The sequence below is a fragment of the Mytilus edulis genome, chromosome 1, assembly GCF_963676685.1.
Source record: "Mytilus edulis chromosome 1, xbMytEdul2.2, whole genome shotgun sequence".
Taxonomy (NCBI): domain Eukaryota; kingdom Metazoa; phylum Mollusca; class Bivalvia; order Mytilida; family Mytilidae; genus Mytilus; species Mytilus edulis.
Window position 1 is genome coordinate 11,777,788 of NC_092344.1, and position 288,358 is coordinate 12,066,145.

At 31.5% G+C, this 288,358-nt stretch overlaps 12 protein-coding genes and 1 long non-coding RNA gene across 24 annotated transcripts; 5 read left to right on the forward strand and 8 right to left on the reverse strand.

Annotated features, from left to right (window-relative positions):
* Positions 1–201: 201 nt before the first annotated feature.
* LOC139524074 (POC1 centriolar protein homolog A-like) lies at positions 202–21,154 on the reverse strand. Of its 2 annotated transcripts, XM_071318637.1 has the most exons (15): positions 21,015–21,154; positions 16,874–16,958; positions 16,247–16,326; positions 14,531–14,622; positions 13,992–14,100; positions 13,421–13,491; positions 11,801–11,908; positions 10,924–11,039; positions 9,986–10,119; positions 8,519–8,587; positions 7,076–7,219; positions 5,972–6,058; positions 2,861–3,067; positions 644–1,951; positions 202–604 (listed from the first exon to the last, which is right to left on the reverse strand). In XM_071318637.1, exons 1-14 carry the CDS (start codon positions 21,027–21,029, stop codon positions 1,847–1,849), a joined length of 1,422 nt encoding a protein of 473 aa, XP_071174738.1. In that variant the 5' UTR covers positions 21,030–21,154; the 3' UTR covers positions 202–604; positions 644–1,846. The 2 variants fall into 2 exon arrangements, with proteins under 2 accessions (XP_071174738.1, XP_071174746.1); XM_071318645.1 differs by lacking the exon at positions 5,972–6,058.
* Positions 21,155–21,348: 194 nt separating this feature from the next.
* Positions 21,349–28,681, forward strand: LOC139524091 (cyclin-Q-like). The gene is made up of 5 exons (XM_071318653.1): positions 21,349–21,492; positions 25,635–25,732; positions 26,226–26,311; positions 27,289–27,421; positions 28,347–28,681. Exons 1-5 carry the CDS (start codon positions 21,435–21,437, stop codon positions 28,662–28,664), a joined length of 693 nt encoding a protein of 230 aa, XP_071174754.1. The 5' UTR covers positions 21,349–21,434; the 3' UTR covers positions 28,665–28,681.
* Positions 28,682–35,808: 7,127 nt separating this feature from the next.
* LOC139524095 (heme-binding protein 2-like) lies at positions 35,809–41,263 on the reverse strand. The gene is made up of 4 exons (XM_071318667.1): positions 41,064–41,263; positions 38,587–38,694; positions 37,987–38,116; positions 35,809–36,381 (listed from the first exon to the last, which is right to left on the reverse strand). Exons 1-4 carry the CDS (start codon positions 41,151–41,153, stop codon positions 36,017–36,019), a joined length of 693 nt encoding a protein of 230 aa, XP_071174768.1. The 5' UTR covers positions 41,154–41,263; the 3' UTR covers positions 35,809–36,016.
* Positions 41,264–41,317: 54 nt separating this feature from the next.
* LOC139524106 (heme-binding protein 2-like) lies at positions 41,318–49,871 on the forward strand. Its single transcript, XM_071318679.1, has 5 exons — positions 41,318–41,638; positions 45,576–45,753; positions 46,555–46,684; positions 47,204–47,381; positions 47,758–49,871. Exons 2-5 carry the CDS (start codon positions 45,577–45,579, stop codon positions 47,930–47,932), a joined length of 660 nt encoding a protein of 219 aa, XP_071174780.1. The 5' UTR covers positions 41,318–41,638; position 45,576; the 3' UTR covers positions 47,933–49,871.
* A 16,856-nt stretch (positions 49,872–66,727) lies between these two features.
* LOC139524118 (uncharacterized) lies at positions 66,728–71,140 on the forward strand. The gene is made up of 5 exons (XM_071318698.1): positions 66,728–66,841; positions 67,997–68,132; positions 68,824–68,950; positions 70,234–70,399; positions 70,864–71,140. Exons 2-5 carry the CDS (start codon positions 68,013–68,015, stop codon positions 71,039–71,041), a joined length of 591 nt encoding a protein of 196 aa, XP_071174799.1. The 5' UTR covers positions 66,728–66,841; positions 67,997–68,012; the 3' UTR covers positions 71,042–71,140.
* A 5,765-nt stretch (positions 71,141–76,905) lies between these two features.
* Positions 76,906–122,496, reverse strand: LOC139524144 (ficolin-1-like). 3 transcript variants are annotated; one of them, XM_071318759.1, is made up of 5 exons: positions 122,379–122,495; positions 82,062–82,189; positions 81,442–81,538; positions 78,035–78,199; positions 76,906–77,218 (listed from the first exon to the last, which is right to left on the reverse strand). In XM_071318759.1, the coding sequence occupies exons 1-5, from the start codon at positions 122,434–122,436 to the stop codon at positions 76,974–76,976; spliced, it is 693 nt and encodes a 230-aa protein (XP_071174860.1). In that variant the 5' UTR covers positions 122,437–122,495; the 3' UTR covers positions 76,906–76,973. The 3 variants fall into 3 exon arrangements, with proteins under 3 accessions (XP_071174860.1, XP_071174868.1, XP_071174852.1); XM_071318767.1 differs by lacking the exon at positions 122,379–122,495 and adding an exon at positions 85,187–85,319; XM_071318751.1 differs by lacking the exons at positions 76,906–77,218; positions 78,035–78,199; positions 81,442–81,538; positions 82,062–82,189 and adding exons at positions 114,190–114,470; positions 116,590–116,754; positions 118,140–118,236; positions 119,097–119,230 and having other exon boundaries at positions 122,379–122,496.
* On the reverse strand, positions 86,869–98,693 carry LOC139524113 (uncharacterized). Its single transcript, XR_011664738.1, has 3 exons — positions 98,604–98,693; positions 97,222–97,268; positions 86,869–87,136 (listed from the first exon to the last, which is right to left on the reverse strand). It is a non-coding gene; the product is annotated as an uncharacterized lncRNA (long non-coding RNA).
* A 2,158-nt stretch (positions 122,497–124,654) lies between the features above and the next one.
* Positions 124,655–204,461, reverse strand: LOC139524126 (microfibril-associated glycoprotein 4-like). Of its 3 annotated transcripts, none has more exons than XM_071318724.1 (9): positions 204,420–204,461; positions 200,773–200,811; positions 200,385–200,479; positions 199,335–199,406; positions 198,764–198,890; positions 197,056–197,189; positions 196,254–196,350; positions 194,960–195,124; positions 124,655–125,197 (listed from the first exon to the last, which is right to left on the reverse strand). In XM_071318724.1, exons 1-9 carry the CDS (start codon positions 204,421–204,423, stop codon positions 125,067–125,069), a joined length of 864 nt encoding a protein of 287 aa, XP_071174825.1. In that variant the 5' UTR covers positions 204,424–204,461; the 3' UTR covers positions 124,655–125,066. The 3 variants fall into 3 exon arrangements, with proteins under 3 accessions (XP_071174825.1, XP_071174818.1, XP_071174811.1); XM_071318717.1 differs by lacking the exon at positions 124,655–125,197 and adding an exon at positions 191,342–191,539 and having other exon boundaries at positions 194,958–195,124; XM_071318710.1 differs by lacking the exon at positions 124,655–125,197 and adding an exon at positions 193,727–194,015.
* LOC139524139 (microfibril-associated glycoprotein 4-like) lies at positions 170,560–186,729 on the reverse strand. Its single transcript, XM_071318738.1, has 9 exons — positions 186,668–186,729; positions 185,546–185,584; positions 179,400–179,482; positions 177,305–177,376; positions 176,770–176,896; positions 174,161–174,294; positions 173,209–173,305; positions 171,759–171,923; positions 170,560–170,845 (listed from the first exon to the last, which is right to left on the reverse strand). The coding sequence occupies exons 1-9, from the start codon at positions 186,669–186,671 to the stop codon at positions 170,598–170,600; spliced, it is 969 nt and encodes a 322-aa protein (XP_071174839.1). The 5' UTR covers positions 186,672–186,729; the 3' UTR covers positions 170,560–170,597.
* Positions 204,462–212,100: 7,639 nt separating the features above from the next.
* Positions 212,101–227,744, reverse strand: LOC139524163 (microfibril-associated glycoprotein 4-like). Its single transcript, XM_071318778.1, has 9 exons — positions 227,728–227,744; positions 226,037–226,075; positions 225,533–225,615; positions 217,125–217,196; positions 215,752–215,878; positions 215,079–215,212; positions 214,371–214,467; positions 212,987–213,151; positions 212,101–212,381 (listed from the first exon to the last, which is right to left on the reverse strand). Exons 1-9 carry the CDS (start codon positions 227,729–227,731, stop codon positions 212,134–212,136), a joined length of 969 nt encoding a protein of 322 aa, XP_071174879.1. The 5' UTR covers positions 227,732–227,744; the 3' UTR covers positions 212,101–212,133.
* A 1,614-nt stretch (positions 227,745–229,358) lies between these two features.
* Positions 229,359–234,761, forward strand: LOC139524169 (uncharacterized). Its single transcript, XM_071318792.1, has 3 exons — positions 229,359–229,493; positions 231,603–234,374; positions 234,658–234,761. Exon 2 carries the CDS (start codon positions 231,651–231,653, stop codon positions 234,294–234,296), a length of 2,646 nt encoding a protein of 881 aa, XP_071174893.1. The 5' UTR covers positions 229,359–229,493; positions 231,603–231,650; the 3' UTR covers positions 234,297–234,374; positions 234,658–234,761.
* Positions 234,762–237,338: 2,577 nt separating this feature from the next.
* Positions 237,339–247,373, forward strand: LOC139524177 (methylglutaconyl-CoA hydratase, mitochondrial-like). Its single transcript, XM_071318805.1, has 9 exons — positions 237,339–237,516; positions 239,047–239,114; positions 239,797–239,884; positions 241,533–241,712; positions 242,436–242,492; positions 243,353–243,540; positions 244,113–244,163; positions 245,215–245,262; positions 246,893–247,373. The coding sequence occupies exons 1-9, from the start codon at positions 237,363–237,365 to the stop codon at positions 246,968–246,970; spliced, it is 912 nt and encodes a 303-aa protein (XP_071174906.1). The 5' UTR covers positions 237,339–237,362; the 3' UTR covers positions 246,971–247,373.
* A 6,598-nt stretch (positions 247,374–253,971) lies between these two features.
* LOC139524185 (tyrosine-protein phosphatase non-receptor type 13-like) lies at positions 253,972–287,049 on the reverse strand. 7 transcript variants are annotated; one of them, XM_071318824.1, is made up of 8 exons: positions 286,917–287,049; positions 285,003–285,099; positions 267,865–268,671; positions 267,038–267,261; positions 265,238–265,331; positions 262,093–262,195; positions 256,132–256,177; positions 253,972–255,484 (listed from the first exon to the last, which is right to left on the reverse strand). In XM_071318824.1, the coding sequence occupies exons 3-8, from the start codon at positions 268,594–268,596 to the stop codon at positions 254,980–254,982; spliced, it is 1,704 nt and encodes a 567-aa protein (XP_071174925.1). In that variant the 5' UTR covers positions 268,597–268,671; positions 285,003–285,099; positions 286,917–287,049; the 3' UTR covers positions 253,972–254,979. The 7 variants fall into 7 exon arrangements, with proteins under 7 accessions (XP_071174925.1, XP_071174944.1, XP_071174971.1 ...); XM_071318843.1 differs by having other exon boundaries at positions 286,908–287,010; XM_071318870.1 differs by lacking the exons at positions 285,003–285,099; positions 286,917–287,049 and adding an exon at positions 283,900–283,924.
* Positions 287,050–288,358: the final 1,309 nt, after the last annotated feature.

A 288,358-nucleotide genomic window follows, 5' to 3' on the forward strand; every position in this document is an offset into this window, starting at 1 on the left:
AAGAAATGTTCTAAAGTGTAGAAAAATTTAGAAAACAACTTTTCTAAAGTCTAGCAGTCATTATACCAAGTTGCATATGACTGATTTATGAAGATTTTTGCACAATGACATCCAACATGGCAACAAAAGGGAATTAACTGCAGCCCAAATTGCATCAATCAAAAACTACCTAATGAAATAAAACAAATAACTAATACAAGATTGTTTCAATGTTTACTGATATAATATGTACAATAAAATGTATTAGTTTCAATTTACAAATAAAATTAATGATTATATACATCTTCTTATAAGATATCTACAGAGCTGTACAAACAAACAATAATATAATATCTTCACAAATCTAATTAAACAATCTTTTCAAGACGTATCAATTTTAGTAACAAGAATGGTACTATGAAGGATACTGGGATACCGATTTTCTTGTTTTCGTGGGTGTAGGTTTACCACAATTTTGATATTCAATCAGTAATACTTCTAAGTAGACCTATGCAAATCTTTCAAATCAAATATCCAGGAATCTCAATCCACAAAAATTAGTATCCATGAAAATAACAGAATCCACAGTACCTAAGGTTATACCCTTTATAGAAAATAGAACAACCTATTAAGTATATATACCCTTTATAGAAAATAGAACAACCTATTACATTTTATTTGGAATGATATATGTTGAATTGTCTTAGTACTTTTCTTATAGGACTTGTAACTAGAACTTCCAACAAAATCGTTTAAAAGATCACAAATTCAAACACCAGTTTCAATTGACATGGCAAAATGTATCATTTGCCCCATGAACTCTAAGAAACATTATAATTTAACAAATATAATTGGAAGTACACAATACACTCAGAGAGTGAAGATTTATTGAAATTGGATCAATGATTGAGTAAGAGCGTGGATGGTTTTATAAACAAACCAAGTAACAAACAAAATAATGTTATGCCTCACTTCACCAAAAGGGGTATAAAGAAATAGTATTCTTTCAAAACAGAATCTAATTTTAGTAACAGGAGATTCTGGTCAAGTATAAGATACAAATGTGGAGAGGTATAAATTCAAAGTAAATTATATTCATAAACATATAAAGAGACAGAGACAGAAGCAATCATCTTGATTCATAATAAAAACAGAATATGAACTGTATAATCCAGACATAACCTGAACAGTACCATGACTTAAACTTGTATTCAAAAGATACAAATTACTTTTTTTATTGGTTGAAGGGAAACATTATGCAATTTTTATATCAAAATAAAAATCATTAAAAATTTAAAGATATGATTTGAAAATACACTACAAGATATCTTGTTTTTTTCCCTGTTTTATATATTTTCATGTCTGTTAAACATAAAAAGTATATAAAATTTACATTTCTGACATAATAAAGAGAAAATGTTTCTACCTGAGCAAAATGGGAATAATCACAGATATCAAACAGTTTTACACCAAATTTTGGAGATTTTTTTTTAACTCAGACACTTACTATTCCCACTGAGGCTACAAAAAATTGATACATAAAAATATAACTACTCAATCTTAGACAATAAATTACTTGATAGTAAATTCTGTTTTGTTTTGCAATATACATTTAACAAAAGATCCAACTTAATTTTTTTTAACATAAAATGCATTCACAATTTAATTCAAACTGCATTGTTTTTCAGATCACCTTTTTATTTGAGATTACAAAAAACCTACAAACTTCAAAATAAAATCTTGTTACATGTGAAGTTGGTACATATCTATTTGACATTATACTATCAAATCTGTAGGTCCATTAGTCAAGTCATTGTTATCTGGCATAAATCTTGTTACGGGTGACAGTAGCACATATCATGGCGAACTAATCTGTGGGACGAATCTGTAGTGTAATTTTCTGCTGATTGTCCAAGCATTCACGTAATTTGTTTTCTGTCATTGTCAATCTTTGTTCTAATAGCGAAACTGTCTGCAAACAAATTAAACTTTGTTATTAGAAATCTACATGTACAGATCAATACACAATCTTAGGTTACTAACAGATCTATTTCAAGTTATTTAATTATATATTGATATAATAATAAATCAATTTGTAATTGTATTTTACAACATTTAAACTTATATTCATGTGATTTAGTGTGTGCAATATTATCATGTGGGCTGCAGTGTATTGTTGAAAACGGGTGTCAGACTCGTAAAAGCCTATAATATCTAACCTGATATATTGGAAACTGAGTGCAAATTAAAATTAATTTATTTAACTTCCAGGGATATAACTATAAATATTCAGAGGAGGAGCATGTATGATAAGAGCCATTACTGGGTCCATTTATTGCAAAAATAATGAAATTATTCAACCCCTCAAAATGATGTTATTATTTTAATAAATGAGGAGAATGGTCTAAGCTGTTCAATTTAGTATAATATACACAGATGTCTTTATACATGTTATAAATGATATCGCAATGAAGTGATATATGTTAAAATGGACATATTTCGACATAAAACTCCATTTATTTTCATGGGTACTCATTTTCTTGGATAGTTGAAAAATTGCAGTATGTATTCATGAATGCTGTGTTTCATTGTTTAGATGAATTATGTAAAACAGGCCTATAGGAAATTTTAAACCTTGTTGAACACAATTAAATAAATGTTTCACCTTTACCCAATAATAATGAAAATTAGTCTCAAACCAATAATGAGATGAACTGTGATCTATTTCTCACTAATGGTATTCCAGCCTTAAGTATGTAATGTTAACAGGAAGGGGATGATTGATGGAGGCAAAAATAAATTACACAGGGTAAAACAATAGTTGCAGGTCACAAAATTGAAAGACAGTTCTAGACAAATTTACTTAATTATCAAAACAAACCTGTGTTAAAACATCTAGCTGACCAACAATTTGTTCTAATGTATTGGATAACTGTGGAGGGATAGATTTAGCTTCTAGCTGTTGAGTAGTGGACCGTGAAGATTGATTCTGTGAAGACCTGGATCTCGAGGCTGATTCAAATCCTACACACTGGTCTGACGTTGTTATATCATATTCTTGTGTAAGTCCATTCACTGCTGAGGATGACTACAATTTATATAAAACAGAAATATCATTATTAATGATGTAACACTTACATCAAATTACATACAATCCACTAAAATTTTAAGATATCATTTCTGTTTTAATAAAGGAACAGAGTTCCAATCCCCAACTCCTTGCACATACTTTATCTATCCTAACTACAAGAGGGCACTAACTAAAAATACAACCCATTTTTATTAATGATAAATATTTTAGGGAAATGGACTTCAGAACAATGCAATGTGATTTCCTTTATAACTAATATATCCAAGGGACATAACTCATTAAAATTATTTGATAAATAGTTGCTTTTTGACGAAACAAAACCCCTATAAAATGGAAGTATTCAACAAATAAAATACATAGATTGAGCAAAAATTAAAGCTTATTTCAATTTTATTTGGTTTAGGTAAGGTTAATATGCCCATATGATATCCTTAATGAATAAAGTCTCTGTGACCAAGGGAAACCCAAATTCAATTGCATCCAAATAAAATAAATGGTATAGTTCTACAAACAATGTAAAGATGCTGTTTACCTTATGTGGTAGATCAAAAATGACACACAATTTGTTTACATCACATTACCATGTAACAGTTGAAGTATAGGACATTGTAACTCCAGGTTGTTTTTCTATATTTTTATATTGCATTTTGAATTGCTTCAACTTAAAATGCATTGTTGGTATATGAGATGTAAATAATGAAATTGTATGCTTTAAAACCAATTCACTTGTTTCTAATAATAATCAATATTTCTAATAAAAGATTATCTGAATCAAACAAATTTGATATTTTCATTAGCTAAATTCCCCCGAGAGACTAGTAACATTTTATGTCCCAATAAATGAAGAGCAGGTTGCATGAAATAATTGTCCCATTCAATTCAAATGTTTTTATTGTTATATGGAATTATTTATAATCATTTATTTATGATATGATTCTGTTTGAAGGAGAGAATCAAGCCTATTCACGGTATTAAGTGTGTAGAATTTCATCATGTTGCATATCTGACTCTCAGCATTTTCTAATTAAAATAAAAATCTATTGTGCCATAATAATGAAGTAAAATAATAATAAGCATGCCGTATTTGAAATTTGCTAGCAACATACTTTATATAAGTCAGTGGTGCTTTTAAAGTTTGTCAAAGAGACTGACTGAAAGAAACCACACTGAGGAAATATGGTAAATAGATTATAAACATTTCAGTTTGAATAAGAAATTTAGATAGCCATTCAATAAATAATTTGTTGCTTTCTTCCTTAAAAAAGAATCCCAAATTTTAAAAAAAGAAAAGGTTTGCATCCTGATTATATATTTTAATCCTTTAACTGAACAACTAATGTACTTGGTTATAATCTTTTTTGTTCGCATAATCAGTTAAACACATAATCCATGTTTAAATAGATATAAACAAAAGCATTTACATAAAGCAAGAGAAGTAATAAATATTAATTATGTGCTATGTTACAAAGATGGTATTAACAACAAACTTTTCACTTTGAGTGTATCTTTGAAAAAGGAGTAGGTCCGGTAAGGGTCGATTTTAGCCTCAAATTTCAAGTTCATTTGCTGAAAAATTTTGGACACTTTTTATACACTTAAATGTCTATTTAAGTTGATATAATTAATTTATGTGAAGGATTTTAACTGATTCAGTCATTTAAAACGCACCAATGCAAGCTTAAATATGAAAAATCTATCAAATATGCCAAAAAATGTAACTTTTCAGATGGTTATTGTCAAAAATGAAAGTGGTCGCTCGCATCTGTGTTCATCCTCAACCTTTTTACTTTCCAATAAATAACTAAAAGTTTACATTTCAACAATTTTGTAAAACTACTATATTTTGGGGCCAAGAAGGGGTCTTACTGGATCTACTCCTTTGTAGTGTAGTTTAAGTGCCAATCTTTGTAAGAATCAGGCAATTAAGAAACATTTCAAAAACATGGCTGAAAAAAAAACCATCCAACCTAACCATCCTATTTTGAAGTTTCCGGCATCCAGAGTTAAAACGGTCGTTTTGTTTTTGTCAACTTGTCTGGTAATTCTAGAAATCTCTAGATAACTTTTGGTTGGAATGATAGCAAACTACGGAGTTAGCTCCCCTTAATTGTTTTTTTTTTAAAGTGTTTCAACCAAATTATATCTTAAATAACAAGTACTGGAAAAATAAATAAATCTCATTATACTGCACCATTATACAATTTGAACATAAATCAATGTGAACTTGAGTGGGTTTTTGTTTGCCATGTTTTCACCACTGTCTGATTCTCTTAAGCACTATAACACTTTATTTTATCAAATAAATATGTTAAAAAATAAACATGCACAGAAATAATTAACTAAGGCATTGCTGTAGAAAATTCACTAGCTTTCATCTGAGAAAGAGTCTACCGGTAACAATGGTGACACATTATTCAACAACATTTCAGGAAAGACAACTCCAATTCAAATAAAGTGTGTTATATTTGATAAAATAAATATTATTTGACATGTCTATGCTGCAAAAGAGTTTTTTGAATTCTAAGATTGAACAGCCTTCCTATGAAATCATTTTACACAACAATGTTCCAGAATGTAAATAAATAGAACTTGTCTTTCTTAGTTGCCCAATAAACTACAAGTTTTATTATCCCAAATTTTAAATATATCCAGCATCTTTCACCTTGGTTTTTATAGTGGATTCAGTTATGATTCTTAACCCTTAATACTACATAATTGAGTTTCAAAACTATCCAAAACTTCTAGTTCTAAGTTGAGCTGAAAATACCAGTTGAAATTGTATATTTGGTGCAGCTAGTTTTCTACTGTTCTACTAAAATAGGCAAATAAAGAAACTATTTTAGAAACTTCTAAAGCTAAAAAGTCTTCTAAAGAAAAGATCACACATGTCACACACACTACCTGTCCAGTAGAAAACAATGCAGGTCCCACTTCAGTAACTAAGGGTTGCTCATCTTCCATATTTTTAAGTTCTGCTCTACAATCCAACTGTCAAATATGACAAATAGTATAAATACTTGACAAAAGCTCAGTTGGAACAAATTTAATTCTGATATGTTAGTTTTCATCCTTTCTTGATTTATTTGAATACTTTTGCTACCCTAGCCTGCAATTCATACTATTTATAATTTATCATTTATAAGTTACTCAAACTTCAAAGCCATCTACAACATTTCATTCTCAGTAAATTAAGGGATAATATTTTCTAACTAGTAGAGTACACAAATTTACAAAAAAGTAGGTATGTTGTATGCACAGTCTTTAAATTACCTCTATGTGATCCCGAAATACCCTTTTTGGTCTTTGGTAGCTTGACCATCTTCCTATTCCATGTTTTTTATGAAAGTTATTTCTGCTAGTTTTATGTTACACAATGGGTATCCGGGTCAAATCCTGAGGAGCAATTAATAAAAAGATTGTAATTGTGGGCAGGTAAAATCTGAATCAAATTCCAACGGAACATAGTTCCTGCATGGGAATCAGATCAAGACTTTACTTACCCAGTTTTACAAACTTTTCACTACTTTCCTCACAGAATTTAGAACCCTCCACAGTTTTCAATCGGTACGCATAGTGAGTGTAAGAAAGTTGTGTATGCATTTAAAGGCATCATATCTACGTATTTGTCACAATATGCTTACTCAATATAAAATCAGTCATTACAAATACAGTTACAAAACCAAATTTCATATAAAATTAATATATTTCTTTGACAGTTGACATGCAGAAGTAGCATGCTGTCATATCCAACAAAAAACAATACATGCATTAAACACAATCAAAGCAATTTTCAATTCAATACATTTGTATATAAAATAGTATGCCTTAAAGAAATAATAAATGTTGTGCTTCACAGAAATGGTTTTGAAGATTTATATTGATCTGAGTTCTTAAATCAAATGGTCTAATAAGACTCAGAGACATAATACTTATAAATTTAAGTGTAATAAAATATAAAGTAAAACTGTGAAACACAACAAACTATTTCATTAATCAAACACTTACTCTGGTAGGTGTTCCAGATCTCTTTTGTGTTCTTGGAGGAATGTCACTGACTTTCGGAGGATCTTTTGATTTTGCCCTCTCTTTATGTGATTGTAAGACATCATCAAAATCTAGCTGATCAAAATTAGTCTTCCACACTAAGACCTGCAATAAGATTTATACATACAGGAGATGCATCATTTAAATTATCAGATTTGGGTCCTTTAAGGGCAGCTTATATCATAAATGCATCTATCTCCATGGATATTAAAGACACAATTTAAGATTCCATCTGCTTGACACCATTTAAATAATAAAAAAAGATATTCCAAAATATAATATTTTTCTAGTTTATGCATTTGAATAAGAAAGAAGATGTTGTATGCAACAATTACCAGCACTGGCATCAATCCATGATTTGATGCTGGAAAATAACATACACTATTTGTTCATGCTGCAAGTTAACCAAACTTAAAACAATAAAATCTAGAACCAGTGTTGGCAAGTATATAAATGAAAATACAATAAAATCAGAGTGTGAGAGATATGCAATTGCCAAGCAGTCAATACTTTTGTGACTTCTTATTTTCATCCTTATGTAAAAGATTTACACCTGACAGGAGCCAATATTGATATAATTCAGAAAAAAGACTAATGACAATGTGTTTTAAAAATTAAAACTGAGATATGAATTAGTGCAAGCAATGATAAGATTTCATTTTTGAAGAAGTACAAAATTTAATCCTTAATCACAAGTCATGTACTGAATACAAGATAACTCTGTTTTTATCAAAGTTACATATTAATTTTGCCATATGATAAGGGACTTTCCAATTTGAACTTTCTTTGGAGTTTAGTATTTTTCTTACTTTACTTTTTACATGCTTGTACTGTTTTATTGTTTATCTGTGATTTTTTTAAATAACAATTTATTGCTTGGATTTTTAACTAACAAAATTATCTTTGAAGGTTTTTCAAAATCTGAAAAAAACCCAGAGAATCACAAAAGGTCTTTTGAACGGAAAATAGAATGGAACATTTCAAGATCCTTGTAAGCAAAACTTGGACAAGGAATCTGTATTTAAGGGGGCTCACGGGTATAAATCATTTTTGTTTTAAATATAAAATTTCTCTATTTTTTCTATAAATAAACTTTATCCCATACTTAATCGAAAAAAAAAAAAAAAATATAGGGTCACCTTTTGTTAAGGTATTTTTTCACCAAAGGGAGATAATTTGGAGCTTTTTCAATGATATAAACATTTTATAAGTCATTTTGGGCCATAAACAATTGATGTTTTTAGTTAACTTTTGTACCATAGCATACAGTAACAACTAATACTGTAATAAATAAAATTTGTCATGAAAAAAAAATGTTTCAATTTTTGCTGATTTTTTTTGCACCCTCGAGCCTCCTAAAATCAGATTGTATAAAATCAAACATGTCATAAACTGAAGTCTCACCTGTTCATCAGAACCACCAGAAGCAAAGTAAGCACCATCTCTTGCAAAAGTCACGGCTGTGGTAGGACCCTAGAAATATACAATTAATCTATTCAAATATAACATATTCAAAATATAGGCACATATTACTTAAAAGTAGAACATATATAAACCAGGTGCTCCGCAGGGCGCAGCTCTATATGACCGCAGAGGTTGAACCCTGGACAGTTGGGGTAAGTATGGACACAACATTCAGGCTTGATACAGCTCTGAATTTGGATTCTGATCAAATTTTTACATGATATGGATTTCTGACACAAAACAAAGGCCAAGATCTAACAAATCTATTGCGCAATGTTGTTCAATTAAAGTTTTCTTCTTCAAACTTTTAAAAAATTTGGAATTTGAGAAATTTAAAAAAAGACAGAAGTGAAAACTACTACCACCCTCCCCTTTTTTTGAATAAGTCCAAAACCTGATATTTCTTTATACATAATTTACAAGCAGTGTAAGGGAGGTAAATCCAATCATACCCAACATTGTATGTTAAATGTTTTTGAGTAACCTCACTTTCACTGCTTTTAAATTGTCTTAAATGTCCATTTACCAGAACCTAGTTTTTCCCCCTTTTTTTGTCCCCAATTCCAAAACATTTTGAGCCATAACCCCCAAAAGTCATTACTAACCATCCCTTCATGGTATGGAAACTTGTATAATTTCAGAGAGATTAAACATAAGTTATTGTTTGAAAACTACAAAAATGCTTATTTTGGGCCCCCTTTTTGGCCCCTAATTCCTAAATTATTGGGACCATAAACCCCAAAATCAATCCCAACCTTACTTTAGTGGTATGCAACTTTCTTGTAAAAATTTATAGAGATCAATTCACTAAAACTAAAGTTATTGTCTGGACACTAAATGTGTCTTCGGACAACGATGACGCAGACGACATGACAGCATTATATGACGCAAAAAAAATTTGGCAGTTGTATAAAAAGCAAAAGGAATCATTTGTCAGATTATTTTGCATGTTTAGAAATGCCTCTTTAACAAATCATAAGAGGAATATACATTATTTTTATTTCAATTCAATTTACTCACTTAAAAGGTGCCTTTTTTTTGAATGGCACACTGCTCTTTTCAGATACTTGCTGGAACAGTGTAAATGTACATATGTATATATGAGCAGAATTGAGAATAAATGCATACAATTTCCTATTAATAGACTAGTTTTTTTCTGAATCAGCAAGAAATATATGTCATTGGACAAAATGAACCAGTAATCAATCAATGCATGCCTTTTCAAACCATAACATTTTAACCTCGTTAAAAAACATTACAATAAACTCATTGAGGATTTTGATTCAGTTAAACACATGTTTTTGTTTAAACTCCCATACACACTTTATACAAGCAAAAACACATTTCTGTTGCAATGACATTTATTCCACATCTCCTTTTATTCAATTTATCTTAACAATATCATACCTGATGACCATGTAACGTGTAAAACAATCTTCCCTCTAATAAGTCATAAATCTTTAGTGTAGCATCATCAGATCCTGATAATAAATAATTCCCACTTGCATGGAAAGCTAAACTGTTCACTGCTGCTGAATGGGCTGAAAATAAATACATTTAATTTAAGACTAAGTATTTAAAGTATACTTTCAATAAAGTACAATACATAACATATATCAAACTTGAAGTATGTCATTGTTTAACCTCTGATTTGTATATGTGAAGTTTAAACTTGGTTTCAATCAAACCATTATGTTTTGGTTCTTGAGAAAATCTCTACATGCATGCATTATTTAATGAAAAAAAGTTTACAATGCTACAAATTGAGTTTGCTAAATATACCATTTAATTGTTGTACTATGACCATAGAGGTTAATTAGACAAAATGCCTCACAAGTTCATTCACATGGCTACTGGCTAGTGTGGTGCACAGTATTTATTCTGTTATGCTACTTTAGTTAATCATTTTTCATGTGTTTACTGTATAATTACAATGGTTTATAATATTATTATTGTGTATATTCTAACTTATTTGATTTGTTTAGAAAGAGTCGTATGGTCAGCTATATTTTCAAAGATAGACTGAAAGCGGTAGATAGAATAGAAATATTACACAGTTAGAATACCTGAAACAATCAAAACAACCAATCACATGAATTGGTGCTCTACTTCTGGCTTATTGACAAGAATAATATAACAATTGCAGCTTTAATTTTGTACAAGGATATATCAACTTAAAAAGATATATTAACCTCTTACTTCGTCCCCTCAGTCAATATCCTTTTTTCAGTTCCTTATAACTTATATCCTTGAATCAACCTCATACCAAGGCCATTATAATCAACCTCATACAAAGGCCATTATATAACCTGTTTAATGTTGGAGTAGTTTATTAGTTTAATTACCTGTGTAATGTTGAAGTAGTTTATTAGTTCTGATATCCCAGACTTTAACAGTACTGTCTGTACCAGCTGATGCTATACATGTACCACTGGGATGGAATTCAACATGATTTACAAAACTGAAAATAATCAAAATGCATTTGAATGTAATTCAATTGAATATATAAATGAACAAAATATGCAGCAAACCAGGTATGCTATATTTTGAAGATGTTTTCAGGCTTTTTTGATCTGTTATTCTCTGTGCCTATTTTCCATTCTACATGTTCTATCAAGGACAATAACTCCTGAATGGTAAAAGTGAAAATCACCAATAAGGAACTTGACTTCCATTTTATTATTACATGTAGTAACAACATATTTGATTTTGAAAAGTATTAATTTAATGATTATTAAGTTATAATTAATTGCACAGAACCTGTTGACAGCTGCAAATCCTGCACAGTACTACACCATTCAAATAAATGGATTATTCCTTCAGAAAATCCAATTAAAAATATAACATATATTCATGATTCTTGAGGTTTAGTGTAAAATAAAATCCTGTTTTAATCAAAAGATTTTTGTTCAGCTGAAAGTGCTCTTTTCTGACAGAATGTTTTGACTACAGAGAGTCAGAAAGTCCAACAAAAACTACAAAAACCTGTTCACTAGGTTTACTGTTTACTTTTCAAATTTTTTTTATGTATCTTATATGTTGATCTTGGTCAGAAAAATATTGTAAAACCAATCAATTGACGTCACATGGCATTTTCTTATTGTAGTTTATTAAGTTAAGCATTTCTCAACATACAAAAACTCATCCCTTGTTTAGTTTTGGGTTATCTAAATTCTGATTGTTCTAGATCTGTGTTCAATTAAGTAATAACATTATACTTACCCTCCATGTTCATAAAACGTATGGATGCATTCTTTACTATTCTTGTCCCATAACTTGACAGTTTTGTCGTCACTTCCTGATACTATTAATCTTCCATCTGGTGAAAATCTGAAATCAATAAATTAAAACAAATAATTTCTTATTCAAATATCTTTTTTTCAAGAAGAATACAAATTTAACTATATAGTTGCGACATTAAATTGATGATATACATTGGTTTGTGGTCAATAATGGATTCATATGGAAGAAGGATTTAGGAAACAAATAAATATTTGGCTAAGACATCACAATAAAATAATGATGCCAATAAAAACCACTTATTAAGTTTTCTGTGAAACTCTTTCGGTTAATTTCCAAATATTTAGAAGTTTGTGTCAATAAGAAGAACAATCATAAAATTTTATGTTTTGATGTGTGGACACTGGTGTAAGATAAATTTTTCCAGTTAAAAAAATAAATGTAAATACTAAGAAGTTTTGGAAATTCTTATATCAAAAGGTTTGTAAAGGGTTCAGATAATCCAAGTGTCTCTCACCTACTTTATAAATCTAATAAATGTTTTAAGATTTTTAACTGCAGACGTTATGTAATGTTAACTGGAAGAAAAACTAAGTCCATATATAGGTAACATACGAAAAAACTGGAAATATATTTTTACAAAATTTCATTCTTGAAACTAGATTTTGATTATAAACAAGCTTCTGTACAAGTTTAAGAGAAATCCAGGATAGTTTATGAAGTTATTAAACTTTCAAAAACTTTAACCACAGAGTGAATGTAATGTTAACCCTTTCACCGATTGCTGCCCAAACAGAAGCTACTCTGAGACGATGGCTTCCCTGGCTTCTTTTACTCAAGTGGGAGACCTTCATAATAAATGTCAATAAAAACTTGTTTATAGTTATTTGTGTATTTATTTCATTCACTTACACCATGTTCACAGTTTTGTTCATGTTTTGATAATTTTTTCTTCATAAAAAATTCAAATTTTCAAATTTTCGGCATTATCTAGGTGAAATTCTCAAAATTCTGCTCTAAGACCCCAAATTGTAATTTTTTAACCCAAAACTTCAAAATTTTGAAAATTTTTATGAGGCTGTACAAATTCCTCACACTGAACGATGTCCATTCCAAGTGTTTTGTATATAAAAACGACATTTTATGTCAAAAAAGTATACTAGTTTGGCTTCAATTCTTCCATATTCTTTCAAAAAAAATGTTCCCTCATTTCAAATTCTCGTAAATTCCGTAAATTTCGTCTGATTTTGACACGGTTTTCAACAAACGGAAGCGCCATGTTTACACTTTCATCCGGGTATTCATCAAAGAAAGATAACTCATGTTTGCACTGTTTTGAGCGGGAAATATAAAAGAGGTATTCCGATCCCGGTAAAACGGGACTCATCGTCAGCTGTCTGAAGCGGGAATCCCGGTAAACCGGGACTCATCGGCGAAAGGGTTAACTGGCAGCAAAACCCAAGTCCATTTATAAGTAAATTATGAAAAAAATGGAATTTTTTTTTACAAAATTTACTTCTGGAAAATGTCTTCTGATCATAAACAAGCTTGTTCCCACGTTTTCAATCAGTGTATCATAACAAAACACAAATTTTAACTTACTTAGCACATCTGACCCAGTTAATGTGTTGATTTAAAGAAAACAGGAATTTCTGCCTATGACATGTCCATAACTGAAAAATAAATCACATATTTTTACTACATTACAAATGGAGTGCAGCATGTTTTTGCATAAAAGTAGTAGATAAACTTATCAGAGATACTATTGTTCTACTTTTGAACGCCAAATGTGTGTTTCGTCTACAAAATATTGTATGATTAACAATCTCCTTCTGGTAACAACCATTTTTTTTTTAAACATTTCTATATCTGTTTTCACCTGGAAATACACATATCTTCACTTGCTTTTTACTACATTTTATTGTAAAATACTTGTATTTCATTTTTTTAATCTAGGTTTTGCAATTTAAGTCTCACTTTGAGTTTTTGTTATATGTTGACAAACTCACAGTCTTATAACCTAACAAATATATATACGCATATTGATAGAGATTTGTTTCATTGGATATCATACCTCATCTTCTAATTCTATATAATAATGATAAACAAAGTAAAATAATAAACAACTACTTCCTTTTAAACACCAAGATTCACTTTGTGTATTGTACTATACCTTTATAGTTTTGTCATCTGATGCAGTCAGCAATGTTTGGCCATCACTAGAGAAATCTATACTTCTGACTGTGGCAGTGTGAGCTTTAAATACTGTTGATTCCCCTTTCCTGTAATTGAACAAACAAAAAAATAATCTATGCCAAAACTTCAATGTTTTTGTTTAGTTAATAGTTAATCTAGTACATTTATATCATATCGCTATTTAATCTTTTATCAATTTTTTTCTTTGTTTCTTTAAAAGTGCTCAGACAATACACATTTATTCGTGATTTTTTAACTTACCCTCACACAATTTTTAGACAGCGTAGATCAAGCCCTGATTTAGTCCTAAATATTGCCCTATATAGTATATGTGTAATATTTCAACAACTTCCCCATTTTTTTGTCAGGAGACATGAAACAAGTATATTTGCTTTGGCTTAGGAGTCTTTAAATTTAATATTGAATAGAAAAACCTGAAGTCTTAATGTCATATAATTATTTGTTTTTGTCTGAAATGTAAACATTTGTTACAAATCAATTGGGAATTTATCTTACACAGTAGGTATCCACAATCTGCAAGTTTTGTCTCTTGAGGCTGAAGCAACAAGATGTCCTGACGGTGAAAACTTTACATCCATAACAGCATCCTGAAAGAATAAATAAGTATGAAGATGTTAGCATTGAATACAATTGAGAATGGAACATGTGGAAATGGGGAATGTGTCAAAGAGACAACAACCCGACCAAAAAGCAGATAACAGCCAAAGGCCACCAAACATATTAGAATTATCTACTGGTATCAAAAATATTTGTTCTGATCAATATCTTATTTAACTGGATATTGTAGTTATAAATGTGCTCATGAAATGCAAAAAAACCCAGAAATTTCACCAGTAAATTCCACAATTCATTTGTATTTAATAATGTTGTCAACGGTTAACCGATTAACTGGAACCGATTAACCAGTTAATCGGTCGAACGACCGAATACCAAAAAAGTTAAGCAGTTAACCGATTATTTTTCAATTTTGATAGATTTGATTTAAATTTGTATTGCCATCAATAAATAGTTATGATTTGTTTAAAAATTGTTGTCGTGGTAATTAATTTAACAGATCAATTGTCCAATATATTGATTGCTATTGTTAATCCTAAAAACATAAAACTAATTAGAGCTCGGGGCAGGATCTTAAAGAAACATAATAAGTATACATGGTTTTTTAACAGTAACTTAAATCAGTAATGCGATTACATTTTACTAATAACTTCATTATTTTGTTTTTGATCTAATATTATGTAAACCTACATTTAAACGTGCAACGTCCGTCGTGCAAGGCTAAGTCTTACTTTAAACAAATGCTAACTCAAAAATTGTGAAATGCAAACCATTGTTAATGTACTCAATGTATACGTGATAATATGAGTAACATGCTTAAAGAAGCAAGCAAACAAAGTAAGGAAACATGTTGTACGATGACCTATAGTTGTTCATTTCTGTGTCATTTTGGCCTCTTGTGGAGAATTGTCTCATTGGCAATCATACCCCATCTTCTTTTTAATAATTAATCATTTCAAATTGAAACACTCCATATTATTTTTGGAGACAACAAGAGCAAAGGAAAGAATAATCCGTTTCGTATTCAATTCTACGAGATCAAGAAGTTGTTAATCTGAAGTTGTTACAAACGCTATAGTTGATACGGTGTATTTGATTATTAAAAGTAAAACTTCGCCAGGAATCCTCACAGACAACCCTTATAATGCCAAAGGATAAACTTAAATTCCATAAGCGTAAATTTATGACTTGAATGAAAGGTTGTCAAATTGACACTCATACCACATCTTATCTATGTCATAATATGTGTAGGGTACTATTGATAAGGCTTTCAAACACCAACTCAAACTATCGTTTAACCGGTTAATCGGTCGAACAATTATCCGAGTAACCGGTTAGGAAAAATTGTACGATTTGACAACACTAGTAGTTAAAACAAAAAGATCAAATCATAGAACAGTTTGATTGAGTTTAAAAAACTTTGTACAGCCATTAAAGTAATTTTATTAATATATGTAACCATGATTCTACCACCAGTGTCACAGCTACTATTTTTTGGTCTCAAAAAAGAGAAACTAACAAAATGTATCAACTCATTTTTATTACTCAAATACTAGGAAATATGTGTGAATAGTTTTGTCATTGTTATTTAAATCATTAACTCATTTTACTTCCTCAGTCATTCCAAATAACTTGTACTCATCATAGAAAACTTACTTTGTGACCAACAAATCTGTAAGCTCTCATTTGTGGTTTGAAATTCCATACCATCAGACATGAATCCATAGAACCAGATGCTGAAAAATACAGATTTCATCAAAAATAGTTCCTCAAATTGGGAGTTACTTTAATACTATGCACAGGTAGGTGGTTAATATAATACAAACAACATATGGTTATTATTGTATCAGGCAATGAACAGATGTAGTTGGTTGATCATGAGGCAAACAAACTAAGGATACTTAAAAATTTCCTGTCTATTTGGTTGTAGATGAACTTATAAAGAAAGGTCTTATATCATGTATTCAATCGTTTGTTTATACATGTATGTATGTGGTTCATAATATAAGTGTTTTTCATTTTAAAGATAGATTAGACTGTTGGTTTACCTGCTTGAATTGTTTTACATACATGTATATTAATAGTCATTTTGGGGACCTTAATAGCTTGAGGTTTGGTGTGAGCCAAGGATCTGTGTTTAAAAAGGCTGTATTTTGTCAAAAAATTGTTTACATTTTACACATTGAGACTTGGATAGAGAGTTGTCTCATTCACACTCATACCACCATGACCACATCTTCCTATTTATATACTATATATATGCTGATATAAACATGTACTTACCTAACTGTTTCATACTAGGATTGAAGTCAACACTTGTAATTGTATCCCTGTGTCCCTTGAAGTGCCTCTCAAGAGAGGGATCCTCCTGAAAAATATCACAACATGGTAATCAGCTGCAAACCTGATTGTCATAATAATATTAATATCTAATATAAAGAAGATTTTAAACCAAAAAATGACAAACAGTACATTATAACTTTGAAAGCAGTATTCCGACAAAAAACATAAAGATAAAGGTTCATACAAAGTGATAATGACATGTATGATGTCTTGCAAGGCTATTTAAATTTTTTTCTGTGACGCCCTATAGCTAGTCCAAATGATTATGATGTCTTGCAAGGCTATTTTATTTTTTTTTCTGATATGCCTTAGTTCAAATATTAAAAAATCTTGCAAGGCTATTTTTTTTTCTTTCTGTGACACCTTAGTCCAAATAATTATGATGTCTTGCAAGGCTGTTTTTAAGTTTTTCTATGACGCCTTCTGACGACAGAAAAGAAGTTTAAAATTGAAAAATTCAACAATTTCAAAACAAGTGTTCCAGCTAGGATTTCAAAAGGGCAGGGTGCCAATCCTGAAAAAGGGCATTTAATGCGTGATATGATATTATGAAAAGGGCATGTTTTAATAAAGATATTAATCAAACATTGTGTTTATCATGTTTATTCGTTGAAATCACTGGTTATACAAGAACTACATCATTAGCCCATATATAACTCTATCTTTCTACTTTTTAGGCTGAAAAACTTGTCAAGCAGCTTGTCACACAAGTTTTTAAATCATGGCTTGGCACAGTTAAGCTTTATATGCAGCATGTTTTGAAAGGTGTCCTGCTTCATTCTGTTTCTATGGTCTGACACACTTTACCAGTTTCACCTTTCTACCTCTGCTGTGCTTAATGGCAATACAGCACAAAACAGCTGTGCTCAGTAAATGCACAATGTTAGGATATAGCAACAGTAAAAATTTGTATTGAAAATAAAGAAAACGGAAAAGATGACCAAGGCACACTACCAACACTGCTACTAAGTCCATCTTTAACTCAAAATACCTAAACATATATATTCTTAAGCAAGAAGTATGTACACATATTTTAGAATGTTAAGTGGGTTACTCAATGCTAGGAAAAAAAATCAGATTGAGTTATCTTTCTTTATTCCCGTGTGCTCCTTCTTTGGAGGATTATAAGCAGTACGTAGAAGATATGTAAATATGATCAACAATATGGCGGCCGATTTTGTTATTTTCGTATCAAAAATAAGGGCAGTCAATGACAAATACGTCTGAATTTGCTATTTATTTCACGAGAACAAGTAAAACGATGTCTTCCACGAGTTGTTTGTGGTTTTCAACTTTCTGGCATTACGTTTTCTCCATGAAAATACGGTAAACATTGCAAATTGTGCCAGGGTTGGCAAAGTATTACCCACCCGGGAATTCCCGGGTTTTCCCGGGCTAGGCATGCGCAATACTCCTAGAAATGGGTAATAGTGGGCATTACTGGGCAATATGATTTTTTAAGCTTATTTTAACACAAAATAGTAAAGACTTGTTATAGTTTCATAGTATAACAGCTAAATATATACTTTTTATACAGATAACCATTGACAGTCATTTCTAGAAAATTCAATTTTTATTCTTTTCTCTATTAATTTTATATGTAGACAGAATACAAGATTTGCACATTTAAAGATACCTTTTAATTACCAAATATGGTTTCAATAATCCAAACTCTGAAAAATGCATGTTATTGCAGTGTTTAAGTGAATTGTTAATTTTAATTGTTATACATTCATATTGCTAAATAAACACCCTACAGGGTCATGCCATTAACACTTATAAAATTGAAAGGACTGATTATTGTTACATAAACAAATCTGTGTTCTAATCTGAATTATTACTTATTAATTAGTGACAGTACATATACATTATTTAAATGTCGGCAATGGACATTTGAGCGCATTGACAGGACATTTGAGCGAAAAAAAAAGGACGTTTGAGCGCCAAAGTATAGGACATTTGAGCGCCTAAATTTTAGGACATTTGAGCGAAAATAAGAATAAGCGTAGGACATTTGAGCGAAAACAAGTCTTGGATAGAGAATTGTCTTATTGGCAATCATACCACATTTTCTTACGAATATAGTTCATTAAATGAGGAGTTTACCAACAAAAAGATTAAAACATCTTTTAATTGTAAACAAAGCACTAAAAACAAAGCACTGTCATAAAACATAAAACTCGGCAACGGCATTATTTACAAGTCTGTTCGGGCTTGGAACTTATATCCCAGGCTTCTGACATAAAAATCCCTCGTAATTTCCTGCTGGCAGTATTTCGAATGCAAATCCCGGAGATTCTGTTCCTTCTCCTTTTCTGTTCGGCTCTGCGGTGCATCAATGTTCAAACTCCGAATTTTTATGTAAGTCACAGATTGCAATTTGATAATAGTGTCAAGGAAAATATAAATTGATGGATGACTGTGATAGAACTGCTCGTTATAATGGGCATGAAATGATTCGGGCCCATTGTTAGTACGTTTTAACGAGGATGGAACTTCGGCCCAGAGATGAGGGGGAAATAACGATTCATCTGTTATATAAGTATCAGTCAGGTAATCTGCAAATTCTATACAAGGCTTGTCGTTAGGTACAACGGCCATAAAATCTTCTACGAAACAGTCGGCTACTTCGTCTGGAGCTAAAAAGGCTATCCCAAAAATCCCTTTAAGCCATTTACTAATGTCTGAATCAAGCTCTTTGTATTGTTGACTAAGTCCAACTTTCTGGATTTTTCGCCACCAGGCTTGGCCTAAGTGAAACCTAAATAGAGATCAACTTAGGATTTCACTTACATAAACCAGCCAGAACCGGTCGAATTACTCGGGTGTGAAATAAAATAAAAAATATTTATAACTAAATCTTACTTTTTTTTCTTACTTTTAAAAAAAAATCTTAATTCGTGTAAAATTATCAGGGAAAATTTCGCTCAAATGTCCTGTCTGAAAACTCAGGTAAGGTTAATATCCCGGCGCTCAAATGTCCTATGAAGTCGGCGCTCAAATGACCCTATGTGCTTTTTTCTTTTTCGCTCAAATGTCCTATGCCCTTAAATGTGATGTTTCTTTAATACATGTAATTCTTAATTCTTAATAGGAGCTATATTCATTTGAAAAAAAATGATTTATTTGCTTTCTATTTACAGTTTGCCAATTGCAATCTAGACAAATGCTAAACAAACAAAATAGGGTATAAATATCTTAATAAATGTATTACATTTGTGTTTATCACTGAATCCTCTTAAAAATTCAGACAAATAATTTATATTACCCAGTATTGCCCAGTATAATACCCACTAAAACCCAGTAAAACCCGGGTTTTCCCAGTATTTCCCACTGGGCTGGGCAGACTCATAAAACACGGGTTTTTGCCAACCCTGAATTGTGCCCAAGTTGTGGTATGCACCTTTCTTCAAAGATTAGTGCCGACTGACTGATTCTGTTTGAATGAATTAATGTTGATGATCATTAATGACCCAACCGATAAATGGATTACCTATAACAACAGATTATGACTCCAGTTGTAACAGAAGATTAGCTTGGGATCGTAAACAAAGTCATAAACTTTTCGCCAGGTAAAATTTAGTAATTAGCGGATCATATCAATTCGAACAAAATAATATACAATCGATCTTCAAAAAAGGCAGAGCGCCATAGAAACTGTAAAAAGGGCACAGGGCGGCACTTGGGAAAGGGCGAGCGCCGCACCCTCTGAAAACAGCCTAGCTGGAACACTGCAAAAGAATGTACAGTAATGCAAGCAGACAATTATTAACTATTCACAAAGGATGACGTCACAGAAAAAAAAAATATCCTTGCAAGACAACATAATTATTTAGACTAATAAAGTGATGGAGGCAAGAAAATTTTCTTGTTTGATATTTTATACCTTCTAAGTTCTCGGAAATATGAGGAGAGGAACAGCATATTTAAACTTCAAACATCTGATATTGAATAGATCAGAGCAGGAACCCATGAATTAGAATAGAAAAGAAGTTTAAAAATTGAAAATTTATATTCAACATTTTCAAAAGAATGCGGTAATGTCAGCAAGGATAATTAGCGATTATAATTAGAAACAAACCAAAACATTTGTCATTTTGTTCTTAGGTTGTCCAAGTTTGTTTTGATCGGTTGTAAGAAACTGTCAGGAATCAGGTCCAGTCTTGCTCTAATCTTCAAACACTGGCGGTTGTTTACAAAAGGGAAACAACTGCACTTCCGGTTGTGTTATTAGAATAGTAAAGTGATCATTCAACTTAAAAATTCTACTCGATACATATTTATCTCAATCAGTTTCAATGAATGTTAATTTATTTCAAAATTAAAAAAATAGATTTTAATTTTTGATCAAGTACAAACAAAATATTTGATCATAAATATAGAAATTGGGAGTAAACACCGGTAATCTACACTTTACTAAACTATTATGGAAAAAAAATTCATTGTTTGATTAACAAGATTCGTGGTCTTTGGTTTGAAGCAAGAATTTTAAAATCTGAAAATGACAGATAACACAGCAAAAGTCCATTTCAGAGTGATTAGATTCATTCATGAAGCAGGTACAAAAAATTGTTTACAAGCGTTCGAGACGTTTCGTCCACACTACCAGTTTGGCACAGTCGATTCGGCACAACTTTTTCATATACACTTTACTGTATACGTATTTGTCCGCCATAACTGCACATCATACTGATACAGGTCCTCGTAAAATTTAGATGTCATAATGCAAAATATCTGACGCCAGTATGGTCAAAGGTATCAGGTTCGTTCGCGCCCAATACAAGTTCGCACCCTACACGTTTGCACCTCGCACGTTCGCACCCAAGGTCCGTTCGCTTTCTACACGTTCGCGCCCAAATTCCAGTTGAATAATTGGAAAATCATGATTGTTGTTATAAATTGCTTTGGTTTAAGTAAAACATTCAAGATTTTAAATGAAAAACACAAAAGATTATTGTTTTTAACAGCTTGGTCCCTTTATCTGAAACAATAAAATATTGCAATACACTATTATAACCAAAACATTATAAAATTTATTCAAAACACAAAAAACTAGAGGCTCTAAAGAGCCTGTGTTGCTCACCTTGGTTTTTGTGAATATTAAACAAAGGACGTAGATGGATTCATGACAAAATTGTGTTTTGGTGATGGTGATGTGTTTGTTCATCTTACTTTACTGAACATTCTAGCTGCTTACAATTATCTCTATCTATAATTAACTTGGCCCAGTAGTTTCAGAGAAGATTTTTGTAAAAGATTACTAAGATTTACGAAAAAATGGTTAAAACTTGACTATAAAGGGCAATAACTCTTAAAGGGGTCAACTGACAATTTCGGTCATGTTGACTTATTTATAGATCTTACTTTGCCAACATTTATTGTATTTTAAAGTTTATCTCTATCTATAATAATATTCAAGATAATAACCAAAAACAGCAAAATTTCCTTAAAATTACCAATTCAGGGGCAGCAAGCCAACAACGGGTTGTTCGATTCATCTGAAAATTTCAGAGCAGATATATTTTGACCTGATGAACAATTTTATTCATGTCAGATTTGCTCTAAATGCTTTGGTTTTTGAGTTATAAGCCAAAAACTGCATTTTACCCCCATGTTCTATTTTTAGCCAAGGTGGCCATCTTGGTTGGTTGACCGGGTCACCGGACACATTTTGAAAACAAGATACCCCAATGATGATTGTTGCCAAGTCTGGATTAATTTGCCCCAGTAGTTTCAGAGGAGAAGATGACTAAGATTTACGAAAACTGGTTAAAAATTGACTATAAAGAGCAATAACTCCTAAAGGGGACAATTGACCATTTCGGTCATGTTCACTTATTTGTAAATCTTACTTTGCTGAACATTATTGCTGTTTACAGTTTATCTCTATCTATAATAATATTCAAGATAATAACCAAAAACAGTAAAATTTCCTTAAAATTACCAGTTCAGGTGCAGCAACCCAACAACGGGTTGTCCGATTTATCTGCAAATTTCATGTCAGATAGATCTTGACCTGATGAACAATTTACCCCATGTCAGATTTGCTCGAAATCCTTTGGTTTTTGAGTTATAAGCCAAAAACTGAATTTTACCCCTATGTTCTATTTTTAACCGTGGCGGCCATCATGGTTAGTTGACCGGGTCACGCCACACATTTTTAAAACTAGATACCCAAATGATGATTGTGGCCAAGTTTGGTTTAATTTGGCCACGTAGTATCAGAGGAGAAGATTTTTGTAAAAGATAACTAAGATTTACAAAAAATTGTTAAAAATTGACTATAAAGGGCAATTACTCCTAAATGGGTCAACTGACCATTTTGGTCATGTTGACTTATTTGTAGATCTTACTTTGCTGAACATTATTGCTGTTTACAGTTTATCTCTATCTATAATAATATTCAAGATAATAACCAAAAACAGCAAAATTTCCTCAAAATTACCAATTCAGGGGCAGCAACCCAACAACCGATTGACCAATTCATCTGAAAATTTCAGGGCAGATAGATCTTGACCTGATAAACATTTTTATCTTGTCAGATTTCCTCAAAATGCTTTGGTTTTTGAGTTATAAGCCAAAAACTGCATTTTACCCCTATGTTCTATTTTTAGCCGTGGCGGCCATCTTGGTTGGTTGACCAGGTCACGCCACACATTTTTTAATCTAGATACCCCAAAGATGATTGTGGCCAAGTTTGGATTAATTTGGCCCAGTAGTTTCAGAGGAGAAGATTTTTGTAAAAGATTACTTTAATTTACGAAAAATGGTTAAAATTGACTATAAAGGGCAATAACTCCTAAACGGGTCAACTGACCATTTTGGTCATGTTGACTTATTTGTAGATCTTACTTTGCTGAACATTATTGCTGTTTACAGTTTATCTCTATCTATAATAATATTCAAGATAATAACCAAAAACAGCAAAATTTCCTCAAAATTACCAATTCAAGGGCAGCAACCCAACAAACGATTGACCGATTCATCTGAAAATGTCAGGGCAGATAGATCTTGACCTGATAAACATTTTTACCCCATGTCAGATTTGCTCTAAATGCTTTGGTTTTTGAGTTATAAGCCAAAAACTGCATTTTACCCCTATGTTCTATTTTTAGCCGTGGTGGCCATCTTGGTTGGTTGACCGGGTCACGCCACACATTTTTAAACTAGATACCCCAATGATGATTGTGGCCAAGTTTGGTTTGATTTGGCCCAGTAGTTTCAGAGGAGAAGATTTTTGTAAAAGCTAACGCCAGACGACGCCGGACGCCGGACGCCGGACGCAAAGTGATGAGAAAAGCTCACTTGGCCCTTTGGGCCAGGTGAGCTAAAAACGTTGTCAGAATCTCACTTTATTTTTAAACAAGTCAATGAAATAAAGTTATAGCAATACACTAACCTAAACATGATTAAGAGTTATTCAACAAAAAATAAAATTGGGCGCGAACATGTAGGGTGCGAACGGACTTTGGGTGCGAACATGTTGGGTGCGAAAGCGAAAGGGGGCGAACATGAGTGGGTGCGAACGTGAATGGGCGCGAATGGACCCGGATTCATGGGCAAATGATGGAAAAGTGATTGTTGTATGAAGTCAATAGTTCATCAAGCTGGGGTCAGCCCTGATTTAGTGATGAGGTGTATTAATCTTGTGAATTATTTTTTTTATCTGGAATTATTACTAAATATATTATGGTCGAGGTTTTACAAGTTGGTTTTGAAAAAATGATTTTCTTCTGTGCCATGTCCGGTGATTTCGCGCATGCCTTCCAAAAATAGAGCTTATTTTGAATAAGGAAAGATTTTATACTACGAAATATAGCTGAATTTGAACCAAAAACACTGCCAAGCAAAAAAAATTTCAATATGATACAAATTTGACTTAAGCAATGTCAAATAAAACAAATTTTATCTGATGATGTAATTTTCTAATGGAAATTGGCCAAATATGGTAAATCAGGGGATAGCAGTTATTTATCAAATCTTTAACTTATTAATTTTATTCTTTTTTTTATCCCTTTGGAAGGCTAAAACATGAACGATTTTACTTTTGTTACTATGTTGATATGAAGAAATCACTTATGCATGTTATTACCATGATCACCGGACGCGTGGACACTGGGCACTCCACTGTACAATCAAGCACTTTTCAGTTTGGGAACCTGTTAGTATCCCTTAAATGAGGAACTGTTGTCCCTCATACAAAGAGGTCTATTTGCTGTTAAAGAAAGAAAAAAAGATAAATTTAGCTTTTCCAACTTAAAAGGGGAAAAAAAATCATTGTATTTCATTGTATTTCAAACAACTTTTCTAAAAGAGGGGTCCACTTATTTTTTATAATATTGAAATGAACAAAATTGTGGGAAAAATTTCTGATTTCTTCAGCTTAAATAAGACATTCATTTATAACTTAAAATTATCTAAAACTTGCTGCTGTTCACAATGATAAGCAGTTAAGCTTTTTTAATCTTTCCTGCCAAGTTCAACCATGCCAATACCTGTAAAACTAAAAGGACAGGTATAATCTAATAGAGGTAATTTGCACAAACTCAAAAACTTTATGCTTTTAGATCAAATTAAATTTAAACAATTATTAAGAGGAGACGAAAGTTTTGATAATCTTCAAAGACACTTAGCTTTTAAATGCTGAAAAAAACCCAGAGAACTGAAACATTCACTTTAATCATGTATTTCTTTTTTGCAGGTTTAAGACTACGTTTAAAGTCAGTGCCACTTGCCACAGCTTGTATTGTTTATCACAGATTTTTCAAAGAATATACTTTACAACAATATGATCCTTATGTAAGTATCATCATAGATAGTATCAAAATGTTTTGTTGAATACACAAATAGTTGGCAAGTAATCATGACAATGATGACAGGATACATTTGTACGTTTTGAGATAAATGTGTTGTATTTTTCTTACTGATTAAGTTTTGCATTTTGCTATCATAAGATGAAGTTTTGATCCATTAATCATGTAAATGTAATATGTGGAATGCTTGCTAATGATACAACACTCCAACAGAGACCAAATGACAAGAAAGTTACAACTATAGGTCATCATACTGCCTTTAACAATGAGCAAAACCCATACTGCATAGACGGCTATAAAAAGCCCCAATATAATATACATATACAGAATGTGGTGGGGTTAAACTAGTTTTTGGCAGAAAACCCTCACCCTAACCTGGGACAACATAAGAACAAACTATAAAAATCGGTTTAGAGACGGTTTAATTACATAATCAACATTTACAAGTAGTATTTAATTTAATTTGCTTTGTTTTATAGTTGATAGCCTCTACAACATTATACATAGCAGGAAAAGTAGAGGAGAATCAAGTCACTCTTAGAGATGTAGTCAATGTTTGTTATAGGTAAGGCCATTAAAATGTCACACAAAGAAAATATCATATGTTTCTCTCAATATTAAGGGGGCTTAAGGATATAAATCCATTGGTTTTTTTTTTTTATATTTTTGCTTTTTTTTTTCTATAAATCAAATGAACTTTCTTATATACTTAATAGAAAAATGAAATTAAAAACTTGGGTAACTGTTCATTTAACATGTTTAAGCTTACAATCTGCCTTTTAAAGCAGCATGCATTTTTGTTTAAGGTACCTTTTTTCTGTTTAACTAATAGGAGAAATAGAGGTAATATCGAAATAAAAAAATGAACTTAATTACAGTTATCGCTTAAATTAAACAATTGTTTAGTTTGAGTTCAATTTTGTCTTTGGTGGATCGTTGTTAAAAAAATACTAAAAAATATAGGTCACCGATGAGTTAAAAAAGATATTTCAACTTTAATGCAAAAAAATGGCATTTTTGCACCAGAGGGAGATAATTTGGAGCTATTTCAATAATATAAACATTTTAAAAGTCATCTGGGGCCAAAACGATTAGATTTTTTTGGTTGATTTTTGTACCATATCATAAAGTAACAACTAATAGTGTAATAAATAAAATTTGTAATAAAAAAAAAATGTTTTAAATTTTGCTGAAATTTTTGTACCCTCAAGACTCTTTAAATGAACATGATAAACTTTGCAATCTTTTGTTTGACATTTCTGATGAATTTTAAAATTAAAAAAAAATCCTAGAATAAGAAATCAGACAACATCATAAGCAAAGCATCAATTGAATTTATAAATTAATATATCTTATTGCAGAAAATTGCATTTTTAATCCACACTAGACATGCTAGAGGGCATGCATTGTCTGATTTTTGACTCCACCATTGTACTAACCTTATAACTTATAAGTATGTTACAAGTTATTTACATTGACTAATGTCAATCTCATTGGTAAGCATACCACTTCTCCTTATTTTATATTAATATGTTTTTTTAGAACTTTACACAGAAGCAAGCCTCCATTAGAAATGGGGGACATGTTCTTTGCATTAAAAGAAACTATTGCCAAGTGTGAACTATTTGTACTGAGAGCCTTACAGTTTAGAGTTGTATATAACCATCCACATAGGGTAAGTTATATGTATTTTATGCCCCATTTATGGGCATTATGTTTCTGGTCTGTGCGTCCGTCTGTTCATCCGTCTGTTCTGCTTCAGGTTAAAGTTTTTGGTCAAGGTAGTTTTTGATGAAGTTGAAGTCCAATCAACTTGAAACTTAGTACACATGTTCCCTATGATATGATCTTTCTAATTTTAATGCCAAAGTAGAGATTTTCTCCCATTTTCACTGTCCACTGAACATAGAAAATGATAGTGTGGATGGGGCATTCGTGTACTGGGGACACATTCTTGTTTTCTTCAAAATTGCACATCATCACAACAGACTAACTTAAAATCCAGTACCAGCTGTTTGAGCAAATTTTAATCTTATTTTTCTATGGCCTCATATATTAATATTTTGGTGAATATACATCAATTCAGAAAAATACAAGAGAAATATTCCAAATGAAGGATATCATGTTGGATTGAATAAAGATGAGCAATAGAAAATAATTCTCTATTCATGAAAATTAATGTAGCTTTAAAATAAAGGAATTTTGTCACAATTAAATAATGGCATTTTAATAAAAAGAAGCTGCATTACATACACACAACATGCACAATGTAGTAGAATAAAATCTAGTCTCACTGATTACACACACAATAAAGTTGGATACAATCCAGTTTTACATGTGCACAAACTTGGACATTCCTAAGATTTTGTTAGTTGAAAACTGGGGTTAGTCAGTTGTTAAGCGTAAGTACATTTGTTTGTTTTTTAAGATGATGAACATTTCATAAAAGTATAACACATATTGTTGAAGAAGTTTCTATTGTTTTGTACATGTACTAATCATAATTAGCAGTAATCACTTTTCAGTAGTAAGATCCCAATTGTCTATATAGTTTACCTGTATACTTGCATTGTAAAATTGTTTTTTGTTTGTTTTTTTAGTATCTTCTTCACTATCTGACATTTATAAAAGAATGGATGGAACCCTACAAGTGGGATGAACTACCACTAGCAAGAACTTCATGGGCGTTGCTTAGAGACAGTTACCATAGTACCCTGTGTTTACAATACAAACCACAACATATTGCAGTAGCCATTTTATATATGACATTAGAAAGTCATGGTGCAGACATTCCTTTTGAGGATACAGCTGTTACACCATGGTGGAAAGTTTTTGCTGAAGACATTACATTAGACATAATCAAACAAATTGTGGGAGAATTGATCAATACATATGACCTAGAAATGATATCTAGCTAATAAATTATCATCACTCATATTTTATATTTTTGTGCCCTCATTCTAAGTAACAAGTTCTTAATCTTACATTGTCCTGCACTCTCTTTATTAGTCTAGATCTACAGAAGAAGTTGAACAGGACTTTAGGTTTGCACTCGGTTCATCTGTCTGTCCATCCATCAGTTCAATAAATCAGCCTTTTTATACGACCGCAAAAATTTTTTGATCGTAAATTGTTATCACGTTGGCGTTGTCATCTGCGCCGTCATCGATGTTGGCGGCGTCCGAATACTTTTGGTTTTCGCACTGTAACTTAAGTATAAGTCAATAGAAATCTATGAAATTTAAACACAAGGTTTATGACCACAAAAGGAAGGTTGGGATTGATTTTGGGAGTTTTGGTCCCAACAGTTTAGGAATTGGGGGCGAAAAAGGGCCCAAATAAGCATTTTCTTGGTTTTCGCACTATAACTTTAGTTTAAGTAAATAGAAATCTATGAAATTTTGACACAAGTTTTATTGCCACAAAAGAAAGGTTGGGATTGATTTTGGGAGTTTTGGTCCAAACGGTTTAGTAATTAGGGGCCAAAAAGGGCCCAAATAAGCATTATTCTTGGTTTTCGCACAAGAACTTTAGAAAAGTAAATAGAAATCAATGAAATTTTAACATAAGGTCTATGACCACAAAAGGAAGGTTGGGATTGATTTTGGGAGTTGAGGTCCCAATAGTTTAGGAATTAGGGGCCAAAAAGGGTCCAAATAAGCATTTTTCTTGGTTTTTGCACCATAACATTAGTGTAAGTAAATAGAAATCTATGAAATTTAAACACAAGGTTTATGACCATAAAAGGAAGGTTGGGATTGATTTCGGGAGTTTTGGTCCCAACGAATTAGGGGCAAAAAGGGGCCAAAATTAAACTTTGTTTGATTTCATCAAAAATTGAATAATTGGGGTTCTTTGATATGCCGAATCTAACCGTGTATTTAGATTCTTAATTTTTGGTCCCGTTTTCAAATTGGTCTACATTAAGGTCCAAAGGGTCCAAAATAAAACTTAGTTTGATTTTAACAAAAATTAAATTCTTGGGAGTTCTTTGATATGCTGAATCTAAACATGTACTTAGTTTTTTGATTATGGGCCCAGTTTTCAAGTTGGTCCAAATCGGGGTCCAATATTAAACTTTGTTTGATTTCAACAAAAATTCAATATATGGGGTTCTTCAATATGCTGAATCCAACCATGCATTTAGATTTTTAATATTTAGGACCGGTTATCAAATTGGTTCACATTGAGGTCTAAAGGGTCCACAATTGAACTTTATTTGATTTCATCAAAAATTGAATTCTTGGGGTTCTTTGATATGATGAATTTAACCATGTATTTAGATTTTGGATATTGGAATACCACAAAGGGATGGTAAGAATTGTCTTTGGGAGTTAGGGCTCAAACTGTTAAGGAATAAGGTGCAAAAAAGGGGGGAAAAGGGTTTCCAGGTTAATGGACAATTACTTAAGTACAAAACATAATTTAAAAGCAGTGTGTAAGGTTGGTTAATGAAACTCATTTTAATATCTCACCTAAACTGCTCTTAAATTATGTATATTGGAAATTTGCCAAAAACTTTATTATTAATAAATTCCATTGGAACTTTAGGTTAATGAACTTCATCAGAAATTTGCCAATATAAAATGTTGCATTGGAGTTATCTTTCTTTGTCCAGAATAGTAGTTAAATTAATTTAAATCATGATTGTATGACATTTTATATTTTATGATGTATTTAAATGAGTAGTTATTGTTGAAAACTCCATAAGAAATTTGAATTGAGATCATTTTTGGAATAAGGGAAAGGGGGAGGTGAAAAAAATTGGTGGGGTTCAATTTTTCTTATTTCAGATTTCAGAAATGAAAAAGAAAATTTCTTCAAATATCAAAGGATTAATATTCAACAGCATACTGAATTGCTCAAAAGCAAAATAAAAACATTTTTAGTTCATTAGACCACATTCATTCTGTGTCAGAAACCTATGCTGTGTCAATTATTTAATCACAATCCAAATTCAGAGCTGTATCCAGTTTGAATGTTGTGTCCATACTAGCCCCAACCGTTCAGGGTTTCGACCTCTGCGGTCGTATAAAGCTGCACCCTGCGGAGCGTCTGGTTCTATTTGTTTTTTAGTTTTATTATGACAACTTACAGATCAAGTTCAAATTTTGTTCTGGTCTGATGATTGTGTTAATAGTCCTTGGACTTAAAAAGTTCACTCAAATAATAAAATTTCTTCATTGTTTTCCGTCTTTTTTGAAGATATTGACTTGATTTACACAAGAAAAGTTATAGATGAAGTTAGCATTTTGTTCCAGTACTATGAATCTTCACCTGGTCGACTATATATTGCCAGGTGTGAACATGGCCTGCTACAGGTTTAGATAATATTTCTCCTAGATTCTGCTGACAATGGGATTATGCTCAAATATTGGGTTCTGTACAGCTCTGTCAATTAAGAATACAATCATGGCTAGAAGTACTGTTTGTAAAGGAAATAAGAATATAGCTTTTTCTACTCTCTAAGATTCAAACCACTTTAAAATCTTAGCATGATAATTAGATGCTACTAGGAAATTGGCAGGCACAAGAAAAAAACTAGTCAAAATTATGGTGAAAAACTTAATTTAACTAAGAAATCTATGGTCGTATGTACAAAAATCTTTTCAGCTCTCAAACTGTCATATTCTTGATGTTGTTTTATTAAACTTGGATGCTTACTCTACATCAGAACCAGAAGGTGTGTCCCATACAAAATTGGACTGTAAAAGGCATGATAAAATCATTGTTTATCTTAGTGTATATATGAGCAAATGTAATTGTCAAGCCTCTCAGAGTACTAAGAGTATTGAAACTTTGCATGATAATTCATCACTAATAAAGGTCACTCTTGTACAAGGAAGATGTTGTTCATTAAAAGTCACCGTAAAAAAAAAAGTTCAACTTAACCATCCATGTGCATTTGTACAAAAATTGTTTCATCTCTTTAAAAATCCCTTGTGGTTTGGATATGAATAAGTGGCACTTTTTTCTGAGGGTATGATAAAATTGAGAATGGAAATGGTGAATGTGTCAAAACACACGCCTTGACCAAAGAGTAAAAACAACAGAAGGCCACCAATGGGTCTTCAACAAAGTGAGAAAAAAATCCAGCACCTGAAGGCGTGTTTCAGCTGGCCCCTTAACAAAAATGTGTATTAGTTTAGTGATAATTGAGGTCATACTATTAGTTACATAGTTTGCTAGTGACCTAATACGGTATATATGGGGTCAGTAAATTCCATATGGGGTGAGAGCGAATTTATCTTACCGACTTTCTTAACGTGTGAAATTTAGACTAGTGACCTATCAAAATGAGCAATTCTTCAATACTGTTAGCATTAGAAACAACTTCCATTGATCCTACAAAAACAGATACCAACAATAACAACTTGTTAGGTTTAAATGTGTTTTATGAATTTATTTCCATCTTAATCATCAATTTCTTCGTCTGTTGAAACCTTTGCGATTTTTTCTCAGTACTGTTTTGTTTTTATAAAGGAACGTAACACCACTTCTAACCGTGTATGAAATAAGCCCCGCCTCCCTACTACCTTATATGGTAAATAAAGGGACGTAACACCACTACTAACCGTGTATGAGATAAGCCCCGCCTCCCTACTAACCTAATATCAAATATACACGGTCTCCACGAGGGCGCTTTTAACCAATCACATTCCTAGAAATGTATAGGAGGTAAGATAATAAACATATACATGAACTTAAATTAAAAATCATACAAGACTAACAAAGGCCACAGGCTTCCGACTTGGAACAGGTGTAAAAAAATTACGGATTAACCCTGTTTTGTGAGATATCAATCCTCTCCCTAAACCTCTAGCCAATGTTGAAACAATTCAAACACACAGTAAAACGTACAGTTAAACTCAGCTTAAAAGAAGTCAGAGTCCAATGATAGAATAGATAACAGACATTGATTGGCAAAATCATGAAATGACATACACCAAGTGATTGCAATAAATCATACTGGACATTTTTCAGAAACCAGTATATATATGTAAAACTAATTCTACCATCCCTATTGTGCAAAGTTGTGTTTCATTTCATATTGTACTGTTGGCATGGACAAAAATATTGAGAAACAAACATACCAATTCCATATAAGGACTGAAATGAGTGTTTGTATGAAAAGTACAACTAATAATACTATTCTATTTCTTTATTGATTGTGTAAGTGAATAGAAAACATAAAAAATAAAAGACCCCATATAATCATTCACTAATGCTCCCCAAAAAAGTGACTACAAATATGTATAAAAATGCATATGGTTCTCTCTCAGATATCTAAATAGTTTATACCTATATGTCTAAAAAAAATAACAAAAAGCAAATATCCATTAGTTTTTGCCAGATCTAGGGCTCTGAGAAGATAATTATTCTATCATGATCACAATCAGTTATTTTCAAAAAATTATGATTATCTCCCTTGTTATTTTGTTTGTAATCTTTCTTTGAAATTTGGTCTGAAAGACCAGACTTTTTGGACTTAAAATATTTAAGCCATCTGAATACAATGTTCTTAAATAAAAAGATCAAGTATTTTTTTCTTCAATTTTATAACAATAATAAATAAAACCTTGCATTGAACATTCAATTTATAATGTTTCAACACAAAAATGTGCTTTGAGATCTCCCACAATCTACTATAATTCAGAGTTTATACTCAAGACAAGGGGATCAATAATAAAAAAGCATAAGGTGATTTTGCAGCCCCTTATACCATATTGAATATGCATGTCAAAATAGAATTGTCATGTAAAGAAAACTATGCATTGAAGACCTATTGGTGACCTTCTGCTGTTGTCTGTTCTATGGTTGGTCGGGTTGATGTCTCTTTGACACATTCCCCATTTCCATTCTCAATTTTATTGAGATGATATTTAAAAAAAAAATACTTATATCTTTTTTTTTTTATCTCTATCAACAAGGTGCATACATTGTACATTATTTTATAGTTATAAAGCAATAGTAAACTATTTCATCAATCTTTGATCTATAACAACAACTGCTTAACAACTGCAGACTTTTTATAATAAGAATACAGTTTATATGATTGCCTACTTCCATTTTTAAAAATAATTAATATTTGTAATACTTCTTCTTTTCTACCCGTCATGCCCGTATATATATTGACTTCTAAACAAATTTAAACAAGTTATAAATACACTAGCTATATCAAGTTCTAAATAAATGGTCATAAATTGCTAATAGTGAACCCTGCTTTTCAAGTGCACATGTTGAATTTACAAGCAGGAATGATTTTATTATCATAGGAAATCAGAATAAAGTGTTTGCAAGAATTAATAAATACATACTAGTTGTAATTTAACAGTTTTGTTAATTTAATGGAGTTTGATATGGCTTTTGTGAATCAATATTGATAATCTACCTTTCAATGTTTTTTTATACGACCGCAAATTTTGAAAAAATTTTCGTCGTATATTGCTATCACGTTGGCGTCGTCGTCGTCGTCGTCCGGCGTCCGAATACTTTTAGTTTTCGCACTCTAACTTTAGTAAAAGTGAATGGAAATCTATGAAATTTTAACACAAGGTTTATGACCACAAAAGGAAGGTTGGTATTGATTTTAGGAGTTTTGGTCCCAACATTTTAGGAATTAGGGGCCAAAAAGGGCCCAAATAAGCATTTTCTTGGTTTTCGCACTATAACTTTAGTTTAAGTTAATAGAAATCTATGAAATTTTGACACAAGGTTTATGACCATAAAAGAAAGGTTGGGTTTGATTTTGGGAGTTTTGGTCCCAACATAATAAGGGGCCCAAAGGGTCCAAAATTAAACTTTTGTTTGATTTCATCAAAATTGAATAATTGGGGTTCTTTGATATGCTGAATCTAACTGTCATGACTGTGTATGTAGATTCTTAACTTTTGGTCCCGTTTTCAAATTGGTCTACATTAAGGTCCAAAGGGTCCAAAATTAAACTTAGTTTGATTTTGACAAAAAATGAATCAGTTAGGTTCTTTGATATGCTGAATCTAAAAATGTACTTAGATTCTTGATTATTGGCCCAGTTTTCAAGTTGGTCCAAATCGGGGTCCAAAATTAAACTTTGTTTGATTTCATCAAAAATTGAATAAATGGGGTTCTTTGATATACCAAATCTAACTGTGTATGTAGATTCTTCATTTTTGGTCCTGTTTTCAAATTGGTCTACACTAAAGTCCAAAGGGTCCAAAATTAAACTTAGTCTGATTTTAACAAAAATTGAAATCTTGAAGTTCTTTGATATGCTGAATCCAAAAATGTACTTAGATTTTTTATTATGGGCCCAGTTTTCAAGTTGGTCCAAATCAGGATCTAAAATTATTATATTAAGTATTGTGCAATAGCAAGTCTTTTCAATTGCACAGTATTGCGCAATGGCAAGAAATATCTAATTGCACAATATTGTGAAATATCAAAAAAGTTTTTAATTAGAGTTATCTTTCTTTGTCCAGAATAGTAAGCAAGAAATATCTAATTGCAAAATATTGTGCAATAGAAAGATTTTTTTTTAATTGGAGTTATCTTTCTTTGTCCAGAATCAACTTAAATCTTTGTTATATACAATATACAATGTATATTCACTTTTTACTACCAACTTATAAATTAAAATAATCTTTACCATTCAGTGATAACAAGCAGTTTTTTTACATCTTAATATTTTATGATGTATTTAAATGAGTAGTTATTGTTGCAAACTCCATTAGAAATTTTAATTGAGATTAGTTTTGGAATAAGGGAAAGGGGGATGTGATTAAAAAAATTGGGTTCAATTTTTCTCATTTGAAATTTCATAAATAAAAAAGAAAATTTCTTCAAACATTTTTTTGAGAGGATTAATATTCAACAGCATAGTGAATTGCTCTAAGAGAAACACAAATTTTAAGTTCATTAGAACACATTCATTCTGTGTCAGAAACCTATGCTGTGTCAATTATTTAATCACAATCCAAATTTAGAGCTGAATCCAGCTTGAATGTTGTGTCCATACTTGCCCTAACCGTTCAGGGTTCAACCTCTGGGGTCGTATAAAGCTACGCCCTGCGGAGCATCTGGTTATGTGATAAAATGATTTGAAGGCTGAGTACTTACAAAGGTATGAGACTTGAGTTAGATGCAGCAATATGATTCTGATTTTTTAAACAAATGATTTGTTAATCTACATACATGTATTTACATTTTTTTGCAGATAGTTTATTCTAAATAAATTAAACAGCACCTTAAAAAAAAGTCTTAAATTCATGATATATTGTATTCAATAATTTCATTCCTTATCCTTATTTTTGATTAACCAGACTTCATTAGTCCTTGCAAACAATTGAAATGGACTATTATACCCAGCTGTGAACCAATAGTCTTGATTTATTGTAGTTTTATCTTTAATTTGTTCAGTCATTTTTTGTGCTTCAGACAGCCAGTCCTGTTCTTTTGCAAAACCTCCAAAAGATTTGACATATACGTCCATTGCTGGTCTATCTTCTATGAAAACATCAGGGTTTGTTGGTTTTGGTGGATTGTCTTGGTGTTCAGGTGGAATATAGAATGATGTGGTAAATGTATTTTCACAGTTTGGACCAGCTCCAGGAAGAATCTTTGTTGCTACAGGTGCTGTCATATCTATCTTCTGATCTACAAAAAAACACCAAAAATAACACTCAAAGAATCTTGCATTCTTTTCCACATATTTTATAAATTCAAGGACATTTAGTGATTATAAAATTTGGATACATATAACAATAACATTTGGTAAACCTTTATAATTAAAACAATTTGAAAATATCTTATCTTTTAGTACTACAGCACTATAGGTCACTGTACGCCCTTCAACAATGAGCAAAGCTCTTACCGCATAATCAGCTATAAAAGGCCCCTAAGCACATTAGGCTCTAGATGCAAATAACTTTAGAGACACCTTTTAAGTGGTTAAATTTAAGTAAAGAATCATGAATCTGGCACAAAGACCATGACAGTTACTTGACTACAGGTTCCTGAATTGAAGCAATTTTTTAACAAGAATGTGTCCATAGTACACGGAAGCCCCACTCGCACTATCATTTTCTATGTTCAGTGACCCCTGAAATTGGGGTCAAAAGTCTAATTTGGCATTAAAATTAGAAAGATCATATCATAGGGGACTTCAACTTCATTAAAAACTACCTTGACTAAAAATTTTCACCTGAAGTGGGACAGAAAAACGAACTTAGGAAGAAAGGGATGAACAAACCAACAGACCAGAAAACATAATGCCCTTCTACTATCATAGGTGGGGCATAAAAGTATTAATCAGACATATGAGAGTTATCAAGTATTGACCATGCCAGTGGTAGATACCGGTAAATCCTGGTAAATACTGGTAAATACTGGTGAATTGAAATTTGGAGTGGTCGTTACTGTTAAAACACTCTATATCTGGTCAATTACTATTAATAATGCAATATAGAAAGTGTTAAAATAATTTTTAATGCTTTCATTCTATTTCTTTTTTTTAAATTCTTTTAAATAAATAGTGATCTAAGTAACCTTGATTGATGAAAACACAATATTATAGTAAAAGATAATAACAGTTTTGTCCCTGCTTCAAACTTTCCATTTCCTGCATGTAGAAGGTTTTTGTCTCACAGTTAAATAGACAGAAATACTTTATTGTCTAAGGGAGTCTTCAAATATCAATTTTATTACTTTCAGTCCATGTTTTTGTCAACATTTTTTGGGGGCTGTTGTTTTAGTAATTAAATTTTCACACCTAGCAATGCCAGGTGATAGGTAAAAAGACACATGTAACTTCATTTACCTGTAGTTTTATTTACCTTTAATTTTAGTTACCTGTAAAAATTATACATTTTGAATAAAACATATTTATTAATGTTGAAATAATATTTAGAATATTATATATATGTAAAGTATGCAATATCATTATCCATAATGACTTAATCAGTAGGAATAAGTGTTATAAATGAATAAAACGTATCAAATTCATTAATTTATATAAGCTGACACATGCAAAAAGATTAAAGTTTAAAAAAATTTGCCTTTTAACAAGTTTTTTCTTCAATAAATAGTTAAAATAACCATGAAAATTTCAATTGATCAGTATTTGCCAGTATTGACCACTTGAGGAGTATTGTCCGGGGTGGTAAATACCACTGATAAATACCGGGGGCGGTATTTACCTCCCAACCTTGAGATTTATATATGCTCAATTAACATCCTTCATAATCTTGTAGCCTGACTTACTGTTTTCATTAGTTCCTGTGATGTATTTAAACAGTCTTTGAAATCCAGCGCTCACTGCTTCTTCACGGTTCATGCCCATTGTTTTGGTACTAACCCACTTTGCTGCTTCGTAATGTCTTTCCTCTACATCCTATAAAATTAGAAACTAAATTACAATATATTGTTTGAGTATTTAATAAAGATCAATGTCAGAATTATGAAAACCAGGCTACTGGTATATAATTATGTTAGTCGATCATTTAGTAACTGCTGGTAGTCCTTTGTTAATTTTTTTGTATCATTGTCATTTTATTTAGTTTATTTTCTTACCTATTTTGCAATCAGACTCCGACTTCCTTTAAACTTTTACTGTGCGTATTGATGTATGTTTGTTTTTTCTACATTGGCTAGAGGTATAGGGGGAGAGTTGAGATCTCACAAAACATGTTTAATCACTCCGCTGTTTTATACCAGTTCATTTTTGTTGTCTTCAAACTTACATGCAAGTCACTATGTTAAAATATATATATCAATTTCAATTTATTTAAACAGTGTACAGTGAATACCCCAGAGATCATGGTGATACACATTTAATTATAAACATTTGACCGCCATACTTACATCATCAGAACTACTGGTAGATGTTTTCTCATACTTGGGTTTCTCTAGAAATTTACCAGTCACAGCAGATCCCACTGTTTTCAATATACTGGTCATCTTGTTGTTTATCTAAAAAGATAATGATCGAAACATGACCTGTACAGCACAATGAAGCATTAGAAGATAAAGTTGCCTCTATTTGCCTCATGCAAGATCTTCTGATTTATATATATCTAGAATTTTTCAGTCAGAATTTCTGCTATCATGGCTATAGCCTATACTATAAGCCTGATGTTTTTGGTTTCTTGACAAATTGACCTGTACTTATGTGCAATCGATGATATTTTATGTGCAGTCATTTCAGAGGCAGAGGTGGGGAGGGGCAGGATGTCTGGGCCCAAGTCATAGAATTGTATATGTATATGGTTAATGTATAGGCTTTCACATGTCTTATTTTAAATGTTGCCTCTTTGGTTACAGTTTAAAATGATTTAAGACATGAATATGGTTAATGCATAGGCTTTCACATGTCTCATTTCAAATGTTGCCTCTTTGGTTACAGTTTAAAATGATTTAATGGAAGAACTCTTGGGTTAATTGGGGATTATTTTTATTACATGTACTTTTCACTTTAGTCATATACATAATGAACCAGGATTACAAGGGAGTTAATATAATTCCGGAATTATCCCAATATGAAATATGTTAGAATGTCAAATTAAAACTTAATTAGAGTTGAGGGGCATTTTAAGACCACTTTTGGACAAACTAATCTACTTCAACATCTTAAGAATTCTACAACTTGAATTTCATATAAGTCAATAATAATACAAATGTATGAACAAAAGGTAAAATCTCCATAATTAACTTAAACAATTAACACAGGCCAGATCCAGCCATTTTCAATGGCAGGGTTTTCCCAACCCAAGATAAGAAGGGGGGTCATAACATATGTCTCCATTCAAATGCATTGACAGTCCCAAAAAAGGGGGTGTTCCAACCCCCAACCCCCTATTAATATACTGATATTTCGAAAATGATGGTATTTTAACCCTTGTCTATAGCTAAGAATTTGTAGATTCAGATCCTTTAAATTTTTTTATTAAGATAACTTATTAACATATTAGTCATTCATGTCATTAATTGTTAGTTGAACGTGTTGTACTAGCTTAATTAATGTTAATGATATAATTATTATTATCATTATGCATATTATGTACAAAGGATTAAAACAAAAGTTAAATTAGCCAGACAGGATCCTCACAATGTTAAGGTTTAGATACTACCTTTGAAATGAAGCATTCTATGGAGGGGTGTTGCATGCAAATTGCCTTTCGGAAGACAAAATTTATGAACCTATTCATCAACCTTTTTTTTTTGCAATAATATACCATCAATTATCTCATTATTAATTTAGAGGGCTTTCAGTTCATCATGTTCATATACATTAGTTTCAGTGTTATCTATACTTAATGAGATCTGTTTCTTTGAAATATATTTGTTTTCATGTTGGCATCTGATGTTCCACTTTGTTTTGTCTTTATACATGCAAGTAAAGGATGCAGTGTGTTAAGGTTCATGTGGACCCTATGGCTAAAATGGCCGTATTTTCACCTCAAAATTTTCTCTGAATACAGGCAAACCTGTGCATCTGGAAAAGTTTTAAGGCATAGCATGCCCTAGATAAATAGAATTCAAATGCATTGTATGATTTAGAAAATTCATAACTTAACTGGATTTTGCCGTACACTTTTTTTCGTCTCTGCAGAAGATGATAAAATTAACAATCAGTTGAGTTTAATTTGATATGGTCCACTCAGGTACACAGTTTAAATAACCAATTATTGTCAGGTATCTATTGTCCATCTAATGTCCATGTCAATTAAAAATGCTCACTTTAATTTTTACCTGTGGGGAAGTTCTCAAACCTGTTTCCCAACTTAGTTTATTTTGGCACCTTCTGGAGGAATGAAAAAAAGTGCACAGCAAAATCCTGGTAAGTTTTTATTTCTCTAAAACATAAAACATACTTAAAACTCATTTATCTAGGGCATGCTATGCCTGAATTTTTTTACAGATGCGCAGGTTTGTCTGTACTCAGAGTAAATTTTGAGGTGAAAATACGGCCATTTTAGCCATAGGGTCCACATGAACCTTAAACAGATTTTATTTCTGTAATTACCATCTGTAATTGGTTTCATCTAATCACGATATATATACATATGAATTATGTTTTATGATTTGAAAGTGACTTATAGACCCAATGGGTCGGGTGTATTTTATTGTGTATGTAATATAATATTTGTACTTAACTGAGTGTCACTATAATAAAAATTTACTTACTTAAATTAATTACTACATATGAGGCATTTCAATTTTTCTATTGGAAAAATAAGGTTAAATTTACAATCATTACTTTGATGTAAATGCAGAGCTAAAATATTATGTGTTGGTATATCATGTATATATATATATATGTACTATAACAAAATAGTTACCTGTAAATACTTCTCAGATGCTTGCAAATGGTTAATTGTTTCAAATTTAAATAAAACGGATGATTTTATACTCTTGTTTAAAATATTCATCAAAAGTTATATAAAATTGAAGTTTCTGGATTAAATCATGCAAGAAATCTGATGTCTTGTGACACACCAATTACCACTTTAGTTATGTAAGCCGCTTGTTTACATTCACCACGTGAAGAAACACGTGGGGTAATGCTTCCGGGTTGATCTAAAGTTAACTTGGCCTATACCAAATGTTGAAGGTAAGGAAGAGAAGACAAAGCCCAAAGCAAAGGTAATATTCGTTAACTTTTATCTTGATTAAGTATAGATTTTTGATAAAAGATACTTAAAACAAATGTTGTATTTCACATTGATAAATAAAACCTAAACGAACGACAGTCTCTACTGTTGTGATAGGATTTTACCCTTTAAAATTATATTGGACTCTTCTTTTACCACAGGTGCATGTGAACCTCTTTGGTTATATAACTTCACGTTCCAGTTATTCAAATGATACACAGTCTCAGACACTAGTTGAACAGACATAGAGATATATATTGCAGGTAAATTTTATCTTAATCTCTGATAAAGAAATAAAAGCGTTTGAATAACTACCAGATTTGTTTCAGTATATCAGGTAAAATGTTTATTATCTGTTTATTATCTGATTATTATCTGATTATTCCAGGTGTCTGAGGTGAATTATTTAAAATCATTGAACACTGTTTACAAAATGGTTCAATTGCAAAGTCATGTATAATATCTTAAAAACTGTAAACTTCTCTTGTATAAAGTCTTAAAAGACTTTTCTAATGAAAAAGTTGGTGTATGTAATGTTGTGTTATGATTGTTAACGAATTTTCATTATTTTTGTTTATTTTTTGGGGGGTGGACCGTGGTGGAACTGTTAGACACAAAAAAAGTATGGTTACCATCAAGGAATTGTATATTTAAAAGGAATGGAAACGCGGCCGACTTCAAAGAAAATATTATGATGCATCTCTTGCTTTGACCGGGTGTTAATTACACCCCATCGCTCTAACTGGCTCATTACTTATCGGGTAGAAGTTATCGAACGTGGTCATTTAATCTGACACTAGTTATCTAACTTGACAATGATATTTTTTTCTTCTTAGGCATGTTTCTGTAATAAAAAATAATGACTAAAACATCATTCTAAGGGGCATTCTGTTTCAATTTGCTTGGCGTAAAATAAATCATATTATTGTTATTTTTGAAGATAATTCGAAATACACATTCTATTGTAGAGTAACGGTACTTACATTGTGTAGTACGAACGTGGTAAAGTAGCTAAGTGATCAAATCATGAAACGAAAAAAATAAATTAATCCAAGAAAAAAAATATAACAATACAACCACATGCAAAGTTAGTAATAAAAAACTTATTATTCAATTTTTTTTTATCGTATTATTTCATGAAGGTATGTCATAATCAGATGATATCGGACATTTTACGAGTGTTAAAAAGTGTTCATGCAAAATAAAGAACATTTTAAAAATGTAACTAAATGACTGTTAAAGAAAGAAGTTAATAAATTATTATGAAGGAAGGAAAATTTTAACAACTGCAGTATATTATCTAGATAAAAGAACTCAGATTACAGGTGTTATAATAAACAACGGCATGCAGGATGTTCCAATTTGCAGGTATAATATATCATGTATCAATGATAAGCTAATTTGTCTCTGGTCTTACATACTTTTAAGATGTTAAAAATTAATAATGTCGAGCTCACCTGTTAATTAATGCTAAATTATGCAGAGATGCAATAAATTTTCTAATTAGAAACAGTTCAAACTTTCCCACATTCGCATTTTATTTATTTTAACACCAAAGGAATACTTTTGCAGCCTATATACTACTGCTCTGGGAGAAAAAGGAAGGAACAGTTTTGCTGTTTCGTATGGTAATTTGCGGCAACGCTTTATAATGGCAAACTGCATTCTAAACAACGATTTAGTATCTAAAGCAGCATTTGACAAAAAAACTTGAAATGCATAACATCGTACATGGTATATTAAGGCACAATAAATCCCAATCGTGTGTCTTTTATATATATCTTGTCTGTTATTTCAAACAAAATGGCGTCAATGTGAAATATAAACATGGGATTTTGAAAAATCATAGCTAATTCGTTTTTATCACCATTTTCATAAAACCAACACTATGCGATAGAAAAAAGACTAAGCTTTTAAATTATATGTCAATGTCACATCTATTTCAAGTAGTTATTTAACTTATACCAAAATACAAAGTGTCGATGTATTTGTTGACGCACAACTTCAAATTTTCAACATGTTTCGAAATAAAATCATATATATTGTACCAATTACATTTAGCATTCGTAATTTAGATCAAACTGTAGAAAAATATTCCTTCTTTAAAATGATATCTCATTTTCTCACTTTTTTCTTTCTACTTTCCAATATAATAAAGAAATCGTAGTGCACTCCCAGATTGATAGACATATTTTGACAGAATATTGAAACTCAAAACTGAAATTTCGAAAAATCGTAGAAAATTCTTAAAAGTTACAAGAAACTTCAAAAAGAGCCTAAGCGATAGAATAAGGTTTCAGCTTCATAATGATATCAACTGTTTTGTTTTGCACTTCGCAGTTTTCAAGTTTTTAGAAAAAAATCAAAACACAGTATTTTTTGTTTAGTAATCCGGATGAAACTCCCTCAATTTTCAAGACCGAGGTCTATTCTAATGAGAATTTACTCAATACAATATTACAAACGTATGTTTGATGAGGCATTAAAATGATACCTAAGGCCTTACTTTTTGCTAGGAATAAAAGTTTATTCTTGATTTCGGGTTTCTCTCTCATTTATATCGTCTCAAGCAAGATGACCCCGTGAATTAAAAGACCGATTTATATGACAGGAAATGGAACTCCGTCATGATTTTTTATATTATTCATCATACTTCCGCCTGAGCCAGACATGGTTTATAACTCTGCGGGTGCGCTGTTGGTATCCCGATTGATCTCGAGCCGCGTTTCCATTCCTTTTAAATATACAATTCCTTGTTACCATATAAAGGATGTAAAGATCCAGAGTAGAAGTACTTATTATCAGATTGGGGACCACCTGCAAAATGAGTAACCCTAATTTGAGTAAACATTTGTTAACAATGGTTAATGAGTCTTTTTTCTTAAAAATATTCATGAAAAAATGCAGCATCATGCTCATTAGAGGACTAGAGATGTTCTAAGCTTATAAAAACTTCGGGGAAAAAAATGATAAATTTCAAGGCCTCTAACTTTTAAAAGCCCATAATTTAAATATATTGTTCTTTCGAACATTGTAGAAGAAGATGTTCCATTTTCAATGAATTTGTGCTATGTTAAGAAATAAGACCCATTTTAAGAAAAAAATTATTTTAGCTTTATCAAATGATTATTCAAATGAGTTATTGTCATAAATCAGATTGTAAAGTTCTCTTTTGGGGAATAGTTCCCCATTTGGTGGGTTGTCTGCAACCTTTTTGAAGTTTCTGAAGTTTTTTCTGATTTTGCCACCCCTTTCCCCTGCAAATCACTTTGCTTAATTTGTGTCAGACCATTTAGATAGGTCAAACAGAATAGCGACCTGATTACTATCATTATTTGCAAATCACATGGCATTTTATTTGAAAAAGCAATGAAAAGTTTTCAAAGATGATACCTGTAAATAATATTTGAGTAAGTAAAAATGTAGTAGTCTGTCATGACTGTCATTGACTGTGATCAGGATTCTGTAGTCTATAAGTTATAGAGCCTTCAGAATTTAACAAAATATGTGGTAAACATGCAGCAGCATATATCAAGTATATATACCACAAAAAAAGAGCGAAAAATATGATTCAAATTTAAAGATTATGATTTCCTACAAACTGACATTGCAAAATATTTTATTCAGTTACAATGTACACATTATCATGATGATGTATGTCTTAACTTGGAATATTTTTAAAACCTGTAAAACTAAAAGATATTCAAAATTGATTTTTTTAGACAAATATATTGAACAGAGTGATGACATGTGTCACATGACTGTCATAATAATGTTGTTCTTACTTCCCTTACACCGGTACCATGTACACAACATAGTCTACAAAACTTACTAAGCCATTTATTCAGGGTTGCCATTTCTATAAGTACCACTTTATTATTATTTTCAAATGTTCAAACATTGAGAAAATCGAACAAACAGTTCATCATGTTCATGAATAATATTTGGACAAACAAACAACTGAAATCATTTATGTTATTTTGATAGATCTACTGTACATGTATATATAATATAATAAGTCTTCTTCTCAGGTTTCTGAATAATAATGTTAGAGCTTTTAAAATAAAATTAAAGTACGGTAAGTTTAATTTGGGATTCTCCAATCATTGTTAGGCAAAGGTTTTTATAAGGACTAGGCTTATTGGGTATACTGTATATTTTTTTGAAAGACATTAATGTGATAATTTTTCTTTTTTGCAGCATGTTGATAAAACTAGCAGTTGTGCTTCTGATGGCAGTTATTTGCCAAGGAGAGAAACTGTTCTACAAGCCCAGGATGATAAAAGTTCTCCCAAGCAATGAGATTGAACCTCAAAAGAAACCAGATTTTTGCAACAAACTTGACTGCCCTGAATACAAAGTCATAGAATCTAGTTCGGTATGATCTGTTATACATGAGATATAAAAGTTTTATTTGATTCAGAAGATCTTTTAAATTATGTAACATTTTAAAAGTGTTAAAACGCTGATCCTTCCTATTTGAAGAATTATAATGACAATAACTGCAACTTTGGACTTATGGATACCCCAAGTTCCTTGATTTTGTATTATGATTTTTATAATAGCAAAACAATGGATTAAACAAGGGATTTGGAGTATTTATTTGTAACACAAAATCAGTTCAAGCACAGCAAAAACACACCAAAAGCAAAGGAACAGCGCTTTTATTGCTGTTCTTCATCTCAAAGTCACAGTGAGGTATTCAACACTGATATACATATATATATATTTTATCTGTTATACATGTTGCTGTTTGCATAGAACATTTTAAACTTAAACTTAATTCATGTAAGACTTGACATGCTTGAGCTGACTATTTCTTATACTGTGATAATAGTTTTCATGGTAACTTGATGATAGTTTTAATTCATTATAATTAACATGTAAAATTTACACTTCAGTAAACTTCTTCAAAGTAAGCTTAATTACTATTATTACACTTGATCAATGCTCTCAGAAAGATGTGGTCAGTTCATAACTTCAGGCAAAAGTTAAGGCAACATGATGCTATCTGTAATTTAAAGCATAATCATGATAATACATACAAAAGAACATTATCTCAGTGTCTATAATCATGATAATTCATGATAGTAGATATCATGATTAGTAAGATATTCAAACAATTCTTTTTCCTCATCTTATATGATTTTTGTCAACTAAAATAATTCAACAATTTCAGGGCTATGAGTTGAGAGAATATACAGCCACACACTGGGTGTCCACTGCCCTAGCTGGTATAGACTACAGCAAAGCAAGCAGCGAGATGTTTATGAAATTATTTGCATATATACAGGGCAAAAATGCTAAAAGTAAGGCAATGTATACAAATGATCCAAAATTGTTGAATTTTCACTAACAGTACACACATGGATTTAGAATTTTCAACTATATAATGTAAATTATGTCAATTTATTATCTATCACTATTTGTTCATGTTGTCAGGGTGACAGGTCTTGGTAATTTGTAAATAGCAGCCACAGTTTCAACTTTGTAACCAGATGGAATAAACATGAAGTTTCAATGAATGAATTGTAAATTCCCATAATACAGTAAATATTTTGATTAACTAGAATTCTTGATCTTCAATGTGTCCAGATATTGTTTATTTTCAGAATGTTTTGATTTCTTGATATTAAAGTTCATTAGAATTTTATTCTATATAAAATGGTACTAATCATTGGTTATGCTGGTCACACATTTAAGTATGACTCAAAATTTCAATGCAGCATGTTTCAAAAAAGGCTACAGTGCCTGACAACATTACCATGAATCAGTAAATTGATTTACCTTAAACTGCATAAAGATTTAACAAGTATAATTTCTTATAGAGGAAAAAATTGCCATGACAGCTCCAGTTTTGATTCGACTTATCCCAGGTCAAGGACCAGCATGTGAGAGCAACTTTACAATGTCCTTCTTCATGTCTAACAAAGTTGCAGACCCACCAGCACCAACAGACTCTACAGTGACATTAAAGAGTGCTCCAACATTTAGGGCATATGTTAGGTAAGTAACAGGACTTCCAGTGGTATCAATCAATGCTGAAATAAGTGCATATGTAAGTCAGGGGTACTACTTGTACAAGTAATCTTTATTTAGTTGAAGAAATAAATAATATAAACTTATATAAGTTAATTAAAATTTTGGAATAATCTCCCCTTCATTTTCTTTTAAAATGTACTTGTATAAGTAAATTTTGTTTACAATACCACAAAAATTCTCAAGTTTTGAGATGTAAAATCATGCCTTTAACAAATTTTCAGGTTAGCTCATAATTTTTGATAAGAGTTCAATGTTTCTTCGCATTAATTCAACACAAAAACTGATTCCGCAAAGATGATTTTGCTCAAGGCCTTCAAAAATGATTGTATTTTAATTGTAGACAATTTGGAGGGTATTATAGGAAGATTGAAGATTGGATCAAAGAAGCCCAGGAACTGATCAAGTCTATAAATGATCCCAGCAAGTACCATACTGAGTTTTACTTCACAGCAGGCTATGATAGTCCATTCAGGATCTTCAACAGACATAATGAAATATGGTTCATCTCCAAATAAGAACATACCACTAACCAATAGCCCCCATCATTACAACAAAACATACTTATCTCTATGTTAACTACTCTAGATTTCAAGACAAAATATTCGTAAAAGATTAGGTGTTTGATTGAACTCATACAATTTATGGATTGCAAATTGTAACGTAACAAATACTACTTTGTCAAATATACAATTTAATAACAGATATAAATGAATTACTCCATTACATGAATTACAAATTGACTTGACTCTTAGTTTATTTATTTTTGGATGTTAACAAAAAAAAAAAAAGAAGTGAATTAGTCCAAATGGAATTAGACTGATATAACTGAATTAATACTTTACAAAGTTTAGGGACTTTCCGTTTCGAATTTTTCTCAGAGTTCAGTATTTTTGTTATTTTTCTTTTTGCGCATATTCATGAGGATCTTGCTTTACAGCAACCATTTTTTCACGAGTTGTATCTGAAACTAGTTGACTCTTGTTGACATTAACATGTTGTTACCTCGCTACCATAGCTATATTTTTATTGCACAGTATTTAAATCTCGAAATCCATTTAAATGCAATTTTTGCAAATATTTATTCAAGTTTATTCTTAAAGCTAATTTCAAAAGTTTAGTTTTATACATATAAAGTAAGTTCTTAGTAATTTAGAGGTATATAATGTATAGTCAGTTCTAAATACTCAGAATTACTATGTTGAAGTTTTGGTAAAGGACTAATTTATCTAATTGATTCTCATCCTTATAATACTCTTTTTTTTTTTTTTCCAAAATTATTTCTAAATATATTAAAGAAATATTTTATAACATCCACGTTGGAAAATAAAAATAAATACTACAAAGAGTAGCTTTACAGAGCAGAAATATATAATCTTAGGAACAAACCTTAACTATTTCAGTGAATCTCTTGTTTTCTTTAAGTCCATCATTTTGGCATAGTTTATCAGTCCAGCATATGGTGTGATGTGATTGTATAACAAACCATTACTGTGATACTTTAAATATTTTGTTGCTAGGCATGTACACTTGCTGTGAATAAATTTTTGAAATACATAAAAACTAATCAATTATGTTATTTTTCATAACATCACAAAATCTCATTTTTACTTTTATATTGAGAATCTCATCTTTTTGTACTAGTAGCTCAAATTTACTTCTATTTACAAATGTACTTGATTATTACATTAATTTACCCCATGTTAGGCCTTATAGTTCTCAAGAATTTCTATCAATTGGTGGTCTCTCTGTCCTCACAATGTACTGTAAAACAGCTTATTTTTTGCAGATACCTAATTTCTCATTTATATCTTCCAGTCCAATTCGTGGTGATTTATTTGCACAATTTTTTAATTTACTTGATGTACTTGATAAGGACAGATCCAAGATATACATATTTTGCAAAGATTTAAATTGGCGTTATCCTTCTCACAAAAGTCGCAAAAATAAATTGCTGGCGAAAATTAGTTGGTTAACAGTATATTGTTGTTGTCAAAGAATGGATAGACTTTTTGTACTGTGAATTTGAATGTGTATTGTAATATTTTATTATAAAATTTGTTAATGATGTACTTAAACATTCATGTTTGATATGAAAGCGATTTTCTACACATAATCCATGCGCAACTTAATATTCTATGGAGTATGCATTTAATTATTTGTTAATTGATTATTGTGTGATGTTTCATATTTTGTATTTTATTGTACAAAGTGCACAATTACATGCATTTGAATTTGAAATGTAAAATGATTACTAATAGTATTTGAAGGCCTATTTCCTAAATCTAAACCTTAGTCCTAATTCTAACAACCTTAAGCCTTACAGAAAATGTTAACCGCAATGTCTCCTACCTTTATTGAAGCAGGACTATTTGTCATGTGTCTATTTATCTTTATGTTTTCATAAAAACATTGATGTATATGTTTGCACTTTTAAAATAAAAACATAAAACATTATATTTGTTTACATTTGTATTGTTGAATTTTTTTCATATATGTAAAATACAAACATGTGGTTTTCTTTTAAGAATACAAACATGTGGTTGTCTTTTTTAAGAATACAAACATGAGGTTATAAACATGAGGTAGTCCTTTAAAAATACAAACATGTGATTGTCTTACAGTTGGTGCCGTATATCATATTTATACCCCCGCTTTAAAAAAGGGGGGGTATACTGTTTTACCTCTGTCCGTCCGTCAGTCCGTCCGTCGTACCGTTCGTCCGTCCGTCCGTCAGTCAGTCCGTCCCATGAAACTTTCGTCACATTATTCTCAGGAACTACACATCCACCCTTTCTGTAATTTGGTATCAACATTTATATATGTCAGCCATACCGTGTGATGCGTTTTCAGATTCATCACTTGACAACTTCCTGTTTTCAGATTGATCACTTGACAACTTCCTGTTTACCGAACACTTGTATGATTTTACACATGATAGCCAAGTTGAAAATTTTCGTCACATTTTTCTCAGGAACTACACATCCACCCTTTCTGTAATTTGGTATCAACATTTATATATGTCAGCCATACCGTGTGATGCGTTTTCAGATTCATCACTAGACAACTTCCTGTTTACCGAACACTTTTATCATTTTACACATGACAGCCAAGTTGAAAATTTTCGTCACATTTTTCTCAGGAACTACAATACAAGGATTTCTGAAATTTGGTTTCAGGATTTATATAAGTCAGCTATACCATGTGATGCGTTTTCAGATTCATCACTCGACAACTTCCTGTTTACCGAACACTTGCATATTTTTACACTATTAATATTATCCACTTGCGGCGGGGGTATCATCAGTGAGCAGTAGCTCGCAGTTTCACTTGTTGCTTTTCATTCATTGTTTTGTATCTTAATCAGTGCATTACTTTTCTTGGTTGAATTGCTTTTTTTTAGTTGTAAACTTCTACTTCAATTGGTCTGATGGAGAGTTGTTTTCATTAGCAATCACACCACATCTTATTTTTATATGTTTATAGCAAATAAAACAAATGTTGTGAACATAATACAATCATTTAGCAAAAGTCAAAGGTGCAACCACAAAACGAAAAAACATAGGAAAAGTTATAAAAAAAATAAAAACACAGACAATGGCAGTCTAACAAGTTGACATAGAAGGTCTTTGTCAAGGATTGTTAAGCACTTATTATCCAATTTCATATAAACTTTTTACATAATGAAAGTCATTTTTACTATTACTTAACATTTATCATTGATTATTGTGAGACCACCATGAACAATTGTGTACTAAAGGATATACCTATTTACTTGTAACAGTTAAAGTTTGTGATGAGGTTCGTTCAAGAGGAAACTTCAATATTAAGTCAATGATATTTGCAGAAGAATTCACATTTGCCATCTCATTCCAATGGAAATTATATGACCCTGTCCCCTCATTGACTGAAACTTTTGAAGGCAAAATAAATAAGTAAATATTGCATTGCTCGTTTTCAGACAATTGTTATTTCCAAACATCAGGTATTCTCATGTCTAAACTTTTTGAACTTAAATTTATGTAATGAAAGTTAGAATTTGAATTGACCTTGCAGCATGTAGCAGAACAAAAGAGGGACGAAAAATACCAAAGGGACAGTCAAAGAGTTGCATCACACAGTGACATCCTACTTATATAAATTTTTCATATAATTATACCCCTGCTTTAAAAAAGGTGGATGTACTGTCCATCCATCCGTCTGTCCAATAAATAATTTTCGTTGCATCTTTCTCAGGAATTGCATTGCAAGGATTTCTGAAATTTGATTTCAGGGTTTATATTAATCAGCTATACCATGTGATGCGTTTTCAGATTTATCACTCAACAACTTCCTGTTTACCAAACGCTTACATCATTTTGCACATGAACCAAGTTGACTATTTTCGTCAAAGTTTTCTCAGGAACTACATTACAAGGATTTCTGAAATTTTGGTTCAGGGTTTATATGAGTCAGCTATGAGTCTGTGTAATGGGTTTTCAAATTCATCACTCAACAACTTACTATTTACTGAAATGTTTGGGTGGGGATATCATCACTGAGCAGCAGGTAGCCTGCAGTTACACTTGACACAGAATTCTGTATTTAACAGAATTATTGCAAACCCTATTATACCTTTCCATAGATTCACCTGATAGTTACCTGTCCATTTAAACTTTTGGCAGTTCAGTTGTCCGATTGAACAAATACAACAGGTATTGTTCTCTGTGTAGTTTATTCACTCAGACCTTGTTTTTTAACATTAATAAACATGTTATTTCTATCAATTTAGCGCATAATTTTTTTACTCGGGTAGATTAATCAATGAGTGATAGATTTCTCCTAGAAGAAATTTAAAGGTTCCAGTGGATAAACTAACAATTCCAGTTGTATATGTTAGATGGGACAATAGAACTGCCAAAAGTTTAAATGGACAGGTAACTATCAGGTGAATCTATGGAAAGGTATAATTGGGTTCACAATAACAATCTGCATATGTAGTACATTTTGACCCCGCTGTATAATATAAAGGGTCTCGTATTGTCACAGAATGCAAAACACAAGCAATTTATGATGCTTATCATTTTGGCATACGTTATTTGTATTTGAGAGCTTTATAAATAAAGGCAACAGTAGTATACCGCTGTTCAAACTCATAAATCCATTGACAATAAACAAAATCGGGGTAACAAACTAAAACTGAGGGAAACGCATTAAATATAAGAGGAGAACAACGACACAACACTACAATGTAACACACACAGAAACAGATAACTCAGAAAGAAGTTAGTACATTAGGACACATAATAACTTGCACACATACATCTCATGTTCTATAGTTTTTGTATCCCCACAAGGTTCAACAACACAATTTTAGGGAAGATTGAGGTTGATTTTCAGGGCTATTGAGATAACTGTTTAAAAATAAGTGGTCAAAACAAGCATTTTTCTTGATTCAGGACAATAACTGGTGTATTAGTGTATGGATATCTGTGCAATGGTTCCATACCAAAAAAAAAAAGGAAGATGGGGATTGTGAAAATAACGGTTGAAGAAAAGGGACTAAAAACAACACTTCTATAATAATTTTTTAATTTTCATTAATTTAACTGGGTTAAATTTAAATTCTTGAATTCTTGGGGTTCTTCAATATGCTGAATCTAACCATGAATTTTTAAGATTTTGGATTTTCGGCCCCATTGGTCACCATTGAAGTCCAAAGAGTTCACAATTAAATTTCGTTTGCTTTTATCAACAATTGAATTATTAGGGTTCTTCAATATGCGTGATCTTACCATGTATTTAAAATTTAGGACAGTTTTCTTTGACATGCCAGTTTTCAAATTGTTGCATATTAAGGTCCAAAGGATTCAAAATTAAACTGAGTTTAACAGAAATTGAAATAGTTTTTTTAATTCGATGAATCTAAAAATTGTTTTATTTTTTATTTTTGGACCCAGTTTTCAAGTTGTTCCAAAATCTAATTGAGTTTGATTCCAGCAAAAGTTGAATGTTTTTCATATGCTAAAAATATTTTTTTTTTGTATATGCTAAAAATAATTGGTATTTTGTGTCTTGTTATCAAACTGATCAATATTGAGGTTCGAATAGTTCATAATTAAGTTTCATTTGATTTTAATTATTATAAATTGAATGTTTGTGGTTCTTTTATTCGCTCAATCTAATCATGTCATTAGATTTTGGATATTAAACCATAATAGGGAAATGATTCAATTTCTATTTACCGTGTCATTAACCCATGCTCTCAAATATGTAGTCACAATCCAAATTCAGATCTGTATTAAGCTTGAATGGTGTGTCTATACTTGTCCAAACTTTTAGGTGTTCGGCGTCTGCGGTCGTATCAAGCTGAGCATTACTTATGTTGAGTGATAGGATAACTATATTTTGTTATGCAGAATCATTGCAAGGTCCATTTTAAGGGCATACGATACAGTTTTGATCCTGTATTTACAGTTTGATGAAAATTTCCATATAGGCTAGTTTTTGCCTGCTTAAATCAAATATGTAATAAAAAATATACCTTTATGTGCTACTTTTTGAGTTAAATGAGGTCGAAATTTTGTATATTTGCTCAAAATTCGGATTTGTGGCCGTATTTTCCCTTTAGAAAGAAAGCCATAACTTTTTTGTTTTAAAAGATAAACACAATTTTTTTTTGTTAGATAATTTGTAATTTTTGTATTTTATAAGTATACCAAAAAATTATGCATTTTTTATTCAGAAATAACTCATATTTATCAAATAATCATGAATTAAGAAAAAATCGTATTTTTTTGCTGTATATTTATCAAAATTAAAAAAATTCCTCTATTTACAGTTTTATAAAATTTGGTCCACATGATCTCACTGCAAAATGAAACAAAATGTCGTTTTAAAAAATAGGGGTCCATGCACTCGTTTTCAAATTAAAACAGTTTGAATGATAAAAAATAGTCGAAAAATGCATCTTTTCCCGATATGTCATAGTTTGACGTCGCGAAAATAACATTTTACGTTAGCAACGTCATTACCTCCCCTGTAACTGTATCGTATGCCCTTAAAGGTTCGCCTGACCCGGCTCTTATTCCATGGTTACGTATTCGTGACCAACTATGTTTCCCAGATGCTATGCTATAAGCAGTTGTTCAACTATTATAGGTGTATGGAATTATTTAATGTAGGAATTATAACTCGAGGAAGAATTGCTAATCGAGTACTCGTTTGTTTTTATCGATCGATAAACGAGTGCTTAAAAATATCTACAAAATAGAAACACAATATTAATACGCATTTTACTCTTTGATCTCTGCTCTTTGATGGTCGTTGCCTAATTGACACAAACCTGCCTTCATCGTTATCTTGATCTTGATAATTATAGTCCCTTCAGTGATCTTTCATAATTAATTGCTCAGTCACTTCCTATTTAGTAAACAATAATATAATTAAACAAATGATAAAACACCTGTTGTAAATGAATGATTACAAAGTCAAACCATATCCAACAACAATTAAATTTATAATCGAAAAGAAAACTCATTTACAACGGTATTATGTAATACGAAGTCACGAATGAGATGCATAATTGTCCGTTTTAACGGTTATTTGTTATTCTGAACGACGATTTCCTCTTATATGGTGCTACATGCTTGTTGTTCCTGTCCTAAGATACTTCTGTTCAGCGTCACAAAGTATTACAAAACATTTTCAACTAAGTTGTTTAGCGATTTGTTTATGAAATCTTCGATGAGGTAATATTAAAAGAAATATTTATTTTGTAATTCTTCATGGAAAAAAGGACAATGTCCTAAAAGGAAACCGATGAATCGTGTATACGATAGTCGGTACTACCGAGCGATACTCGAGTACGCGTTGAAATTCAGCTTTAACCGCCTGGAAGAAATAATCTGAAAGTACATTATTAGTTTGAGCCACAAGGTCATATACTTATATACATATATTGTCATATACACAATGATATTCTCATCTCACTTTCCATTTTATTAGTTTCTCTGCTTCTTTTTGTCTCTCATTTTTCATCTTTCCAGTCTATCTAAGTGACACTTTTATGAATGTATGCATTTTCTTCCATAAAGAAGTGACCAATCCATCTCTATCAAATGTTTGTGCCTTCTAATATCTTTGTTTGTTGTCAGTCTGTATAATTCCTGGTTAGTTATTGTGTTTTGTCAACATAATTTATTGATTCTTCATAAACAGGTATTTTTGAAAGCAGCAATTTGTTTAAGTGAAGTTTATCTTTATCCGTAAAGTAGTACGGATTTTATGTAGCCGTAGTAATAATTTGATGTTTGGTGATTCTCGCAAGATATAACGATCTCCAAATTTGTCTGACTTGATAGAAGAATTATTTTGCTTTGCTTCCATCAGTGTTGCTGTGATGTCTTTGTTGTTACTTTTATCACTCATCATAATACTGGGTTAGTATTGGAAGCTTTCTATCTCTTTGATATTATAGTTTTCAAACTAGTGCTTTGTTGGTTCTCTCATTGATTGGTATAATTTGTTTTCTGAATGTTCATTTTTAGTCCAATATAAAGCTAATGAGATGTGGTATGACTGCAAATGAGTTCGCATGACGTAAATGTAAAAAGATATAGATCACTAAATGACCTTTAAAAATGAGAAAACAATACCATATAAATAAACTCATCATAGATACCAGGACTAAATTTAATATATACGCCAGACGCGCGTTACGTCTACGCAAGTGTATTTGACACGTTTTTTTATTCAATCTTGTTGTTTTCTTTTGTTTTTGTAATAATATGCATACTACTTAATTATAAGCTATTGTCATCTTCAATTTCAAAGTCTTCCATAAAGGAGTCAGGTGTCAATCTAGTTCAGTGTTTCCATTTCCCAGTGTTGATCTGATAAACCGATCGACGGCTATCAGCAGAGAAAGATGCTCAAACGTCCATGTCTGAAGCCTTTTCCACTGAGATTCAACTAGAAAGATGACCATTGTGTAACATACTGCATTCATACCTACCGTAAAATATCTATATCAGCTATATGATTGTTGATGGAGTTCCTGATGCTCTAAGATTTCCCATCTTATTGTTTTAAACTTTCAAATGCTGTTTGGAGGTCAAGACAGTATAGTACCAATTTGTTCTACCAGTGTTATGGAGAGTAAAAAGATGACCTATATAGCATATTTTATTATAAAAACCTGCTTGTTCTTCACAAAGCTTAATCCTGATGACTCTGATGAATACTAGGCTAGCAATGGCGAGTCAAGATATTCTGCGCCAGTAGTTACTGAGTTTCATATCTTCCTTCTTTTTTGTTTCTCTATTATGACCTTCCATTCTTTGGTTATATCTTCTTTTATCTTCACGTTGGAAACAAGGTAATGTAGTATCTCACTTGATGACCCGAAGTTTGCCTAAATGTCTAACTTTTCTTTGCTGGCAGCTTCCCCTTTTGGATAGTATTGGTGCATCGTAGTTGCTTGGCAGCTGCCGCAATATTTTATACTCGTAAGTGAGCTTCCAGGCGGATATGCCTCCTCTGCAACTTTTGAAAACTTGACATGAATAGTTTCCTAAATAAAACATCATACCACCAACTACATAATATCAGATACAGAATAGACAATAGCATGGACACAAAGTGTAAAACCTAACCATATTATTTAATAGATTGTATGTGACAGAGTTTGCGAAAATGTGTAACCTAAATGTTAGATAAAAAAAATTGAAAACAACACGTTTAATAATTTCTTGCGTCCGAAGCGCTTTTCTGGATTTACCTTCATCAGGAAAGCTCAAAGCCAAACATTTGAAATCCGAAGATAGATAATAACCAAAAATCGATGCAGAGCTATATGTCATAAATACATAAAATAAATAGCCAAATTCATATAAAGCCAACTTGTCACTATGCACTAATATGGTCTTTGGTTTAAGAACTATATTTCCTCTTTAACTTTGAATGAAAGTTTATCAAGTAAAACAGATTAATAATTAGCTTTGTGAATGAATTTTAAACAAACCACAATATAAAAAAACCCAGTAAATTTGAAACAAACTAATTAATAAAACGTATCTTAGTGAAAAACATATATATGTAATCGTTCTAGTGTTGTTGTTCCCTTGTACTTCGTATCGGTCGCGAGTCGATAAATATAATCAAATTATTATTTTTCATGTAGTTAAAGGCGAAGCAGTAGTATCTAGATGTTATCTTTTTGATATAGCCAGTGGTTTTGAATTGGGCGGATATATATATATATATATATTTCGAGAGGCTTACGATCTGTTATCAACGAGTATACGATACAATATCAAATACCGATATTGATTGTGGATAGCGATGTAATCCGTTTTGAGTAAAACAAGTAGTAATTATGTTTCGAGATTCGTTGTCCAACTCGATCTGATGCTAGCCCGAAACAAACAAAAATAGATGTTGTACGATTGCCAATGAGACAACTCTCAAAAAGTGACCTAATGTCACAGAAATTAACAGCTATAGGTCACCGTAATACCTTCAACAATGAACAAAGCGCATACCGCATATTTAGCTAGAAAAAGCCCACGAAATCACAATTGTAAAACAATTAAAACAGGAAAACTAACGGCGTAATTAATGTATAAAAAAATCCAGTTTTGAATACAATGCGTGGACTTTCATATCTTAATTGTAATGCCTACATCGTTGTATACCGGATGTTTGCGTGGCCTATAATAATACATAGTCTGAACGACTATGTACTGATATGCACAACGTAACACTTGTACAGTATCGTGTACTTTTAATTTCTCAATTAATATTGGAACAATTCGCTAGGGGGTCTCCTGTTGAAAACTATGTACACTTCATCAGAATTAAAATACCCTCACACACCAGAAGGCAATGCTATTAAAACGTTTATAAAAAGTATTCGTATTTGAAAGTTGAAACTGCAATATGCTACACACTTGAAAAGTGCATTATTTAAAGTTGATACACTATTCTTCGCAAAAATGAACTGGAAATACAGTTTCTAGTGGAAACAACGGTTTTGGATTTCGGTATGGAATGGGTATAAAACATAATAACAAAACATGCCATCCTTCTCTGTGATTTCAAAACGGGTATTCTCTAAACAAATGTCAAAATCAAATGCTCAATCACATCAAACGAATTGATAATAACTGTATGAAATAATGTCTTGTGGTAGGCAGACAACGTTTGTTTTATACATAAAATAATTAATCATCTCCACACAAAAAAAAAAAAACGAAACAAAAAAGAGGATTTTCAATTAACACAGAACATAACTGGGAGTTTACTAATTTTCTTACTGTAATTGCATTATTATTCCAAAACTGTACTTATTCTCGTAATTTATATACAAAAAGCGTTATTTATACTTAAGTTAGAATTTATTACAACCTTACGTGCATGCTTTGTGTATATATAGACGAAAATTTCATAATTTTGTAAAACGTGTGTCTGGGCTTATTTTTATCATAGATCTAATAGAATATTTAAACTACATTATGACCAATCTTACGTTTTGTGGGTGCAGAGAGACTAAATTATCATTAAAAGAAATTGCAATATGTATAACACTTTTAATATTTCAAAAGAAATTACTACTTTATACATGTAAAAAGTAAAATGACACAATTACCGAACTCTAATGTAAATTTAAATCGAAAAGTCGTTTTACCAATGTCAAAAAGAAAGACTCAAACTCATCAAACGAATGGAAAACAACTGTCATATTCATGTTCCTAACTTTGTACACGCATTTCCTAATGTCGATAATGCTAGATTTAACATTTTTTGAGTTATGTGATCAAAGTTTTATACTCCTTTAATCAAGACTACACAAATCGTTTGAAAACCAGACTTTTACATGTGTTTTGCATTTACCACAACTCTTTAACAGAATCAACAATAAAAAAGTAACTTAAAACATAAAAGACATTTATTTACTTAATTGTCAATAAAGAAGACGGTTTGTATCAATCGTATTCAAGTTACCGTTTGTAGATGATTCGTATCTTTGTTAATGTTATTACATAATAAATTTCATTCGGAGGGTCACATTCGATGAAAAAAGGACGGGATTGTGGTGATGACAATTTAAACATATCTGTCGTCATCTGTAAGGCAGATATTGCAAAAAGGCCAACAAGCTCACGATGACGCCCGTGACATTTTCGAAAGAATGGTGTCAACTTCTTGTTTAAAAGCTTATACTTGCGAGCAGCAGCACTCTTTCAATGAAATTGCGATGTGAAATGCAGGCTCTGGAATTCCGCATAAAGCTTTTCGCACTTGTTTCTGTTATACTTGATTCAATACGATCCTACACTAATGTATATATTCATTTGGTAGGAAGTTACATATCAAATTTAAGTTTAGTTCCCATTTAACGTTTTGTGTGGTAGTTGTAACCCTAGGACGTGAAAACTGATTGAAAACGCCAGTTATGTTATAGATAATGCATATTTTAAGGTTTTTCTTGTCGTAGAACACACCGAGGGGTGTCAGGATTGATCAAATGAAAGACCGACCGGAGGGAGGTCTTTCTTTAAACAATCCTGACACGGCCGAGGTGTGTTCTACGACAAGAAAAACCTTAAAATATGCATTATCTGACTTATATACCGTCAAAAAATATTAATTGTATAAAGTTTTGTAAAATTTAGTATCCTATTTTACCGACAACACTAAAGTGGGATATTCCTTTCTAATGCGTTCAGGTTTTAAATACGCCCTGCGGCTCATTTAGAATGTGAAATAAAACTCACTAAATAATTTAGATATAAACCTTTTAAAAATTATTATCCATACACAATAAAACTATTACTGTAACTGCATGAAGTAAGACACAAATGTATTGTTACCATCCGATAACGGTGTATGACAAATACAACACACATTGTAAGTAATTCATTGTACCACATAGCTTATGGAAAAGGGGGAGGGGTATGTGTTTTTCCTATTTGTTATGTTATTTCTATCGCGGAAAAGTGGTTATTTTTTTTAACAATTTTATTTGAATCGAATGAAAAATTCAGAAAAATTCAGAAAGATTGTCTTTTGAATAGCAATACATTTTATTAAAAGATAATCTGGATATAATTATATACCCTCCGCACCTGACCCTTTCGTGAGTTACGTTAATGTTATTCAATAGAATATAAGATTATCTTATTAGTTGATCATTTGATAGAGTAAAAGGTATACGTAAATTTAAAAAAGTTAAGAACTGACACGAAGACGAATATAAATACATGTAGGTCACAGTATGATTTCCTTTTCAGTGTGTATCGTTCTGAACATGCATGAAATATTTGCCACTGGACGTTAAGCAAGCAACCAAAAATCAATCAACCTTTTCAGTTTGACTCGATAAGATTTTCAAAATCTTACACACGAATATGTTAAATCTGGATTTATTTTATGAAAGTCTAATAAATTTCCAAATCGGCAACAAAAAACTATTAGACGAATAAAGTTTTGAAGTAAATCATAGATTGCATGTTTATCAAGGAAAATAATGACCTTGGAGCATATATCATTGAAACATGGTATCGTCCGGGTTGATTCTGAAAAAGAATGACCTGTCGTTCTGAAAGAAAATAACTCCATATAGGTATATAAACTCAAATAAACTAAACGAGTTAATTAGATTATATAGTCATTTTAAAAGAAGTTACCGACCATATGTCAGAATCGCTCTTGCGCAGCGATTTAAGAGGAAGTTTTAGTCCTAGGGCATAGAAATTGCTCGAAAACATCAACTTTAAAAGATGAAAACAATCTGTGAGATTTTTCAAAGTATCTATTTTATACAAAACACCCTCTCACATTTGTAAGTACACATTGTTAACCGATAAATGAAAATATGGAAATCCCGAACTATAAATGTGCAGTATTATATAAAAAGTAACAAGTTTTTGGTGAGAATATTTGTCTCATATAGTTGTTAAATGATCAACTGTTCTTGTCGGAAAGGAACATTGCATTGTGTATCATAAAACGTCTTGTTATTTCCAAGTGTAACTTAAATGGGATGTTACAGTATTATCGGCGTTCCTTTACTTTGAATATCTTGTGAAATGTTTGACTTTTAGAATAAATAACAGTTAAAGTTTGATTAAAATTAGAATGTCTTCGAAAAAATGTGGTCATATAGAATAAACAACAATAATACAAATTTCAAACAACAAAGTGTTAACCAAAATCTAGCATTCCCTTGATTTTACCACTTTTTGCACGCTTTTTTGTAATCACTGTTGTACATGGAACCAATTGCGATGCATTTGTCATAAAAATCATATTCTAAGATATTCCTGTTGAAATAATGCATTTTGAGTATTTTTATTGTTATACGTCATGAGTACATCTAAAAAAGTGACTAGAAAAAAGACAAAGCCTATGTTTAGCCTTCCCAGTAATATTGATTGGATAGTCTTATACTTTTCAAAACATGTCTGATTCATAGACTTTTGATAATTGTGTAGAAGTGAGTTTGATGAAACTCCTTCCTTTAATAGCATGGAATTATAATTGGGGGCTCGGTGGTTTAATGCTCTCAATAAATGATTCAACACAAACTCCTAATCGTTTCAATAATCAAAGACAAAGAGTTAAACTAGTTAAGTTATATTTACAAAAATTTGCAAATCGCTGCGATCTATCTATTAATAACACAAGCACTGCGTGTTTGTTAAATTTAAGACGGAAAAATGTCGGGTAGTTGACTAATATACTCCTTGCTTTCAAAGTTGTAAATATAAAGTATACAGGCAAGCAAAGCACAATGTTATAAAAATACAAAGAAATGTATCAAAGTAACCCTTTTTACATGTCATTTGTCCGAAGTGCTTTTCTTTTTTTTCTGTCACCATGAACGTTCAAAACCAAACGTTTGAAACCCAGTGACGTAAAAATCACATGCTTATGAAAGAATAATAATGTGGTAAAAATGAGTTATTAAATTCATGTTGTTCCTTTTGATGTCTTATGATAAACAGATTATACTATTCCTTTTCGACACTGAACCAGTTTATTAGTACTGTAATGATTCATTAAACAAGATGTATCTTTTAATTTTAAATGATAAGTTGTGATTCACATGATGATGATTTTTTATTTGTGATAACGAGGGATATTACATGGACCTTACGTAATTTAGACATATTAATAACAGGATCAGCCTCGGGCTTCAAAGAATCTATAACATGTGTGGCGAGGGGTAACTCACAGGGTTTATAAACATATGTATTTTGAGTCCTCAACGAAATCAACATCGCACTTTATTTTGCTTTGGAACTGTTTTATTCTAGCATCGGAAATCTTTAGTTGACGACACATCTCGTCTGGCGTACAAAGTATACGCTTGGTATATTTGTTTTTAGACATTCATAATACCGGGCTGCAATTCAATTTGTGGATTGCTATTACACCTACACTATCAAATTTGATATTACTTATTTGTTCAGTCATTCATGCTTCGGTCATTTCAGTTATTGTCAGTGCTAAATTATAACAATAAAAGATTCACTTGAAAACATGCCTATTTGACACAACTCACTGAACTTGATCTCATTTTTATTCCTGAACGAATCCCATCGTACATCACTAATCAGGTCAGAGAATATTTTAACTCTATGTCGTCCATATCAACTCATATAGCATCGTGATGTTTACAAATATTCATCAGTGACGATCGAATAGCAAAAAACTAACAAGCCATAAGAAAGTACGAATTTTAAGGAAATTAAGGACCCAAATTTCCGAAAGGTTTTGAAAATGCAGTTCATTTAACCTATTCATTGGGTAGAGAAGCCTTAGAACAAAATGTATTTAAAAAAATGGAATTTTTTTCTAAGTGCAAAATATTTAAAATTTCAATAAAATCGTTAAATGTGTGTATTTTCCGAGGTGATGTTTTTTTTTGGTCTAAAACTAATTACATGATTTGGAGTTTATTCTAAATAAAGGCAACAGTAGTATACCGCTGTTTCGAAATTTATAAATCGATTGAGAAAAAACAATTCTGGGTTACAAACTAAAACTGAGGGATACACACACAGAAAAGAACTATAAGATATCAACTGCCATTGTCCTGAATTGGTACAGAACATTTTAAGAAAAAATGGTGGGTTGAACCTGGTTTTGCTGCCAGCCAAAGCTCGCACTTTAATGGCAATATTAAATATAACACTAAAATAACAACATTACATGAAAGGACTATAGTACAAATAAATGCAAGAAAATTCAGGACAGAGAAATACACAAATAAACATTACAAAAAGACATTTCGACATGCTAAAACTTATATATTTTCAACTTTCGACAGACACACTATAAAATATCAAAAAAGGATAGATGGAGAAACTACCGGCTGGTAGTAAAAACAAACAAGACAATCCCAAGCATCCTTTAAAGACCAGCCATACACACAAACAACATGATTTGGACCTTTTACCTTTGGAGATTTCTTTAGTTTCTCCATCTATCCTTATTTGATTTTTATAGTGTGTCTGTCGAAAGTTGAAAATATGAAAGTGTCTTTTCATGTTGTAATGTTATCTTACTTTTTTAGGTTAGGACAAAGATTGATGCCTGTATAAACGTTTAACCCGCTTCATTTGTTTGTAACTGTCTTAAGTTAGAAACATGTTGTTCAGTGGTTGTTTTTTGTTTGAATTGTTTCATAAGTTTTTCTCGTTTCTTATATAGATAGACCGTTGGTATTCCTGTTTGTAATGTTTTGCTCAAGTCATTTTAGGGGCTCTCTAAAGCTTGCTGTTCGGTGTGAGCCAAGGATTCGTGTTGAAGACCGTACTTTGACCTATAATGGTTTAATTTATACAAATTGTGACTTGGATGAAGAGTGGTCTCATGGGCACTCATAACACATCTTCTTATATCTATTTGAACTCTGCGAATTACTCACTTGTAAATAGTTTATTAACATGCTCTCATGTGACTAATCAAAGAACATTGTGTACAGCATTTTACTCCTCCAGACCTTGATTTACAAACTTTATTTGTAAAAAGAATCATCAGTACTGTTGATTCGTTTTAGTCAGGAAAATGGCGACATTTCTGTTTTACATAGAACATTAGTTTTATTCTAATAAGATTCAGAAATAGCGACCTGTCATTTTTTTTAAGTGGGATGCTAATTTCATCTAATTTTAAACTGAACAGTCGTGCATTAGTTAAACCCCATTGCGAGTTGTCCTATCCTTGTCTAAATCGAATTAAACAATACTGTTTTATAGTGATTTAAATGCCGTATTTATAAAATCAGTCCGTTAATGTTAAATGACGTCTGTAAATAAAAGCAAAAGTAGATTATTGCTGTTTAAAAGTCATTAATTGATTAAGAGAAAATAAATCCGGTTTACAAACTTAAACCGAGGGAAACACATCAACTATTAGAGGAAAACAAAGGAACAACAAAAACAGTACAACAAAAACAAATGCCTACATAGTACATATAAACGAACTATTTGGAAACAACTGCCATACCCCGGACTTGCCACAGGACATATAAAGAATGGCTTGCTAGCTCAGAACAACAATGAACATCTTCTATGAACGATAGACAGCACAGAGCGTCACAAACAGTGACGCACTTATGTAATGAATATGTAGTCTTGATCTTCATAATTAATTCTTGACACGTATATTTTAGTGGCTGATTTCTAGCATTTTTATTGATATGTATTTTGTAATTTGGCAAATGTATTATTAAAGTTTTAATTAAAAAATCATTGAGATGATATAGCAGTTTGTGATATTAATTGATTGTGGTACTCGATATATATAAAACCAAAAAAAAAAAAAAAATCCAGCACACGCATGACCGTCTTTTCAATGGTTGACCGACTTTAGAATTCCCTAGCTATGCTGGAAATATGACTTTTATTATTCCTATACGCATTTGAATAATAGTTGAAAGAAACTTTTCTGTTAAGGACTATTAAAAATAGCTTATTTTAAGATAAAGTTGTCTATTCTGTCACAATACTGTTGATGCTACGTATAATACGGAATAGCGCTTTAAATATCAACTAAAGTAATAAAACATCGGTGATGACAAAACTTATACTGATGTCATTGGATAATTTTCTTTTGATTTATGGACTAATTTAGCCTTAAATTACACCTTCTCCTTTACATTCATTTGTAAAGATTACCTTACCTGTATTTGGCAAAACCTTTCAGCAGTAAGGGTTTCAATGCTCTTCAACTTCGAACTTAATTTGACCTTTGTACTGTTTTTGATTCAAACGTAAATAAAAGGTATTTTTATTGACAAAACGCGCATCGGACAATCCACATACAGAATGTTACAGCTGGTATCTATAATGAGGTAATTGTTCAAAGATCAATTTTCATTAATTTGGCTGTTTTTGCTGAGAAACGAAATGTTTCAGAACGAAAGATTCTAGTTGGAAACTTTAATTTCATGTAATAAACACAATACATTCAAGAGAGAAGTTAAACTAGCTATAAAACGTGGTTCAATCCACCATTTTGTATATATGGAAATGCCTGTACTAAATTAGGAATGTTACAGTTGTTATTCATTCGTTTGATGTGTTTTAGCCTTTCATTTTGCCATTTGCTTAGGGACTTTCCTCGAAGTTCAGTATTTTTGTTTATTTTTACTTTCTTCTTGTGTTGGAATACATATGTCAAAATAATCACCAGAGTAGGCAGAAGTTAACAGAGGATACACATTTCAATAAATATTCTACAACTGGGGTTTGAAATTTGAAAATTCATCAAATCGTCTTGCGTCTTTAAAGTGTGTCTGAAATAATCACATCCCTATCTTTTGCTTCAGGTATTTCTTCAAAAACGAGTTTATCTACGGCATCACAAATAAAAACATACGAAAAAAATGTCAATAACCTTTGAATCCATTTATTAATTCATCTACGTGACTTCGTATCATTGATAAATGCTATGTAATTTTCATAATTCTTAGCTTTAGTAAGAACTTATGTACTGACAACTACGCACTTTTCAATGATTTATTAATGTCATTGATTTGGTGATTGCGTGAGAACAGGACTTGAGACGAACCTGCTGTCTCAATTTTTTTTCTAATTTTTTTTTATAGTAGAAACCAAAAATTTAACACTTTTTTCTTTATGTGAATGACTTAAAGGAGCCCTTCAAAGTTCCCCGCAAGGCATGTTAAAATAATGCATGTATCATCGTTAATAAGATGTGTATTTTGATGTTTGTTGTAATTATGACGATAACCTTGTACATTTTATGATATTATTTATTCTTTTCCATTTGTAAATGTCTAGTTTGCCATTTGAGGGAGTCAAAAATATCATAATTATAATGTTTTCACCTGTCATGTCTGACTAATAATGTGGTCTTAACTTCTTTATTCAGTCGAATTGTTCCTCACTTGTTAATTGGAGACGGGAGAGGTAATAAGCTTTTATATTTATATTTTCTTACATATTGTTAATATATTATAATTATTTCGATTTTATTTTTATTTTTTTTCGAATGAAAAGCAATCAAAACATTAGTGCTAATTATTAGAATCTTAAATACATTTTACATTAATTACTTTTACAAAGAATAAGAAATAAAACAAAAACGTAGTTTGGTTTGTTATGATTACTTGTATCACTAAAATCAAAATGAAACAAACTTATCAAGGACGTCAGGCTTATGATTTACTTCAAAAGACGTGCGTTTCATTTATACAACACATACTTGTCTGTATCAAAACAGTTGGAAAGATCAGTAAATAAAGAGGCTGAAGAGCAATGACAACCAACAATTTAAAATCATTCTATGCATGGAGTTGGACGAACTTTATCATTTCGAATAAATTTAAAGTGTCAAGCACGGCAAATTTACAATGACCTTATATTAATGATAGTTCATAGAAGTGCTGATTACTTTGATGGTGATGTTCTCGTGTACGAAACACCCAGAAGCAAGGACAGATATTCAGTGGTTGTACAAATTATCAAATATACCAAACATGATATTAAGTACGCCGAACGAGCGTTTATCCGAATGAATACGCAAACAAATAAAAAGAATAAAAATTGTAGAACTTAATTAGAAATAAACAAATTAATCTTCACAATTACGAAAACCTGAAAGATCAAAGCCAAATTTTTTACAAATAAGCCAAGAACCGAAAGAGATCAAGAGCTATATGACCAAAAAGGACATCAAAGCAGTTACAAATCCATCTAAAGTTCTCTTTTCGTGATTTAGTTTAAACCTTAGTTTCTTGATAATTGATATGTTTATAAACGGACAATTTTGATATAATTGGTTCAGTTATTTATTACATGAGATCGTTACAAACATATAATAAGAATAATCTGAAAGTATTTGTTATTTGATTTTGATAAATGTCAGTGTAAAATTTACTTGAAGTAAAAATGTGTCAACGATCAACTTTGGCAGCACTAAATTAAGATATGTAACAATAAAAACGTTGCAAAATGTACTTAAAACCTGCTGTTCTAGGTATATTATGTCATAGCTATTTTAATATCAATCAATAGAAAACCAAAGAAAATAACATTAAATTTGTTGTTTGTTTTATCACACAGGTTAAAATTTGAAGTCATGAAGACTTTTGTAGTTTTTCTGTTTTCGATACTGATTGTTGTGGAGTCTGTGTGGCACAATCCTGGATTCTGTGGAACATATGACTGCCCTGAGTATACTCTAGACGAACAAGGAAAGGTAGGTTTCTGTTTGAATGTACTAGTGATGCAAACAAAAATAATGTCTAAAAGTTACGATGATTTGTTTATGATACAAAAAGATACTTCTAGTAATTAAGGTGACACAGACAAATGCAGAAAATAGTATGAACTCTTAAACATGTTAAAATATCGAGATCGGTCGGGTTGACAGGTTATGCCAAAGTATTTAGTATGATATATATGTAAACGGGACAAATATGTTGCTGCAGAAAAACGGGAAGTGGAAAATGGGAAATTTACAATAATCAAGTATCTCTGTAATAGATAATGGTTTGAGTTCTTCCATCTGTGGCAATATCGAGGTAAATTTCAAGATTAAAACAGACGTTGTATTTTATGTAGTATCGTGAAGCTCAAATTGACTGGCTATATAAAATGAACTCACTGAAAAATGGGACTTAAAGTGAGAGACATTCGCAATATAACAGAGTGAAACAATAGAAACTTATATTTTTTTCTTTTTAAATCCATAGTTCCCTGAGTCACATCTGTATTAGTTGTTGATCTAATCGTTTAGTTGCTACTTCCCTATTTAAGGTAAATGGTAACGAAACGGTTTATTCTTAAAGTATTAAAATCATTGATGAGGCAATATTGAAACTTCATTCAGAAAAACATATAACATCTACTCTTTTCATTTTTTTAACATCTTTACTATTATATTCCAGGGATACGAGAAACGGTTTTATGCCACTGCAACATGGGTTTCAACGTCTGCGGCTGGGAGTTACAAAAATGCCACCACGACGACATTTTCTAAACTGCAAAGTTATTTAAAACAGTTAAATGCAGAAGGTATTTAAAAACAATTTTTGTATAACTACGTTAAGATATTTTCGAAGATCAACTCCCTCTACAGGAAAGTACTTATATAAGATATTAAAAAAGTTGCACAAACTTTAAAATAGCCATGGTTATAGTAAATTTCTTCCTATTGAAAAACATATTTTTCAAACTCTTTGAATGGAAATTCTGACAATGCAACACTGGTGCTTCACCACTGACATGTTCATTAGCAGCTGTATTTAACAAGACGGAAACAACACATTTTGTTGCCCATTTGTGTGTTAGAATTTCGAGAGTTCAAAATGCAAAAAAAAAACATAAGCAAAATAAACATAAGAAATGTTAGAAAGTTGAACATGCTCTCAATCAATTAATATTTCATAATTGTCTCAACACTTTATCGAATAGTGTTAACCAATATCCTGATAGCGCTTTCTCTGTTTCTCAAAGCACACATTCTCGTACTCTTATTCCATATAAAGGAATATGTTTGAAATATTAAATACAATTTGTGTTGTTTAATACGATGTGATTCAGGGCAGACTGTAAATTTGAAACCATTTGTTAAGTAGTTTCTTTCAAAGCAGTGACCCTATATTGAGGAGACTATGACAAAACTCTCAGGTGATATAGAAAAGAAGTTGTGGTATGAGTGCCAATGAGACAACTCTTTGCGAGAGACCAATGACACCGAAATTAAGACTTTTGTATCTGATTTTTATAGTTTGTTCTTGTGTTTTACTGTTATACTACTGTCTTAGTTGCGCGATCATAAAAATATTAAACCCCGCCACATTATCTATATGCCTGTCCAAAGTCAGAAGCTTGTTATTCCTGGTTTTAGTAGTTGTCGTTGGTTCATTTCTGTCATATTTCTGTCAAATTGTCTAGTTATAAAAAAGAGGCGAACGATACAAGACGGACATTCAAACTCATAAGTCGACAACGCCATTGTTAAAAAAGGAAAAAAAAAAACCCAAGCAGAGTAACAACATAACACAAAACACGACGGAAAAAAAGACTGAGCAACGAGAACCCCACCAAGAACTAAAAAATATCTCAGATGCTCCGAAGGAATTAGGCCGTTAGTTTTCTCAGTTGAACTGTTTCATATATTTATGTCAGGACTTTTTATAGCCGACTTATATGGTATGTTTTTTTTTCTCTGTTGAAGTCCGTACGGTTGTCTTATTGTTTAAATCCACTTCAATTAAACTTTGGTGGATAATTGTCTCATTGGCAATCATACCAAATTTCCTTAATTATTTTGAAAATAATTGTGTTATTTACAGCGATGGCAGTACCATACGTGACAATGATGTTCCCAACAGTTGGACTGAATGTAGTACAGAATTTCACTCAGTTTTTCTTTATAAAACCATCTCTAAGACCAGCTCCAGAACCAATCGACACCAGTATACAGTTAAAAGTAGTTCCACCGAAGCATTTATACATTCGGTAAGATATATGATAACCTTCTAAATTGACGTTTGAAGTAGGATGATAAAATAACTTAAAAGGGTAACTCATAAGGAAGGACTTAAATACTAGTTAAAATAATTGAGTATAAGAGCTTATGTACGGAAAAATATTGTGTGCAGAAATGATAAAAAATAAGGTAAACAGCTCACGTGCGCCAAAAAGTAATAGTTTTTTTGAAATGCCTGAGAAATTTCAGTGCATAAATAGGACAGTTAAAGAAGACATAATCACTAAGAAAAAGATTGCAATATTCAGAAACTTATATAGCAATGACAGAAGTATAAATTGTTTAAGCAATAAAACAAAGGACGGTCTAAACATTGGCGAAAAGGTCTACACCCTACTCCAACTCCAACTGTAATCTACAATATAATGGAAAATATGTTTGGAAGAAATGCCTCATCATTTATGCATATTTTATTGTTTTATTTTATCTTCAGGACTGTTCCGGGACAGGTAACTTCAACCGCAGATTGGGTCAAACAGGCGAACCTATTGGCAAGTGCAATTAACGACACTTCCAAATACTACGGTACATTTTTCTTTACCGCAGAATACAATCTTCCTTCAGAAAGTGGCAAGCGGTACAGTGAAGTGTGGTTCTATGCAATGAATTAATTGTTACAACGTTTGTTTTAATACATATGACGCTTCTTATAGTACGTGAAAAAGATATTGATCTCAGCCTGTGTGGAAAATTAAATGTGATAAACTAAATTTGTGTATTATTTGTTCGAAGTTTATATAATTCATCACTCTTTACCTCCTGGTCGTTGCTTATGTGTTTCTGTGCTGTTATAGATGAAAGGAAAACATACTTTACACCACTAAACACATTTTAGTGAGAAGTTGGAAAAAAGTAAATTAACAAAAGTACCGAGGAAAAATCAAAACGGAAAATCCGTTATCAAATGGCAAAATCAATAGCCCAAACCAATCAAACGAATGGAAACATATGCGTTTTGTAATTTAAAAAAAAAATGTCTGTTACTGCTACCTAAACCATTCTACGATTTTTAACCATGTATCCCTATTTATGATACATTAATTCAAACCAAATGGTTAGTACGTTTGTTTTTAAGTAAAAGTGTTTTGTATTCAATAATGATAACCATATTAGTTATGAATAGAAATAACTGATAACTGTTATTTACTTTATTGAACTCGTCCTATGAGGTTGTTCTACGGTTTACATGTTGTAATGTACCATTTTATTATTGATTTATGCAGTTCTCTATGCTGAGTAATTTTTTTGTGTGCTTGTACTGTATTCCTGTTTCCGTTGTTTTCCGCTTATAGCTATTGTGTTTCCCTCGGTTTTAGTTTGTAACCCGGATTCGTTTTCTCTTAATCGATTTGTGACTTTTGAACAGCGATATACCAACGTTGCCCTAATATTTAATGACACGATTGTCATCCAAATGGACAAAGCCTGTATAACACTGATAGTGGAGTGTTACCGACTATCAGATTATCTTCAAATTTATATTTAAGAAAATAATTATGAAAAAAATCAGAAAATTGATTTATCGGATTGTATTTGTGTATTGTACATGATAGAAAAAACTGTTTCTGTGTTTCACCAGCAAAGATATACTATTTAGTTTGGGTCAAACGTTTCAACGACGGTTTTATCATTTTGAAGTCCGTGATATGTGCGGACAAAGTAATTTGGCGGATTGACGTATTTGACGTCACAAAGCCGTGTTATGCAATTTTGTGGAGATTTGAGAAGAGTGAAACAGAAAGTGAGGACACTGATAAATTCCATTATTCATATGTCATAAATGGCAAATAATTGTAATTTCAGTTAACGTCAACCACTTTGAAGATGAATCTTTAATTAATCCACTAAGCTCAATCAAATAAAACACTACATAGCGAACATTGCATGACTACAAACATTATATTATCTTAGCTTACCTTTGGTTCTCAAATTCGTGCGTATTTGTTTTTTTCAACATTTGTTTTGTTCAAGTCTCTTTTAGACGAAACGTGCACCTGTCGTACAAAATATCAATCCTGGTATCTATGATGAGTTTACTTATATTTGTTTTATAAGAAAATCAATGATAAGTCCTTTGTAGATGAAACGCGATATTTTTTTTCGGAAATTCAATCTCCGTGCTTAAGGTTTATACTGTGAAATCATTAAAATATCCATGTTAAGAGCGTTTAATATCAAATCCTTTTTACTCCAGTTCAAAGGACCCGACATATCAAATTTTAAATAATCCAAACAAGAAACCCAAAAGCCTGATAAATGATAAAATACATACACGAATAATACATACACCAACCAAATAAATGAAAACACAGGTATTCACATACAAAAACATATCATTTGGCAAGGATGAGATTTTGGCATTTATAAATCCTTCATGTCTTCAATGAACATTACATTGCACAACAAATCGGAGACTTACCTTGTTTGTAAGCTTCACAAAATTCTGTACAAAGAACGGTACATTGCCGGCTCATCTACATGCTTGACTAAAGAATTGTCCATAAGATTTACAAAAATTCTGTTCACAGTGAAAGAAGGTCTTCAGAAATACTGTGAAACTGTTTACTCGCATAGTGGTATTAATCAATGGTGGATTATAAAAACTCTAAAGAACTTCTGGATTATTTTTAATCTCAATCTTTTTCTGAAATTAGTTCTATCAAAACATTTGATTTTTCAACCCTGTGTACTACCATTTCCTATGTGAAATTGAAAAATCGTCTAAAAGAAATAATCAACAATGCCTTTCAACATAAAAATGGAAGCATACGCTATCAATTTATTACTTTGGGATACCATACGGCATATTTTGTAATTAGTGAACAAAAAGGTTAAACATGCTACACAGAGGAACAAGTGATCAGTATGCTGGAGTTTCTTATTGACAACATATTTGTTGAATTTGGAGGTAGACTTTTTCAACAAATTGTCGGCATTCCTCTGGGAACGAACTGTGTGCGTCTCATTGCCAATCTCTTCTTTTTTTTTTTATAGGAATCGGCGTTCCTTAACATCCTTTAACTCTACTTTCAGCTATATAGATGATGTTCTTTCACTAAATAATTCAAAATTTGGTGACTATGTCGAACGCATCTATCCCATTGAACTAGAGATGAAGGATACAACAGATACAAGTAAGTCGGCCTCATATCTTGACTTACATCTAGAAATGGACAATGAGGGTCGATTGAAAACAAAACTTTACGACAAAAGAGATGATTTCAGTTTTCTAATTGTGAACTTTACATTTGTAAGTAGCAACATTCCAGCAGAACCTGCATACGGTGTATATATCTCACAATTGATACGATATTCCCGTGCTTGCATTTCCTATCATAATTTTCTTGATAGAGGGTTGTTGCTCACAAGGAAGCTATTAAATCAAGAGTTCCAAATGGTGAAGTTGAAATCATCTCTTCGTAAATTTTATGGACGCCATCACGAGTTGGTTGACCGTTATGGAATAACCGTTTCAGAAAATGATATCAGATATGTTCCTTACGTCGTAACTACAATCATATTCCCTTTCATAAATGTGACCTACCGAATTAGACTATTTACCGGATTTGTTATCACATAAGCAACACGACGGGTGCCAAATGTGGAGCAGGATCTGCTTACCCTTCTGGAGCACCTGAGATCACCCCTATTTTTTGGTGGGGTTCGTGTTGTTTATTCTTTAGTTGTCTATGTTGTGTCGTGTGTACTATTGTTTGTCTGTTTGTCGTTTTCATTTTTAGCCATGGCGTTGTCAGTTTATTTTCGATTTATGAGTTTGACTGTCCCTCTGGTATCTTTCGTCATTCTTTTAAGACACTTGTCAAAAAGAAGAAGATCAAAGCAGTCAGGTTATTTAATTTCACATTCAGATATATTGATGGTATTCTTTCCATTAACAATCCGAACTTTTCTGATTGGGTTCCATTTCCCTTAAAATATCACACAGAACTAGAAATTGAAAAAACAACAGACACGGCTTCCGCCACCTCATTTTTAGACTTATACCTCGAATTTGACATACAGAGTAATCTCAGTACCAGAATCTATAACAAACGAGACGATTTTAATTTTGAAATTAGCAATTTCCTCCGCCTAAGTAGCAATATACCAACTTCACCTGCATATGGGATATATATTTCCCAACCTATTCGGTATTCAAAAGCTTGCAGCTCCTATTCAGACTTTGTAAAACGTTACCAGTGTCTAAGCAGAAAGTTGATAAACCAGTGTTATTTCTAATAACGTCTCGTCCATTTTCTACAAATAAAAATTATCGGAAAGTACCAAGATCTTGTTGATGAATATTCTGTACCAACTTCACAAGTAATACACGATGGTCTTAAAGTATAGATTCTGTGTACTGCTAATGTGCTTTGTCTATATGCCTTTTTGAGCTTCTTTGTTATATCTTTGTTTGTTTTTATAGTGAGTAGGATAACAACACAATGTTGACTGCTGTACCCCTATTTTTGACATTTTTACATATAATGACTGTTTGTTTTATTCACACATTGTTGTCAATAAAATGGAATTTGATGCGACTTTCATTCAAGTGAACGGATTAGCTTAATCCACCATTTTCTACATAAGAAAATGCCTGTACCAAGTCAGGAATATGACAGTTGTTATCCATTCGTTTGATGTGTTTGGGCTTTTTATTTTGCCATTTGATAAGGGAATTTCCGGTTAAAATTTTTCCCAGGAGTTCAGTATTTTGGGGATTTTACTTTATACGACCACTACAGTACAGGTAAACATAGAATCTAGAGTTGAACTGAGACAGTTGTGTTACAGTACAAGAACAAACTGAAAAAAAAACAGCTGGAAAGATCCGACAGATCAAATTAGCACGAAAAATTTCAAAAGGCAAGTACTCAAAGTACCTATCTAGTAGAATCCACAACCAACGATGGTCAGCCTAAATTCAATCACAATATCATTGACGATACCTTTTTTCGGCATCAGATGGACATTTTGACAATAAATGTCTCGTCAATGATATATAATGCCAAAATATTTGAGAATCAAGAACTTATTAAAAAAACAAGTTAATAAAATCATGTCGTTCAAGACTAAAACATCAATCAGCTTATTATATGGCATGGATAATTGTCTATGATAATTAAAAGCCGTATGTTGACCTTGAAATGCCTTTTTTGTTAGTTTCTCAATATGTTGTTGTTGCTTTTTCATATATTAATGTATACCACACAACCCGTTTCTCAAAAACCACAACCGCATAAATTAAAGACACTTGTCTTTTATCTTTTTCTAGCGATGTACTTGAAATTACGTAGGGACCTCAGTGGCCGTCCGAAGTTATTATACTTTGTCACTAAAATGTCAATACTTAGAGTGTGAGAGTTCGAACTCTGGACGTGACAGATGATTTCGACTCCAAACTTCCTTGATTAGAATTGCCTGTTTAGAAATTATTAAAAAACACTCACTTTATTCTTGTTATCTGTGTTTTGTAATAACCAAAATAGAACAGATAATAATACAGATCTGCTTATCCTTCCGGAGCAGCTGATATTATCCCCACTTTTTGGTGAGGCTCGTGTGGCTCAGTCGTGCTGTGCTTTGTATACTATTGTTTGTCTGGTGTTTTGTTTAGCCATGGCGTTGTCAGTTTATTTTCAAATTAATTTTCTTTCAATGAAATACAATTGTTTAATTTTGCTTACCTTTGTCTTTTCAAAGGGACACACAGAGATGGTAAAATTATGATTTAAACTAGAATAAGGTCTCATTGTGATAAGATATACCCTTATTGACAGAAAAATTTTCAACAGTGATCGAATACCAAAAACACCGATGTTCAAAAGGAATAAGACCTGTTTATATTGTACATGACATGTTGTTAAAATCTAAAACGATTTTGTCATGTGTTACTGTTATATTTATCCGAATACTAAATAAGAATAAGTAAAATACTGTTCTTGACTTTGGGTGTTCAAATGTTATAAGAGTTAGTCAAACTAGACTTTAGCTTTCTCACGCGTTTGTTATTTTTTCTTTCCCTTATGCCGCTGTGCTGTTTACCCCGTTTACATAAATCATATGTATAAAACAAGAATGTGTCCCAAGTACACAGATGCCCCACTCGCAGTATCATTTTCTATATTCAGTGGATCGTGAAATTGGGGTATAAACTCGAATTTGGCAATCAAATTAGAAAGATCATCTCATAAGAACATGTGTACCGGTACTAAGTTTCAAGTTGATTGGACTTCAACTTCATCAAAATCTACCTTGAACAAAAAGCCGGACAGACGGACAAACGGACGGACGGACGGACGAACGAGCGGACAGACAGACCAGGAAACGTTATGCCCCTCTATTATTGTAGGTGGAGCATAACAACACTATTTCCATGATATAACATATATGGTGTGTGATAGGGGAAACATTATGGTAGATTCAAAGGTTAAAACAACATTCTAATTTGTTTTTGGAATTAACAGAAGAAAGATTCGTCTTCAAACCTTTATTACATACTGATACAGGCGTGTATTTTATAAATAACATATGAGCTCAAGTTCATGTCGCACGAATCATTATCGTTGTAGCTTGAAGCGAATAATGGTAGCCATAGGATCCCCAATTGATACCAGATGCATACTCTGTATGAGCTCCTCCCCAGTATAGTCCATTCAAGTTAGAAGAATGACATTTACTGTACCACCAAGCACCTTTAAATGTCTCAGCACAATTGCTGGGCCAGATATCATTGTCCTGGTCATAAGTTGAGAAACTTTGTCCATTTAGTCCGCTGAATGCATCACCTGAAATTATAGTGTTGCGTTTTCAGATTTGACTCCTCGTAGTCTGAAACATGTAATGGAATTCAAATATCTTAATTGTGTTTTGAAATGGGTAGTAAATGTTTTTAAAGATTCATTTGTGTAACTAATTCAGTCAAATGTAATTGTTGAACGATACTGCATAACTAATGGGGTTTTAAATCTCCAAGTACATATGTATGTTGGGTTCAAACTTATTTTTAAATTATTATAGAAGTTTAAATTGTATTCTATGAATAGAGAATAAATATTTGTGGTATTTAGTAGAATCAGAGCCTCATTTTGGTCTTTTCGGAATACAGTGGCTAGTGAAGATGGGAAGACAAACATGCTTGACAGAGAGGTTAATCATTGAATTTAAAAATCCTCACCGTCATGTATAAATAATACACTTTTATAGCCACCGTCACTTTTATAAGCAGTTATTTATATTTGACAATTGTTTTGATCTTGTTTAGTTATTGCCTCCCCTATGAGGTTCTAGTGGAAGCGAAAGTAAGACAAGACGTGCTGCTTCCTTTGTCAACAATTGTTAAGATTGCTATTTGTTTAAAGAGACGAGGTGATCAATATTACATACGTACAAAATGTTTTTTTCATTTTTACATGTAAACGCGATTTTAATATTTTTAAAAGTGCTAATTTTAACAAACCACCATGGTAGATTTTTTGGCGCGGGATTTGACATTTACATTTTCAGAGAACAGTCTCTGCTTATCAGAGCTTATCAGTTAGCCTTGTGTTATCAGCATATATTTTATCGGTGCCTCGAAGATAACGTAAATAATTTCAAATTACCTGCATTTCCGGAATATCCGTTGACAAGAAGACGATACTTGTTTGGTTCACTGGACACACTGAAGTTCTCATATTCAGCATATTTTGACGTACCATTAAAATCTTCTATTTCTATCCGTAGGGCATGATTGGCACCAGTTGTTAGTTCGTGTATTACGTCATTGCCTAGCACATAAAAGAGGAGGATAATACAATCAAGTTCACTTTATTTTCTTTGTCGTTTAATATACAAATCCTCGCAAAAGTTGGATCCAAAAAGGTACTAATTTTACAGAAAAAAAACAAACTTTTGAATTCCCAAATTAAAAAAATGTCCTGGTTCACAAACAAGAAGATGTCGATGGGATTTAAAAACAAAAAAGTCAAAGAAAACCCTACATCCATGGAAAAGGGTTAGAGTTAAGCTTCAGCATGGCAATAAAAATCAAACAAACTACATTTACTTGTAACAAACACTTCACAGAAAAATAAAGATATAGTTGTACAAATTGTATTAAATAAAGGCAACAGTAGTATACCGCTGTTCGAAATTCATAAATCGATAGAGAAAAAACAAATCCGGGTTACAAACTAAAACTGAGGGAAACGTATCAAATATAAGAGAACTACGATACAACAGAAACACAACATTAAAATGTAACACACACATAAACGAACTATAATATAACAATAGCCATTTTCCTGACTTGGTACAGGGCATTTTAAGAAAAAAATGGTGTGTTGAACCTTGTTTTTTTGGCATACCAAACCTCCATCTTTAATGGCAATGTTAATTATAACATTAAAATGACAACATTACATGACAGGACTACAATAAAAATAAATGATAGAAAATATAGGACAGAGAAACAAACGAATAATAGCCAACAAAAGGTACCAGGTTAAAAATTTAATACGTCAAACGCGCTCTACCTCCACACGAGACTTACCAGCGACGCTAAGATGAAAAAAGTTTGAAAGCTAAAACAAGTACAAAGTTGAAGATTACCGAGGACCAAAAGTTCCATAAAAGTTGTGACCAATACGGCAAGGGTAATCCGCCTTGGACAAGAATATCCTTATTATTTAGAATAATTCACACGTTTGCAAACAGTAAATTTTATAAAATGACTATATAATAGATATCCATGATTATAGTGAAGTGCTGACTAGCTACAAAATAAAAACGGATACATTAAGAAATAATTTGGATGAAATTCAATATTAGATTTGTATGACTTATCTAACATTTATTAATAACCGTGAAAATAACAATACTTATTAATATCAAATTGTAGTAGTAATTAAATAATTGTATAATATAGGTATGTCGGTGTTTCTTCTTAATCAAACTGTAAACCAAATATATCGCGTAAATTTTTTTGATTTAAACTAAAAAATCCCCATGTTTCTCAAATATATATATATGTTACAGTAAATAGGTGAAATTAGGAATTACACGTAATTACTAAACATTTCAGTAAATACCTGTAATTACTAGCCAATTTAGTAATTACATGTATTTACTAGTTGTTTCAGGGATTACTGGTAATTACTGATATTTTTTGTCATTTTTACAGCTATTTACTAACTTGATGTTTTTGTTTTGAAATTAAAAACATAATTCAAGATACCAAATAAGAAAGTAAAGGGGTAGGGATTTTAAGGGAGCTTACTTAATGATGTAGGAATATAAGGCACATGAAAAATGCATACTCTTCAGTGTTTGTGAATTGAAACTGGAAAATTGTTGTTTTATAGGTCTTGAAACTCTGTATATGCATGTAAGACAATGATATCAATCCAAAATTGATTTTCATAATTTTGTTAAACTTAAATCTCAATCATTGACTGTGGTTTAAAACTTTAAAATAACTTTAGCCAAATATCCTGGATTTCTACCAAACTTGGACAGAAGCTAAATGTTTATGATCATAAGATAATATCCAAAAGTAAATTTATTAAAAAAAATCCTTTTTTCTCTCCCCTATATCACTTATAAACATGATAAATGGACTAGTTGTTTTCCCAGTTAACATTACATACACTCTGCAGTTAAAGTTTTTAAAACATTAGATTTTATAAACCATCCTGGATTTTTTACCCAATTTTGACAGAAGCTTCTCATAGTTCTAGTCAAAAGATAGTATCTAGAGGAAAAATTTAATATTTTTTCCTCATTTTTGTTGAGCCTGCGAATATCAGCAAAAGTAGACGAGACTATTTGTTCTGCAAAACCCTTACAATTTCAATAGCCTAATACATCGATAACCCATCTCCAGCTAGGGGTCCATATATTCACTCGCAAGTGCACACTTTCACAACATTTTATGCAACTTTGATAAATTGTTTATATCTATTGACCTAATATATATAATAGTGCCAATTTTTTTGTGCATTTTTATTTATTGTTTGGGGGAGGGGGGCTATTTGACAGGGCTCACACTATTTCTAGTTGATCATATAAATTCATTTAAAGCATAAAAGACAAGTTAAAAGAGCAACGGGCGTATCATGCGCTAAAGCGCAGCCCTTTATTATTAATGATTAAACAAAATTTTTTTTTTTAAATTTTATATGTCAAAGCTAATCCACATAACAGTTCATTCCAGTTCTTAACCTACTTAACGTTACCTTATCTTTATAAGGTAATAAGTCTAATTATTCTTTAAACTCAAAGTTTGTTTTAAAAAGTACATAATGCTTTAGTAGAATTTTCCATTTCTGATTTCCATGTCTGCTGAAATAGGTCAAAAAGTGAATCTGATTTAACCAAATATTTGAAAGTCCATATTTATTTAAGATATTTTTAATACAAATCAACCATTCAATATTTTAAGAGTACTAACTGATCTCTAGTTAGTATTACCATAACTTTTGATCATCTGACCATAGTACAACATTGTTATAGCAGTCAGTAAATAGATGTAAAAATACATTTTAAAATTAGTAATTACTGGTAATAACTGGGCCGTTTCAGGAATTACGTGTATTTACTAAGTGCATTGGGGATTACCTGTAATTCCTAAATTTTAGTAATTACATGTAATTCCTAATTTCACCTATTTACTGTAACATATATATAAGTAAGTAAATATCCGATGACGAGTTCCATTCTGTAATGTCACACAAACCAGGAAAAGCGGAAGAGATTGTAGATATTATCAACGTTCATCGATGACACGGATATTCCCTACATATCGATCTAATCAAGCTGGCTTTAGAACATTTTTCAAAGAAATGACTTTACCTTGGAATAAATTGTCATCAGACTTAATAGTTTTCATAAAATCTAGAATATTTTTGTAATTGACACTGCTTTAAATAATGAGAGAAAAAGTATAAGTTTTTTCAATGTGCCAATATAATACACCTTTAAATAAACTTAATTGTTTTCTTTATTGCTAATTACACAATTATGCTTTTACCTAGCCAATATTCTCCGAATGGTTGTCCAAATCCAGTTTTGTAGTTCTGCCATTTTCTGAAGAAATTCACAGAACCATCAAATCGTTGCTGTATCACCTGAATTATATAAATGTATACAATACGTATAAGACGAAATAATGCTGCTCAATTTGTTATGATAAAACACTTTTGCTTCCGATTACTTTGTTTTGCATAACACTTGTTCTTCAAAATTTCTGATACAGTATTGAAACATGAAATGAATAATAGATATAGTAAAAATCTTCAATAGAAATTAAAAAGGTTTTACCAAAACCAAATCAACTGTGTTAGATAAAGAGGACAATTTCACTTAACCAATCATACATGATGTTTCCCAATAATATTTTGTAAAAGCTATACAAAAATACTGTTTAGTCACGTTTTGATGCGTATTTGTAAGTAATTTGTGGCATAAATATTGGCGATACACATCTAGCAAGTAATATCAATCATACCGGTGTTATGGAATGTCTCGAATTAGAACAGAACATCTGTTTCTTTGCGTTTGGTTTCAGCTTTTTGTACATATTCTTATTTTATTTATAGTAATTGATACACAATTTTTTTACTTTCTATTATAATCTAAAAACAAACTTACCGTCCAAATATGACCACTGGTATCTATTTTACAGTAGACTGAAACTCCAGGTTGTAAGTTTGCAAATGGATAGATTTTATACACCCCACAGCTTGTTATTGCTAGCTCTGCACATTCTCTAGGAAGCTCTAGTATAATGTGAAATATATAAATTGATGAGTTAAAGAATTCATCTCAAACCGATGCTAGGGGGCGTCTTAAATTTGCAACAAAGTGAGAAAGTTTAGTTTGCTGCGTGTTGAAGGTCTCATTGTGACTTTAAGATGAAGAACAGCAGTTAACAGCGATGTTCCTTTGCTTTCTTGCGTGTTTTTGTGCTGTGGATGTACTGATTTTGTGTCGCACTTGGATATTCTGTATCCTTTGTTTTTTTTTTATTAAAAAAGGAAAATGTGTTTAAATACTATTAAGTCCAGAAGGGAAAAAAATGAGGCATTTGTACATCCTGCAGTAAGTATATGAATTTGTTAAGTTTGAATTAATCGTTTCTGATAATGCTCAAACCAGGAGAGCGCTTCGAACATAATAAAAATATAAACTATTATTTTCTCTTTGTAGCCCTAACACTTATTATAACTGTTAATGTAAAATATGCATTCAACATGGTTTCAAGGAGTCTTTATAGAAACATAACTTTTCATCACCAGGTAATATTGATCAGGTAGGAATTTGTTTGAACAAATTATCGTATTTTGTACTTCATTGTTTAATCACCAGATATGTTACGAAATTGTATATACTCGACGCTGAGGTTGACATATTCAACTTTAAAGGGGCACTAGTTACGAGCAGTCAGCATTGTTCAATTTTGTCAAAGTAAGCTAAGAAGTATCGATGATCAAATATTCATTTGCAAGTGAATTATTCGACCTCATTGAATCCGTATTCATATGACCTTCAATTTAACCTCTTAGCTTGAGATTGATTACGCATGAATTATGCGTTCTCAGCGATTAAAAGGAAAAGAATGTCAACATTGACAGTGAATCCAAGGTAAATTACTTGATTGACTGATTCGATCCAAAAAAACTCATTCTTATACAGGTAAAAACGATTAATTATCAACTATTTTTAACCTATGATATGAAATTAAACAGGCCTAGAAAAGATCAGAAAATCAAATTGCCAGTAGTCAGCACTTCTGTGTTGACTTGAGTTATCATTGATATGTTCATAATAATAAATTAACTGTTAACAAAACTTTGAATTTTTGAGATACTAAGGCTTTTCTACCTCAGGAATAGATTTCCTTAACGGTATTTGGCAAAACCTTTAGGAATTTTTGATTCGAGTGTCACTGATGAGTCTTTTGTAGACGAAACGTGCGTCTGGCATAAGTGTAAAATCTTGGTCCTTGTATCTATGATGAGTTTATTTGCAAGAGTTCGCTTTTTATTTATATCTATATTTATGTTATATCGCTTATATGACCGTCGGCAATCTTATAGGTCATCTCGATAGGCAACAAAATGGCGTTTAGTCTAAAATACCCAGGAAACGATGAAATATATCAACGTGCAGATGCCTTGTTAATTGTTTATTTTAGACTATTTTGATACACGTTTTAGTATGTTATAAATCATATATGATAATTTGGGTCAAATTTGGTGAACATGAATTTAAATGCGGATTTCGTATCAAAACACAAAAGTAATTTAAACTTTTAGATTGCTTGTGTATCTATTGAATCTTGTGTTCTAATTTCTTCGTATATTTGTTCCCTATAACAGACGTCCCTTTGATCTCCTTATTATAGACAATTTCATTATAAAATTCCTTATGGAACATTTATTCCATATCCATTATTCCGTGAGGAATAAAATGATGAATTGCATAATTTTCTTCCTTAATGAACACTGATAGGAGGCAAAGGTATTGATTAAAGGATATAGGATCCAAAGCAAAAGATTGAAGAAACGCCGAAAAAAATAAGTAATGAATAAGAGTAAACAAACCCTCCACCGACCCTTATAAGTTAAAACAATACTAAAAGTATATGAACTTGCTATCTTTAAATTTCGAAATCAAAAGCAAAGGAACATTTAACTTAAAAGGGACATCCTATACAAATTCAAGAAAAGTTTCAAAACTTTAACATTGTAATTTCGGATATCTGATATTGTTTCATTGGTTTAACAAGCTTTTCAAACAGTCCGACAAGTACTTCCTGTCATATACAATCTAATGCTATATTTTCTTTGTTTTTTTCTTTTAACTCTAACTTTAACTAAGTCTTAAAACAAAGTTTAAACTGAAATTGAAAGTCCTCTTGTAAGGGTTTTATTTAAAATGTTGTATTTTACCGGTTTTAATCGGTAATCAATATTTTGACACAGTCTACACATTTTAGGTAAACATTTTCGGCCTCATCATCGAGTATATACCTGTTCATAACACGTCTATTAGTATGTTCCTCGGTCACTGCGTATTAAAACAGAATATTTTAAAAGCGCGCGGGCAGTTATACACATGTGTATGGTTGTTTATAGACACTTGTGATTTTCTAGAAATTACATGTTATACTCGGTTCTTATTTAAACATAGTGTAAACTCTATATTTTTCAATATTTTTATTTCAAGCTTTAGTGAGAATTTGTATTGTCCATGAACTTCAAAAGTCGAACCCTATTTATTAAATGATAAATCAATTGATAAAAATGTGGGCATTATACATACACCTAATCAGTCTTAGACATTGGTGATATTGTAGAAATGCGTCGTTTTTCTTCTTTTCAAGTGACCAAATGAAAGCAAACATTAGTTTCAAAAATGCCCTAAAAATGCTTTGGAGATTCAAATATTTCATGCTCCAACACCACTGAAAATTATAAATTGTCAAAATGCGGTAAAATTGATACAATTAATGTTATTGAATAAAAACATTTTCATATAAAAGTAATACAATTTTATTTTTAAAAAAATATAAAAGAGAGGTTAAAGATACCGAAGAGACATTCATACACGTAAGTTGAAAATAACCTGACAATGCAATGGCAAAAATGTGAGAAAAAAACCAAAACACAAATAAAAGTTCACTATCTAAAACTAAAGCTGAATAAATTCACACATTGTTAACAAACCGTCGAATATTCATCATTAATAAATCAAAACGATATTCCACTTACCTGCATTCGCAAAAATGAAATAAACAATGACAAAAACTGTAAACCTGAAAAAGAACATCTTGTCATTAACAAACACAAGAGCCCTTCTGTATATGTACGTCGCAAATCCTTCTTTTTAACAGCTTCCTCACATTTCCTTAGTGGGGAAATGCTTTTATTGTACTATAGAAAATGCGCAATAAGAAATTAATTTGTCGCTAAGTACATTTATATAAAAACAAATTTAAGGGTTATTTTGTATAGTGTTATGACAAGATAAAAGTATGAATATTTGTCGCCCAAAATATTCAAGGATATTTTAAAAACATGTGCATGATGTGTATAGCCACATATCTCAAATATATTTATGTTTATTGTACGTTTGTGAGAGAACGGTAAATACTACAAGTATTCCAAAATTTAAATGCATTTAATGCAAACGTAAAATGTATAAGAGTGGTAGCAAAACAATTGTTTCACTGGATCCTCTCATCAGTGTACCAACAACATAATAAGAGTATCTTTTTTCTTGAAGTGCTGTCATTGTGCTGTGTAAAAATAAAATCACAAAAGTACTGAACTCCTAGGAAAATTGAAAACGCAAAGTCTCTAATGAAATGGCAAAATCAAATGATAAAAAACACCAAACGAATGGACATCAACTGTCATATTCCTAACTTGGTACAGGCATTTTCAAATGTAGAAAATGGTGGATCGATCCTGGTTTTATAGCGCTAAACCTCTCACTTGTATGACAGTTGCATCAAATTCCATTATATTTACAACGATGTGTGACAAAACAGACATAATGGGCAAAAAATGTCAAAATCGTGGTACAACAGTCATCACCGTGTCAGAATCTCAATCAGAACAAAAACAAACAAACAGTTAACAAAGAAGCACAAAAAAGCATGTACATATGAAATTAAACAACCACGTTCATTGCTTACTTATTTTTGTATCCGTTTTTAAATCATTGACTGTCTCACGAGTATGTTTTCAATTTATAACACAGTAAGATTTTGTTTCAAATGAAATCTTACCTGTACCCAGAAGAACTCTCATGAAATAAGTTCCATACGGAAAAAAAAATTTCAGTGATATTATTCCACTTGAACAAATAATACAGACTTTGTACTTATCGGATAAAAGGTATAGAATATTTGTTCCAACAGGAATATCTTGGACTTTTTTTTAAACTGAATTTTTCTTATCGTATAAGTGCTATTAAAATTGAGAATTTTATCCAAATACTACTTAATAACCCAATACGAACAATTTCAGTTAAAATCGTAAACTAGTCGGCATGTCGTTATGTATTTGAAAAGAATCTCAGATATACAACTAATGTATATATTGTCGTGCTTTCTTGTTACTGAAATATACACTTCCATCATCTTAATATTAATAAACATGTATGTCCTCTTCATAATAATGACTTAATGTCAAATCTGCTACGTATGCAAGATTTTTTTTCTGTGGTAAATTGATTTCCGTGTCGATCGTTTTTTGCACAAATCTAATTAAGAAGTAGTTGAGGATAATTAAAAATTTGTTACAAAATATTGTATTTTAGCATTCAATTCTCAAAATCAAAAGATTATTTCAACAATTACTTCCAATTATTTTGAATGGATATAATTTTTAATTGGTTTTGAAAAAAACTAGGTGAATAAGTGGTTAGTGTTTGAAACTGTGGACTAAAAGTTTTGAAAACAAATGAAAGAACAAAAATTGGAAACACTTTTAGTTCATGATAATAAATTGATTTTAAAAGGTAAAGTATTTTTTTGTATCAGAACATGCGTTAGTTTTCGATTATTCAAAACATTTCTATAATACATAAGTAGATAACATTATATAAAATAATACAGCAACATTGTGTTGTCTAAATTGTCGATTTGACTTCCAACTCCCGGTCCCATGATCATATTATATATTCTACCATGTCTCCAATCTCCGGGTAGGCACCTATGTCAAAATAAATATTATATACTATAGATGGTTAAGTTGTATTCTGGTACTTTTATTTCAACCTTACATGGCAAGATGGCAACACTTATATTTGAGTACGAAAAAGATATAACATGAAATGTTTTTTTTACGATATGCTTTGTTTATAATTGAATACCCCTTGATGATTCATAAACGCATTGCGCTAGTTAGCTTTGCATTTATTTTGTTACATACAGATATGTCACATTTAAACACTCTTGAACTGAACTCAATTAAAAGTGAAGTCTTTTGATAATACAGAAGATTGAATCCAAATAGTACTCGCAGAACGGAAATCATAGCAGCCGTGAAATAACTAAATTTGAGATATAACTAATATTGTAGCAGAGGTTTTAAAGGAGAGAGAAGTTATCATATACACCAACTTGTCCAACTAACAGTTATTGCGTCATGGTGTCTACAAGGGAAGGGTTACTTGACATTTATTTATACAGTGGCTGTCATTATAAATAGTCGCATGTCTAACCTATCATCTTATATATAAAGGTTGAACATGCTGAAGTTGATGTTACAAATTATAAAAACAAATCATTAAGTACTTATTGGGCCATGGGCATAACTACATTCTTAGAAAGAATAGTTGCAGCTGATTTACAGTTCAGAGAAATAACTTTGTAATACAAATGATATTTTCGTCTCAAGGAATTTAGGAAATAAGCATTAGTTTGAAAATTTAAATACTCTGAGTTCTTTGAGGGTTCAATACACTGTTTGACATTATGGACATTAATCAACATGTCAATCATAGATGTAACAATAGAGGATATCTTTTAAAACATATTGGTGCTGAGATTTTCACAATGGAAATGAATTTGTTTGAGCAAATTATATTGTGTAGTTATTAGAACACTTACTATATGTACCTAAAATCATATGTAATATACCAAAAATGGTGCAGTCATAGTCAAGGACTAAAATGATATACTATTCGCTACAAATGCAGAGATAATGTTGAGTACTTTATTCAAGTATGTTACAGTCCTTGGATGGTGTAAACTTCCAAAAAAAAAAACAACGTGTATGGTGTAATGGTGTATGGCATATGGTGCAATGGTAGAAGGTGTATGGTGCTATGGTGTATGGTGTAAGGGGAATGGTGTAATGGTGTAACGCGAATGGTGTACGACATTGAAAACTATGCAAAATATTGATAAGAACTGTCGTTTTTTAAAATAAATAAATAATTTTGTAGTCGCATGGTTTCTTTGAAATTAAATTGCCTTATGGTGTAATGTGTAAGGTGTATGGTGCAAAGGTGCAAAGTGTATGGTGTTATGGCACAGGGTGTATAGTGTAATGGTGTATGGTGAATGGTGTAATGGTGTATGGTGTTAGTGGGAAGTTTCACTACAAACCAGTAAAAGTCTGAAATGACCTATATCTGTACTCGAGTGTACTGATTTTTACTCGACCAGTCTTAATTGGTCTGCATTTTACTTGATATTACTCGACTGTACTCTGACCTATACTTAACAGTCTGAACTTGTACTCGACCTTTACTCGACCAGTACTTAACCATTTTTTTACGAATCTGAACGATTCTCGACCAAGTCTGAACCATACTCGACCTAGTCTGAACCATACTCGACCAATTCTTAACCAACCTTGACCTGTTTTTTTGTATCTATCTATTGTATTTTATCAATTTAGGTACTGTTATACCTACATATATATATATATACAATGTATATCACATTTAAAATTATTATAAAACAAGATGATCAGTGGAAGTAATTTCTGGTTGGATTAAAAAAATATCATGTAATAAATCAAGTTTTCGTAAAATGAATTTTTATATACATGATATCATGTTCACATTGCGTAATGTACATAAAAAATACTAGAACTTTCAACCATTATTCAAATATCTTAAATGTAATTCAAATTTTGTTTGATCAAAATATATATAAAATAATACATAAAGCAACTTAATAAATGTTAACATTGACACCTTTGTTTTGTAAAACCAAGAATTTAGTATAATAATAATAATATTAAAACTTTCATAGCAATCATTGATAACCTTTTAAAAAAGGAAATGTATTCCAAAGTTGCAGTAGAAATTTATTTTAATTAAATTTAAATACGTTTTGTCAAATTTAAAGACTTGGCATACCAGAAGCACTTAAATAAGTTTTTTTTTTACCTGAGTACAGGATTTTTCTTATAATAGTGTATTACTTATCTAGTGAATTCAAAAGGCCTTGCGATTTAAGTTTTATTGGATCTTGTAATTTTCAATGGATGTTATTTAAAATTTATGTCTCTCTGACGTTTTTAATCAGTGTGCACCAAGCAGGATGTATTACTTTATAGTTTACCCCTAATCAGAAGAAACATTTTATTCATTTTTTTAATATTTTATCCCTTTTTAAATATATATATATATTTATCGGTAATTTGTATATTTTTCCTTTGATGTGTACTCGCTGATAATGTCAGTATCAGTGGACTGGCCGTGATATAAAAATTATTGGGTTAGTACGCAACTGACATGCGCGAATACAACGCGTAAGGATCTACTTTCCCCTTTCATTCACAAAATTGCGCGTAATTTGTTTCGCAGAAACGCACGAGATTTTTGGCGAATGAAACACTTTACATTGTTTGAAACTTTCACAAAGTAGTTTAGCCTTTTTGAACGATTGATGACAAAATGTAAACAAAAAAGGCATGAAAAAGCCGATAGACTTTTTAAAACAAATGCGTTATCTATAATTGATATGTTCCGGACCATATGAGTATTTGGACCATACGCGTATGGTCATGACCATATGGGTATATACTCATATGGTCCGACCATACGCGTATGGTCGGACCATACGCGTATGGTCGGGGTAATTAACACTCTGATACAGTTTACTTTTAATACTTCTAAACTCTTCATATGGTTTGACCGTTCATTCAAAAGACGCTATCATATAGGTAATTCTATCGTTATATTATAATAAAAAGATAAGCTAAATAAAAATAAGAAGTTTCACATTGTTAATTTTACTTAATTTTCAAATTTAAAGTAAACACATTTTATACTATTAGTTTATTTAAGTTGTGTTGTGAAGATGGTGTATTGCAGTCAACCATTTTACGATATTTGAGATCTAGAGCTTCTTAAAAACACTGTAGACATCAGAATTGCCAAAGACCTCGGTATCACTGTACGCAGCTGCAAAAAAGGCTTGTTTTTCACTCGCAAACAAAATGTGTAAATGAAAAAGATCGTGCACAAAACTTGCAAATGCAAAAAACTATGATACCGTGTGGAAGTGAATGTCATCCAAGCCTACATGCACTAATGTAACTAGCGATGAAAACTAACTATGGCATCAATAATAAATTTTTACGTAGTTTTTTTTATTATAAAATTAAAAAATTGTCATGTTTTAAACCATCACTGTTTTTTTTAGATAAAGTTCTTGTATTATTGAAACGTTTATAATGTAATTTGGAAAAATAAATATACCTATATGGTCCAAATACTCATATGGTCCGGCCCGTTAATAACCAAACGAGTATTATACTCATATGGTCCGACCATACGCGTACGGTCGGACCATACGCGTATGGTCGGACCATATGAGTATACGCATATGGTCATGACCATACGCGTATGGTCCAAATACTCATATGGTCCGGAACAGATATATTAAGTACATGACTAACATTAATATATCGTCCATGATGTTCGGACTTCCAATCCGAGTTTTTATGCATACATGATGATACAATACCAATACATAGCCGGGTGCTGTTCCAAGTAGTTTTCTTTTTCTGTTTCTTGAGAAGTATTTGTTTTACCTGTTCAGTCACTATAAAGTGTTACAATTCATATTTAAACGCAACACATAAATAGTGACCAAAAAGGTACCGCTATCGCATGAGAGAAGCTAGAAAATAATGGTCAATTTAAAGACACATATTCATAGAACAAAGAACAAAAACGTGAACTTATTCATTTGCGGATCTACATTACATATGTGAAGAAACTACACAAGTGTTTACAGTGTCATTTGGGACACTTACTAAAGACTAAATGTAGGATAAATTTTAAAAAAGGGGGGTAACCGGGGTCACCAAACTATAATTTATACATGTATAAAGGTCTGTTTTGACCTGAATTGTAGTCTTTATAAGCTAAGAGGTGACTGACACGGACCATATGGTCCGCAAAATCAAAAAAAAAATAAAAAAGGACCATAAGAGTTACGGTTCCGCAGCTATGACTTACTATGCTCGAGGGGGGTCATGGATGCATGGATAAGACCTTTATCGGGACTCCGGGATCGAGTGTTTTTAAGCACGTGATTTCGGAATGTCGGGATTTACTTTATTTAAATTCGGGACCTCGTGATTTCGTGTTTTTAAACGGGCCGGGATTTCGGGATCAGGAACCATCCTATCCCCCTCTATGTTGATGCTTTGTGAAAAATACAGAAATTTGACTTACCGGTATGCTACCATTATATTTGCCATCGTTAGAGTCATGTCCAAAGCAGAATATTAATGAAACACATGCAATAATTCCTTCAAATCTTTATACTTTGTGCAAGAGAACGAGAAAACGCCATGTTTACTGCACTGTGACAAAATTTCAAATGACGTAATGCAGCCTGTGACGTCAAGTGTGATTCGCCGTGATCCGACGCGAAAAAGAAGTTCGGTTGTTATTTTCTCTATTATTGTAGTGATTTTTTATTTTTTTTTAAATTACCGATAAACAGAATAAAGGACTTTTTGTTTTTGATACTGACTTTATCACAGAAAATATCAGGCTCGCCCTTCGGGCTCACCTGATATTTTACTGTGATAAAGTCAGTATCAAAAACAAAAAGTCCTTTATTCTATATGTCCCAAATTATAAAAAGAATAGATATATTTCTGATATAAGGTTAAACATTGTCAGTGATTTTGTTGGCTTTTGTTACCTCATTAAAAAGATGGTTATATAACTATTATATGTAACCATGAAAACTATGTAGTTTTTATTTAGGAATTCAGGAAAATGAAGTCTTGTTTAATTTTTTTTTTATTGCCAAACAAAAAGCACCTTAATAAGGTTTCATTACTCTCAGTCTAGGCGTGGTTTTCAGGTAAAAATTTTTTTTTTTTTATTTAACAAGGCTAAGACTTTAAAATGAGATAATTTAACTATCCCGATTTAATAAATCTGAGAATCATGTAAGGATGTAAAAATTTGTTTTTATATATATCTTTATTTTATTGTGGCTGTTGTCATATTAGTTAAAAAGAAAAATATTTAAACAATCAACATTATAAAATGTAGAGGTTATTTGGTCGAGTATGGTTCATAATGGTCGAGTATTGTTCAGACCTTTGGTCGAGTATGGTTCAGACTGAAAAAATAGGTCGAGAGCTGGTCAAGTATTGGTCGAGTACAGGTCGAGAACAGGTTAAGACTGTTTCAGACTGGTCGTATAATAGTTCAGACTATTTTCAATAGCAAAGATAAGGGTCAAGTACAAATCAGTACTGTCGAGTATGGTTAAGACTGGGTCGAGTAATATTAAGTAAAATTCAGACAAATTCAGACTGGTCGAGTAAAAATCAGTACAGTCGAGTACAGATATAGGCCATTTCCGACTTTTACTGGTTTGTAGTGTTTACACCATCCGAGGACTGTACATGTAAGTAACAAAATGAGCCTTGAAAAGAGGCAGTCAAAACCGGTGACATTATGACCTTTAACGCATACACATGCTGACTACAAAACTTTAGAACTGCTGCCAAATAATTGGGACAGTAAAATAGTGCTGGTCATTCAGCATATAAAACTTCCTTGAATGTAGTCATCACCTTAAGATTATTTTTTTAGCTTACATAATTAAATAATTTGTAATAGACTGTGCGTTTTTGATATTTCTGAGTAAAGCTCCCGGCTTTGTCTTACTATTATACAACTTCCGTTACCGGAAGCCATTTATCCCCCTGATTCCTAGTGTCAGTTGTACATTAAAACGCACTCTTTCATCCTCAATTGAAAATGTGTCAGGGTTATATATTTACTTTCTTCAGATCATCGAATTGGTAAATGCAAAGGGGAATAAAAAAAGGCAATATTTCAAAATTTACGAATGGTTATATATGAGCTATACCCAAAATAAGAAGGCATGAATATCTAAGGACTATTCCCGCTTTTGAATATGACTGCGATGGAAATCAATTATACTTTTGGTAGAAAATCATTATACAAATATAAATCAATTGCTTTAAAAAAGCAATTGTAGGGGGTCTTTCCCCCTGTAAAATTAATTGAATTGGGGGGTGTTTGTTTGTTTGTTTGTTTGTTTGTTTCTGTATGGGGTCTATATTATTGTTACCGGAGAAGTTTCATGTTTAGTTTGGAAAGTTTTTCTTTTATTTTAGGTACAGCGCGCGCGCCACATCACGTGACACGGGTTTATAATAACGAAAAGATAGTCTTTTTATTTCTTTTTAGGTGGGGACGTTAAACAGACAACATCTATAGAGATGGAATGTACACAATGTAATTTCTTTTGTCATTGTAGGAAATTGACATTTTGATGACAGTTCACAAGTAGTGCATGTTTTGGATTTAATTGATCCGGTGTAACTTTAAAACACATTTATTGATTATTTTCTGATAATGTACATTTTTCAGCACCTGTTTGTAACACAGATTAGTATTTCAAACTCGGAGCGGACATTTTATTGTAGGTTTTTACTGAGATTTAGGGACGACATCAAAAGATCAATGTAAGATAAAAAAAACTTAATTCAAATAGTTTGGGGGTGGGGGGTTGAACTGCTGCAAGATTTGGTTATCCGACATTGATTTTTACATATATCCATATGGATCAATCAATTTTCCCCAAATTAAGTTAATAGGGGGGTAGGGGGGTCAGTGAAAAAACTATTTGAATTAAGTTTTTTATCCTTCATTGAATTTTTGATGTCATCCCTTACGGACCTAGCAAGCTATTTTTACGGCATTGCCATTTCTTTTCTCTAGGAAAAGCTTTGAGAGATATCTGCACCAAGTTTTTTTATAAACGTTTAGTACATGTATGCCCTGCTGACTGCAAATTTTGAGGTCGATTGTACTTGTAGTTTCAGAGAACATGTGGATTTTTTTTTCAGAAGTGACGTAAGAACAATATTAAATTTCAATTTTTCTTGAATAATTGAGAGTTTGTTCCTTCAATAAACTGTCATGATTAAACAGTCATACAGATTGATTGATTGATTGATTGATTGATTGATTGATTGATTGATAAGTTGGTTAGTTGGTTGGTTGGTTGGTTGATTGGTTGGTTGGTTAAACACGTTGGATAGGGTCAATTGAAACACGGAAAAAGAAACAAAGAAGATCTTGGACCCTATATTAAACACATGAGACGGAAACATGATTGATTGATCATGATCATGATCGATTGATTAGTTGATTGATTGATTAATTGATTAGTTGGTTGGTTGGTTGGTTAAACACGTTGGATAGGGTCAATTGAAACACGGAAAAAGAAACAAAGAAGATCTTGGACCCTATATTAAACACATGAGACGGAAACATGATTGATTGATCATGATCATGATTGATTGATTGGTTGATTGATTGATTGATTAATTGATTAGTTGGTTGGTTGGTTGGTTGGTTGGTTAAACACGTTGGATAGGGTCAATTGAAACACGGAAAAAGAAACAAAGAAGATCTTGGACCCTATATTAAACACATGAGACGGAAACATGATTGATTGATCATGATCATGATTGATTGATTAGTTGATTGATTGATTAATTGATTAGTTGGTTGGTTGGTTGGTTAAACACGTTGGATAGGGTCAATTGAAACACGGAAAAAGAAACAAAGAAGATCTTGGACCCTATATTAAACACATGAGACGGAAACATGATTGATTGATCATGATCATGATTGATTGATTGGTTGATTGATTGATTGATTAATTGATTAGTTGGTTGGTTGGTTGGTTGGTTGGTTAAACACGTTGGATAGGGTCAATTGAAACACGGAAAAAGAAACAAAGAAGATCTTGGACCCTATATTAAACACATGAGACGGAAACATGATTGATTGATCATGATCATGAATGATTGATTGATTGATTGATTGATTGATTGATTGATTGATTGATTGATTGATTAGTTGGTTGGTTGGTTGGTTGGTTGGTTGGTTAAACACATTGGATAGGGTCAATTGAAACACGGAAAAAGACACAAAGAAGATCTTGGACCCTATATTAAACACATGAGACGGAAACATGATTGGTTGATCATGATCATGATTGATTGATTGATTGATTGGTTGATTGGTTGGTTGGTTGGTTGGTTGGTTGGTTGAACCCTATAAGAAACACATGAGACGGAAACATGATTGATTGATTGATCATGATCATTATTGGTTGATTGATCATGATCATGATTGATTGATTGATTGATTGATTGGTTGGTTGGTTGGTATGTTGGTTGGTTGGTTGAAATTCAAACACACATAAAACTGTTTAAATAGTGCCAAAACCACATAATTTGATGACCTTGACCTTTGACCTTGTAACCTTCGTCAAGGTCATTGCTCCACAAGGTCATTGCAAAAGACCCTATGGGTCAAGGACCTTTTGTTTAAGAGTTTTGCCTAAAAATGGCCTTTTAAAAACCATCGATGGGAGTTATGTCCCTTACATGATGGTAAAATCAATATAGTCATAATGTAAAAAAAGTTGCCCCTTGAAGTACCAAGCATTTTTCACTGCTTAATTTTTTTGTATCTATAACCGTTCAAGAGTTATAGGGAAATCAAAGACATATGAAAATCTAAAATATGACCTTGACCTTTGACCTTGACCTAATTTTCTAAGTTAGGAATCAGGGGACTCAAATAAAAATATTCCAGGGTTATACGGTTAACGGTTTATGAGTTAAAAAAACATACCGACAAAATTTATTCCGAAAAGATAGATAACTCCTATAAAATTTCTTCGAATCGCTTCGATCCAAATACGCCAAAAATTACTGAGGATGTAACGAACAATTTTGTAAAATAAATTTGTCATAATCTTTAACGGTTGCGAAGGAGATGCCATAACAAGGAAAACAGTGTTTGGGGAGATAACTCCTACAAAGAAAAGTATTCGTTTACGCAGGGTAAATTTCAAAAGCGCATAAACTGTTCGATATCATATATAAAATATCTAAGCGACATATTGCGAAACAAATGTTTATCGCAAGAACAAAATTAGGCGGAAGAAAAAAAAAATAATCAGAAGAAAAACAATAGGTCTTTCCACAGAAAAGTGGAAAGACCTAATAAGTTAATGATGATATTGTTGATTTGGAATATTCCTGTTTGAATCAATGTAAAAAGTGTTTTTTAATACATATTCTATATTTATCTTGAAATTTCCATACTGCATTTTAGGTCGATGCCACTGCTGGTGGACTTTTTATTCCCCGAGGGTATCACCAGCCCAGTAGTCAGCACTTCTGTGTTGAAATGAATTGTCATTGATATGGTCATAATTATAAATTAACTATTTACAATCTTAGAAGGAATAGATAATCTAAGCTGTATTTGGCAAAACTTTTCGAAATTTTTGGTCCGCAATGCTCTTCAACTTCGTACTTTATTTGGCATTTTAAACTTTTGTTTGGTTCAGGCGTCACTGATAAGTCTTTTGTAGACGAAACGCACGTCTGGCGCAAATATAAAATTGTAATCCTGGTATCTATGATGAGTTTATTTACATATCCTTTTCTTACTTAATTCACTATTTGAATTTTATAAACTCAAAGCTTATTTTTCTGAATTAATTGCCGCATCCTGAGCACCTGATACAACCTTCTATTTTTAATGGTTCGTGTTGTTCAGTCTTCAATTTTCTGTGTTGATGTTCGTTGTTTTTTTAGGTTTTTTTTAGCAAATTTTTACAACCACACTATTAATTTCGAGGCCTCCATGATAAGTCAATATGGGAAACTCTATTACATGTAGATCCTTTAAAACTTATGACTGAAGCTTATAAATTTTCTTTCGTCTTAAAATGTCTTACCTTAAAATCCATTTTAAATTCTACAAATCCTTTAATCCCTTGATGAACTGAAATTTAAATGTGATAAACACAAACTCTATTTTTCTTATTATAAATAAAATATATCACAACTCTTGTCGTTTTCACTTATTAGTGGGACTATAATATTTTTTATATTCAACACATTTTACAACCACACAATCTCAAGGCTTCTCTTATTATATACAACAATAAATTTTTCTTTTCAAATCATTTCAAAAAAGAAAAATATGTCTGTATTTGTGCCCTTCAAAATGAAGTTGTTTTTTGTTTATAGAAATCCTCTAAACCAAATCTACACGCAACAGAGTATTTAAATCATTTTTTAAATATTTTTTTTTCCAATTAACAATGCTTTGGAATATATTATATCTTTATATTGGTATTATCCTATTTCAAATCAGCATCATTTTAAAAACTAATACGCAAGTCATTGTTTGGGTAGATTTAAATCGGCACATCATGATATATGTCAAAAAAAAGTTCGCCTTAGCAAACAACTGTTAGTATTTTATATAATTTTTCTGCTTCTCACCTTTGAAATATATGCCAAACTAATTAAAGTAGATAATTGATTTGCATGTAAGAATAAATTAAAAACTGTTTTGCGAACTGAGTTATTGAAAATGAAAATAATCGCTTTATGTAAGTAATAACATGAATGAAGTAATGTAACGCATGTAGGTTGCACTTTGTAAATACAGCTGTTTCTCAAACCACGCATTTTTTGGGGATATATATAATATTCATAGATATGTTAATTTGTTAACGTACGGGTTCCCAGATATGACCTCTGTGTTTCATCTCATAGAGACATCACTTGGGAATGTTACCAGTATAGAACAACATGGTAGCGCCTAAAATTTAATTCTTAGGAGGTCCAAAAGTGGAGATAAGGGTAGTATAGAATTTTAGTATAAGTTTAAACTCTTAGAAGTTCAGGGCATGTAAATGTTGAAAATATGCCTCACAGCCCTATATTTTGACCTTTGAATAAAATAGTAGTGCGTATAAACTTTCCGTTCTGGGATATCATTTTTCACGGAACTTCATAGTAAAAGTGTCACAGTTTAAGCCGCAAAGGGAATTCCTATGGGAAATTGCATTGTCTATATTTACATAATTGCAACCTGTATTGATAAATCCACTAATACCTGTGTCTGTGTCATTGATAGCCAACTGTTAAAATTATAGTTAACATGAAATTAGAAATATAAATATAAATATAAAAATAGTGATCATTCGGACTTACGTGGACATATCGAGTGACACATTATTCAATCAGATGTAATAAAATTGAAACACTTTTCATAATTGTTTTCATTATATTATGGTTGTTGTTATAAAACGTGTTATATATTTACCTGCTTTAATAAAAAAAAAATCCTTAACAAATAATGAAAACTTTCAACCTAAAAACGAACATTATGTCACTAAAACAAAAAATAAACAAATGTTCACTCTGCGTAAATACGTTGCAAGTATAGTGTTTTAACCATTTCCTCTGATATCCTGTGTGTGGTTATGTGTTATTCACAATACAAAATATGTAACACAATATTAGTAAGTCAATGTGATTCTGTTAGCGGAACTATTCATCATTGTATCATTGTTTTTTTTATCGGCATTTGACTGAAGCATGACATTTCTAACATGTTGTTGTGATTTTTTAAACATAAATGTTCACAATATATCGTAGCATTCATTTTCCTATTGGTGATGCTAATTATTATGCAGCCTACAAATGTATAATTTTAAGTCATTAGATATCTCACGAGTATGTAATTACTGCATTACACAGGTTATAATTCCTTATAAACAAATCCTGTCTGTATCTAATAGAACATTGTGGTAATATAACTACAACCGTTTAAAGACAATACACTTAAAAAAAATAATAAATGACTATGAGAAAACAATTTATGGTACTATAGTAAATTTGTGTATTCTTGTCTTTAATTTTTGCTAATATGCTTGGTCTATATGCCGTTTTGTGCTTCTTTGTTACATATTTGTAGGTTTTTATTAGTGATAAAGATTATAACACAATGTTGACTGCTGTATTTTTGACATTTTTACCTAATATGTCTGTTTGTTTTGTTCACGCATTGTCAATGGATTTTGATGCGACTGTCATACAAGTGAGAGGTTTAGCTAACTATAAAACCAGGTTCAATCCACAATTTTTTACATACGAAATGCCTGTACCAAGTCAGGAATATGACATTTGTTATCCATTCGTTTGATGTGTTTGAGCTGATTTTGACATTTAGTTAGGGACTTTCAGTTTTGAATTGTCTTCGGAGTTCAGTATTTTTGTGATTTTACTTTATACTTGGATTTCATAATTCTTGGTCACAATGTATTCATGCCTCTCTTCCTCATTGTAACGTGTCAAAAACCAATTTTCATAGTAGATTAAGCACACAATTTCTTTTGTGTTAGTAGTTTAAGTTTAATGTTAAATAATTTATTTCAAACCAGAAGCAGTACAACTTATCGGTATATCATAAATATATACCACGTCCACTCTGTGTAGTATTTCTATTTGTATCCATCTGATGAGTTAAGCCTTTTACAACTGATTTTTATAGTTCGTTCTTATGTTGTTATGTTACAGTACTGTCCCAGGTTAGGGGAGGGTTGTGATCCCGCTATCATGTTTAACCCCGCCACATTCTGTATGTATGTGCCTGTCCGAAGTCAGGAGCCTGTAATTCAGTGGATGCCGTTTGTTGAAGTGTTACATTTTTGTTTTTCGTTCATTTTTTTACATATATTAGGCAGTTAGTTTTCTAGTTTGAATTGTTTTACATTTGTCATTTCGGGGCCTTTTATAGCTGACTATGCGGTATGGGCTTTGCTCATTGTTGAAGGCCGTATGATAACCTATAGTTGTTAATTTTTATGTCATTTGGGCTCTTGTTTAGAGTTGTCTAAATGGCAATTATACCACATCTTCTTTTTTTATATGTATATCATAACAGAACATTTTAAATACAATCGGTGGCAAGACTACATATTATAATTTATTCATAGGATTGTGATGAAAATTTTATATCTGTGGCGTATTACAAATATTTTCCTACATTAGACAATTCCGATACATTCTTTGTTGACAATAACTGAACTAATTTAAACCAGATGCATTTGTATAATAATACCTTTTAATATACAATTTTCTTATATTGCCATATTTTGGACATTTTAAAATAAAATGAAACTCATCTTCGATATCGCCCTGGTTACATAGAATATTTAATCTTTCATTTCTTGCTTTTTTTGGTGAATCTACCATATTCAAAATTAAATTTGTGTGAACACAGTCTATACTTAGTTAAAAATCTGATACGTTGTGGACTTAATGTTTTTGTCAAATAAAACTGCAATTGAAAATTATACACAAGATGTTTATAAATAGTACATTTTGATGATGAATAAAAAAACATATTTCTTTCCTGAAGAAAATGGTCAATAAGCTTTTGTTTGAATAAAGTTAAAAATACTTCTTCGCATACAATATTCTGTGCATACCAAACATGCCCAAAAACAAAACTAAGTAAAATACATTTAACATTATTAAACCAAGATGACTTATTTCCTGATTCACACTCATCATACATATCATTATATATAGCACTTAGAATACAATTTCTCGTCCGTAATAGACGCATCCAATATTTTAATATTCTTACTTTACGAGATATCTTTAATAGAAATCTCCCCAACTCAGAATACACCACTGCAGTAGAAAAAGTACATATACTGCACTGTTTGTTATTAAAAAAGAGGGGCGATAGATACCAGAGGGACAGTTAAACTCGTAGATCGAAAATAAACTGACAACGCCATGGATAAAAAAGAAAAAGACAAACAGACAAACTATAGTACACAAGACACAACATAGAAAACAAAAGACTAAGCAACACGCATCCCACCAAAAACGGGGGGTTATTTCAGGTGCAATTTTGTAATTTAAAGGTATTAAAATTGATAACTTTACCACACAATATTCCTTTTAAAGCGGTAAACGTATTTTGCACAAGTATAAATAAGAAATGGTTTAGTTAGCTACGACTTCAGGTTAACCCAATATTTTCCTTGGAAAATGCCTTTACCAAAAAGTAAAATCACAAAAATACTGAACTCCGAGGGAAATTCAAAACGAAAAGACCTTAATCAATTGGCAAAATCAAAAGACAAAACACATCAAACGAATGGATAACAACTGTCATATTTCTGACTTAGTACAGGCATTTATGTAGAAAATGGTTATTGTACCTGGTTTTATAGCTAGCTAAACCTCTCACATGTATGACAGTCAAATTCCATTAAATTGACAACGATGCATAAACAAAACAAACAGACCGGTAAAAATGTCAAAAATAGGGGAACAGCAATCAACATTGTGTTATAATCTTTATCACTAAATAAACAAACAAATGTGTAACAAAGAGGCACAAAATGGCATACAGACCAAGCATATTAGCAAAAACTAAAGACAAAAATACACAGATTTACTATAGTACACAATGACGGGATGTGTAAGTACAGAGCCACGTCATATATGTATTTAATAAACATAAAAAGGCATATTGACAAAGCAAATAGCAAAAATGAACGACAAGCATACAAGTAAGTTTTACAAAAGCACAATAACGGTATGTATAAGTCCAAAGCCACGCTATATGTATCAAAGTAACACAAAAAGGCATATATACATGGCACATTAGCAAAAATGAAAGACAAGAATACGAGAATATCATAAACAATAACATAATGACAGGATGTACAAGTACAACAAGTATCTTAACCGCAATAAAAACAAAACAATATCCAACTAAGAAGCACAAAAAGGTACACATCACATTTAATAACCCTATTCATTGCCCTCTTATTTTTGAATATTAGTTATGTATGTCAAATCCACCCATAAAAGATTGAAAGAATTTAAGTACTGGGACCGAACGGCCAGATTAACATTTACCAAGCCAGGAATATTTTCAATTATTTCTGTTGGTTGACATAGTCGAGCGTTCTTTTTGCAAATTTATGAACTTCCTCCATAATAGATATACCTTGGTGTTCCGTAATTTTGTTAATATAAATGAAATTTAAAAACAAAGTGTATTTATTTCTTAATTAGAATCTGAAAAGAAGATTTGAGTTATACTAATTATTTCCAATTATTTTGAATGGATATAGCTTTTATAAACATTTTAATTTGTTTGGTTTTGAAAAACTGGAAAAGATAAAAAAAAAAAAAAACTGTAGACTAGATGCCAAATACGGCACATTTCTCTTTAGTGTGTTATAAACTTATCATGTTAAGACTGTTACGTTCAGAACACAACAAAGCAAGCTGTTGCCATATTTGTTTTCACAAGTTTTATTCTGGTTGAGAGTAAGGCTTTATTTTTAAACCACGCATTTGTGTAAGGTCGCAATAGTAGCAAATAACAAAAAAGTTGTCAAATATAAATACTAGTCGTGTTTAAGATAAAAAATAATTGTAATACAAATATGCACATTTTATTGAAATCTATATCAAACGAATAACAGATGTTCCGAACTGCAGCATTTTATTTTATGGATCTGTAAAGTATATATTCCGGTAGCCATTCGATCAGGCTGTAACAGAAGAAAAAAGAAAAAAAAACATATACTTAACAGACCCATTAAAAAGTAAAAACACAAAAATACTGAACTCCGAGGAAAATTCAAAAAGGAAAATCAAAAATCAAAAGGCAAAATCAAAAGTCCAAACACATCAAACGAATGGATAACAACTGTCATATTCCTGACTTGGAACAGGCATTTTCTAATGTAGAAAATGGTGGATTGAACCTGGTTTTATAGCTAGCTAAACCTCTCACTTGTATGACAGTCGCATCAAATTCCATTACATTGTCAACGATGCATGAACAAAACAAACATACTCAAAGAGTAAAAATGTCAAAAATAGGGGTACAACAGTCAATATTGTGTTATCATCTAAATATCACTACATAAACAACAAATGTAACAAAGTAGCACAAAAAGGCATACATCAAATTTAACATTCTCATTTTGCTTTTCTTAAACGGCTGAATTTATCTATGTAAAGTCTACCCATAAATGAAAGAAGGTTTTCATTACTGGTGTAAAATTGCGCGTTTGAAATTCGCACAGGTAGACATAAAAATAATTTTGTCGTATGACGGCATACATAAATGCAGACTCACGTAAAGTAGATATAACAAAAAACAGACTTACAGTAAAAATAATAAATAAAATAATGGTGTGGTTCAAAGTATGACGGGACACATAATAAGTACAGTTTCACGTCAAATACGGCTGAATTTATCTATGTAAAGTCTACCCATAAATGATAGAAGGTTTTCATTACTGGTGTAAAATTGCGCGTTTGAAATTCGCACAGGTAGACATAAAAATAATTTTGTCGTATGACGGCATACATAAATGCAGACTCACGTAAAGTAGATATAACAAAAACCAGATTTAACAGTAAAAGTAATAATAATAAATAAAATAATGGTGTGATTCAAAGTATGACGGGATACATAAGTACAGTTTCACGTCAAATGTATATCATAAAAAACAGACTAAACAGAAAAAGTAGTCTTATTGAATAAAATAGTTTAGTCATTCATAGTATGTCAAGATCCTTAAGTAAAAGTAATATCAATAAATGAAATAATTTTGCCGTTCAAAGTATGTGGTTTTACGTAACCACAGAGTCACTTCAAATGCATATCTAAAAAAGACATATAAAAGAATACTATAATACGTAATTAAGATGATAACAAACGTCAGTACGCAAAATCTATACTTCAAGACCATCTTGTATTATTTGTGAAGTTGATACGGAATATTTATCAACAAGTTCTGGGTATCTTCCGATGAACTTTTTTTAGAAAAAAAACGAGACGTTCTTTGACATACCCCTGGTTCATCAATTTTCTGCTCAGACACTGGTGACGTTTTACAAACTCTGAATAGGAGCTGCAAGCTCTTGAATACCTAATAAGTTGGGAAATGTATATTCCATATGCAGGTGAAGTTGGTATATTACTACTAAGGTGGGGGAAATTGATAATTTCAAAATTAAAATCGTCTCGTTTGTCATAGATTCTGGTACTGAGATGACTGTGTATGTCAAACTCGAGGTATAAGTCTAAAAATGAGGCAGAGGAAGCCGTGTCTGTGGTCTCTTTAATTTCTAGTTCTGGTGGGTATATTAATGGAATCCAATCAGAAAAGTTCGGATTGTTAATGGAAAGAACATCATCAATATATCTGAAAGTGAAATTAAATAACCTGGCTTCTTTGATCTTCTTGTTTTTGACAAGTGTCTGAAGGAACTCCGATTCATATGAAAATAAAAAGAGGTCGGCAAGGAGAGGCGCACAGTTCGTTCCCATAGGAATGCCGACAATTTGTTGAAAAAGTCTACCTCCAAATTCAACAAATATGTTGTCAATAAGAAACTCCAGCATACTGATCACTTGTTCCTCTGTGTAGTATGTTTTACCCTTTTGTTCCTTATTAACAAAATATGCCTTATGGTATCCCAAAGTGATAAATTTATAGCGTATGCTACCATTTTTATGATGAAAAGCATTGTGAATTATTTCTTTTAGACGGGTTTTCAATTTCACATGGGGAATGGTTGTATACAAGGTTGAAAAATCAAAAGTTTTAATAGAACTAATTTCAGAAAAAGACCGAGATTTAAAATTATCCAGAAGTTCTTTAGAGTTTTTCAGAATCCACATATGGTTAATACCACTACGTGAGTAAACAGTTTCACAGTATATCTGAAGACCCTCTTTAACTGCGGACAGAATTTCAGTCAATCTAATGGACAATTCTTTAGTAGAACAAGCAGATGAGCCGGCAATGTACCGTTGTTTGTACGGAATTTTGTGAAGTTTAGGTATCCAATACAAACAAGGTAAGTCCTCCGATTTGTTGTTCAATGCAATGTTCATAGAAGCCATGAAGGACTTATGATTCGCCAAAATCTCATCCTTGTCAAATGATATGTTTTTGTATGTGGGATTACCTGAGTGTTCATTTATTCCTAATTCTTTTATAAGACACTCGTAGTAATACGATTTACATACAAAGACAATATTATTTGAAGCTTTGTCCGCAGGAACAACAACATACTTATCTTGAAGAGATGATAGACATTTCACAGCCTCTTTGTCACTGAAAATGGACTTAGGTCGATCATTCACACAGTTTTTCAACTTATGAATGCGACGTTTTATCAGAGACCTGATTGTTTTGACCCATTCTGACAAAGTGTCCAGTTGCACTTCTTCTCGCTTAGCCCATGCTCTGGCGTAGTTCTCAATGGAATCCATAATTATTTTGAAGTTATGGTTCCAATTGATGTGTTGGGGTTCTCTAAACTTAGGACCACGAGAAATCACCTTTCGGAGATTTTCATGTTGAATTATGTTTAGATCCCCAGTAATAACATGGCCAGAGGGGCTGTAATTGTAAGGCGAGTTGGAACAGTCACATGTCAGAGGTTTATTTAGGTATTGTTCTAAATCAAGGTCCTGTAATGCTTGTTTATAGTTAAATATTTTGGGTGCAATGGTTTTGGTGTAACTGTAGGATACAATAGGAACAGACTGATTTTGAAAATAAATAGGAATTTTAGATGTTACCTCCTTGTGATGTAGAACGTTGCTGATGTTGATTGCATCAATTCCTCTATTGTTAAAGTGAACAGGAAGGAATTTCCTCTTTTCCTCATGTAAAGGTTCCGATCTTACTGGTTTAAAGAGACGGAAAAGAGCTACATCACAAATTATACTGACAAGTCTGTATATTGGAGAAAATGTATTAGTACCTCCTTTGTCAAGTGCATAATCTCTCAAACATTTTAGAAAATTAACCGGCAGTGAAAAAAGAATAGTTCTAATGTAATGTAACCCTAACGGATGATGCAGATGAGAAAGAAGGTCATCAAAGCTTCCAGAGGCCGATCTCGATTTGGAAGACTTTTTTACATTAGGCCGATGGTAACGTTTTTGTCCATGACTACGTTGGTTTCGTAAGGTAGTATTAAACAAACTCATTACATTAACATCACTGCAGGCTGGACATGACAAATTTCCTACTCCTTTGACATTATACTGGTTGAGTTTTACGTTAAGTAAAACTCAACCAGTCAGAAATGAATCTAAACATAACCCATATGTAGATTAGAAAATAAAATCTGTTTTTGTGTACTTCCTAGATGCTCTCAACATTATCGTACCAGAAAAGTGCAATTTCAAAACCTTCACTCTATCTAAAATTTGATAGAAAAAAATGGGAAAAAACATCTTATTTTCCATTCGTTTGAGCTTTTGATATTGCCATTTGATTAGGGACTTTCCATTTTGAATTTTCCTCGGAGTTCAGTATTTTTGTGATTTTACTTTTTAATACTCAAAAGTTAATAAACAAAATAATCTGCCAACTTGTAAAAAGTAAAATAACAGAAATTCCAAGGTCCAAGGAATATGAAAAAGGCAAAATCAAAAGCTCAAATACACCAAACAATTGAAAAAAAACCTGTCACATTCCGTACTTGGTACATGCATTTCCATATGTAAAAAAAAACGGCTGTCAGTGCCTGGCACAACAAACACAGTTTTCCTAATAAAAATCTAATTTCTTTCAACTGCCAAGTCATAACAAGACAATTTTGCTATTTTATGCATTTTAGAAGGATACATCATATATTGTGAGGTTTACGATACTTTTATGATATAATTTGAAATTGATCGTTTTACCGATATACTGTTATTTCAGATTTTAACTATAAGTGGACATTTGAGGTTCAATCATTACTAGTATACAGTAATATTTTAAACTTTGCACTTGTAGATGTAAATACACTATACAACTGGTTAAGGAATATACCATTCTAATTTACTATTACTTAATTAATTGGACTTCCAAGTGCTCCGATACGGTAGAGTTATTTGTAAAGGAAGAAGAAAATGGCAGGCGTCCCTCTCTATACTAATTTAGGACGTTTTTACAAATCATTTCTGTTTGTTTTGCTCACACTTTGTTGTCAATATAATTGCATTCTATGTGACTGTCATATATTCTCATACAAGTGAGAGGTTTAGCTAGCTATAAAACCAAGTTAAATCCACAGACATTTCCTACATAAGGAAATACCAGTACCAATTCAGGAATATGACACCTGCTTTCCATTCGTTAGATGTGTATGAGCTTTGATTCTGCAAATTTACAAAGAACTTTCCGTTTTGAATATCTCTGGTGTTCGGTATTTTTGTTATATTTTACTTTTTTCTCAATATCAGACTGTCCCATATATAACAGAAAACAAACGAAGTTCGTTGATAGAAAACCATTTCGTGCTCGTCGAAAAATAAAATGTTTCTCTAAAACACAATGCTTAGACAATAAGCCCAAACTATTCAAAGACCGTTAGTGCAACATGAAGAAAAAGACTTGTCTACCATACGAGATCACATGTGATAACTCCTATTTTTTGTTAGGTTTTGCCTTTCTCAGGTTTCAGTTTCTAATAGTATGTAGTGGTAAATATACCGTTAATTATTTTTTGGTGTTTTTGTGTTTTTGTCGGTTCATGTTTTGGAAAAGGAAACATCATTATGATTCTACAGATTTTGTGTTAGAAATACGCTCTATGATTGGGGCCCTTGTTAAATAAACATAATAGCAGGAAACGTATCAATTCAGATATATAAAAGTCACAGATGGATTGGGTTATAGGTCACATTACTATTTAGAAATGGAAAAACTGAAATACTCATAATTGTCATTCATCCTGAATTAAGTTTTCCAAAAAGTAAAATCACAATAATATGGAACTACGAGGAAAATTCAAAACAGAAAGTATCTAATCAAATGTCAAAATCAAAAACTCAAACACATCAAACGAATGGATAGCAACTGTCATATTCCTGACTTGGTACAGGAATTTTCTTTGTAGAAAATTGTGGATTGAACCTGGTTCTGTAGGTAGCTGAACTTCTCGTTTGTTTAAAAGTCGCATGACATTCCATTATATTGACAACGATGTGTGAACAAAACAAACAGACATAAAAGGTAAACATGTCAAAAATAGGGGTACAGCAGTCAACACTGTGTCACAATCTTAATCACTATTAGAACAAACAAATATGTAACAAAGAAGCACAACAATGCATATAGACAAAGCACATTAGCAAAAATGAAAGACAAGAATACAAAAATTACCATAGCTCAATAATGTATAAGTAGAGTCACGTGATATGTTTGAAAAAAACCCCACAAAAAAGGCATATATACAAAGCATATAAGCAAAAATGAAAGACAATAATAGATCAATTATCATAGAACAATAACACAATGACGGGATGTATAAGTACAGAGCCACGTCATATGTATAAAAGAAACACAAAAAAGCATATATACAAAACACATCAGCAAAAATGAAAGTCAAGAATACAAAAATTATCATAGCACAAAGACGGGATGTATAAAGTCAGAGTCACGTCAAATTGATATCATCTAAAACAGACTAAACAGCGAAATTAAAATTTATAAAGATAAATAAAAGAATAATAATATCAGATTATTACATGGCATTTTTCATATCACATGTATTATCAGCCCTAGGTTCAATATCAGCCCAAGAGCCGCACGGCTCGAGGGCTGATATTGACCGAGGGCTGATAATAAATGCGATATGAAAAATGACATGTTATGATCTTTTTATCATATGCTTCAACAGTAGAGAAAAATAACAGATTCATATATTGATCCTTTTACGTGGTTCCCGAAGTTTAAAGAGTTAAAAAGTTCACGGCCGTCGGGCCCAAACTTAGATACTTTCAATATGAAATCTTTCTATCATATGCCTCAGAGAGAGAGAGAGAGAAAATATTTTAATATCGACGAATCGACAAAAAAATAATTCAACAATATACCTAGTGATCATTGTTTGGAAAAGTCAACTTTTTAAAGAAACTTTCTAAATTATGTTTCAGAAAAACTTAAAAAATGCATTTATTAAATAATTTGTTTGGTTTTTTTTTTTTTTTTAAATTTTATTACTTTAAACAATATACTTTCCAGTATTCAAATAATTGTTTTGTACACTACTTTGTAATGTTTTTCACTGAAAACGTAGCATCGAGGTGTACTTTCCGGAATTGGCCGAGTATTACCGGAATGCCATGTGATAACGTTACGGAAAGGCATGTGATAACAATCGAAGCATGTGATAAACTTTTCATATCAGCCCGCTAAGCAGCAATTCGAAAAATATGGAATTTACGTCAATTTAATGCTATTATCATATGGTAAAATTTATATGTTATTAAGTCTAAGTATATGATAAAACACGTTATCAAGATGATAAACAACGTCAGTACCCAGAATCTCTACTTCAAGACCATAAATATCGTGTATTATTTGTGAAATTGATACGGAATATTTATCAACAAGGTCTTGGTACCATCCGATGAACTTTGTTTTAGAAAAAGGACGAAACGTTCTTTGATATGCCCTTGCTTAATCAACTTTCCGCTCAGACACTGGTGACGTTTTACAAAGTCTGAATAGGTGCTGCAAGCGTTTGATTACCGGAAAAGTGGGGAAATGTTTATCCCATATAGAAGTGAACTTGGTATATTGCTACTTAGGAGGGGGAAATTAATAATTTTAAAATTAAAATCGTCTCGTTTGTCATAGATTCTGATACAGTGACGACCGTATATGTCAAATTGGATGAATAAGTCTTAAAATGAGGCGTCATTTTATAGAATGAAGCAGACGTTTTTAAATTCCAATTCACTAGAATATATCAGATATTGCCATACAAATACGCACATCACAGCTACATTTCTAAACATTAATAATATTAAGAATGAAATTGGGAATGTGTCAAAGAGACAAAAACCAGACCAAAAGAGCAGAAAAATGCCTAAGGCCACCAATGGGTCTTCAACACAGCGAGAAAATCCCGCAACCAGAGGCGGGCTTCAGCTGGCTCATAAACAAATATGTGTAAAAAATTTAATAACAAAAATACTGAACTCCGAGAAAATTCAAAAAGGAAAGTTCCTAATCAAATGGCAAAATTAAAAGCTCAAACACATTAAACAAATGGATAACAACTGTCATGTACTAGTTCGTTGCAAATGGACGTCACACTAAGTTTTTGGAATATATACATTGTAAATTGATTAAATGTTATGCTAAAAACGTTTTCCTCCATGCATTGGTGAGGGTTGAACTAACTAAAAACAACACTGTTTTTTTTTTTTTAGTATTATAGAGATACATTCTGGGAACAGCATTCAGCCAGCTATTCAGCCAGCATCAGTATCGATACAGTGCTAGAAAATGAAAATAACTATTTATAAATTTGGTGCGTCCGCAGTGCGCTATAGATTTACCTTTATAAGGAACGCTTACCCTTAAATATTTCAAGGTCAAGGATGTATACTTACTTAAATGCACGAAGAAATATATGACCAAAAGGGACCTGGGACAATTTAAAAAAAACACCCTTACACGGAGTATAGACTTTAAAAACACCCTTACGTGGAGTATAGACTTTCAAAACACTCTTACATGGAGTATAGACTTTAAAAACACCCTTACATGGAGTATAGACTTTAAAAACACCCTCACATGGAGTATAGACTTTAAAAACACCCTCACATGGCGTATAGACTTTAAAAACACACTCACATGGCGTATAGACTTTAAAAACACCCTCACATGGAGTATAGACTTTAAAAACACCCTCACATGGAGTATAGACTTTAAAAACACCCTCACATGGAGTATAGACTTTAAAAACACCCTCACATGGAGTATAGACTTTAAAAACACCCTCACATGGAGTATAGACTTTAAAAACACCCTTACATGGAGTATAGACTTTAGAAACACCCTTACATGGAGTATAGACTTTAAAAACACCCTCGCATGGAGCATAGACTTTAAAAACACCCTCACATGGAGTATAGACTTTAAAAACACCATTAAATGGAATATAGACTTTAAAAACACCCTCACATGGAGTATAGACTTTCAAAACACCCTTACATGGAGTATTAACTTTAAAGAAATCCTATTTTAAAGACCAACAAGATATATATTTAAACTCTGACAACAGATTTTTTTATGTACATGCGATCATATCATCCTAAAATGGTGTTGTGTTTACATTAGAACTACATTATGTATTAGAGGTTATTATAGTAAATAGAAGGTTGATTAACAAAACAGGAATTTTAATCCAAAAAATATACATATCTGGGACTAGTGTTAAATTAATATTTGAATTATATAGATATGGCAAAAGCTGTTGCTAAGTCTGCCAGTAGGGCATTAGGTTTGTTAATTGCCAAAAGTAAAGCTAATGGTGGTTTTGAGTTTTCAATTTTTACAAAACTTTTTGATACACTGGTTATGTCAGTTATTGAATATGGTGCCTCAATATGGGGAGCTAGGGAATTTACATGTATTAATGCAATTAAAAATAGAGCCATGAGATTTTTTTATGGGTGTTGGAAAATATACCCCAAATTTATCATTATATGGAGATACGGGCTGGATGCCATGTATAATTAAACAATGGTCATGTATTTTTAGAAATTGGTCAAGATTTTTGAAAATGAATGATACCAAACTTAATAAAAAAGTGTTTTTATGGGCAAATAGAATATGTAACAGTAAAATTAAAAACTGGAATTTTAGAGTTCATAGTAAAATTAGAGAACTTAATATTGAAAATTTTTGTAATATAAACTGTACTTTTAGTAAAAATGATATTAAGAATATTGAAAGTAATGTTTTTGATATGTACAAGAGAAAATGGTGTAATGATTTAAACACAAATGATCGCAGTAAAAATGGAAAACAACACGTTTTATAATTTATTGCGTCCGAAGCGCTTTTCTGGATTTACCTTCATCAGGAACGCTCAAAGCCAAACATTTGAAATCCGAAGATGTATAAGTACCGAAAATCGTTGAAGAGCTTTATGTCAAAAAAACCTAAAATAAATAGCCAAATTCATCTAAAGCCAACTTTGCCTGAGGGAGTTGAAACCTTAGTTTCATAATAATTTCAAAATTTATAAACAGACAATTTTAGTAAAGTTTGTTAAATCATGTCAGTACCGAAGCACTGACTACTGAGCTGATGATACCCTCGGGGACTGATAGTCCACCAGCAGAGGTATCGACCCAGTGATGTAAAAATGGAAAACAACAATGTAAACTGCTTACATATAGATTATTTAAACAAGAATATTATACAGAACATTATTTCAGTGTTCATAGGCCAGGAAAATATAAAAGTGCCTTTGCTGAATTTCGATGTGGTGTGGCGCCGATTAGAATTGAAACAGGCAGATATGAAGGGGTTTTAAGTGAAAATAGATTTTGTTTTAATGATTCGTGTATGCAACAGAAACTCATTGAAGATGAGAAACATGTTTTACTCAAATGCCCTTTATATTCACAGGCAAGACAAGAGGTTTTTACTAGAGCAGTTTCTTTTAATATTGATTTTTTAGACTTAAATGATGATGAAAAATTTATATTTTTATTTACAAATGAAAATTTGTGCTTTTATTCTGCCAAAATCTGCCATGATATTTTAATTTAAAGGAAGAATGTTTTATATAGATAAAAAATGTTTTGTATTTTTATCGAGCTGTCCTTTTTTTATATGTAAAAGTCTCTCATAACTCTTTTGAGAGTGGCTCTCGAATGTTTTTAAGATTGTTTTGTACTTTTAATTAAAACATGTTGTATATATTGTATTCATGTTTGCATTGTACATGTAGAGAGGTGAGACTATAATAAAATATTTGATTTGATTTGATTTGATTCCAAAGTGTGTAAGTCAGCTGTCCAGATAACGACTTTCAGTCAGTTTGTCAGTTAATCGGCCGAGTTTAAACACCAAGGACCATTAATTAAAAATGTAATTAATCGTTACAAATCTCAACATAAACATTTGTTGTTTTATTCTTCCATGTTCAACTCTTTGGAACCCCAGGATTACTTTCATGTGTATCGCGAATGCCAACATATCACGATGAAATGAACTAAGAGTGTTTATAGATTACGACTAAAGTAGTTTCGGCAGCATAGTTTTGTTATGTGTTAACTAAAGAAAATAAATTCTAAGGAACCGATGACATATTCAATTATTAAGATATAGATATACACATAGACTAAATATGTTTACCTGTTTGGAGGGAGTACAAATGTATGAACATCATGCGGATCGAACGAAGTTTTGAACTTTTTCCTGTAGGGAATCTCACATTGATGAACCAACATTATTTTGGAATTTTTTAAAAGTCAAAACATCAAGATACATAGTCTAATAAGTTTTGTGTCGTTTAGTTGATACATCATTACAATTGTCATAAACCCGCGAAACTCTTTTATTTTTTACGAGTTGATGAGAGATTTATGATTTATTCAAAATATTTCCCGTTTTTCAGGATATATTAAAACTCTAGCATTGTTTTCTGAGTGTATGATCACATGGGTAACAGCAGACTTATTTTAACTCCACACGTGATTCCAATTTCGAGATGTTCATAATTCTTTATAAGGACCTGTTAAAAATGAAAAGCTATATGTGGCATATTTTGAAGGCCGATACGTGAGTTTTTCTGTTGGCAATTAAAAAGTAAAATCACAAAAATACTGAACTTAGAGGAAGATCAATTGGGAAAGTCCATAATCACATGGCAAAATCAAATAACAAAACGCATCAAAAACGAATGGACAAAAACTGTCATATTCCTGACTTGGTACAGGCATTTTCAAATGTAGAAAATGGTGGATTAAACCTGGTTCTATAGCGCTAACCCTCTCACTTTAATGACAGTCTCATCAATTTCAACAATACAATGGATAGCATTTTATATTTAATAAAAGTATTTTAACATTAGTATTTTCTAATCATCATCATGGTAGTTTTCATTGAGGAATGATACCCACGAAATGTAAACCAATTTATCCCAGTGGCAAATTCATCATGATGGCCATGAAAATAAACTCCATTTAAATTTGATCTGTGGCAGGCTTCATACCACCATGCACCTTTAAACTTTACGGCGCAATTCGATCCATAGTCGTCATTATCTCGATCAAAAGTAGTGAACTTGTGCCCATTCTGTCTTGTGAAAGAATCACCTAAAATTGAATGTAGTTGTACATTGTTACTGGTCATCTAATTAATTCTAACATATCAATGTTGTGTTTTGTTCGGTTGCAGGTTGCGTTTTATAAAGGCTTAAAAAAGTTTAATATAAAACAAAAAATAAATGATATAACCATGACAAGTCACCATTGCAAAACTAATTAATTTAATTTCTAACTCAAATTAAAGACAAGCAGATTAAGGTAGCTGAGGTGTCTCCTTCCACCTTGAATTTCAAAAGAACAAATAACAATCGGTTTATATCTTTAATGCAATAAGCAATTTTCGAGAGTAGTATATGATTCCTGTGTAAATAGATGTAAGAAGATGTGGGATGAGTTCCAATGAGAGAACTCTCCATCCAAGTAACAATTTGTAAAAGTAAACCATAACAGGCCAAAGTTCATCATTCAACATGGAGCCTTGGCTCACACAGAACACAAAACTATAAAGGGCCCCAAAAATAACTAGTGCAAAAACATTTAAACAGGAAAAACAACGGTCTAATCTTAATAAAAAAACGAGAAACGAGAAACACTTATGAACCACATCAACAAAAAACAACCAATGAACATCAGGTTCCTGACTTAGGACAGGTACAAACAAATGCAGCGGATTTAAACGTTCTAATAGGCACCAACCTTCATCCAACCGAAAACAAGAGTGTAACATCACAACATAAAATGCCATTATAAAATATCAATTGAAATTTATAATCTATACAAAATCTAACAATTTTGCACAACCGGCATCGTAAACAATAGCTTGGTGACCCATAATTTTATTATATTTTTAAAAAAGCTTGATATAAAAAAAACATTTTGACAAATTATTAAAAAAACTTATAGGTTTTATGTTAGAAACTTTCCCCAATCCTCCCTAATGGACATGGTGTGCTGTAACGTTAACACAAATTTTTCAAAAGCTCAAAGTATTTGACACTAATTATCTTTCGGAATTTTGTGTCGTACAGTTGTTTTCTCGTAAATGGATATATGAAACCTTTGTACATTTATCAATAGCATTAAAATATATATAGTCTACTGTAAGATTATTGCTAACATCAATCAATCAACCATTTAATTAATCAATCAATCAATCAATCAATCGAAAATTTCAAACAGTCTTTTCTTTGTACAGAAACAATTATTTGTTAATCAACAACGAATTGCACGTCTGGTCCAGCAATACAGTGAAGAGTCCCTATTTGTAAATACCAGATATCCAAGGTGGTTTTCTGGTAAGCATCATCATATAAAATTAGCCTTAGTTTTAATTACAGTTAAATCATAACATTATCAACAATAAAATAAACAAATATATGTCAATGAGACGTATTTAGTCACCAATTTACTATATTATCATCTACTAACTAGTTTTGCGTATTATTTCAAGAAATGTTTTATGGTTCTTCCGTAATATGAAATCTTTTTCAGGCAATCTGTGAAAACACGTTGTATGTTAACACAATGTACGTGTTTTCCATAATTATAAACACGTCGTAGTCTAATTGGTGGAAACATTACTATGCTATATCATACATACATACACGTATACGGTAGAGTGCCCGACCTGTTCAATGTGGAGATTTTACAATATAAATAGTAAAAAAAAAAGGGGGTTTTCATGCACATGAAAAGTTTATATATAGAATTCTTTTAAAATATTTCACTTGTTGTAATGACATATTTCTTTTATAGTTATCTATATTGTGCTCATTGCTGAATATCGTGCATTGCCGATACATTCTCAGTCTTTGATTTCTCATAAATTAATGTCTTATTTGCAAGCATTGCGCATCTTTTTATCTTAATATAATATATAAAGTGTGCTGATTTTGACTTTGGTTAAAAAAAATACTTTTAAAATCACCTTCAAACATTTTGTATCTCAAGTTAAAAAAATATGCTCATGCTTAGAAAATGGGTTTTGACGTCCCTACTTCATTAATTCCTATTGCATTCAGTGCTCCATGGATCTAGTCATGTTGATTTGTTCAAATTGAATAAATATTTAACAAAACATCCTTTATATTTAGACATAAACGACACTGTTATCAATATTATTTTGAATATATATGATGTATAAAGTAAAATATAATGTATAACGTACCCGCAGTTCCATCATATTTACTGACCATCAACTGATAACCATTTACCTCAGAAGACACATAGAACGAGAGATATTCTGCAAACTTGGTTACTCCACTAAAATCTGTCATTAGTATCATCAATGCATGGTTTGAAGCCGCTGTCAGCTCATGTATATTGTCATTTCCTAAAAAAGTATATATAATGATATAAGTTACATAGAAGTGCTTTCATTTATCAGCAAAAAGTTCAGATTTTGGCAAATAAAAACAAAAATAGTATAGTGGTTCATATTGCCATACAAAAGTAGTGCTAAGGTACCGATTTAATGACAGAAAAATAGACACAACGAAGATTTTATTACGCTACATCGTACATGTATTTACATAGAAGTAATACATAAAAGTTTTATCTTTTCTCTTAATCTAAAAATAGTATTTAGCTGCGATAAAACAAAAAGAGTGTCATTGTCTCAAGTTTTGCAGTTGCAGTAGCACGTTCAGAAGCTGTTTAGTATATATGTGTATGGAATGAAATCTTCCTTGCGTGTAAACGTTTTTGTAATCAAATTGGTACACAATAATTACTTTTTTTTAAATTCAAATTTCAATAGAAACATGGACTAAATGTAGTTTTCATGAATTTTTATATCATTTTATATGATATAATGAAGAATCTATTAGATTTGAGAGGAGTAGACATAAAGGATTACTTTAAAAATAATGACAAAAATATTACTTGGATAAGTTATTTTATTCATATTTGAAATATTAAGTATCAACACTTATTTATGGAACATATGTAATTGTTTAAGGTTACAAATTATAAATAACTTCAAGGCTTAATTGATTCACAAGATCCTATCTACCTATATCTATCTACCTTCAAGATTTTCAAGGAAAACGATATTTTTATAGTCACAAGAGACCAATCTTTGACCAAGAAGCGTCGATATGAAAGATAAGTGCGTCAGAAAGGCAGTAAGTGATTCAGAAGGATTAGATTCTACATTTCAAGTAAAAAATAACCAGATTACCGTGAACATTTGTTTAAGGTAGTAAAATCTGCATTATTGGACAGCTATAAAAATAATATTTAGAAAAGTTACTTATATAAGTAATTTCTAAAATAGCGTCGTTTTCTACATTACTTGCATAAGTAATTTTAGAAGTAGATTTTTTAAGTAATTCCCCTGACTGACTATCTTGTCTTTTTATGGTTAAAATTGCCAAAATCTGAACTTTTTGCTGATAAATGATAATTCTATGTAAGAAATAACGTTTATAAGGTTCAAAATCTCTCAGGCAAAGTAGACATTCGATTCATTCGAGTCAAATGTATTTTGCTATTATTATTATGTCCAGTTTTGGTCATATAGCTTCTTTATACTTAATTGTACATTGCCGGCTTTCACATGTTTAGGTAAGAGCGATCCTGATAAAGGTAAGTGTTTCGGATGTTTCGAATCTGTTATCTTTATTCATTGAACAAATTTGATATTCCTCTCTTCTATGTTTCCCGTTTAGCCCTTTCATCGTTGTGTAATCACTTCTCTAGATCTAACTATTTTACCTAACCAATATTCTTCGTTAGCCTGTCCAAATCCCGTTTTGTATGCTTGCCAGTTTCTATAAAAGTTGACTGCTCCATCTATTCGTCGTTGAATAACCTGAAATCATGATCAAGATAAATGTTGAAGTAAATGAATAGAAATTAGTTACACTTAGGATAAGAGACATATATCATAACGCGTAATCAACATTCATGACAAACGGATTTCCGATTTTAAGGAGATAGTTTTTCCAGAGGACCATCATTTACGTTTTACTTTTTATGTAAAATTTAGCAAATGACAACCAGTCAGTAACTTTAATTGCTGATACATGATTTATTGATGTAGTTATATAAAATAACCAAGCGAAGAATTCAAAAAGAGAAAAATATTCCACGAGTGACCGAACATCACATTGATTCACGAATGCGCAGAGCGCATGAGTTAATTATCAGTGTTGTTCAGTCATAAATTGAATATTTGTCGATATTGGAATTTCTAGATTAGTTATTCTTTTTATTACATTGGCAAATGACTTTTGTTATGAAATTAAAGTAGAAAATGTAAGGAAATATCTCTTTTTCTACGCATTAACAAGTGGTCTTGATCCGACGTAATCGACAACGCCTATTGTTGTATGACATCAAAGGAGTGAAATAACCACGTTTAGTTCACATGTGAAAATATTGGTTTATATTTTTCAGGGAAATCAATGTAATTCATAGCAACCAATGTAATTCATATTTTTAAGTGTATGTTAAATATAAACGTCATGTGGTTGAATTTATTTGAAAGTTTGAAAAACATGAGATTACAGTTCAATCTCCCATAGCAAAATTTTGTTTTAATATTTAGTTGTCTTTGCATATGGAAACATTCTATATATTTTATTTATATGATGTATCACGTGACTTTGGTCCTTTTGTTGAAATGGCTTCCCTTAGTTGTAGATGTTGATGTACAAATTAAAAACTTACTGTCCATGAATGCAAACTTGAATCAACATAGCAATATACAGATACAGGTTGGTTCAATCGACCATATGGGTAAATAGTATGGACACCGCTTCCAGCTATTTGTAAATCTGCACATTCTCGTGAAAGTTTTAATGCTGAAAGGATGTCTAGGATGATTAATATAATCTTCGTCATGATAATTATTATGTAATTAACAGAAAAAATATTACTGAATATCTGGTATCAGATCGCATTTCTTTAACAAGATATAATTTGAAGAACTGTTTTTATGTAGACTTGTTGTTTTTCAGTACCAATTTTTTTCCAATTTTCCAATTTCTCCAACAGAAAAATTAGCATTCATTATCCAATTTGCAATGTAATCTCATTTTAAATTAGAACGAAAAAAGTGAACATCAAGACAAACACCTAAATGTTAATGTGATCTTTTTACACACCAAAAATTATAAAGGAAGAATCTGGGTTCTTTGCCTTATATTATAAATTTGGTAATCTGAAATTTTAAAAAAAAGAAAATTAGATGTAAATGTTTTAGTGGACTTTGTAGGAACATTTAACTTAAAGGGGACATCCTATACAAATTCAAGCAAAGTTTCAAAACTTTAACATTGTAATTTTGGATGTTTGATATTGTTTCATTGGTTTAACAAGCTTTTCAAACATTCCGACAAGTACTTCCTGTCATATACAATCTTATTCTGTATTTTCTTTGTTTTTTTTTCTTTAAACTCTAACTTTAACTAAGTCTTAAAACAAAGTTTAAACTGAAATTGAAATTCCTCTTGTAAAGGTTTTAATTTTTCGTCTTTTTGACATCCTGAATGCACATTCCTGCATATATCTCATCGAGGTTTCTTGTCATGCTGTAAGTGCCAACATACATGCGGAGATACTGATTCTTTGTGAAATCTATGCACTTAATACAAGTAATTTAATGTATTTCAATGTAGTTAACATTTGATTATTATATGTCTGTTTATTTAATATGGTGCATGTATACTTAATTTGTCAAAAAATGAATGTATATCCTATAAGCTGTACTTGCTTTTGGAATAAAGGATTATTATTAATACTTGTTAGTCGACCGTAAAAAATCAGCACAGCTGCGTGGCGGGTTGCATACAATGCCCACAGCATTAGCAGCAATTGCCAACAATTTTCATACTATCCAAAGACCACACAAGGAGCCTCTGGGATAATTTTATTCTAGATACCAGCATTGTTGTGTACACATTTGTGGACAGCAGAAATCAAATAATATTTTGTTTGTTTTTCGCCTATTGACAAGTAGTTCATATAAAAAAGAAATTGTGATATTATTGCCAATGAGACAACTCTCTACAAGAGACCAAAATGACACAGAAATTAACAACTATAGGTCACCGAACGGCCATCACTTGAACAATTAAAACAAGAAAATTAACGGCCTAATTTATGTAAAATAATGAACGAAAATATAACACATCAACAAACGACAATCACTGAATTACAGCCTCCTGACTTGGGGTTTGCATTTTCAGGACAAGGTATAGAAGTCGAGTGACAGATTGATGTGCTCGAAGAATAGTTATTAATATATAAAAATTAAACTAGGTTATTATGTGATTTAATTTCAAATCACCACCAACCCCATCCACCTTCACAACATACACCTTTCCCGTCATATAATCAAAAGTTATGATATCAGAAAAAATTTAAACATAGTGTAGGCTCTATATTTTTCAATATTTTTATTTCAAGCTTTAGTGAGAATTTGTATTATCCATGAACTTCAAAAGTCGAACCCTATTTATTAAATGATAAATCAATTGATCAAAATGTGGGCATTATATATACACCTAATCAGTATTAGACATTGGTGATATTGTAGAAATGCGTCGTTTTTTCTTCGTTTCAAGTGACCAAATGAAAGCAAACACTAGTTTCAAAAATGCCCTAAAATGCTTTGGAGATTCAAATATTTCATGCTCGAGCACCACAGAAAATTATGAATTGTCAAAATGCGGTAAAATTGATACAACTAGATATCATTGAGATGGGAGCCATCTCTGTGGGCCCCGCTGTGAATAATGTACATTAAAAAACTGTATCTTTACCATAGGACATGGGTTTGTCAACTGAAATCAAAGTTTTTGACCTTGACCTTTGACCTAGGAAGTTGTAAATAAATTATGACACACCCTTTGGTGTTGGTTTATAAACATGTCAAGTATAAACTTCGAAATGATAACGGTTCTTAAGATATAGAGCGGACACGATCTTTACCATAGGACATGGGGTTGTCAACTGAAACCAAAGTTTTTGACCTTGACCTTTGACCTAGGAAGTTGCACATAAGTTATGACACACCCTTTGGTGTTGGTTTATATACATGTCAAGTATAAACTTTGAAATGATAACGGTTCTCAAGATATAGAGCGGACACGATCTTTACCATAGAACATGGGGTTGTCAACTGAAACCAAAGTTTTTGACCTTGAATTTTGCCCTAGGCAGTTGTTCATAAATTATGACGCACCTTCTGGTGTTGGTTCATATACTTGTCAAGTATAAACTTTGAAATCATAACGGTTCTCAAAATATAGAGCGGACACGATCTTCACCACATGACACAGGGTTGTCAACTGAAACCAAAGTTTTTTACCTTGACCTTTGACCTAGGAAGTTGTACATACATCATGACACGCCCTCTGGTGATGGTTAATAAACATGTAAAGTATAAAGTATGAAATCATAATGGTTCTCTAGATATGGAGCGGACACAAAGTTAAAGTGTTACGGACGGACGGACGGACAGACTGATCACTATAGGGCGACCCGCACCTTTGACCTAGGAAGTTGTACATACATCATGACACGCCCTCTGGTGGTGGTTAATAAACATTTAGAGTATAAAGTATGAAATCACAATGGTTCTCTAGATATGGAGCGGACACAAAGTTAAAGTGTTACGGACGGACGGACGGACGGACAGACTGATCACTATTGGGCGACCCGCCTAAAGGCGGGGCCCTAATTAATGTTATTGAATAAAAACATTTTCATATAAAAGTAATACAATTTTATTTAAAAAAATATATAAACGAGAGGTGAAAGATACTGAAGAGACATTCATACACGTAAGTTGAAAATAACCTGACAATGCAATGGCAAAAATGTGAGAGAAAAAACAAAACACAAATAAAAGTTCACTATCTAAAACTAAAGCTGAATAAATTCACACATTGTTAACAAAATGTCGAATATTTATCATTAATAAATCAAAAGTGATATGACGCTTACCTGCATTCGCAAAAATGCCAAAAACCGTGGCAAAAACTGTCAACCTGAAAAAGAACATCTTGTCACTAAAAACAAAAGACCTTCTGTATATGTACGTCGCAAATACATCTTTTTAAAAGTTTCCTCACATTTCCTTGTAGGGGAAATGTTTTTTTTATTGCACTATAAAAATTGCGTAATAAGAAATTTATTTGTCGCCAAGAACATTTATATAAAACAAATTGTAATTAAGGGTTATTTTGTATTGTGTTATGACAAGATAAAAGTATTCAAGGGTATTTCAAAACATGTGCATGATGTGTATAGCCACAAATCTCAAATATATTTATGTTTATTGTACGTTTGTGAGAGAACGGTAAATACTACAAGTATTCCAAAATTTAAATGCATTTAATGCAAACGTAAAATGTAGAAGAGTGGTAGCAAAACAATTGTTTCACTGGATCCTCTCATCAGTGTACCAACAACATAATAAGAGTATCTTTTTCTTTAAGTGCTGTCATTGTGCTTTATAAAAATAAAATCACAAAAGTACTGAACTCCTAGCAAAATTCAAAACGGAAAGTCTCTAATGAAATGGCAAAATCAAATGATAAAAAACACCAAACGAATGGACATCAACTGTCATATTCCTAACTTGGTACAGACATTTTCAAATGTAGAAAATGGTGGATTGATCCTGGTTTTATAGCGCTAAACCTCTCACTTGTATGACAGTTGCATCAAATTCCATTATATTTACAACGGTGTGTGACAAAACAGACATAATGGGCAAAAAATGTCAAAATCGTGGTACAACAGTCATCACCGTGTCAGAATCTCAATCAGAACAAAAACAAATAAACAGTTAACAAAGAAGCACAAAAAAAGCATGTACGTATGAAATTAAACAACCACGTTCATTGCTTACTTATTTTTGTATCCGTTTTTAAATCATTGACTGTCTCACGAGTATGTTTTCAATTTATAACACAGTAAGATTTTGTTTCAAATGAAATCCTACCTGTACCAGAAGAACTCTCATGAAATAAGTTCCATACGGAAAAAAATAATTCAGTGATATTATTTTCACTTGAACAAATAATACACTTTGTACTTATCGGATAAAAGGTATAGAATATTTGTTCCAACAGGAACATATTGGACTTTTTTTAAACTGAATTTTTCTTATCGTATAAGTGCTATTAAAAATTGAGAATTTTACCCATATACTATTTAATAACCCAATAAGAATAATTTCAGTTAAAATCGTAAACTAGTCGGCATGTCGTTTTGTATTTGAATCTCAGATATACAACTAATGTATATAGTGTCGTGCTTTCTTGTTACTGAAATATACACTTCAATCATCTTAATATTAATAAACATGTATGTCCTCTTCATAATAATGACTTCTCCTACTTAATGTCAAATCTGCTACGTATGCAATATTGTTTTTTCTGTGGTAAATTGATTTCCGTGTCGATCGGTTTTTGCACAAATCTAATCAAGAAGTAGTTGAGGATAATTAAAAATTTGTTACAAAATATTATACTTTAGCATTCAATTTTCAAAATCAAAAATTATTTCAACAATTACTTCCAATTATTTGAATGGATATAATTTTTAATTGTTTTTGAAAAAACTTGGTGAATAAGTGATTAGTGTTTAAAACTGTGGACTAATTTTAAAACTGCTACGTATCAGATCATATAGCTGCGGAACCGTAGCTCTTATGTCCTTATGTTATTTTTTGATTATTTGCGGACCATCAACTAGTCAAAATAATGACATAAGGACCTAAGAGCTACGGTTCTGCAGCTACATCATACTAATTCAATAAGTCGTTTTCAAAAGGTCATTTCTGTTTGAGATTACGGTGACATTATTATTTCAGACTGTCGGTATGGCTCAAACAGATGCTTAAATACTTTCTCCAATTTATTTGTATTGTAGACCTGTCATGTAATTATGTCATTTTAATGTTATATTTAACATTGTCATAAAAGCGGAAGGTTTGGCATGCCACAAAACAAAACCAGGTTCAACCCACTATTTTTTTTCTTAAAATGTCCTGTAACAAGTCAGGAAAATGGCCATTGTTATGTTATAGTTCGTTTCTGTGTATGTTACATTTTAATGTTGTGTTTCTGTTTTGTCGCAGTTCTCTTATATTTGATGTGTTTCCCATAGTTGAATTTGTTTTTTTTTCTCAATTGATTTATAGATTTCGAACAGTGATATACTTGTGGGCAAACTACATATGATATTACCAGAACGTGTGAAAATTGAGACAATTGTATTTTAAATATTCATTTATTTTGTTACATACATTCTTAGAAAAATCATCTAACTTTTCATCTAGCTTTGAATAGGTTTTTGATTTTAGAAAACACAAATTACATCCCATCATAAAAAGATAAAACATATCAATAATTGTATTCACAAAAAACATTAACAGTTAGAATGTATTTAGACTGAAGAAGTGTATAAAAATTACAAAATATGTGTAAAAAAGTGAGTAGTTCTTCTGGCATTTAAAAACAGAACAATAGATTTCATGTAATATTAATTAATTTAAATATTTTAACTTTAGTATTTTCTAATCATCATCGTGGTAGTTTTCATTGAGTAATAATACCCATGAAATGTATACCAATCTATCCCAGTGGCATATTCATCATGATGACCATGATAATAAACTCAATTTTAGTTTGACTTGTGGCAGTTGTCATACCACCATGCACCTTTATAGAGTACGGCGCAATTATCTGTTATCCCATCATTATCTCGGTCAAACGTAGTGAACTGTTGCCCTTTCTGTCTGGTCAGAGAATCACCTAAAATGAATTAATAGCGTTAAATTGTTACTGATTTAGCAACTTATTCTTTTGTCATACCTAATTATTGTGGGTTTAATTTTCTACAATTGGTATTTGCGTTTTAAAAAGAAAATATTTTTATTCCGGCAATAAGTGAACGATAGTGTTCTGTTTCATCAACAAGCAAAGAACACGTGTTTTTGATAAATTATAAACATTTCGAATTCCATCAGGAAAGGCAACTTATCTACTGAATCGGTTAATGACCAAGGTAAACAAAATGACTATTCTGTAAAGAAACAGTTAAACTGGCGAAAATATTACTGAGCTAATTTATAAATATAAATTTAAAAAGATAGTGTACGATTGCTAATGAGATAACTCAACGCCAGAGTCCAAATGACATAAAAGTTTAACAATTATAGGTCTCATATGCTCAAAAGATTAAACATATGCTGTTACACAGTGGTATCAATTTTTTTTTCATGTAGGTTCAATCTGGTTCATGGTATAGGAAGACAAAAAGGATATTTTTGTGCACTTGAAACGTTTTGGTATTTAATCTTTCGAAATGTTTCATAATTTGCAATGACGGTGTCTTACAGTGAACTATAAGATATGCAATTGCTCATTATTGACTGTCGTGTATTGCCATATAGTTGGTTACATTCTATTCATTGATCTCTGATGGATAAATATTTGATTAACAAGCATATCATACCTTCTTAGAAATCGTGTGTAGAATTGGTCTTTGTTCATTGTTGTTAAAGCATGACTTAAAATAACTTCAAACATTTTTACCATTTGTCTTTCACGATTACAAAATATGTGCATGCTTATTTACGGTATTTGACGTTCATTTTTTATTACAACATAAAAATATCGAGGTTGGATTCATTCATGTAAATTAGTGCAAATTGACTTAATATTTATAGAAGAAGACAAATATATAGAGTACTGTTATCAATATTGTTTTGTTCAACCATAATGTATAACATAACTGCCATTCCATCATATTTACTGACCATTAGCCGATAGCCATTTGCCTCAGAAGATACATGGAACGAATGATATTCGGCAAACTTTGTTACCCCACTAAAATCTGTCATCAGTACCATCAATTCATGGTTTCCGTCGGATGTCAGCTCATGTATGTTGTCTTTTCTTGTGAAATAGATACATATTTTAATAACATAACTTACCGAATAAGACTATATAAGGTGTTTTTTTTATAACATACATTTGCAACACGAAGGGTGCCAGATGTGGAGCAAGATCTGCAAACACTTTTGAAAAAACTGAGATAACCCCGAGTTTTTGTTGAGGTTCGTGTTGCTTTTTCTTTATTTTTCTATGTTGTGGTCTGTGTATTATTGGTTGTCTGTGTTCTTCTGTATCCCTGACTTTGTCAGGTTATATTTTATCTATGCTAGAGTGTTATAATATCTATATACAGACGTTTCATGTGAACAACTCGGAAAGATAATCACAATCAAAATACTTAAAAGTGAACAATGAAGATATCAAACAATCACATACAACACAATCAAACCAAGAAACAAACCTAAAGTATTTGAAGGTATACATCTGAAATTTATAGCGTAGCATCAAAAATGTCTTCCAGGAAGCAATATTGATGCTATGTCAATAAATAATCATTTAATGATTAAAACGATTGACAACAAATTAAGACGAACACCCTAAGATACTGTAAACCAACTAAATTTCCCAAGAGATTTATTTTTAGCAACTTTCGCGAGTTAACATTTAAGGGGGTTCGCGGGTCTAAATCATTTATATAGGATTTCTCTATATGTAATGAAAAACAAATGTTTGATTTTTTTCTGAAATTTTTATACCCTCGAGCCTCCTTAATGTGAAAAAATAAATCGTCGCAATCATGTTTTACTTGGATCTTTATTTTTGTAACAACACCAAATAATTCTTGGCACAGTCGTCCTGGTGTATTGGAATGTGTCGTGGCTGTCATATTCATCACTTGGTATTGGGGTAATCTTACACTGACACACCGCGTCCTCGTGGGATAACTATTAATGAGTTCAGTTAAAATCTGCATCTGCTGGAGAGAACAACACAAAACCACGAGTAACTTAGAAGAATTTAACACAAACATGGACCCTTTCCGAGTTATGTTTAGAAAACAACCTGTAAAATGAGAATCACTGACTTATCAAACGAACAACCTAAGAATTCCGTTTTGTATTCCTGCTGTTATAAACTTCACGTTGAATATAATGTAATTTATTAAAAAAAATTGGTCATTGGAAGTTTAGCCAGTTAAAACAATTTATACAACTTTTCACATAAACATCCCTTACATAAATACGAGTTAACATTGGTTTCGATAATGGTTATCATATTATTATATAATGTCATTATCATACTGTCAGTGAATGCTTCTGAAAAAAATCATAAAATATTGACTTTTCCCTGTGTTTTAGATAAATGCAAATCAGTACAGAGTAACTCGATGTTACAACTGCACGATGACAGATGAAGATTCATGTTACCGTGGCGACAGTTGTTTCAGTAACGAAACTATGTTACATAAAACTATTAAATTTTACCGACCAGATTTAATTCAGTGCTGGTTCGACGCTCAGAATTGGGATGATGTTAATACTGGAAATAGATGGAACCAAACTCCCCTTCATTATGCTGCAATAAAAACATATACATCTTTACTAGAAAAGCTCTTAAAGGTCCCAAGAGTTGATGTCACAAAGCAAGATTTAAACGGATACAATGTTTTACACAGCTTAATTTACAACATTGTTGATAAAGGTGATTGGCAAAAAACCATTCAAGTACTACTAAGTTTAGGAATTGATACCAATCAACAAACTAAACACGGATATTCCATACTTCATTTAGCAAGCAGAAATACTATCCCACCATCTGTCCTTCGATTTATACTCGAATCCTGCACTGGGTTGAATGTGGCCCTGATAAACAAAGATGGGGAAAATTTCCTTCATTCTTTTGTACAAAGTATAAACACAAAAAGCCCTGTGTCGGATGAGTTCAAAGATAGATTTGCACTACTTGATGACATTGTCAGAGGAAAAGTAGCATGCTGTACTCATAAGAATATAATAATGTTGTTAAAACAAAGAGATTTAAAAGGTTCAACACCTTTTCTTCTGATAATAAACCATTTCGATAGTAATTATCGAAACGTAAATGTCATCAAGGTTTTGCGGGAGATGGCTGAGGTTGGAGGATGCTCAAGTATCCCAGACAATCTAGGAAACTGTCCAATTCATTATGCTATAGCCTGCTTGCTCAACGCACCTGTTAACTTGCTGAAAATGCTTATTGAAACCGGGGCTGATGCTAATGCTAAGAACATATATGAGCAATCGGCAGCCCATTTGGTGAGAGTTGATAGCAAATATTTTAGCATGCAAAGAATCATATCAAATGTTAATGTTATGAAAACAATAGACATTGTATTCAACGCATCTGATAAATGGGGTTGTTTTCCGTTAATGTATATTAGTGCATTTTACGATTCAAATCGTCTCCCCTTTCTGCATGATATGACTACAGCACCGACCGTTCTAAATGCAGTAGACAACAGTGGGTCATATGCATTGCCTGATGCTCCCTACAACGAGTCTAGCAATATTGTCAATTTGTTGATTCAGAATGGCGCAAGATATGACATCACAGAGTCTTCTATCGAAACAGCAGAAAGTCGCTTGCAACTGGGAGTAAAATCAGAAGACACCACACTTCAATGCTCAACAACGGAAGAATTTTACGGCAGAAACCAATTTGTTTTTGAAAATAATAAGTCATTGCAAGCTTTCAAACAAATAGAGATGAACATGAACCAATTTGTTGAAGAACTTCTTGATCACAAATATAGAAATAAAGAAGAAGTAGAAAAAATAAATTCCGTAATATGCATTTTTGTTGAGTTAATATGCAAAAAAGTCTCAAAATTCGATTCAAGATTTGAAATGACAGTTTTTCAGTCAGGTAGTTCAAAAGAAAAAACGAAAGTCAATGATCCAGATGAATTTGATTTTGTCCTCTGTCTAAATAGAATAGGCGAATTTTGTGACATCAAAAAAAGAAAAAGTCACGAAAAACGAAATAACCCCAAAGAAAAAATGAACCATAATGTATTGAATCTTAAACTTATTAAAGGCCATCAAGACGTATTGGAATTTTTTGATGAAAATGGACTTTTGATTTCACATCCTATATTCATGCACCTCCACAAGTACTTGAATGAAGCCTTACACGATCCGAGTTTATGGAAGAATGATGAACTCCGTGATCTATGCTACGTTTCCGAAATTCCTATTTTGCAACACAAGATTAAAACGAAAGTTTCCTAAAAACCAAGACATTCAAGATAAAAAGTTTGAGAAATGGGAAATTAAATTCGTTCTTACAAACCTAAGAAAGAATTTTATAGATAGTGACGACAGTGATGATTGTGATAATGATGGTTATGATATTTAGGAACAAATTGAAGATTATCTTGAAGTCGATGCTACTGATGAGAAAATATTTTTTCAGTATGAAATTTACATTTTTACTTTAAACTAAGTGGTTTTAACCAAATGTGGTGATTCATCTGTTTTATCATCTTTTTTATCATTTGATATCAAATTTGTTTTTTTCTCAAAATTTATAACTTGTCATTTAAACATGTAAGTTATGGGTTTTGGGCATGTAAAATCAAATGTATCTTCAATCGGTCTTGGATATATAAAATATGTGTTCGTGTTCTTATGGTTTAGAACAGTTACTGTAAAGTCATAAAAAACAAATGATCTGATTATCCATTCTGAGCACCCGAGAAGACCCCTGGTTTTACTGTGGTTTTTGTTGCTCAATCTTTAGCTTGGTTTTGTAATCTTTTTCATAAAGAAGCCGATGTGAAAGGAAAATACTTTGTACCATATGTGGTAGTTCTAACCTGTTTTTTTTTCTGTAGGATGTTACTGTATAGTATTAATTATTAAAATGTTTCATATCTAGCAATTTTTGTAAACATAAAGTTTCGAAAAAAATCTGAACACTTTTTCTTGTACTATTCTAGTTGTGTGTGTGTGTTTTTTTCTTTATCTAAATATTTCCATAAAAATGCCAAGCCAAAGGTTAATTATTTAGAATCGCAAAATGGAGGTATGGAAATTTGATTGTTCGACTACTTTCAAAAAACAGTACATGGGCTTTTTCATGAGTTTTGATAAAAGTTTGCGTACTATTGTGGCTCGTCGAACTTTTATATAAATAAAAATGGAAATGATGATAATGCATTCATATATTTTAATTTGATACAACGATACTGAATTATAAATGCACATGCGTAAAATAACCACATAAAATCGGCGAAAAATGATCTAAAATTTGTCTTCATATCATCAAATCTCCAATTGCAAATGCACTAAATATAAATGTATGTAATTTACTCAATTGTTTCCTATGTGTACTTCTAGAATGTGGAGAGCTGTTTATCACCCTGATATAAACCCATACTGACTGATAGTAAAATATTATCATATGTTCCCCTTCATAAATCCTATGATATAATTTCTCCTACAATACCAGGTACATTACAAGCCATCTATACATGATACTAATATGTCGATAGTTTCAAGTATATGACACTTATTCATGTTATTTCCTTTCTTGAATATTACACTGATAAATGTACTTCTCCAAATACACAGTACTGTAAATAAAAGCAATAGTAGTATACCGCTGGCTTTTTAAAAGTCATAAATCGATTGAGAGAAAATAAATCCGGTTACAAACTAATAAATATCAAAGGTATATAATTTAATACACAAGACACGCGTTTCGTCTACATAAGACTCATCAGTGACGCTCAGATCAAAATAGTTGTGAAGCCAAGCAAGTACAAAGTTGAAGAACGTTGAGGACCACAATTTCTAAATAGTTGTGCCAAATACGGCTAAGGTAATCTATTCCTGGGATAAGAAAATCTTTAGTTTTTCGAAAAATTCAAAGTTTGGAGCAGGAAATTTATAAAAATGACCATATTATGGATATTAGTGTCAACACCTAAGTGCTGACTACTGGGCTGGTGAGACCCTCGGGGATAAAACGTCCACCAGCAGACGAATCGACCCAGTGGTGTAAATAATTATCAAAGGTAAAAACGAGGGAAACACATCAACTATAAAAGGATTCGAAGAGGAAAATAACGACAGAAACACTGAGGTAAATACAAAAACATAATGCAACATACACAGAAACTGACTGTGAGATAAAAATTTCTATTTTCTATACTTGGTAAAGGACATATTTGTAAATTTGTCAAAAGATTGGTTGAATATATTATAAGTGTGATACTCAGTGTTTTGTCTGTTTCTGTCATATATCCGGACTTGAGACTGTACTATCCAGGTGATTTCCGTACATCCAATCTCAACAGTGGTTTAACTACTGTATCTTAATTTGCCGCCATAATTCTCGTACAATGTTTATTATCTTTGTGGTCACGTGTAGGCACTGTACCTAACTAGACGGATATGAAAAACTATGAAAAGAGGCTTATAATGTGATACAGTTTCACATATAAGTCAAGGACTAGGTCAGATATAATTGCTGAACTTCTCGTAGATCGGAAGAACATAATACCAAGGAAAACAAAACATGACTAGAACAAGGCAGAACTCTTGAATTAATACATTTGTCAGTATATTAACCAGCCGAGAAACTTGTCGGATGGGACTTCACTTTCTTTCAATTTTTTAACCATTTTGAGTGGTTTTGTTTTAACAAAGAAACTGAATACAAGATCTTTTTTTTTAATAATAATCTATCCAAGTCATCATACATGAGATACAAAAAGTAAAAAAGAACTTTCTTATGCGCTCAAACCACTTTCTGTATTTCAAGTCAAGTCAAAGACATATCATTTGACAAGGATAGGCTTTTAGCAAATTATAATTCCTTCATGGCTTCAATGAACATTACATTGAACCCCAAATCGGAGGACTTACCTTGTTTGTATCGGATACCTAAGCTACATAAAATTCCGTACAAACAACGGTATATTGCTGGCTCATCTTTATGTTCAACTAAAAAATTGACCATTAGATTGACTAAAATTCTGTCCGCAGTAAAAGATGGTCTTGTGAAACTGGTTACTCGCGTAGTGGTATTAACCATATATGGATTCTTAAAAATTCCAAAGAACTTCTAGACAATTTTAAATCTCGGTCTTTTTCTGAAATTAGTTCTATCAAAACTTTTGATTTTCAACCTTGTATACCACCATTGCCCATGTGAAATTGCAAACTCGCTTGAAAAAAAATAATCCACAATGCCTTTCAACATAAAATGGTAACATACGCTATAAATTTATTACTTTGGGATATCAAAAGGCATATTTTGTTTAAAGTGAAAAACAAAAAGAAAAACATGCTACACAGAAGAACAAGTGATCAATATGCTGGAGTTTCTTATTGACAACATATTTGTTGAGTTGGGATGTAGACTTATTCAACTAATTGTCGGCATACCTATGGGAACAAACTGTGCGCCTCTCCTTGTCGACCTCATCTTATTTTCATATGAATCGGACTTCCTTCAGACACTTGTCAAAAACAAGAGGATCAAAGGAGCCAGATTATTTAATTTTAAATTCAGATATATTGATGATGTTCGTTCCATAAACAATCCGAACTTTTCTGATTGGGTTCAATTTATATATCCAACATAACTAGAAATCAAAGAAACAACAGACACAGTTACCTCCACCTCATTTTTAGACTTATATCTCGAATTTGACTTTCACAGTCATCTCAGTACCAGACTCTATGACAAACGAGACGATTTTAGTTTTGAAATTAGAAATTTCCTCCACCTTCGAAGCAATATACCATCTTCACCTGCATATGGAAGATACATTTCCCAACTTATTCGATATTCAAGAGCTTGTAGCTCCTACTCAAACTTTGTAAAACGTCATCAGTGTCTGAGCAGAAAGTTGATGAACCAAGGGTATGTCAAAGAACGTCTCGTCCTTTTTCTAAAAAAATTATCGGAAGGTACCAAAACCTTGTTGATAAATATTCCGTATCAACTTCACAAATAATACTTGATGGTCTTGATGTATAGATTCTGCTTACTGATGTTGTTTATCATCTTAACAACGTGTTATAGTGTTCTTTCATTTGTCTTTGATCTATAATAAATTTTACTTTTACTGTTGGATTGTTTTAAGTGATATCCATTTAACGTGGATCGGTACTTAAACATCCCATCAATGTGTTTGTATTATCTTTCATTTTTGCAGGTGTGTTTTGTATATGCGACTTTTGTGTTTCTTTGGATCTTATAACGTGACTCTGTACTTTAAAAGATCCTGTCAGTATGTTATTGTTCTATAACATGTCATTATATTAATTGCTATTATAAATTAGAAAATAGGTTGAACCACAAACGTCAAAATTATTCAATCGCGTAGTGGAATGAACCATTTGTGGATTCTTATAAATTCTATAGAACTTTTGGACTATTTTAAATCTTGGTCAGTCTATTTCTGAAATTAATTCTTACATACTTTTGATTTGTTAACCCTGTATGCTAAGATTGCCAATGTGAAATTTTAGAATTGTTTGTATATACATTGAACAGCAAAAATATGTGACGTATAACATTTTCTGACGTCAGACATTCGAAGCAATGTATTTCCTTTTAAATTGTAACACGATGATGACTGCTGAACCCATATTTTGACAATTTTATTATACCCCGCTTTGAAAAAGAGGGGTTTACTGTTTTACCTCTGTCTGTCCATCCGTTCGTCAGTCCATCAGTCCGTCAATTCGTCCGTCCCATGAATATCTTTCGTCCCATTTTCCAGGAACTACAATAAAACTACAATACAAGGATTTCTGAAATTTTGTATCAGTGTTTATATAAGTCAGCTTTACCGTGTGATGCGATTTCAGATTCATCACTCGACAACTTCCTGTTTACCGAACACTTGTATGATTTTACACATGATAACCAAGTTGAAAATTTTCGTCACATTTTTCTCAGGAACTGCAATACAAGGATTTCTGAAATTTGGTTTCAGGGTTTAAATAAGTCAGCTTTACCGTGTAATGCATTTTCAGATTCATCACTCAACAACTTCCTGTTTACCGAACACTTGCATATTTTTACACTATCAAAGTTATCCACTTGCGGCGGGGGAATCATCAGTGAGCAGTAGCTCGTAGTTTCACTTGTTTAGTATGTCTTTAGTTCATGCATCATTGTAGATATAACGGAATTTGATGAGACTGTCGTACAAAGTGTGAGGTTATCAGGCTTAATCCACCATTCTACATTTGAAAATGCCTGTACCAAGTCAGGAATATGACAGTTCTTGTCCATTCGTTTTTGATGTTTTTGTCATTTGATTTTGCCCTGTGATTAGGGACTTTCCGATTTGGTTTTCCTCTGAGTTCAGTAATTTTGTGGTTTTACTTTTTTCAAGATCGTAAAGAAAAGTCACTTTTTGTGGCATTAATCCCTTCATATGTCGCGCGTTTTGTGGTTTACTGTGTTGTCATTTAATCATGGAAAATGTCCATTGGTATTTTGCTGTTTACATGTTGTTATGTTCTATTATATAATTTATTGATGTATTTCTCTGTCCTTAGTGTTCTTGTTCTTTTTTTATTGTATACCTGTCACTTAGTGTTGGCATTTAAGCGGTAATTTTAAGCATTGCGTTATAAGCGGGAGGTTTGATAGCCATTAAACCAGGTTCAACTAGCCTTTGTTTCTTATAATTTTCTTTTCCAAGTCAGGAATATGGTAGTTGTTATCAAATACTTCGTTTCTATTTCTGTTGGAGATTGTTTTTGTTGCAGATTAGTTTTTCTGTTGTTTCGTTGTTTCCTCTTATAGTTGCTGTGTTTTCGTCAGTTTAAGTTTGTTCCCGGATTTGTTTTTTCTTAATCGATTTATGACTTTGAATTGTTGTATTCTAATGTTGCCTTAATGTATTAATTCGATGGTATGTTATACATATTCAGGTTGTGTTGAAATGTTGTTACACAACAAATGGATTTGAATTCAAAGTTTAGTTCTCAAACCACTAGTATGGTCAATTTCTGTATTTTTAAAGGTAAACAAATCAGTCAGACTGTATCTTTGATATCATTATTTCAAGTCCATTTGTTGTGTGTATTTCTATGTTTTAGTTTTACACTATTGTTTCAGGGTAGAGTGAAGGCTGGCGCCTATTTAAACGTTTAAACTTGCTGTACTTGTTTGCATCTGTCCTATGTCAGGTACCTTATGCTCAGTGGTTGTCGTTTGTTGATGTGATTCAAAAGTATTTTTCTTTTCTCGTGTTTTATATAGATTAGAACGTTGGTTTTCCTGTTTGAATGGTTTAATACTAGTCATTTTTATAGATTGGTTTTTGGTGATACTCCGTGTACTTTGATCTTAAAACGGTTTACTTTTACAAATTGTGACTATGATGAAGAATTGTCGCATTGGCTTTCATGCCACATCTTCTTGTATATATGTATGTTGTCAATCAAGACTTTAAGGATCCTAATCATGTCAATTCTAGAGAATTGAGGTATTTTGCATCTGAGTGACTTTTTACAAAGTACGATGCACTCCACAATTAAAAACAATAATTTAACCACAAACTGTTCAAACATCTTCTTTTCCTGGATTCCTAATACATCGAACCAACTCTTTTTGTCATATGTTTGCATATGTATGTCATCAGTATCTTCCTAAATCAAAAGATGATTCCATGGAGAAGCGGAATGACTACTATTCAGAACAAAATCAAATAGTTTACCAACAGAAAAATGGCAAAAAATTTAAGTTTCAGAAAAAATTCAAAGGGTATTTCAATATAAATGAGGAAAGAAAATATTTATATGAGGAAAACACAGCTTTGTTTGTTCATGATCGAGTTTAACAATCGTAACTTTTTTACAACTGCACAGTGGGATATCTCCTATTTTAAAAGTATTTTTGTGGGATATTGCCTAAGGTTACCAAACTTGTTAATTGTGTCGATAAAACGATATACCATCTGTTAAAATCAATTGTTTGTTTAACGTTTAGTGGTAAATATTTCAGGCATATTCAGGATCACTGTTGAAATTAATAGGTCGAGCATGTGTAATTATTTGTTCAGGAATTTTAGATTGAATTTTGCATTAGATGCAGATTCAATATTTTATTAAAGTCTCACTACATACAATTACATATATTTACACAATAAGATATTCATACCGGTACATAAAACATACATGTAAAACAACAAATTTTAAATTCACATTGTATGGGCCAATCTTAAAAGATTTATGAGACTGTACAAGCAATTCTATTAAAAAACAATTAGGTATTGTACATACATTTGTTGTATTATAGATAATATACATTTGCTTATGAATATCATTGAAATACAGCATAATCAATTATATAAAAATTCATTTCTTATGATTAAAATGTTATCATAGCAGTTTCTGGCGACACTTTTAAAAACTTTATCATTTTGAATAAAAAGAAATAACTTTTCATTATCTGATAAAATAATAAAATCCTCATTAAAATTTGCAACTTCATAAAACAATATATGTCTAAGATCTTCATATAGTGGACATTTCAATAAAACTTGTAGTTCATCTTCAATACTATATTTACAATAAACACATGTTCTTTCGTGTATTTCTTTTCTTTCAAATCTATCTGTTTTTTATTCTAAGGAGAGCAACTCCACATTTAAATTTAGCAAAAGACCTTCTAAATTTAAGTGGCATTTTACATTTTAAGTAAGCTTCAGTACACTAATCATATTTAAATAACTTATAAGTTCTTAATTTATTACCTACATCATACACAGATACTCTATAACTCCAGTCTATTTTATAGTTATCAAACATTATTCTTTCAAATTGCAACCCAAGGGTGACTGGGGTATAGAAATATGATCACTTGGTCTTCTCCCGACCGGCAGTAAAACGCTTGCTGATGTGGGGCGTCCGTTTGGCTGAGCGGGATGTATCAAGTTCCCAGTCACGTCCGGTCAGAAAAGGGGGACGTTAAATCCGATGCCCCGTGTAAAGAGAGTGCCACGCTCTTTGCACGTTAGGAACCTTTGTAACAACTCTTTGAGGGGTCCGTAGGTGGCCTGTTGCAAGGCAAAACTTCTGTCCCTATCCAATATACCCTCATTTTCCAGTGGCAGTCCAAATTTCCCCGACAATCATCCTAGATGGCCTCTATTACAACAACCTACCTATTGTATTTTTTGTGAACTTGTTCTCGTCCTGAATATGCATGAAATATTTGCCACTGGACGTTAAGCAACCAACAATCAATCAATCAATCTTTCAAATTGTACAATAATACTCTTATCTAATACATTACTTTCATAGTTACAATAGCTATCAAAATTATGATTTTAAACATTTCCGTTACTCTATGGCTCTAATTCTTAATTCTACCTTTAGCTTTTTTAATTGACCATTTGAAAACCTTCAAATTTATTCAATCATGAGCCATATTTGTACATCTTTTCCAGTGTCTAAATATACTTGTCCATTGTTTTACAGATGGTGGTTTCCAAGCCATATCTCCATTTATGGCACCATTTTGGGTATATTTACCGACACCCATAAAAAATGTCTTATGGCTTTATATTGGACAGCATTGTTACACGAGTAATCGCGTGTACCCCAAGATGACCCCAAATACACGAACCTTAATCAATAACTGACCAGACCATAGTGTTGTATAACTTAGAAAACATATCGTGTTGGAAACCCCAATATGTTTTACTTTTTACAATTAATAAACCCAAAGCTATATTTGCTGATTTGGCTACTGCTTTAGCTATTAATTGATAGTCTAAAAATTTTGTTAATAACAATCCCAGATATTGATAGTTACTAACACATTCCATTGCATTGGTACCTATTGTAAAATTAAATTCTAGTTTTTGATGGGGTTCGTGTTGTTTATTCTTTAGTTCTCTATGTTGTGTCATGTGAACTATTGTTTGTCTGGTTTTTTTTTCATTTTTAGTCACGGCGTTGTCAGTTTATTTTCGATTTATGAGTTTGACTGTCCCTCTGGTATCTTTCGTCCCTCTTTTACATTCAGTTCTAGGTACAGATTGATTTCTGCAATGCATAATTTTGGACTTGTTAATATTGACATTAAGTCCATTAGTAATACACCAATTGTTAAGAATATTTAACATTTTCTGTAAATCTTTTTCATTTTCCGCCATTAATACCATATCATAATCATACAATAAAATTGCTATTTTTTCATCATCAATATGTATACCAATATCTAAAGCATTTATATCATAAATTAAAGTGTTTATAAAATATTAAACATAATAGACGATAATACACAACCTTGCTTCAAACCAGTATCTACATTAAACCATTCAGTCATATTACCGTTAAGGCGTACACTGCATGTTACATTTGAATAAAGCCCTTTAGGTCAGTATGATAATTATATGCGAATGAATATATTAACTCATTTTTGATTGATCAGAAAAGTAATTGTCAACTTCTTGTACATCCATTTAAATCAGATTCTCATATTTGATTTATTACATACTAAAACGTATATTTACATTACAAAAAATCTAAAATAAACAATAAACAACGCATGAACTCGATAATATATATATCAACTGTCCCTGTGTACTTTAGTCTGAAACCATCTAACTATGCATTGAAACGACTTCACACGACAGTCATAAAGACGACATCAACATAAATATATACATAAATTGCGAGCACGTGCAATTCAGGTTTTCTAGGTCTGTTTGATTTTATGTTATAGGTTAGAAACAATACTTGAATATCATTTTTAACATGTATAAGAATGGTCTTTGGTTGATCGAATCAGTCAACGAAATGATTCTTCTTGTTTCATTTCAATGTTGACATTCTTTTCCTTTTAAAACATGAGCACGATTAGTACATGCTTAATCCATCTTAAAGTAAAGGTTTAAAATTAAGCCCTCATGCATATGGATTCAATTGAGGTTCAATTATTGACTTGAAAGTGTATAATAAATCAGCCATCTTTTTGAGCTTTTCTGACAAATTTGGGCCAAACTTATTGTTTATTACAAAATATTATATTAGAATTCCGCTTTGAACAATCGGATTTGATGTGTTGTCTAAATTATAGCTAATGACCCGTCAATTATTTCGTTTGGCGTGTATTCATGCTTTGACTAGGTTTAGTGATTTTGATATACACCAAATAAAAGTCTGATTTAACACCTGGCCGCTGTTGTAGTTATATTATAAAAATACACTAAGAGAATAGGTATAACATAACAACACATTCTTTCACAAAAAATACCATACTTTGAAATCTATGCAATCTCAAATGTTGCATAAAAATATGTGTAAACAATCTTAACAAAACTATGTCATTCAAAATAAAAACATATAAACCTGAATATGTATAATGAACACATAAATATTTTGCTGAGATCGTGAATTCCATTTAAAAAGAGAGAACACAAAAAATAAAAAATAAATTGAGTTCACGAAAGAAACATTGGGCTATCATGCATTCAGATATACGGTTGTTGCATTTAGTAAAACATGCATGATTTTATATATTTCAGTTGGTTAGATATAAGTCCTTCAGGAAACAAATTGTCATATGGTTTGCAAAGATTTTTCTCTTTGCCAATCATAGAAATAGAATTTAAGAAATATTTGTCATGAAATAAATATACTGATGGTCAATCAATGCTAACCATTATTACAAGTTACTTAATGAAACAATTGCTGTATAGCAACCCCCTCCCCCACGAAAAAATGTAGTCCTAAGAAAAAGAAAAAAATTAGAAAAAAAGCTCCAAAGTTATATAAATGAGCATTGGCTATTTGCAAAATCATAGTATAAAGTCAGCCAGCAATATTATTTACTTTTTTTACTTCTCCTTTCCATCAACTCAATATGTATTCTACCAAGTCGCCAATCTCTGGATACGCACCTGCAGTAAAAGAAATATAAAATATCAGAAGAGTTACTTCCCATCATGGCGCGATGACAACACTATTAAAGGTCAAGAAATCAGATTATATGATATCTGTTTTCATGGAATTCATAGCTCATAGTTGAATACCACTGCCTTATGATTTATACACAGCATGCTTTATCAATGCTCCTTTTAACAGCTAAATGAAGGGCCAATATTTCTTGATTTGGTGATTTTTTTACATTAACAGTGTGATGTTTGCCAAGCAAATTTATATTCACTCTCAAAATCGATTATATATATACGAATCTGTAGAAAGATAATGATGAATATTTACAACTTTTCGGATAATGATTGGTTAAAACATTAGGTAAGGTGAAGGACGCATTGTGATTGTGCTAAGAAATGCTAAGGTGTACTAGCTGACTGGTTCACGTTTCGTTCCAGATGGTATTAACATCCCAGGAGTGATCATTAACGTGTTGACATAACATATCTTTGGTAGGTAATTTACTGAGTTTATTGTTTACAAAACTTTGAATTCTTTTAAATATCAAGGATTTTTTTGTTAACACCTTTTAATATGTTTAAGTCCTCAATGCTTTTGAAGAACATACTTCATTAATCTTTTTTTATTCGAATTTCACTGATAATTCGTGTGCAGACGAAACGAGCGTTTAAAAGTTGAAAATTTATATTCAAATTAGAATTCATACGATATATATATATTGATAAATATTTTCATTGTATATATAAAAATTCGCAAGGATTTCGCGGAACCCAGTGTCTCGCATACTTTTGCTGTTGGTCGCAGGCTCAACAAAAATGAAGAAAAAAATTGATAAAAATATTCCTTTTGATTGTAAAAAGCTTCTGTCCAAAGTTTAATAAAAATCCAGGATAGTTTATGAATCTAATAAATGTTTTAAAAACTTTAACTGCAGACTGTATGTAATTTTACCTGGAAGAAAAAACTAAGTCCATATCTAAGTAAAATATAGAAAAACAGGGACGTTTATTTTTGTTAAATTTTCTTTTAGATACTAGCTGTTGATCATAAACAAGCTTCTTCAACTTTGTACTTGTTTGGCTTTATAAATATTTTGATATGAGCGTCACTGATGAGTCTTATGTAGACGAAACGCGCGTCTGGCGTACTTAATTATAATCCTGGTACCTTTGATAACTATATTCTGTCCAAGTTTGGTACAAATCCAGGATAGTTTATGCAAGTCATTTAGATTTTAAAATCTTTAACCGCAGAGCGAATGTAATGCTTCCTGGCAGAAAAACTAAGTCCATGTATAAGTAAATCCGGAAAACAGTATTTAAAAAAAAAAAAATTTACTTCTGGAAAATATCTAATGATAATAAACAAGCTTCGGTCGAAGTTTGGTACAAACCAAGGATAGTTAAAGAAAGTTATTAATTTTTTAAAAAACTTTAACTACAGATTGAATGTTATGTTTCCCTTCATATCTAAATTCATTCATAAGTAAAATACGGAAAAACAGGATTTTATTCTTTTACAGAATTTACTTCTGGATACTATTTTATGATCATACACCAGTTTCTGTCCAAATATAATAGAAGTCCAGGATAGGTTACGGAAGAATTAAAACTTTAACCACAGAGTGAATGTAATGCTTCCTGGCAGAAAAAATAAGTCTATTTATAAGTAATATCACAGGTTTTATTTTTTTTTACAAAATTTAGTTCTGGATACTATCTAATGATCATAAGCAAGCTTCTGTCCAAGTTAGGAAAAATCCAGGATAGTTCAAGAAAGTTATTAAAATTGCAAAAACTGTTATTTAAAGCTCACAACGACGCCGACGACGGAATGTAGGATCACTATGTCTCACCTTTTTGACAAAAGTCGAAGCTCGACAAAAAAAAAGATGTTATATGATTGCCAATGGGACAACTCTCCACAAGAGACCAAAATGAAACAGAAATAAACAACAATAGGTCACCTAGTGGCCTTCAACAACGAGCAAAGCCCATACCGCATAGTCAGCTATAACAGCCCCCGAGATGACGAATGTAAAACAATTCAAACGAGAAAACTAACGGCCAAATTTATGTACACAACATGAACGAAAAACAAATATGTAACACATTAACAAACGACAACCACTGAACGACAGGCACATGACTTGGGACGAGGCACATATATACAGAATTAGGCGGGACAAACATGTAAACGGGATCCCAACATTCCCCTAACCTGAGACAGTGGAGGTACAACACAAATAGAAAAACATCTAAAACTCAGATATGACTTGGCCGAGTACTTGTATATCCCAACAAAAAGACACAACATATTGATCTGAGAGTACTTGCAGTTACTGACAACTGTTCAAGGCCACTAACAACTTAAACAAAATCATGCATTTTAGACTAAATATATACTTATACATCTAATGCATAACATAGGTATTGAAGCCATGAAACAAAACATACTTGACCTTAGCCAAAGATTTTAAGCAGTAGTTTAACAATGTCATGTTTCCATTTTCCGGAAATGACTCATAAGTTATCCTCGACTTGTTGAAACGTCGGTTAAAGTTATGTTCGCGTAATGCATCAGATTTGGTTTTTGGAAAAAAAATGTATGACCTGGAAAAATAATTCCACCCCACTTAATACTAGACATAAGCAAGGTTTTTCTAATCGTCCATTGTTCCTTTTTGAACAATGGAAACATCAATCCGTTTTTGTATCGCCTTCACGTAGTAAACAATGAGACATACTGTTGCTGTATTTGCGTGTCGGCGGCGGCAGCGGCGTAAGCGTCAAGAAGTTATTAGTTTGGTATGAGGTCTAGTTTAAGCAGCGCTACGGACGCAATAAACTATTAAACGAGTTAATATGAATTGTTTTCCTTTTTTTATGGTGAACCACAAGATGTAAGTCAATAATTTTTGGTATGCAGTTGTATTAGCATTTCCACATCTCGTAACTTGTTCCAAATACTAATATGGTTCAAGCAAAAAGCACAAAATGGTTCTAGAATTGAAAATTACCAAAATCCATGAAGAACCTTATTGCTGCCTCTTTTATTCTGGCGTCCGAAAAACCCATCGACAATACTTCCTCAATTACTGCGTTTGAAAAGGTATATGTTCCTAAAACAAAGTAGTACTTAGTCACAATTTTGTCATGTAAAAAAGCACATAATGTCTATAAAACCAAATTCAATTGTGTTTCCTCTATTTATCATACAAGTGAGAGGTTTAGATAGATATACATTCAGGTTTATTCTTCCATTTTGAAGATAAGAAAATGCATGTACCAAATCAGGAATATGACAGTTGTGTTCAATTGTTTGATGTGTTAGAGCTTTTAATTTTGTTATTTGATGAAGCACTATTTGTTTTTAATCTTTTTTAAAGTTCCGTACATTGTTATTTTACTTTTTTTGGTTCAAACGAGTGAATAATATGTTATCTTACCACACTATACAGAACATATGAGACATATGTTCTACCTCGTCCTATCTCACACTTATTGAATGGAATTGTACTGTTTTACACTGAAGTAGTATTTATTATCATTATTATAAGACTTAATCGGACATAACCTACTTTGCACAATGTTTCATTGATATGCGTTGTATATTCGTTAAATATTAACATGTAGTTTGATTTAAGTATGAATAATGTGGCTTTCTGTGTATAAATAATGTCGCTTCTCTCTGCTTCTTTAACTAGGTTTATCATAAGAAGAAGAGGGTTTGTATTCGATTTTACATTATATAAAGATAAAAGATGGCTGGAATGCCACCTACTAAAGCTTAAAAATGTTTTAATGCAACTCATACACATCTGACAAAAACACACCAAAACATATATCTTTTAATTGCACACTTTTTGTAAACAGAAAAAACCATTATTCATGTCACTATTCAACTACTTTAAACTTTTTACACATTACATAATACAACAGATTTAACTAATGGCTGTTTCAATACATCGTCTTTTCTTGAATCACACAGAATGATATGTATATGAATTTGATATTTATTGATGAAGCCTGTACAGTTCTTTATAAGTTCAAAAAAATGTTTTTGCATTTGATATATGCATATAATTTGAAAGCATTTTCTTTTGACTTATGTAGCTAGGTATCTTTTATCATTAACAAAATAAAGCAGATGAAACTTTTAATGACGGTTAAAAAAAATATAGTGTTTATGAATCTTGAAAGTTGAAGTTCGATATGACTCAATCTTAACACACCCGTGCCGATACACCTCAGACCAGTAAAAGTCTAAAATTGCCTATATCTGTACTCAACTGTACTGATTTGTACTCGACCAGTCTGAATTGGTCTGATCTGTACTCCATATTAACCGACCTCTATCATAACCATACTCAACTTTACTAATTTGTACTTGACCCTTATCTTTGCTATTGAAAATAATCTGAACTATAACTCGAACATTCTGAAACAGTCGTAACCCATTCTCGACCTCTACTCGACTAATACATGGCCAGTTCATGACCTCTGTATTCAGTCTGAACCATAGTTGAACAAATGTCTGAACAATACTCGACCGGTCTTTTATTTGTCGTTATGAATATTATTCTTGCTGTTTAGTCTGTTTGTGGTAATTTGCATTTGACGTGGCTCTATACTTATACATCCTATCATTGTGTTATTGTTCTATGGTAAAACAATTGTATCATTGTCTTTCATTTTGTCTAATGTGTTTTGTCTATATGCCTTTTTGTGTTTCTTTGTTACCTATGACGTGGCTTTGTACTTGTACATCACGTTATTGTGCTATGGTATTTTGTTGTTTTCTTGTCTTTCAATTCTGCTTAAGTTCGTTGTCTATTACTTTTTTGTGTTTCTTTGTAATATATTTGCTTGCTTTTATAGTGATCACGATTATAACACAATTTTGACTGCTGTAGACCTATGTTTGAAATGTTTACTTATTATGACTGTTTGTTTTGTCCACACAGCATTGTCAATATAATAGAATTTTATTCGACTGTCATACAAGTGAGAGGTTTTGCTAGCTATCAAACTAGGTATAAATTACAATTTTCTACATAACGAAATGCCTGTACCTATTCAGAAATATGAAAGTTGTTATCCATTGGTTAAATTTGCTGGAGCTTTTCATTTTTCAATTTGATTACGGATTTTCCGAGTTAAGTATTTTTTGTATTTGATTATTTTTACCATACTTGACCAAATAACCTCTACTTGTTTTTTTTTTATTTCAATAGTTTAAATAACTTTCTTTTTAACTGAAATGACAACAGCTACAGCTATAGTAAAGAAATATATATAAAAAAAAATAAAAAAATCCTTACATGATTATCTGAGTTACCAAATTGAGATTAAATAATCTTCCATCCTGATATTAGATTTCTAAGCTATACAAGAATCCTTATAAGGACAGGTATATTCCATGTTCTTCTGAGTGTTCCACTAAACCCCTTTCCAAAGTTCTAACTGCCATACTCACTGCAGTTAAAGAAGGACTTCAGAAAGAAGACAAGAAATAAGCCCAGTCTTTTAATTTCACATTTCGGTATATTGGTGATGTACTGTCTCTTAATAATAATAGATTCAGTGATCACTTACATTTAATATATCTAAGTGAACTTGAAATTAAAGATACTACATGTACCGACACAGATAAATCTGATTCATATTTAGACCCTTTTCTCGAAATGACTACTGATGGTAGGTTATAATAAATACCAAAATTTATGACAAACGCAATGAATTTAAGTTTCCTATAGTCAAATTTCCATTTCTGTGTAGCAACATCACAGCGGCACTAACATATGGAGTATATGTGTCTCAATTAATACGTTACTCTAGAGTTAACTCAAAGTACTTAGATTTTGTTGAACGAGGAATACAGCTTTCTCAAAAGTTGCTAAGACAGGGCTATGAATCAATCAAATTAAGGTCATCACTCAAGAAATTTTACGGTAGAAATCATGAGCATCTGATTAACCATTATGACAAAAGTGTGTCAGAAATCATATCTGATATTCTTCTTCAGTCATAATAACCTTCCATGATTACCGGACTAAACAAAGAAATAACACGACGGGTGCCGTATACGGTGCAAGAAATGCTTACCCTTCCGAAGCACTTGATTTCACTCCCGGTTTTTAGTGGAGTTCGTGTTGTTTCTTATTTGTTATTTATATTTGTTGATGTGAATGTCTTTTGGTTTTACGAGTCTTTGTTTACACCTTGGTTTTGATTGTTATTGCCTAATTTTAAAGTATGAGTCTTTAAAAAAATGTATCAAAACAGTGTCAACAAATTATTTTTTGCCCTATCAAATATGTGACTTTCTTTCCTGTGACTTTTTGTCCTGTGACTTTCTGTCCGTTTACTTAAATCTATACCAGCCTTAAATTACGGTTGAAATTTTTCCAGTTACCATAAAATATATCAAAAACATTCAAGAAAATGTGAATACCATTTAAGGTATTTGAATAATGATCAAAAGTTCTAGTATGTTTAATGTACATAATGCAATGTGAAAATTTTATCATGTATATAAATATTCATTTAACCGAAAACGTAATTTATTACTGGATATTTTTTAATCTGTCAAAAATTACTTCATTACTACTGTAAAACCAACGTTCTTATCTATATAAAAAACAATAAACGAGAAACACTTATGAACCACATCATAAACAAATGACAACTTCTGAACATCAGATATATGTGTTGATGAATATTGTGTTGTTGATGATATTATGTGTTTTGTTGAAATTTTGTTTTAATGCTATATCAAATACATTTTGGATATTAACTTGTTCAAATGTTTAACTAAGGGAAAAATCTGTTGTCAAAAACATTCCTAGATTGAAGAAATATAATAGATGATACAAAAAAAAGGTCTCTAGGTTGGTTAAGACTTGGCCGAGTATGGGTTAGACAAGGTCTAGTAGTGTTCAGACTTGGTCGAGAATGGTTAAGACTACGTCAAGTATGGTTCAGACACATATAGAATTGTTAAGTTTTGGTCGAGTAAAGGTCAAGTACAAGTTCAGACTATTAAGTATGGTTCAGACTACAGTCGGTTAATATCGAGTAAATTTCAGACCAATTCAGACTGGTACAAATCAGTACAGTCGAGTATAGATATAGGCCATTTTTGACTTTTACTGGTTTGAAGGTTGTGACAATGACACCAAAAGAAGAAGCAGCGATCTCTTGAACAAGGTATATACCTCAATGCAAATTTCAAATGGTACCCGACATCAATTCTAGTAAGTTTCGTTTGTAGATATGAACCAAAAAAAATGTACAATTAAGACACCAGATGTAGGGTTTTTCAAATTAATAACAGAAAAAGACATCTTAATTTAATTTTCCTGGAAATCTCCTCATAAAATGAAAAATAAAACTGTAGATACATTAAAACAACCACGAAACATATCAATATATATGTAAGAAAACTTTTACACGAAAAGGAAATGGAATGTAGGACTACATGACTTATTTTGTTTAATAAATCAACTTATGCATGTATATTTCAAAATCTACCTCTTGGTCTCCGTACATTTATCTGAATACTGCGTCTACAAATGTAATCCAATTTTTCTCTATGCACCCGACAGCTTGGCCTGTGAAGTCTTGCAATGTCAGTCATTGTCCATTTGATGTCTAGAAAAGATAATTAATGGTTTCACTTCGTTGAACATATTTTAAAAGAGTCTTCGTTTATGTATATATCTGGAAAAGTAAACCAATTTGAACTATATTTTTAACACCGCCGCAAGTTTGCGCATGGCCCAAGTCCTTCAAAGTCAGGAACCTCAGGTCTTTGTTAGTTTTGTGTGTTTTTTTTCTTCAAAATTTTGGTTCATTTAAATGTTTCTGAGATCATTGTTTTGTCAATTTTGCTGAACAAATATACATGACCTATAGTTGTCAATTTAGGTATCAGTTGGTCTCTTGTGGAGAGTTGTCTCATTAGCAATCATACCACACCTTCTTATTTATAATTATTTTGTATGGGCAAGCTGTCTGCCTGCACGTTTGGGATTTTCTTTTTGCATTCAAGACCATATGTTTGCACAGGGCTGTTTCCTGCTCTTTGGCACTATCATGATTGATAACATACATTTATGAAGTTCTCTGTTCATATATTTACGCGTTAGCTGCAGTAGAGGTAAAAGAGATGTAAGTTACGTACTGTCTATTTTAGAGTAGGAAAATAATTTCAACCAATAGATTTATGGATAAACAAGTGCCTAAATGGAGGACATAGAGACCTTTGTTTTGCAACGAAAAGTTTGAAAAGGGATCATTTCTCCGTTAAATTTTTTTCTGGTCTGAATAGTCTATGACGCACAATTTATCCAATATGATATCTGTCTATTTATATTGGTTTGAAAGGAGATTTGTAGCAGGTATTTCTAGACATAGATTGTGAGTGAGTTGTTATTGCAACCTTCATAGTACCTTCTCCTGTAATTCAGTACGATATTCTCATTAACATAGAGTTTTGGGATATGATCAATCTTCAACTTTCAGCCTTATGTTCTCTTTTTCAGTTATTTTGACAGTACCTCATGTAAATCTACCATTAAAATGTTATATTTATTACAGTGAGTTGACTATGGGTGTTATGATTTACCTGTAACTATTGTTCAACCAGATTGTGACATTGACAATACAATAGGGACATTTAAATTGACCATTTGGTATTGTTAGATTTAAATCTACCTTGATGTTACCTGTACAATTTTTTATTCACCGAACCCAAACTGTCAGCATGCTTTTTTCCTGAGTTTTTCTTGGCTCAGGATTATTCTATCAAAACATTGAAAGGGTAGAAATATATTTAGGTTTGTATTGTTTTAAATCCCCAGTATGGATAATATTTCTAAAATTTACCAAAAAATCTTTATCAGTAAGATATTTTATTAATTGCATATTAATATGCATGAAAATTAAAACTGTTTTTACATAATAAATGATTCTTTAAATTTTTAACCCTCATACATAGTATTGTCCAGTTGTCAGTGAAACAAGAAAGAGCTATCCAGGTGGTTTCAGTTTCAATTTTCAAATGGATTATATGTTGTGCATTTCTTTATAATGTCCCTTCAAGATTTTCATTTTGGATGTACATGATGATGTACATGTGTAAAATTAATGATAATATTGGAGTATACCTTGCAGTGTTTTTCTTTGAAATCTATTATAAGAGGACTTTTGTTCCAAAAAATACTGTGTTTACTCAAGAAAATTCAATTTGGCTTCAATGGATTACGTTATCTAAAAGGTTATAAAAAATCAAAGCTTTAATGCAAGAAGGAGAAATAATTTCAACATGTTTCTGTGGCTTTAAATGCAATTTTAAAAACATTCATTATTACTTTTGGGATATATTATAAGAGTTATTCACCTGTTTGAATGGGATATATATCATGTGAATTACCATGGAAATGAAACAAAATATCTAATTCATATAGTGGATATAGTCTTTAATGTAGTAATAAAGTGAAAAGAAAAAGTAAAATATTATTTATATCTGGATAATGTGAATGTGAAATTGGAAAAACCATTATAAGTTCTGGATCTAATATTGTTTAATTGGAATATACACTTCTGTAAATGAAATAAAAAAAAACAACTAAATACTGTGGATATAGTAAAATCAAGTGATATAGTGAAAATATATGAATGAACTTACCAAAATATTTGTAAAGTGATGATAATCATTTTAAATATGATAATGGAAAAAATCAAATATTGCTAAATTCTCTTGCTGTTTTTAGGAATATATATATTATGGGGAATTTAACAGAAAATCGATATAGAGAGAAAATCTAGTTATATAGTGAAAAGCGTGAACAAATATTCGAAATCTTTCATCATGTTCATAAAATTAGGAAAGTGTTATAAATTATTTCAGATAAAGAAAGTGGAATACTGGATGAGATATAAAATATTAGAGTAAATAAAATAGTTTATTCAAATATGATTTTGATATTTCAATATGAATATGCAGAAACCATTTGTACAAGGAACATGTCAAGAAGTGTAAAATAAAATGTCTAAATGAAGGAATGCACACAGTTGATCTGCTGTTTATTAATCCTAGAAATAAGTCGAGTAGTTCAGATTTCCAGAGAATCAAAAACAAAATATTTTGAGTTCTTTCCCATTGAAAAAGCCAAAGAGATATTTAAAAAGTTTTTTTTCAGCAATAAACATGTACAAGAAATCCAAGCACTCATAGTATTTGGCTATGAGAACATTAAGAGGAAATGTAGTGAATTATACGACATGCAATTAAATTCCCTGCAAAGAAAAACCATATAATCTTGATCTAGCTGGCTTACTCCTAAAATTTTAAATGACAGTAAAAAATCAAAGCACCAAAGGCGCTGTAGGCAGTTAAGTAAAAAAAGCAGAGGAAAACTTGGCAGAAATTAAGGACAAACATTATGGAAAAATTGGTGAAAATATTTATCTCAGCTATTTCTCATATATTGAACCACTGAAGTTTTCACTATCCAATCCTGACACTTTCAAAAGTTATGTCCAATTATGTTTTTAAATATTCAATATCTGCGATTATGCACATACTGTACACGGTCCCATGTAAGGGGAGAGTTTGTGCCTGTCCATAATTAGGACATTTTCTCATTTGAATTGTTTTACATTGTCATATCGGGGCATTTTATAGCTGACTATGCGGTATGGGCTTTGCTCATTGTTGAAGGCCGTAAGGTGACCTATAGTTGTTAATGTATGTGTCATTTTGGTCTCTTGTGGACGGTTGTCTCATTGGCAATTATACCACATCTTCTTTTTTATATATAATTATAATAATCACAAACTAATTCAAGTAAATTAGTTCAAAGTTCAAAGTCAATAGATCATTCATATGACTGAGGAATAAGGACCAAATATCCTCTATGGAACTGTGATGTACTAATGCTTCTTCACCTGCATGGCAATCATCATTGATTTAAGATGATTGGTTTCCCTCATATTATAATCAAAAGCTTTATGAAATTTCAAAGTAACATAGGTTTCCAAGTAAAAATAGAATAATTTAGGGGGCAGGACCAAAATATCCTCAATAGAAATTGAAAGTGACAAAGTTTATAAAACTGCACACCAAATATCATTGACCGTTCACTAGTGGTTCCCCAATAACTGACCTAATCAAAAACTACTACATGTAAACTAAGTTTCAGAGTCAATATTAGACCATGACTAAGGGAGTATGGCTAAATATTCTGGTAATGATATATACCTATGCTAACACAACTGCTTACCAATGATCTATGACCTCCCATAAACTAGACCTAATCACAAAATTTCAAACTAATACATTGTTAATACTGCCAAAACAACACACCTATATACATGCCTCTCTTTTTGACTCTGTCAAGACAAGACCAAAATTGCAACAAATTTAAACATGTCCATCTTTTTTTTATATTTATTTATTTCTTAATTTCTGAAATAAATCAATGTTGCATTTACACATAATTCGAATTCAATTCGAAACGTTTAACATGTTTAATGTCTACTTCGATACGCGTCAAAATTACTTCACTGTTCGAATGAGCTTAATTTTTAACTCAATTCATAATATTCATTTGTTGTAACCGTTGGCAAGTTTATAATAATTCCTGTCAGAAAGCTGAATCAAAACTTGTTGTACTAGTCGACATGATTAGACCTGGTATAGACAATCTTCAAAATTGATCATATATGTAGATGTACATGTAGGTATATGTAAATATCTTCATCACATCATACATGTATTAGTCTAGAGTTTCATTGCTGTTGTGGAACTATAGTGGTGACTAGACAATCCAATTGCTACAGATAATCATGTATTGTACATAAACATGTATGCCTTGTCTCTTCTTGTATTAGCCATTACCACAGATTGGAATCAATCTGAAATAAAAACAAATACAAATAGGAATAATATTGCTTTAAAACTTTGACATACATGAATACAATGTAGGAATCCGGGTCTGTTCGCGCCCATTCAAGTTCGCGCCCAGTCTCGTTCGCACCCTTTCACTTTCGCACCCTACACGTTCTCACCCAATTTTTTACTGGTTTTGTGTTTAATGACTTTGCAAAAAAAAAAAAATTGAGACAACGTTTTTTTGGGTTGAATAAATCTTAATCATGTTTTGGATTGTGTATTTTAAAAAACAAATAACGAGTTTCTAAATAAAGTGAGATTCTGACAACGTTTTGTTTTTCAAGCTGTCACAGTAAAAACAATTATCTTTTGTGTTTTTCATTTCAAATCTTCAATTTTTTAATCATACCAAGTTTAATACATGCAGTATTTCCATCAAAGCAATTTAAACAACAATCATGATTTTCTAATTATTCAACTAGAATTTGCTTTAAAATTGGGTGCGAAAGTGTATTGGGTGCGAAAGTGTATTGGGTGCAAACGGACCTGATACCACAATGTAGCAATAAAGCTTCATGTCTAAAATCTGTATGTATTAGTTTTATCCATGTTCATTGATGCCCCTATAATTAATGCTTAAATTCTCTAGGGTCCAAAGTCAGGATCATCTGGCCTTTGTTAGTCTTGTATGATTTTCAATTATAGATTCTTGTGTACATTTCTTACTTAAGTTTAGTATGACTACATTATGAAGTCCATATTAATCACTGAACTAGTAACTTTTGTTAAGGGGTCAATTGAAGCAAGCCTGTGTATGGGAGTTTCTTTCTCGCTGCATTGAAAACCATTTGGTGGCCTTCAGCTGTTTTCAGCTCTTGGTCAGGTTGTGGTTTGTTTGGAACATTCCCCATTTTCATTCCAATTTATTTGAAAATGATAGTGAATTAAAATATCTTGATCACGATTTCGGTGTCATCCATTGCCAATATTATAATAAAATAATATATCTGTTCTATAAATAATTGATGTAGAAATTAAGAAAACAAACTGTTTGTAACTTGTTGAAAACGTAACTTCGTAAGGCACAACGTTACCTTCTATAAGGCGTCTTTTCGTATCATGCGAGGTTTTTTAACAGCATTTTAATAGAAAATTGGTTTATCAGTACCAAGTTGCTGAAGGAAACGCATAGAAATGATTCTTGAAAACTTCACGAGTGTTTAAATATGGAAAAATTACAAAAGGATACATCGAAAAAAGATGTGTTTTCATTTCCGGAAAATGAAAAGTGCTTGTAAATCCAAATCAATTACGTTGTGGGACGCGTCACAAATTCGTTCTTAATATTTTACAATGATATGCGACTTTTGAAGTGAAATAATGCTGTCCTTTAGCAAATTATTGATAAAGTATTAATCTCAATATTGTTTGAAGCGCTTTTGGCTATATCAAAGCAAATGTGGCAGTCTGTAACACCAAAGCCTTAACTAAAAACACGAAAAAGGAAATCTGAAATGACCTTGACATCGACAAAATCTATAAAAACGTATTCAAATGAGGTTCCGATTGAAATTTCAAAAGCGCCTATCGAGTATAATGTTTGGGGGTTACACGATACATAGCAAGTACGCAGAGACACGATGACAAATAATAATGACATCATCTTGCATTTACAAATTAAATAAAATACATAATTCAAACAATGTAGAAATAAAATAATCAAGTACTCTTACAAATTCAAGACTTATATCAGAGAGGAAGTAAGTAAATGCTTTTAAATATTTACCTTTATTAGGATGAAATCCACCAACAATTCAACAGAGTCACTGATTAAAAATAGCCGCAAAATATTATCCATGCGCCATTTGGCAAATTTTTTAAGGCCTTCATTAAAAACATTCACGTCGATGAAATTATACTTACAATAGTTCACTTACATCTTCATCAAAAGCACCGACGATAAAAAGCTATGATTAACTTTTTAATTAGCACTTTTTCAAATCGGGCACATCAATTGTTTTGGGTGATTCGACGATCATTTAAGGTAATCTTCCTTATATTTATTGTTTTTCATGACAAAAAGTGTGAAAAAAATGTATAATTAGTTATAAAGAATCTACCAGGCCTGCCAGATCAGAGCAATGGCACTTTTTCAAAAATTCACATAAGGCAGCTTAACTGCCTAAAACTCTCTTTTTCCTTTTAAATGTTGTGATTATTTTGCATTAATGTATGACCAATTATTTCATGTAAAGCATCTAATTCCATAACAAAAAGACTAATAATAATGTTTATTGTTTAACCTGTTTTCGGATTCCCTTATAAAAACATGAGAAAAGGATTTTTTTAATCAAATTCGAACTTTTTAGTTAATGTATATAGTTATCATATACAAGTGATCATATTCTAGCATTGTCTGTACCATATAAACTAATTTAGACTGAATGTGTATTATGTTATTCAACAAAGATAAAAATTGAAGCCTTGATGCCATATTTATAAGTTTTGAAAAACTTATCTCAGTAACAATTAAACAGGTGAAGTGATAGGATAAGAAAAAACTCAGGAAAAAAGCATGCTGAAAGTTTCTGTTAGGTGAATAAAAATCTTTACAGGTAGCATCAAGGTAGATTTAAATCTAACAAAACCAACTGGTCAATTTAAATGTCCCTATTGTATTGTCAATGTTACAATCTGGTTGAACAATAGGTACAGGTAAACAATAACACCCATAGTCACCTCACTGTAACACATGAACGACTTGCAACATCTTTTGGATGATAAACCATATTTCCGGTTTTCAATACTCTGAGAATATATTAAAGATCTGAATGAGAAAAAAAAAACTCACTCAGGTTGACGTGCTTTTCGATTCCACAATGGACACATTCAAATGAGCCGTTAGGCTTTTTTCTGAATCCTTCTTGTGCAAATATCTCTTCTGTAGTATTTAGGTAAACAACGGGAATCTCCCTTTCCTGTAATCTTGGAACAAATGGTAAAGGCATTTTGTCTGAAATGAGGATACAAATATGTAGTTGTATTTTTGTTGTTAATTTTTAACGAATAAATAATATGACTTTAATAAAAAAAAAACTAAATACTTCCGGCGTATATATTAAATTTGAAAGAATATTAAACCAAATATACAACAACAATATACAAAAATATTGACAATCGTTACAGGTCAACTTTGTGTAAGGGCTGTGCACCCGTCATATGTATTAGTTTCAAAGGTACCAGGATTATAGTATAATACACAAGACGTGCGTTTCGTCCACATAGGACTCATCAGTGACGCTCAGATTAAAAAGACATAAAAAACAAACAAGTAAAAATGTGAAGAGCATGGAGGACCCAAAATTGCAGAAAGTTGTTCCAAATACACCAAAGTAATCTATGCCTAATCTATGCCTGTCACAAAAAAATCCTTAGTGTTTTTTTTTAAATTCAAAGTTTTGTAAACAGGATATTTATAAAATTGACCATATAATGGATAGTGATGTCAACACGGAAGTGCTGACTACTGGGCTGGTGATACCCCCTGGGACGAAACTTCTACCAGCAGTGGCATCGACCCAGTAGTGTCAACTCATTAATAACAATATATTTTAAATTATGAAATAAGACGAGAGCACTGCCAACCGATATAGCCTCCACTATTATTGCTTAGCAGCAAAAGTGAAATAATAATGATTTAGAAAGTTTTGCTAATGCAGCACCAGTTGGTTTAACAACGTCTTTAACAGTTGTTACAAGGGCTAATTATAAAATGGAAAATTAATGTTTCAAAGTCAAGGGAAATGTTTTAATACTTATCAACGAGTGAAATTTTCCCTCTACAATTCATGTTTTAAGTTGGTCAGATTTACTAAAGACATTAAGTTTGGTTTTAGTACACTCGGTAACATGTTCAACATAGTTTAAATGTTTTATGCTTTAAACTCTAAATATGGCGATTCCATGAAAATAAACAAAGTCGACAATCATACTTATTAATATGTCTGCATATTGAATCATAAATACATAAATCTGATATAGATACTAGCTACAGTTCTGGTCATTCTCCTGTTTCTCTGTCTTTATAACCAAGAAAGAAAGAGGATCACTTAGAAATTCCATAATAGTCTGCTATACAACCATGTTCAATCCACAATTGTCTACATCAGAAAAAGTCTGCACCAAGTTAGGAATATGACTGTTGTTACCCATTTGTTTGATGTATTTGAAAATGTGATTATGTCATTTGATTATGGAGTTACCGCTTTGAATTTTCCTCGGAGTTAAGTTTTTTTGTTATTTTACTTTTTACTACATGACAATTACTGTTTGGCTGAGATTAAAAAGTGTATATGGGACACTTTTTATTAATATAACCTATCAAAAGTGAAAGAAACATAATTATTTGTAGATCCCTATATATTTTGGGAGTTATTGAAATACACAATAAGAAGGGAAATTATCTCTTATACTTCAGAAGGGAAATTATCAAAATTAAAAAAGTCAAAGGGAAGATTCAAAATTTGAAAAACAGCTTAAGGTAGATGGGGTGTCTTCCTCCATCTTGGATTTGGAAATACAAGAAAACAACGTCTAGATCTAGAGTTGTAAATAATTCAGGTTTAAGAACTTTCATTTCATTATAGAAAATGACATGTTTTATCATATTTATGGTTGTATTTTACACAAAAAAAACAGAAAACTTTTGTTTGATTAAATTTTGCCAATTAAGGGGAGGAACTTAAATGCAAGGGCAGATAATTCAGATTAAGGTTATTTTACAATAGAATTTGTTAGGAATTTACATATCTTATAATGTAGCAAGGAAACGGGTCCGGTGACCTCATTTTTTCTTTTTCTTACCGGAAAGCATACTATTAAAGCTATCTTCTTATATGTTATCTCAAAATTCTATGGTGTAGTTTACGCTTTATTGCAGAAAACTTGGTTTTCTATGCATAATCTATACAAAATCTGTCAATTTTGAATAGCGTGTAGCGTGAAAATAAGCCCCGTGACCCATTCTTTTTATTATTTAAAAAAAAAAACATTATATAAACTACATTTTGGCAAGTTGTTAAAAACTTTTATGGATTATAATTTATACACTCAATCTACCTTAACATACAACTTAGTAAATAAATGCCATAAAGTAAATCACGTTTCCAACCTTATGAACAACAATTCATTATGTCCTCTGGACCGTTTGTTTTACACATGTGTTTCCCATAGTTGAACAAAAACATAACAGAACCAGATTAACAAACAAGTCATTTAATGTCATACACTTTGTTTCTATGCTTTGAATACAAATATTACTTGCAGTATTGAAATACTTGCTGCTTGAAAATAACTAAATCATAGATATAATTGTAGCAGTGCTTTTATACTTGAAATGAGTTATCCTATACATCAACTTATCTAACTAACAGTTATTGGATTGTTAGAAAGAAGTGTTATTCAATAAATTTTGATACGCTGGTTGCCATTTTAAATAGCCCGTTCTTCGCTATATTGACTTGTCTTTTAGGATTGAATATCCCAAAGAGAGGCAAAAGATACCAATGGAACATAAAAACTTATAAGTCGACAAAAAACTGACAACGTCATGGCTAAAAAAAAAATCCGACAAACAACAGTACACATAATACAGCATAGAAAACTTAAGATTGAGCAACACGATCCTTTGATTGCCTATACACAATTACATGATAAATCATAAAGACAAAATAACAGCGTGTCTTTATTAACTTATTATGTTGACAAATCACATTTTGGAGTTGCAGGAACACTGCAAATATGTGCTGAAAATCATGAATAACTTGAGTTTTTATAATTGAGGATAATAGGGAGTTATCATATGCATCAATTTGTCCAACTAGCGGTTATTGTGACATGGAATCAGGGGAAGAAGTGTTTAAAACATATTTTGTTACTCGGTTTACATTTTAAATTGCCTCCTAATCAACATATCAACTTGGGTTCATAATTTGATTATGCTGAAAAAAATGCACAAAATCAAAATCAAATCATTAAAATAAGGTACATAATTCTGATTGTCATTATGGCCAGTATCATTATCAATCATAAAGACAACATAACAGGGTGTTCTTAAGAACTTATTATGGTGACAAATAACATTCTTGAGTTGTAAAAAAACTGACAATATATTCTCAAAATCATATATAAATGTACCAACTTAACAGTATGAATCACGGACTGATATAGTATTTGCATTTTAGATGACATGAAGAACTTCATTCAATAGTGCTTTACATAAGGAACACAATGACAATTTATAACAATTAAGATGCAATAAAGGTAGTACTTGTTGCATTGAAGTACTTCAAACATAGAAATAACTGTATGAAAGAAGGAACTACATCATAGATGTAATTGTAGCAGTGTTTGTACAGTTTAGAGGAGGTATCATATAAATCAACTTGTCAAACCAACAGTAATTGTGCAATGAACTCTGGGAAAAAATTGTTTTAAACAAATTTTGTTAATCTGATTGACATTATAAGTAGTCCCATATTCAACACATCAACTTATCATTAAGGGTTGAATATGCTGCAATTGATGTAAAAATTCAAAACATTTCAATAAGACACTTAATTTTGACTGTCATTATAGTGCGGCTACAGAATAGGAAAAAGTCGATTATTAAAAGAGTATATTTTCACTTCATGGTACATGACTAAAAATTGGCACATACCTAGAAAAATCATTTTACTTGAATTTAAGATTGGTGGTTAAATAGTCGTATGGTGCAGGTTTTTTGTATTTAAGCTTTTAATCAGCCAATTTGACTTTAAATGCAGATCATTAGTGGCATGCAATTTGGCTTTTTATTCAAAAGCTGCCCTCCATTATCTCTTTTTGTTTTGTTTTACTCAAACATCAAGAAAGAAGTTTTTACAAAAAATGTTTGTTACTCTCATTAGCATTCTAGGTAGTCCCATATTCAACATATAAACTTATCTTTAAAGGTTGAATATGCTGCAATTGATGTAAAAATTCTAATCAAATCATTTAAATAAGGCACTTAATTCTGATTGTCATTATGGATAGTTACATGACAACTCATAAAGACAGCAAAGCAGGATTATCTCTCAGAACTTATTGTTGCTGTGATTTTTGCACAAACAAAATCAGAATTCCTTTTGAAAAATAATATTCTGGAGTTTAAAGAATACTGACAATATGTAAATATACCAGCTATAATTTTATACTCTAGTTGACATCATAAGTAGCCCCATGTTTAATATTCTAGTATTCTGTATTTTGTAGGATTGAATTTGCTGTTTGAGTTTAAGAATAGTCAAATCCTTATGGCGACATTTAAGGATATCATTTAGAATGTTTGGTTGCAGAGACTTCCTAATTGAATTGAATTGAGTGTTGTTTTACTAAATTATATTCTGTAGAAATCAGACCACTTTCAGTTATAATCAAGAACTAAAATGACATGTTTTTTTTTATATATCACCAATTCAGTGATAATTTTAAGTGATATTTTATAGTTTGATACTATAACGAAATACTGTGAGCCTCGACAAGAGGTAGTTCACCCGCGTGGCACCAATATCAATAACACAGGATAATTTTCAAAATTGTAAGCATCACAAAGACTATGAGAACACACAAATGTGTGAGGATACAAAATATATTCTTTTATGGAATACAACCTATACATTTTACACAGTTTTTCATTCATGATGCATCTATTTTTCTTATTTCCAATGTCGTTTTTGGCTTGGTAAAATTGGATGATGTGAAACTGGATTAATAAAGTTGATATAAGACATTGGTGTGTCTTTAATACAAACTAATTGCTTGAATTAAGTACTGTGGTTTATGTCATCTCCGTAAATTTGTATTTTATTATTTTCGCTTTGCTTACTTACTGAAAGAATATTTCTGCTAGACTTTATAAAACTATACACAGTGCTCATCTACTTCCGGTTTTGACGCAGCGCCATCTTTCCATAAATTATGGATGTAAACAGTAGATGTATTTACATTTGTATGCAAATTTTCCGCCATTACTAAAAATCAGTTTCCCGTAAATTTTTACATCACAATTTAAAAAAAATTATCGACACAGTTAAAAATTCATTGTGTTTTGGCGTTAGATTGTTATTCGGAATGATCTTAGGTCTTTCGGAGAAAAAATTCAGCTAAATACCAAAAGTGTAAATACGATTATCCACTTGAATTTTCAGTATTACATGTGAACGCGTTCTTTCATCTTCAATTGAAAATGTTTCATGATTATAATTATTGACATTCCTTTTAAAATATCGTATTGTTTAGTGCAAAAAAAAAAATGAATTAGGCAATAATTCATTATTTATATTGTTATGATCTATGATATGACCTACATCATAAAAAAGATTAATATTTGTAGACCAATACATGTTTTGAACAGACTGAGATGAATTACAGTTGATTATATTAAATATTATTAACAATAAATTGTGTATATTTTTTCATGAAGTATTCTAGTTTGCATCAATGTAAAAAGGTTGTAAAAATATATATTTATTTTTCAATTTTCTTACCTTAAACATGGTGAAATCCATATTGAATTCTACCAATCCTTGTCTTTGTTGATAAACTATAATTCAAATTTTATAAACCCAAACGATACAATTATTCTTATTTCAAAAAATATATCTCGCTGATATTGTCATTTTTACAAACAGGTTGTACTATGACATGATGATATTCATTGTTTTACAGCAACATAATTGCAAGGCTTTCCTAATTACTTGAAATGTAACTCTGTTCCTTTCAATCTTATTTTTTTTTAATTTTCTTTAATCCTTCTTTCTTCTAAATCGAAAACCTTACTACATTACTTTCTTTTTTCAAATGATCTCGAAACATTGAAATGTAACTTGTTGTTTTTTCTCGCAAAATGGAACCTTATTTGTTTATTTAGTAACTATCAACAACGGGTACATTCAACAGAAGGTTTAAATTACCCATTAAACATCATTTTCAATTAAAAATCCAATAGAGTAAAGTGTTTCTTGAAATTGATTTTTTCACCTTTCAAATCAAAAACATTTAAAAAATTAATCAGTCAGTTTTGGGTATCAATGTACAAAACCTGATATATTTTAAAACTAGTTTGTTCCCAATTCAAGTTGAAGTTGTTGTCTAAATGATATATTTTGGTTCTAATATTTTTACCAGCATATTGTTTTAGATCAGCAAAAATAATAAAGTTTCATTGTAAGAATAAACTAAAAACTTAGTCAATAGCTACATTTCTGGCAAATTAATAGTATCTCTTTATTTACATAGAAAAATGGATGCAATAATGTAATAATAGAACATTCTATGACAAACGAGACGACTTTAATTTTGAAATTATCAATTTCCCCCTCATTAATATGGGATATAAATTTCCCTAATTATTCGATCTTCAAGAGCTTGCTACTCAGACTTTGTAAAACGTCAGCAGTTTCTGAACAGAAAGGTGATGAACCAGAGCTTTGTCAAAGAACGTCTCGTCCTTTTTCTAAAAAAAAAGTTAATCGGAAGGTACCAAAAATGTTAATAAATAGCCCATATCAACTTTACAATTAATACATGATGGTCATGATGTATAAATTATGCGTACTGGTTGTTTATCATCTTAAACACGTGCTATAATGTTCTTTAATTTGTCTTAGTTCTATTATTGATATTACTTTTACTGTTTGGTCTGTTTACTGGGATATCCATTTGACGTGTTAGGTACTTATACATCCCCTCAATGTGTTGTTTGTATTTTTTTTTCATATTTGCTGGTGTATTTGTACGTGCGACTTTTTGTGTTTCTTTGGTACATATTACGTGACACTGTACTTTTGGAGATCCCGCCATTATGCTATTGTGCTATTGTGGTTTTGAAAATACTTTGAACGACAAAATTATTTAACTCGCAATCTAAAATCACATGTTCAACCTAATAAACAAAAGATAATAATGTCCTTTTGGCACTCTCCATACATATGTACTCATTTAAAAATGTAACATTACAAATCATAAGGACACCATAACAGGGTGTCTTTAAGACCTTATTATGGTGACAAATAACATTCTTGAGTTGTAAAAACACTGACAATATATGCTTAAAAGCACATATAAATGTACTAACGTTACAGTATCAAACAAGGACTGATATAGTACTTGCATTTTGGATGACATGAAGAACTTCATTCAATAGTGCTTTACATAAGGAACACAATGACAATTTATAACAATTAAGATGCAATAAAAAATCACATGTTCAACTTAATGAACGAGAAATCATAATGTCCTTTTATATAGATTTTAAAATTGTTTGTATGCACATTGAACGACAAATTTATGTGACGTATATAATTTTTCTGACGTCAGACACTCAAATCAATCCATGTGTTCGTAGGAAGTAGATGTTTTTGTGTCCTGTTAAGTTGTTATACGATGATGACTGATGTACCCATATTTTGACTATTTTATTAATTGTGACTGTTTATTTAACACATCATGTAAATGTAGCGGAATTTGATGAGACTGTTATTAAAGTGAGAGGGTTAGCGCTATAGAACCAGGTTTAATCCACCATTTTCTACATTTGAAAATGCCTGTACCAAGTCAGGAATATGACAGTTCTTGTCCATTCGTTTTTGATGCGTTTTGTTTTTTGATTTTGCCATGTGATTATGGACTTTTCAAATTGATTTTCCTCTGAGTTCAGTATTTTTGTGATTTTACTTTTTTTTGACATTTTTCATATATTTGTCCTCTTTTAAAAACTACAACTGAACAAAATAAGTAGACAATTCATTGAATTCCATACTTGGATTGAATACATGTAGTACTTAATAGAAGTAACTACATCATAACTACATCATAGAAAGAACTACATCATAGATGTAATTGTAAAAGTGTTGATACGATCTAGAGGAGGCATCATATAAATCAATTCGTCAAACAACAGTAATTGTACATGTGCAATGGACTCTTGGAAAAAATTGCTTTTAAACAAATTTTGTTAATCTGATTGACATTATAAGTAGTCCCATATTCAACATATCAACTTATCGTTAAGGGTTGAATATGCTGCAATTGATGTAAAAATTCAAATCAAATCATTTCAAAAGACACATAATTTTGACTGTAATTATAGTGGGGCGACAGAATAGGAAAAAGTCGATTATTAAAAGAGTATATTTTCACTTCATGGTACACGACTAAAAATTGGCACATACCAGAAAAATCATTTTTCTTGAATTTAAGATTGGTGGTTAAAAAGTCGTATGGTGCAGGTTTTCTTTTTAAGCTTTTAGTCAGCCAATTTGACTTCAAATGCAGATCATTAGTGGCATGCAGTTTGGCTTTTTATTCAAAAGCTGCCCTCCATTATCTCTCTTTTTTTGTTTTACTCAAACATCAGACATGATGCCCTATGCATAAGGCGAAAAAGATAATCTTAAAAGCCTTTGGATGACCAATTATGAAGGTAATAACTACTGTTAACAGGGACATTTTGTGTTATACCTGATTCCAACATCATATGTTAAACACTGATGAATGGATTATATCGTAGATTATAAAGTAATAAAACTGCAATTTTTCTTTTCGTGTTCTCATTTATTTATGAGGTAATATTGTTTAAGGTAGATCACAAGTATATATTTTTTGAGACAGAATTTTTTCATGATTTGCCAAAATGAAGATTTTGTTATGCTCTTTTCAAAAATTTAATAAAAAGTATGGGTCACCGTGCTATTTTTCAAGCTATGGGTCGTTGAAAATTGCCAAAATTTGGTTAGTTTGTTCATGAAAAAACACATTAGTGTGCATAAAAAAAATTCTATGAGATAGAATTTTGAAATAAATTGTGAGAAGAAAGGTTTCATAATATGTTGTAAGAAAATAAAAAGAAAACATGGTGTCACCGAACTTGTTTTCTTGCTACAAGTGAAAAAAAAAATTCCCTATTAGCACAGCATAAATTTTGTACTAAAAGAGTTATTTCCCCTTAAATGGCTCATTTGAAAAAAAAAAATTTTATACCAAAAACATTGATATTTGTTAAAATATTTTGAATAATACGACTAATTAACAATTTGTCTTCAAATAGAAAAAACAGTCTAACCATTGAATTGCAAATCTGTCTCCAAATTTGCAGATTTAGGCAAATAATTAGACCAATTTTGTACTGCGATTGTGCAATCCAAGATGGCGGTATACCATGAATCTACCTTAAAAGAATATTTTTTAACTTTGCAAAAAATCTCTGCTTTTCAATCACTAACTTCAAAATAATCCGGATAGTTGTGTCCCGTCCATGATTGGTTTGAATACATAGTTTTCCTGTAATATTTTGGACTTAATATTACTTGTTTTTGTTGATGTTTTAATGTTTCGTCGAATTATTTGGGTGTCCTTAATTCTTTTTTAATGTTGTGTTAATATGATTTCATTTATATAAGAGGCAAAATAAGTTTTTCAGTTGTTTATTAAGAAATAGGGATCCGACAAAATACCAAAAAAAGATACCAAAACTAGAAAGTCCGTCGAAACTTGGCATTAACATTTTAAAGAAGCACTGATGTATGGAATATATCGTATTTACTATAAAGTAATAACACTGCAATTTTTCTTTTCATGTACACATGTTTTATGAGGTGATATTGTTTAAGGTAGATCATAAGTATATTTTTTTTGAGACAGAATTTCCTTATAATTTGCCAAAATGAAGATTTTACTATGCTTTTTTCAAAAATATAATAAAAGTATGGGTCACCGTGCTATTTTTCAAGCTATGAGTTGTTGAAAAAATTGCCTTAATTTGGTTAGTTTGTTCATGAAAAAACACATAGGAGTGCATACAAAACAATTCTATGAGATAGCATTTTTAAATAAATTGTGAGAAGATAGGTTTCATAATATGTTTTAAGAAAATAAAAAGAAAACATGGTGTCACCGAATTGGTTTTCTTGCCACAAGTAAAAATAAAAAATTCCCTATTAGCCCAGTATAAATTTTGTACTAAAAGAGTTATCTCCCCTTTAATGGCTTATTTGAAAAAAATGATTTTTAAAACCAAAAAGTTTGATATTTGTAAAAATATTTAGAATAATACAATAAATTAACAAGTTTTGTTTACATAAATAAACAGTCTAATCATTAAATTGAAAATTTGTTTTCAAATTTGCAGATTTGGGCAGATAACTAGACCGATTTTGTACTGTGATTGTACAATCCAATTGCAAGATGGCGGTATACCATGAATCTTTCTTAAAACTATATTTTTTAACCTTTCAAAAAGCTCTGCTATTCAATCATTAACTTCAAAATAATCCGGATAGTTGTGTCCCTCCATGATTGGTCTGAATACACAGTTTTCCTTTAATATTTGGACTTGTCATTACTAGTTTTTGTTGATGTTTTATTGTTTTGTCGAATTATTTGGGTGTCCGTAAATTCTTTTTTAATGTTGTGTTAATATGATTTAATTTATGTACGAGGCAAAATAAGTTTTTCAGTTGTTTATTTAAGAAATAGGGATCCGACAAAATCCCCAAAAGACAACAAAACGAGAAAGTCCGTTGAAACTTGGCTTTAACATTTTAAAGAAGCAAACATTCAGCTTAATCCCTCAAATAGTGTTATTTCCTTAAATGCGGAAGTGGAATAATTGAATTGTTGTTAACCACTTACAGTAAATCGAGGGATTTTGACACAGTTGGTTGGTGTAATGATGACATTTACCAAAAATTGCGCGGATGATTGTGACTTTTATTATAGTTCATTCATAGATGTACATCTAATAATAACCGTTTCACAGATGATATCGGATATGTTCCTTACGTTGCAACTACAATCCCCACCCCTTTTATAAATGTGACCTACCGAGTTAGACTATTAACCGGATTTGTTATAACATGAGCAACAAGACGGGTGCCACATGTGGAACAGGATCTGCTTACCCTTCCGGAGCACTTGAGATCACCCCAAGGTTTTGGCTGAGTTCGTGTTGCTTATTCTTTAGTTTTATATGTTGTGTCATTTCTCTATTTATCTTTTTCATTTTTAGCCATGGCGTTGTCAGTTTATTTTCGATTTATGAGTTTGACTGTCCCTCTGATATCTTTTGTATCTCTTCTATGGTTCATTTTATTCGCTTGCAAATTATTTATAATAAAAGTGAATACGAATGATGCAAAGGTCTACATAACATAGTGGCATTTACAGTTCGCACTGCAATTTGAAACATTTACTTTTTAAAAGATCTAAAGAAAACCATTTGTTTTTCAAATTCAGATATTGGCAATTTTCTGTCTCTTCTTTACCCACACATCAGTCAGCCAGTACTTAAATTTCACAGTTAGCTTGTGATAAAGGATACTACAGAAATTAGAATGATTGCTTCATATTTTGACCTTTTCGTAGATACTGACGACTACAAACAAACATATCAATGTACTACACTCCTCTGCGCCATCATATACTGCCCACATAGCTCAAATGCTACCTTACGCTCGTGAATGTTGATTCAATACAGACTTCATGAACAGGAGTGTACCCCTGACTACTTAAAGCAGGCCGCAGATTTCAATGGGATATTCAAACATATAAGTCGACGATAATATCAAAACCGCATGGTAAAAGTCGAATAACGACGTAAATGACAAACACAATTCTACATACTCTACATAAACCACCAAGATCAACAAGAAACATACTGAACATCAGGGGTTATCTCGTGTTCCTCCGGAAGGTTTAGTAGATTTTGTTTCAATTGTGACACCTGAGTGTCGAACGTGGAAATCAAAATTTGGTGACATGTACTTAACTATGAAGAAGAACTGGCGACTGAAATAGACACAAAATAATTTTTTATACCACCGTATCACCAATGATGTTATCTTTTTAGCTCTGACGTTACCCAACTCACTACGAATATCTTTTTGCGGTTTAAGATTTTTAGATACTTAGTATCAGATCAGATCTTAAAATTTGAGTTGTGTTCCATTCCTGTTGTAACATATTGATATTTTTGATTCGTATGACAAGGTAACATGTTGTTGACACAACCGTACTGAACTCTTTTGAATTTTTTGGAATTCATCTAGCTTTTGTTTAAAAAAAATAAGCATCGGTAAACTACTGTTGCCTTTAATGTTTCTTTGAGACTTACAGATAAAATAGCAGCCAGTCCAGAAATGGAAATCACGGCTATGAAAGGTTGTGCTATGTATACTTTTGTTTGTTTGTTGGTGTTTTTCATTTTTTTTTGCCATGGATGGCGTTGTCAATATAAAAAAAAAGATGTGGTATGATTGCCAATGAGACAACTGTCCGCAAGAGAACAAAATGACAAATATTAACAGCTATAGGTCACCGTACGGCCTTCAACAATGAGCAAAGCCCATACCGCATAGTCAGCTATAAAAGGCCCAGATATGACAATGTAAAACAATTCAAACGAGAAAACTAACGGACTTATTTATATAAAAAAAGAAGGAAAACAAATATGTAACACATAAACAAACGACAACCACTGAATTACAGGAGTGTATTTTCGACTTATGACTTTTAATGTCCCTCTGGTATCGTTCGTCTCTTTTTCATATGCTTGCATCTATTGTAGAATAACTATAACCAAGACAAGGAATTTCATTCTCTAAAACATAACATTTAAGTAAATGATGTTTAATGCAAATTTGTTTTACAGCCACTATACTATAAACCTTTACGGAATCCAAACTGTATCCTGAATTACACGAACATTCATAGAAGATTTTTTTTTACCACCAGCACTACGATATAAATGCTCACCCTTGTCCAGATACCAAATCAATTGTACATACCATACTGTAGGGCTTAACGACCGCGACAATTGGAAACATTCCGCAAACTACAGTCATGTGATCATGGTTAGTGTATACTGTTGATCAGAGATATTTTGAGTTGCAAGCAGAAGGACACGATGTTTCCTTCCATACAGGGTTCTTTTGACATATGTCCTAGAAGTGATATTTCAGTTGTTTTATGTTCCCCATTTATAGATTGATATGGCCAAAGAGTATTTTGCAATGACGAAATGTTTTGAAATTGACAAGCATTTGACCACCACTCTATTGCATGCACAACACGTAAAATAACGTTCCCACATTACAAAAGTTATTTGAGGTCTAAATTACTGATTAAAATTACGTATATTTAGTGATATGTTAAACTATCCTGCATAGAGAAAAACATATTATCTTGCGTCACTTAGTTTTGGATTGAATAACCAAAACTTTCTCCTTTTTCAAACGAATAAAAGGCTGTGTAACATAAAACATATCTTAAAAACAAGTTTTTAAACTTGTTAGTTGATCTTTAAATGTTTTATATTCCAATAGATACAAATTTATTCCATAGAAATCTTCATGACATTGTAAAAGCTTAATTTTAAGTATGTTTTGAAATAATTTTTGATATCTGTTTTGCATGTACCGAATTCAACGTATATGGCAAAACTTACGTTTTCCATACGTCATTTGAAATTTTGTTACAGTGCAGTAAACATGACGTTCTCTTGACAAAGTATTGTAATTGAATCATTGCATGCGTTTCATTAATATTCTGCTTTGAACATGACACTAACAATGGCAAATATAATGGAAGCATACCGGTAAGTCAAATTTCTTTTTTTTTCACAAAGCATCAGCATAGTGATAGTCAGAGATAAGAATGATACGATATGAATGCAGCAGATTTTTCATCGGTCATTTTGAGTTCAACGACAAGGTTCAATTGTATTTTACTTTAGTCTAGTGGATAAAATTATATTTATTTTGTCATAACTCGCTCAATGTTCATCATGAAAACGATCACATTGATTTCAAATCATTTTAAGAAAGCACTGTGAGGAGACATTTTTACAGGAGGCAATGTAAGCTGACTAAATTATCCGAACAAGCTCATTTCCTGTAGACTTCATAATGATTTCAAACATTTTAATAGACGTCACTAAACTTTTAGCCTAAAAATTCTCGCTTTCTCAAAGTCATTCTCATTTATTTTCAACACGGACCAGAAATATGAAACTTGGAGTTTAAAGGCTCTGTGGTTACCTTTAATTATTGGAACGAATTTAGGGGTAGGCGACCCGGGTCACAGTTACCCCTTATGAAAGGCTACAATTTTGGTCATAGACTTTTATAGTTTGGTGCCCCCAGTTACCACCCTTTTTAAAATTTATCCTAGATCCGCATTATGTCAATATCACGGTTCATTTTGTTGTTCTTTGTTCTATGAATATCTGTCATATTGACAATGCAACCACATCTTTTATAATTGTATATGATGGTCCCACAAAAATGTCGAAAATGCGTATTTTTTTCTAATTTTTCTCTGACATGACAGATAGCGGTACCTTTTGGTAACTATGTATGTGTTGCTTTTAAATATGAATTGTAACACTTTATAGTGACTGGACAGGTAAAACTGAAATACTTCTTACGAAACAGAAAAAGAAAACTACATGGAACAGCACCAGGATATGTATTGGTATTGTATGAATAAAAACTCAACATGGACGATATGTTAGTTGTGCTTCATATAACGCATTTTTTTTAGAGTCTATCGGGGTTTTCATTTCATGCAATTTCTGTTCACATTTTCACAACAATCGTTCAAAAAGGCTAAACTGACTTTGTGAGAGTTTCAAACAATGTCAAGTGTTTCATTCGCAAAAAATCTCGTGCGTTTCTGCGAAAAAAAATCACGCGCAATTTTGTGAATGAAAGGGGAAAGTAGATCCTTACGCGTTGCATTCGCGCATATCATTTGCGTACTAACCCAATAATTTGTATATCACGACCAGTCCAATGATACTGACATTATCAGCGAGTACACATCAAAGGCAAAATGTACAAATTACCGATCAAGTATAATATAGTCCTTGTAAGACATCGTTTTATAAATATAGTATTTTTTCTGGTATTCTGTTCAATTTACGTTATTTTCGGCAACTTGTTTATTTCATTTTTATAGATGGAATACTCAAGTAAAGTTGAAATCAATCATTAACAACCGGTATTGAACAAATAAATGCTAATAAATGACTTTCTCATCAACTGTTCGCCCCTCATAGAATTACCCTAAATGTTATGCATTTCATTCATGACATACATGTATAACCCTAAAAAACACGAGACGATCTGGCGTGTAATAGTGAACACATTTTGGGGAATAACAATTATCGGACACGTTTAGTGAATATTGAATATTACCAATCATTGTTATGTGCGTGTTTGTGGATACGATTAACAGTATGCTCATACCAATTCCACGCGTTATTTTGATTTATTGATTTTCAAAACTCTATCAAGGACATTGTAAAAAAATGAATTTCTAAATGTTGCGTTTTTTCTGACCCAATAAGTGAGTTAATCTACTGGCAATTCAAAAATGGATTTCATTTTATGTTTAATTTAAATGTTTTCACATTAGTATTTCCTAATCATCATCATGGTAGTTTTCATTGAGTAATGATACCCATGAAATGTATACCAATCTATTCCAGTCGCATATTCATTATGATGGCCATGAAAATAAACTCCATTTAAATTTGACAAATGGCAGCTGTCATACCACCATGCACCTTTAAAAAGTACGGCGCAATTAGATCCATGATCGTCATTATCTCTGTCAAAAGTAGTGAACTTGTGCCCATTCTGTCTGGTCAAAGAATCACCTAAAATTGAATAGAGCTGTACATTGAACATTACTGATCATCTAATTAATTCTTACATATTATTATTGTGGGTTCTTTTTTGTCAGTTGCTAGTTGCGCTTTAAAAAGGTTTTACAGAAGTTTGGTATTGAACAACAATAAATAGTATAACCAGAGTTTCCTCTAGGTCAATTATGTTTTTCGCTAGTCACCATTTCAAAAATAAATAATTCAACTTCTCACAAACTTGAACTAAAGTAAAGGAGAAACAGGTAGATGACGCGTCTTTTTTCATCTTTTATTTTAAAAGAGCACATAACAATTGGTCTAGATCTTTAATGAAATGTACAATAGCTTAGAGTAGTATATGATCCATGTGTAACACTGGAAATCATGTCTTAATCATATGTCTGCTTTTGACAACCACAAAAAAACAAGAAACAATTATGTTAATTTGTTTTTCAAATTTGATACAAAAGAGGAGGTCACTCAGAATGTAGCTTTTATGAAAGAATGTGTTGTAATTTGTCCTCTTTAATTATATTGCTGGAAATCGAATTCGCTGTCAGAGTACCTGGCCTGTTCTGTCAATGTGGAGATTTTACAATAAAGATATTCAAAAGGGGATTTCGTGCACATGAACAGTTTTGATATTGATTCTTTTGAACCTTGGTCAAAACATGACTTAAATCACTTTCAAACTTTTTCTATCTCAAGATTAAAATTATGCTCGTGCTTAGTTAAGCTATTTTGGGGTCCGTAATTCACCACTGCCTATTGCATTCAGTGCTCTCTGGATCTCGACATGTTTATTTGTTCAAATTGATAAATATTTAACAAAATATCTTTTATGTTTAGACATAAACAACACTGTAATCAATATTATTTTGTTTATATGTATGATGTATAAAGTAAAATAACATGTATAGCACACCTGCAGTTCCATCATATTTACTGACCATCAACTGATAACCATTCGCCTCAGAAGATACATGGAACGAGAGATATTCTGCAAACTTTGTTACCCCACTAAAATCCGTCATTAGTATCATCAATGCATGGTTTGAATCCGCTGTCAGCTCATGTATATTGTCATTTCCTATAGAAATATATATAATGATATAACTTACATAGAAGTGCTATCATTTATCAGCAAAAAGTTCAGATTTTGGCAAATAAAAACAAAAAAAGTATAGTGGTTCATATTGCCATACAAAAGCAGTGCTAAGGTATCGATTTTATGACAAAAAAATAGACACAATGAAGATTTTATTACACTACATCTTACATGTATTTACATAGAAGTAATACATAAAAGTTTTATCTTTTCTCTTAATCTAAAAAGAGTATTTAGCTGCGATAAAACAAATTTTGCAGTTGTAGTAGCACGTTCAGAAGCTGTTTATGATATATGTGTATGGAATGAAATCTTCCTTGCGTGTTAACTTTTTTGTAATCAAATTGGTACACAATTTTTACATTTGTTTTTAAATTCAAACTTCAATAGAAACATGGACTAAATGTAGTTTTCATGAATTTTTACATCATTTTATATGATAGATTATATGATGACATAAAGGATTACTTTAAAAATAATGACAAAATATTACTTGGATAAGTTATTTTATTCATATTTGAAATATTAAGTATCAACACTTATTTAAGGAACATATGAAATTGTTTTGGGTTACAAATTATAAATTACTTCAAGGCTTAATTGATTCACAAGATCCTATCTATCCATATTTGTCTACCTTCAAGATTTTCAAGGAAAACGACATTTTAATAGTCCCGAGGGACCAATATTCGGCCAAGAATCGTCGATATGAAAGATAAGTGCGTCAGAAAGGCAATAAGTGATTCAGAAGGATTAGATTCTATATTTCATGTAAAAATAACCAGATGACCGTGAACATTTGTTGAAGGTAGTAAAATCTGCATTATTGGACAGCTATAAACATAATATTGAGAAAAGTAACTTATATAAGTAATTTTTAAAATAGTATCGTTTTCTACATCACTTGCATAAGTAATTTTAAAAGTAGATTTTTAAAGTAATTCCCCTGACTGACTATCTTGTCTTTTTATGGTTAAAATTGCCAAAATCTGAACTTTTTGCTGATAAATGATAACTCTTCAATGTAAGAAATAACGTTTATACGGTTCAAAATTTCTCAGGCAAAGTAGACATTCGATTCATTCGAGTCGGCTTTCACATGTTTAGGTAAGAGCGATCCTGATAAAGGTAATTCCTGATAAGTGTTTCGGACGTTTCGAATCTGTTATCTTAATATATTGAACAAATTTGATATTCCTCTCTTCTATGTTTGCCGTTTAGCCCTTTTAACGTTGTGTAATCACTTTTCTAGATCAAACTATTTTACCTAACCAATATTCTTCGTTAGCTTGTCCAAATCCAGTTTTGTATGCTTGCCAGTCTCTATAAAAGTTAACTGATCCATTTATTCTTCGTTGAATAACCTGAAATCATGATCAAGATAAACGTTAAAGTAAATCAATAGAAATTAGTTACACTTAGGATAAGAGACATATATCATAACGCTTGATCAACATTCATGTCAAACGGATTTCCGATTTTAAGGAGATAGTTTTTCCAGAGGACCATCATTTACGTTTTACTTTTTATGTAAAATTTAGCAAATGACAACCAGTCAGTATTTTAATTGTTGATACATGATTTAATTCTGTAGTTTTATATAGAATAACCAAGCGAAGAATTCGAAAAGAGAAAAATATTCCACGAGTGACCGAATATCACATTATTTCACGAATGCGCATAGCGCATGATTTAATTATCAGTGTTGTTCAGTCATAAATTGAACATTTTTCGATATTGGAATTCCTTGATTAGTTATTCTTTTTATTACATTTGGCAAATGACTTTTGTTAGGAAATTAAAGTAGAAAATGTAAGGAACTATCTCTTTTCTACGCATTTACAAGTGGTTTTGATCCGACGTAATCGACAACGACTATTGTTGTGTGACTTCAAAGGAGTGAAATAACCACGTTTATTTCACATGTGAAAATATTGGTTTATATTTTTCAGGGAAATCAATGTAATTCATAGCAACCAATGTAATTCGTATTTTTAAGTGTATGTTAAATATAAACGTCATGTGGTTGAATTTATTTGAAAATTTGAAAAACATGAAATTACAGTTCAATCTCCCATAGCAAAATTTGGTTTTAATATTTAGTTGTCTTTGCATATGGAAACATTCTATTTACTTTATTTACATGATGTATCACGTGACTTTGATCCTTTTGTTGAAATGGCTTCCCTTAGTTGAAGATGTACAAATTAAAAACTCACGGTCCAAGAATGCAAACTTGAATCAACATAGCAATAGACAGATACAGGTTGTTGCAATCGACCATATGGGTAAATAGTATGGACACCGCTTCCAGCTAATTGTAAATCTGCACATTCTCGTGGAAGTTTTAATGCTGAAAAGGATGTCTATGATGATTAATATAATCTTCGTCATGGTAATTATTATGTAAATAACAGAAAAATCTTACTAAATATCTGGTATCAGATCTCATTTCTTTAACAAGATATAATTTGAAGAACTGTTTTTATGTAAACTTGTTGTTTTTCAGTACCAATTTTTTTCCAATTTTTCCAACAGAAAAATTAGCATTCATTATTCAATTCGCTATGTAATCTTATTTTAAATTAGAACGAAAAAGGTGAACATCAAGACATACACCTCAATGTTAACGTGATCTTTTTACACACCAAAAATTATAAAGGAAGAATATGGGTTCTTTGCCTTATATTTTAGATTGGGTAATCTGAAATTTCAAAAAAAGAAAATTAGATGTTAATGTTTTAGTAGACTTTAATGACCAGCTAAAATAGATATGTTCTTGGGTTGGGTGTTGTATTGTTGGAAAGTGTCTCACACACGTTCATTAGCCATGGCAATATAATTATTTATTGGTGAAAGACTACCCTGAATACCAAAGAGATCCACCAACCTTTGAAAGTTAAAACACCTGTCGCTAAAACGGGGTAGAATTCATGACCATAAGTGACAAAATATATAGTGTACTGTAAACAAATTTGTCTCGATTATAAAGAATACTTATTGTTTCTAAACAAACCAATGTACATGAAGGGTAAGGCACGTCTACAAAGGACAATACTTATTGTGGCGTGAATCAGATGTGGATACTAAAAAATTCCAAAGGTCTTTTAGAGCACATTCAATCTAAGACGCTTTCATCTTGCAATAGTAGTAAAACATTTGTCTTTTCTACGTTTTACACTAGCATTCCCCATTCCAAACTAAAAGACAAATTGAAAGAATTGGTATTGCTTTGTTTCATTAAACAGAATGGCCAACGTAGTTACAATTATTTTGTCTGAGGCAGGGATAAATCATACTTTGTAAAGAATCACTCTGATTCAAACAAAAAATTCTCTGAAACTAAAATAATCAAGATGCTTGATTGCTTGATTGGCAACCAATTTGTTACGTTTCGAGGACGTGTTTTTAAGAATACCTTCGCATTCCAACGGGAATCAATTGTGCCCCTTTTCTTGCCGACCTGTTCCTTTATTCTTTTGAGGCCGACTACATACAGGAATTTCTTAGGAAGAAAAATTACGAATATCCTATAACATGTTTAACTTTACTTTCCGCTATATAAATGTTGTTCTCTCATTAAATAATTCAAAACAAAACTTTAGGACAAAAGAGATGATTTCAGCTTCCCAGCTTCCCAGCTTTCAAATGCCGTAAATAAAACAAGAGTGCACCACCATATGATATTTTTCTTAACCAATTATTTTTTACAGTCATATAAACTTGAAAATCAGGTTAAGCACAAAAGTTTAATTCTAGAAATATTTGGCTCCTCAGAGGTGTACATCCTTAAGGAAAATTAGTTTATATATAGAAGAGGGACGAAAGATACAAGAGGGACAGTAAAACTCATAGATTGAAAATAAACTGACAACTCCATGGCTAAAAATTAAAAAGACAAACAGACAAATAATAGTACACAAGACACAACATAGAAAAGTAAAGACTAAGCAACACAAACCCCACCAAAAACGGGGGTGATCTCAGGTGCTCCGGAAGGGTAAGAAGATCCTGCTCCACATGTGACACCCGTCGTGTTACTTATGTTATTACAATTCCGGTTAATAGTCTAAATCGGTAGGTCACATTCGTGAAAAGGGAAGGGTATTGTAGTTACGACATAAGGAATATATCCGATATCATCTGTGAATCGGTTATTCCATAACGGTCAACCAACTTGTGATGGCATCCGTAAAATTTACGAAAGGATGATTTCATCTTCACCATTTGGAACTCTTGGATTAATAGTTTTCTTGTGAGCAGCAACCCTCTATCAAGGAAATAATGATAGGAAATACAAGTCGGGGAATATCGTATCTATTGGGAGATATATACTCCGTATGCAGGCGCTGCTGGAATGTTGCTACATAGAAATAGTTTATACATATATGGCAGTTGTCATCTAATAATAGTTTTTATGTATGTTGCATTGTCGTTTCTTTTTTGTTTGCACCTCCGTGTTCTTTTGTTTCGTTGTTTTCCTCGGTTTAAGTTTGTAATTTGAATTTGTTTTTTCTCAATCGATTTATGACTTTTGAACAGCGGTATACTACATGTACTGTTGCCTTTATTTATACGTTCAAATTTGAACAGTAAAGATATATGTATTGTTTGATTGTTTGTTTGTATTTCAGCGACTATGGCTGTATCATGGAGGTCAAGTGTGATTGGAATATATTGTGTTAAAGCGAATTGTCCTGTTTCCGTACTAATTGGCACTATAAACGGATAATTTTTGAAGTCGACAATAAATATTTTTGGTGTTCATATATGTGTGCTATTGAAAACACTGAATAATTAATTGAGTAAAACGATACAGTGTACTTACGTAATTGACCAGCATTTGTGCAATTCAAAATGTCATTACATAGTCTGGAATCACAGCAAAGTGTGCACTTCACATGATGACCTTCAGATCGTCGTCCAAGTATCGAACCAGCGGAATTACTACAAGCCTGTTTTACGACACAAAACGAAATCAGTTTGAACAATTTAAGGGGGAAAATATAGGAATTGATTTGTTGTTTTATGAATACATTTTTTTTCTAAATCTATTTACAACTTTTATAGAGTCGGAACGATTTAGAGCTTTACATGCTGTATATTTTCATTAAATTGTGTTTGCCCTTTTATATGGTTTTCTCGTTATTCTGGTCGTTGGGGTGCTTTTTCATTACCGTATACGAAACTAATCTTTTAATTGTTTCAAAATTTTATCATAACTATGGATGTTTTAAAAACAAAATTATTGAAGATATCAATGAGAAGTGATATATTTGTCAATACGACAACTATCCAACAGAGTCCAAATGACGTGAATGTGAGCGTCTTCTTCAATATGAAGATATGAATGCATAATATACCAGTGACGAGCCACATCCGTAATCAAACTCTTCACCGCCAGATTCGGTTACAAAGTTGTGCATATAACAGACCTACAATAAACAAATATTAATCATAAGTATTAGTCCGTCCAAACAAAATAATCATGGTTCTTTTTTATCTTTTCTGGGCATCAAGTTGTACCACAAACACATATTCTAAATTATGGGTTTGACTGTCCCTCTGGTATCTTTCGCCTCTCTTTAAGATGTGTAAGAATGACACGAATGGTGCGCGGGAAAAAAAAGCTTCAGCTATTTTAGGGTACAAATTTTCAATGTCTTAATCAGCAATTTTGACAAAAATTAGCGAAGCGGAACAAACATAAAATCGATCTGTAACTCATCATTGTAAACTCATATACTGAAAACCAGCTCAATATTTGAAAGAGTGCAAAGAAAAGTCTATATAACTGTTATTTTCCACGTAAAGTTGAAAGTCCTAAGCACGTTATGTCGGCGGGGCTATAAAAAGGTTAAAGTTAAAATAGGGAAAAGATTACAAAGGGTCAATCAAAAACCAAATACGTATTTTTTAAGTTATTCTAGTATTGATGCTAACTTAAAGTAAACGTAAAACATATATTGCTTTCTCAAAGTTGAAAAAAGAATCTGGAGATACATATGTGACATTCAAGCACAAAAGTCGATTATGAACTGCCATCGACATGGCAAAAAAAACCCCGATAAACTAACAAAAGACAAACAGCATTATATAAACATACAACATAGAACACAAAAAAAACTGAGCAACGTGAACCCTTTACTAAATTTGAATGATATCTTGTGCGCCGGAGAAATGTTCTACATTATGCACCCATCGAGTTGCTCATGTTAGCACAATCTCATTGGCAAGCCGTATTAGGTAATGTCACATTCGGGGAAAAGATAACAAGATTCTTGGTACGACAATTGGAACATATCTGCCGTCCTTTGTGAACTAGATATTCAATAACAGTCAATCAACTCGTGATGGCGTCCGTAATTTTGTTTTCAAAAGGATGACTTTAACTTCACAACTTCATCTCTTGGTGTAATTACTTCCTTGTGAGCATCAACAATCTATCCTGGAAAACATAGAAGGAAATGCAGCCCTGGAGTATCGTTTATCTAGAGGATATAATTTCCAAGGAAATGAAAGACATGGAGTATAGTATCAACTAGGAGATATAATATATATATGCAAACACAGCTTGAATGTTGCTACACAAAAAATTAATGATTCTCAAGGTAAATCAAAACTGAAATCATCTCATTTATAGTAACCCGCCAAGTTACTAATACTTCTGTACTGACATGTACATACGGACATTGTGTTATTAAAATTTGCCGTGACACCTTTTTGGAATTTATTTTCAATCAAGGAATATATCTTCTTCGTTCTTAGCTCGGATTCCGTTGTTGTCTCTTTGACACATTCCCCATTTCCATTCTTAATTTTATTATCTCAGTTTTCTTTTTCAAAAAGATAAGGGTTGCTTTTGTTTTCAATGTTGTACTTAATGCTAATTTGTTTTAATGATCTGTAAAAGTCTCGTTAATGTTTGTTGATCTTTGATTTTAAACTTTCACATGCGGTCAAGGCTAAGAGAACATACCTTTATTTGTAATCTACCAGAGTGAAATACAATACATTTTTCATTCCGTTGATGAAAGATGCTTGTTACTGGATATGACTCAAACTCGTACTTTTACAATAGTAAAACGAAATGTGTCCCCATAGTATTTTGTATTTGAATCTATTCTAGCAACATAGTCAACAAACTTTAGAAGTTATTCAGTGAAGTTGCGTGATTGATATACCGGAACGTAAAGTTAGTGTAAATGACAGCTTCCGATCATTCTTTAAAGATGCACTTGTATTAAATTCGCTTCGGCATGACGAGTCATACAGTTTGTTTCCAAAGGAATTAGAACTTTACAACTCATTTTGCTGATAATTTTAACTACTTTGAGTGTATTTTGTCTTCCAAAAATAAAGTTAATACCATGAACATGATGAACTATGATATTCAGGAGCACATCTCTTTTTTGAAATTCTACATTTGGATCGGTAATAGTATCAAATATAACTGACCTCACCATCATCACATTGTATACGATGATTACATTCGCTAACGGTTTCAACTCCACTGCAGGACCAGCATTCTTGTTTACACTCTATTATTGAAAAAAAAAAACGAAAAGTCGAAAAAATTAGTCATGGTAATGAAACTGCTGTTTATTTTCACAAACAAGTTGCTGAACTTTTTAAGAAAACCATTTGATATTTTTGTAGTGGTTTATCCAAAGTTTTGGAACCAATCTTAACGGTTTATATTTTTGCTAAAAATTACCTACTGTAGTATAAGAGAGGGACGAAAGATACCAAAGGGACAGTCAAACTCATAAATCTAAAACAAACTGACAACGCCATGGCTAAAAATGAAAAAGACAAACAGAAAAACAATAGCACACACGACACAACATAGAAAACTAAAGAATAAATAACACGAACCCCATCATGCTTCTGAAAATATATCTACTAATTACATTCAAATTGTTGCTTATTGTAAGGACACAAGCTAAGCATTTTGTTTATATTGGTATCTTTTTCTACGAAAAAAAATATTACTGTGTGCCAGGAAGAAATCGAAAAGATAAAATAGTGAAGCAAACTATTTGTAAACTCCTAAGGATTCAACTCCCTCGGGCAAAGTTTGCCTAAGACTGATTTGGCTATTTTTATGCTCTTTTGTGGTTATCTTTTGTACGATCACGGAAAATAATTGAATTAAATTGGATTAAAAAATTACAGACAGTTTACCCTCTCGGTCTAAATGATAATATCATGGAAATTGGTAATATATCTAGAACCAATTCCGTTAACATTTTGGATATAGTTTCTAAAACTGTTCGTAAAAAACGTTCTCACGGTCGTAGAACAAATCGCAATCAAAGAAAATTTCGGGCCAATCCTACCAATATTTCGGACCTAATTTCTATTTCAAAAAACAACGGCAGACATTATCTGTTAACAAAACTCTGTTCGTTACCGGTTAATAAGTTAAATAAAATTTTGGAGGATTGCAACACAATTTCATATAGCAGTCCTAAGTATGAAATTGTTCAAATTATTATGGCATATTGTTATTCTAAATTATTTCCCAAAATTGATCGCCCTGAAGATCATAAAAAACATTTTATTAAAATTAAGTATGTCAATAAAGGCTTTGATTTTGTAAATATTGCCGGTATATTTAACGACCATTCTGTTAAAGAACAAATTCCTGGATATTTTGACAATACTGAGCTACCTCTTATTTGTTATATTTACAAGAAATCTACCCGGAAATTTGTGTTTAATTATAGTCAATTGTGTAAAGATGGTAATACCAGTAAAAATACACCTACTTCATGTAATTGCAGTAATTCCGAATATATTTATGGACCCATTTCCCATGTTATTACAGGAGATCTTAACATCGTTCAAGACCGAGAGTTAAAATCATTCCTCAGTAAAGGACCTAAATATCGTCCCCCGTCAATTATTAATTGGAATGAGTGTCGTAATATCATCCACGACTCACTCCATACTTACTGTATGAAATGGATAAAACGGGAAAAAGCTGACAAAAAATCTTTGGACTCTTTTTTTAATTCAGTAATGAAGATAGTTGATATACGTATTCAACATTTTAAAGAACATTTTACTATAAACAATAACCACAATAAACCTATTTCTCGTATCAAACATAAACTAAAAGAACTAGCCAAGGAATTTGTTTTGTCCCGACAGATAAAGCTGCTAATAATACTATTATTGTTTGACGTAAATTTTACATTGAGGTTCTGAAAAAGGAAATCACCAATTCACCAACATTCCAACTGACTCCATTTTCAGAAAACGAAATCTGTAACAAACATAAACTGTTAGCCACCGCTTTACAAGCAGAGCCAAATACAATGAAAGTCCCAACTATGTATTGGCTTCCGAAGCTACACAAAACCCCTTACAAATATAGATTTATTTCGTCTTCAAGCCATTGTTCAACTACCAAAATGTCTATTCTTCTTACCAGCACACTTGGTACAATTAAAAACCTGATAATAAATTGTTCAAATAAGGCCTTCGAAAATAGTGGAATAAATTACTTTTGGAGTGTCAAGAACTCGTTGGAAGTACTTGATAAATTGCATGCTTATATTGGTGATTTTGAATCTGTTCAAAGTTTTGATTTTTCTACCCTGTATACCACATTGCCTCACATTCTCATTAAGAAAAAATTCACACACCTAATTAAATGGGCATTCAAAAAATGAGAATGTGAATATATATGTTCAAACTCTTTTAGGTCATTTTTAGTAGCAATAAACAAAAAAACTATGTTAATTGGACATGCTTTGATACTATATATGCCCTTGAATTTTTACTAGATAACATTTTTGTTCGCTTTGGAGATTCCGTATATCGTCAGATTATCGGAATTCCAATGGGGACTAACTGTGCACCACTTATTGCGGACCTGTTTTTGTATTGTTATGAGTTACAATTTATGACAAAAATAAGCAAAGACCCATCGAAACAACATCTGATAAACAAATTTAATAATACTTTTAGATATTTGGATGATATTTTGGCTCTCAATAATAACGACTTCAGTATGTATATTAATGAAATTTATCCTGTTGAACTTACTTTAAATAAAGCTAATACTAACAATGACCACTGCCCTTTTCTTGATCTTGATATCTATATCACTAATGGAAAGCTGAATACTAAAATTTATGATAAAAGGGATGATTTTTCATTTCCTATCGTTAATTATCCGTTTTTAGATGGTGACGTTCCCTTGTCACCATCTTACGGTGTTTATATATCTCAACTTGTACGATTCGCTCGTGTATGTAACAATGTTTTCGATTTTAACGAGAGAAATTTATGTATTACTGAAAAATTACTACACCAGGGTTTTCGATATCACAAACTAGTCAAAACATTTACTAAATTTTATCATCGGTATAAAGACATCATTCGTAAATATAGCTCAACATGCAGACTTCTAATACGTTCAGGTATTTCACATCCAATTTTTTATGGTAATATTCTTTATAAAGCACAAAGGTGTCAGTATTCACCTCAGAAACTTACAAAACCTTTGAATAGACTTATTAAGAAGGGATATAATTACGATACTGTTGTCAAGTCATTAAAGATTGCATATTTTGGCGTTAATATTGAGTCACTGATAAGGTCTTTGCATCGGAACTAAACACATTTATTCTAAAATACAGTTGTTGGCATGACACGGGTTATGTTCTTCTCATATATGTTATGATGGTATGATACTAAACCCCTAACGGGAAGGATTGTGCCTGATGTTCATATGATGAAATCATAATCTTTCAGTCAGTTTAATTGAAGTCTGGAGCTGGCATGTCAGTTAACTGCTAGTAGTCTGTTGTTATTTATGTATTATTGTCATTTTGTTTATTTTCTTTGGTTACATCTTCTGACATCAGACTCGGATTTCTCTTGAACTGAATTTTAATGTGCGTATTGTTATGCGTTTACTTTACTACATTGGTTAGAGGTATAGGGGGAGGGTTGAGATCTCACAAACATGTTTAACCCCGCCGCATTTTTGCGCCTGTCCCAAGTCAGGAGCCTCTGGCCTTTGTTAGTCTTGTATTATTTTAATTTTAGTTTCTTGTGTACAATTTGGAAATTAGTATGGCGTTCATTATCACTGGACTAGTATATATTTGTTTAGGGGCCAGCTGAAGGACGCCTCCGGGTGCGGGAATTTCTCGCTACATTGAAGACCTGTTGGTGACCCTCTGCTGTTGTTGTTTTTTATTTGGTCGGGTTGTTGTCTCTTTGACACATTCCCCATTTCCATTCTCAATTTTATATATAGCTCTTCAGTTATATCGATTCTTCTAGATCCTTGGTTTTTAATCATTTGGCTTTGAATGTTAGATGGAGGTAGATCCAGACAAGCGCTTCAGACGCATGAAATTGATATACTATGTTGTTTTCATTTCTTACAAATTGCTTTAAGCAATAAAAAACAAAATCCCTAAACTCGTTTTTCTGTTGTTGTTCCGTTGGGATTTATTTTAAGCTTGTTACAAGGACATGATAAAATAGACAGTACCTCATTTAATGAACTATGATATCTGTTTTATGTTTTCTTCCTAAAACTTTTTTGAAAATGTTTGTATGAATCAAAACATTTTATGTTTAATTTAAACATATTTTATTTGCAAAAAGTAGCAAAAGGGATTGGACACAAGTTATAACATTAGTGACGTCCTCTCCCTATACAAATATAAACACAAAATACAATAGATAATGACGAAGAACATTGTAGGAATGCATGTAATATAAACTACAAAAAAAAATAAAATCAAAAAAAAATCAAAAAAAATACAATATAATATGGAATAATATATAAAACTGGACTGGAATGAAGAGTTGGAAAGTGAGAATTCAGAATGTTTATTGATTGTTTTAAATCTTTGGATTATACCGATATATGATTGTACAGACTCAAAAATTTCTTTGTTTTGCTGAAAAGAAAGGTCACCGTCACCAGCCTATAGAAGCTCAATGGATATAGCATACCTTTCTAATTTTGAAAACAATATTTTTCTTGCTTCGTTGTGAAAAGGGAACTCAAAACAACAGTGAACACTAACCTCAACAGGGTGGCCACAGCTGCATGCGGGACTGGATTTAATATTAACACGATGTAAATATGAATTTAAAGAACTGCACATATTTCTCAAACGTGTATGAATGATATTAAGATTTCTATCACCACAACTGAAATAGTAAGGTGGCTGTATCAATTTAGACTTCATCTTTTGTTTAAAAATATTTAAATTTTTGGACGTACGTATGTCGTGGTCTAGACTATTCCATTCTATAGTAGTAGATGGAAAAAAGAATTTTCCTGTTATATATAGTCTATAATTATTACTGTTTCGCAAATTAGATATTTGACCAACAAGTGGGGGCATTAAATCGCAGAGATAATCAGGAGCAGTCCCATTTTGTGAAGAATAGAACAAATTGAGCTTTCTTGACTTTCTTCTGTCCACTAGCAATTGCCAGCCTGCTTCAAAATATATAGCTTCCCGACTAGCAAAAAAGGGCAAACCAGTTACTAATCTTCCTGCTTCTAACTGAACATGTTCTAAATTGTCGGCATCTTGTTGAGTACAACCATCCCATAACTCCCATATTCAATAATAGGCCTTATAAAAGTTAAATATATACGAGCAAGAAAATTTCTATTCCAACATATTTCAATTTTTTAAGAACATTTAATCTTGTGCTTGCACAATTTAAAATGTTTTCTTTATGTGTATGGAATTCACCCTTGGAATCAAAAGTAATCCCTAAGTGTTTATGACAGGAGACAAATTCTACTGCTTGATTTTGAAATTCTATTTTAATATCATCTTGGAAGTATTACAGGAGAATATCATAGCCTTTGTCTTATTAGGATTGAAATTGATAATCCAATCTTTAGACCATACTGAAAATTTGTTCTAAATCGCTATTTAAGTCATCCTCTATTGTGTAAGGGTTATCACTTGAATAAGAAAGGGATGTGTCATCAGCAAACAATCGAGTTAGACTTATCAAATTATCAGATATGTCATTTACATAAATAAGGAATAGTAGGGGACCATATAGAGAGCCTTGCGGAACTCCTGTATTAGTATTTATAAAAGGCGAATATGAATTTGAAACAAAAACGCTTTGTTTTCTATATGACATATAACTTTCGAATCATTTATATAGATTTCCGTCAATACCATACGCTTTTAGCTTTATTAAGAGGCCAGTATGCCATATCCTAGCAAAAGCTTTCGAGATATCACATAATATAAGAGATGTTATACAGCGATCATCAAGTGACATACCTATCCTATAGTAAATTTCTATTTTAATAGCTGGTGAACGGTAGAATGACCTGGAATAAAACCTGACTGAAATTTGTATAATAACTTGTTTGCTATTAAGTGCTATACATTTTATGTATTCAGTGTATCAAATAAACTCATCATAGATATCAGGATTCAAATTTGGTAATTGCGCCAGACACGCGTTAAACAGTTTACTGCTATCAGATAAACTGACATGAATTGATAATCTGAATGAAATGATCGGACACAAATTACATTTCTTCATATGATTCACGTTATATACCTTTAATAAATACATACCTATAATGAATGCGAGAAGCACAAAGACAGACCATTTGACTGAAAACATAGTAAATCCTACAGCAAATTATTTGCATATTCAATAGTTCAGATCGACAATAAATAATACTGGGGAATTTCTTAAAGATGTCATTCGTGTGAACAGAATTGGTGTCATTTATGATGTCACTAAACTTGTGACCAAAAGTAATTCAATTCAATCCGAAACTTCACTTTTTGTGCCACATTTCTGTTAGCTCTGCACATGTTGAAAATCATTTTAAGCATTGTATTTTAACCACAAAACAGTTGCTTTATATGTTCATGTCCGAAGTTGAATATTACATTTTTAAGGTTTTACAATAAATCATTTAGTACCGGTCTAAAATGTAGCATGTATGCGAGGTGAACAAATGCTATTTTACTAACTAAAAAACATGTATAATAAGAAAGTGTGCAGTATAGATCACCGTATGGTTTTCAACAATGAAGACAACTCATACTGTACAGTAAGATATAACGGACCACAGAAAGACGATATGTTAAATTATTTTAAAGAGAAAACAAACCGTCTTAGTATTAGTTTAAACATATTTATTTATAATGGATTGGGAAACAAGTTTTGCAACTTATATTAATCCCTTTCCACTTTGCGGGTGCGAGTGCTGCCTTGTAGCGGCATTAGCCTACTCTTTTTCGAAATCTACAAGGGTGTCTTTAACGTGCAAGAGATATGACTCTCTCTTAACACGGGTCAGCCATTTATCGTCCCCTTCCGACGGACTATCATCGTTTCCTCAAGACCATACTAGCAGATGGTGTCAAGGGAGAGCCGAAAATTACTAAAGCAATAAACAGAAATCAACTTGGGACAAGCACATACAGTACTTGACGGGGTAACCATGTATGTGAGCGCTCAAATATCCCCAAATAACATTTATAAAAGTTTTGTGTCAGTTAAATATATTATTTTTTTCATTTACATTCCTCCGAATCGTAAATAAAAACGCCTCAACAATACTTTCTAATTTTGTATGGATTAAAATCAATCCGATAATGCTTTAATATACATTGTTATACATATAAATCCTAATAAACACATTATAATGGATGATAAATTGAAGCAATGATTTATTAACTTACACATTTTCTCAGACTTCCTCTTTCATGCAAGGCCTCAGGCGATAAGTCAGGTAAAATTAGATAAGATAGTACACATAAGTATACATGCGCATTTGGTAATATAGAAGGTGTGACTAATTATTATTTTATTTTTCATTTTAAAATCTTCAATCAGTTCCAGTTTTCTTGTCAAATTGTCAATGAATCAAATTAACATTTCTTTTACTGTGCATCCTTCTGATCAATTAAAAGTAGTGTACCGGTGCTTGAACCTAGGCATTATTTATATATGTAGAAGTTATTGTAGAACGTTGTGATCAATAACGTTGTACATAAACCACTATAGAAGATTATAAATTGTGGACCAAGATCTCCACGTCTGTTCATTTATCGAAAGCTATTGGGACTTCCAGATGGTAGTTATTACTAAGCCGATAATATTTCAAATGTAATTAATGTATTTAAATGGTTCTTACTTCTGTAATAGCCAAATTTGAGTTATGTAGTCTTTCTGACATATAATTGTGTTTCTATACGGAATGCATTATAGAGCAACATCATTTCAATCATATCAATTTTACCTAAGTCAGGTAAGGGAGCATTAGCTCTTTCTTAATCAATTTCTTATCGATAATTTTATCTTTTGTGTTTTTACTTTTTTCTATGTACAAATATGTGTTTTTTGAAAATTGTGTATTAGTTTCCCGCTCTTGTACCAATATAAATAAGACCATGTAAATTTTTAAATAGATAAATAACATTCAAACTGTTACATAAACATTCACCTAAATTATACACGTTCTTGATATTTGAATATGGTATTAGTTACCTTAGTAAGTTCTTTGTTGATTGAACTAATAGAAAACATCATACCATAGAAACCAGCCAAAATGTCAAAAATTTCAAAAATTTCAAAATGCTCAAAAATTTATGAAACTTAATATATTTGTTGACTGTCAAGTCTGCATGAAACTTTTGAAGTTGGAATTTCCAAAATGGCCACCGTTGCCATGGAAACTGCAGAAATGTCAAATATTTTCAAAATGCTCCGAACTTAATGAAACTTGATATTATTGTTAACTGGCAGGTATAGATGAGACTTTTGACGTTGGAATTTTCAAAATGGCTGCCGTTGCCATGGAAACAGAAGAAATGTGAAACTTTTGACAATGCTCAAAATGTACTGAAAATTTACAGAAAGATATATCGCAATGCGTTGATCTGCATTCACTGTTAAATTGTTTTCAAATGGCTGCCGCTTAGTGGCAATAGGGGAAGGGTGACATCCGCTATTGCTTGCAAGGGCAATTCTAGTTATTATCATTATTTATTTTTTTTCTTCCGCCTAATTTTTTTCCATCCGTAACAAAAAAAAAGATTGGCCAATAATCTACGTTTGCATTTGATGATTTTTCCGTATAACAGAAATTCTAGATTTGGCGGGTAAAAAGAGAAAAATTAACCACACACAAAAAATAAAATCCCTGTTTTAATGAGACATTGTTTTTATTATTCCGTTCCGTGTACGCAATTAATGTTGAGATATTTGAAGTTATACCATGTACTTCCCGGATATAGTATGAACATTTTATTCAGATTCCTTTTAAAATCTAAAGAAACTGATAAATCAGAACATGCATTAAAGATTTTAAAGAATATTTTCAATAACATGTATTTGAAAGTAATAAACTAAAATGCCTTTTTGATGTTAAACATGAGATACTTTTCAATTTCTTTAATTTAAATTCAAAACATGTATTGTTTCTCTGATGGTCTCACCCAAATATACATATATCCATCATATATATCAGGCTTTTATCTTTTTATTTATTTCACTTTATCTAGTATGTTTATTTATTCTATTTTTAATTTCTTTCCATACTTTATTTTACAATATTTCTCAGAAAACTAATACATATATATCATTGCTCAATATTGCATGTTTGATATCGGTATAATGATCTTCATTTTCATTTAATTTGATCCCATTTTTTTAAAAATCGAGATTAAAAACAGCTAAAAGGCTATCATTGTCGTCTATGGGGAAATTAATTGTTTATTACAATCTACAAGTTTTCAATTTCTTTATCTCAAACCTTGTTTAAACTTAACATTACTGAAATAACCAGAAACTCGATTTGGTCAAGGAAAATGTACCTTGTTCTGTTTGTTAACGCTATGACTGATTTTGTTTTTTGCTGATTTCTTTTTTTCACTTCTCTTTAGGTGGCGTATAAATGTTATATCCATAGTGTATCTATTCGGCTTAGAGCGTTCCTGATGAAGGTAAATCCAGAAAAGCGCATAGAACGCCTGAACTTTATATTGTGTTGTTTTTGTTTTTTAAATGTTATATGTTTACGAGCATAAAACTGACCTGAAATGTCATTTTTTATCATTTTTGATTTCACGTATGTCAAATTTATTTTAAACTCATTTGATTTTTTAAGATTAATATCTGTATAAATTGTCGCTGTTATCTTATTTGTAAAGTCTCCTCACACTGATTCTACTACACGATAAGGGAAAATAATACCGGACATAACATGCCAATTAAGACACATTGTCCGTTGAAATATCTTTTGCTATATCAAACTTTATACAAGACTTGCTTACAAGGAAGTCCTTTAAGTAAGAAATCAGACTGGCCGTGTGTTATTATATGTGTGAATGCAAGACGGTTTGAAAACATCCAATTTCCTATGAAAAAGAAGAAAAAGGTATGTATGTTTGATTATAAATTTCTAGTATTGATATGTATTGACTGTAATCTATTAGTTTCGACAATTATCAACACGTATGTTTTTTTTAAATTATTTTAAGATATCACAATTAGATTGAACAATTTTGCTATTTAAACTTAAATTGGTTAAAATTTCTGCTTCTCATTATAAAAGGACATCTGTAAATTTTAAACCAGCAGTCATGCGTCAGATAGACCATTATACATTAGTAAATTATCCTCACACTTCGACGAATACCATTGGACTTCATCCTGACCATCAAATGTGAACATCATCGTCGCACTTCATACATACCTACATATGTATTAGAGATTACCCTACAGTAATGAATTGTATGCCTATTTTCAATGAAAAGCATACGAACTTTTGTTAAATATTACTTAAAGTACCTGAAGATATTAAGGAGATCCTTTTTCTGTTCACGTCTAACTCTAAAAGTTAATGAAATCCGTTCGGAAGTATAATTGCTGATATGACGATGTAAGACTATGATTCGAGTCTGCTTTCATTAACTTCAATCATTGAAATACCGTTTTATGTAGTGTTATTCTACTTGTTTTGTACCGGTTTTTTAATTATACATAAAAATTTAAAAACAACCATTATGATTGCCAATGAGAGAACAAATGACAAAGAAATTAACAACCATAGGTCACCATACAGCCGTCAACAATGAGAAAAACCCATACCACATTATTGACATAGTCAGTTGTAAAACATCAAGAAATGACAAATATCCAAAAATACAAACGAAAAACTTAACGGCCTGATTTATGTACAAAATGATGAACGAAAAACAAACATGATATACAGCAACAAACAACAACAGTTTTCCTTTTCTGAATTTGTTCCCAATCTACTTTATTGTCTGCACTTTAGTCACTAAGGGATTAGAATACAAAAGTTAGTTCGACCTGCATTGTGTTAAATGAGTTATACTTCCTCCCAAGAAGTAAACATATTTAGCTGATATGTGTACGTAAATCTTAATAAAACTTATATTGTTATTTCTATATCTACAAATACTTCAATGTGATTGGTCCCATATAATTTGTTTTCATTAGTCAACAACACTTCGATGATGCCGAAACAAATTAAGTCGTTTACTATGTACACTTTACGTCAATTTCACTGTGATATATATTCATGGGCGATACACATAAATATAATCCTGGGGAACATGAAAGATTAAAAAAAAACAGTGGTTTGCGTTGCGATTAATCACGATTAAATACAATAAAAATAAAACGATGAGTATGCCTACAGGGCAGATCAGTTAACAAACTAAATGTAAGTCATAAATTATGACGCTCACGCGTAAACTTTAGATAAAGTCTTATTTGGTTAGTTAATGAACCTTTTATACATTACAATAACCAATAAAGATGGTTTAATTTCCTAATTATTTTGTAGTGTAGACAATTTGACGTTGATGAATTACTTTTAGAGACTGTCAAACGTTTGATAGTTGATTATATTTGTAGGAGTGGCGTGTGATATTGAACTAGTTGAATTGTCCTATACACTTTTGTCATGTTTCAAGTCAACATATTTAGATATAGATGTTTTTTTTTATTTTGTGTCGTTGGGTTTCTGTCTCATTGCTATTTCCATAAACACGTGAAACTCTTTTGGTGTTATACTTTACGAGAAGTTTATGAATTATCACAAATCTGTGCTGTCTTTGTTGTTTTCACATGTTTAAGACGTATATCTACTCAATCATTTTTCTGTGAGTGTATGTGCATACAATTAAAAGTATTCTGTATAGGGACCTGTAAGAATTGAATATCTATATGTTGCTTATTTTTCAAGACCGATAAGTGAGTAGTTCTTCTGGCATTTAAAAACAGAACAATGGATTTCATGTAATATTAATTAATTTAAATATTTTAACATTAGTATTTTCTAATCATCATCATGGTAGTTTTCATTGAGTAATAATACCCATGAAATGTATACCAATCTATCCCAGTGGCATATTCATCTGATCATGATGGCCATGATAATAGACTCCATTTAAATTTGACAAATGGCAGCTGTCATACCACCATGCACCTTTATAAAGTACTGCGCAATTAGATCCATGACTATCATTGTCTCGGTCAAAAGTAGTGAACTGGTGCCCATTCTGTCTTGTCAACGAATCACATAAATTGAATAGAGCTGTACGTTGTTACTAATCATCTAATAAATTCTTATATATTATTGTGTTGGTTTTTTTCGGATGCTGGTTGCGTTTATGAAGGTTTTAAAAAAGTTTAAGATGAAACAAAGGTAATTAATATAACCATGACAAGACACCATTGCAAAACTTATAAAAAAATTTTTTAACACACTCAAATTAAAGTTAAAGAGATAAATGTAGCTTGGGTGTCTCCTTCCATCTTCAGTTTCAAAAGAGCAGATAACAATTGGTTTAGATAAGTTGACTTTCCTGATGGAATTTGAAATGTTTTGAATTTACCGAAAAAAAGTGTTATTTGCTTGATGATGAAGCAGAACACTATCGTTCGCTTATTCCCGAAAAAAAAGTGTTTTCTTTTTAAAACGCAAACAGCAACTGTTGAAAATAAAACCTACAATAATTAGGTATGACAAAATACTAAGATGCTTACTCAGTAACAATTCAAAGCTAATAATTCATTTTAGGTGATTCTTTATCTAGACATAATGAGCACCAGTTCACTACTTTTGACAGAGATAATGATGATCATGGATCTAATTGCGCCGTACTTTTTCAAGGTGCATGTAGGTATAACAACTGTCATTATTCAAATTTAAATAGAGTTTATTATCAAGGCTATCATGATGAATATGCTACTTTATTGTGTTTTTTTCGCCAAGTAACAATATATTTTTCAATAGAAATTTTTCTTCTTTCAACCCAACCCCCCTTCTGAAAAATGAATTAAATGAGTTTCTCTAATTTTGTGCTATTTTCACATTTCCTGACCGGTGCGAGAAAAATATTTCTCCTCACTAGTGAAAAATCTGTTCTCGGCAAATGATTAGTCGAAACTTGATTATGACGTCTAAATGTTTGTTTTCTTCTGAATTTTCTTATTGTGACGTCATGAAAAAAGGCGACCATGCCTGATGACGTCGCATATAAAGAACACAAGTTTCTGAAAATCTTTGAAAAAGAAGGATACAAATCAATAGAGAAACAGATTCCTACACTATAACTCGTGTATTAAGATATTTCTCCACTCTCGACAGTTAAATTTTAGTTATTTAAAGAGCTCGGCAAGCCTCGCGCTTTAAATAATAAAATTTAACTGTCTCGATTGGAGAAATATCGTAATACACTTGTTGCAGTGTTGGAATCTATATTTACCCCATTGCTGTCTATGATTATTCTCTAAAACTTTTCAACTAGTCTACATTGTTATTAACAAACACTGAAAGTTTACTTTTAAAAATAAAACTATGCTTCTTTTTTTTTTTTTTTTTTTTTTAACTTAAACGGAAAATGAACTATATTTGGAACAACATTCCTAAAAGAGGGGTCCACTTACCTTTGATAATAAGAAGAAATAATTCCAGAAATGTAACAAAATCCTTGGACATTTTTTTTTACAATGTAATTCCATTTACATGCATATAGTTACTTTGGAAAAGTGTTTTTCAAAAAAAAAAAATATGTGCCCTTTTGTACTAACAAGTAGATTTTACAACAAAACAATTGTTTTATCACTTGAAATTGATCCCTCATTAAAGATTTAGCCATTTGCATTGAAGTGTAACCCTTTATTGGAGTGGTTGTTCCCATCCTGTTGAATACATTCCTTCATAACGACAGTTTTCTTTCTGGACCATCGTAATTGAAAAAGTGAAGACGTAAAACTATGCTTGAAACACGTGTGTCGCCAAAACGACTTTAAAGTACCCTCTCAAATTAATGATCGATATCAAAGTAAAATAATAAAGTCGGAGATGGCGAAAAATATATTGTTTTGGCGAAAGAGGTGGCGAAAAAAATAATTGACCCAGGGGAAATCCTGATAAATAGAATTTTGGGGAATACGAAACCACTATTTGTGGTGAGATTGATAACGAGCAAATGTATTTTAAAAAGAGTAAAACAGACGATGAGCTCAAGAACTAAATATAAGTCACAAAAGTAAACGCCGATTTATAAACTTTATAAAGCTTTTTTTGGTTAGTTAGTAAACCTAGTATGCACTACAATAACATTAAGAAAAATTGTTAAATTCCCTATTGATTCTCTATTTATTCTCAAGGACATGTAAGCATTAAGTATATATATGTTGCATGTTTGTAACGACGATAAGTGAGGTGGTCTACTGGCATTTAATAACATAACAACGGATTTCATGTCATATTTATGTTTTTTTTAAAATCATGTCCACATTAGTATTTTCTAATCATCATCATGGTAGTTTTCATTGAGTAATGATACCCATGAAATGTATACCAATCTATCCCAGTGGCATATTCATCATGATGACCATGATAATAGACTCCATTTAAATTTGACTTGTGGCAGTTGTCATACCACCATGCACCTTGATAGAGCACTGCGCAATTACTTTTATCACCATCATTATCTCTGTCAAAAGTAGTGAACTGGTGCCCATTTTGTCTGGACAAAGAATCACCTAAAATAGAAAAATAGAGCTGTATATTGTAAGTGATTTAGCATCTAATTATTCTTATAAATAATTATCGTGGGATTGGTTTCTTTCAACTTCTGTTTGCTTTTTGAAAAAAAACGAAGTTATTTATTCAACCTTGACTAGTTCAAATTGTAGAGTAAAGTACAATAAAGAATACGATGAATATCATTAGAGGCTATGGAGAAATTAAACATCAATCAATCAATTCATTGTTTCAAACAGTCTTTTTTTGTGACAAAAAAAGTTATTTTGTGTCTGAGTGTACGTCTAAAATTTCATGGTCGTTAATTAATAGTATAGAAGGCAAGAACACATGTTTTTCCGGCAATAAGTGATCGATAGTGTGACACCAACAAGCACAGATCACGTGTTTTCGATTAATTGTATACATTTCTCTAAGTCCCCAAGGAATGGCAATTCATTTACTGAATCAATTAATGACCAAGGTAAACGAAACGACTATTCTGAAAACAAATATTATTTAATTCATTCGAAATGATTCATAATTTGCAATGACGGTGTCTTACAGTGTACTATAAGTTATGCATTTGCTCCTTGTTGACTGCCGTGTATTGCCATATAGTTTATTACATTCTAGTCCTTTGATATCTGATTATTAAGTGTTAAATAGGCAAGCATATCATACCTTTTTAGAAATCGTGTGTAGAATTGGTCTTGGTTAAAGCATGGCTTAAATAACTTCAAACCTTTTTACCACTTGCAAATAAATTTCATTGTTTTTCACGATTATAAAATATGTACATGCTTATTTATGGTATGTCGACGTTCTTGTTTCATTAATACCTATATAAATTGGTGTTTGATTTATTTATGTAAATTTGTTTAAATTGACTCAATATTAGAAGATGACATATATATAGAGTACTACTCACACTATTTTTTATTGTATATATTGTATAACATACCTGCAGTTCCATCATATTTACTGACCAATAGCCGATAACCATTCGCCTCAGAAGATATATGGAACGAGAGATATTCTGCAAACTTTGTTACCCCACTAAAATCTGTCATCACTACCATCAATTCATGGTTTCCGTCTGATGTTAGCTCATGTATGTTGTCGTTTCCTGTGAAATAGATACATTTAATGACATAACTTTTCAAATTAGACTATATGCCAGGTTTGTAATAACATTAGCAACACGACGGGTGCCACACGGTGACCAGGATCTACATACCCTTTTGAAACACCTGACGTCAGTCACCCCAAGTGTTTGCTAGGTTCGTGTTGCTTATCTCTTATTATTTTATGTTGTGTTTTGTTTATTATTGGTTGTCTGTTTGTCTTTTTCTTTTGTTGCCCGACGTTGGTAGTTTATTTTTAATCTATGAGTTTAAATTACTCCTCTTTTACAACAGATAATTAACCAATCGGAAAAAGGTATAAACCGGATAAGAGTAAGAGAACTCTAGTTCATCTGTTACGTTAATTATTTATGCTAATGATATCTCGAAGAAAACTGAAACTTAAAGTTAAGTGTTACAACTTCTACATACAGACGTTTCGTGAGATCAACTCGGAAAGATGATAATAATGAACAATACTTCAAAATGAACAGTGACGATATAATATTAAACAGAAATCATACAACACAATCAAACCAAGAAACAATCCAAAAGTATTTGAAGGTATACATCTGTTTGCATAAAAAATGTCGTCAACGAAGTGATTTTAATGCCACGTCAATAAATAATCATTAAATGAATAAAACGATTGACAACTAATTAAGACGAACAGGCTAAAATACTCTTAATCAAAAATTTCCGAGCGATTTATTTTTAGCAACTTTCGCGAGAAGAAAATAATTGAACATGTAAAACTTAAATCTTTTCTTTAAAAATCGCGTTATCAAATCGCTGCGAAAAGGGCTAGAAGGACTAACGCGAAATTAACTACCCAAGACAATAAGTTGGTTCACAGCTTACAGAAGACTACACTGCAAAATAATATAAATCACGAAAATGAAATTACTGAAAAGCTTAGTATTACGGCTTATATTCATGAAACAAGTTGACAAATGAATTAAAAGCAATTCGGACGCATAAATTTCATAAAGTGTTATTGGACACATTAATATTCTTCCCTTCGGTGTATGCTGGTAAAGATCATTCACCGTTTTGTATGCACTTCTATTCAACTGACTAATTTATTGTCTTGTCACACTTATTACTTTATTCTTTCTATGTGTATTTTACCTAACCAATATTCGTCGTTAGCTTGTCCAAATCCAGTCTTGTATGCTTGCCAATCTCTGTAAAAATTGACTGATCCATTAATTCTTCGTTGAATAACCTGAAATGTTAATATCTAATTTATTTTTTGAAATTAGAAAAGGAGTAACACTTGATCAATACTAATGACAACCAGATGTACCATTTAAGGGTACTCGCCTTATATACACCTCAATCACTTAAATTTTAGGCATTATTTTGCAAGGGACAAACAGTTTTTAAAATTATAATCGTTGATACATTATTTTCATACTGTAGTTTATATGGTTTTCTACGTTTAGTTTTGATTGTACGCCATTTTGTTGAATACATCTTAACAGATTTGAAATAAACATTGAATGAAACTACAGTTCCAGCTTCTATTGGCAAAGTTGGGGTTGGATTTTATACATAGGTGACTTTCATTCTTTAGATCATGTTTTTCGCGTCACTTTGGACTTTGAAAAGAACTTCGAACGCATAAAATGTATTAATAGTAGTTTTCATTTAAAAAGCCAGTACAGGATTCAATTACAATTAAAATTCCAATAATGATTCTCCATTAAGATAGGAGTATATCACAATGTTATTACAGGACAATTAAAAAAACAAGATTTGTCTATCAGGAAGGTTCAAAACAATACAATATGAAAGTGAAGAATGAATAAATAGTCGAGTTCTTGAGGTCCTGTATGACAAAATATAATTATAAATACGTCAATTAAATAGGAAAAATGTTCTTTGAATAGGACTAAAGTCTCGTTTAATGTTCATATTACAAACTTACAGTCCAAGTATGAAAACTTGAATCTACGTAACAATAAACAGATGCCGGAAGCTGCATCTGTCCATATGGGTAAATAGTATGGACGCCGCTTACAGATAACTGTAAGTCGGTACATTCTCGTGGAAGTCTTGAGGCTGAAAAGATATCCCGTATGTTAAATATAAATTAAGTAAGAAAATTAAGCAAATTATTTATTATAGTGACATGTGTTTTATAATCTCGTTATGTCTTCTCATTATATAACTGACAAAACATATCGTTATAAACAGAATGTATGATAAATCATTTTTATAACTGTCAAGTAACAACACATTGGATTTGAAGAACTGTTTTTACGCAATTTGGGGAGAAAATAGGTTTTCAGTACCAGATTTCTTTTTACATATTTAAGTCCAATGTCTCCAACAGAAAAAACATCCTGTCGATAACTCAATATGGTCATGTTATTCTAAAAAAAACGGACGAACATGACAAACCACTCACGGTTAGTGTGATGCATTTACATAATGAAAAAGTAAGAAGTATAATTTCTTTGCAAAATATAATTGTTTTGTTGAAATTGAAGTAAACAAATCTGTGGTGTACTGTAAAGAACTTGTTTTGACATCAAAGAGTATCTTTTGTTTATGAATTGGGATATGATCTGTTTTGTTTTATATAATTTTGATATAGAGAGGTGTGCATATCTCCCAGGGACAAGACTTACTGTGGATTCATTTATTTTCGTGGGTACCAATTCAATTTTCGTGGATTGAGGAAAACCTGCATATTCGTGCATATTCAAATTCGTGGTTTTGGCAAAGTCTGCATACATTCCTTTAGAACATTTGTAATTCGTTATACATTTAAATTCGTGGCTCTCCTGTACCCACGGTATCCACGAAAAATTAATATCCTACGGATATTAATGAATCCACAGCAACACTAGTTAGAAAGGCAATTCATACTATATATAGATTAAGATGACAGTAGTTTACTGATGTTCAAATCTCGTTAATTGATTGAAAAATTCTACTTAGAGAGCAGTAGTTATGTACACAAGTAGCACCATAAAAGCGGGGGGTTTGACTAGCCACAAAACCAGGTTCAACCCACCATTTTTTTCCTGAAATGTCCTGTATAAAGTCAGGAAAATGACAATTGTTATTTTGTAGTTCGTTTCTGTGTGTGTTGCATTGTCGTTTTGTGTTTCTATTGTTTCGTCGTTTTCCATTTATATTTTATGTGCTTCCCTCAGTTTTAGTTTGTAACCCGGATTTGTTTTCTCTCAATCGATGTATAACTTTTGATCACCGGTATACTACTGTTGCCTCTATTTATAGGTTCAAAATTCAACAGTTGAAAAGAAATGTATTGTTTGGATGTTCGTTGGTGAACCAGAAGAGAGAACCACTGACTTTTGGTAAGAATACAGGAAATTCTGGCAAAAAGTCAAAAGATTCCAAATAGATATACAAACTCAAAAGTCGATCACAAACTAACATCACTATAGCATACCATTGACCCATATACTATTAAGGAATATAATTACAAATTGAGTTCGATTAATTGTTTCATAGCTTATTATTGTTTTTCCAAATTTATTATCGCTATAAACGACTGATTTTCGAGGTCGGCAGTTAATACTGTTGATCTTTATTATGGATTCTATAAAAACACAAAATAGTGAGCATTTTATTTTAAAGTATAAAAGATACAGTGTACTTACGTAATTGACCAGAATTTGTGCAATTCAATTTATCATTACATAGTCTGGTATCGCAGCAAAGTGTGCACTTAACGTGATGACCTTCTGAACGGCGCCCCAGTATCGAACTACCAGAATTACTACAAGCCTTTATCGATACAAAAACAAATAAATTGTATCATGTACGTACGTATATACTGTAGAGGGTATATCCAAATTGAATTTATGTTGGTTTTTTTTTAGAGATTTTGCTAATAATGCTTGATAAGCTGTCAGTCTATTATTTTAAAAATGTTTGTTGAAACATTCATGTTTTCTGATTATTTTTGTCGTTTAAGTTTTCTTGTTGACGTTTGCCAGCCAATTTGTTTATATATATAAAATATTAACACATTTATTATGGGTATAATCAAAACATCATTGTTTGAATATATCAATTCTTATACAGTAAAACCTCCATAGCATAAATTAATACACCTGATATTTATAAAATGATATGAGATATGGTATAATTGCCAAACAGAAAACTATCCATGGGATCCAAATGTCGTAAGGGTAGGGGTTAACTTTAAGATAGTAAACTTAAGTATACCAGTGACGAGCCACATCCGTAATCAAACTCTACAGCACCGGATTCCGTTACAAAGTTGTGCATATAGCAAACCTACAATAAAAACAAATATTACTTACAATAGTAAGTCTTAACAAAAAACATTACTCACTTGACACGAACCTTTAATTGAAGCACATATATCAAGGAAATCATGATAGGAAAAACAAGCCCTGAATTATTGTCCGATCTAAGGGATACATCAAATATGCCTAAATTGTTCTGATATCAAGTTCATAATGTTAGATAGGTGCTTATTCTTCAAATGCACATGTGTTAATTCATTTTTTTAAGAGATCGGGTTGCTTGCTGTCGTCAATGTTGTATTGCATACTTTGTTCTTCAATGACGGATCGAAGTCTAAAAAAAATCCAGCATTAAATATTAAACTATTACATTTCTTCAAGAGTACATATGATTTTTGAATTTTGTTTTGTCCTTTGGTTAAGCAAGAAACATTTTGTTTTCAATTCGCTCTAAAAAAAAAAAAGGCTTATCACTGAACATGACTTATTGTTTAATTAACAACAGTAACTCGATAGAATGATGCATGATCTACTGAAGCGTCCGGAGTACTTGAGTCCACCCCACCCCCGTGTTAGTATGGTTCGTGCTCTGAGTATAATTTGCTATCGTCGTTCGTCAATTTTCCTTTTGGCTATTGATTTTTATTTACTTGCTTACTTTTTGTGACTCTTAATACCCCTTGGTATATTCATTATTTTAATCAAGGAGCATTACTAACATAGCGGAACATGACGTTAAAAAAAACTAACAGCATCGTTTTGTATGAAATTAGCTTAACAAGAATACAGGAATAAGTCGGCAATAAGAGAAGTACAGTTTTTTCCCAAAGGAGTGAGAACTTACAAATTATTCTGCTGATTACTTCCACTTTCTTTACTCTCAGTGTTTTTTATATTGTTATTTTTTTGTAATTGAATGAAAATTATTAATTACCAACAACTACATTCATAACTGCGTTTGATTTTATGATGTAGATTTGAAACAAAAAAAGAAAATCAAACTGACCTCACCATCATCACACTGTATACGATGATTACACTCGCTGCTGCTTTCAACTCCACTGCAGGACCAACATTCTTGGTTACACTCTATCACGAGTGCTTGTGACATAACAAAAAAAAAGACATGATTAAAATATACAGTTCTGTACGTGTGCACGATTTTAAAAAAACTTTGATATTTGTTTGTGTTCATTTTCTGAATCATTTTTTGAAAATGTTGCAATTTATCAAAAACATTTCTCTATTCATGTTGGCAAAATGGTGATTGCCATCAGATACAGTCATATGAATATATCATTTGAACTAAAAGACCCTATACAAATTACATATGTTTATAAATTAGTTTGATGGTAGAATATGTTCAACTTTTTATCTCTTTAATAAATACATACCTATAAAGGATATGAGAAGCACACAGACAGACCATTTAACTAAAAAATATAGTACATCAAACATCTGAATAGATCAGAAAAAAGTAAAATTACAAAAATACTGAACTCCGAGGAAAGTGCAAAACGGTAAGTTCCTAATCAAATGGCAAAATCAAAATCTCAATTACATCACACACATTAAACGAATGGATAACAAACAGATTAAAATAGATAACACTTTCTGTGAGTGTCATTTATTGCCTCATTAAGGTATACCAAAAGTGAGTTCAATATAATTCTTGTATAAAAAGAAATACATATTTTTGCAAAACATCCGTGAGCTCTGTCCGTGTCTTTAAATATTTTCAGAATATTTCAACCACAAAACATTTCATTATATGTTATGTCCAAAGTTAAAGATATTATTTTTTTTATTTTTCAGAAGAAATCATTTCGTACCGGTGTCATATGGTATTTTGAACCCCATGGTTAATTGACCCCAGAGTCAAAATACCGCTATGGAAAATTACCCCCCCCCCCCTGTATGGAAAATTGACCCCCATGGTAAATTGAACCCCCCTGTTTTTTGTCATTCTAAATGATTAATAAAACATTTTACATTATATAAAAGCTAACCAAAGATTAAAAATCATTCATACAAGAACGGGAGGTCAATTTTCTATGATTGGTTTGAAGAGAAATATTTGCTTGGTATTTTTAGTGCTCTGAAGTCTTCACCAACAAAAATTTCATTAAAAAAAGGTGTTATAACTAGACCATGTAGCTTGAACACTTTAACATGTTTAATTCTTTGAAATTTGAAACATTTATATAGAATGGTAGACTTAAGTTTTAATTTTCAATAGTAAGAAAGGGGGAGGGGGTCAAATTATCATGGCTCATTTAAATCTAAAAAGTAAAATTTTCAAAACATCTTTTCAAGCTAGTAAAATACATACTAACCACTTATTGGAGTATAATTACTATGTAAAGGAGTTAGAGTAGCTACAATTTTTAAAACTAAAGGTCTATAGAAGGGGTTTCAATATACCCTGGTAGGCATGGTAGAGAAAGGGTGTGTGTGAAAATACTATGGTAAAGTAAAATTTTCTAAAATATCTTTTCCATCATGTTAAATACATACAAACTACTTATTGGAGTATTGTTACTATGATAATAAGTTAGAATAGCTAGAATTTTTCAAATGAGAGGTCTTTAACAGGGGATTCAATATACTGCAGGGGGGTCAAAATACCATGGCTAAGTAAAATTTTCCAAACATCTTTTCCAGCATGTTAAATACATACAAACTACTCATTTGAGTATTTTTACTATGTTAAGGAGTAATTACAGCTAAAGTTCTGAAATTCAAGGTCTATAGTAGGGGGTTCAACAATATACCATGGTAGGGGGGTCAAAATACCATGGTAAAGTAAAATTTTCAAAATATCTTTTCCAGCATGTTGAATACATACAAACTACTCATTGGAGTATTATTACTATGTTAAGGTGTTAGAATACTAGTAGTTTTTTTGAAATTCAAAGTCTATAATAGGGGGTTCAATATACCGCAAGGGGGGGGGGGGTCAAAATACCATGGCAAAGTAAAATTTTCAAAATATCATTTCAAGCAAGTAAAATATATACAACCTACTTATTGGAATATAATCACTATGTAAATGAGTTACAGTTGCTAAATTTTTTTAAATTAAAAGCCTATAGTAGGGGGTTCAAAATACCAAGGTAGAGGTTCCAAATACCATGGCAAAGTAAAATTTTCAAAATATCTTTTCAAGCAAGTAAAAAACATATAAAAAAATTAGAATAGCTAGAATTTTAGAAATTCAAAGTCTACAGTAGGGGGTTCAATATACCATGGTAGGGGGGGGGGGGGGGGGGGTCAAAATACCATGGCAAAGTAAAATTTTAAAAATATCTTTTCAAGCAAGTAAAATACAAACAAACTATTTATTGGAGTAAGTATAATAACTATGTAAAGGAGTTAGAATAGCTAGACTTTTTGAAATGAGAGGTCTATAGCAGGGGGTTCAATATACCGCAGGGGGTCAAAATACCATGGCTTAGTAAAATTTTCAAAACATCTTTTCCAGCATGTTAACATACAAACAACTCATTTCAGTATTATTACTATGTTAAGGAGTAATAACAGCTAAATTTTTGAAATTCAAGGTCTAAAGTAGGGGGTAGATATTTTGAAAATTTTACTTCGCCATGGTATTTTGACCGCCCCCCTTAACCATGGTATATTTAACCCCCTACTATAAACCTTGGATTTCTAAAAATCTAGCTGTTATAACTCTTTAACATACTAATTATATTAGAAGTAGTTTGTATGTATTTTACTTGCTTGAAAAGATGTTTTGAAAATGTTACTTTGCCATGGTATTTTGACCCCCCTGCGGTATATTGAACCCCCTACTATAACATGTATAAACCTCTCATGTAAAACATTCTAGCTATTATAACTCCTTTACATAGTAATTATACTCCAATAAGTAGTTTGCATGTATGTTACTTGCTTGAAAAGATATTTTGAAAATTTTACTTTGCCATGGTATTTTGAACCCCCTACTATAGACCTTGGATTTCAAAAAATCTAGCTGTTATAACTCTTTAACATAGTAATTATATTCCAATAAGGAGTTTGTATGTATTTTACTTGCTTGAAAAGAAGTTTTGAACATTTTACTTAGCCATGATATTTTGACCCTCCCGCGGAATATTGAACCCACTACTAAAAACCTCCAATTAAAAAAAAATGATAGCCAACAAATTGTAAATTAAATTATCTGCAATACTATTTATCAAAAACAGGGGGCTTCAATATACCGCAGGGGGATTCAAAATACCATATGGGAACGGGGTCATTTTACCGCATGGTATTTTGACACCGGGTTCACTTTTTAGGGGATTCAAAATACCATATGACACCGGTCCAGAATTCAATGTGATATTGTATAAACTAAAATTTCACAAATATTTCTGGAAATCATGTTCAAATGTATAGTTTTATAAATGACATACATGACATTACGTACATCATACAATTTTGGGATTTACTGTTGAACTTAAATCCAAGATGCTTGTTATACAGTTATACATATACATAGTTTTGACGCCAGTCGCGCGTTTCATCTACATAAGCCCCATCAGTGACGATCAGATCAAAATAGTTAGAAAACAAAACAAGTATAAAGTGGAAGAGCATTAAGGTCCCAACATTAAAAAAACACCGTTGCTTCAAATACGGCTTTGCAATATATGTCTGGGATAAGAAAATCCTAAATATTTCGAATAATTCATACTTTTGAAAATAGTTAATTTATAATAAATGACCATATAATTAATATTCCTGTCAACACCTAAGTCCTGACTACTGGGCTAGTTAAACTGTCGGGGACGAAAAATTCTCTAGCAGTGTCATCGACCCAGTGATGTAAGTAGTTAAAACATTGAATTAGCTCATCTAGCTAAGGTGTCCCATTAACCTACCTCCTAATCATCAATTAAAAAAATGACATAACTATACAATCTAATTTTATACGGTATACAATAAATCTAATACTGCTTTACATATACGTTGTGATACTTCATAATTAAACCTCAACCTGTGTATGACAGATTGAAGCAAAAGAATAGTGACTTACACATTTTCTCCGACTACCTATTTCATTCAAGACTTCATGCGATAAGCCAGTTTAATAGAGATAAGAGAATACACATTAGTATGCATGTACAATTCGATAGATTACAGCGTACAATAGGTGTTGCTTATTATTTTCATTTTCATTTTCAAACTTCCGATCCTTTTCCAGTTTATACGTCAAATTGTCAATGGATCAAAATAACATGTCTTATTCTGTGAATAAGTCTTCTCAATATAAGGTGCCTTAACCGTGGCTGTGTTTATACGTAGAAGTACGTATAGAACCTTATGATCAGGAACATTAGATTTATAAATGTTGAAACTGATAACACAATTAAAGATAATGTACCTTCCAAATAATTTGGTTAATGCTAATCCACATTTTTTTCATATTTCACGCAAAAGATACTGAAGGACTTGTTGAAAATAAAATATATTTTCTTGTAAGAGGTTGTGCAATAAAAAGATGAATAACTCACAAGATTCGGGTCTATGTTTACAAAGAAAGTATAAATTCAAACTTATGTTCAGAGCTATCAAGAAAATGTGACACATTCATCGGAACTCCCTTAAAATCTGCATCTACTTGAAAAAACAAAAAAATAAATGCAGTATGTATATAAGTCACACATTGGCCTTATCTGATTTCCGTTTACAAATCAACCGGTAAAAGTTATATTGCCGGCTTATGAAGACGTTTCTAATACACGAAAAACCGTCAGAATTCAGTATCGTAAATCTCTGTTAAGCTAGTTTCACACTGCCGATCAGATCAACTCGATCAAGCCCGATCAAGACAAATTACGTGATCGGGAGACTGGTCTGACTCAATCGACAAGAATGTTGGTGATAGTCTACCTTGCTCTTCATCGATTTGACTTTCTACCCGAGAGTTTTTGACATGTCAAAAACATTCGAGTAAGGATCGAGAAGCAATTCACTCGAGAAGAGATCGAGAAGAGATCGAGTAATGGTCGAATTGATCGACAAAGGATCGTGTAGAGATCGAGTTTGGTCGGAATACAAAAAAATTTACCGATCAGTACACGATCGTTTCGACCTTTGCTCGACTAATGTCCAATCATTTCCAGATTAACTCGACCAATGCCCGATCGCTTCCAGATCACTTCGATTCTATATTTATTTTATCCCAGACCAATTCGACCAAAACCCGATCACATGCGACCACTCTTCGATCTCTACTCGGCCATACACGAGAACACATGACTGCTACATGATTCTTTAAAAGTGTGTGCAGATCTGATTAACTCTCATAACTCTGCTTCCGCAAAACTATATTGGCAACATTTTTTTTAACTGTACAAAAATTCCTTCATGTACAGTACGTGTCTTTACTTTTGCAAGGAGAGGTAACATTTTAAAAGAGAGGCAAAAGACACCAAGTATCAATTTAACTCAATTTTGGCACCGGCGGATTTTTCAAATATGAAAGAGATTGTGCAATAACATTCATTATTAGACTGCTGATGACTAAGTTATCTTTCAAAGAAAGTTGGTTTATAAGGACATAAAGATTATATTTTACCTGTTTAATGGACTATTTTCTGTTTTGTCTGCACGTATTTTCCGTTTGTCCAGAAATGTTGGTAGTATAGAAAAAAAGATGCCAATGAGACAGCTCTTCACAGAACACCAAATAACACAGAAATTATTAATAACAAATAAAATTCTCCTTACAGTCATTTTTTTTTTCATTCGAATTTTTTGACGTAATTTCACACCAAAATAAGATAAAACCAAACTATACACTCTCTTCAAATGCGTCTTCAGTTTGTCGTTTGTCGTTTGTTAGTTCAAATGATGCATTTTTTTTCTAACTTTAACATTAAATCGATTATCTAATTGTGTTCTTGCTTGTCATAACTCAAAACAATGTCTAAAATTACTCAAATTTAGGTATCATCCTCCTTTCTTTCATTAAAATAACAGCTATGAAAGAAAATTTGAGTAATTTTAGACAATATTTTGAGTTATGACAAACAAGAACATACCTCCTTATAAAAAAAGAGGCTTTATCATCACTATCGTCATACAGTCATCTGATTAATATGAAGAATTGCCAAAAAAAATAAGTATGCATAGAGGAGCGATGTCCTCTGTGTCTATAACATCTTCTACGGAGGCTATTTTCCCGGCGTAATAAGTTCAAACAACATAAAAATGTGCATGCGTTTTTGACAGTTCAAACAGGGTCAGTAAACTCTGATTAAACGATGCATTTGTTTCTACCTCTGTAACGCTTAACAAACTATAACTAACGGCACACAAAGTTTACAAAACTTTGGTTAGAAAGAAATAAACTCTTGATAGATATATGTAAAATTGTAAACAGTTTCAGAAAAGATATCACTCCAGGGGATTGAAATTCTACTTTGGGTCAAATTTTGGGGAAATATGTGACATCTTTGCCCTCTTTTGCAATATGATTTAGCAAATACATGCAGGTTGTTGCCATACAGCAAAAAGAAAATAAATATCTTTACCCATTCAACTACTGGATATCAAATCTATGAAAAATTCTGAATACATACTTATGCACATATATGACACAATCGGTAGGCTTAATTTGTAAGATAGCAAGGACAAGTGGGTGGTAAAGTTTATGTATGTTGCTAACTTACATAAGTACTAATCTAGTGACAAATCTCATTTTGTGGTGTCATTTTAAAAAAAAGAGCAATAAAACTACTATTACATATCAGTGTCCACTATAAGGAAGTTTTTATAGGCATTGGGTTCCTCTTTGTTGAGTTAGTGCAAGTCTCTCATACTGCCCACGCAGTGATCGCCGTATCAGCCATGGCCTCACCTAGATTTCACGTCGCCCGTTGCTGTCTAAACCATCTTCTATGCACTCGTCAAGCTCCGTCACAGCTATTAACCTGTCTCTCTTAGCTCTTATCACCTTGCCCGCAAATCCAACTGCTTTATTTCTATGTAGATATTTTAAATGTATGACTTTACTCGAACCGTCTACTGAATATAACCAAACAAACGGAGAATGTGTCCAGCTAGCATATATAACATTATAAAGGGTCATTCGCAAGAACAGTCACCCAAATTCGCATTTGAACTGTGTTTTATGGTTATAAGCATTGTGTATACGGCGAGTCACAAAATTTGGTTGAGGCAAAATAAAATTAGTGAACGGAAACTAATATTGCTGGGACGTACGTACGTACGAACGGACGAGACTAACACTTAATGCCCACTCCGACGGGGAATAAAAATTTTGGGCGTTTTTATACTAAAATTGTGCATACCCGACCAATTCTCGAGTATCCCTACGACCCATATACGATCAGTTCGATCTGGTCTGGTCGAGATCAGAATGAGATCGTGAATAGTTGATTTGGTTTAGATAGTCGAGTAGAGATCGTCTAAAGATCGTGAATTGATCGGAATTATCGAATAAGTATTCATTTTGTTGTCGGGATTGAGTCGTGGTGGAGTCATTAAGGAGTCGTTAATGGTCAAGTTAAGGTCGTGTACAGTCGGATGGCGGTCTGGTAAAAGTCGTAAACAGGCCCGATCAAGACTTTGGTTGAGCTTGGTCGTGGAAATTTGGACAATCGGGATCATCGAGTTGATCTGATCGGCAATGTTAAACTTGCTTTCGAGAGCAAGACAAACTTAAAGCCAGACCTTTAAATTCAAATCTTAAATATACCAAAATTAAAAGTTACACAACGTAATGTGTAATTAAGCATATTTTTAATTACGTTATAGATAATGCATATTTTGATGTTTTTGTTGTCGTAAAACACACCGTGTTTTACGACAAGGATAACCTTAAAATATGCATTATCTTACTAATATACCGTCAAAATTTATTATTTTTATAAAGATTAGCAAAATTTAGCATCCTATTTTACCGACCACATTAAGTGGGAAATTCCTTTCCAATGCGTTCAGGTTTTAATACGTCCTACGGTTTATCAGGAATATGAAATTAATTCACTAATTAATCTAAAAAAAAACCTTAGAAATTATCACTCATAATACTGTAACTGCATGAAGAAAGACACAAATGAATTTTTACCATCCGATAACGGTAAAAGAAAAATACCAGACACTTTGTAAGTAGTTTATTATACCAACTAAGTTTATGGGAAAAGGGGGTGGTACTATGTTGTTGGTATTTTTCTATTTGTTATGACATTTCTATCACGGAAAAGTGATAATGTTTTTAACAATTTTAATTGCATCGATTGAAATATTATTTTTATATATATATTTTTTTTAATGAAATCACATTTTTTTTTTACAGATAATCATGATATATACAGCCTATCATATATTGAATTTTAAAAAACAAATTCCCAAATCGGCAACTAAAACTATCAGACGAATTTATTTTTATTTTATGCCTTGAATCATGTTATCCTCCGGGTTGATTCTTCGAAAGAATGACATATCGTACTGAAAGAAAATAACTCCATAAAGGTATATAAATGTAATCAAAAGTGATGAATTAAATCCATTTTTTCATGTTATCATGGATACTTTTCAATCACATTTCATAACATTTATAGTGTCTCACGCACGTTAATAAACTTATAAAATATAACATTGTGTTTTAATTAATTTTATTTCATTTGGTATGTAATTTGAATTTATGAAGTCTTTCTGTACTTTAATTTTGAATATTTATTATTTCTAAGAAAACAAATACAAATAGATCATTGTTCAATATTTTACATATCTCATTAAAAAAATATAGAATATTAACAGAAATGTCATATGATATTTAAGACGTGGTAAAAATTTCGTCAGTTAGTTTAGATACAGATATATATCGTTCAGATAAACCATTGATTGGATTATTTTAAATTAACCTTATTAATCGATAATTGTTATCATATTTTTAATAGAATAACTGTATTATAACGTTAGTTGTTAGTTTAATGCTTTTGAAAAATGTAATTGAATATGACTTTTTTATAAATTTAGATAAATTGTAAATTATTAGAGTATAGCTTGATTATACAACTGTACGATGTAAGATGAAGGGACGACAGCTGTTTCAGTGAAGAAACTATATTACGGGAATGTATTACAGATACTCTGCAAAGGATTAACTAATGTACTGGTTCGCCAATCAGAAGTGAGATGATGTTAATACCGATAAGAGACGTAACAACACTTTTATTCATTATGCTGCAATAAAAACAAATACATAAAATTATGTACTAGAACTGTATGTTCCGGTCCCTTGAGTTGATGTCACAAGGCGAGTATTTACCACTTACAATGTTTTACACAGTTCAACTTACAACATGGTTGCTAAAAACGATATGCAAAGATACCTTCAAGTTCTTTTAAGTTTTGGAATCAATATCAACCAAAATACTGGTCATGGGTATTCCTTAGATCTTACATTCACTTAGCAAGAAAAATACTATCCTTCCAAATTTCCTATGGTTTATCATCGAGTCTTGCAAGGGATTGAACGTTACAATGATAAACTACAATGGTAAAAGTTGTCCTCATACATTAGGGAAAAGTATATATAAATAAAGTTCCGTGACAATTTATTTTAAGGATAGAGTTTCACGTCGTGAAGACTTTGCCTTGTATTAATAACAATATAATAAAAGAGAGGCGAAAGATAGATACCAAAGGACCATTCAAACCCCTTGAAAACTAGCTGACAACGCCATAGCTAAAAAAGAAAAAAAATCAAACAGACAGACAGACAGACAATAGTACACAAAACACAACATAGAAAACTGAAGACTGAACAAAACACAACATAGAAAACTGAAGACTGAACAAAACACAAATTAAACCAAAAACTAGGGGTGATCACAGATGCTCCAAAAGAGTTAGCTTATCCTGCGGCACCTGTCGTGTCACTCATTTAAGTACAAACCGGGTAAGACGTCTAACTGGCAGGTCTCATTTGAGCAAAAGAAAACGGGGTTGTAGTTACGACAATTGGAACATATCCGTTATCATCTGTGAAACAGATATTACATAACAGTCAACCAGTCTTTTTTGCGTGCGAAACATTAAGAATGGATGACGTCAACTTTATCAATGGAACTCTTGGTTTCGTTGCTATCTCTGAGTAGAAACCCTCTATTATATACATCATGATATGACATACAAGCTTGGGAATATCGTATCAATTAGGAAATATCTTCTCCGTTTGCAGGTGCTCAGGAAGGTGATATTATCTGCTTTGTCTTGAAGATATGAGTCAGACGAATATATCAAAAAATTCACAGTACATATCATTGATCGCCCAAAAACAGTTCAAATCGATTTAAGAATCTATACGCTGCCAGCTATATTTGCATATCGAAACTTTTCGGTAAAAAGTACGCGATAGTTATGCGCTGGGAAACATCTGCTGTATGTTAAAAACTTTAAATTTCATATGTTACAAGAACTGCATTGGAACACATATACACTAAATGAAACTTATTAATTTGATAACTTACTTCTTAATCTTATATTGTAAGGATATTAATGAAGCTTTTAACATGAAATAAAAAAATATGTATTGCCTAGATTCTTCTTACCTGAGTTAAACATTTGTTTAAAGACCAATATCTTCAAAATAAACTGCAAACTTAAAATAGTTTTAAATTCCTAAAACAGACAGTGACATACTCTAGTGATAAAATTGATTGTTATGATGATTATAATGATGAACTTTACATATTTTCTGAAATAATACTGAATTAATTCTTTGGGAATTGACAATTAAGGGTTGATATCTAAACTTGATAACAACCCTACGAATATCGCACAAGCAATATATTATTACCGGCCTATATAAAGAATACACGGTTTCCATTCTAGACTGGTTTGGACTGTACATGATATGATGATGTGAGATAATAGGTCAGGAGTTCGAGTCTGCGTTCATCAACTACTAACAGTGTTGTTTGGTAAATATATTGCTATTGTACTTGTATTACTGTGGATTCATTATTATTCGTTGGATACCAATTTTCGTGGTTTTCGTGGGTACAGGTAAACTACGAATTTAAATGTTCAACGAATTACAAATTGCCCATCAAGCTGTATGCAACCTTTGACAAAACCACGAAGTTATATATCCATGAAAAGGAAAGTTTTCTGCAATCCACGAAAATTGGTACCACGAAAATAAATGAATCCACAGTAAATCTTTTGTAAAGATGTTCCTTTTTTTCTGATCTCATGTTCATTTCCACGTTATTTTCTTAACTTTGACATTTTATTGATAGAGATTGAAACTCATTTTTATAGTCTCCGTCCATTTATCAATTCATTATCAATGTTTTTAAGTTCATGGGCTTTTGATTTGCTGTGTTTGACATACTTGATTTGTTTATGATAAAGTCAGTATATTCATAAATAGACGTCTTTCATATTTTTGTGTTGTCGGGTTGGTTGTTCATTGTACCACCAAAACCCTTTTTATTATTTTTTTTTTGCAGAAGTTCGTGCTGTTTCTTATATAAAGTTCACATAACCAATCATTGCTATGTGCTGCATTGGTATGTGAGGGTTTGTGCATTAGGTTTACACATTTTCAACAAATGATACATGTGATATTGAGTTCAAAAGTCAAGATTTTTCTAAAGACATACGTCTCTATAATGTTCTATTTTCACTGCCGATAACCGAATTGCTCTACTGGCATTTAAAAACAATTAATTGGATTTGATGTAATATATAATTGAAATATATGCATATTAGTAACTTCTTATCATCATCATAGTAGTTTTCATTGAGTAATAAAATCCGTGCCATGAATACCAATCTATCCCAGTGGCAAATTCATCATGATGGCCATGATAATAAATTCCATTTAAATTGGATTTGTGACAGCCTCCATACCACCATGCACCTTTATAAAGTACGGCGCAATTAGATCCAGATCCGTCATTATCCCGGTCAAAAGTAGAGAACTTGTACCCATTTTGGTTGGTTAAAGAATCGCCTGAAATTGAAATGAGAATAATGTGTTGCTGATTTAGCATCTTATTATTTTCTTATACATGTTTTTAGCATGAATAATATATATATAATATAAATAAACGTGAATACGTATACTGCAATCAGTTAAGGGCACCTGACAGAGAGGTCACTGCTTTTGGTTAACATATCCCATATGCCACGCAAAATAAAAATGGGTGAAAAAAATACTCTCTGTTTTCAAACGAGCTGACAATACAATGGAAAAATTCAAACAATAAACCACAGTATACAAAATAGGACAAAGAACACTAAAGACTTAGTAACACGAGCCCTAACAAAAAGCCGGAGATGATTACTTGTGATCATGACGGGCTCGCAGATACAGCTCCACGTATGGTACCCATCGTTTTGCTCATGAAGTTAGAATCCTGTTATAAGTTTTATCATGTATGTGTCATTCGGGAAAAACAGCACAGGATTGTGGTTACAACCATTACATTGTCGTCATCTATGAAACAGATATTCCATAAAGGTAATTCAAATCGATATCTGAAAAATTCGATTTTATATACACATAGAAATGACTCTTATCAACATGGTATTACTTGAAATAAAGATATAACATGCCTGCAGTTCCATCATATTTACTGACCAATAGCCGATAACCATTTGCCTCAGAAGACACATGGAACGAGAGATATTCGGCAAACTTTGTTACCCTACTAAAATCTGTCATCACTACCTTTAATTCATGGTTTCCATTTGCTGTCAGCTCATGTATGTTGTCATTTCCTGTAAACATTAGACATATATGAAAGTATTAAAGAAATTAACATAATTAGTGCATTTCTAAATCTAATGATCTAAGAAATAGGGGTAGTCATGAACCGTATGGTTACAATTTCGAACTTGTCCAAACGTTTCGTCACATCAAGGAGAGTTTTTGAGATACCAAAGAAATAATCAAATCCGTATGCCAACTAATGACGTAATGACAGTAATCTAAAAACAAACAAAAGATAAACAGTAGTCAACAAAACAAAACGCCGAAGACTTAAGATTGAGCAACACAAATCCAACCAACAAATCGCCCAACTTACAGGTAAAGTAACAACAAACAATATATGCAATGGCGAGATAAAGGAACAAACATTCAAAGACAATCAATCAACACAACTCAAAAGTATCTGAATGTTTAGATCTGATCCGTTACAAAGACGAATATTCGAATAAATTTCAGAAGCATTGAATTGTCTTAAATGTTCCTATATCAAAATTGGTTATATTGACTTGTTGAAAACAATTAAAAAATTGAAAATCGTTTAACCGTACTACTGTTGACAACGCGCTATCCTTTTTATTTTGAATTACTATCAAACTGGGTTTTAAATGTTAAGGTTTGAGCGTTCGAAATACTTAGTAAAGGTAATTTCTCAAAGGTCCTTCAGACGCACGACACTATTAAAGTGTTATGTTCAATATCGACCACTGGTTCTATACCACTGCTGGTGACCGTAATTCTCCTAGGGAATAGTTGTATCAGTAGTCAATGATTCTGAACTAAGTTTACTTATTACTATTTTGCTAAAATTCAACGTTCATGAATTTATTTTATTTTAAGAAAAGAAGGTTCCAACTCGCTCTCTCAGGCAAAGAAGATATTACAATTTTACCAATTCTCTTTAGGTACATTTTAGGTCATGTGGGTCCTCACCCATAGAAGTATTGTTTTCATCTCTGGCTTTCAAATGTTCAAAAAGAGGAACGAAAGATACCAGAAGGACAGTCAAACTCATAAGGTTCCAAATGAATGTAGGTTAAGAAAGGCGCTATTAAGAATTCAGAAAAGAGTTATTTTCATCTATCGACAACTCATAAAAAATCCAACTAATTTATCGATAAACTCGTCATATATCCCTACTTTAACTTTTTATTCATTTTTCTACAAATGATTATTCAAAATCCCTCAACTCTCTTTGTGTGTGTGGTTTTTTTTTGTGTGGTTTTTTACCTAACCAATACTCTTCGTTAGCATGTCCAAATCCAGTTTTGTATGCTTGCCAATCTCTATAAAAATTTACTGATCCATCAATTCGTCGTTGAATGACCTGAAATAATGTAATCGAGTTAAATGATGTAAAGTAATAAAAGGAGTTATATATAGTTTACGAAACGCATATCGTGACTATTGATCAACATTCATGAAAAATGAATTTACAACTTAAAAAGCTATCTCCATTCATTGGTGTTCGTCACCTTTTTGCTGAGTTTGAGGGTGTTTGCTTCATTATTTCAAAATAAACAAGTTTAAAAAAAAAACTGTTATAAATAGATAATATTAAAAAAAAACAGAATCGATCTTGTTTCAATATATAATCAATTAAAAGTTTAGCAGGAAACTATTTTTATATATTTAACATATGCTCCTTGTTTTTCTTTAAAAACAAACTATGAAAAAAAACAAGGATTTTATAAGGTTTTCAAAAATGATTTTCAAAACTTTATGCAATAAAGTTACGAAAAGAAAACTAGGAGTTGCCTGGTAAACGTTTTATTGACACTACATGAATCAAACTAGAGGATTCCGAATATCTGACAAAAGAGTAGCATGACAAACAAACTTTAACATTAAACGTTACCTAAAGTATAGTCAAATAGATAGGTAATATTTCGTTGAATTCAAATAAAGTCTCGTTATATCTACAAATTGAAAACTCACGGTCCAAGAGCGCAAACTTGAATCTAAATAGCAATAGACAGATACCGGATGCTGCATCTGTCCATATGGGTAAATTGTATGGACTCCGCTTACAGATAATTTTAAGTCGGCACATTCTCGTGGAAGTGTTAATGCTGAAAAGATTTCTGAGATGTTTAATATAATCTATGTCATGCTTTATATTTATGTAACTATCAAAATGCATCTATATTATCTATATTACCAGTTGGGATAAAATATCATTTCTTTAACAAGTAACAAAATATTGCCTCCTAGTTTCAAGATATATGGTTCTGTCAGTACCAAGTATAGTTTTACATATTTAGGGGTGATTCCATCAACAGAGATGGACTTTCTGATTTAGTTTTAGATCAGGATGAAAAATGTGAAATAAAAGGAATCTCAGTGTTAATTCGATAATTTTGCAACAAACACAAATAAATATACAAGTAAAACAAGAAGATTTGTGTTTATACATACATATATTGATGTTTGGAACTGAAATGTCCGAAAATTGGGTTAAATTAATTGTTTCTTTTTCTTTTCAGATTTATCATCTCTATATACGAATAATTTCCAAAGTCGACAATAAATTATATTGGCCTATGTGTATGTCATCAATTTAAAACACTAAATAGTGAACTTGAGTTATAAAGATAAACAGTGTACTTACGTAATTGACCAGAACTTGAGCAATTTAAAATATCATTACACAGTCTGGTATCGCAGCAAAGTGTGCATTTTACATGGTGGCCTTCAGATCGGCGACCAAGTATCGAACCAGCCGAATTACTACAAGCCTTTTTCGAAACAAAAAGAAATAAGTTATATTGACTTTTTGTTTTATAAATACGTTTTTTAACTTATTGTAAAAAGATGTACCTTCTTATGGATATTCTGGGTTTTTTTATATGCTGTTTTTCTTAGTTCTTTTATTGGAGTTTTAACAATCTACCGAGCGAAAGTACTAATTTAACCTAGCCACATTTTATTCGGCCTTTACCAAGTCCCTAACGTCGACGGTTTTCGTATGTCATATCTCAATTGTTTTGTTATATGTTGGATTTTGATTTATATTTGATTTTATTGGTTTTGTTAAAATTATTCACAAGGTTAACAGAAAGAACAATCTAAAGTTTTAATTTACAGTTCAATAAGTTCATATATATATATACCAGGCTTTAAATAGTGTATGCCAGATTCGCTTATCGTCTGCAAACGACTCATAAAGAACGCTCGAGTCAACGAAGTTAAAAAGCCAAATTTAAAAATAACGAAGCTAAAGAGCATTAGAGACCAAAAGTTTCGAAGGTTTTTGCAAATTACAAAGTACATGTAGTCAACATGTTTCTGGAGTGTGTCTATTATTATAGATTGTTTTTTGTCATTTAGAATTTTTCTCGTTATTTTTGTTGTCGGGTTGCTCTGTCGTCTACGAATGTCCAACATATCTTTAAATTCATACAAAATGTGAACATAAGTACTGAGGCTGATATAAAAAGCATCCTTATTTGAATATAGGCATTTTCATACCGCAAAAAATGTCATAGCATTTGTAAATTAATCCACCATATACAACACCTGTATCTATACTTCTAAAGAAAGAGAGCGATTTCATAGAGCCGCATCTCCTCTGAAACCTTACAAAGTCGGAAATATTTGTGAAGTGACGTATAAATGAAGCGTTTTGTTATTCCTTATTTTGACTTTGAAACAATCTTTTTTCCATAGAAAACGCCAATTTTTGAAACAATAACCCACTTCGGAGACCGTTATCGATCCGTGTCTTATTCGCTTTCACGCATGCTTAGTCGACGTACTGTCCGCGAAATTTAAAAACTCTTTGTTTCAACACTTGCCCAATTGAATCGCGATTTCGCGGGCATATTATATTTACATAAAAGAATGAGATGTGGAAGAGTTATCAAATGAGATCTGGTATAATTGCCAAAAAACGCAACTTTCCAAAACAGTTCAAATGACGTTTTGACGTAAGCAAGTTTATTAGGGTCTTTTTCATCTATTTAATATTACAGTTTAATATACCAGTGATGACCCACATCCGTAATCAAATTCTTCAGCACCAGATTCGGTAACAAAGTTGTGCATAAAGCAGACCTGAAATAAAAATGAATATTACTTTCAATTATAAATAATATCTAGATGCTCTCAGGATCCTGTTTCGTTCACCTCTATTAACTGTGGTTTTTGAAATTACGTAAAATATGGTTAAATCATTATTAATAGTATTAACTACCCTAATAATGATTGAGGACAATTTGGTTTAATTTGACGCAGTAGTTAAATTAAAAGCAGAAGAATTTTGATTTTGTTTTTACAAAAATTACTAATAAACTGCAGAAATTTACTTTAAACGACAATAAGACATTTGTTAGATGACAATAACAATCAAAACCAAGGAGAAAACAAAGACTCGTAAAACCAAAAGACATTTACATCAACAGTTATAAATAATAAATAAAAACAACACGAAATCCACTAAAGACCGGGAGTGAAATCAGGTGCTCCGAAAGGGTAAGAATTTTCTGCACCGTATACGGCAAAGGTTTAAATGTTTTTTTCTGTAAATGTAAGGGCAGATAGATGTTAACCTGTTGCACATGTTTACCACATGTCAGATTTGATCTAAATGCGTTAGCTTTAGAGAATTAAGCCAACAACTGCATTTTACCTAAGTTCTATTTTAGCCTTGTCGGCCATGTGGGTTGGCCTAATGCTAATATGTTCAAGTTTGGTTAAAGGAGTAGGTCCTGTATGGGGTGGATTTTGGCCTCAAATTTCAGGTTCATCTGACGAAAGATTTTCGACACTTTTTAAACACGTAAGTGTCTATTTCAGTTGATTCAATTGGTTTATGTGAAAGATCTTACCTGATTTAGTCATCAAAAACGTTACGATTCAAGCTTAAACATGAAAAATCTATCAAATATGCCAAAAAATGTCACTTTTCAGATGTTTTTTGTCAAAAATGGAAGTGGCTGCATCCGTGTTCATCCTGAACCTTTATATATATTATGTATTATCATCAAATACAACTTATATTTTAATATTAAGAATGAACACAAATGCCACTTTCATTTAAGACGGAAACTGTCTAAAAATTAACTAAAATGCTAAAATTGTGAAGATTTCAGTAATTTAGCATGACTTAAGGATGCTAGTACTGTGTGGAATAAACTAAATAAGTCGTATATGTACTTTGCGTTGTGTTTACTTTGCGTATAATATTTACAATGGCGAAGCCCATACAAGGTGTAAGCAACGTCACAAACATGTGAACGTAAATACGGGAAACATAACGTTATAACTTTGAACTATTCTCAACATACTGGGGCCCGCAAAGTGTATTTATATGTACAAAACAATAGAATATTACTTTAAATGTTCATCAATAAAGAAAAAAGAGAAATTTTTACACTTGCAGGAATTACTGTCTCTTCAAAACACATAAATAGGAATTTGAATTAAACTTTAACGAGTCCATGATTTTATTCTTTCCTTTGCACGAATTGATGCCTTCCGCATGGGCAATGTTCTTTTCGGTATTTCTTCGTTGTTTGGTTTTTCCATATATTCGTCAGATTGTTTTACTTCGTTTATTTCTAGAGGATAGAGTTTGACGATCGGACGTGAAGTTCGGCCACTGTTCGTTCTGATTATCGCCGAACGCACTAAACCATCGTTACCAGTAACAACTTCCTCCACTACTGCTGTTTTCCATTTAATTCGCGGTTTATCGTCATGCACTTGAACTACATCTCCTACTTTAATGTTAATCTTATTGTCTCCAGTCTTTTTATGAAATTCTCGAAGTGAGGTTAAGTACTCAAATTTCCAACGGTTCCAAAAATGTTCGATAAGTGTAGATAATCTTTGAGCACGTTTTGAAATATCTGAAGCAGTCAATGTATATGTTTCGTTAATGTTGTCCATTTCGGTACGTGGATACGGTAATGTTGTAACTCGGCGTCCATACAACAGGTGCGCGGGTGTTAACGGTTCACTATCAATAATGTCTGTAGAAACATATGTTAGTGGTCGGTCGTTAAGAATTTTCTCTATTTCTGTGACAAATGTCTGTAACATATCCAAATTGATTAACGCACGTCCTAGTGTCTTTTTTAAATTTGTTTTTGTAAGTGCAATTAATCTCTCCCACCACCCTCCGAACCAGGGTGCACGCTTCGGAATGAATCTCCATTCGACTCCAAAAGAAGATAAAGCTTCTTCAATTTTCTTTGACTCACATAGCCGTTTTACCTCCTGTGACGCTGAAATAAAAGAAAGCGCATTGTCCGACATAACGATCTGCGGTAATGATTTTCTACTTGTAAATCGTCTAAATCCAAGTAAAAAAGATTCTTCGTTCATAGTTGGTATTATCTCCAAATGCACGGCTCTTGTCGACGCACACGTAAATAAACATATGTAAACTTTTTTCAATGTACCATCATTTTCCTTGACTTGAAGCGCTGCTGTAAAGTCTATACCTGTAACTGTGAAAGGCGGTGCTTCTTGAAGTCTTATTTTCTGTAATGGTGGAGGGTCTGGTGCCCTGTACGGTTTTCCGTTGACCTTTTTGCAAGTTGTACATCTGTGAAGTAATTTTCGGGTGAATTGGCGCAAAGACGGTATCCAGAATGTTTGACGGATTTGTGTAACGGTGGCATTAACTCCAGAATGCATAACTAGTTCGTGTGAGTTCAACACTATAAGCTCTGATAATCGGTGATTTGCTGGTAAAATATAAGGATGTTTTGCTGATTCTGATAATGGCGCATTATGAATTCTACCTTTACATCTCATTAAATTGTTTTCATCTAAATATAGTTGAAGTTGTCGAATTCGTGGAAGTTTAGTTTTCTGCGCATTTTTTAATGTGAGTGCGCGTACTTCACCGGGGTATGCTGTCGCTTGGCAACATCGTATCCATAATATAGTTGAATGCTGTAATTCATCTGGTTGTAATTCCCCAGTGTTTCTCATAGACTTAGTTGTCTTACAATTTTGAATAAAACGTTGGACATAAGTTGTCACTCGCAAAAGTTTCTCGTAAGATCCATACCTATAAGCATTTATAATTTTGTCAATTCGAAAATGAAGATCATCATTTTTGTCAGTGTTGCTTTCTTCATCTAATGTCTCTTCATTGTCGTCTGCTAATACGGATAAAGCTGTGTTAATAGGTATATTTGTTTCCAAGTTGGTTGAATTTTGAATTAGGCAAGTCGGTCCTGTTTTCCATAATACGCTCTCCATAAACTGTTTTGCGGTTATACCACGAGTGAGCAAATCAGCAGGGTTACAATTTGTCGGGCAGTATTTCCATTTGCATTCTTCTGTTAATTCATTTATCTCTTTAATTCGATTCGATACGAAGCGTTTCAACGGTTTTGACGTATTTAACCATTGAAGTACAATTTGGCTGTCCGACCAAAGTGTCACATCTGTACATTCCAAAGTAGATTTAAGATGTTGTGTCAGGCGAGCTCCTATTACGGCGGCCATTAATTCCAATTGTGGCAATGTCAGCTTTTTAACGGGTGCAACTCGTGTTTTTGCCATCACTAATGCGGCACTATGTCCTTTCGATAGATACATGTATGCTACCGCTCCATACGCTTTCATGCTTGCGTCGACAAATACATGTAGTGATCTTGAGTTTGTATTTCCGGTAAAGTATTGTCTAGGCAATTTCATACTTGTAACGATTCCTATGTCTTTTGCCAGATCCTTCCATTGTAACTGTAGATTTTCAGGTAGGGGTTCGTCCCAATCATAGCGTTCTTTCCACAAATCTTGCATCAAAATCTTTGCTCGGATACTAACTGGGCTTAAAAATCCTAGTGGGTCAAATAACTTTGAAGATTCTTTCAGAATTTCTCGTTTTGTAATATTTGACGATACAGACGGTAAAACTCGTTTTGCGTAAGATAATTCATCCGTTTCGACATTCCAACGCATTCCCAATATTTTTGCTTCTTTGTCGGTATCTAACACGTCCTCCTTGATAGCTAGATTTCTCACATTTTCGTTGTTTGAGGTCCATGAGCGAAGATTAAATCCTGCATTTAACATCAATTGTCGCGCTTCTTTGAAATAAGTTACGGCTTGAGTTTCATTGCAAATGCTAGATAAAATGTTGTCAACATATAAATCCCTTGTCAGTATTTTAGTAGTTTCATTTTCTGTTTGCTGTAAGTGTTTTAGCAGGACAGCGTTTAAGATTAACGGGGAACACGTCGCTCCAAATAGTACAGACTTGAACCTATATGTCGCTAAATCGCTTTGTGGATCAACAGGGTTATCTAACCATAAAAATCGTGTGACATCACGGTCCTGTTCGTGCAGTCCGACATGTAAAAATGCCTTCTCAATGTCAGTTACTATGGCAACCGGGTTCAATCGAAATCTGATTAAAATCTTTGTAAGGTCGTTTAAAATCGGGGGTGTGTTCATTAAGCAATCATTAAGACTCGGAAACTGGGATGACTGTCGGCAGCTACAATCGTAAACTATCCTAATTGGTGTAGTTGTTGAATCTTTTTTAACGGGATGGTGTGGGATATAATGTACAATACCTTTACTAATATCGGGATCCTTAACCTTCTCAATAAATCCTCTGCGTTCTTGATCATTGATTATCTGTCCATATACCTTAAGCATTTTGGGATCTTGACTTAGTTTTCGAATGACGTTTTCAGTTCTTCGTTTCGTAACGAAGAAGTTGGTAGGCAAGGGTTCATGATCTGGTTTCCATGGCAACTTTGCTATGTACTTATTTTCTCGAAATTCGATTGCTGACTTTTGATATGTTCCCATATAGTCTACCGTTTCAACATCTGTCGTGTTGCTATCTATTCCTAACGACTCTAATTTCCAAAATCTTTCTAAATTGAACTCCTCTGGTTTGTGCGATGTCAATATGTTGTACAAACCTACATTACTCTGTTGACGATTAGACGTCGGAATTGGACCAGACAACAAATAACCAAGTTTGGATTTTACGGCGGTTGGACCATTTCCTCTTAATATTGTATCCTCTACGAAATCCCAATAGAAATCAGCTCCGATGAGCAAGGAAATTTCAAAAAAAGAGTTGTCTTCTGTAAACGGATGAGCTAAACGTAATCCTTTCAGGTACTTGAATTCTCGTATGCCATTACCGATGTAATTGCTTAACGGGCTGGCGATGTTCGGTACTACTAGAACCTCAACTGGAATTTTCGTTCTATTTATCGACTCTACGTATATGCGTGCTCTTGACAAATGACGGACTTTGCTGTCGGTACTTCCAAATGCCGATAAATGTATGGTTTCTGTTCCTAGTATTTCTAAATCTATTTTCGACGCTAACTCCTCGGTAACAAAAGAGCGCTGTGCTCCTTCATCAAACAAAATGTGCGTATCAACATATCGATTTCCCCCAACTGGTGCAACGGCAGTTTTTAGAAGCACGTTCGAACGGAATTTTTCTTCAGACGAATGAAAACTTGCGGCGATCAATGTATTTTCGCTATCATCAACGACGGCATTTACTGACGTTTGCTTATCATTAGTACATGTATTTTCATGGCAGAGACTTGTGTGGTGCTTTTTATGGCACTGGCGACAGCGAAATTTCGATTTACAATCTACGGAACGGTGTGATCCTAAGCAGTTAAAACATAACTTCTTTTCTTTGACGATTGATAGTCGTGTGTCGTTATCTGTAACATTTGGGCATTTTGCAGGGTCATGTAAATTCTGGCAGAATATGCAAGGTTTTAGTCGAATATTTTGTGTGTGTCTCTCACGGTTATCGAATGTAACTTCTTTACTCGGTGTACCTTTTCTATTAGCGCTTGTCAAAAACGATGCGGTCATTGCAGTAGGCTACATTGAATCCATAAACGACGACGAGCGTTGTCCAGCTTCAATTATAGTGATTTCTTTCAAAATTCCACGTCTCAAATCAATCAATTCCCAATTATCGGAACCGTTTTCACGAGCTAAGTGTTGTCGTATTTCTGACGGAAGCTTGTTCAGTATTATCGGAATAAGTAATGCACCATACGATTCTCCGGAGCGGCCTAACGATTCAAGACCTCTTATGTATGCCTCTAACTTGTCGTAATAACCCCTTAGACTGAGTAGGTTGTTTTGTGGTGCTCTAAGTTCTAGCATAGCTTGCATATAAGCATTTGTAATCTTATGCGATTGTCCGAAACGCTCCTTTAAAAGTTTAATAGCTTCCATGTAATTTGAGTTTGTGAGCGGTAACCCGTCAATAGTTCTTGCAGCATCATTAACAAGCTGGGATTTTAAATAACTAAATTTCTGTACGTCTGTGAGTGTTACATTGTAATGGACGGAAGATTCAAAAGAGTCCCAAAATGTTTGCCAAGTCAGAATTTCTCCGTTAAACATGGGTAGTGTAAGTTTCGGCAAATGATGATTTTGGTTACTAGGTTGCTGAACGGGATACATTTGTGTTGTGTACGGAACAGAACTGTGTTGATTAATGTTTTCAAAAGTGTGAGAAGGTAATCCGTGATCATGCGGTGGGATATTATTATCAGTACATAATTTGTTTGCGAATGTTTTCCGTAAATGTCGTATTTTGGTGTTCAAAAAGAATTTGTACTCATCTGCATTTAGAATTTCTTCCTCGATGTCCTCCTCCTTTAAAGAATTCATAATATCTTCGTCCAATGCACAAATAATTTTCTGTTTTTGAATTAATGTTTCTAAAAGTTCAGCACTTTCTTCATTGTCCAAGTTTGAATCATCTTCCGTTTTCCGTAAAAGTCTCTTTACTGCACTTTTGTGACCAGCTCTGACTGCTTTTGGCTTGCTGTCCATCTTATCCAATGGTTACGGCACCATAAATGTGTGGAATAAACTAAATAAGTCGTATATGTACTTTGCGTTGTGTTTACTTTGCGTATAATATTTACAATGGCGAAGCCAATACAAGGTGTAAGCAACGTCACAAACATGTGAACGTAAATACGGGAAACATAACGTTATAACTTTGAACTATTCTCAACAAGTACCCGATATATGTGCATTGTTTTGTCAAAAACAGCCCATATTTTTGTATCAGAAGTATTCTTCTTTCCAATAAATAACTAAAAGTTTACATTTAACAATTTTGTAATTCAATTGATAATTTTGGTCATATTGACTTATTTTTTAGATCTTACTTTGTTGAATATTATTGCTGTTACAGTTTATCTCTATCTATAAGAATATTCAAGATAGTAACAAAAAATGCAAAATTTCCTTTAAATTACCGATTCTGAATCTGCAACTTAACAACAAGTGTAATTTTCATCTGAAACCCTGCATTTTACTCCTTTCTTTTATATCTAGCCATTTCGGCCATGTTGGTTGGATCGGACACATTTTTAAAACTAAATATCCTAAGACTCATTGTGGCCAAGTTTGGATAAATTTTGCCCAGTAGTTTCAGAGGAGAAGATTATTGTAAAAGTTAACGGACGACGACGACGGACGACAGCGATAGACGCCAAGTGATGAGAAAAGCTCACTTGGCCTATTGTGCAAGGTGAGCTTAAAATATATTATCAACTTTCTTGTGATCAATTTAAGTAGACATAAAAGAAAACAGAAGAGACTGGACAGATATTCTTATGTTAAGTTCATTAGGTGCTTACCTTTCGATAGTATCTGTGTTTATCTCAAGTTTTGTTTATAGATTGCTGGTATTTTCAATGTTTCATTTAATACTCATACATTTTTTTTAAACTGGTAACGGTCTCGTGTATCCCTTTTCATGGAAAACAATAAATTCATTCAAACTCTCACATTTAGTCAAGTTTTAGACACTGAATGTATATATTTTTTGCATTATTTTGTTGTCCTTGGTTAAGACAGGAGATATATTCAATCCACTATAGAGAGATGCTTATCAAAGGTTTTGAATCATACAAGGAACCACGAATTGTGCAGGGATTATTTACCTTTCAGGAGCACTTGAGTCTGCAGCTCAGTTTTGATAGGGTTCCTCTTGCCTTCTTGTTTGTGTGCTGTATAAAGTTTTGTTTATTGCTGTGTGTCTTTCTTTGTTTGTTTCTTATGTTTTTTTCTCGTTTTTTTCTTAAATTTCCAGTGACTTTTGATTGTTCCCTTTGTATCTTCGCTTTCATTCTATGTAACCAACAGCCATTTACATTTACATAATTTCCATTATTCAGTGAAAGGGCATTATATAGGTAGCGGAACTTGACGTTAAAGGTAAATTACCGCTTCTTTTAATTCACCTGAAAATGTTCCCTTGTGAAATCAACTTGATAAGAATAAAAGAACAATTCGGACAGGAAGAAAGGTACAATTAGTATCCAAAGGAATAATACATGAAAATACTCTGAGTAATTAATGTTGTTAATGTTGATTAGAATTAAAAACATAAATAAAATATAACTAACCTCGCCATCATTACAATGTATACGATGATTACACTCGCCAACGGTTTTAACTCCACTGCATGACCAACATTCTAGTTGGCATTCTATTATGAGAAACACAAACAAGAAATCATATACTAAAATGGAGGTTCTTGTCACATACAATTCCATTGTTTACATTTGTATAATAAAAACAATAGGAATAGGATAAAGATATATTTTAACATGTTTATTTACAATTTCGGAATTAATCTTACCAGTTACGCTTTTGTTTAAAATTTACTTCATATCGTGTTTCCGTACATATTACAGGTACATATTAATCATCGTGCTTATTTGCAAGATCTCAGCAAAACTATATATTTTGTCAACAATCTATTAAAAAAAAATCATTCATAACAATTTCTGTATTCAGTGCAGACAAAATAAAAGCAATTCAAAATTATATGAATTTATAACTCAACTGAAATGAAATGATTATTTTATTTGATAGTTAAGCGTTATATATCTTCAATAAATACATACCTATAAATGATATGAGAAACACAAAGACCGACCATTTGACTGAAAAATACAGTAAATCTTACAACAAATACTTTTAAATAAAATATATCAATAGACCACAACAGATTTGAAAGAATAATGATACTTGGGACTTTCGGACGGATGACCTAAAGCGTGTTCTTTGCAATTCTTAATAGAAATAGTCTTTTTTACAGTTCAATCGGTTACGTTATTATACATGTTTATGTCTTAACATACTTGTATGCATAGTTTTCTTACCGCAAAACAGTTTATATTTTCCTGTCTGACGAATAAGGTTGCATGGCAATGTAGCCGTTATTGAGACAGTGGGATCTAAAATGAACTGCAACCCTGCTCTTTTCCGCAAACTAAGATTAAAAATACCTTTTAGTGAGCTATGCTATAAACTGCCCCGACATGACAATATGAAGAACAATAAAAATATAAACGAAAAATAAATATTTTAGACCTTAATCAACAACAACAGCAGGTATCCGATTTTAAAGATCACAAAATACTTATTATTTGGAACAACAGTAACACGTTTCGTGTACTCATCTGTGAAACTAAAAAATCAAAGCTGTTGGATTAATAGATTGATTGATTAATTTGACTTAAAATTACGAATGAAATAATCAATCAGTAATTAGCAAATATGATGGTCCTCAATGTTCTTCATGTTCGTACTTCTGTCGAACTTTTGAACTTTTTTCAAACGTTACTGTTGACTCTTTTTCAGACGAAACGCACATCTGGCGTACACAATATAATACTTGGTATCTCTGACCAGTCTATTGACAGTTAAAGCGCACTTAATATTTGACCAGAAATGCAGGGTTTTACTTTTGGTAACATATTTAGTTCTAACTTCTGGTTACGAAATTTGAAGTAACGTTTTTTTCAAATTTTATTCGAAATAATTTGAATCTGTAATGAACATTCTAACAGTAAGAAATTTCCCAATATTCATTTATCCTAGTGAACAAAACGTAAACATAATGTTTGTAGTATTGTTCATGTTTATTACGGCAACTATCTTTAAGTACTGGTCTAAAATTTAACATGACATTTTACTGACAACAATTCTGGAAAAAAAAATTATTTGCGTATTGTTTTCCATGACATAAGCTATAATCGTACATCATATAATTTTAATATTTGGGTAAAATTGAAGAAATTGGTACTCTGGAACATATTCAAATCGATATATTTAAGCACACAGCTATGCTACTGTATATTGAATACATAAATGCAAGGTTTCTCAAATCTTGTTATGAAATTATGGAAATGTGATTTTATTGCCAAAGAAACAACTATCTTCAAAATACCAGAAAGGTACAGGTCACTGAAGGGCTTTCAATAATGAAGAATAAACATACCGTATATATATAGTAAGTCAAAATGAGTTCAACTCTCCGTAAGTCTAGGATAGTAGTGTAACAGCACAATATAAGAGTATTTAATATTTTTATAAAGCTATTGAATTAGTTTAGTATAGTTAAATGTTTAATCATTTGATTTTGCCATTTGATTAGGGACTTTCCGTTTTGAATTTTCCTCGGAGTTCAGTGTATTTGAGATTTAATTTTTCAATTTTATTATAATGCTTTACATATACATTGGTGTACATCATAATCAAACTGGAACCTAAGTATGTACGATATATTGAAGGAAAAATCATATTGACTTACGCATATTCTCAGACTTCCTCTTTAAGTCGGCTTTAATGAGATAAGATAAGGCACATAAGTTTATATGTACAACTTGGTAGATTACAACAGACTGTAAAACGGTGTTGATGGTTAATAAAAAAAATGTTGAAACCTCGGCCATATTCCTGTTTATACGTCAAATTGTCAATGAATCATAGCTTCACGGGTGGGTTTTTTTTTTGCGAAAAGGTTTTCATCAATGCAAAGTCGATTGAGTTGTGGCATTGTTTGTACATAGAAGTTATTGTGAATGTTGCGATCAAGAACGTTGTGATCAAAGTAGATTATAAAATGTGGACCGGAATCTCAAAGGTTGATTGTATATTGAATGATAATGGGAATTCCATATGATGGGTACTGCTTAGCGACAATTTGTCATATTGCATATAAGTATATTGCTTCCATGATAGGGAACCTTGAGTATTTCTGTGATAGTTATGAATTTCCGTCTATTACTGAGCAATGACTGGACAACCGCTTCCATTAGCATTTGATGATTTCCATATGATCAAATTCTGGATTTGGCAGGTTATGAAAGATACATTCATCGACGAATAATATACGATTTGATTTTAAGGAGGAGTTGTCACAGTGCTTTTATTATTCCGTTCTTTTGTCTATAAGAAGTGCACTACGAAATAACTGTGTTCTCGGGACAGGTATTGATCGGACATAGAAGTGGCTCTTTTCACGAGATATGTTAAAACTAAAATGGTCATGACTTACGATTATCTTTAATCGTAACATTTTAATATGATAAAAAGTAAAATAACAAAAATAAAATAATACTGAACTCAAAGGAAAATTCATCAAATTGCATAATTAAAATCTCAGGCACACCAAACGAATGAAAATACAAAATATTATATTCCTGACTTGGTACTGGCATTTCATTATGTAGAAAATTGGTGGCTTTTAACCTGAATTTAATCCTCTTACTTGTATGACAGTCGCATATAATTCAATTATATTTAGAACAATGTGTGAGCAAATCAAACAGACATAATAGGTAAATAAACAATAAAACTTTAAACATTTCTGCATCTTATGGTATCTATTTTATAGAAATTGCTCAAGTAGTTAATTGGTAATATTTTTTTGAAAATTATCGAATTATCGAGTTGAAATGATAGGATTTTTTTTAGTGGGAACTCACTTTTGTCCGATGACTGTAGTTGGCATGTTTAGTTTCTTTTTATAACTTCTATACTTTAAATCATAAATATTCATTATTTCTTTGAAAACTTATACCTAAATATCATTGTTTAATAATGTAATTATTATGTATTATAATCTGTACTTTTCTTTTTGATTCATGAAATGATTTGTTTACATTATAATAAAAAAAAACAGTACTAAGGTACTGACAAATTGTCTGTTTACGTGATATTCTACTTATGAATGATAAAATAATGAAATACTCATTCGTTGGACTAATTTAACAGGCCCTTTTATTTTCAATTTCTCTTTAGGTGGCGTAGACATAGTATATCCATGGTACGTCTATTTCGTGGTCTATTTAGATAGTGCTTGGAACAAGCCTATTATTGTTATCACCTGATCATGCAAATATTACCTGACATAACACAAAGCCCTTTGTGGCCTCTTTTAATATATTTAAACTTTAAAAGGGCTTTGCTTACAAGGAAGAAATTTAAGTTAGAAATAGGATTGGCTGTGTGTTTCATGCCGATAAATGCATGGCGGTTTGGGACGTCTTCCAAAATACTAGGAAAACGAAGAAGGTATGTATATAAACTCATCATAGATACCAGGATTGAAATATTGTATTTGCATTAGACGCGAGTTTCGTCTACAATAGATTCACTAGTGATGCTCAAATAAAAAAACGTTAAAAAGACCAAATACTGTATGATTATATGGCAGGTTGATTGAAATTTAATGTTTAAAGCAATTCTCAACACATACTTCTTTATTATTCTAAAATATTGTAGTTAATCTGAACATTGATGCTAATTCTTATTGAATGTGGATTTTAACAGATTGTTTTGTAATCGTCAATGAGGCAACAACCAAATGACGAAAACAACTAAACGATATCCAGAAGGATATAAACAGCCTTCATTTTTATTAATAGAATTGCTATCAAAAAATTATAAAGAATGAATAGCTTTTCCAAGATGTAACTAACTTAATTTATCGACAAACAATATTAAAGGTACAGATAGTCATGGTTCATGTGGGTTTTTTTTAAATGTCAATGCTATCGGATAGAATATCTCTTGTGTTTTAACATTTTGTTACAATCCATAGTAAACCTATACACGTGTTCTGTTTAACTGTTTCCTATGGCAAAAGAAATATGTGTTTTAAAATATTCGGAACAAATACACGTAGATTTTAAGTTAAACCTGTTTCTGTAGAGTTGATTTCTGATTTACACACTAAAGATAATACCTATCATTTCCAAGTAATGGTTTTAACATAATATAAGCCAAAATTTAAAAGGAATAACATATCTTCGATTTTGAGACATTCGGGATTTAAAAATGATGTTTTTTTTTTGCTAAATTAAAAAAAAGGTCGAAACGTTTTTGAACATAATAACTAGTGAAGATTGTACAGATGTTCTTTGTTTATTCGTCCTGAAATCTACTTCAAAAATGTTTCCAGGAAAAAAATAACCAAAATAAATCGCTGTGGTCAAAATAAGCACATTAAAAACTAATTGCCTTAGAGGCCAAGTTTTTTTATCTGTTCATAATCAAATACAAAATTAACATTTTTGCTAGCGTCTTTGTTTATATGTTTGTTTGAATTTTCAAATCAGATGCCCGCCATTTTTTCAGTATTACGGAACTGCAAACAACAGTCGCTCATGTGGGAGGTCTGGCTAGATAAAAAACGAGGTCTTATCCACCATATTGTACAGGGAATATATATTCGCTTAGTATTGACAAATGCTTACATGTGTCCTCAATGCAAAGTCAGCTTAAATGGATACTAGTAATTAGTGTAGTTAAGATTACAAAGAAGGAGAAACCAAGCTGTTGATAATGTATTTTGTCATAGAACTAGTTGTAAAACTGATTTATCTTTTCAAAATGTTTTGCAACAAATGCCCCATTTTTGCAAACTGATTATTGATTCAAATCGTTCATTGATTACTTGTTCCTCGTAAAATGTAAAAATATTCAAAGAATAAATAATCAGAATCAAAGATTGAGTTCGGCATCTGTTTGTTTAATCCTATGACAGAGATTTTTTTTTCATTGGAGAAATTATTTTATTATTGGCTAATTCAAATGTAAGCTTGCCTCCTTGTGATCAAATCTTTTATCCGATCTTTTCGAAATAAAAAATTACAGAACATTTACTATTTATGCCAAGTTTGTTTCACATTTGGTTGGTTGTTTTAGAGACGATTAAGTAACTATTAATATGTATATAAATCGATTAAAAGTGGCCAAAAGAATTCGGCATTCCTAAATTTAGAATTACTGCTTTTCTACGCATATAGAATAAAGAAAAAAGAAAAACAAATGTTATTCTCCTGAACATTTGTTCAGTGTGACTTGGTATAGAATAATACACATCAAAAATTCTTGAATGTATCTGCATCGCTCACCAAGTATAATGTTTTAGAACATTAAAATACCAGCAAAACTACCTAACACAAAACATGATACATATTATATGAATTATCAAGTGAAACTGGACTAGAAATGAACAAACAAAATACAAAAAATATTTCACAAAGACATTCCTTACATAAATAAGATCAGACTACGTTAAACTCTCGTGGGTTATTGATAATTGTTATCATATTATTTATGAATTAGAGTAAACAAAAATATACATTACATTTGCATTATGCTTTATGTATATTTTAGATAAATGCAAAATAATTAAAAAGTATAACTTGATGATAAAACGGTACAATGGCAGATGAAGAGATATATAATCGTGTCGACAGCAGTTTCAGTAAAGAAACTATACTACACAAAGCTATCAAAGATACTCGACCAGATTTACTTCACTGCTGGTTCGCCTCACAGAATTGGGATGATGTTAATACCGGTAATAGATGGAACCAGACTCCCCTTCATTATGCTGCAATAAAAACAAATACATATGTCCTTGAAGTACTCCTACAGGTACCTAGAGTTGATGTCACGACGCAAGATTTAAACGGATACAATGTTTTACACAGTTTAATTTACAACATTGTTGCTATTGACGATTGGAAAAGAACCATTCAAGTCCTACTTAGTTTAGGAATTGATATCAATCAACAAACTAAGCATGGATATTCCATACTGCACTTAGCAAGCAGAAATACTATCCCTCCACGTGTCCTACGGTTTATACTCGAGTCGTGCGCTGGGTTGAATGTAGCCATGATAAACAAAGATGGGGAAAATTTCCTTCATTCTTTTGTACAAAGTATAAACAAAACAAGCCCTGTGTCGGAAGAATTCAAAGATAGATTTGCACTTCTTGACGACATTGTTAGAGGAAAAATAGCATGCTGTGCTCAAAAGAATTTGATAACATTGTTGAAACAAAGAGATTTAAATGGTACAACCCCTTTTCTTCTGATAATAAACCATTTCGATAGATATCGAAACGTAAATGCCATCAAGGTTTTGAGGAAAATGGCTGAGACAGGAGGATGCTCAACGATAGCAGACAATCTAGGAAATCATCCAATTCATTATGCTATAGCCTGCTTGCGCAAAACATCTATTAAGATACTGCAAATGCTAATTGAAACCGGAGCCGATGCTAATGCTAAGAATATTTATGAGCAATCGACTGCCCATTTAGTGAGAGTTGATAGCAAAGATTTAACCTTTGAAAGAATCAAATCAATTGTTAATGTAATGAAAACAACAGACATCGAATTTAACGCAGCTGATAATTGGGGTTGTTTTCCGTTAATGTATATAAGTGCATTTTACGATTCCGATTGTCTCCCCTTTCTGAATGATATAACTTCAACATCGACCGTAATAAATGCAGTAGACAACAGTGGGTCGTCTGCATTGCATTATGCTGCCTACCACGATTCTGGCACTTTTGTCAATTTGTTGATTCAAAATGGCGCAAGAAATGACATCAAAGACAAACTAGGAGAGTCACCTATCGAAATAGCTAAACGTCATCTAAGAATAAGTTCAGAAGAAGCTCTTCTTGAAAGCTCAGCATCAGAAGAGTTAAACGATAGAGACCAACAATTCTTTGAAAATTTTAAGTCATTGCAAACATCCAAAAAAATAGAAATGAACATGGACCAATTTGTTGAAGACCTTCTTGATCACAAATATAGAAATGCAGGAGAAGAAGAGGAACAAATTAATTCCGCTATCTGCTTTTTTGTTGAATTACTATGCAAACAAGTCTCAAAATACGACTCCAGGTTTGAAATGACAGTTTTTCAGTCAGGTAGTTCAAAAGAAAAAACAAAAGTAAATGCTCCAGATGAATTTGATTTTGTCCTTTGTTTAGATAAAATCAGCGAATTTTGTGACATCGAAGAAAGAAAAAGTCCCGAAGAGAGAAAAATTCCTAAAGAAAGAAAAAGTCGCAAAGAAAGAAATACTCCCAATGAAAAAATGAACAATAATGTATTGAAGCTGAAACTTATGGAAGGCCATCAAGACGTATTGGAGTTTTTTGATGAACATGGAATTTTGATTTCACCGCCAATATTCATGTACCTCCACAAATATTTGAATCAAGCCTTACATGATCCCAGTGTATGGAAGAATGATGAACTCCGTAATCTATGTTACGTTTTTGAAATGCCATTCTTGCAAAAAGACATGAAAACGACAGTTTTTATGATTCGTCTTCTATGGTTTGGTTGTAAACATAAACAACTCAGGATAAAGATAGACATGGTTCCTGCCATCCGAAAAACTGCTTGGTGGTCAATTGACCCTTATTCTTTACCAATGATGACTAAAAAAATCTATGATGCTGGTTGTCTGCTTTTACTTGACACAACTTCCGATGAGCAATCGTTCACCTCCGAATATCTCAAAGAATTCATAGTGGATACAATTGATCGAATAAGACCAGTTCAAACCAATTTACGCGTCTCTACGGCGCCAGCAGAAGTTTGCCTAATGGAAACTTTCCCTCAAATAGTACGCGATAGTTACGCGCTTGCGAAACTTTTTGTTGACATCTGCAATGTAACTGACATAAGTAGCTATATGCTGAAAAACTGCACATTTCATGTATTACAAGAACTTCGATGGAATCCTAATATGCCAGATGACATTTCTAAATTACCATCACTTATGGAGCTTACAGTGCAGATATTCATGAAGCTTTTAGCCTACAACAAAACATATTTTTTGCCTAGATTTTTCCTACCTGAAGTCAACATTTTTCCTCAAGACCAAGACATTCAAGATAAACAGCATGAGAAATGGGAAATTAAATTCATTCTTAAAATCTTAGGACAGAATGTGTCATTAGATAGTGATGAAAGTGATGATTATGATGATTATCATAATGATGATGCTTCTGATAATGATGATTATCATGATGATGACTCTTCTGATGATGATTAGCGAAAACTATCGTCAACTTAAATTGTGATTAGAAAATTATTTTGTCAGTATGAAATTTACATTTCAAATTTAATTAAGGTGGTACCCAACACTACAGGGAGATAACTCTGTAAAGTCAGCTAAACATTTTAATAACGTTGTGTTGTTAAAGGAATATTAAGCTTCTCAATGATCAAAATTGGTGTTTGTCAAATTGCTATACTAGTATAACCAGTGTAATTTTTCTGGCAAAACGGTTGGTTCAAAAAATTTCAAATTTTTATATTTTTGTTAAAGTGTCAAAGTAAATACTTTGACAAAATTTTATGAAAATCAAACGAGCCAAATTAATTTTAGTGAAAGTGTTGGGTACCACCTTAAGTAGTTTTATCAAATGGGATGAAGCATCCTTATTTTCAACAAGAATATCTTTTTTAATCCACTTACTGGAAAACTAATTAATATAATAGATGTGGATATTTTTAACTTGTCATTAACAAAATGTAAGTCGGCGTGGGTTTTGGACATTAGAGTCAATTAATTATATTTTCAATCGTCTTTGGGTATTTACAATGTGTGCTCGTGTTCTTATGGTTTAGAACGGTTGCTGTAAAATCATAAGAAAACAAAAATGATCTGCTTATCCCTTCGGAGAACCTGAGACGACCCCTGGTTTTATTGTGGTTTTTGTTGCTCAATTTTTAGCTTGTCACAACTGAAGTGTTTTGTGGACTGATGTTTGTCTTTTCGTTTATTGCTGTTGATTTATTTTTGTCAAGCAATTGCCGTTTTTTTTACTTTATGTTTTTAATTATCCCATTAGGTGTATTCCTTCTCTTTTCATTTGCACTATAGGTCACTACATATCTGCTTTTATTAGTACAAAGAGCAAAAGACTGAAAGTTGCAAACTCAACTAAAAGAAGACCTGTTGTCCACTAAATATAACTTTAAATTTTCTTTGATTTTCTCAATGACATTGATTTTCTTGCTTAAGACGGTACGGCGAAAGTGAGAAAAGCAATCGAAGTGAGATGAACAATGATTATCTGTTTAGCGCTTCTTTTTTTTTTTACCTATAACGACGTTATTAATTTCATTGACAACAGGTACGTGCACCCTTAGTTTCTAGCGAAAATTTTTCATATCACTCCACTGTGTTGAGAAAGGAAATTGTCAGTTAGTAAGATCAAAGGAAAATTTCGTAAATTAGCGATAAATATATATATATTACTCAATTGTTTTCCATGGGTACTTCTAGAATCGGGAGAGCTGGGTATCGCCCTGATATAAACTTATACTGAAGTTTAGTATAAAAAAATATGTTCCACTCGTAAATTCTATGATACTTTCTTTTATAATACTAGGATACAAGTACATTACAAACCATATAATACATGATGCTGACAGGTCGATAGTTTCAATTAAAAAACTTCTTTTGAAGATCGTACTGATAAATGCACTTCTACACATACATAGTACTGTAAATAGATATAAGAAGATGTGGTATGTTTGTCAATGAGACAAATCTGCATCCAAGACCCAATTTGTAAAAGAAAAAAAATTAGAGGTAATAGTATGGATTTCAAAACGGAGCCTTGGCTTAGACCGAACAGCAAGTTATAAAGGGCCCCAAAATGAATAGCGTAAAACCATTCAAACGGGAAAACCAACGGTATAATCTATCTAAAAAACGAGAAACGATAAACACTTATGAACAACATCAATAAACGATAACAAACACAGAGGGTTTAAACGTTTTAATATGAACCAACCTTCACTCTTACCTGAAACACTAGTGCTACATCACAACATAGAAAGACGCCCTATATCAATTAAAAAGGCTTAACTGAATCAAAAGTCATATTAACACAAGTGAACAAACACTAAACGAATAACTGTGATCTGTGACACAATGTAAACACTATATCAATAAAATAAAGATTGGTTGTAAATAGTCGTAAGTACTCGGTGTTTTAGCTGCTCATGTTTACTTTCTTTGTGATCACGTGTAGGCACTGCACTTAACTAGACGAATATGGAAAACTATGAAAAGAGGCTTATTTGAATTAAATCAAGACAGATTATAATGCGATACAGTCCCACATGAAAGTCAGGACTAAGTCAGATATGATTGCTGACTTCTCGTAGATATGAAAAAAATAACAACAAAGAAAACAGAAAATGGCTAGAACAAGGCAGAAATCATGAATGAATACTTCACCAACAAACTTGTCGGATGGAACTTTTACAATTGTTGTTCCATTTTTAGGGTTATGGTTTTAACAGATACTGAATACAAAAAAAAAAAAATTCATTTACTAATAATCTATTTAATTCATGGTAACATGAGATAACAAAAAAAGAAAACAAGACTTCAAAAGTTACAGACCACCTTCTGTATTTCCCTTTATCAGATACGCTCCATGTTGAAACCAGCTTAGTTTCATTATCATATATAAACGAACAAAATGTTTCTTATAAGTCATGTCAGTACCAAAGTACTAACTACTTAGCTGATATACCCTTGTGTCGGGACTAATAGCCAAACTGCAGCGGTATCAAATCATAAAGTAGGAATCGAGTGCGCCTTTCATAACTGCAGGAACGTTTTGGGCATCCTTTGCAGTTGTTTTATGATCCCACCCCAATCTCAACCAACGATCACCAACGCTTTTAAAGTACACGGCCCGTTTTCCAGCTCTAATAAAAAACAGTATTTTGCTCAATTTTGAAGTTAGTATAGTTAAACTATTTTATATGACAGTTCTTGTCCATTCGTTTTTGAAGTGTTTTGTTATTTGATTTTGCCATGTGATTATGGACTTTCCGATTAGATTTCAGTCCTCTAAGTTCAGTATTTTTGTGATTTTACTTTTTATTTGGGTCTATTTCTTTCATAAAAAAAGTCTTCTCTTTATAATATGGCCAAATCTATAAATCTAAATCTAAGCTCCCAATATTAATCCATCTTCATCTTTTATTTCAACAAAAATTCGAGAATTCGAACACGGACTGAAACTCAAATTCTAACTTAACATCGAACAACGACTGTTTGCAATACTAGGGGGAGTAACTCAAAAGAAAAATGGCAACTTCCGTTTTATGTCGAGTCCAAAGTTTAAGGAAAGATTTATTCCTTTCGGTGTCAAGATGCTCGGTTTTGTTGAAAAACACTTATTTGGTTAAATCAAATGAGACTGATGAATGCAGTCTTGAATTTTTGGAGGGTGACAATGAAGGTAAACGAAATGAAAGCGAATCGTCGCTAACACCCCCCTTTTTTTGGTTATTTTCTTTAAAGGGTTATTTCAGACATAAGACCTTTAATGTATATAGCCTTGATCATCCCAACACAATATTACATAGGAAGCAGGATGCATGTGACACTTGATTACTATTTTACATATGTTAATATAAAAAAAGAAGATGTGGTATGATTGCCAATGACTGAAGGAGACAACTCTCCACAAAAGACCAAATGACACAGAAATTAACTATAGGTCACCATGCAGCCTTCAACAATGAGCAAATCCTATACTGCATAGTCAGCTTTAAAGGCATTAAAATGATAATGTTAAACCATTTAGCATGTTCAAACAAGAAAACTAACAGCCTAGCTAATTTCATGAATTTATGTACAAAAAATGAATGAAACACAAATATGTAATACATAAACAAACAAACAACAACCACTGAATTACAGGCTCCTGACTTGAAATGACTTGTGACAGTGACATACATACAAAATGTGGCAGGGTTTAAAATGTTAGCAGGGTCCCAACCCTCCCCTAATCTAGGACAGTGGTGTATAAACAGCACAACATCAGAACGAACTAAAAAAATCATAAGTAAGTCATGTAATAGTAGAAAGGGGTCCAATAATTATGATGTTTATCTTGGAATATAAAGACAGGGCTCTAACCAATTGAGCCAAAGAAGATCTTCCCTAACTCTACTAGTTCATTGAAGTTAGACTACCTTTATATCTCCAGGTCTACAACAATTTTTTAATAATTTGTGTTAGACGCATTACTTCAACATGTTCAAGGTGTAACAGCAAAAATTGAATATAGCCTTTCTAGATGCATAACTATTTGGACTAGCATAACTCAACAGGCGTGGATCCTGAACTTAAAGCAGTTTTTTGTTTGTTTGAGAAGTATAAATTATTGAATATCATTTGAGGTGACTTATAAGTCCATTGAGCTGGGTGTATTCATTTTCATACTTGTCATATGTTATTTGTTTTATAATCTGTACATGTTTACACATGTCACTAGCTAGCTGTCATAAATAATTTACTTACTTATAATATCTACAGAGAAGTTTGTGTTTGTAAAAAAACAAGTTGTGTTTGTAAGAAAAATTCATTATGACCATGTAAAAATACTTTTACCATTATCATTATATTGATATTAATCATGCTTTTTCATAAAGCTGATAAAAATTATGTGTCAATGAGCTATTCAAGCTGCATGTTGTGCAAGCTTTGTCTAATTATATATAAATTATTCACGAAAAAACACTTTCTATGAAAAGAAATATAAGAAGTCTTTGAGATATAAATTGAGATAATATGTCATCTGAGAAGATAGTTTTCATAATATGCTTTTAGAAAACAAAAAGACAAAATGGTGTCATCAAACTTGTTTATGTTGTTATCTTGATATGTGCATATGAGTGTAAAATGAAAATGTCATAATTCCTCTTTAAAATCTTAATATAAGAATTATGTCTCCTTATATGAATCAAATGTTTTTATATTACAGGTATTGCTGTGATCTCAATGAACAGACCAAAAGCAAAGAATTCTTTAGGAAAAGTATTTCTGAGTCAGGTAGGTTTGTAATTATAATTTACATGCATTGTAATGTAGAAAATTCAAACTTTTTATTGTCTTAGGATATTTTGTATATGATTGTTTTATATAATAATTCAGTAATCCCATATTTTCAATCATGTTTTTTTACTATATATGTGGAGTCCAGTTCAGAATAAATGTTCTACATTCTTTTTCTTGGTGTCAATTTTTATTTAATCTTGAATTAAGGTAAGTTTGTATGATAGCAATTTAATATTATTGTAGTAAATTCCTATAGGTACATGATTTTTCTATTTTAAAACTGTTCCAAAATTTCTTAAACTTTTTTAATTTTAAATTGATTTTAGAATGCTTCAGAAATTGTTTTTGGTTCTTTGTAGAACTTGAAAATGATTTATTCACAGTAAGACAAGAGTCAAGACATTTTGAACCCTGACATGAAAAAGACATTTTGAACCCTGACATGAAATGTTGATACTTGCCATGTGTGGAAACTAGAATATGTTCTTTAGACATTGTCATGGTAAATGTGCTTTCTTGTTTCATTGTACTTTAGGCAGACTCATTGACATATACTTTCTTTATATACATGATATATATGTTATATTTTGAAATTTATCTTTCAAAGATACATGAACCTTTTCAAATTTAAATTTGACAAATCTTTATTTCTTATGTATTCTTGTTTTTTTTTCAGTTTCAAGGCTGTATTAACAATGTAAAGTTTGAGAAAAACATAAGAGTACTGATTATTAGAAGTATGGTACCTGGTGTATTCTGTGCAGGTAAGTACAAAATAGTTCTTAAAGTAAATGAAACGAGTGGCTGGTGAAAAATAATGTGTATCCAATTCTTGAACCAATGCATGTATATATCATAAACTTAGTCTTCTGTGCACAATTTTACCTCGTTTTTTTCGTTAAGATATTGTATAATCGTCAATTTCATTTCTCTCTGTCTGTTATGATTTAACAAATATGGCAGTTCATTAATTGCCGTGTTTTGAAGCCGAAGTTTACCGATTGTCACCTTATAGTAAATAATCAACAAAAAGCATGGATATTGAGCATGTGTTTAACATATACAATCAGATAATTGTTTATCATGTTTATTTTATTGACAGATTTATGCGTATTGCAATCACCGGATTTTTACGAGATGACTCACTCTAAGGTCACTTGCATATATACAGAAAATATGGCGGCGAATTTCTTCCTTGAAGCAAGCAATTAAAAATAAAGTAAACTTCTTCTGAAAGTGGACAAATTAAAGAGTTTTCCTCGGAAAAAACCTATCCATTTAGTTATAAAAAACATATGCATAATTTTTTTTTGATTTGAGGTTATTTATGACTTCAATATGGTTCAATGTTGAGAAAAGAGTTCATATACAAAATAAACACAGATCACTGTTAATGAGATATTCATATATATGACAGTCTATTGAAATCAATTCACCACAACAGTCTATATATATCTTATTCAGTGATATTTCATGAAATAGTCAAAGATTAACATGATTCAACACATATATTCAAGTTATAAATAAGATGTATTTGTAGAACCATACTTATTCATGTATGTCAGATGTGTTTTTTGTAAAATTATTTTTTTATAAATTAGGCTGCTAGTTTTCTTGTTTGAATTGTTTTACATTTTCATGTTGTAGCCTTTTAAAGTGAACTATAAGGTATAGGGTTTTGTCATAGTTGAAAGCTGCAAAGTTGCCTAAAATTTCTTACATTTAAACTGGTGAATAGTTGTCTTATTGGCAATCATACCACATCTTATTTTTCAATTGTCAAGAAAATCGCATAAAATGTGTGTGGTGCACTAATCTTGTATCTTAAATATCAATGATGTCATTTGGAAAAAGAAAGGTTAGAAACACCAAAGGGAATATCAAACTCATCAGTACAAAATAAACTGACAATGCCATGGCAAAAAAAAAAACAACCAAAAGAAAAGCCGCAAAATCATGAACATAAAAACTAAAGACAGATCAACACAAATGTAATATTTAAAATTAGAGTTATCTACCTTTGTCCATATTTGTAGTTGAACAAACTGCATGACAAAGGGAAGATATCTTTAATTCATACATAGTGCATGTCATGCATGTATTACATTCCAATGCTTTATACAATGTAATACTTAATTTTTAGTTCACAATGCAAATTAATGCAATCTTTTCCTTTCAGTGCACTGATTATATTTGTTCATTCGTAGTGAATTGTATTTTGTATATCAAATTGTAAACTTTTAGAATTTTAAAATCACAATCAACCAGCTCATTCCTTAACAGTTACAGCCATGGTAAAGACATTTAGTATGTGATCTATTTATTTAAACCTAATTATAGTTAAGGAAACAAAGTATACCAGGAAAAGTATACTAAACTGAAAAAATAATCATTAAAGTAAAACAATTTTAGGTGCTGACTTAAAAGAGCGGGCTAAGATGACCAATGAAGAAGTAGGACCATTTGTAGCTGGACTACGACAGAGTGTGACAGATTTATCTAATATACCAATGCCAACCATAGCTGCTATAGATGGTTATGCTCTCGGAGGAGGGTTAGAAATGTCTTTGGCATGTGACATGAGAACTGCATGTAATGTTTAATTATTTAATGCTAACTTTTTAACATTTTGGTTATTTTTGTCTTTAAGAAATTAAATACATTTTACCCCTTCATTTTCTGTTGCTCAAAATATGACTCCTTCATAATCTATAATTATACCCCTGCTCTGTTAATACAATACATGACACATTTCCATTCAGTGGCATCACATTGCTGAATGTTTAGTTTCTGTTCTCTAACTTTAGTTTGACTTAACCAAATGTTATGAAACATATACACAATACTCATTTCTAAAAAACACAGATCATGTGTGAATTTTGGTGGCGTCACTTTAAATGTTCTAGAGTAATGCCCCTTTATAAATGGAAAAATTGCTGAATGTTTTGTTTCTGTCCTCTAACTTAAGTTTGCCTCATCCAAATGTTATGAAACTTATACACAATACTTATTACCTCAAAACTCAAATCAAGTACATATTTGGGTAGTGTCCTTTTACCGGTGTTTAGTTATGTTCTTTTATAACTTTAGATGATATGCAAGCAGGGGCATCAGGTGTGTCTTATGGGCACATTCCCAATTTATTTATTCCTGTTTGTCAAAAAAAAATTAAAAAAAATTATGTGCATAGTATCAATAAAGTTTTCAGCAAGTGGTATGAAAAGTGAACAACAAATGACTGGTAAAATTTACAATAGATGAAACTATGATGATAGCTTATTGTAAAAATCTACTACACTTTTTATTATATTTCAGCAAGTAATGCCAAAATGGGTCTTGTAGAAACAAAGAGAGGAATCATACCAGGGGGTGGTAGGTATACGTTTGTGTTAATTTTGAAACTACTTTTTTTTTTAACTTTATTATTTTTCCATTATGAATTATATGATGGGCAAATGGCTGAATAATTGTTGTTTGCTTAGCTGTAACATATTTCCTGTTGTATATTTACTGCTCTGCATTAGACGACTTAGACTAATTTTTTACATATTTATTAACCAGTTAAACTGACTTTATATCTTTAATTTGCACATGGTTTAGGATTCTAAACTAATGTCATTCAATCAATCCAATGATGTATATAGGATCATCAGAAAGTATAAAATAACATCTATCATCTACCACTAAGCGTTAACATGTAGTTTTTCTTAACTGAAGAAAATATGTTCATACTGATTTGAAGGATGGAGGAAAATTTCTAGTGTTTCATTTAGCTTTTTAAAAAGGTATTTTTAATATTTTCATCAAAAAGCAATTAAGATGACATGTGAATTCAAATAAAAAGTGCAGATTTTTACTCAAATAATTTTTAGTGAAAGCTAAAAATCAATATCGAAGATTATTTAAGGGGAGACAATCAATTCTCTGTTATAAAAGATAATGAACAGTTGACATTTTCCAGTTTACTAAATGTACGTAACTAGAAGCCATATTTCATTTATATAAAAAAAAAAAAATGTGGAATAATATTTACAATAGTAAAATACTTTTTAGCTAATTGGCATGCATATCCTTTTCAATTATTCAACTTGAATGAAAAATTGTGAAGAAATGATTTGATATAATAATGTACAAGAATGGATAAATATGCTGTTTTTGTGATCTAGTCTGATTGGCTGTCTCCCAGCATTGACAGTGCTTTATTTAATTTATATAATTTATTCACATTCCAGGAGGAACTCAGAGATTAACCAGAGTTGTTGGGCCTGCACTTGCTAAAGAATTGATATTTACTGCCAGAATGTTTGATGGTCATGAAGCTGCTAAACTAGGAGTAGTTAACCACTCTGTAGATCAAAATGATGCTGGGGATGCTGCTTACCAAAGAGCTGTAGAATTAGCTCTAGAAATTACACCAAATGTAAGACCTGCTTTTTGGAAATAATTATTTTTTTCTGATTATTTTCCATGACATACACCCTAACCTTAATGTTGCTTAATTTACTTATACTGAAATGTTGTTTCAAATATTTCACGCTGATATGTCTTAATTTTCATATATTCTGTGTACAAATTTAGTGAAAAAATGTTGTTTGCTAGGATAAATCTGATCATGTTGAATTGTATATGATTAAGATAGGAGAAAAAAGTAAAATCATAAAAATACTGAACTACGAGCAATATTCAAAAAGGAAAGTCCCTTATCAAATGGCAAAAGTAAAAGCTGAAACACTTCAAACGAATGGACAAGAACTGTCATATTCCTGACTTGGTTCCGGCATTTACAGAGAAGTAAACTTTGTTGATACAAGATGGACAAAGAGAAGACGAGCAGAACAATCAATTTAAAAATGTTTGAAGTCATTCATGAATACTTGCCTTTTCTTCAATATACTCAATTATTCAGATATTAAGCTTGTTCATAGTAAAATGTTCACAAGGAATATTTTTACAATAGTAATTTTTGTATTATAGTTTTTATTATAAATTCAGGGCCCTGTAGCACTGAGAATGGCGAAGATGGCTATAAGCAAAGGTTCTGAGGTAAGTGTTAATAAGAATTATGTTCCATAAGACCCTAAAACTCCCCCTCAATTTGAGATTTAATGGCCAATATCATTATGCATTATAGTTTTAATAATGACTTGATAGGAAATAGTATTTTTTGTTTATATACCAGAATTCTTTTTATGACCTCTTAATTAACATACATCTTAGTTTTCCACCAAATTCAATGGAAGCATGCACAAAAATTGGTTATAAACAAGAATATACATTCCATATAAATCATATTTATGACCTTATTTGGTTATAACTGGCTACTCTGTAAGAATTTTCCGCAAGAAATTGCCTTTTTCAAGTACTTTATTTTGAAGCACTTCATTTTGAAAAAAATAAAGAACTTGCTATTTGGTGCCATGAAGGGCCCTTAACAATCTGGATCTTTATCTTTAATTCTACCTCTTTATTAAATGGTTTTACTCTCTACATCAATTTTGTTCTGATTTGGTGATTTCTCTTTTAAGTTCCATCAATTTTGAAATAAATAATTGTTCTTGCTGGTTTAATGGATAGTTATTTTTTCACTTACAATGGCCATTCAAGCTAGAGTAAGTTAATTTATCTATAGTTAATTTTATATCAGAAATTCTGTTTTCTTTTTGTTACCAGTATATATATATATATATGGATGGCTAATTGTTTTTAGCTTGCCTGACCAAATTGGCCAATTCCTTAAAGTTATTGCTGTTGAAAAACAATATTTACCCTGGCAAAAAGAGCAAACATTGTCTTTCAAGGTAAAACAAATCCGTTAAGGAGTTGACTGAAGATTTCAGCCATGCTGACTTATTTATTGACCCTATGAGGCTATCAGAAACAAATTGATTGAGTTTTATCATTTTTATGCAAAATTACAGGTGAGCTATCCAGGCTCATTAAAGCCTCTAATTTTGATTTTAATTTCAATTCCTTGTTACTATTCTGCATAGTTTTAGTGTATCTAATGCTGATCAGGATGATCTTTCCAGATCTTCAAATATATTTTGATTGAAGAAGTACTGTTTATTGTATTTTTCTTCGCGTGTAATTTCAGGTGGATCTCACAAGTGGTATGGGATTTGAAGAATGTGGTTATGCTCAGGTAATTATCAAATTTACCAGTAAGGAATGTGTTTCCATACATAAACTGTTTAATAGATGTTATTGTAACATAAATTTTCAATATTTATGAATTTTTTTAATGAATGTATTTGTAAAATCTTGAAACATTTAGGTTTTATAGTATTTTCTGGTCCACTTTATAGCAATTTAATTTCATTGTTTTCAAAAACATGTGATGCAGTTTTATGTATTTGTGTAACAGTCATTGGTCTGGGCGAAAGTCACAAAAAATAAGTTGGTTTCAAGTATTTCAAAGTAAAAAAGACATAAATGCAAGTTCTTCAAAATCTCTTAGTGTTTAAATTTTCCCTATAAAACAATAATATACAATTATTGACTTTTGATGACGTTGATACTATCAGATTATTACATGGCATTTTTCATATCGCATGTATTATCAGCCCTAGGTTCAATATCAGCCCAAGAGCCGCATTGATAAATCATATTATTCCACTGCATGTTGATTTTCATTTGATTGGCTGAAACTTTCACACGTGACATCGAACAAAACTTTATATTCACCTCTAAGTATAATATACCCCTCTGAAATGTTGGGAGTAAATCGTGCGAAGTTACACGCATTTATGTACATAACGCCTTGAACTTCTTATTTTCTAAATAGCTTTTAGCAAATATCATTATTGTGTTCATTTATTTTAGATGTTAAAACAAAAAGACTAATTAAATGATCAATGTCTTTACTGTTTATCAATATGTATGTCATGTTGAGTAATAAAAACAAGCAGATAAGAAAAAATGCCGGTATGCAAACTAATATTTGAAGTTCAGATAGTATACAAAGCTTTCACAGTGGAATAAAACATTCATTTCCCTTGGCCTCACAAGATTTGAAGATTTGTTAACCCTCGTGAAATATGAATATTCTTGGGTGAATAAATCTTCATATCTCCCTCAGGCACGGGAAATAAATGTATAGTATCAACTGAAATCAAAAGTCGATAATTGTTTTATTTTATGACTTTTTATCATTAACCAATTTTCTAGTATTTTTTCAGATACGCACTACATTTAAAACTGATCCTTGTTTTTTTAACTTAATATATCAACTGCTTTTGCCAGTTTTCTTAAGTTGAATGTTTAATCAAACTTACTCAAACATAATACACCAAAAACAAAAAGAGGAGAAAGATTACACTGCAAAAAGAAGAAAAAGAAAAAAAAAATGTGAATTAACATGACGTAAAAAACCAACATCATTGAGGTTGCCTTGGAACATCTATATTTAGGTACAAGGACGTTGTTCCAAATCTTATATTAACCACTCCTGATTTAAGCAGTGGTGAATATAATGAAAATTTATTTATCAAAGCTATTATATTAGCCAATGAGAACACAGAAAATTTTATAGTCATATAATAACATGTTATTGTTTGAGCGATTTTCTGTTTGCCTCAACTATTACTGATATTTACAATAGGAGTAACCTAGTGAAAAATGAGCATATAGAATCTTAAAGAGAATATGGTCCAATATACATGACTATATTTCAAATGGTATTTTTAGAGGCAAAGACATAGATTTCATAAAAAGGAAAATGGGGCAATTAGTTTTTAAGTAACAGCTTAAACATTTTATTTCTTCTTTTGCAGGTAATACCAACAAAAGATAGAATTGAAGGGATGAAGTCCTTCATTGAGAAAAGAGCACCAGTGTTCAAAGGGGAATAGAGTCTTTTGAATTTATACTAGATAAATTCTCAGGAAAAATCTACAAATAGTTAGAAGGTCAACTTGAAAGCATTTGCATGTTAATGATTGTGGAGTGCGTATTACAGGTTTTGAAAATGATATTAGATTTTGACAATAAGATTGCACTGTTCAGAATAAAATATTTGTTTTTCAAAAATTATAATGCAGTGCATTGTATGTCTTTTAAATTTCATATCGTAGATTAATGAAAATGGTTGAATGATATTATCAGGCTTTTTCATTAAAAAGTACTATCATGTTTAATAGTGACCCAACGAAAGTTTTCAGTAGTTGGAGAAAATGTGTAATTTGAAGAGTATGTATGAGTGTATTATTATATTATAATGATTGTCTGTGATAAAAGAATAAAAATATTTTTTTAGCTATGTTTTCCTTATAATTATAAAAAGACATCTTAATGGTGTTTGCGCCACATTTGCTTAAAAAGTAAATTCACAAAAATACTCAACTCTGTGGAAAATTCAAAAAGCACAGCCCCTAATCAAAAAACAAAATCTAAAGCTGAAACACATCAAATGAATAGATAAAGACTGTCATATTCCTGACTTGGTTGAGGCAATTTCTTATGTAGAAACCTGTAGATTAAACCTGGTTTTATAGCAAGTTAAACCTCTCACTTGTATGACAGTCATTTAAAAGTCATCTGAAACAAATGAAAGAAATCCAAAAAGAACAGCACATAAATTTTAAACTTGAAGAAACTAGGAGGTTATCTCCAAGGACACTTTCAATAGATTTTCTTGAACAAACCAGAGCCATTCTTCATATTTATCTTAATTTAAGTTGACTTGAATATGCCAGTAAAGGAAATTTTCTAATAATTTAAACCACATTTGTTATTTTTCATAAAATCTTTCGATAGATTATATAAGGGCTATTCCAGAAAAAAATGTATGGGGGGGGGGGGGGGGGGGGGGGGGTTGGAAGGCACATTGTATTAATAATACATGGGTGATGGGTATCAGAGCAACTTTTCACACTATAATGCACTATAATTCTCAATTACAATTGTCTGGGTGGCGGGTGCTGACAAAAACTGCCTTCCAACCCCCCCCCCCCCAACACACCCCCCCTACATTTTTTTCTGGAATAGCCCTAATGAAAATTGAAATTTACCACATGTAAATATACTATTTTTAAAACTTGGTCATGAAAACGAAGAAGGGAACAACACTATACATATCAATTTCTAACCATTGGTAAATTGAGGGGATAATCTGACAATTATTTAGTTTTCCAAAATATTTACCAATTAACCCAAAATTGTATAAAAATAACAGTTTGCACTCTATCTTCAGGGTAGAGAGTTTTATTGATTGATTTGATCTGGTAGATTGAGAAGAGATCTACAAAAACAAGTCTCTTCATTTACTATTACAGGTCAATTATTCCATTGGAGGAAAAGTTAATATAGAAAAGTAGTCTCAATTCATTTAGGGAAACTAGAAAACATCAGATACTATTGTAAACAGCATGGTATTTATTTCTAACAAAATAATTTTAGCAAACTTTTTCTTTAAAATTGCATATTGAAAACAATGAATTATATGTTATCAGATTTGTTTATAATCTTCCATATACATGACGACACTTACTTTTAAATACCTTCATCCCTTTTCCCACATTGATGCTGAAGTTTTAAGGAAAGATTGCTTTCAGCATCAGATGTGTTCCAATTGTCGTAATAACAATGCCGTCCTCTTTTCCTCAAATAAGACCTACAGAATTAGACAACAGGACTGAACACTGGTTTAGAACTTCAAAAGACAGGTATAAAATGTCGATTAGGATCTGCTTACCATTCTGGAGCACATGAGATCACACCCGGTTTTTGTTGTGGCTCCTGTTGCTCAATCTTTGGTTTTCAATGTTGTGTTTTGTATGTATAATGTTGTTTACCTTTTGATTGTTAATTTTGCCATGGCATTGTCACATTTTGATTTATTAATTTGAATGTCCCTTTGGTATATTAAACCTCTTTATGTCAAGAGTGTCTGTATGCTTTTTAGCTCACCTGGCCCAAAGGGCCAAGTGAGCTTTTCTCATCACTTGGCGTCCGTCGTCGTCCGTCGTCGTCCTGCGTTAACTTTTACAAAAATCTTCTCCTCTGAAACTACTGGGCCAAATTTAACCAAACTTGGCCACAATCATCATTGGGGTATCTAGTTTAAAAAATGTGTCCGGTGACCCGGCCAACCAACCAAGATGGCCGCCATGGCTAAAAATAGAACATAGGGGTAAAATGCAGTTTTTGGCTTATAACTCAAAAACCAAAGCATTAAGAGCAAATCTGACATGGGGTAATATTGTTCAACAGGTCAAGATCTATCTGCCCTGAAATTTTCAGATGAATCGAACATTTCGTTGTTGGGTTGCTGCCCCTGAAATGGTAATTTTAAGGAAATTTTGCTCTTTTTGGTTATTATCTTGAATATTATTATAGATAGAGATAAACTGTAAACAGCAATAATGTTCAGCAAAGTAAGATCTACAAATAAGTCAACATGACCAAAATGGTCAGTTGACCACTTTAGGAGTTATTGCCCTTTATAGTCAATTTTTAACCATTTTTCGTAAATCTTAGTAATCTTTTAGAAAAATCTTCTCCTCTGAAACTACTGGGCCAAATTTAACCAAACTTGGCCATAATCATCATTGGGGTATGTAGTTTAAAAAATGTATCCGGTGCGCTGCCCAACCAACCAAGATGGCCGCCATGGCTAAAAGTAGAACATAGGGGTAAAATGCAGTTTTTGGCTTATAACTCAAAAACCAAAGCATTTAGAGCAAATCTGACAACGGGTAAAATTGTTCATCAGGTCAAGATCTATCTGCCCTGAAATTTTCAGATGAATCGGACATTCCGATGTTGGGTTGCTGCCCCTGAAATGGTAATTTTAAGGAAATTTTGCTCTTTTTGGTTATTATCTTGAATATTATTATAGATAGAGATAAACTGTAAACAGCAATAATGTTCAGCAAAGTAAGATCTACAAATAAGTCAACATGACCAAAATGGTCAGTTGACCACTTTAGGAGTTATTGCCCTTTATAGTCAATTTTTAACCATTTTTCGTAAATCTTAGTAATCTTTTAGAAAAATCTTCTCCTCTGAAACTACTGGGCCAAATTTAACCAAACTTGGCCATAATCATCATTGGGGTATGTAGTTAAAAAAATGTGTCCGGTAACTCGGCCAACAAACCAAGATGGCCGCCATGGCTAAAAATAGAACATGGGGGTAAAATGCAGTTTTTGGCTTATAACTCAAAAACCAAAGCATTAAGAGCAAATCTGACAGGAAGTAAAATTGTTGATCAGGTCACGATCTATCTGCCCTGGAATTTTCAGATGAATCGGATAATCGGTTGTTAGGTTGCTGCCCCTGAATTGGTAATTTTGAGGAAATTTTGCTGTTTTTTTGTTATTATCTTGAATATTATTATAGATAGAGATAAACTGTAAACAGCAATAATGTACAGCAAAGTAAGAACTAAAAATAAGTCAGTATGACCAAAATAGTCAATTGACCCCCTAAGGAGTTATTGCCCTTCATAGTCAATTTTTAACAATTTTCTTAAAATTTGAAGATTTTCAATAACATTTTCCACAGAAAGTACTGTTATAGATAGAGATAATTGTAAGCAGCAAGAATGTTTAGTAAAGTAAGATCTACAAACACATCACCATCACCAAAACACAATTTTGTCATGAATCCATCTGTGTCCATTGTTTAATATTCACATAGACCAAGGTGAGCGACACAGGCTCTTTAGAGCCTCTAGTTTGTATTTTATTTGTTTAAAACATTACATAGACGTACACAATGTTAATTCTAGTATCTATGATAATTTTATTTGGATCTTTAAATACAAGAAAAGTCGTCTGATCTTTAGCTTTACCGAGTTTTTCATTTTCCCAATGGTGACACTTTTCTCAGTGCCGATTCGAATGGCGGTTGATGCAATGTAGCAGGAGACGCTTATCTTGTCCTGCTCTTTTTTTGGATTTTGTCCAATTCCTTAATTTTGTCTGTAACCTCGATTGCCTCTTCTTTTTTAACATTGGAAAACTACTATCAGCCTTATTTTTCAAATGTTTGTGCTATTTTCACATTTCTTGATCGGTGGGAGAAAAACATTTCTCCTCACTAGTGAAATATCTGTTCTCGGCAAATGATTAGTCGAAATTTGATTATGACGTCAAAATGTTTTGTTTTCTTCTTCCAATAAGACGTACAGAATTAGACTGAACACTGGTTTAGTACTTTAAAAGACAGGAGCAGCACAACAGGTTTTACTTGTGGATCAGGATCTGTTTACCATTCTGGAGTACATGAGATCACACCCGGTTTTTGTTGTAGTACCTGTTGCTCAATCTTTGGTTTTCAATGTTGTGTTTTGTATAATATAGTTTGCCTTTTGATCGTTAATTGTATTTTTGCCATGGTATTGTCACATTTCGATTAACCAGTTTGAATGTCCGTTTTGGTACATTAAACCTATTTATGTAAAGAGTGTCTGTATGCTTTCTTTTGGGTTTAAAACATTACATAGCCGTACAAAATGTTAATCCTAGTATCTATGGTAAGTTTTTGTTTTATCTTTAAATACAAAAAAATTAGTCTGATCTGTAGTTTTATTGAGTTTTTTATATTCCCAATCATATGGTGACATTTGGACTCAGTGCGGATTCGAATGACGATTGATGCAATGGAGCAGGAGACATTTATCTTGTCCCGCTCTTTTTGGATTTCATTCAATTCCTTAAGTTTTTGTCTGTAACTACGATTGTCTCCTCTTTTTTAAACATTGGAAAACTACTATCAACCTTATTGCTACACCAAGGAAGTTGCTCCACTTGTTGGTTCTTTTTGGGGCTATCCGCATGGTCTGCAACAGTATAAAAGAGCTGTAACATTCCAGGAAGACATTCAAATGTGTCACTAGGGAATATAACTAACCGAATTAGAATATCTGTTTTGTGTTCTTTCCTGAGAAAGACGATTGGCGAAACACACAGAACATTATCTACATACCGCTACCTTTCTTTTGCATTTGATACCCACTTGTTTTTTTGGTTGGTCGTTTGTCATGTTTTTGTCAGTTCATTGTCAGTATGTTTTCGAATAAAAAGGTTTACTAACCCTCTGGTAGTTTTTATTTCTTGTTCATAAGTGGAAGAGATAATGGCTATGCACTGACAAATTAATGATAGACGAATAGGCAAACAATTCTACAAAACAGTACATGGAAAACTAAAGACAAATTCTGCTTAAACCGGGATGATCTCAAGTGTGCCAGTATGGCAATCATATCATGCACCACTAGTGGCACTTGTCCTGCTCCGATTATTTAGTTTGTAACAGAGTTTTAAATGTGCTTTTTTTTTTTTACAAAATATGATTTAACCCTTCTTAAAACAAGATATTTTCGTCCTCGTTACCATTCGTATTGTAAGAACAACTCTTTTAATCTCTTATAAGATGTATTCCATGTTGTGGCTACATTAGAATGTAATGTACATCTAAACATGTTAAATGTCTATGACAACAATAGATACAATATACCGTTAACCTTTCATCAAATCGATGAGTCTTGACCTTTTTCTTAAATTTCCTTTTTTATCAATATTGTTATGTTCTCATTTTCGAAGTTTAATGCCCGTATGTTATGGTAAATAAAGGCTCCAAATGTACATAGTTTCACCTTTATGAGTCTCATAAGGCAGTTTATATACCATACGATTAACGCACGTAAATGCTATTGAAGTTGGATTGATCTGATAACTAGTATTTTTTAGGACCATTTAGCCATTAGACTTATACAGAATTAAAGTATTTCTGCATTCCTAGCATAAAAGTATTTTGTTGAAAGAATTGTTACCGTATATGCAACTATTTATAATGCAATGTTTTTGGCATGGAAGTATCAAACTGACCATATTTCCATGGTTTGACTATTTCTAATAAAATTACATCCGGAATATAGATAATCGGACTCATTTATTTTGTTTTGTGTTCTCACATTCATTTACATGAACCGATATACCGTATAAAGATTTTAAATCAATATCAGCGACAATTTCCTGAAGAATACCAAAGCCTCCTTTTTTACAATTTCCAAAGGTTCTGGCTCTTGCTCGACAGACTATTAGTATTTTAAATTGTGGTTCCGTTTAGAGCAGTTAGAATTGCAGTATTTTGGTGCTTTTGGTTAAGATTTTCTTTTACTATAATCAACAGGAGTAACGTTGATAGTCCCTAAGAATATGAATTGGAACTTGAATTCGTCAAGATTGAAAAACTGCAACACGTGGAAGATTATTGTGACGACTAAAACACTTCAACCAGGTAAACAAAGGCAACAGTAGCATACCGCTGTTCAAAACTCAAAAATCTATGGACAAAAAACAAAATCGGGGTAACAAACTAAAACTGAGGGAAACGCATTAGATATTAGAGGAGAACAACGACACAACATTAAAATGTAACACACACAGCAACGGACTAAGCATCAAACAAAATTCGATGAGAATCACCAACACAACACCAAAACCAAATACAGGAACCCGGGACAGAAAAGCACAGCGACACGCCCACAGTAATGCGAACCCACACTAAAACACAGGAGAAAACAAACGACACAAGGGAAACACAACGCAAAAATGCCACACACACAGAAACGAACCATGATACAACAATGGCCACCCTCCCGACCCGGCACAGGACACCCCCAAAGAAAAAAAACCATGGAAAGAGTTAATGTTCGTATTGGATTTCTAAATATTTCAGAGAAGATCTGGCGTACATGTTGTTTTTTGACATTCACAAGATAAATCTTTTTACCATAGAGTTATAAATAGTTAGACTATGTGGTATGAGTGCCAATTAGACAACACTTCTTCAAGTCACAATTTGTAAAATAAAAGCCACTATAGGTGAATTAAAAGAAGTCGTCTTTTTGTACAATATTTTTTATTCCATAAACAAAATATAAATTCAATTCTTTTGATTCCTTTCAATAAATAATAACAATGATCCTTCAAATAAATACTATGGCTTCATGAAACAATATCCACTCAACATTATCAAAATACATAAAAATATCAATGGAAAATGCAATGATATGATTTGTAATTAATGTCAGAAAATTCTGATAAATCCATTCTGCATACGAGTTTTTTTTATATCACTTTCACAATATACGTGTATAGATAAGTTAAGCATATTTGTCAGATTAATATGTGAAACTATACAGTAAATATAAGTAAAACAAAAATCAAAAAATATAAGATAATGCTCCAAACTGTTTAAAACGAGTTCACTTTAGTAAGTATACATTACCATACAAAGATAGGTACAAGAGGTGATTTGTTTTGTATGTTCAAATATGGAACTGAGTTGTTGATGGAGGAAAACTAACACTCTCTTTACTTGTGTAACTCATACATTAGGCAACAAACAATAACTATGATCAAACTGATCAAATCAACTGAGAGATAACTGAACAAATCAACTGTTGTGTAAGTCATTTACCCATAAAAATGCATCCCATTTTAATATTATAACATAATTGTTACCTAAACTTTGTTGAAATCTAAAGTAGTTTTCAACCACAACTACACAACCAAATGTCTCTCACTCTCTGTCTTATACCCATTCTTAGAAATTACCGATTATAAATGCACACGTATATGATTAAGGACAACACATCATTAAAATAGTTTTATATATAAAAAAAGCTATTTATTACAGACCCCAACCAAACTTTCTGACTCTTACAATATATATAGACTTATGCGTTAAGTTGATAGATAAGACGTTAAACCCGTCTCAGTCGATCGATGATACATGATATGCACCATAATGTGTGTTTTCAAACTCAAAATGCAAATCTAAGAAATAAAAACTAAAACCAATCTTTCAAGGGTGAAATTCGTTCATTCAAAAAAGTTTTAAAAAATCACTATATTTCCCAGTCTAAATTATCAACAGATGCAGCATTATAATAAGAGAGTCTAACAGCACGTTGTCGTTTTTCCATTCCCCGTTGAATTGCCCTAATCATTTCCAGATCTTGTTTTGAATAACGAGGGCGCGACATTCTCTGTCGAAGTATATGTGGTGATTGAGACCGACTACGAATGTATCTTATTCCTTGTCCTGGAACAAGCACGGGCTGAGAATCCCGCCCAGCACTATGACTCCTCATTTCATACTGATATGGGGGTCGATGTTCCAGTCTTCCCCGTGCTGGCGGCGTTATGCAATCGCTTTTGAAAACCAATCTTTGTGATGTCCATGATCTTTCACTAGAAAAGGGTGTATGGGGCGAGAAAGGACTTGAATATATTGCTTTGACCCTTTCATGAGCCTGATGGTGATCTTCAGGACCGTCCTGATCGTCATAGTCTTCTTCATGTTCAGTAGACAAATAGTTTTGTGATGAACTGTGGGATTCATTTCTCATCCTGTTTAAGAAAATAATATTCAATCATGCTTCTTTAGGTGATATCACAATTGAGAGAAAGAGGATGTATAAGAGAATTTTTGATTTTTGATTTAGTTATTCAATTTGTTTCTTGAATATGCGAATTCTTGATTCATGTTCGTGTTTCACATTTTTATGACAGTTGTTATCCATTTGTATGATGTGTTTGAGCTTTCGGTTTTGTAAATTGATTAGGGACTTTTCATTTTGAATTGTCCTCGTAGTTTGTTATTTTTGTGTTTTTACTTTTTACATTAGAATTATGGCAAATCGATGTATTTACTATAAAGTGTGATGAGAATTTCAACTGGCAACTTGAATGCTTTTCTCTTCTTGAACAAAAAATTATGAAATTTTAGACAAAATATTATTACTTATAGAAAGTAATACATTTATATAAATCACATTACAAAAATATGCACAAGGTCAGTTGACATGGTTGATAAAATTTCGAAAATAGTTATCATTTTTGTATGTCATAACATTGTAGAAGATATTTCATACGAGATATAAGTCATATGTTTGATAGTATTTCAATTGAAATAATATCTGCTTTTGTTTGCAATAGATCGAGGTGTGGTGTTTCGTGTGTTTAAAAAATGCATTGCTTATTCTTAAATAACGAACCTATTTTTGTTATTCTTCATGCTTGTACCAGATATAGGTGTGGCATCTGTAAATAAAATCGGTGAACTGAGTTAAGTGTAAAAAATATTTGAAACAACAATTATACATAGCAATAGTAAGATGATATATGTATGTATCATGATACTAGCTCAAACAAAAACTATGTAAGGGCGAAAAAGGACACATGTGGAAGACATACTTAAGTCTTTGTTATTTCAGTTTTACTAAATTTACCTAATAAAAATCCATTGTCTAGATCAAACAACGTCATTGATGTCTATAAAGAACGTCAAGAGATTTTTCCACCAAGATATTCTGTGCAATAAAAAATATATGGGTATACGTTGATGTGAACAACATCACAACCACTCTTAAATGGTTTGGGGGAAAAACTCTTTCTATTAGCTTTTTTCCTAATTTTAAAAGTTTATTTATTATTCATGAATAACGAATTTTGCTATTGGCAGTTAAAGGCATTATGTTAAAGATTACCCTATATGTATGTTTGAGTTATAAAAACGGTTTGAGTTTAGAAGGCGTGTTTCTAACAAAAGAATCGGCTTTCCCACTGAACTTGAAACCAACTGTGCTTGTCTTCTTGCCGACTTGTTCATATGGTCATACGATGGGGACGTCATAGAGTTGAGTCGCCTCATATCTTGTCTTTAGAAATTGACAATAAGGTTCGGTTGATACTTGAACTTTAACAACAAAAGAGATGATTTCGTTTGTCATTTGTGAACTCCCATCTATATGTAGCAACATTCTAGCAGTACCTGCGTACTGCGTATTTATACCAATTGCATGGTGTAATATTTCATGGCCTGCACCCCTATCATGATTTTGAAAAAAATTACGGATGCCACTACGAGTACAAATAGCTATAAATCTATTTTTGCAGATGACTACGGATATGTCCCAATTATCGTAATCACAATTCCACTCTTTTCCGCGAACGTGACCAACATAATTAGACTTTTCAACGGTTGTGTACTTACATTAGCAATATGACGGATGCAACATATGGCACAGGATTTAATTACTCCTCGGGAGCAGCCGAAATAATCTCTGATTTTTTGGTGGGTTTTTTGTTGCCTTTAGTTTTCTATGTAATATTTTGTGTATTGTTGTGTTTCTATTTCTTTTTCTTTTTTTTTGCCATGTCATTGTCAGTTTGTTTACTATATCGTTAAATATCTTAAATTTTTAATTTGTCGTTATTTCAGACGTACATGTATTGCACTTATAATTAATATATGATGTTGTGATGATTATTTTCTCTCTATCTATAGTAAGGAAAAATAAATATACACATTCTACTAGTCGTTGTTAAATTTGATATATGTTTTTTTTTTGTGCTTCTTTGTAAAATATTTGTTTGTTTTTGTTCCTATTGAGATTGTGACACGGTGATGACTGCTGTATCCCTATTTTGACAATTTTACATATAACTTCTGTTTTGTTTACGCATCGTTATAAATATAATGGAATTTGATGCGACTTTCATACTAGGGAGATATTTAGCGCTATAAGCCCATGTTCAATCCACAATTTACTACATTTGAAAATGTCTATGAGATACAGGAATATGACAGTTGTTGTTCTATGGTTCATTCGTTTAAAAGAGGGACGAAAGATACCAAAGGGACAGTCAAACTCATAAATCTAAAACAAACTGAAAACGCCATGGCTAAAAATGAAAAAGACAAACAGAAAAACAATAGTAAACATGACACAACATAGAAAACTAAAGAATGAACAACACGAACCCCACCAAAAACTAGGGGTGATCTCAGGTGCTCCGGAAGGGTAAGCAGATCCTGCTCCACATGTGGCATCCGTCGTGTTGCATATGTGATTACAAAATTTTAATGCTTTACCATTTGATTTTGTCAATTGATTAAGGACTTTCCGCTTTGGGTTACCCTCTGGGTTCAGTATTTTTGTGATTTTGCTTTTTCCCCCCATTAAAACTTGTTCAAGTCATTAGAGATTTAACAGAAGATTACAACGTAGGTGGGATATGCCAGTTGGTATACTCCCCAAAAAGCATTCTTACATTCAGATGTCTTTAGTTTATTTGTGTCGTGTGATTTCTGTTTAATTGCCTTATCCCACGTTGTATATCTTTTTTTCATACTTTCACAAGAATTATGACTGCAGAACACGCTGCATCAGTGAGTGACAAACATGAACGGGACAATTTAAACAAGTCAATGATACGAAAAGGCTGTATCCTGGTCCATCCCCCATCTACGCGTCAGTCAACTTCTACTTCATATCACCATACCACATTTTTTATAATCTACTATCAAGCAGTGGACAATTACAATGATTGCTGCATGAATTAAGGTCAGTGGTATATATTTTATGCACATTGCAGACGAGAAAAACATTAACAATTAATGCAAACGGTTCTAGAGTAGGTCTATTGGAATTGTTTGGCGGGAAATTGTGACAACCTTGAAAAAAATTGAAAAGAGAGAAATGTTTTGCCTTGAAACAGTCCACCTACGGACCCTTCTTGGTGTTTTCCAGGTTTTTATCATACAAAATGCGAATAAGTCATCCTTCATTGTGAACCGTATTTAACGTCAGAAATAAACAAAGCAATGGAAACATCCCAAGAATGCATGCAAAAAAAAGTACTGAGAAACTTGGACCCTTAATACACTTAATTAACCACTGTTAAATTAAATTCAAAACTCAATAAAAGTCGATGGACAGTGAAATATGGGTCGACACTCGTCGTATCACTGAAGATACTCAAAGAGTCTTTGCCGCAGCATATCTTAAGTGTGAAAATGACTATGACATCCAAAGCCACATTCTCTCGAGAGATAAACAAAAATGGCATATTTATTTTTAAAATTAAAATCACTTATCTTATAAATTAGAATAGAGTTTGTGCATAGATGAAACGAAAATAAGAAACTGATCATTCAAAACAACAATCGTCTTTGGGATATGTGTGCTAGCTATCCAAAAGAAAATGATTTTAAAGACCTTTCAGAATACATTATCCCTCATTAAATGGAAACGTTTACAAACACTGTATGAAAACTAATTATATCAGCATTACAGAATATAAAAGAGACAACCGAATATTTAACAACCATGCAGGACTGCTATGTTAAAAAATCAGGTCTATAGAATGTCCATATGCCATTTTGTTTTCTTTGACGAATTAGATGTTTGGTTTAATAGTTATTTAGATTATGACACAAAGTTGACTGCTGTACCCAAAATTTTGACATTTTTACCCATTATATCTGTTTGTTTTGCGCATTGTTGTCAATATAAGGGAATTTTATTCGACTTTCATACAAGTGAGAGGTTAATATAGCAACCTATAAAACAGGTTTAATAAAAAATTGTCTTCAAATGGATGTTTAAGCTTGTTTTTCATTCGTTTTTAATGTGTTTGAACTTATGATTTTGTCATTTGATAAGGGACTTTCCGTTTTTATTTTTTCAGGGGAGTTCGGTACTTTTTTTCTTTTATTGAAAGGTAAATGACTTTAATATAAATACAAAATACATAAAAAAAATCACAAATATAAAACAACAAACAATACTATACGGTGCCAATGAACTCACATTTACTAAACGCAACATTACCTGATTAGCTTAAGTACTACATAGACATACATCCGGCACATTTTCTAATGCGCCAAAAAACTCATACTTGTTCCTTTAGTAAAGTTTGTTGTGTTGTCAGACCTCTGATGGTCTCTTGCTACATTTATTTTTTAATGTTCTTATTTTTTGTTGACAAAGCGCTTATGCTTATACTAGACTGTGTTGTCATCTTGTCTAAGCTAGATTCTTGGTTTTGTTTTGTTTCTACCATTTGATAGCTGTTTCATTAGGAAATTACCATATCACCTTACATGTATGTTAAAACAGTGGTTTTGAGCGTTATTAACTACATTTCGTCCAGAGACATGAGGGTATAACGTTCCGACGGTATATCTGAACCAAACCATGGATTGATTTGAAATTTTCATCGTGGTACATTATAAATGGTGTTCAGTTTTGTGATAACTTAGTGAAAGCTATTACTTTTGCCCTGTTTATCATATCTCCTAGCAATCCACAGAATGAGTGCTAAAGAAATGCATGTGCAAAGAGTATGACAGTCGTTTTCATTTGTTTGATGAGTTTCAGCTGTGATTTTGCCATTTGATAAATGACTTTCCGTTTTGTATATTTCTTGATGTTGGGGATTTTTTTTATTTAACCTATTTGCTTTGAATCGTTTAGAAATGTTCAATGCATAATTGTGTATCATTTCTTTTCTTTTCCATCAGGATGTGTTTCAATAGGAAACAATTGACTTTCCCATTTGCCCATATTACATTACACTACTATGGAGAAATCTGGTAAGTGAACTCTGCTAACCCCGATTTTGTTTTTTGTCCAGGGATTTATGAGTTTTGAACAGTGGTATACTACTGTTGCCTTTATCTAACAGAACATCTAGGTTTTGACAGTCAAGAGTTTTTAGCCTATAATCTATAACTTCCAAATCTGTATTTTGATACATGAGGCAAATAGTATATGAAAACATTTCTTAAAATCAGTGATATACCAAAAACACAATATAGTTCATCGTAATAAAGTGTATAACAGAATAACCAGAAATCTGTCATATAAAGGATATAGACACAGCTGAATATATTGCAAACCTAATTGCTGCAATTTGTACAAACTAATATACTTGATAAAAGCTAATAAAAAAAAAGCTAATAACACTCAAGTGAATGTATCTGTCACCATGGCTACTACTACAGGGGGTTTAATGGCATTAATCACCATGAATTAAAGTTGAAACACATGTTTTGAAAGATATAGCTGCACCAGCATATATTTATCTTCTGCTTTCAATACGCTTTTGATAAATTGATTAATTATTCTGACTATAAAAGTCCTAAAATGTAGTAAAACCAGAAGCTTATTGAAGTTCACAACAAATATTATATTGAAACGTGTGTAAAGGGCTGAAAAGAGTAGCTGAAGTTTGATACAAACTTGGAATTGTCTAAAATTGAAAGATTGTTTGTCTTTTTATGAAGAAAAAAAACCGTATTTGTTTAAATCAGTTCTTTTTCTATTTTAAAAATGAAAAGACTTACAAAAAAAGACATTTCTGCATCATATATTTGCTATTTTGTAATAACTTAACACTTTATTTGCAATAAAAAAAATAATTTAGGACTAAATGTACTTTATCCAAACAACAAAATTATCTTTTGCATTAGTATCATGCCAATGACTGGTGTTATAGTTAGAAATACATTAGAAAATTGCTCCTGAAGTTGAAAATGATTAACAGAGATATTTCATTTCCTGCAAAAATTAAAATCAAATCATTAATTTGTTTTTTTGATCTGTACTGTTGCATTAAATTGATTCTGGTGATGAAAAGTTTTATAAAATAATCAATTCTCATATTGTTTATATGTTTATAGTACAAACTATAAGGTCTTTATGATACTTACTCACTCTGTCGGTAAACTTGTGCAATATACCAGTAGATATTTATTTTAAACCTCTGTCATTTGTGTCTGTCAAAGATTATATTTATTGTCTTTTTTCATCAACTGATTCTTAAGAGTTGGCACAATAAATTCAGATTTTTTAGGGAAGAAAGTTAGTGGGTTTGGGAAGGTTCCTTGATTTTTCATTATTGCTCGAGCGCATTAGGAATGTCACTTTTAGTAGCTCCTGATGAATGCTAGAAAAATCCATGACTAGTACTTATAATAGTTTATTAAACATGTAATAAATATTTGTTTAAAAATATATAATAAATAAACAACAGTTCATCTATTCCAAATGCATGATATTTTACATAATGAGCAATAGTAGCTACCTAGCAGAATGGAATTACACAAAGCGTGCACACATATACCACACTACACACAACCAAACACCAGTGATGGGAGTAATACTAACCATCATCAGTCACAAGTCTTTTTATGAGCATTGTTAGACGTTTTGTCTTTGTTAGTGACATAATCTGCTTGTCTGATAATGTTCTTACATCTATACCATCAATCTGAAAAACAAATTATTCAACTTTAATAGAAATAAATAGTTCATAAAATAAATTTTCAAACTTATACAACAATAGTCATATTACATGTACATAGGACCTGAAAACTGACAGACTGATTGACAGACTACACTTACATATAAACTGAAAGCTCTGTCAGTACAATCAAATAAGTTTGAAAATAAAATAAAAAGAGCCAATTTAAATTAACTAAGATAAAACAGTTCAGCTTTTTAAAGGCAGCATTAGAACAAGAATGTGTCCATAGTACATGGATGCACCAATTGCACTATCATTTGCTATGTTCAGTGGACAGTGAAATTGAGGTCAAAACTCTAATTTGACATTAAAATTAGTAATATCATATCATAGGGAACATGTGTACTAAGTTTCAAGTTTATTGGACTTCAACTTTATCAAAAACTACACTGACCAAAAACTTTAACCTGAAGTGGAACAGAAGAATGGACGAATGGATGGACCAAGGGACGCGCAGACCAGAAAACATAATGCCCATAAATGGGGCGTAATAAAAACCTTTATACAAAGCAAAAATAGATTATAAATCAATGATTATGACATACAAATTCACCCTGTCAATTATAAAGACACTGAATTTCTACAATATTTCTTTTTTAACCACAGATGTCAATGAACAATTTTAGAAAGTTCACAACTTGTTGAACAAAAGAATTTATTTAAATCTTCTAAAATCAAACAATAATTGAAGATGTGGGCTCTTAAAAAGTTTGTGTTACACTTAGTGCCTTTTAAGTATACTGTTATTTGAAACAAATATCTAAAATGGGTTTTATTTTTAGTAATATTTTTAAAGCTTATTTAACCCTTAAACCATACATACATTATTATCAATTTAATATTTTAAATATAATATTTAAACAAACATTAATTTTGATTACATGTGTTAATCTACATTCCTTAATTTTGACAAATATTTTACCTCTAAAGTTTGTATTATGTTTTATGGTATATATTTCAACTACAGAATTTTCTATTTGTAGTTAAAAGCAATTATTTTTTTCGAATTCAAAAGAGTTGGAAACTTAAAAATGTAAAGTTTGTGTTCTATTGAAAATAAAATGAATGAAAACCTTATTTTCAGCACGTGTCAGTCAACCTTTCTAATCATATCTCTAAAATGTATGAATATGAATAAAAAAAGTTAATTACTTTAATTTTCTTTATTGTTAATAAGTTATGACTGGTTACTGATTTACTGATCAATATTCATATATATTTCATTGGAATATTGCAGGATCTGTACAGATATACCAGTAGGTTTCCTGTGAAGAATTAATCAAAGATAGTTTCGTTGAATTTTGAATTTTCTTCAGTCTTAATTCCTCAAAGTTATAATTATAAATTACACAAATCATAATAATTTAATAATCAGAAGGAGGACAGGAATCAGTCAATCCAAAATTGTAACTCCCTGGAAAGTTGATGAAAGAGAATGAGATTTATTCTAACCCTGATTTTTTATGTAGATTCCCTCAATTTCTTTATTCAAACATGTCTATGTTCCGGATCGTATGAGTATTTGGACCGTTTTTTCAAAATACGCATACGGTCGGACCGTACGCATACGGTCTGACTAATATTAAGAAGTTGGTCAAGTTTATTACATACAAATGTATATATAACATTAGTATCAAAATAACTTATATCTCAAATTAATATAAAAATTTCAATTATAGTAATTGAAATAAAAACTTAATATTTTAAATTTTTAAAAAATCACCCTTATTTAATCTGTTAATGTCCTGTATTTAAAAGCATGCCAGTAATTCATTAATTTCAGCCAAGTATGCTCATTGAAATTATCGGAAGTAAACATAATGTGGGAGGACAATTGTTGAAGAATATTTAGGAACTTTACAAAAAAATGCATATATGCAAAAGAACATACATAAAAAAAACATGCATGAAAATGTAAAAAAAATATGACGTTCCTTGTGGAAGCAAGTGTCACCTTGGGCCAGAGTAACACAAAAGGATTCACGGATATAAAATCAAACAAATATTCAATTTCAATTGTTCGCTTATTCACTTTATCCATTTTATTGTAATAATAACAATTTGTATAACTAATAATAAGGATTTTGAGAAATATTTGTTTAAATTTAACCCATATGATCCCAAAACATGTATGGTCAGCTGGATTGTACGCGAAAACGCGTACGGTCCAAATACTCATACGGTCTGGAACATCTATACAATCCTTTTCTTGTAGTCAATCATGCTTTATTAAAAAAAAAAGGAAGCGAAAATGAGTATGTGTATACCTGAATCATATTAATGGATTTTAACCCTCAAGTAATATTAAAGTGACCATAAAAATTATCAATCAATTTATCTAAAAACATAAAAAAATATTAAAACATTTGTAGACAATAATCAAATGATTCATAATGACAAAGATATAAAAAAAATATTAAAATGTTATAGACAATAATTAAATGATTCATTTTAACAAAGATATATATTGTACATCCTATTCTTCAGGCACATACTGAAGTCATGCTGTATGATAAACTCTCATATGTATAAGACTGTCAAAACAAATTGTGTTTGCCACCCCCAATGCATCATTCTAAAAAAAAGCACTTCCTTAAATTTCATTTGTATGTACATTGTTACATGATCTTTGCTGTGTTGATTATCTGTATATTGTACAGACTCGTATTGTTTTTTGAAGTTGCATGGTACTCAGGGAGACACTTTAGTCTGTAAAGTGTTTTCATTTAGTTGATAGAAAAAGACTAACAAAAAAAATGAATTAAAGATTGTACTGTATTATTCAATAGTAGCTATACAAAGACTGGTTTATGAATACATGTACTAACAAAAATAAAAGGGCTTGGTGTCCATACAAAATTTATTGATCCTGTAGTATTTATTGGTTATCAAGTAATTTATCTAATAAAAATGAAGTTCTCTCCATGTATATCAGTAATGCCAGCATCAGAAGGGTCAATTTTTTGTCTTAACGAAAACAAATTGCCAGAACATAAGTTAATGTACCTTAACAATGAAATCACCAACACACAAGCCAGCTTTTTCTGATGGTGATTGTCTGTCAACTGCTTTCACTTTCAAAAATTTACTCTTCTGTTTCCTGTAATGAAATAAATACACATTCTTTAAAAGACAAAATGATATGATGATTATGCAAACATATCACAATGCAATTTAAACTCGATTCCAGTGACCCATTTGAATTCCACTTGTAAACCAATGGAATTATAAATTCCACTGGAATATCTCATTGAAAATTTTACCACTGAAAATCCACTAGTACTGGAACGTATTATTCTAATGTGAACTGTATTATCTGAACCTAAATAGTAGGATTATGACAAATGTTTCAAATTTAGTCACAAAAAGTTTCTATAAACAACTGAATAATAGATGATTTCCCTAATACAAACTTTTAAAAATGCATCTTTATTGAAGACTAGACATAAAAACATAACAAAGAATGGCAGTTTCCTTTAAAAATTAATCTGCTACAATCATATGACAATAGGAGCAATGATACACTATACTGAATATTTTATGAACTGTACGATACAAATCTATGAATTAACAACCCCATAACAACAGGAAATATATAATTTTCTCATTGAATAAAATTGAAAAGCTATATATAGTGTTGTAAAAGGAGATTTTTAAAAAGTTGCAATTTCATCATGATCAAATTACACAATACAAATTTAATAATTTACTTAACTTTATAAATTATCTTGCCAGCGTAAATCACAATTCTTAAGTATATAATGATGGTCATAAATTTGAAATTCTATCATGGTCAAAATTGAAAAAAAGATTGTTTATTAGGTCAATTATGGCAAATAAAAAGAATGCCTTAAACATATGTTAAAAACCAGAATAATCAAGGTATTTGTTTTCCTTTTTTTAAATCTGGAAATCTTTGCTCATTGTAGCACAAATATATCATGACTTGTATATAATTGTAATATAATTTTATGTATGAAAATACCAATATACAATAAAGTGTACAGTTTTAAAGGGGCATTTGCTGTCAAATTCATGATCAGAGATTTGACATTTTCATTTTTGATAAATAAGATACTACATGCATAACCCATCTTTGGCTGTAGGTCAATTTAGTATAAATACTTAGATATAAATAAGATGTGATATAAGTGCCAATGAGACACTATCCATCTTAGTGACAATATATTGAAAGTTAACAATAATATGTTGGTCAAGGTACAGCCTTCAACATGGAGCCTTGGCTTACACTGAACAACAAATATAAAGGGACCAAAATGACTTGTGTAAGATGCCTATTTTACCATTGGGTTGCTATTTTTATTTTTCTGTCTATTCTATGAATTTTTTGGACTTCTTGGTAGAGGACAAAGTTTCCTTCAGACCAAATATATAGCAATATCTAAATATATGGCAATTTTAAATTTTTTTGAATGATTTTGTCTCCTAATCCTATAAAGCATATGTTGCTCAAGTTTTAATCTACCTTAACCATAATTACAGATGATTTCAAAAATAGTTCCCTTATTATTCATTTTGTTTGTTTGTATATTTGAATGATTTAACATGTCCAAAGGCATTTAATAAACATGGACTTATCACATGTCAATGCATGTAGCATATCTTGTCTAGTAAAATAATTTACACACTACAATTATTGACAATAGACAGATACATTTTTAAGGTAATAAACAACTAAAATTCTGTAGATTTTTTCCTGTTTGTTCCTTTAACCTGATGCATGTGGCTTTTTTGGATCTAACGAAAGTGCCAGGTTTGATCAGTTCTATAACCATGATAACCTACCTATTTGTAGCACATCCTAGTTTAAAGTCATTTGATGAGGGGAATAGAACCATTTCTAACTCCTTTATATGAAGAGCTTCTTGCATCTCTCCATTTTGAGGAACTGCCTGAACCATCATTATTACATTCCATGCATTCCTCATGATAGTGACGGCCTCTGCATGAGTCATCTGATTGAAGGAAGTACCATTAACCTCTAGGATTCTGTCGCCAACTCTAATACCCTAGAATAAAATCAAATCAAATGTAAAATATGAAAACTGACTTCAATAAAAGATTAGTTTTTCAAGTACAACTATAGATGTCTTTTATTTTTGTGTTGTTTTAAGTTGCTGTCTCATTTACATATACTAGCAAAACTACTAGTATATCCTTTAAATATAGAAATTCAACAATAAGAGAAGTAAATTTGGTATTGTAAAGTAGAACTTGAGCTTAATAGTTGTGACAGTGGTTAAAAATATCAGTTAAATTTAAGTTCATCGATAAAGCAACATTAATATTGTACTCTTGTCCACTCATGGTCAAGTTGCCATTTTAGTCCATAATTAGTTGACAGATGTTGTAACTGACCATGTGAAAAACAGCTTCTTAGGACATCTGTCAATAATTCTTAGAACCTTAATGGTTGAATTTACAAAACCTGTATGGAGCAACGGAATGCAAGAGTACATCAAGATGCAATGAACATCAATTAGAACATGAAACTTCAGTATTTGTATATACACTTTGTATCTCGAACTGGAACCCATATTTAAAAGTACTTACTTAGATGTATACATACTAAAATGATAAAAGAAAAAAAACAGTTTAAACAAATAATTTACCTGTTTTTCAGCCGACCCTCCTTCTTCAACATGATTAAAAAATATTTCAGACCCATATTCTTTCCCTCCGCGAATTCCAATTCCAAGACTGCCATTATGGCGTTCTAAAAATACTCTTTTGATTTCGACATTTTTTGCACCTTTTGACACAAATGCTGATGAATTGGCATCAATTTGTCCATACTGTGGAGTCCATACAAAAACATCAGAATCATTGTCTTTGACATCTATTTTATTATATGACACAGCATCATCATGTTCACTGTATATTCCACTAGTTACACTAGTCCCATGTAAGGAACTCTGATCAGAACTATTTTTTAAATTGTTATTGGCCATGTATAACTTTGGATCACTACTTGATGATACAATTTTGAACTGTCCTGATGAATCTTTGGCAATAACTTTAGATGATTCAGGCATGGCATTCCCTGAATGATATATATGATAGTACGCATCATAGTGTGGATACTGTAAACTACACAATCTATGAAAATCTTCTTGAAGCGATGGCGGAAGTCTTGTACTCAACTCCAAAAGCAGCATTATTTTTTCCGTTGAGTTTATGATAGGTTTTAACTGATGGCACAAAGTTGTAACTGATTTTGAAATTTTGAAATTATGTAATGCTATTTTAAAACGTATACTCTCATCTTCTGTCAATAACTGCCGTATTAAATTCCGAAGAATAACATCCCCCTTCCTTGCATCTTGAAGATCTGTCTGTGACATGTTTCTTCTAATTCTGCGTACTTTCACTAGTGGTTTCCAGGTCAAATATGTTCTTACATGTGGCTTCCGTCTAATCTGAAAGTATTTCATTTTTAATGATCAATTATTTAATCAATCATTTTGAGAAAAAGATAAATTATAAACCATACACATCTGATAATGAAAGTTGAAATAACCAAATACAATAGGAAATCAATTTAATGGTAATTTAATTTGCCTTTTCTTAAGAAATATCTTTCCTCAAACATGCAATGTATTCCCAAAGTCAAAGTAATTATTCAGAACCAATCAATATTAAAATCACCAATATCATCAATTATTTCTCAAACGAAAGACCAAGTCTTATCTGATCACAACATAAAATAATATTGTTAAAAAAATACCCACAAACACTCTTTTCATATCAAGTTAATAAAAAATGTTCCCAAATTAAAAACACAGTTTTAACAAAAAATGTCAAATGATCCACAAAATGTTTACATTATACTATTTCAAGAGGATTTCAATGAGTGACAAATGAAACTAAATACCATACGTGCACTTCACCGGGTATCATTATATAGGAAGGGATAAAATCGATGAACCCATCAATCATTACTAAGATGACCGATGACAAAAGACAGATGACTTCACACCTTCTTTGTATCATCAATAAGTACAAATAGATCTCGTTCAGGTAAAAACAACTGATGGAGATCTTTCACAAATAGCTGCAAGTAATTAACATAAGTTAAACCTTTCAGGTATCAATACTCTATGATCAGTAAAACATAAAAATACCTTGTTAAAAAAAACAAGGAGATCTTGGGTATGATTATTTAAGCAACATTTATTTAATTGGTAAATTGACCATGAAAAAACAATAGCTACATGTCACTGTACTAACTTCCACATAGGGCAAAGACCCATATCCTAAAGTAAACAGTAAACCAATTATTGAAAGTTCGACTGAGAACAAAAGTGAAACATGGGCAGACCACATTTAATATGTATCATAATTCATGTATCCTTTTTTTTAACAACTTATAAATCATACCTTAAAAAGGTGAAGAACATATTCACCCTTAATGGTAAAAAAATAACTCCTTTTAAATAAAAACTTTCATCTTACATGTACATCTTTTTGTAAAGTATTTATATTGCAACTTTTGATTCAAATTCTATATCTGCTTACCATTGTTTTAAAAGTACAGTTCCCCATTTTACCTACATTAAGACTAAAAATAAAATTCAATTTTCTGAAATTTAAACCAATTTCACATTTATAATTTAATCAATCAATGCCAAATAATTACATTAATTTTAACATAAAGAAACCTGAAGGGACAGTATGGTTAAAAAGAAATCAAACTTTACATTAATACCTTTAAGCCCTAAGGTGTAAAACTTACTTCTTATGACTTCAAGGAAAATGTAACAGTAACATTACATGACTTTAAAAATATTTCAGAACATTAAACAATGTACGTATGGTTAATTTTTTAAAGATTTTTTTGTAAATGCTAGGGTGCAACTTATACATTTCATGATTTATGAACAATTACTAAAGGGAGATAATTTTAAGATATTTTACCCTTAGGTTACCTTTAGAAATATACATTCATTGTTCAACAATAAGAAAGTATAACTGTCACCATAATCATTTAGATTTTATCTTACCAATGAAATAATATCAATTTAATATTGTACATATACATTTATCAGATTTAATAATTGATAACAATGGATCCTTTAAATGCATATCAAAACCTTTCACTATTTAGCTTAAACTTGAAAATTTGAGACCATCTTACATCCAAATTAAGCTTACAATTGGTATATAATATTACTTCAAACTTTTTTTCCTGGAATCAAAATAATTTTAAATCGATTAGCATGAATCATGAAATTAAACAGTTCTAGAAAGAAAAAAAAATTAATGGATGTGTCAATCTTGTATTCATGGCTACAGTTCATGGCTCCTTATGTATACCGGTATACTTACATTAAATGCAATTACAACTTATAAAGGTACAACATTTTCTGGTGTGTCAGATCAACATAAGCCACATAACATTTAACAGTCTTGAAAATTATTTGAACAAAAAAATATCATTGCTCTGTAAATCCTGCTAAAAAATATTTTGAGGAATGAATCGACTATTAAAAAATCTAATAGTAAAAGAATTGAGACATTGCAATAACATCAGAGACTCAAATGAAAGACAATTGTTTTTGCGTACTGAATACAGAGCTAAAGAACAAATGCTGCATCAATGACAAGCACGTAATAGAACTTCAAAGATCTTTGCTATCAATTACATAAAAAAAAAAAGACATCTTACTATAAACTTATGCCAATTTACTAAGAATTCACATCAAAATAATGTAGATATTTTCACTGTTCATTTGAATATCAATTTCAATAAAAAAAATATTTATCACTTTAAACAAAAATCATTACAATGTACTACTTACTCAATTTGTCAGATCATGATGGTCCTTTAATGAATGAACTATTTATCACAATTCACACGCTTTTATTAAATTTAATAAAAAATCCTATGATTGGTCATACATACTGTAAATCTGTCTGATATTATGTAGGTGTAGTAAAAGAATTAAAAAGTAATGATCTGTGAATTATGAATCAATTTCAGACGTCAAAAGAATGACCTATTGAATATTAATAGGTCGGTCAGATAAATAACTTTTTGTGGCTTGTTTAAAGAGAATTATGACTAAATTATTTGCACACCATTTTAAACTAAACAATGACCTTGTCAGCCTTTGAAAAATCGTCAGTGCAAAGCAGGACATAGATTGCAGAACAATCAGATGTTCATATTAAAACAATAAGAATATGAATTCTTTAATATGTACATTTAAATAAGTTGTTTATCTTTCCATCTAACGGTGGGTGTATGGAATTCCAATGGCCATTCAATATAAAATGATCTTAATCTTTGAAAGATTTAAATTTTAGCCACTTGAACTCCTCTTTATGATACTATTCAAGATAAAAACACTTCATGTGTCAAAACAATTTGTACCATTTTATTCCAATTCCAGATATTGTTTTGAAGAAAAAGATACCTAATAAAATAAAAGAATGCACCCTCCGCTACTTTGCATTTTTAAAGTTAAGGAGGGGCATAACTCTAGAAAGGTTGATGCCGTACTGTAAAACTTTAAAGCACTGTCTGTGTGTTGTGTGTCAGAAAATTTAAGTGAGAGTACGGAAACCAAAAACAATAAATTGCAATTTTCCAAGCTTTAAAGGGACATGACTCTAGAACAGTAAGTGACTCACTTTTTTGGTTACTAAGCATTGTACAAGTTTTTCATTATATATATTTGAATATGACAGACTTAAGTTAAAATGTGAAAAAGAAAACAGTTGTAGTTTTCCTAGTTATAAAGGGGCATGATAACTCTAGAACAATAAGTGACTCACTACCTAAACTTAAACTCTGTCTGCAAGCTTTAGTTGTTCAAGCATTGTGTGAGAGTTTCATAAAACTTGGATGAATTTAAAACAAAAATAGAAAGGGAGATCAGAGTGAGACTGAAAGACAATACAGTCTAGCGTAACACTTAATACCCCCATTGCCTTCATTTTTTGGGGGTATAAAAAAAATGAATTGTAACTTGATCAGCTTGTATTTTGTATACACATTTATTTCTAATTTATTTTGGAACCATTGTCAAAAATAGGACAAGCATTAGGTTGTGCATTCTGTTTTGTCTTTAACCTAAATGGAAAGTTAATTGTCATATTGTACCTAAATTTCTTGATAATTTGACCAATTAAAACTTTTCCTGAAAACAATGCAAGTTCATTGTGCCCATAGGACACCTTGTACGGCTCTAATACTACATGTACCATATTTTCATGGTAAATTCCCTCAAACCCTATTTTGGCTTTTTTTCAAATCATAATATAACATATGCACACTAACTTTCAAGTTGATAAAATTCAACTGGACTAACATGACTAAGTAATGGATGGATGTATTGACTTGAAATTGAGTTATCATACAAATTAAGACATATCTTAAAACTACCATTGGTGATAGAACAAGGACTTAAATGTCTGCATAGTAGGACGAAATTATGCAACTTCTAAGATTTATATTCTCTCCTTACTGAAAAAGGAATTATCTTTAGTATAGTACCCTAAGTACTCTAGATTGTCTTCATTTCATATATTATATATTATCAATATTGCTTACCTTTTTAAGCACACATTTTATATTCTCAACAAAAAGTTAAAGGGCAACAATTAATTGATGCTGCACATGTAAATATACATGCAAACACTTCAAAAAATTGCACCCTTTGTTTCAAACTTTGGAAGTTATCTAAGGACCTTCAAAGTACAGCCTTCAATTCTATAGCAGCTGCATATTATAAGCCTTAAGGTCAAAATTCAGGTTTTTAATGTATTTTTGTGAGATATTTAAAGATGACAATCCTTCCACTATTATCATTTAAATGATTTAACAAACAATAAACAGGAAGACTTAAATAGAACTAATATTTAGTTTAAAACTTATTTCATAATACCAGTATTTAAACCCCTATAATAGTCATGTAAATGAAAATCTAATTAACAGGTACTGTGACCGCTTTTAAAATAAAATGTAGGCAGTGATTTTCTCAATTAGTCATGTATATCAAAGTTTTAATTTATTAAAACTGATAAATTTTCTCACACTATGAAAATATATTTTATTGCCAATGTGCCAAATTTTAACCACAGATAATCATATGAAACATGATTCACTGATTGTTGTCTGTTTTATGTCCAGTGGCACATATTTCATGATTCACTGATTGTTGTCTGTTTTATGTCCAGTGACACATATTTCATGATTCGCTGATGTTGTCTGCTTAATGTCCAGTGGCAAATATTTCACGATTTACTGATTGTTGTCTGTTTTATGTCCAGTGGCACATATTTCATGATTCACTGATTGTTTCCTGTTTTATGTCCAGTGGCACATATTTCATGATTCACTGATTGTTGTCTGTTTTATGTCCAGTGGCACATATTTCATGATTCACTGATTATTGTCTGCTTAATGTCCAGTGGCAAATATTTCACAATTTACTGATTGTTGTCTGTTTTATGTTGAGTGGCAAATGTTTCATTATTCACTGATTGTTGTCTGCTTTATGTCCATTGGCAAATATTTCATGCAATGTTTCAGCCTAGCACTAATTAACAATTAATACAATAGGTATGTCTGCACTACAGGGTTAACTGGGTCCAGGATAGAAGGCGGAATGAAACTGGATAATGAGGGTATATTGGATAAGGACCTAAATTGTCATGCAATAGGCCACATATGTGACCATCAAAGAGTTGTTACAAGAGTTCTATATGTGCAGTGAGTGTGGCACTTTCTTTATGCTTCAAAGCATGATTCAAGTTTCTCTGATTCTAAAAGTATATTTTTATTCTCATTACAAATTGTACATAAATACAGAATAACCAAATAATATACTTAGCCATGTTAACCATAAATAATACAACATTGGAGTCCTAAACAAAGTCTGTCAGTTGAAAACCTATCAATCCCTTTAAGGGGACATTCATTTGATTTCCAGGGAGAATTGGGGACATGAGGCTTAGGAAAATAAATATCCTGCCTTCGTAAGAGTGACAAAAAATAAATAACTTTTGCAAAACACAGGAAGAAACTGAAAATCCTGCATCATAAACAGTTGATAACACTTGCAAAAGTGAAAATAAATTTTGGTTCCACATGTACATGAAATATAAGCATGTGTAGTAACATGAAAATGAATAGTTAATATTATTCACAAAATATCTTCTTGGTCCCATCCAAAATATCAAATGGGTTGTCCACCCTAAATCATTTAAAAAATAAAAAGCTTTTCATTATTTCTGAATAACATTTCAATTTCAACTTATAACAAAACTATCAGAACAGATGAGCTAAGAGTTGTTTTCTGTCATTTCAAACACAGAAAATTGTGACTATTAAAAAAAATCAGTACTAAAAACAGCTGTGCTTATTTTGCATTTTCTTTAGGTCAAATTCAAACTATTAGATCCTAACACTACACAAAGTTAGGGAACTAAAATCTAAAAACATTCTCACCCTTCTTGTGTAATATCCTCGTTTAATATAACTTTTATCCATTGTATATTGCTTTTATAAAATTTGAATGTCTGTTTATATCAAGTTATTCCGATAACAATACTTGTTTTGTATCTAGATTTCCATCTATTCATCAATTTCCGTGTAAACACATTTCAAATTTGAAAAAGATGACATAATAAAGCATCCTATTTATTCAGTAAGGAAAACCAATGTAATCCTGTTGCACCTTTACGAGACCTAAGGCTTTATTATTTATTAAAAACTGGGTGCAACACATAAAATCAGAAAAGTTTTATGGTTGAACAACACTTTTAATGTTAACATCATACCTATTGTTTATTCAAGTATAACTTACCGTATTTTCAATAATTCATATTTATATTGTATCATTTATATTTCATGACAAAGGTTTGATTTAATTTCTATTTTTCTAAAGAAGAATGAATTCACTCTTAAAAAAACTTTCTATATTTTTCATTAATCATGTTAATCATTTTAATCTTTTTTTGTAAGGTCATTATGACATGTCCTCACGGATAAATTTAAATCTGGGTCATAAGATAATTTTTTGGTTAAAAAAGTGTTTTTTGTTGCTTTTAATCATAAAATTACTATTCCAGAGTTATACAAGATGAAACGCAGTGTTTAACATTGACCACTGAATAATTAGGTCATGTTTTTTTATCTGTGTATTTGTTGTAACGCTAAGCTTATACAATTTGAGTGTACTGCATTTTGCTCTTAATTCAATATCAAACTACTTTTCCAGAATGATACAATACAAAAAAAAAAAAAAATTGGACCATATACCTACTATAAAAAATTTAAAGTACACCAATTGCTGACAAAATTAGAACAATACGTCCATATTTATATCAAGCAGGCAAAATCATTTTAAAAAATCAACCCCACCATGTTTTATTCAAAACTGGTGAAATTTCATATGAAACGGAAGACTATTCTAATTATTACAAACACTATTTAATAGTACACTGTACTAGATTTCATGCTAAGCAAACACAAAAATGAAAATGTCCTAGCTATTATAGGAAAATAATATAACAGCAGTTAATGGGTTAAGAGTGAGACACAGAATTGTATAAATTTTGCAAGATCAATGCTATTGTAGAGGAAATTTTTGTGCAAAGAAATAAACTTTGAAGTATAGTGAGAGTACTTTAATTCTAGGATAACTATTTGTTTGTGAATTTTTAGGAATTTGTGGGTTTTTAATGAATAATGTTTATTTGAAATTAAAACAACTGCATCATGACAATAATTAATGTCACTTGAAGATGTATCTTCTTTGTATTTCTAATTTCCAACTCAGATATGTTTATTTTATTCTATCTCAAAGGTTTAAAATAAAAAAAGAGGTTTTAATTTTGCAAACTGAACTATAAAAAAGAAGATGTGGTATGATTGCCAATGAGACAAATCCACAAGCCACCAAAATGACACAGAAATTAACAACTATAGGTCACTGTACGGCCTTCAACAATGAGCACAGCCCATACAGCATAGTCAGCTATAAAAGGCCCCGAAATAACAAATGTAAAACAATTCAAACAAGAAAACTAACAGCCTAATATAATGTACAAAAAATGAACAAAAAACAAATATATAACACATTAACCACTGAATTACAGCTCCTGACTTGGGACAGACACATACAATTTACAGAATGAGACTTGCTACACTAAGCCAAATTGTAAAATTTCCAAAATTACCATAAATAAAATAATTATCAAATAGACTTACAGATAAGGTAGTATGGAACATGTTTCACACAAATCCCGATCAATTCTAGCAGAAAATAATCAAAATAATGCCCCTATTTTAAAAAGTTTGTTTCACAATAAGATAAACCATACATGTAGAAGGTCAACTGAAATGGGTCTACAAAATTGTACAAATGTACATATTACAAAAATTTACATAAAAAAGATACAATTTGAAATTTTATCATCAAAACAAATGATTATCTTATCATTGTTGGAAGAGATAATGTTTTATTACATGAAAGCAATATGTCAATTATTTTCTCTGCTTACACTAAAATCAAACTATAAAACTGTTTACATAAAATTATACCACTATCAAAACATATTCTGTTACCATGGTTACTGAGGGGGAAAGAACTGTTTTCAGTCATTTTACTTCTTTTTATATCCCAACATTTCTGACCTTGGAAGTTAATAGTGCATCTTCATGATCTAAGGAAAGAGAGTAAAAGAATATATTTAGTCCTCAATTTGACCTCTTATTGTCCTTTTTCATCATGGCAAGTATCCTTAACCTTTATTGAACTTGACCACCTATTTCCATATACGGTACTCTTTTCACACAAAATAAATATTTATATATAAAAAAGAAGATGTGGTTTGATTGCCAAAGAGACAACTCTCCACAAGAGACCAAATGACACAGAAATTAACAACTATAGGTCACCTTACAGCCTTCAACAATGAGCAAAGCCAATACCGCATAGTCAGCTATAAAAGGCCCCGAAATGACAATGTAAAACAATTCAAACAAGAAAACTAACGGCCTTGTTTATTTTAAAAAAAAAAAATGAATGAACGAAGAACAAATAATCTATTTTTGATTTCAGCATTGAATAATATTAGAGATAATCCACAACATGAAGATTGAAGGCCTAACTTTGACTGTGATATGAAAAAATCATAAAGTGCTGTTCTTTTTTTTTTTTATATTTCAATGTACCTCTAAACAAGAATGTGTCCACACGTATGCCCAACTCACACTATCATTTTTTATGTTCAGTGGACTGTGAAATTGGGGTAAAAATCTAATTTGACATTAAAACTTAGAAAGATCATATCATAGGGAACATGTGTAATAAGCTTCAATTTGATCGGACTTCAACTCCATCAAAAACTACCTTGATCAAAAACTTTAACCAAAAAACTTTAACCTGAAACTTGCACTATCTTTTTCTATGTTCAGTGGACCGTGAAATTGGGGTCAAAAATCTAATTTGGCATTAAAATTAGAAGGTTCATATCATAGGGAACATGTGTACTAAGTTTGAAGTTGATTACAGGCCTTCAACTTCATCAAAAACTACCTTGACCAAAAACTTTAACCTGAAACAGGACTAACAGACGCACGGACGGACGAACTAATGGACACACAGACCAGAAAACATAATGCCCCTATAAGTGGGGCATAAAAACTATTTTGTGTAAATTCCATCAATGTATGTATCCTCCCATGATATAACCAACAGTGCTTAAAGTGGCATTAAACACAACCAATAAATCAATCAATTCAAGTTTGACCTTTTGGTATGAGCTAGATCTTAGATAAGAAATTAACCTTTTGGTATGTGAACTTAAGTATGAACTTGATCTTCAAAGATTGACCTTATGTTTGATGTGGATCTTCTAAGTATGACCTTATATATGAATTTGATCTTTTAAATATGGTCTTCTAGGTATGACCTTCAGTATTGATCAAAGTATACATGACCTGCAGTGTTGATCTTCAAAGTATGACCAAAAGCATGACCTTAGTCTTCAAAGTATGACCAAAAGAATGACCTTAGTCTTTTAAGTATGACCTTTGGGTATAATTTTGATATTTCAACCATAATACTTTTGAAAATGAGCTTTATCTTCTAGATATGAATTTTGATAATACTCTAAGCCTTCCAGTATCCCTTTTGGTATCATATTGACATTTAGGTATGATATTTATTTTCCAATCATTTAACTTTGGGAAATCTTCCTAATCTTCCAAGTATGACTTTTGGAAATGAATTTTGTTTTGAAAGTATCATCTGTACATTTGTAGGTTACATGATCTTGAGTCTATTTCAGGGAATGGCCATTATATAATCCAATACTACTAATTTGGGTTGAACAAAAAACAATTTGACAATCCAAGCAAACAGTAGAAAGAAATTACCCTAATATTGTCTTAATTTTATAATTGACTTTATATTGATGATTGTTTAATGTACAATATCTTTCGAGCATATTCTGGTAGATTGAAAAAAATACAGAAAGGTTCTGAAGAGTTACTGAGTGGTTTGACTAAGATAAAGGCTGTAAATTAATTACAACTATCATCGGAAAATGCAGGTATGATGGATAGGAAGACAACTTTGCCTTACAGCAGGCCTGACCTTCAAACCCGTTAGAGTTGTTACAGGGGTTCTTTTACCCAGAAAACTAAAATTGATCTCTAAGTTACAATAATTAATTAAGTTATGCCCAAATAAGATGTGAATAATGACTTGAATCTGAGGAAAGTTCTGTTGTATGGCCTTAACAACACAAAAGAAAAAAATAGATAGGGAGATGAATACTATAATAGTTGTTACCATTTCTTTAAATATGTCCCCTTCAAATTTGGTTTTCAGGCTAATTTTTTAAATCTTTATTGTAGTACATGACCATGTACAATATCTCTGTGTGAAGCACTGGTTTATCAAGAATACAAAACACTGTTCCTTTGGAAAAATTCCAAATTAGATGATAAAGAAAACATTACTTAACACAAGAGATCAAAAGTCAAAATTAGTTTCAATTTTTGTTTCCTTTATCTATATCCCCTAATTTTTTGCAATCAGTCAATAAGTTTTTGAAAAACCAACACCTTTTCATTTTTATGTCAATATAAAGCACAATTTGGTAGCTTCCAATATAAAGAGTATACAATACCTCAAAATAAACAATTTACACACTATATCCTATAATTAAGAAACTAGGCCAAAAAACACAACAGAGAAACATGAAAGAAACAGAACAAAAGAAACTTGAGGCCTTTGTTATTTTCTTTCAAACATTCAAAACACGGTATACATTCGTACTATTTACAACATAAATAATTGCTCTATGAGGGTTTTAAACATTTGTCTTTTTTTTCAGAAATTGAAACCAAACATTGAACAATAAATTTGTAATTGTGGTCATAGAAGCCTTTATCTGTCATTTGATAGTTTTGTCTTACATGACTCTTATAGCAAACACTATTGTCACTGCAAGTAAATTGAGCCAATGGAGAACCACGTGAAAGAAAGACTGTAAAGAACTAGAGGCCTGCTCTGCTCACCAGGATTAGAGGCTATAAAGAACTAGAGGCCTGCTCTGCTCACCAGGATTAGAGGCTATAAAGAACTAGAGGCCTGCTCTGCTCACCATGGTCAGAGGCTATATTTAAGAACTAGAGGCCTGCCTTGCTCACCATGATTAGAACTATGTGCATCTTCAACAATTGCTACTTTCCAAATTTTTGTGTAAAATCTATTTTTAGTTGATAATGTCTGAATGATCATTTTTGCTCTTTTCAGTTTCTCTCTATCTTTCATAATTTTTGCCCAAAATAAGAAAAGGGTAATAATCACCATTAAAGTCCAATTTCTCCTATAAGGAGTAGATTGACAATTTTGACTATGTCAACATACTTGTAGATCTTACTTTATTGATTATTTTTGCTGATTATAGTTTCATTATTCACCATAGTTTTCACCAAAAAAATTTGGTAAAACAGCTTTAAAATAAATCACCATTTAACCCTTACATGTATAATGAGTTAACTGACAATTTCGGATAAGATAACATATATTTGAAAATCTTGTTTGGCTTAAAAAATGCCAAAAATGGTAAAAATTATCTTTAAACTCAGTTTAAAGGGCAATGTTTGTTATCATATCCGCTATTAAAAGTCGTGGCAGTTTGACGTAAAAAGATTGTAGGTTAAGATCTCAACATTCTTTTCTGTTAATGTAAGTTTTTCTCTTTTTTAACCCCTTTGTTCTATTTTTGGTCATGGTGGTCATGTTGTTTGACAAGCAAAATCATCGAGCAAAATTTTATATTGTTCGTACAACAGTTGGGGCCTTTGGTTGCGGTCAATACTATGTTATATTAACCTAGAGAAGCATATTGACCTCAGACTTTATCCTCAGTCAATATGCTTCTCTTAGGTCAAGATAACTTCCTATTGGGCTCATACAAAGGCTATAATTTTATAATATGCTATACATAAGTTGAGAATATGAATCTATTTAATGTTTTCCTATAAATTGATTTTACAACAAGTGATTAAATAATGTGCTGTTTAAACAATAATGTCTCATAATCAATAATAAGCTCTTTAAACATGTTAAAATTAATCACAGTCAGAGGCAAAAATTAAAAATAATATTTCACTTTAAACTAACGAATCAGCAATTATTTCTATGTAACAAATTATTTATTTTTGAATAATACAGCCTTTTTATTATGTTGAACGTTCAGGAAACCAAGACCAATAACAGTACTGGTCCTTTTTTTTCCTTCGGTGGATTTTTAGAAAAATATTCAAAAATTCCCAGCACTTTACATTATTTTAACAGAAAACAAACATTTTAATTTTGTACAATTCAAATATTAACAGTACCCTGTGGACGGTTTTTTGTTTCATGTTTTATTGTATATATGTATCTGTATCTTTTCTAGTCAAATCCTTATATAAGTGAAAAAAAGTTATGGGCAATAACTCTTGTAGAAATCCATTGAAAGTTTAAATTTAGAGTATCTTTAATAGTAGATTTTGTATTGATAAATATAACTGCTATAATTACAGATTCTGTGCATAATAGTTGTAAGATAATGCTATAAATAATGGTAAAATCAATCCTCTCAAGGTTTATTTACTGCAAGAAGTCGCCTATCATTTTTTAATGCAACTGGATTTTTTTGTAGATTAGGTATGGGCCATAACATTTGCAGCTTACAGTTTCCTTTTATTTTCTGTAGTGTTCAAGATAAAATGCAGAAATGCTAAAATTGATAAAAATTTGACATTTATTGTAGGAAGTCCCAGTTGATAGTCTCAGTCATAATGGTTATTGTGTATGATTTATATTGCAGATAAATTTATTCAATGGCTAATATAGGGGTTGTGTACCATGACAGCATAAGAAATCCACATATGACATCTTTGTCAAGTATAGGTGTACAGTAACCGTGTACGTACTACCACTAGTAATTTCATCCATTGGGCACATTTTAATTCAGATGTATGCATTAGAATTTCATGCATTTTTTTTTTTTAGGAATAGAAGTTTTAATGTTTGCACACATTATAAATATGACCATAGCTATTAATTTTGAACAAATTTGTAAATTTGAAATAAATGTGTAGTTTGTGAATTGAATTAAAACTTAATATTATAAAGTGACAAAGGGAAATACTGTACAGGCTTAAGGCATACATGTGACTTTAAGTTTCCAATATTTCAGGGTTAACGGTTGCTTTTGTAAAGAATGAATGTGCGCAAACTTTATGATTTTTATGCGCAAATGTTATGGTTTCTGTACAAATGTAATGAAACGTTAGAATTAAAATAAAATAAGTTTAAATAATCATTTTTACAACTTACAAACATCATCTAATGTCTAATTATAGTTCAAAAAGTTTATAAAGTACATGCTTGACTTCTTCGTTTGTTTGTATCAAGTTTATTTTAAAGAGTCAACTAAAACAATGTTTAACAACATGTATTTCAATGAAATTGACTGGTGGACAAGTACTATAAAAACTATCCATAAGGATGAAAGTAGGACTTTAGTATGTGACTAGTAAGAACATTGAAATTCTTATGGATGATAGACCTTTAACATGTTTAAACTTAATTTCACTAATACCTCAATTAGGATAATTAATACATCATTATTCCTAAATACATTAATCTGTCTTTGTAAAGTCTTATATCAAATATTCAGTATAGAAGAAAGAACTTTAGTCATGATTTCCATTTAGAAGTTAATACTTTCTAATTATGAAGCAGTATAATTTTCTCCATTTAACAAGAAATTAAATTACCTTGGCATTTTAAGAACCATATTAAACTCTTTAATCCTATTTTAATTAATAAGTAACTTAAATGTCTGATAATTAACATTATAACAGTAAATCAAAATTATTGGGCCTTTACAAATTCCTTAAAGAATTTCTTATCAGTTTTAGCCCAATGAATAGCTTCTTAAGTTTAAGTTGAGCACCAGGGTCAAAATCTATAAAAATGTCTATGGAAACAAAAATTGAAAATATTGCTGAAACTAGTTTTGCACAAACAGCATAAAGATTACTGTTTCAAGTTGATGTGGCCTTAACTTCTCTTTTAACTATTCTAAAGCTAAACTTTACCCTGATAAGGTGCTTAAAGATGGACAGACAAAAGACAAATAAAACTGAGAATGGAAATGGGGGATGTGTCAAAGAGACAACATCCCGACCACATGGACCATAGAACAGATAACTGCAGAAGGTCACTAACAGGTCTTCAATGTAGCGAGAAATTCCCACACCCGGAGGTGTCCTTGAGCTGGCCCCTAAACAAATATATATACTAGTTCAGTGATAATTGTACACAAGAAACTAAAATTTAAAAAAATACAAGACTCGCAATGAATGGAAAAAATAATGCCTGGTTCTATTCTGTAAGTAAAACATAAAAAACTTTAAAATGTACGTGTCAAACTATTTCTTTGTTTTGAAAACTAATGCACCCAATTCATCCAGTCCAGCATTTTTTGCTTCCTAAAATACAGTTTAATGAAGTAACAGTAAATATCATAAATTTAAAAACCTAAATTAAACAATTCAATTCAAAATATATCTAATTTATAATGTTGCAGCTTACCAAAGATGCCTAATAACACAGCAAATCTATACAGCAATTCCTAGAATCTAAAGGCTTAGTATCCTATCACTTTAAATCCGTTCCGACATAGCCAGAAATCACAGGTTTAGGGTCATATCTGGCCAAAGCCACCTTACCAGTCAAACAACTTCAATGAAGTACTAATCAAAAATAACATTTACTTTTAAAATCCAATTCATTGATCATTTGTTCCGAATGAGTGGCATTTAATAAATGGGTCGATGTTTATTGTGTAAAAATCATGCTGAACCAACGAATGGTGAAATTTATATATATGTTAGATAAGTTTAAAGTAGATCTTTTTATGTCATTACATATACATAATACATGAAATAACCAAGAATGAGTATCCTTCAAAAAAGAATAAAAATAGTGCAAAATGTATGAAAAATTTAATCCTATCATATATGAGTCTTGGATTAAACCTACATATCAAAATAAAACAAATATTTTTCCCTTTAAATAAATAAATAATAAGAATGTTAAACTAGCCGGTACTTTACACACCTTGAATTAAATAGCCAGACAAGTTAGTTTAAAACTTGTATTCCTATAATTCCTAACATAAACTGGACAATTTGGGGGTGATTGATTTCAAATATTAATGTTAAATCTTAAATATTGTTTTGTATTGTCTTCTTTTACAAATCTTAACAATATACGACGAAAAATTAAATTTTTTGCGGTCGTATAAAAACTATTCTTACTCAAGACACAGATATCAAATTACTTTATTCTTGCATGAAATTGAATATAAAAAACAAAGTTTTTGTAATTCCTATGTGAAAGTATTCTGTTACCTTTTACAAATTTAACTTCCTCCCTTTCTATGCAGTGTTTCTTCAAGTTCAAGCTTTATTGTTCTTGAGAAATATTATATGTTCAATATTAAATAACAATGTGGTGAAATGAAAGGAAGTGTTTGCATAGGGGACATATTTGATTTCTTTTACATTCACCATTAAAGCAACACTGCTCAGAACAACAAAAAATCAGACACTAGAGGCTCTAAAGAGCCTGTGTCGCTCACCTTGGTCTGTGTGCATATATAATACAAAGGACAATCTCTAACAAGAAAATAATTCATGACAAGATTCTGTTTTATTAATCAAATGTATTGCTGATCATTTAGCCTGTTTTCTATCTGTCTATAATAATTTCAAGGTATAAGGCAAAAAAGCACAAAAATTGGTCAAAATCATCCTCAAAGGGCAATAACTCTAATAAGTAGTCAATTGACAATTTCAGTCTAAAATAGGCAAGCAAAAATTTTAACATAAAAAACACTGTCAATAAAAAAAAACTGATGATTGTTTATAATTTTGTAAGTATATTATCATTTTATAATTTACATAAATAGTTATTTTACCTGGATATTATATGGCCAAATATATAGATGCATATTTCATATACTTTTCAAATAGAAATTATATTAATTGTAATGACATGGTATTCTTTGATTGAGGTAAGAAGTTGTTAGAGCAATTTTCAAATGTCAGAGTCAGACACTATATATGTTTATAAGGACTTAAAGCTTATAGCAGAAGAGCCTATTTCATTAGGTGTGTTCATACATTATTATTTAAACTGTAAATGATTAGCTAACTGACCTGTTAAAAAGGCTGTTTATTTTCCTGTATAATTCTTTTTCTTTTTTTCCTGGTGAACTTCTGTCTTCAGTCTTTCGTAGTCTTTGTACTTTTATAACTAATGAACAAATATAACAATGTTTTAACAAAGAAACAATATCATTCGTAGATATCCATTTAAAACAAAGAAAGCAATAAAATGAGAAATACCATGTACAATGTAGTAATATATTGTTATGAAGCATGCGACAAGTTAGATTTAAATAAGATTAAAACAATCCTTTGTACCCCATAATACCCTTAATAGACAAAAACATTTAAATCTAAACAAGGACTAACATGATCTGTTTCAATAATTTGCTTTTTACCGCCAAACTGTCTTATTTATGTACTACAGTATCAATTTTAATCTTAATGTACTTCAACTTTGTTTTAAACTTGTTTTAAGATATTATTTTTTATTCATTTTTAAATGTTTGTAATATGCACCACTACATGTACAACAAATCTTTTTCAAATGTCTTCTTTTCAAACAATTTTTTTTTCATATTGTCTTGAATTTGGAGATTTTTTTTATCAGTAAATAATGATGGCGACATAAAACATTTGTAAAAGTATATTGCTTAATAACTCAATGAATCAGAGACAGTCTAAATAGACGCCTTTTATCTTCAATAAATATGTATACATGTATATATATATCACCCCAAGATATTTCTGCAAAATCAGACATTTGAAAATTTCCAAAATATACAAATCAGTTGACTGTACAAATGTAGATAATGACCTTAACATGTGTAACTGATGCTGAACTATTAGGGTCTGGATTTGGTTTACAGAACTGTAGCTTAAAACATAAAACACACCAAATAGGAAATAGGTGAGAAAAAAACAGAAAAGAGAATAGTTAGATGCTATATATAATGATAATATATTTAGAACAAAAAAAACCCCAACAAGATGGTAACTAATGGGCAAACAATATAAAGAATAGAGAAATATGGCCTAAAAAGTTGAAGAATGAAGATATGAGGGACCTTAAATCCGAACCTCATTTATAAATTAAGTACATTAAACACATTGGTGATTTTTTTGTTTGATTTTTTTGATTAGTTAGTTAGGTTGTTTGTTTGTTTGTTTGTTTTGTTTGGTGGTGTTTTTTTGTTTGTTTTTGTGTTGCCCATTTATGGGCATTATGTTTTCTGGTCTGTGCGTCCATCCGTTCTTTTGTCCATCCATCAGTTTGTCCGTCCGTCTGTCCTGCTTAAGGTTAAAGTTTTTGGTCAAGGTAGTTTTTGATGAAGTTGAAGTCCATGCAATCAACTTAAAACTTAGTATACATGTTCCCTATGATATGATCTTTCTAATTTTAATGCCAAATTGGAGATTTTCCCCCATTTTCACGGTCCACTGAGGGGGGGGGGGGGAGGGTAAATTATAAAGAATAAAGGAATATGTCCTCAAAAGTTAAAGAATAAAGAAATGAGTGAAGGACTTCATATACACTTGAAGATCCATCTATAAAGAAAGTTGTTGTTTGGTGGTGTTTTTTGTTGTTGTTTTTTTTTGGGGGGGGGGGGGGGGGGAGGGGATGGAACCCTTTTTTATTACGTTATTTCTTTAGTATTTGATTATATTCTTACTATATATAGCATAGTCTTTCAATTACATTTACGATTTTAACAATAATAATAGATACACCATATGTTCATTAGTGTCTTCATTTTGTAATTGATCATGATAGTTCAATGTCTAGTCCAAATAATTATGACGTCTTGAAAGGCTATTATAATTTTTTTCTTTGACGCCTTCGATGTAAGGCGTCAAAGAAAAAAATTATAATAGCCTTTCAAGACGTCATAATTATTTGGACTATTCAATGTCATGATTGTTTGGACTTTATTTCAATTATAAAATTTTACTTACTCAACTCACCTACACAACTGTACTTGCTATTCTTCATTGGATTGACTTAGAATACCTATCTCATTCGCAATCAGTGAGTATTATAAAACTTCAAAGTATTGTCCAACAGGAAGTGACTGTCCGACACATCAAAGTGAGAATGGTACAAACCGTGCCGTAGTCATCAGTATTTATGAAGGAGAGCCAATTTTGCATATATATATATACTGTACTAAGATACAAATTGACAAGAGTTGTCTCTCTTTGACAAAGCAATTCTTCTTTTGTAGGAAATACAAAATTGGTTGCTAAAATATCTTGCTATTGTTAACAAAAATAAAGAAAGACAGAGAAATTGGTAGGTATAATAATAACAATCGACACAAAAGAGTACGTTAAGATTGTATATATACTATCCAATGAGGTAGAATATATTAAGCACAAATGTTCCTTTTACCTGTGATAGTCTATACCAGACCACAGACACAAGACGTTCTGTCAATAGTAATTATTATAAGTTATGGGCAATGGGAAGAAAAAGGTGTCTATATATATAAAAAAGAGTTATGACAACAATGTGCTGCAAGAATTTAAAAAAAAAATCTAGACACCACCAAAAAACTGATATAGTTAATGAATTATAAAGTTGACTCAAAATTATTATTCTGATTATCATAATATCACCATTTTTCTAAGAAACATGAAAGCGTTGATGGAATCGGCACTTGCACTTTTATTGAAAGCTTCACTTTTAAATAGTGACTATAAATTTTGGTTAATATGAAAGTGCTCTCCATGCATACCAACCAACTTTCAAAATGTCCATGGGGGTTTTACGTGCATGATGTCTCTTCTAGTTCCATAGTCACTTTTTTGGCTTCTTCAAACTTTTAAAACCCTATAGCCATTGTAAAATTAGCTGTATTGTTTAAAATTATGGACAAAATTGCTTTCAAAATTTCCATATGAGAGCTTTAATGGGGAAATCCCCCGCAAATAGTGACAGTTGGCAGGTATGGCTCCACAGGCACTTGTCTCAGATTTTTCCCCCTATATACTTTAATATAACACAGGGTATATAAGAATTGTTTTCTGAGACAAGTTTATTATCTAGTGTAATAAACACAGAACATTCTTGATCCTGCTGTAGATTTTTGTTGGGGTTCGTGGTGCTCAGTGTTTTTTCTATGCAGTGTTTGTATAGTGGTGTTTGTCTTTTAATCGTATTTCGTTTTTTTTTTTGCAAGTTCGTACTCAACTTATGAAATTTATTATCCATTTCTCTTCTCTTTCAAAAATTTACACATCTAATTTGACTCTGAAAATTTCAGTTTTGCGAGGTTTGTTCATTACATGTAAAGCCAACAAGCAATTCACGTGTAAGTTCAACGTGAATTTGTGCAACTTTCTTAACCTACAGTCTATGCATACGTGATTAATATAGTGTGCAGGAAACATTTAAATACGTATGT

Excerpts from the sequence above, each read along its gene's own strand:
- LOC139524177 (XM_071318805.1), top strand. The coding sequence starts at position 237,363 with ATGGCAACTTCCGTTTTATGTCGAGTCCAAAGTTTAAGGAAAGATTTA. Across the intron at positions 239,885-241,532 it reads ACCTGGTGTATTCTGTGCAG|GTGCTGACTTAAAAGAGCGG; the intron begins GTAAGTACAAAA and ends AAACAATTTTAG. Across the intron at positions 242,493-243,352 it reads AGGAATCATACCAGGGGGTG|GAGGAACTCAGAGATTAACC; the intron begins GTAGGTATACGT and ends TTCACATTCCAG.
- LOC139524118 (XM_071318698.1), top strand. The coding sequence starts at position 68,013 with ATGAAGACTTTTGTAGTTTTTCTGTTTTCGATACTGATTGTTGTGGAG. Across the intron at positions 68,133-68,823 it reads CTCTAGACGAACAAGGAAAG|GGATACGAGAAACGGTTTTA; the intron begins GTAGGTTTCTGT and ends ATTATATTCCAG. Across the intron at positions 70,400-70,863 it reads CCGAAGCATTTATACATTCG|GACTGTTCCGGGACAGGTAA; the intron begins GTAAGATATATG and ends TTTTATCTTCAG.
- LOC139524074 (XM_071318637.1), bottom strand. Across the intron at positions 6,059-7,075 it reads GATCTGGAACACCTACCAGA|TTGGATTGTAGAGCAGAACT; the intron begins GTAAGTGTTTGA and ends CATATTTGACAG. Across the intron at positions 1,952-2,860 it reads AGCTAGATGTTTTAACACAG|ACAGTTTCGCTATTAGAACA; the intron begins GTTTGTTTTGAT and ends ATTTGTTTGCAG.
- LOC139524139 (XM_071318738.1), bottom strand. Across the intron at positions 179,483-185,545 it reads GCTTCTCGCATTCATTATAG|AGTGTAAACAAGAATGCTGG; the intron begins GTATGTATTTAT and ends TTTCAATAATAG. Across the intron at positions 171,924-173,208 it reads TAACGAAGAATATTGGTTAG|GAAATGACAATATACATGAG; the intron begins GTAAAATAGTTT and ends ATATTTCTATAG.
- LOC139524169 (XM_071318792.1), top strand. The coding sequence starts at position 231,651 with ATGGCAGATGAAGAGATATATAATCGTGTCGACAGCAGTTTCAGTAAA.
- LOC139524091 (XM_071318653.1), top strand. The coding sequence starts at position 21,435 with ATGACAGATAACACAGCAAAAGTCCATTTCAGAGTGATTAGATTCATT. Across the intron at positions 25,733-26,225 it reads TACAACAATATGATCCTTAT|TTGATAGCCTCTACAACATT; the intron begins GTAAGTATCATC and ends TTTGTTTTATAG. Across the intron at positions 26,312-27,288 it reads GTAGTCAATGTTTGTTATAG|AACTTTACACAGAAGCAAGC; the intron begins GTAAGGCCATTA and ends ATGTTTTTTTAG.
- LOC139524126 (XM_071318710.1), bottom strand. Across the intron at positions 200,480-200,772 it reads GCTTCTCATATCCTTTATAG|CACTCGTGATAGAGTGTAAC; the intron begins GTATGTATTTAT and ends TTATGTCACAAG. Across the intron at positions 198,891-199,334 it reads ACGGATGTGGCTCGTCACTG|GCTTGTAGTAATTCTGGTAG; the intron begins GTATACTTAAGT and ends GTATCGATAAAG.
- LOC139524185 (XM_071318816.1), bottom strand. The coding sequence starts at position 274,751 with ATGGATAAAAGTTATATTAAACGAGGATATTACACAAGAAGG. Across the intron at positions 262,196-265,237 it reads TTGGTGATTTCATTGTTAAG|ATTGATGGTATAGATGTAAG; the intron begins GTACATTAACTT and ends TTTGTTTTTCAG. Across the intron at positions 256,178-262,092 it reads AAGACTTGTGACTGATGATG|ATGCCACACCTATATCTGGT; the intron begins GTTAGTATTACT and ends TTTTATTTACAG.
- LOC139524106 (XM_071318679.1), top strand. The coding sequence starts at position 45,577 with ATGTTGATAAAACTAGCAGTTGTGCTTCTGATGGCAGTTATTTGCCAA. Across the intron at positions 45,754-46,554 it reads AAGTCATAGAATCTAGTTCG|GGCTATGAGTTGAGAGAATA; the intron begins GTATGATCTGTT and ends CAACAATTTCAG. Across the intron at positions 46,685-47,203 it reads ACAGGGCAAAAATGCTAAAA|AGGAAAAAATTGCCATGACA; the intron begins GTAAGGCAATGT and ends AATTTCTTATAG.
- LOC139524095 (XM_071318667.1), bottom strand. The coding sequence starts at position 41,153 with ATGAATATTTTAAACAAGAGTATAAAATCATCCGTTTTATTTAAATTT. Across the intron at positions 38,695-41,063 it reads CATCTGAGAAGTATTTACAG|ATAAACAACAAGATGACCAG; the intron begins GTAACTATTTTG and ends TTATCTTTTTAG. Across the intron at positions 38,117-38,586 it reads CTACCAGTAGTTCTGATGAT|GATGTAGAGGAAAGACATTA; the intron begins GTAAGTATGGCG and ends CTAATTTTATAG.
- LOC139524163 (XM_071318778.1), bottom strand. Across the intron at positions 225,616-226,036 it reads GTTTCTCATATCATTTATAG|AATGCCAACTAGAATGTTGG; the intron begins GTATGTATTTAT and ends TTCTCATAATAG. Across the intron at positions 215,213-215,751 it reads CTCAAGTTCTGGTCAATTAC|CATTAACACTTCCACGAGAA; the intron begins GTAAGTACACTG and ends AAATCTTTTCAG.
- LOC139524144 (XM_071318751.1), bottom strand. The coding sequence starts at position 122,436 with ATGTTCTTTTTCAGGTTGACAGTTTTTGCCACGGTTTTTGGCATTTTT. Across the intron at positions 119,231-122,378 it reads TGGCATTTTTGCGAATGCAG|CATTAAAACTTTCACGAGAA; the intron begins GTAAGCGTCATA and ends ACATCCTTTCAG. Across the intron at positions 116,755-118,139 it reads TAACGAAGAATATTGGTTAG|GAAATGACAATATACATGAG; the intron begins GTAAAATAGTTA and ends ATACTTTTTTAG.